At 34.5% G+C, this 279,067-nt stretch overlaps 35 protein-coding genes and 5 long non-coding RNA genes across 81 annotated transcripts; 17 read left to right on the plus strand and 23 right to left on the minus strand.

The window, feature by feature from the left end:
• Positions 1-248: 248 nt before the first annotated feature.
• On the plus strand, positions 249-3,788 carry LOC107414870 (histone acetyltransferase MCC1). Its single transcript, XM_016023072.4, has 7 exons — positions 249-551; positions 1,764-1,844; positions 2,310-2,535; positions 2,624-2,768; positions 2,891-2,990; positions 3,083-3,311; positions 3,419-3,788. Exons 3-7 carry the CDS (start codon positions 2,429-2,431, stop codon positions 3,606-3,608), a joined length of 771 nt encoding a protein of 256 aa, XP_015878558.1. The 5' UTR covers positions 249-551; positions 1,764-1,844; positions 2,310-2,428; the 3' UTR covers positions 3,609-3,788.
• A 246-nt stretch (positions 3,789-4,034) lies between these two features.
• Positions 4,035-5,606, plus strand: LOC107414869 (protein EXORDIUM-like 6). The gene has a single exon (XM_016023071.4). It carries the CDS (start codon positions 4,470-4,472, stop codon positions 5,433-5,435), a length of 966 nt encoding a protein of 321 aa, XP_015878557.1. The 5' UTR covers positions 4,035-4,469; the 3' UTR covers positions 5,436-5,606.
• Positions 5,607-6,698: 1,092 nt separating this feature from the next.
• Positions 6,699-8,209, plus strand: LOC107414842 (THO complex subunit 7A). Its single transcript, XM_016023044.4, has 3 exons — positions 6,699-6,857; positions 7,102-7,695; positions 7,931-8,209. The coding sequence occupies exons 2-3, from the start codon at positions 7,102-7,104 to the stop codon at positions 8,060-8,062; spliced, it is 726 nt and encodes a 241-aa protein (XP_015878530.1). The 5' UTR covers positions 6,699-6,857; the 3' UTR covers positions 8,063-8,209.
• Positions 8,210-10,410: 2,201 nt separating this feature from the next.
• LOC107414845 (norbelladine synthase) lies at positions 10,411-11,441 on the minus strand. The gene is made up of 2 exons (XM_016023047.4): positions 11,100-11,441; positions 10,411-10,951 (listed from the first exon to the last, which is right to left on the minus strand). The coding sequence occupies exons 1-2, from the start codon at positions 11,284-11,286 to the stop codon at positions 10,653-10,655; spliced, it is 486 nt and encodes a 161-aa protein (XP_015878533.3). The 5' UTR covers positions 11,287-11,441; the 3' UTR covers positions 10,411-10,652.
• A 4,955-nt stretch (positions 11,442-16,396) lies between these two features.
• LOC107414848 (transcription factor MYB41) lies at positions 16,397-18,588 on the plus strand. 2 transcript variants are annotated; one of them, XM_048470604.2, is made up of 4 exons: positions 16,397-16,545; positions 16,694-16,982; positions 17,185-18,071; positions 18,341-18,588. In XM_048470604.2, exons 2-3 carry the CDS (start codon positions 16,711-16,713, stop codon positions 18,062-18,064), a joined length of 1,152 nt encoding a protein of 383 aa, XP_048326561.2. In that variant the 5' UTR covers positions 16,397-16,545; positions 16,694-16,710; the 3' UTR covers positions 18,065-18,071; positions 18,341-18,588. The 2 variants fall into 2 exon arrangements, with proteins under 2 accessions (XP_048326561.2, XP_048326562.2); XM_048470605.2 differs by having other exon boundaries at positions 16,402-16,545; positions 16,691-16,982.
• Positions 18,589-20,347: 1,759 nt separating this feature from the next.
• Positions 20,348-21,802, minus strand: LOC107414875 (inositol-tetrakisphosphate 1-kinase 1). The gene has a single exon (XM_016023080.4). It carries the CDS (start codon positions 21,675-21,677, stop codon positions 20,595-20,597), a length of 1,083 nt encoding a protein of 360 aa, XP_015878566.3. The 5' UTR covers positions 21,678-21,802; the 3' UTR covers positions 20,348-20,594.
• Positions 21,803-22,035: 233 nt separating this feature from the next.
• On the minus strand, positions 22,036-25,774 carry LOC107414874 (protein FAR1-RELATED SEQUENCE 4). 2 transcript variants are annotated; one of them, XM_016023079.4, is made up of 4 exons: positions 25,558-25,774; positions 22,744-24,976; positions 22,588-22,641; positions 22,036-22,412 (listed from the first exon to the last, which is right to left on the minus strand). In XM_016023079.4, the coding sequence occupies exons 2-4, from the start codon at positions 24,901-24,903 to the stop codon at positions 22,248-22,250; spliced, it is 2,379 nt and encodes a 792-aa protein (XP_015878565.3). In that variant the 5' UTR covers positions 24,904-24,976; positions 25,558-25,774; the 3' UTR covers positions 22,036-22,247. The 2 variants fall into 2 exon arrangements, with proteins under 2 accessions (XP_015878565.3, XP_015878564.3); XM_016023078.4 differs by having other exon boundaries at positions 22,588-22,644; positions 25,558-25,771.
• A 613-nt stretch (positions 25,775-26,387) lies between these two features.
• On the plus strand, positions 26,388-31,852 carry LOC107414837 (uncharacterized). 2 transcript variants are annotated; one of them, XM_048470603.2, is made up of 11 exons: positions 26,388-26,705; positions 27,016-27,074; positions 27,178-27,302; positions 27,383-27,477; positions 27,995-28,200; positions 28,541-28,749; positions 28,904-29,057; positions 29,866-30,019; positions 30,093-30,156; positions 30,564-30,629; positions 30,751-31,852. In XM_048470603.2, the coding sequence occupies exons 1-11, from the start codon at positions 26,613-26,615 to the stop codon at positions 30,825-30,827; spliced, it is 1,302 nt and encodes a 433-aa protein (XP_048326560.2). In that variant the 5' UTR covers positions 26,388-26,612; the 3' UTR covers positions 30,828-31,852. The 2 variants fall into 2 exon arrangements, with proteins under 2 accessions (XP_048326560.2, XP_015878521.3); XM_016023035.4 differs by having other exon boundaries at positions 26,429-26,705; positions 28,561-28,749; positions 28,857-29,057.
• Positions 31,853-33,147: 1,295 nt separating this feature from the next.
• On the plus strand, positions 33,148-36,386 carry LOC107414884 (cinnamoyl-CoA reductase-like SNL6). 2 transcript variants are annotated; one of them, XM_016023094.4, is made up of 5 exons: positions 33,148-34,542; positions 35,030-35,187; positions 35,301-35,504; positions 35,620-35,993; positions 36,118-36,386. In XM_016023094.4, the coding sequence occupies exons 1-5, from the start codon at positions 34,410-34,412 to the stop codon at positions 36,155-36,157; spliced, it is 909 nt and encodes a 302-aa protein (XP_015878580.2). In that variant the 5' UTR covers positions 33,148-34,409; the 3' UTR covers positions 36,158-36,386. The 2 variants fall into 2 exon arrangements, with proteins under 2 accessions (XP_015878580.2, XP_015878579.2); XM_016023093.4 differs by having other exon boundaries at positions 33,174-34,542; positions 36,137-36,386.
• Positions 36,387-36,743: 357 nt separating this feature from the next.
• LOC107414887 (uncharacterized) lies at positions 36,744-40,626 on the minus strand. 2 transcript variants are annotated; one of them, XM_025071680.3, is made up of 7 exons: positions 40,100-40,626; positions 39,866-39,967; positions 39,501-39,601; positions 39,175-39,290; positions 37,710-37,898; positions 37,245-37,387; positions 36,744-37,095 (listed from the first exon to the last, which is right to left on the minus strand). In XM_025071680.3, exons 1-7 carry the CDS (start codon positions 40,155-40,157, stop codon positions 36,914-36,916), a joined length of 891 nt encoding a protein of 296 aa, XP_024927448.2. In that variant the 5' UTR covers positions 40,158-40,626; the 3' UTR covers positions 36,744-36,913. The 2 variants fall into 2 exon arrangements, with proteins under 2 accessions (XP_024927448.2, XP_015878581.2); XM_016023095.4 differs by having other exon boundaries at positions 39,501-39,609; positions 40,100-40,623.
• A 1,804-nt stretch (positions 40,627-42,430) lies between these two features.
• Positions 42,431-46,549, minus strand: LOC107414889 (WEB family protein At3g02930, chloroplastic). The gene is made up of 3 exons (XM_016023096.4): positions 46,130-46,549; positions 45,320-45,551; positions 42,431-44,997 (listed from the first exon to the last, which is right to left on the minus strand). Exons 1-3 carry the CDS (start codon positions 46,144-46,146, stop codon positions 42,679-42,681), a joined length of 2,568 nt encoding a protein of 855 aa, XP_015878582.3. The 5' UTR covers positions 46,147-46,549; the 3' UTR covers positions 42,431-42,678.
• A 4,601-nt stretch (positions 46,550-51,150) lies between these two features.
• LOC107414883 (uncharacterized) lies at positions 51,151-52,956 on the minus strand. Its single transcript, XM_016023092.4, has 2 exons — positions 52,557-52,956; positions 51,151-51,461 (listed from the first exon to the last, which is right to left on the minus strand). The coding sequence occupies exons 1-2, from the start codon at positions 52,718-52,720 to the stop codon at positions 51,338-51,340; spliced, it is 288 nt and encodes a 95-aa protein (XP_015878578.1). The 5' UTR covers positions 52,721-52,956; the 3' UTR covers positions 51,151-51,337.
• A 320-nt stretch (positions 52,957-53,276) lies between these two features.
• On the minus strand, positions 53,277-59,471 carry LOC107414882 (V-type proton ATPase subunit H). 4 transcript variants are annotated; one of them, XM_016023090.4, is made up of 12 exons: positions 59,282-59,461; positions 59,005-59,101; positions 58,106-58,231; positions 57,753-57,855; positions 57,605-57,677; positions 56,756-56,821; positions 56,524-56,641; positions 55,536-55,697; positions 55,199-55,324; positions 54,898-55,023; positions 54,316-54,495; positions 53,277-53,830 (listed from the first exon to the last, which is right to left on the minus strand). In XM_016023090.4, the coding sequence occupies exons 2-12, from the start codon at positions 59,032-59,034 to the stop codon at positions 53,582-53,584; spliced, it is 1,359 nt and encodes a 452-aa protein (XP_015878576.2). In that variant the 5' UTR covers positions 59,035-59,101; positions 59,282-59,461; the 3' UTR covers positions 53,277-53,581. The 4 variants fall into 4 exon arrangements, with proteins under 4 accessions (XP_015878576.2, XP_015878577.2, XP_048326330.1 ...); XM_016023091.4 differs by having other exon boundaries at positions 59,005-59,141; XM_048470375.2 differs by lacking the exon at positions 53,277-53,830 and adding an exon at positions 53,869-54,062 and having other exon boundaries at positions 59,282-59,471.
• A 1,817-nt stretch (positions 59,472-61,288) lies between these two features.
• On the plus strand, positions 61,289-64,941 carry LOC107414891 (uncharacterized). Its single transcript, XM_016023101.4, has 5 exons — positions 61,289-61,871; positions 62,450-62,712; positions 63,347-63,464; positions 64,072-64,280; positions 64,415-64,941. The coding sequence occupies exons 1-5, from the start codon at positions 61,389-61,391 to the stop codon at positions 64,866-64,868; spliced, it is 1,527 nt and encodes a 508-aa protein (XP_015878587.2). The 5' UTR covers positions 61,289-61,388; the 3' UTR covers positions 64,869-64,941.
• A 2,882-nt stretch (positions 64,942-67,823) lies between these two features.
• Positions 67,824-70,056, minus strand: LOC107414841 (protein RGF1 INDUCIBLE TRANSCRIPTION FACTOR 1). Its single transcript, XM_016023042.4, has 4 exons — positions 69,854-70,056; positions 69,381-69,653; positions 68,986-69,201; positions 67,824-68,618 (listed from the first exon to the last, which is right to left on the minus strand). The coding sequence occupies exons 1-4, from the start codon at positions 69,911-69,913 to the stop codon at positions 68,376-68,378; spliced, it is 792 nt and encodes a 263-aa protein (XP_015878528.2). The 5' UTR covers positions 69,914-70,056; the 3' UTR covers positions 67,824-68,375.
• Positions 70,057-70,292: 236 nt separating this feature from the next.
• Positions 70,293-72,016, plus strand: LOC112490981 (uncharacterized). The gene is made up of 2 exons (XR_003055246.3): positions 70,293-70,847; positions 71,690-72,016. It is a non-coding gene; the product is annotated as an uncharacterized LOC112490981 (long non-coding RNA).
• Positions 72,017-74,502: 2,486 nt separating this feature from the next.
• Positions 74,503-78,662, minus strand: LOC107414893 (uncharacterized). 3 transcript variants are annotated; one of them, XR_009640508.1, is made up of 4 exons: positions 77,932-78,662; positions 77,673-77,817; positions 74,941-75,253; positions 74,503-74,825 (listed from the first exon to the last, which is right to left on the minus strand). It is a non-coding gene; the product is annotated as an uncharacterized LOC107414893 (long non-coding RNA). The 3 variants fall into 3 exon arrangements; XR_009640507.1 differs by having other exon boundaries at positions 74,941-77,817; positions 77,932-77,975; positions 78,315-78,454; XR_009640509.1 differs by having other exon boundaries at positions 74,941-77,839; positions 77,932-77,975; positions 78,315-78,454.
• Positions 78,663-78,955: 293 nt separating this feature from the next.
• Positions 78,956-89,219, plus strand: LOC107414856 (uncharacterized). The gene is made up of 7 exons (XR_007239666.2): positions 78,956-79,097; positions 79,333-86,617; positions 87,118-87,204; positions 87,357-87,418; positions 87,663-87,729; positions 88,471-89,009; positions 89,117-89,219. It is a non-coding gene; the product is annotated as an uncharacterized LOC107414856 (long non-coding RNA).
• Positions 89,220-91,816: 2,597 nt separating this feature from the next.
• On the minus strand, positions 91,817-94,241 carry LOC107414844 (uncharacterized). The gene is made up of 3 exons (XR_007239816.2): positions 93,995-94,241; positions 92,677-93,526; positions 91,817-92,455 (listed from the first exon to the last, which is right to left on the minus strand). It is a non-coding gene; the product is annotated as an uncharacterized LOC107414844 (long non-coding RNA).
• A 914-nt stretch (positions 94,242-95,155) lies between these two features.
• LOC125421397 (putative gamma-glutamylcyclotransferase At3g02910) lies at positions 95,156-96,126 on the plus strand. The gene has a single exon (XM_048470318.2). The coding sequence runs from the start codon at positions 95,430-95,432 to the stop codon at positions 96,039-96,041; it is 612 nt and encodes a 203-aa protein (XP_048326275.2). The 5' UTR covers positions 95,156-95,429; the 3' UTR covers positions 96,042-96,126.
• A 137-nt stretch (positions 96,127-96,263) lies between these two features.
• LOC107414847 (uncharacterized) lies at positions 96,264-100,316 on the minus strand. Of its 5 annotated transcripts, XR_009640424.1 has the most exons (7): positions 99,661-100,311; positions 98,317-98,394; positions 98,068-98,143; positions 97,529-97,602; positions 97,364-97,437; positions 96,745-96,918; positions 96,264-96,531 (listed from the first exon to the last, which is right to left on the minus strand). XR_009640424.1 is itself a non-coding variant. In XM_060819748.1 (6 exons), the coding sequence occupies exons 1-6, from the start codon at positions 99,703-99,705 to the stop codon at positions 96,883-96,885; spliced, it is 360 nt and encodes a 119-aa protein (XP_060675731.1). In that variant the 5' UTR covers positions 99,706-100,314; the 3' UTR covers positions 96,557-96,882. The 5 variants fall into 5 exon arrangements, 4 of the variants coding, with proteins under 4 accessions (XP_060675731.1, XP_015878536.3, XP_015878535.3 ...); XM_060819748.1 differs by lacking the exon at positions 96,264-96,531 and having other exon boundaries at positions 96,557-96,894; positions 97,363-97,437; positions 99,661-100,314; XM_016023050.4 differs by lacking the exon at positions 96,264-96,531 and having other exon boundaries at positions 96,557-96,912.
• A 5,042-nt stretch (positions 100,317-105,358) lies between these two features.
• On the plus strand, positions 105,359-108,008 carry LOC107414727 (CYP enzymes assisting alcohol dehydrogenase). The gene is made up of 7 exons (XM_016022899.4): positions 105,359-105,984; positions 106,131-106,273; positions 106,468-106,505; positions 106,588-106,996; positions 107,128-107,376; positions 107,480-107,638; positions 107,740-108,008. Exons 1-7 carry the CDS (start codon positions 105,945-105,947, stop codon positions 107,848-107,850), a joined length of 1,149 nt encoding a protein of 382 aa, XP_015878385.1. The 5' UTR covers positions 105,359-105,944; the 3' UTR covers positions 107,851-108,008.
• Positions 108,009-108,547: 539 nt separating this feature from the next.
• LOC107414898 (uncharacterized) lies at positions 108,548-110,659 on the minus strand. Its single transcript, XM_016023109.4, has 5 exons — positions 110,441-110,659; positions 110,106-110,229; positions 109,681-109,777; positions 109,064-109,144; positions 108,548-108,961 (listed from the first exon to the last, which is right to left on the minus strand). The coding sequence occupies exons 1-5, from the start codon at positions 110,649-110,651 to the stop codon at positions 108,824-108,826; spliced, it is 651 nt and encodes a 216-aa protein (XP_015878595.3). The 5' UTR covers positions 110,652-110,659; the 3' UTR covers positions 108,548-108,823.
• Positions 110,660-111,322: 663 nt separating this feature from the next.
• LOC107414804 (protein PARALOG OF AIPP2) lies at positions 111,323-121,295 on the minus strand. 13 transcript variants are annotated; one of them, XM_060819618.1, is made up of 15 exons: positions 121,139-121,295; positions 120,832-121,046; positions 120,377-120,454; positions 119,020-119,730; positions 118,580-118,909; positions 117,661-117,746; positions 117,452-117,546; positions 117,041-117,343; positions 116,358-116,873; positions 115,955-116,185; positions 115,396-115,522; positions 115,034-115,264; positions 114,493-114,617; positions 113,181-113,581; positions 111,323-112,734 (listed from the first exon to the last, which is right to left on the minus strand). In XM_060819618.1, exons 2-15 carry the CDS (start codon positions 120,901-120,903, stop codon positions 111,679-111,681), a joined length of 4,362 nt encoding a protein of 1,453 aa, XP_060675601.1. In that variant the 5' UTR covers positions 120,904-121,046; positions 121,139-121,295; the 3' UTR covers positions 111,323-111,678. The 13 variants fall into 13 exon arrangements, with proteins under 13 accessions (XP_060675601.1, XP_060675600.1, XP_060675597.1 ...); XM_060819617.1 differs by having other exon boundaries at positions 115,396-115,525; XM_060819614.1 differs by having other exon boundaries at positions 115,396-116,185; positions 120,377-120,444.
• Positions 121,296-123,465: 2,170 nt separating this feature from the next.
• Positions 123,466-128,471, plus strand: LOC107414717 (F-box/kelch-repeat protein At5g60570). Of its 4 annotated transcripts, none has more exons than XM_048469651.2 (3): positions 123,466-124,114; positions 125,532-125,596; positions 126,921-128,471. In XM_048469651.2, the coding sequence occupies exon 3, from the start codon at positions 127,067-127,069 to the stop codon at positions 128,390-128,392; it is 1,326 nt and encodes a 441-aa protein (XP_048325608.2). In that variant the 5' UTR covers positions 123,466-124,114; positions 125,532-125,596; positions 126,921-127,066; the 3' UTR covers positions 128,393-128,471. The 4 variants fall into 4 exon arrangements, with proteins under 4 accessions (XP_048325608.2, XP_015878362.3, XP_015878361.3 ...); XM_016022876.4 differs by having other exon boundaries at positions 127,004-128,471; XM_016022875.4 differs by lacking the exon at positions 125,532-125,596.
• An 897-nt stretch (positions 128,472-129,368) lies between these two features.
• Positions 129,369-136,996, minus strand: LOC107414718 (GPCR-type G protein 1). Of its 2 annotated transcripts, none has more exons than XM_048469650.2 (16): positions 136,667-136,996; positions 136,386-136,486; positions 136,157-136,264; positions 135,857-135,977; positions 135,395-135,524; positions 134,649-134,727; positions 133,903-133,991; positions 133,029-133,121; positions 132,814-132,840; positions 132,550-132,636; positions 132,216-132,287; positions 131,971-132,101; positions 130,373-130,542; positions 130,238-130,316; positions 130,089-130,136; positions 129,369-129,650 (listed from the first exon to the last, which is right to left on the minus strand). In XM_048469650.2, exons 1-13 carry the CDS (start codon positions 136,879-136,881, stop codon positions 130,389-130,391), a joined length of 1,407 nt encoding a protein of 468 aa, XP_048325607.2. In that variant the 5' UTR covers positions 136,882-136,996; the 3' UTR covers positions 129,369-129,650; positions 130,089-130,136; positions 130,238-130,316; positions 130,373-130,388. The 2 variants fall into 2 exon arrangements, with proteins under 2 accessions (XP_048325607.2, XP_048325606.2); XM_048469649.2 differs by having other exon boundaries at positions 130,238-130,300; positions 136,667-136,995.
• Positions 136,997-138,557: 1,561 nt separating this feature from the next.
• On the minus strand, positions 138,558-140,690 carry LOC107414690 (uncharacterized). Its single transcript, XM_060819917.1, has 6 exons — positions 140,133-140,690; positions 139,648-140,051; positions 139,449-139,487; positions 139,316-139,351; positions 139,194-139,218; positions 138,558-139,083 (listed from the first exon to the last, which is right to left on the minus strand). Exons 1-6 carry the CDS (start codon positions 140,677-140,679, stop codon positions 138,971-138,973), a joined length of 1,164 nt encoding a protein of 387 aa, XP_060675900.1. The 5' UTR covers positions 140,680-140,690; the 3' UTR covers positions 138,558-138,970.
• A 2,996-nt stretch (positions 140,691-143,686) lies between these two features.
• Positions 143,687-145,667, plus strand: LOC132804918 (uncharacterized). The gene is made up of 2 exons (XR_009640113.1): positions 143,687-144,686; positions 145,151-145,667. It is a non-coding gene; the product is annotated as an uncharacterized LOC132804918 (long non-coding RNA).
• Positions 145,668-148,155: 2,488 nt separating this feature from the next.
• Positions 148,156-152,846, minus strand: LOC107414720 (growth-regulating factor 4). 2 transcript variants are annotated; one of them, XM_048469427.2, is made up of 4 exons: positions 152,071-152,846; positions 151,158-151,515; positions 148,538-148,933; positions 148,156-148,450 (listed from the first exon to the last, which is right to left on the minus strand). In XM_048469427.2, the coding sequence occupies exons 1-4, from the start codon at positions 152,267-152,269 to the stop codon at positions 148,447-148,449; spliced, it is 957 nt and encodes a 318-aa protein (XP_048325384.2). In that variant the 5' UTR covers positions 152,270-152,846; the 3' UTR covers positions 148,156-148,446. The 2 variants fall into 2 exon arrangements, with proteins under 2 accessions (XP_048325384.2, XP_060675286.1); XM_060819303.1 differs by having other exon boundaries at positions 148,527-148,933; positions 152,071-152,836.
• Positions 152,847-157,123: 4,277 nt separating this feature from the next.
• Positions 157,124-177,048, plus strand: LOC107414725 (origin of replication complex subunit 3). Of its 4 annotated transcripts, none has more exons than XM_016022893.4 (17): positions 157,138-157,462; positions 157,564-157,716; positions 157,797-157,971; positions 158,105-158,274; positions 158,343-158,473; positions 159,431-159,704; positions 159,830-159,904; positions 163,651-163,724; positions 163,843-163,933; positions 164,279-164,490; positions 164,982-165,051; positions 165,651-165,736; positions 172,311-172,415; positions 173,189-173,264; positions 175,054-175,181; positions 176,027-176,203; positions 176,656-177,048. In XM_016022893.4, exons 1-17 carry the CDS (start codon positions 157,382-157,384, stop codon positions 176,759-176,761), a joined length of 2,184 nt encoding a protein of 727 aa, XP_015878379.3. In that variant the 5' UTR covers positions 157,138-157,381; the 3' UTR covers positions 176,762-177,048. The 4 variants fall into 4 exon arrangements, with proteins under 4 accessions (XP_024927931.3, XP_015878379.3, XP_015878382.3 ...); XM_016022896.4 differs by having other exon boundaries at positions 157,140-157,462; positions 172,329-172,415; XM_016022894.4 differs by having other exon boundaries at positions 157,140-157,462; positions 163,660-163,724.
• An 11,778-nt stretch (positions 177,049-188,826) lies between these two features.
• LOC107414677 (protein CDI) lies at positions 188,827-190,390 on the plus strand. Its single transcript, XM_016022835.4, has one exon. The coding sequence runs from the start codon at positions 189,270-189,272 to the stop codon at positions 190,002-190,004; it is 735 nt and encodes a 244-aa protein (XP_015878321.3). The 5' UTR covers positions 188,827-189,269; the 3' UTR covers positions 190,005-190,390.
• A 5,546-nt stretch (positions 190,391-195,936) lies between these two features.
• On the plus strand, positions 195,937-198,339 carry LOC107414726 (tocopherol O-methyltransferase, chloroplastic). The gene is made up of 6 exons (XM_016022898.4): positions 195,937-196,533; positions 196,843-197,030; positions 197,177-197,281; positions 197,466-197,669; positions 197,767-197,869; positions 197,980-198,339. Exons 1-6 carry the CDS (start codon positions 196,101-196,103, stop codon positions 198,081-198,083), a joined length of 1,137 nt encoding a protein of 378 aa, XP_015878384.3. The 5' UTR covers positions 195,937-196,100; the 3' UTR covers positions 198,084-198,339.
• Positions 198,340-201,190: 2,851 nt separating this feature from the next.
• LOC107414692 (chromatin modification-related protein eaf-1) lies at positions 201,191-206,227 on the minus strand. Its single transcript, XM_048469725.2, has 2 exons — positions 205,355-206,227; positions 201,191-202,005 (listed from the first exon to the last, which is right to left on the minus strand). Exons 1-2 carry the CDS (start codon positions 205,921-205,923, stop codon positions 201,369-201,371), a joined length of 1,206 nt encoding a protein of 401 aa, XP_048325682.2. The 5' UTR covers positions 205,924-206,227; the 3' UTR covers positions 201,191-201,368.
• Positions 206,228-212,614: 6,387 nt separating this feature from the next.
• LOC107414723 (cytochrome P450 89A2-like) lies at positions 212,615-214,530 on the minus strand. The gene has a single exon (XM_016022891.4). The coding sequence runs from the start codon at positions 214,527-214,529 to the stop codon at positions 212,895-212,897; it is 1,635 nt and encodes a 544-aa protein (XP_015878377.2). The 5' UTR covers position 214,530; the 3' UTR covers positions 212,615-212,894.
• Positions 214,531-214,669: 139 nt separating this feature from the next.
• LOC107414724 (uncharacterized) lies at positions 214,670-218,579 on the minus strand. Its single transcript, XM_016022892.4, has 8 exons — positions 217,962-218,579; positions 216,864-217,387; positions 216,638-216,688; positions 216,444-216,551; positions 215,819-215,914; positions 215,599-215,697; positions 215,460-215,519; positions 214,670-215,372 (listed from the first exon to the last, which is right to left on the minus strand). The coding sequence occupies exons 1-8, from the start codon at positions 218,473-218,475 to the stop codon at positions 215,307-215,309; spliced, it is 1,518 nt and encodes a 505-aa protein (XP_015878378.1). The 5' UTR covers positions 218,476-218,579; the 3' UTR covers positions 214,670-215,306.
• Positions 218,580-226,503: 7,924 nt separating this feature from the next.
• Positions 226,504-231,760, plus strand: LOC107407034 (uncharacterized). 2 transcript variants are annotated; one of them, XM_016014252.4, is made up of 6 exons: positions 226,504-227,891; positions 228,064-228,350; positions 229,283-230,311; positions 230,489-230,657; positions 230,881-231,041; positions 231,260-231,760. In XM_016014252.4, exons 1-6 carry the CDS (start codon positions 226,802-226,804, stop codon positions 231,500-231,502), a joined length of 2,979 nt encoding a protein of 992 aa, XP_015869738.3. In that variant the 5' UTR covers positions 226,504-226,801; the 3' UTR covers positions 231,503-231,760. The 2 variants fall into 2 exon arrangements, with proteins under 2 accessions (XP_015869738.3, XP_015869739.3); XM_016014253.4 differs by having other exon boundaries at positions 226,506-227,891; positions 230,884-231,041.
• Positions 231,761-233,172: 1,412 nt separating this feature from the next.
• LOC107407051 (protein BOLA4, chloroplastic/mitochondrial) lies at positions 233,173-235,704 on the minus strand. Its single transcript, XM_016014277.4, has 3 exons — positions 235,328-235,704; positions 234,817-234,884; positions 233,173-233,537 (listed from the first exon to the last, which is right to left on the minus strand). Exons 1-3 carry the CDS (start codon positions 235,598-235,600, stop codon positions 233,384-233,386), a joined length of 495 nt encoding a protein of 164 aa, XP_015869763.1. The 5' UTR covers positions 235,601-235,704; the 3' UTR covers positions 233,173-233,383.
• A 616-nt stretch (positions 235,705-236,320) lies between these two features.
• On the minus strand, positions 236,321-240,437 carry LOC107408835 (maltose excess protein 1-like, chloroplastic). Of its 2 annotated transcripts, none has more exons than XM_016016258.4 (9): positions 239,846-240,437; positions 239,547-239,720; positions 238,905-239,195; positions 238,660-238,749; positions 237,703-237,804; positions 237,486-237,604; positions 236,936-236,998; positions 236,774-236,817; positions 236,321-236,690 (listed from the first exon to the last, which is right to left on the minus strand). In XM_016016258.4, the coding sequence occupies exons 1-9, from the start codon at positions 240,140-240,142 to the stop codon at positions 236,605-236,607; spliced, it is 1,266 nt and encodes a 421-aa protein (XP_015871744.3). In that variant the 5' UTR covers positions 240,143-240,437; the 3' UTR covers positions 236,321-236,604. The 2 variants fall into 2 exon arrangements, with proteins under 2 accessions (XP_015871744.3, XP_015871743.3); XM_016016257.4 differs by having other exon boundaries at positions 236,774-236,835; positions 239,846-240,434.
• Positions 240,438-244,608: 4,171 nt separating this feature from the next.
• Positions 244,609-249,448, minus strand: LOC125421364 (RNA polymerase sigma factor sigA). 3 transcript variants are annotated; one of them, XM_060819710.1, is made up of 10 exons: positions 249,191-249,448; positions 247,980-248,761; positions 247,379-247,577; positions 247,185-247,277; positions 246,230-246,358; positions 245,972-246,025; positions 245,804-245,881; positions 245,622-245,684; positions 245,147-245,259; positions 244,609-244,918 (listed from the first exon to the last, which is right to left on the minus strand). In XM_060819710.1, the coding sequence occupies exons 2-10, from the start codon at positions 248,672-248,674 to the stop codon at positions 244,852-244,854; spliced, it is 1,491 nt and encodes a 496-aa protein (XP_060675693.1). In that variant the 5' UTR covers positions 248,675-248,761; positions 249,191-249,448; the 3' UTR covers positions 244,609-244,851. The 3 variants fall into 3 exon arrangements, with proteins under 3 accessions (XP_060675693.1, XP_048326102.2, XP_060675692.1); XM_048470145.2 differs by having other exon boundaries at positions 244,609-244,923; positions 249,191-249,445; XM_060819709.1 differs by having other exon boundaries at positions 244,609-244,923; positions 249,305-249,444.
• Positions 249,449-250,739: 1,291 nt separating this feature from the next.
• Positions 250,740-264,342, minus strand: LOC107414650 (dual specificity protein kinase YAK1 homolog). 4 transcript variants are annotated; one of them, XM_048469623.2, is made up of 18 exons: positions 263,454-264,338; positions 261,287-261,486; positions 258,740-258,893; positions 258,537-258,646; positions 258,322-258,391; positions 258,142-258,224; positions 257,976-258,054; positions 257,842-257,882; positions 257,219-257,341; positions 256,645-256,795; positions 256,322-256,436; positions 256,134-256,216; positions 255,975-256,049; positions 253,769-253,843; positions 252,820-253,643; positions 251,976-252,128; positions 251,306-251,598; positions 250,740-251,033 (listed from the first exon to the last, which is right to left on the minus strand). In XM_048469623.2, exons 1-18 carry the CDS (start codon positions 263,607-263,609, stop codon positions 250,957-250,959), a joined length of 2,862 nt encoding a protein of 953 aa, XP_048325580.2. In that variant the 5' UTR covers positions 263,610-264,338; the 3' UTR covers positions 250,740-250,956. The 4 variants fall into 4 exon arrangements, with proteins under 4 accessions (XP_048325580.2, XP_060675440.1, XP_060675441.1 ...); XM_060819457.1 differs by lacking the exons at positions 250,740-251,033; positions 251,306-251,598 and adding an exon at positions 251,613-251,700 and having other exon boundaries at positions 263,454-264,341; XM_060819458.1 differs by lacking the exons at positions 250,740-251,033; positions 251,306-251,598 and adding an exon at positions 251,650-251,677 and having other exon boundaries at positions 263,454-264,341.
• Between the last annotated feature and the right edge of the window lie 14,725 nt (positions 264,343-279,067).

Here is a 279,067-nt window from a genome sequence, read left to right on the forward strand (position 1 = left end):
TTCCCAGAGAAGAAAATTCAATACCACAATATTTTTCAAACAGAGTTTTCCAGACGTTGTTATAGGACTGAAATAGCCCATCCCATCCCATCCCATCCCATCCCATCCATGTTTATAAAGTTCAGCCACTCTTCAAAATCCAAGGTCATTTTGGTCTTGTAAATATAACCGTATTATATAGACATACTCACAATTATAAAGTAAAAAAAAAAAAAATATATATATATATATATATATATATATATATAATATTAGAGAACAAAAAACGTAAAAAAAGAAAACACAGAAAGAGAGAAGGAAAGGAAGGACGAAAGAATTTTGAAGCTTAGGGAGAAGTCTTGGTCTTGCATACAATACCTGGGGAGAGAAACGCTCAGTTCGCACGAAAAAAGGATTCCAAATTTACTTTCCAATCTCAACTCCATAAATTATCAGAAAGGCATGGTTTACAGAAACGAGTGAAGCAGGCCGACGTTTCTTTTCCCTTCTTCTTTTCTTCATTTCTTCATCTCTTTCTTTCTCGCTTGTCGCTCCTCGAGGCACTTGACAAAGTAAGCGCTCTAATTCAATCGTACAGGAGGAGATCTCATCTGGGTTTCTGTTTTTTTCATTTTCTTTTTAATTTTTTCCCGATTATTGGAATGGGTACTTATATTAATTATGGGTCATTTAATCTTCGTGGGTTTCTTTTTTTTTTTTTTTTGGGAAAGAGGGGAGGGGGATTTTAGATATTGTGGTATGAGCTTCCTTTCGTTGTTATATCTGGTGGATTCCTCTTGTTTGTGCCACTACTAGAAATTTAGATAGTTTTAGTGTTCTATATTTCTTACAGTGAGTTCTAATCTTGAATCAATTTATCAGCTTTAGGATTGATGTTATTTTTGATATGTTAGAACACCTTTACTCTCGACTAAGGCTTCAATTGAGCTTTCTATTTATGACCAATTAGGACTTATTAGATAATTAATTTAGTTAAAAGACTTCTTGTTGAATACTCGGAATTGTATTCAGAAACCCTTTTTCTATTAACACTTTAACCTGCAGTAAACATGAACTTGCTGGAGTGAAGAAGAAAAAAATATGTTAGGATGAATTTTAGTGTTAAAAATTTGTATTTTTCTTAAAAAAGGGTAAGCTTTTATTTTGTTCAATTGGTGATATCTTTACATGATAATATAATGGAGCTGTTATAGTTTATGGGCTGGTCGACCATCCTGCTAAGTTGCTTTTGTTACATCCCATATTCTTGCTCATTTTTCGTATGACTTTTTTGGATGTCCTTGTTTCAGGCTTTTGTTCGAGTTCTTTTTGTTTGCTTTTGCAGTTATATTACTTCTCCATCTTGGTATATGCTTTTACATTCTCTCACTTTTCTTTTATTTTATTTATTTATTTATTTATTTTTTCCTTTCCCTCCCTATTTATTCCCCGCGTAATTATGGGGAAGAATGTTTTTGTATCATCTACAAGCAAGGATTTGTGTCTCCTAAACATCAAACATTTCCTTGTGGGTTGAAAACTGTATGGTATATAAATGCTGATGGTGTCAAACTTATGTATGCAATCAATGATCTATCTATCCCTGCCTCCTATGGATCAGACAATCTATTTCAAGATTGTTTATTGGCTTTCATGTTTGTGATTAAAGTTTCTTGGCTTTCATGTTTATGATAAAATTTTCCACCATGTCATGCATTCCGGTTCATTTACTTAATTGGGTTTTGATTTTTAGTAATTCAAATTGTTGTTGTTGATTTGTGCAGGCCACCGTAGGAAAGAAGGATCTCCTAAAGAGTTCAATTCGCTCACTACCTCTTTGATTGTGAAGGAAAGATGCAGTCAAGGTATTACTTTAAACAAATAAGTTTCGTCTGAACTCTGGTATCTATATGTGCTAAACAAGGTTAGATCTGTGATAGACTTAAAACAAAAACAAAGAATGACCTTGCAGTGCCATTGATCTTGTGTACAGAAATGTGAGGCGTTCCTGGTCAAACTATTTGGAATATACTTTTCCTTCCTGTGTATCAATAAAGATTTTGACTTGGTATTTGAAGCAAGGAGCTTCTTGTTAAATGAAAAACCAACTCAGAATAAAAAAGGTTAATGAATTAAATTGCTTAAATCCTCTTTCATCACAATTGAAATAATCTGGCCGGCCTTCTAAGTTTTTGGAAATTTGTTTTGCCAGAGTTATTTGTTTTTTGCACTCATTATGTATAATTATCTTGTTAAATGTTTCATTTTTTTCTCTGTGCTTTACAATATATATTGCTGGAATTAATGGAAAGCATGATTTTCTCTTTCAGTTTTCAGTAACTACTGCATGGATTTCCCTGGCTGATGTGGCATAAATGGAAGGAGAAATTCTTGCACAAATTTACCAAGTATATCAAATCTTTGCTGGTGACTGAATAATCTGTCTTCAATGGTGAACTCAAAGTCCTTGAGACAACCAATCATATGCTTCAGGCCTATAAGACCGTCTGACCTTGAGATTTTAGAGCAAATTCACAGTGATTTATTTCCCATTAGGTATATAATTTCCTTTGATGGTTTCTCTCGGGTATGGGCTTTAACATAAAGTGGCTGCTTCTAAGAAATATTGTGCTAATCACTTCAGGTATGAGGCTGAGTTTTTCGAAAATGTAGTCAATGGGCGTGAGATTGTTTCATGGGCAGCAGTTGATCGCAGCCGGCCAAATGATGAAAATGATGAACTCATTGGATTTGTAACTGCACGAATTGTTCTTGCCAAAGAAAGTGAGGTATGTTCTCTAAGATGTTATAATGTATGTACCATTCACAATTCTCATAAGAAAAGATTATAAATTTCTGGTTTCCTCAAGTAAACTAATTTTCTCCACTTGACAAAAAATTGGTCTTATAGATAGGGGATATTCTCAGTTACGACCCACTGAAATCAGATCAGACCTTAGTCTACATTTTGACGCTGGGGGTGGTAGAAGCATACAGAAATCTTGGCATAGGTGGGAATTTGTCTCTGCTCTGATTGGGTTTAGGAGGCCAATTTCTTTCAATGTTTAAGCCAGTTGATTTGATCTGTGTGTTGGAATTGCAGCTTCTTCACTTATCCGTGAGGTCATAAAATATGCGTCGGGTATACAGACATGCAGAGCAGTTTACTTGCATGTTATTTCCTATAACAATCCCGCGATCCGTTTGTACAAGAAAATGTCATTTAAGTCTGTTCGAAGATTGCAAGGATTCTACTTGATCAATGGTCAGCATTATGATTCATACCTGTTTGTCTACTACGTAAATGGGGGACGATCTCCTTGCTCGCCATTGTAAGTGCAAATGATTCTTTAATTACTCTCTGACTCTGTTATATGTTGTTGTTTATCAGTTTCCATATTCAGCATTCAAAATCATTGTTGTATTATGTGTTCTGTAGAGAGCTCATCACGGTTATGCTGAGTTATATGAGGAATGGATTCAAGTCGATGTCGGCAAGACTATGGAGAAACGATGGTAGGAAGCTCTCAAAATGGTCCAAATGTAAAGAAACCCACTGCCTTATTTCCACAAATCAAAGCAGAAGAAACATTACAGCAGCTGAGTGTACAGGGTGCGAGTGTGTTTGATTTGTCTTTTTCAGAAAAAAAAAAAAAAAAAGCTAAAAGAAAATTTAAAGGGGAGAGAGAGAGAGAGAGAGAGAGAGAGAGGGAGGGAAGCATTAGGAAAATGAATAATGTCTGGTCTGGTCTGCCTGTAATAAAACTTTTTTTGATCTCGATTGGAAGGTGATTAATATTCACGTCTCATCTCAATCTCATTTGGATAGTTTTGAGATTATTTCTATTAAATTGATGAACCAATAATAAAAAATTTTGAGATTATTTGAATTAAATTGATGAACCAATAATAAAACAATATCATATACATATATATAATTATTATTTTATTTAGCAGAATTAATCAAAGTTTGAGTTAAATATATGCTAACCAAATTAGATAGAATACAATGAATGTGTTCCAAATTAAACAGCAACACCAATTAGAGATTACCGGCGTAAGCCAACCTCTCTGCCATTCTAATATTTTTAGCTTGTATTCATGAAAAGAAATGCGAACACGCATGGAATGCTATTATAGGACAGAGCCAAGAAAATGGACATACGTTGACTATTTCTTGCATTGAATATTGATGGTCATCACTAAATATGACCGGGAAAACATGTAGCGGTCAATGGGCAACCGAAAATTCCAATCCAAGCGTCAAATTGTAAGGCAGAGGATATGTGGTGTGTGGTGTGTGGTGTGTGGCGTGGGCGTGAGAGCTTGGCCTGCTTTGTCGGAGTGGTATATGCTGATACAAGGGGGGTATAAATAAGAGTGCATAGCAATGATGGAAAAGCGGTAGAAGAAGATTTTACATTTGGGACAAAGACCCAAAAAGGAAATAAAATAAAAAATAAATAAAAAATAAAAAAGGTGAATAACAAATGGCGTCTTCTCTACCAAAGCGCCTTGTAATACTAGTTGCAATCACATTGCTGCTGCTGCTATCGAGCGAAATGGCAATGGCAAAGGGCAAAGGCAAGGGCAAGGGCAAGGGCAAGGGCAAGAATTCCAACGACGTCCTCACCTACCACGGAGGGCCCCTCCTCACCGGAACCATCAACCTTTCCGTCCTCTACTACGGCCAAGTCGGACACGTCCAGAAGAAGCAGATTCGGGCCTTCATCAAGTCTCTCAACTCCGATAAAGGAGGCCAGCAGCCCAGCGTGGGTTCCTGGTGGAGAATGGTGGAGAGCTACCAGTCCATGGCTAACAAGGGCCTCAAAAACAACATCCCAAGAATCACGGTGCGCGTGGCCAGAGCTATCACCGACACTTCCTACTCCGCAGGCAAAATCATGACCATGGACTTTGTGAAGTTGCTGGTCGACAAGGCCACGGGCGGAAAGCCCAACACGCTGGCGGTCATCTTCACCGACAGGCAGGTGACGGTGCAGGACATGTGCACGGGGAGGTGCGCGCAGCATGGAGTGGTGGGGAACCAGCCGTTCGTGCTGGTGGGGAATCCGGAGACGGAGTGCCCCGACGCTTGCGCGTGGCCGTTCGTGAAAGCCAGCAGCGGGCCCACAGGGGTAATACTGCAGCCACCAAGCGGCAACCTCGGGGCGGACGCCATGGTATTGTCGCTAGCTGCGGGGTTGGCGGATGCGGTGACCAATCCATTGGGCGACGGGATCTACATGATGGGTGCCAGACATGAGGGACAAGTGGGACCCGTCACCGCTTGCAGGGACATCTTCGGAAGCGGCGCCTTCCCCGGCTACACCGGTAAGGTCCGGGTCGACCCCAAAACTGGAGGTGCTTTCAACTTTCATGGCGTCAAGGGCAACAAGTTCTTGCTGCCTGCCGTTTGGAACCCCGCTACTAGGCAATGCTGGACTCCTCTTTGATTTTTTTCTTCTTTTTTTTTTTTTTTCATTTTCTTTTTCTTTCTTCTTTTTCCAACGACGACTACTTCTTTAATTTTTTATTTTTTTCCCCATTCCATCTAACTCGCTCTGTGTTTGTTTACTCGAGCCGCGCCATCATCTATTTTAATCCAATCTCGCCACTTTACCGCCTTTACCTCTGTTACCCGATTCATTCTTACATTTTTTTTTTTTTTTTTTGATTTTTGATTTTTGAAAAGTACATTATATATATATATATATATAGCCAAATTTTATTTTTTATTTTATAAGATATATATAGCCACCCATGTTATGATGGGTTTCAAAATTCATATCGTATACGACACCTCCTCCAATTACATACAAATTCATAACGCTGCCATAATTCATAAATTGTGCAACCTCTCCCACCTAATAGCAAATTAAATTATATTTTTCATATATGCATATACATATATCAAAAGAAAATGTTAGCACGTAGTTGACGCTATACTATATATGGTGGTTGTATAGTCATGACGATACGTAATCAAATAAAGTTGCTCATGCGTTTTTAAAACTTTACGGGGCAATTAAGGTTGCATTCTATCGTCTTGTGTATCTATACTTTGACAAAATATCCAAATTATTTTAGGGAAGCTGAAAATTAGTAAATCAATTTGTAATCTAATAATACAATTTAAAAATTTATACCTTCAGGAAGAAAAGCAAAAAAGAAAAAGAAAAAATAAAGTAAAGGGAAGTTGTCACCTTTGGAATAACACACCATATTCTTATATTGTAAATATATCCTGTAGTTTAAAAACATATTATATGGAATGATTATGTTATATATCACTTTCAATTATTACAAAAAATATATATAAATTTAACTAACTATAATCATGGACAACATCATATAATAATAAAGTAAAATACATTTCCTATAGATACATTGTTATGTATAAGTGATTTGTTACAATATATAATATATTATTTATTTTTTCAAAAAAAAAATATTATTTATGTAATAATTTATATAACCTTTTATTTAGATTTGTAGTTAAAATAATAAATTTATTTTTAACTTTCATTTTATTTTTCCATAATACTCAAAATGATAACTCAATTGATATATGGTATGATTAAAAAAAAAATGAAATATTGTTCTTAAAAAAAAAAAAAAGAAAATAAGAGTTTCAACAATGAAAAAACAAAAGAAAAGAAATTCGTAACTTCTGGATGTAAAGCCCACTCAGGCTGGGATGTGTTGGGCTCAATCAAGCCCAACTAGCAAGTAAAAACTGTCGCTCCCTCGCAAGAAAGAGAAGGAGACGAGTTGGAACAGATTTTAGGGCTATACTCAGGAGGCGTTTGCTGCTTCAGCGGCCAAATCTGCTCCGACGAACCGGAAAAGCCGAAATCTTTCACACATTTATTCAGGTATTCCCTCTCTCTCTCTCTCGCTCGCTATCTGTTTTTATATGATGCTATGTTTGAACTACAGCAAGTTGTGCCAATTATGGTCGGAAAATTTGGAGAGAATTTTTGCGTATATATTTTTAGCTTGGTTAAAGAAGAAAGTTCTTTATTTATCAATAAAATAGAATAAAACAAAAACAAAAATAAAATAAAAGAAATATAAAGTGGGACTTACAAATACAATTGATATGGGGAATGGTGGTAGATGTTGGTTAAAGGGAGGAAAGTATCAGGCCGTGGTGAAGCGGTGGCTGCCAACTACGCTTTTGGAGCGCATGAAGATGACATAATCATCAAACACAGGCTTCTGACACGCACCACCACCACAAGGGGTGAGCCACCCTTGAAGAAGCTTCAGAAAAAGTTCACTTCTTTCTTCCTGGAGGCCGACAAGGACGACAGCAACTACGCCGACTGCGAAAAGCTCGCCAGAGCTTTCTTGCAGGAGCTCTCTACATTTGAGATTCCTCTGCTTAAGAGCAAAGCGGTTGTTGAGGCCAATGTCAGAGAGAAGGAAAACTTCAACGAGTTGAAAGAGGAGATTAACAGGCAGATTTCGCATGCCCAGTCTGACATTGAAGATCTTAAGAAACTACTCCAAGCGAGCAAGATTGAGAGGCAGCACAAGGAGGAGTGCGAGGCTATCAGGAAATTGATTGCCATGCAGCCTCCTAGATCTGAGACGCAGAAGCTTATAGTGGAACTGGAGAAAGAGATTGCTGCTCTCGATGCTGAAAACACCGCCAGTTCTAGGATGCTCGACCTTCGCAAGAAGCAGTTTTCTCTTCTACTCCATGTGGTATGTGCCTTTTGCTATTCTTTCTCTCTTCTTTTCTGAATATTATCCTCTCTCTATCCCAATCACAGTTTCAATATTTATATATAATTTGTGCTGTCCTCCTCTAGTTGTTGTGTCAGTGTGGTTCAAAGAAAGTTCTCAACGTTTTCTGACGCTGGACTTGTATCAGACCACTTGATGTATTAGGTTAAGATTAAAACTGTTAACATTTTCCTGTTATTCAACTTTTCTGTAGGTGGATGAGTTGCAAAATACCATAGAGGAAGAGCAGAAAAATATGATAGAGGAGATGAGGCTTGCAGCTGAAGAGCAGAAGAACGGAATGGAGGATGCAAGTGGGGGTTCAGAGGCTATGGCTGTTGATTAGTTGTAATAATATGTGAGATGCCAGATTTTGTCCTCTTATATCTGTTTCTGTTTTTCCATTCATACCTCGCATTGTTGGGAATCAACGTAACACAGTATCAGAATATTACTTGCTGTTAATGGTGATTTGTCAGCAAATTTTAAAATTCTTAATCGTCTACAATTAGTTCATTCTCTTCCAACTCTATGCTCCAAGTTGACACGAGGTAAAAATTGATAAAAGCGTTATTCCTACACCATTCCTTTTATTTTTTTATTTTTTATTTTTTATTTTTTTCTGTTTAGCTTCTTCTGTGTCACAAAGTTACTTAGGATTTGACAAACCATGGAAGGTAAGAGAGTCCATATTATTATACAAAACTACACCACTTGATACTTTCATGTGTAATAGCATGTGTATAGCGTCGACAAACTCTTGTTTGTATGGTTCTATGTAATTTGTTATTTGCACCAGTAATCTAAACGCATGATCAATAACTTACACCCCTTGCTATTACTACTAGTGTGGATAGTTTAGACAAGACAGCATGATGCTCCTTGGAAGTCTTAGTGGAAATTTCATGGGACCTTGTATTGTTTGAACACTGAGATGTCCTTTGCTGACTGCCTGTTTTTCAACCTACCGGGATAATGGATATTTTGTATGTTAAATAGATGGTCTTGATCTAATCTTTCGTACTTGAGCCTTTGGTGTGATATAGAGACTTGTAGGTTGTTTTACACTTTTAAAAGTTGAGAAGTTTATTGCAACTTGTAGTGGATGAAGCAAATGCTTTTGCCATGCAGTAGTGAGATAAACTTTTGCTCAAATTTTAAAAAGTAGAGAAGTTTATTGCAACTTGTAGTGGATGAAGCAAAAATGCTTTTGCCATGCAGTAGTGAGATAAACTTTTGCTCAAATTCTTTTGTTTAAGTGTTGCCTTTATCATGATATGTGCGTGGGAATTTATCAGTGGCAGCTACCATGATCATGTGAATGTAATATGGTAAATGTTTGGAAACAGCATTGTGATTTTCACAAGATCTGTTAAAATGTAGATCATGATAGAAAAACAATCGAAGCAGGGGAAGTGATAAAATACGATGGGCAAGTAACGGCCAACTTATTTGTCAGTTTTCTAGTAGAACCCAGGATCAAATTCAAGGATAATATAGTGCGGGAACATATTTAAGTGGGCTTAGGAATAGTGTTTGTTGGACAGTATAAAAGTTGAGGAAAACTAATATCCCTCATCGTGTTAATGTTGAGGTTTGTTGTTGTTGTTGGTGGTGAGATGGTTGTTGGCGAGGGGAGCGAGTTACTCGAGCGAGTCCACACTGACCTAGTCAACGGCATTTGCAGCATTTTCTCCCTTGACATCATACTCGAGTTGAGACTTGACAATGCAGGTATTCTTGTCTTTCTATTTCTCAGGAATTTCAATGCGAATTTGATAATAAGTAAATCCCAAGTCCAGATATGCTCCTTCAGTCAACTCTGCTTCTTTCACATGGTTCTCATCATCAACCTTTTTGAACTTCTCGGTGAATCTTGTGTGCCTTAAATATTGGAATTCAGAAAACCAACCAACCAGTTAATTGTTAACTTTTTAAATTTTTTTATGATGCTAATTAAGATTTTTGTGAAGAGTATGCACCTTGAAGAAATATAAGCTTGTGAATAGTCCCAACGCCTCCATCACCTTAATGACTTGATGTTTCTCGATGGTAGGGTGTTGCTCTGCCAGGAGTCTTGCAGGTTTGAGACTCCCAAGCTTTACTTGCTGTTACATTGATTTCGATCTCATGGGAAACCTTCCCGACCACCACTTTTAGCTTTTGCTTTGAAATGCGTGGTTCCGATTCCGATTTATGGTATTTAAGGTGTGAGCGATGGAGTGCCTATTACTCTGCAGTGGTATCTTTCTTTGTTTTGGGGCTCAGTCCTGGAAACAGCTCCACTTTATAATACCGAAATACCTACCGCACCCAAGTTTTTAGTCAATTTAACTTAAAACGATCTTTATAGTGCTGATATACCTACCGCACCCTGATTTTAAGTTAATTAACTTGAATGATCGAATTGTCTCCACTAGCGTTTATTTATGTATCATGTTACTGCATCGTGTGCGAGACCATCTTTTTGCTTGTTCGATACAACAAATTTATTTCATTTTTTGTAAAGCATATAGCGTTTAATTTTGTCAATCATAAAAGGACAAGTTACTAAATAGAAACGAGGCTAAGTGAAATTAGAATCGCATGTACATGTATATAAATAATTTTTAGAAACTCCACAACACATTTAGCACCAGCGCCAATTAGGTAGAAAAATGAAAAAGAAAAAAGAAATTCATTGATTCGTTGATATGAAGATGAAAACCAAGCAGCAGCAGCTTTGTTATTAGTGATATATGTATATATATATATATATATTATTGTAGTTGATTACAAGTTACGGATATTTGAAGGTTGTGATAGCGCAAAAGCAGATAGCCAGATAATGATGATGAGCTTGGAAACATGTGATTATAAAAATAAAAATGGTGCATAGATAGATATATGGATAAGCAGCTGCAGCGTGGTGACTAAATTTTAACTGAATTAATTATCTAAGTGGTTGTGGTGGTGGTGAAAGAGTTTTTGGCAGTTTCTGCAATGTCTGCAAAATGCTTGATAGAGACGAATGAGGCATTTGCAGCAGCCTCTTCCTTGACATCATACTCGATGGTGGACTTGATTATGGAAGAGGATTCCTTATCATCTTCTTTCTCTATTATTTCGAATCGAACTCGGTAGAGAGTAAATCCCAAGTCCAGAAATCCGCCTTCAATAACTTCTGATTCTTTCACTCTTTTCTCATCATCAACCTTTGTGAACTTCTCTTTGCAAACCCGCCCGGACGGAAAGCCTTTGGGATTAATGATTATAGTATACAAATAGATATTATCAATCAATATTATTACTGTTCATATATATATATATATAAGAAATTAATCAAATGGATTATATATAAGAATCATTAGTTATTTATAGTAGTAAAATTGACAATCAATTACCAGGGACAAAAGTAAGCTGGAGAACAGTCCCAACGCCTCCATCACCATGAATAACATCGACTTTCTCGATGAGATTAGAGAGTTGTTGCTGAACGAGGTATGCCAGTCGGAGGCTGCCGTAGAGCTCCCAAACTTGGCCGGCCGGCACCTTTACTTCTAACTCATGCGAAACCTGCCCACTTACCATGCTTTCTTAATCAATTTAATTATAATTTTGGTACACTATTGAATGATGAATAATATCAAGTAATTGAGTTATACTGATAATTGATGGTCGGAAAGAAAGAATCAATTATTTGTGGTGTATTGGGGGTGGGGTTGCTTGTTTGTTTGTTTGTTTGTTTTTTGCCCTTCGATAATATACATATTTATGGGTTCTATGTTCGATGTGATGTTTAAAAGGACAAGGTCCACGGGCAAAAGCATATTTCTCTCTACTTGGTACTTACCCATCAAATGATTCCACCACCGGCCTATTTTCTTTTTTTTTTTTTTTTTATTAGTTCTTTGATTCTATACATATTATGTCTGTATCTTAATAGGAATGCTCATTTTGTGCTGGTGCTGCCATATTATTATTATTATTATTATTATGTATGGTTTGTTGGTTTCTCCTTTTTTTTTTTTTTTTGGGAGACCGAGAGACCAACAGAGAGTGGCAGTATGATATATATATATATATATATATATATATTTTGAAACAGACATTATGCAACCTTACATAATTATTTAATAAAAACAGAAACTTTTTTTTTTTTTTTTTTGCTTGATCAAAATAAAATAATTCATTCCGCACTCAGACCTTGTACGTGAGGAAACATATAAGGATAAAGCTAGCTACCTTGGGCAATCTATGCAGCCACATATTTGATCATCGACTGAGAGCAAATTTAGCCTGCTTATTAGCCACCAAATTAAAACTTGAAATTTATAAAATACGAGTTTTACTATTCATAATTAAATCGATGGAAAACACAATTAAAAGCAGAAGCAAAGCAGCCTGTTTGACCTACTTTCCAATCCTAATATTAAACCACAACTTTTGAGTGTGTTTTGGATTCGGGCTTTCATTAACTAAATGATTTATCTTGTGACTGTGAATTCAGCATACTATATATTCCATCTATCTAGCTAATCCCATCATGATTTTGGATAAAATTAAGAGACACTATATATATATATATATATATATATATATTATATTCATATTATCTTTAGTCTTTACATATAAAATCTAATTAAACAATGTTTATATGCCTTAATCAGGATTTACCTTGCCGGGTTGAATCTATTTACTTCCGCTAGTTAAACTTACCTTCTCATCCATCGCTTGAAAACTCATGTTAAATGTCCTTTTTTAAATACCCCTTAACGTCACGGAACATTCTTCTACCTTGTCCTTTTTAGTTTTTTCGGGTGAAATTCTTCTACCTTTTTCTTATCCTTTACTTGACACTTAAAGGAACCAATTAATAAAAAGCTATACATCAAACACGAAACCAATTAATAAAAAGCTGTACATCAAACACGCATTTTCAATGTATATGTAGTTAACTTAAAGCATTTATACCCAATTGATGATTTTATCGTAAAATTAATCACATATATGTATATATATATACATATATTATATAGTCTTTCACTTATAATGCTTTAATACAACTATGTACAGATGGTCCTACAAGGTATAGTTCAATGGAAAAAACCAATGTCTTCTAGGGTAACCAAGTTAAAATCCTCCTACCTCCATTATTAAAAAATAAGATAAAAAAACCTACATACAGGTGGGTTGACTAAAAACGTGACTAGAATTCATAAAGAATTGCAAAAGCCTAACAATGTTATCATGTCATATATATACTTTATACCTAGTATCAGTTGAATTGATTAATTACTTTTCAAACACATTAAAAATCAAATTATTGCTTGCCGACATTAGGGAATTTCTTGTTTCATTTCTCATAGTATCAAACTCGTTGAATTTGGCTTTTTTATTTTTTTATAAAACATTGAATTTGCTTCTCATAAACAAGTATATATATATATATATATATATATATATTTCATTATAAACTTATCCCTAGCTAAATAGTTTTCAAATGAATACATACAAATGCAGAAACTACAAGAGAATAATAAAAAAGTGCTTTTTTACTTTTTGACCAACAATTTCGGAAACTAGCTAGCTATTAGCTAATAGCCTAATACCCTCGCAATCGCAACAGGCAAATACATTGCATCTTAGATAAAAAAAATAACCACATCTAATCTATTTCTAAACTATTTTATTTTAACTAAGTTAGTCTACTTTAGGCAAATATTATGGAGTGTGCCGGCTAGTAAACATGCTGGTTAACTGTCCAGCGTACCAATTCAAGGAAACGAAGTCAAATAAGAAGCTTAAATTTTAACTCCAAATTAATTAATTAATTTGTATGTAAGATAATTAGAATACTTCTAACACACACACACACACATAGATATGCTATTGTACGTTAATGTTGCGTGTATTAAAGTAAAGCTGAAGAGACTTGCAAATGTGGATAATGGCGTATATGTGGTCAGGAGAAAAGCCGCGGCAATCACTACGGTGCTTTTAACCACCAAATTGACTACATAATCATCAATAAATGATGTCATTTTGCTGTAATCTATACATTACAAATGATATAACCCACAAACACACATAAACACACACACACACACACACACACACACACACACACATGTATAAATGCACACCTGCAGCTCATAAAATTTAAGAAAAAGATAACATCACACATATATAGCTTTGCTCCACTTTATATATATGTAGCACAAAACATGAAATGAAAACATTTGTTTTAATTAAGTAAATAAATTAACCATAATGGCTTTTTAATCTGTATAGTGCGTACCATATAACTAGGCCCATAAATTAGTAGACCGGATTGCATGAGCCGTAATAATATAATATATTATAGGTGAAGAGGACATTAGGAGGGAGATTTAGGAAAATGTATATATTAATTATATATATTAACACATAATTAGTTGAAGTCAAAGATATGAGGACGAGGTGTAACGATTCTAATTAACTGGATTTTTGCAAATTGCAATCTACCAACCACTAAGCTTCAATCTCATTGCCAAGTAAACCTCGTGCGAAACTAATTGTATTAAATAATTTTCCACAACATTTTCATGCAATATATCAGCCTCTATTAGCTTTCAGTTAATTTAAATAAATAAAATACACAAAGAAAGAGATGAAGGAAATAAATTTTAAAGGCGTTTGCATGCATGCGAGATGCAACCAAATTACAAAGGTCGTAATAGCCATGAGATATAGCAGCGGAGGGTTCATCGCTAGCTATATATGCGTATATATATGTTGAGCAACACACGTTCTCCTAGATTCCATTAGATATTTACACGTCCCATTCCATGTGTTGTGATATTTGTTGCCACCTTATTGTTACTAGTCTAATAAAATAAAATAATATATATATATATATATATATATATATTGTTATGTTGTCTTGAAAACATGTTTCCAACATGCAAGGATGAGAATGTGTGTTATATACTGATAATATTATGTCAATTAATTAATAATTTTAAACTAAAAACTAATAAAAACAGTGGTAATTTTTAACAATTGTTATGTACCTTAATATATAGGTTTCTAATATAAGATGACAATAATATTTCTAATATATCAAAATCTTATATATATATATATATATATATATATATATAGTTACATCCTAACGATCTTTCCATGAGGTCTTTTATGATCATTAGTCTTTGACTAATTCAAAGGATATGTTGGTTAACTATATTAGTTTAATAAAACACTAAAATTTTAAAAGGAGAAAATGTAAATCCTATCTAGACTCATTTAAAATTTAAAGCATTTTCAAAACTTAAATATTAAAGCATTCCAAAAATTGATAATTTAGATCGGTAGGAAAATCATTAACACATCTTAATAGAAAATTTTCTATATATATATATATATATGATTACTTCAATCATCTTATGACTGAGTGTATATATGTATATATATATATATATATATATTTGTGGATCATCTCATGACTAAGCAGCATCTCTATATATTTGCTTCAATTCACTCCTTTAAATTAAGGAAAAAAGTTGCATAATTATAAATTAATTAATAAAAAATAAAAATAAAAAATAAAAAAGAGGACAAGCAACATGCGGATGCATATTGGATCCAAATCATTAGTTAATTAAAGAAAAAATTGGTTTGGCAGGAGGGAGTTCAACTGTGCAATGGCCACAATGTCGTTTGATTTAATATATAGTTATTATGAACTCAATATTCTATATGATTGAAAGAAGATATATCTATCCATGAGGATCCGGAGAAGAATTTCAAAATATATATCCATTTACTTGTTTGATTATAGGTGACCATGAGTTTATTATGTATAAGTGATCATAGACCTTTAATTTCCAGGAGAAGATAATCCTAGATAATTTTAATATAAACAACCATTTTAATTTTCTAACTGCTTATTGGCATTGATATTTAGGTTATGTATATACTCACTAGTAGCTGGCTAAGGATGATTATTTACAATTAAGTTCTAATTAATAAATTAATATAATTAGTTTCAAATAAATTGTTAGCATTATTATTAACGTTTACATATAAAAAGAAAAGAAAAAAAATTGCACGACAGAGCTATATGCAGCAACTAATTAAGTAATTCAACATTTTCTATATAAATGTATACACCTAAAAATTAGTGGATGTATTCAAAAACTTTTAGAATGATCAATCGGCTCGAAAGTGTATGTATATATATGGAAATTCTATAGTGAGGATGGTCCGCATAAGGACCGCAGTATTAGTGACGGTTTTTTATAGGATTAATGACGGTTGTTTAGAAAATCGTCACCAATACTACAAAAAACCGTCACCAATACTGTGGTCCGCATGAGGACCGTCCGCATCATAAACGGACTGTGTATATATATATATATATATATATATGTAATATGTTAATGTTGAGGTTGGTGGGGTCCCATCCGAAGACTGAGTAGTAGTGTTGCGTGGTTAATGAGAAAACTTATTTTCTTTGATAATATTTTTGTTGATGCCACCTATTGCTACCACTTTGTTGCCGATGTGTCCCTTTCTAGCTCTCAATTACCGTAAATAGGGTCATGGCAAATTTAATTTAATGAAGACCTAGCAGTGGCACGCACCCAATTAAGCCTTTTTGTTTTTTTTTTTTTCCTAAATCTATATCCACGCATTTACGCACACCACTACTATATATATATAGAAGCAGAAGCAGCACAGATCATCAATTTGTCTTCACCATAGGCATGTTAATATATATAGCCAATTGAATTTCCAACCTTATCTTCAATCCGTCAAGCTCTCCCATAAATGAGTGATATCTAGCTTAATTATGATAAATTGAAGGTTAGTTTCAATTTTTCTTTTTCTTCGATCACATTAATTAGTCTGTATTATTTTTTCCATCCTACGTAACTCGCTACTGTATAATTAGAAATGATCAACTAATTAATTAAAAGGACAAAATTAGTATATGATTAATTTGGTGCAGCAGAGTGGAGAGATTTAGAAATGATGGGAAGAGCAGCAGATGATGAAAAAGGAACGTTGATGATAAAGAAGGGAGCATGGACGCCAGAAGAAGACAAAAAGCTGGTGGATCACATCCAGAAGCACGGACATGGGAGTTGGAGAGCACTGCCAAAGCTTGCAGGTCTCAAGAGGTGCGGCAAAAGTTGCAGGCTCAGGTGGACCAACTACCTCAGGCCTGATGTCAAGAGGGGCAAGTTTTCTCAAGAAGAAGAGCACTCCATCATCAACCTTCATGCTCTTCTTGGCAACAAGTACTAATTCATTTTTTCCTTATATATATATATATCTTTCTGATCATCTTCTTGAATATACATTAACTGCTTAATTTCTCTCTTTCTCTCTCTCTCTCTCTCTCTCTCTCTCTCTCTCTCTCTCTCTCTCTTCGCTAAACTACTAGCTAGCTACTTGTTCTTTAATTAATAAATTAATTAATTAACTTCCTTCCTTGATCAGGTGGTCGACCATAGCAGGCCATCTTCCAGGACGAACCGATAACGAAATCAAGAACTTCTGGAATACCCATTTAAAGAAGAAACTTGTTAAAATGGGCATTGACCCTGTCACCCACCGCCCTTTAACAACTCACCATCAATATGATCACAACAATATTCTCTCCAATCTTCTTCTGCAGCCACAGTCCACGTTGATTAATGCTGATGCAGCTGCTGCTAACGTTGCCAATTTGCTGAATCCAATATGGGAGTTTAATAATGCTTTGAGACTAAGCTACTGCCCATCATCAGATGCATCAGTACAGCAAATTGCCAATAACATCCAAGCGTTGCATGATTTAGTGCAAGTCCTATTTGGCTCCACTGCTAGTCCTATTCCTAGTCCTCCTACCACATCCAGTTCCAGTACCCCTAATATGGCTAATATCAGTGTTGGTACTAATATTTCAACTCATCAGCTGTACTTTCATACAAATATTAATCCAAATGCAGAAGCCTCCCAGCCGACACCAACCAGCTATGACTATAATCATCATCCACCCATTTCTGGCTACAAATTTAGTACCAACACTAGTATTGGTACTGCTAGTACTAGCAATGGCGCAATTCCAAATTTCAATGATCTCGATCAACTACCTCATTTGGTTCCGGCCAGCTATACCAAAGAGATTAATGCTTCTACTTGTACTGATATTGGTGATGACGATGATGATCATCATCATCATCATCATGAAAAGGAAATTAGTAAGAAGATTAATATTTCTCCAAATATTCATATTTCTAATCCCTCATCCACATCAACCACCTTTGAAGTTTTGGGATGGAGAGATCTAATAGATGACGAAGCAACAGACTCCTACTGGAAGGATATCATGGAGTAAAGTATATGTAAATTCCTTTTTCCCTTTCTATCCTATACTATACTATACTCATCCGCCCTATTTATTAACTAGCTAATTGAATGCTTGCTAGCTATTAGCGACATATAGCTTTTAAAGCTCTCTGTATAACATATATCTATATCTATAAATATATATATATATATATATATATATATTTTTTTTTTATTAGAAATCTTTTCATGATCTACTACTAATATCTTTTCTTTTTATGATATGTTGCTAATTATTAATATAAAAATTATAATTTCTTGGCAGCCAAGCATCTTCGCAGACATGTTCAATCTCGTAGAAGGATGTGCTCTCCCTGGTCATATCATCACTGCGTTCCTTGGATTTATACAACATTAATCCTACATTCGTTTTCTTAATTATTATCATTTGGAATTAATTTATACTGGATTTTAGTTTATATATATATATATATATATATGTAAATATAGCATTGTTTAAAATTTCATTTTTTATTTCCCGTCGATTGATATATACAATACAAGCATTTGTTATTGGTATTATGCATCCATAGTGCATTGATTATATATCCTTCCATTTATTAAGTAATTAATTGCAGCAAATTTCTAATCCAAATTAAAGATCGGCTGTCATGTTTTCTTTGTGAACCATTCCTTTGTTTTCTTAATTAATCTCCCCAGCTAGGCATGGGATGTATAGCATCATATATAATACATATGCATGGTTCAACTAAAGTTTTGACCGGTTTATTAATTAATCAGTTTCCGTTAGGCTGTATGTATTGTGTATATATATATATATATATATATAGCACATATTGATCATTTAACTTCCTTTGAAATCATGTAGAGAGACCGAGACAGTACATTATCAAATTTAATATCTAAGAGTGGGTGAATATGAGAAGAGTTAGTTATATGAGAAAGATCCTCCGTGTTGAAGTAGGAATTAGAGGGCTTTGACCTTTGTGTAAAACCTCTCACAAGCACAAAACAAACAATATTGAAAGATTTGACAGACAATTAATGATTTTCTTTAACTAACTAATTGATAACTTTTGTGCCTATCTTGTCACATTTCTTTTAAAAAGTCAAAGGTTTTTGTTACCTATTTGGTGAGAATATTTCCTTATGATTTATGCATTTGATGCAAAACTTAAACAAGTCATTTGCAAGAACCTAACAGTTTCGCTAGAATAGCTAGGTGCCCCTAGCATGCGTGAAGTTGACAGTGTTGAAATGCTTGCCATTTGATATGCCCCATTAGTACTTTACTGAAATTTTAGTATTCTTTTAATATAAGTATATTGTTTAATGACGTATGAGTTTTCTCTATTGATATGAAATTAAACAAGTGAAAATTTGAATAATGTAAATATTGAAAGCTACAAAAAAAAAAAAAGACCCATATATATTATATTAATTTTGCTATAAAACAAATGCACACTTATACTATAAAATGCATACATGTGTGATTAATTCACGAGAAGAGAATATATATATATATATATATATATATATTTTCCTGAGAACGAGAAGAGAATATATTAACCTGTTATGTATAAATCTTGAACATACAGTTGAGATTAAATATAATTTAGATCGACATATTTTATAGGGTAGATATGCACATATTCTATAGCAAAACTAATATAATATAGAATTATTTTATTTGTATATGATCATGAGCAGGTAACTCATTGAACTTTAAAAGCAACGAACCTACCTACCTTGCCAAATACGTTTAGATTCCTACTTAAGGTTTCATGTCAATATCATACATGACTTATTGTACATATTCAATTAAAAAAGAGGTAAACACTTTTTTGATAGAATCAATTAGCAGTACTATACGCTGTCTTCACTTGACGACATGTATTATCTATGTAACAGAAGTAATTAACTTCGGGTGAAACAATTTCTAGCTACGTATATATATATACATATATACCAACCATTCATTCTTTGATGGCAGGACAGGATTCGCATTTTTCCATTCCCGGAATTATATATGGATTTGTAGCTGTGTCTTTCCTCGGTATTATCTTGCCAAAAAGTACTTCAATTATGTTGAGATAGATTAGAAATGTTCAGAAGGTAGCTAGACTTTGCCAAATAATATTACCCCGACAACACATCCACATAGATAGTACATGATAAAAGTAAAACCAATCAGATATGATTCTCTTAAGTTAATAGCGTGTTACTACTACTCCACCCAAAACAAAAACAAGAAGCTGAAACCTGAAACAGAATTGGTGCAGTCAAAGAAAAGGAATGAAAATGAGAAACATATGGAAACGTTTTCAGTGGCACTGGCACAGCCATTTGATTATTAAGAAGCAAAGATTTCTTCTTCATGACAGAGTTATCTCAAACTCCCTACAAACATAAAGCATAGGAAAAGAAAGCATTAACCAACTGATCCAATTTATGAGCAACTAATCTTGTTTCCGTGACTGTAAGCATCTTGTTGTTGCTGTTGCTGTTGTTGTTTTTGAAATCTTAAAGCAAGCATGCAGGTAGCTGCTGGGTGTTAATTAGGGTGTTGGGTGGCAACATTTAAGAAAGAAATCCGACAAGACTTGCTCGAAACAAGGCATCTTGGCAAAGCCGGGAAAGTAATTGATATCAATCACATAATACTTATTCTTGCTATACTGATGGCCGCTTCCGGAAGTGCAATCCCTTATCAAATCGAAGTTAAACAGCTGAAGCCCCAATGCCTGCCTCAAAGCTCTCCCCACCGCCTCCACAAAACCAACACTCGGCATTTCAGCCTTGTTTACATTCCCGTCATCCTCCTCACTCTGCGCTGCAGAATTTGATATGTGCGAGAATGCCAATAAGCCCACCTCCTCCGCCTCCGATGACAGTGATGTTGAAGATATTTGCTCCTCCTGTTCACCAGTAACTGGAGCTGGAGCTGGAATGTCAGGCAAAGACCTCCGCTTTACGCACTTTACATGGTCTCCCACCACGTATACCTTGAATACCACCCCTCCGTGGTTCACGAACTCTTGCACAACAATCGGAGTTGTCAGATTCTTCAAACCTTTACTGTTGATTACCAAATACATGTCGTGCGACCTCGCACTCCCATCCGCCTCTACCGGTTTCGCGATCACCGGCAATTTCATCCCAAACTTTAACAACAGCAACTCAGGACTCTTGAGACCTTCCGAGTCTTGAACCACCACTTGTTTGGGAACCGCCAAGCTCTCGCTCTCGCTTTCGCTTTCGCTTTCGCTTTCGCTTCCTCTTCCTTGGAGTTGGAGTCGGAGTTGAGGGATTTCCAACCTGCTTACCACCTCCAGCATGGAGACTCTGCTGTGGAGCCGCTCGATGCGCTCCGGCGGGTCGACTATGACAGAATTAGGGTACTTGGATGCATAATCCTTGAGCTGCTCATTCCAACCTTGGCCATAGAGTTTGTGGACGATGCAATGGAAGAATCCCTGGTCGACTATTGGCTTGCTGAGGTCGAGCGGGACGAGATCCACCCCTTTTTGCTTGGCCTGGTCGACCAGCGAGGGTTGGATGAAGGTCTGGACTTTGTTGCTTGGGAGAGCGTATCCTACGCGATACCGTTGGCAAATCGGTGTTGGTGGCGGTGCCGACATTTCTAATTGGGAGGCGAGAAAGGTTGGACTTTGGACTTTGGAGAAACAAATTCTGAGAAAAAGGTAAAGAAGCCCCTTTTCTCCCGCTATGAGTCTGATCGAATGAATTAGAATAGAATAAAATGAAGTGGCCTGGATGGATTGGGAGATAAAGGCGGTGGAATGAAGATTTCATAGAGAATTCAATTCATGTGTTTATCAACAAGAATCGAGTCTCCCAACATATAACCTCCCCTACAAAAATTCTGCATTTCTCCATGCTTAAAACTGACGCAAAGGAAGAATACAAAGAATAATACAAAATTAATACACTATTTTTAAAAAAATAAATAAATAAAAGAGCAAAACAAAACACAAATAAACCAACAACAGAGTTTGCTTTCTATGTTTCCAATATTTGAGTGGAAAACAAGGCCCCCAAACAATGCACGCAACACATAAAAAAACATTCTTTACAAAAGGGAGAGCTTTTCAAGTTCCGTAAGTTAACGAGGAAGTCGATTCTCTTGCAGATAACACTACCAAAAAGACAATTCTTTACAAAAGGAAGAACTTTTCAACTTTTGCAAGTTAGCGAGGAAGTCGATTCTCTTGCAGATGTGAGGAAGCCACGTTATGGAAGTGTCCTGATGCCACATTTTGGAACATTGTTGGTGCCATACCATGTAACTGGGCTGCTGTAGGCACCGGCATCGACATTGGCCCCAGCCCTGACCCTGGCACCACATTCTGTAACTGCATAAAAACAACATCCCAAAGTAAACCCCAACAATGCAAATATAATCTAACCATGCTCTTTGCTTGCAAAACAATCTATACCATCTTTCAACAAGTGGATTATAACTTTAAATCTTTTCCACAAAAATTATATCAAAGGCCCTAATTAAGATGGGATGAGAGCCTTGCATACCATTTGGTGAAAACCATCTTGTGTGCCAATAGTCAAAGCTTCTGGCTGAGGTACCTGCTACATGAAATCAAAGCCAAACTACTTTTAATGATCTCTGTTTCCCTCCATTCATTGACTCAAAACATTTTTCCAATACAAAAATGATTATCAACTAACCTTTCCTTTCTTGCTTGCATTAGTATTTTCATTACTTGATGACTCTTTCCCAGCCCCCCCAGCTCTCCTAGGGGCCTTGTTTGCTGTGGTCACTTTTGCATCCGAAACCTTGTAGTTAGGTGCATTGCTGCATTGATTCTCTTCATCAATGTTGTGGGCACCACATATTGCTCCGTTATTTGGTCTTGCATTACTCTCAACGGAGTTATTTAAACTTGCACATTGCTTCAATGCTTCCTTAATGGCACACAGAGCTATATTGTAACTCTCTTGAGATAGAGAACCTTCTTCACCTAGTATTATGGCTCGTCGACACAAATCATTAAATCGGCGGACCTTACACTGCACAACATCCAGTCTTTCACCAATTGAATGCCTGCTCCTGGCGGCGTTTGTCCATCGCTGCAATACATATTTGGATGGGATGCTGAAAATACCAGACATTTGGAGCACAACAATAGCATGCCTACAGAGATAACCTTTATATTCAAAGGATCTGCACGAGCAATATATGTCTGATTTTGATTCACTCCATTCCACTATATAATTCTGATTATCCTCAAAATCTTTAACAGCATATGTTGTTGTTGTCTCATTTTCATTTTCTTTCTTAAGATGACATGCTGCTGCTCCCAAAACCTCATCTTGGAATTTCCTAAAAACTTCATGCGTGTAAACTAGTGACATTTGTTTCTCAAAGGGCGATGGAGACTTCAATTCTGGAGTTTCATGCCATGCATCAAAATTTGCCTTAGCTTCCTCTTCATACCTATCTTCGAGAATTACCCTGTACTGCTCCATAAATTCTTTCAGTGATGTTTCCCCTTGGACATATTTGTCAAAAGAAGAGTTCAAACTTTCTGAACGGGAAGTTGTGGACAGCCCAGCAAAGGAGATATCCCTCATGAAAGTAGGCACCCAATGTATACGATCTGCATACAAGGACTGAATCCATTCAACCTGTCTAAGATTGAATCTATCAACCAGTTTCCACCATCTCTTTTCAAATTGTTCTTCTGACCACGACTTGAAAATACATTTATTAAACTTTTCCATAAAATTATCATGCCACATGCTCAAAAACTCGAGCTGCCTGGGTATTTTCTCCATTATATGCCACAAACAAAAGCAATGACGTGTGCCTGGAAAAACAGCTGCAATAGCTGCTTTGATGGCATTGTTCTGGTCAGTGAGTATTACTCTAGGAGCCTGTTCCCCCATTGCTATAAACCATGTTTGCATCAACCACACAAAAGTATAAACTGTCTCATCTGCAATCAGTGCACAGCCAAGTAATGTAGGTTGAACATGATGGTTCACTCCAATAAAAAGTACCAAGGGTATTTTAAACTTGTTGGAGAAATATGAGGTGTCGAAAGAAATCACATCACCAAAGTTACAATAATCTTCCATTCCTTTGGCATCAATCCAGAACACATTTCTCAACCGATGTTCTTCATTAAGATCAACTGCATAGAAGAATTTTGGATTCTCTTCCTGCATCTGCATAAGATGTGCAAGGAGAAATTGAGCATCCCCTGCTTCTAAAACCAAACTCCGCCCTTTATCATGCTGATTTCTCAAATAACCTTCCAAGCAATCGACATTTTGGTATGCGCCGAACAGCTTGGATACTGCAGCTAAATTTTTCCTTCTACGTATCCTAACATCATTCTTAAGTGGATCTGAATTTCTATGGCTACGGAAAAAATGGGCCTGAGCTGGTAATAGCTCATGATTGTGCTCCTTTATGAAACTATAAACATACCACTTTCCATTTGGCTTTCTCTTAACATGCATGCTTGCTTTACAACCAATTTTAGGAGAAGGACGTGGATTAATAGCATCATCAGACTGTTGCTTATTTCCATATCTTATGCAAGAAAATTTTGCATCAATAAATTCCCTAGAAGCCCTAGACCGACGGCTGCTCAACTTAGCAGTGCCAAATCCCACGGACTTGGCATAGTCTTTGTAAAATGAATATGCAGCTTCATGAGATTCGAACTCCATGTCATCATGAGGCTCTAGAATAGGATTTCCCATGATGACATTAGAATCCATTCCTGTCGTGGGAAAATTCAAATCCACTGCACATCCACCATGCACTTCACCTCCAACACTGCTGATAATGGGTCTAAAGTTTTTCATATGTTCCATAAATGTTGTACAGAATCTCCTCCCATGGAAAGAAAATAAACTTTAGTCTCGCTGATCCCATTACCAAGGTGTCCTAATATGATATGAAAAAGAGAGCATATTAGGAATGACTGAATATGATTCAATTTCCATGATCAGGCGAATTACCAAAACATAAAACATATAAGAGATGATAGAATAATATATAAAATACAAGCAAAAGAAAACTAATACAATTTAGCAGACACAATTAGGATTTAGAAGGGAGGAGAAAGTAAATATTAAACTCGCAAAAACCATTTAAAAAAAAAGAAAAAAAAAAAAAAAACAACAACAACAACATTGTAAGTGATAAGGAAATTTGGAGTCTTTGCTCATAAATTTGGTTTAGCAAACTTTGTCTAACTCCAGCTAAGTCTCATCAACCCTAACGATGGACATCGAATGGACTTTAATCTCAACGTTAGCCAGAGAAGAAATATGACAAACACAAAGCAAAAAAAATAAAAATAAAAAATCATTCCTTTGGAAGCAGCATAGAAAGACAAACATACACAAAATACATACGAAAGGCCAAATCCTTTTTTTGTTTTGTTTTTGGGCTTCCTTTCGTTTGTTTCTTTTTAAACAATCAATAAATTGTTTCTTTTTAAACAATCAATAAAGTTTCCATACCTTGGAAACTGAATAGAAACACTATTCCACCGATCCAACACTGCTTCCAAACTTGTGGCCGGACCCACCGCCGGAAGTTTTATCAGAGTCGTTCTCTCAGCTTCTAAGAGGAGCCAACGCACACTTTGCCTGGCTCTTTCAGAGTTGCGCCATTTTCCCCTTTCTGCGTTTTTATTTTTCTTTTTATTATTATTATTATCTTTTGATGAAAATTTATGTGCGGGTTGACACAGAAACTGAGGATTTGGATCCCTCCTTAAGACGACACCGTTCTTGTCGATATGTAAACTAACAGAAAAAAGAATAACCACAAAAACCTATTTTTTATTTTCTTTCAATCTTAATATCGAAAACCTTCAAAATTTGCATTCTTTAATTTTAATTTTTTTTTGGTAAATAATATAATGATTTTTCATGAAAAAAAAAATTTAATATTCTGCTTTTTCTTTTTACAAAAGCATTTTTTTTTTTGGGGGTTATAATACTAAATGCTTATTCAAATAAAACATTCTCACTTTTGATAAAAATAAATAAATAAATGAATAAAACATTATCACTCCATCCAAAATAAATTAGAGTAGTAGTTATTTTTCCTTTATTGTCTAGGCGTAACTGGTTAAGGCAGCAAAGTTGGGCGCCACGGTGGGAGTTGATTTTAATTTATTTTTTTTTATTTTTTTATTTTTTGGGTTTTATAATTTTATGATGTAGAATAATTATGCTTGCTCCGGATTTATGATTCTATGTTAACGGGTTTAGCAATTGAAGCGACCAATTTCATTTGGCTCGAAGTTGATATTTGAGAAACATAAGGAAAAGTGGAGAACTCATTTTATAAAAAATAATAATTAATAAAATAAATAAATAAATAGGAAGCAGTGATTGAATATTAATATGATGCGTGCATATATAGCAATTAGCAAGTTGCATGCGTGGAGTGCCGAAAATCCCAATTCACACACTGTCCCACTCCCACACAGACGGTACGGACGGGGTGAGGTTTTGATTTGGATCATCAGACGACTCGCTGCTGAGTGAGTAGTCAGAAGAAAAGGATGAGCAGCTTGGCTCTGCTCAAGCGCTTCATCCCAACCTCATTATCATCGTCTTCCATCTACCCAATTTCCATCTCCTACATCTCCGCGCGTGTCAGTTGCTGTCCCTCTCTCTCTCTCTCTACACGCACACACACACACACACACGCAAGACATAACACTTTTTGCAATAAAACAAAAAGCTTGGAACTGAATATCTTATCTGAATTCCTTCATGTTTGGCATTCTATTTTTATTTTTATTTTGTTTCATGAAATCCTTGACTTGGGTTTTCTGGGTCTTGTGTTCAGCTTATTTTTCCTTTTCCTTTTGTTTTTTTTTTTTAAATATAAAACACACATTTTTACTGGGAATATCTATGGATGGATAATCTGAAGATGTCTTTATTGTTGGAGTACTGCAGAATTCAGCTTCGGCCTCACTTGCTGAAGATGAAGCTACAGTTGTGTGTCCTATTCCTAGGTGATCCTTTACTCGTATGATATTCAAATTTAACCCATAAGGTGCCCAACAAGTGAGAATCTCCATATCTCTTTCCTCAATTATTATATCCTCTTTACTGCAGGGAAAGCCCTGGATTTTCTGACGGTCTTCATTGGGCTTTGGCTGGAAAGGGTGTAATAGTGAAAGACAAAGTCTTTCGGAACTTGCACTCTTCTGAGCTTCAGCAACATGGCGCAATCATTTCAGGTAAATTGTACCTTATATTCCATTTTCTATTTACTTCATTTTAACTATATTTTGCACTTGTTTCCTTTTCCCCCTTCTAGAGTCTTTGTCAGGACTTCCAGTCCGTGTTAGAGGACATGTCTTTGGAGAGGCTTCGGAAATATCGAGGGCGCAATATAGTAAACTCCTAAAGCAGGCACGTTTCTACTCCTCTTTGGCTTAAATATCTTCTTTCTTGCTCTGCTCTCTTTAGATCAACTTTGAAGTTTCCATTACTTCATTTTATGTCTGTAATGTGTAATCATTTTAAGGAATAATTGGTTCAGAATTTCCTCCAACCATTTTTTACCTCGTTTCTCTAAAGCATTTTGTACTTCTGGCCTCTGGGTAAACTTTATAACTTAGTTTACCCACAATGGCTCTTAATTCTGTATGTTATATATGGCACAGTCAGTTGTCCAAATATTCTTGTCCCGTCGGATGCTTTTGCCAGAATCTACTGTATACTGTATCCCTATTTGTAATCAACTTCATTAAACTTAATTCTTTTGCTTTCTTCTTCTGCTTCTTAACATATTGGTCTAACATCATTCTCACCCTTGGTAGTACCAGCCTGGCAACATGTTTAACCATGTATACCCATTTGTTGACAAAATACCTTTGCTTGTCATTTTCTATACATAAATATGCTATCTTTCATTTGTTTTTACTAGGTCACAAATCACATATCATCCATCTCAAAAATTTTTGTTCATGATGGGGCAATTGGTTTATCACCAAAATATGATGCTAAAGTTCGTATTATAAGTGATAGTCCTTCTGCTGTGTTATCACTCTCCAATATTCTCTGGAAGACTCCGAGTCGAGCAGTTTCACATGACTCTTGTCCTTTGACACTTTACGTGGCTACTTCTATAAGGTATTTAGCGTTTCAGTTTACTTATTTGTATGACATATTCAGCCAGATATGTTCAGATGAACTTTTAAATTCTATGCATTTCAAAATTCTAATAAGATTTCTATTTGTTAATTGAGTTTGCTTATGTTAAATTTTTGAAGATTGAGTAAATGTGAATTTTTAGTTTTATCAGGCTAGATGCTTCCTCTGATTTTGGTTTTTGCCCAAACTCATTTCTTTGTTAAGTGGTCGACTGATTTTTTTGGGTTAACAGGTGGAATTAAATCTACTCTGTTTGAATCATTTATTTCTACATATTGATTTTAACTGTTGTTATGAAAAACCAAATAATGTTGTTCAGTGTTGTGTTATACCATGCAGTCCAGATGTTGAGGAGAGTATCAGTCTTGGATCTCAAGGAAGTAATGGATTTATCGTTGCCGATTTTGAGAGTTCATCACTTGTTTTATGTGGTAAAGCTTTTGCGGATGCAAATGGAACTAAAGAAACTCTTTCTGCCTTGTCTGCACCTATCATTTCTGCACGGGGAGGACTTCCTCTATCTGCAAGGCACAAATCTTTTTTCATCTTTTAAAGAAAATAAAAATAAATAAATTAAAATGTTCCTTTAGTAAGCTTTATAAAGCTGTTTAAATGTGGAAGTTGCAAACATTCAGGCTTTCGGTCCTTGTTGATTCTGTGGTTCTTATATTTGCACCTGAAGATACCGTTAGGAGTTGTGCGGATCTGTTACTATCTGCAGATGCTGGTGTAATTCTTTCATCTGATGGGGTTGCTACATTGTTTCCAAATGGAAGTCCTGGTGACTCAAATCTGTTCAAATTGCCAGCTGCTGTTATCATCACATCTTCTGATAGGTAAAATATGCATGCAAAATATTGTTCAGCTCCTTCCTGTATTCTTTAAAAAGTTATCTAGCTGAAGTTGAGATGGTGCATGAGCCTTCCTTGCCCATATAAACACACAGTGCCAATGAAGGTAGGTGCGACCTCAGGTTGTTGGTAAAACTCTGAAGAGACTTCCATTTTCTGATACTTTCATTATGATCTTTCTGTGACACATTTAGTCCATAGCTCTTGCTTTCTAATGTACCAATATCATATTTTTTCAGTGCTATGTGATATCTGTAAATATTGTGGGTTGAAGACGCTGCATGATCCAGTCTTTAAGTGATTCTGCCTTTATTTCATATATGCCTCTATCCATACCAAATTTACTCTCCTGTTTATATCTGAATGAAAAAATTTTGTGAACGAATTTCCTTGTTACTAAATACTTTCTCATTTTCCCTCATAGGTCTGAATAATGTAAAATTCAATTCTGGGCCTCTAATACAATCTTCTAAAGACTCATTCCGGTGCTATTTTTCTTGCTTGTTTTGTAAAACAATTTATATTCCCAAGTTTTTGTACTGAATGATAGTTATATTTCAATGTTATTAGTTCTCCTGTAAGTTATGGTCTGATGAAGCTGTTTATTATGTGGTGTTTTAAGTGATTATGCTTTCTTTATATCCTTTATTCTTTGAAAAGTTCTGTTTTGTTCTTTTACTGCTTATATCTGCATGTGTAAAAATTTAGCCAATATCTAGATTTCATTGCCTACTTCCATATCCTACAGGGCATTTATATAAAGAAATTGCTACATTTTCCTTGTTTGAAACAGTTCCGGTGTAATCCCTTTGGTATCAAAGCTCTCCCCTGCCCAGGCAGCTTATCACTTCCTTGCTGGTTATCAGAAGGGGAAGTTCATGCCTGCATACAGCAAAGGACCTTCGTCCTTTGATGCCTTGGAACTAGCCAAGGCTTTTCTCTCCAAGGTCAAATATAAAACTACTTGATTAATTTGTTTTACTTGTCATGCATTTTTGAATTTGTTATCTTGTGCTGCAGCTGAAAGAGAATGAAATCTCCTCCTTCCTAGTTAATGTTAGTGGAGCAGAAAAGAGGCTAACTGGTAAGGAAAAACTTAATGACATGAACTCTCTATTACATTACTTTTTGTTTATTCTTCTTTTTTTCCGAGTGGTTTTTTCCTACAAAGTTACAATGCTATGGTGATTGGTACACTACCGAAGTTAAAAGTTTTAGACCTCGTTGCATATTTACGTTCAAAACTTATGCAAGTGTAACATCATTCTTGATCTAAACAGTATATACTTTCAAAAGGTAGACCTAGTTGGTAGAATGCTTTTTGGTTATTCTTCTTTGTTTCCAAGTGGTTTTTCCCTACAAAGTTACAATGCTATGGTGATTGGTACACTGCCGAAGTTAAAAGTTTTAGACCTAGTTGCATATTTACTTTCAAAACTTATGCAAGTGTAACATCATTCTTGATCTAAACAATATATAAATATTATTTAGGTAAAGATTTCATCAAGTTGGTAGAATCAGCTCTGTCCGAGGACATCCCACCATTTCAAGCTAAAGGTAGCTATGTGATTCTCGTCTTCTTTCTTTTATTTTTGGATCCATGTGGCGGTCTCTTTCTAATTGCTAATTAGAATATGTAGTTCTAACTTCAATGGATTATTATATACATATTTTTCAGGTAGTGATCTTCAAAAGAAGTACAAGAACTTTTTATCAGGAAAATTCCAAGAACTGCCAGAGGAATTCTCATTCTGAGACTGTTGAATTACATGCCCCTGCAATGCTTGGTGCCTTTTACGTTTGCTTACTCCTCTCCTGTTGGCCATTAACAAAGCCATGAAAGGAGAATGTCAATGGCATAATTGGCAACAGTGTATTGTAGGTATGGATCATGTTTTTCATTCTTGCTGCTGCAAGGCTTCATTTCTCCTGTGCTTTATCATCAGCATGGCATGAGCACTTGACTACATGGTATATGCAAGAATCTGCATTTCAAATAGTTGCCTTTACCCTTTGCTGTTGGATTACTAGTGAAGAAGGATCATGGCACTTGACAATACGGGACATAGAAAAAAGAAGGTGAAAAGGAGGTAAGCCTGAGAGGAGCATAAAAATAAACAGCAAAATTTGATAATACATAAAAGGTTAATGAGATGAAATTGGCAGAAGAAGAGAAGAAACAAACTGAGAGAGACAATATGGATAGTTTTTAACCTAGTACCGAAATGCGCCGTGCTAGTGCCAGACATATGGCATTGTTTTTGTTATTTTTAAAAACCTTGTGATTTTAGTAATAAGGTGGTTTTTTTCTGCATGCAAACAACACCACAGCCCCACCATCATTATAAAAACCAGAGAGAGTTTTGTGCATTTTTTTGGAGCAAAATCAGTAGAGAAAGGTGGCAGAGGGAAAGTCAGCAGAATGATAAGTTAATAGAGTAGAGAAGGGGACAACAACCAACCAAACATAATCTAATCATGTGGAACCCCCATCTTATAATACATAATAATGGAAGTAGGCCATGTTTCTGTCGGAGTTCCTGTTTAGGTTGTGTTGGTTTTAGAGCTTGTCAAAACCAATAATAAAGAGGGCAAGCTGCTTCTCTACTCTCTTTGAGTCTCCACTTGAAAGAATGACGATGTTCTGGGGCCCTCTTCAACTCCTTTTATTGTTTCTGTGCAAATAATTTTGAGTGTTCTTCAATAACTCTTATTGATCTTTACTGATTACTTAGATTGGTACATACGCAATTTAGACTGCACTAGCTGTTGTCATTGTTGCTTTGCTGTCTATCAATATCCTCCAATTTGTACCTAATAAATGTTATTAACTTGGACTGTTCAAAACATAAATGTGTTGAAAATCTCAGCATCTGCAGTTTGGCTCAAATCCACCATAAACGTCATTTGATGCCTTAACAATCACACTATTCAATCTAATTTTATTTTAACTTTTTCATTATTATAATTTTTTTTTTCTAGTTTATAGACACTTGATTTTTCTAATTCAAAATACAAGTAAGGGTATTACTTGGGTTTGGATTAAAATAAATAAATAAATAAGTATATGGTTATAGATAATTTTGCTTTTTATAATTCAAAATTCAAACAAGGGTATTGCTTAGGTTTATTCTTTGCCCCCCCCCCCAAAAAAAAAAAAAAAAGGAAATTGAAAAAGAAGAAGAAGAATAGAGAGAGAGAGAGAGAGAGAGAGTGTGTACTCTGTTTCGTAGGGTAGAATCTTGTGTTTATTATTATATAAGACGAAAAGGGTCCTACTCATTAGTCAGTAATAGTTTTAAGCAGCTGTAATATTTCCAGAAACATCAATAATGCTATAATTCCTAATTGTTATGCATGATATCTCACTTTCATCCAATTAATTAAATTAAACTTAATTTAGTTCTCATTTCGTTTTTCTTTTTTTTCCTGAAAAATTTAGTTCTCATTTCATTTGTTAGAAGACGGAGACTATTCATTTATTATACTTGCAACCAATCGATGGAGTAGTCCAAATTGAATTATTCAATAAAATAACTTTTCTAATAAAAAATTAGATATTTAAAATTGAAAAAATAAATGATAATGATGTTTTCCAAATAATGATGCCATTGGCAAGTGTCAAATGATTGAGATTTTAGAATCAATTAAAGCTCCAGCAGAATAGAAACAGATACCTTGGTATCCTTTTTTGGTGAATAAAACAGATACCTTGATAGCTGTTATATTATTCAAGAACGTTTATCATCTTTGTATACATTATTGCTGGTTATAATACACATATGATATCAGTTATGATTTAGTAAATTATCTAGTTTATTTTATAATTGGTTTTAGTGAATTATTTAGTTTATTTTATAATTGATTTTATTGAGGTAGAATTGATAAATTATAAATAGTAATATTAGCTTATAATTTCTTTTTATTTATTTTTAATACTAAAATCTTAACAAGGAAAAGTGAATTTAATTTAATGGTGTTCTCAATTAGACTGTTATCTGTTATAAGATTATTTTTCCTCATCCAGGAATTTTGGAACTATTTTTATCCCCATTAATACATATCAACCCAATCCTTAAATGAATCGTATAAAAAATGTTAAAATGCATATCCATCCTAGATTAAAATTTATTCCAAATTCATGGACAAGACTTAATAGACGTACAGATACAGTATCTTAACCAAATGGTGGAAAGCCTGCTTATTTATGTGGGAAGAAATGTGGAATTTTCTGCCCATGTAGACCCCCTTAAACAAGTTAAGAATGTTATTAAGCAATAGATAGAAATAATAATAATAATAAATAAAATAAAACAAAAACGAAAAAACAATAAAAGGTAAAGAGGAGGGGTCGAAATCAGATCACTCAATGCTGAGATGGAGAAAAGTAAAAAAGGAAGAAAAGGAAATCCAGATAGCAGCAGATAGCTGTGGTATTGCTGGCAAGGGTCCAACCGTCCAAGGCGGAAGGGCAGAGGGACCTTGGCTTCCTTTATGGTCGGCTGCCATTTTTGAGGGCTTACTTAATTTTAGGCTGTTAATCCAAGAGGGTCCAGCTTGTAGCTTGTAGGCTCCAAGGATGACCAGACCAACCCATGTTCCTTTCCTTGGAGAAACCGAAAACTTGTACATTAATATTAATTTTTACATGAAATTCTAATTTGAGAAACCCAGATAAGATAACTTAGTGGACATGATAGCCTATGTATGGTATATTTTGCAATAGTAGGATGATGGCTAAATTAAGATGTCCTAATGAGAGAGAGAGAGAGAGAGAGAGAGAAGCATCACATGCCATCTTTAAGCTTCACATGCCAAACTGTCAACAAATTGTATTTTTCACCTAATACCAAATTATCACCTTCAAGTTGACCTCATTTATGGGTCTCACTCCACCAAAGATTATCTATTTATTATTTAGATGTTCTGTCATCTCTCTCTCTCTCTCTCTCTCTCGATATATATATATATATATGTATGTATGTATATATATATGTATCTTCACACAGACTCACAAGAAGTCAAAACACACCAGAAGACCAAACTCTCTTATTGATGCTATTGATTGAGAATTCTGAAAATGAAAAGTCTGTAATCCCTTTCATCCCCACCCATGTCATAACTCCTACCTTCCCAACTATATCTACCATCCCTACTCCTTAAATGCTCTTCATTATTTCTTTCTTTATTTATTTAAATACCAAGAAACCCCACCTCACCTTTTGTTTTCACCGCTGCAACGCAACCTGAATCCATTTCCCATTTCCCTTTTTTTTTCTTTTTTCTTTTTTTCCGTTTGTTTGCTTGTATTGAGCTGCTGCAACCTTCTCATATCCCATGGCTCCTGCGTCTCTCGACCAAACTTGTCAGACTGTGTGCGTCATGGACGCCTCTGGACGCCTGGGCTCAACACTGGTGCACCGCCTCCTCCACAGAGGCTACACTGTTCATGCGGCGCTACAAACCCATGGTTTGCTTTCTTTCCTTCCCTTTTCTTCTTCTCAATTTCATTCCTTGTTCCTCCTCCTGCCAATACTATACTTTTTGTTGCAGTATTGGATTTAGGATTTGATTTGATTTGATATGATTTCAGCTGCATCAAATAATTGATTGTTTTGACATTGGATATTGGATATAGGAAACTGGGGAGGAGGGGGTTTAATGTTATAATAGACAATAAAGCAATAAACATTTTTGTTAATAGCAAATTAATCAAAATCAATAGAAGTCATTGTACGGGGTGGAAAGGGCAGAGCATACGCAATTGATTAGCAATAGCAGTGTTGGGTTATGAAATTATGATTTTATGAGAAAGAATATGTGTACAGTGTACGTACGTACGTACGTATGTATGTATGTATGTATGTATGTATGTATGTATGGGAATAGAGTGATAAAGAAATTAAAAGATCCAAATGGCAAAGTATAGAAATTGGTAATTGTGGTGGGATATGCAGGTGAATGGGAAAATGTACAAGGGATGGCATGTAAGAACAAAAGATTGAGGGTGTTCCATGCAGACCCATTGGACTACCACAGCATAATTGATGCATTGAAGGGATGCAGTGGCTTGTTTTACTGCTTTGAGCCTCCATCAGACCAGCCTTCCTATGATGTATGTTGTTCTTTTTTGTCTTTTTTATTTAGTTGATAATAATGGTTGTGAAAATGGGTTTGTCGTGAAAAATGAAAATATTATTCAATAATTGTAATTGTAATTGTACGTAGGAATTCATGGCAGAAGTAGAGGTGAGAGCAGCTCACAACGTGCTGGAAGCGTGTGCACAGACGGATTCCATTCAAAAAGTGGTGTTCACGTCCTCTGCAACTGCTGTTCTTTGGAGGGATGAAGGTGCCAATGCTTCATCCTCGTCTTGCTGCGATGTTGATGAAAGAAATTGGACTGATATTAACTTCTGTAAAAAGTTCAAGGTACCCCACTACCACTTCCAAGTAACTATTAACATTTTTCTCTCTCTTTTTCTTTATTTAAACTAATATATATATATATATATATATGTATGGGAATCATTGGAAATTGAACCAGCTATGGCACGCTCTATCAAAGACTCTGGCTGAGAAGACAGCGTGGGCCATGGCAATGGATCGAGGATTGAACATGGTGTCCATCAATGGAGGTCTGTTGATGGGCCCAGAACTAAGCATCACCAACCCCTATCTCAAAGGAGCTGCTGAGATGTACGAGAATGGAGTATTTGTCACCGTCGATCTCAAATTCATCGTCGATGCACACATTTGTGTCTTCGAAGACATCTCATCCTACGGTCGATATCTGTCCTTCAACCACGTCATCACTTGCAACAAAGATGCTCTTCATCTTGCCCACATGCTGTTGCCTCCCTCCTCTCAATCCTCTACAACAACTCCTCCTCATACTCATAACAATACCCAAACCCAAAGGTAAATATTATTATATAACCTCTCCCATTGCTTTGGATTTCTTTCTTCTTTCTAGTTTCTATTCAAATATTCAAACATAATAATAATAATAATAATAATAATAATAATAATATAATTGTATTAGCTTGATAATTGGATTGCAGTGTGAGTTTGGAGGATACTAGAGTCTACCCGCAGAGAATAAGCAACAAGAAACTAAACAAACTCATGGTAGACTTCGACACCAGTCTTCAGCTTCAAGTTAATTAACCATTTTTTTCCTCTACATTTTTGTATGTTTAGTCTCATCTTCATTTTAGGGCATATATTACAATGTAAAATTGTAAAAGGACAGCTTATTATTACCAAATTGCATATTATATCAAGTTCTTATTGGAGATTCTGCACTGTGAATTTGTTGTGTAGTGTTAACAAGTAACCCATTATTCTTTCTCTACCAAATTGGATCCTGACCTGAGATTACATTATAACCCCCAACTCCTTGCTAAAGAATAGGATATCTTTCTTTTACTTTTGTAAAGTAAAGAATATGGTAACCTGAAACAGCTTAAGTTGCAAAACATTATCAAGCCTAAGAGGTTTTCTAGCTGCTACTTGCATCACCACAAGCAAGCAGCAAGGGGCTTGGAGCATGGAAACTAAAGCCCCATCCAACCAATGCTGATGCAGCAGTAATAGCTGTGTAATACTGTTTTCTTTATCACTTCAACCCTCTTGTACTAGTAGAAAGAAACAGCAAACCAACCAGTAAAAGACTGCCAAATATCTTTTTAAAAGAAAAAATTCTAAATAACCAATCCATATTACACAAAATTTCCATTGCCATATGTACAACATATAACATAGATAACAATCCAGACGTGGTTATAAAAAGAAAATCTAACTTGTAATTATGTAAGATGCACCCAACATAGGCATCTCTACGCACTCAGAGACAGAGTGAGAATCGAAGATAGCTTAAATTTACGCACTTTGGTAGAATTCTCAGGCTGAAAGAGAACCTCTGTACTTGATCTTACATTCACTTCCCTCCAGTCAGAAGCAGAGGCCACTTCACTTCGATAATCCCGAGGAGTGTAGAAAACTTGTAGTCTTGAAGGGGCTATCATTTGTGGCGGAACATCGAAGAGAAATTGCACAGATTAGAACAAACCATTATAACGTAGTTGAGTAAGCACAAAGAGAATTAAAATAGACTGCTTTCGCTACTTATTCAAAAAGGGAAAGGGCTGTTATAGCTTCGCAGATTACCTAACCCGAACATACTTGTCTTTTGGATCACTAAACGACTAACTTTCGATCTTTTGACATTTCTCAAAGCCTGAATATCTTCCTGCTTTCCTTTGAATTCCAGAAATTCCCCAAGAATATATTTATTACCTTTAACCTCCAACCTGCAGGCCAATCTAGAAATAAGCTCTTCTCCAAATGACAACCATCCATATAACCATAAAAAAGAAATAAAAGATACCCAAAAAAAAAAAAAAAAAAAAGAAAAGAAAAGAATCCTGCAGGTACATGGACAATTAATCCAACACTGTGAATATACTTGGTTCCAACTTTTATGCAGACATAATTTTATTTTATTTTAATTTTTATGGGTAAATGGACGGAATCTATTGAAAGCCAACCCAAGAACAGATGAAGACTCTGACCAAGACCCCCAAACGTCAATAGAGAATCAGTAAACGGTTTACAGCATAGATATCAACGAACCTATCCCACATTGGTGCCGTGCTAAGAATGAAATTGAGTTTCTGCTGTATAGATTCTTCTGTCTCTTTCTTTCCACCACGGAAGGCACCCTTAAACCAACCAGAAAACATACTTTTTGGTTCTGGTTTCAGTTGTGACCACTGGTCATAGGTAATGACTTCTGGTGGAACATTGCTTGTATGAATGGAACTACAAGAAAAAGAAATTTAAAATGAAACTAAATATTTATAAATAAATAAAAAAATCAAAAAAAAAAAAAAATCAAAAGTCCGAAATGTTATTAGCATGACGGTTGCAATTATCTAACAAAAAGCACACTTACCACTTATTTATTGTAAAATTATTAGATATTCAGTGCATATGAATTGATTTAGAATCTCATTTAGGCGGCTGCATCCGCAAAACTTTAGACTCACTTCCAAGTTATAGACAACTTTGACAATGAAATTTACTATTGCATTTTCTTCCTTTTACAATAAACTTTCTAAGCAAGTATGTTCTGGAAATGCTTTATATACTTCAAAAAAGTTAGTAACCGAGATCCCTTCCTTTCTGCCAAGCTCTTAAAGAAAAAATTCTTCAAAGCCTCTAGAACCAAACACTAACTGAAGAATGCAGAATCGTGTCAATCAACCAAAGAAACTTCCAGGCATAGCATAAAAATGCAACCTAAATAACCAAGTTGGTAACAATAAACCTATTTCAGCCAGATCTCACCTAAAATATTACATCCATAATTTCAACTAAAGAGTTCAGAGCCATTCGCTGTTGTAAGAAGCTCAAGAAACAATGCAGCAAAAAATAAGAAGCCAGAGTGTTATATGTACGTGTTTTTGAAAAACAGAGCAACATAGTGTTGCAAAATAAATAATGAACGAGGAGCCTGGTGCAAGGCAAGGACCTTAAGTTTTCATGGAGATGCCATCATACTTAACAAGTCGAGCTCATGGATTAATCATGTATGGAAAAAAAACAAAAATCTAAAGCTTGCAAGTCTAAAAAGTTTCTAATATAAGAAAGTAAAATAGGACAGCTTAAGGAGAACAATAAAGAACAATAAAGTAAGTGATCAATTAAAAGGTCTACAACAAGCAGTGGGTTTCATGACCTTGCACAGGCATAAAACAATTCAATATGGGGTGGAGGAAAGGCAGAATGAAGTAGAAGAGTCAAACAATAGAAGCATCCAAACCATAAACAAACATGGAAAACTTTTTCACCACCCGCATAACTTTCGCGACGCTTGTAGAAACACCATCTTATCTTCAATACTCACTACCGATAAAAGCTATCATAGATCCGCAGCAGCAGAGATGGAACTTGCAATGACTAAGTAATTATAAAAGAAAGTAATAAAGCACCGAACCAAATATGGAAAATAGACAATTTGTTGCTAGTCTAAGCACCAGATAGAAAATCAAATAGTAAACAACGGTACTGCTTGACAAATAAAATCAAAACATACCAACATTTTGGATTGGGAAGTACAACTTTGCAGGACAAAAATCCTTCAGGCAAAGCAACCCCCCTTTGTTCGAGATATGATTCAAGAATGGAAGCTTGTTTTTTGGCTTCTGCCACCTGAAATTAAAAGGTGAAAGAAATGGATAACACCACCGAAGTAGTAGATAAAGCTTGACAAACTGCCCTTGATAAACTATAAAATTGCTTGAAGGTATCGCAAAGCAGTCCTAAAAAACTGTAAAGTTGAAGAACTTTCCATCAAATATTGGCAATTGTTAACGTGTAGGAGGCATAAAGACAAGAATTATGCATTTGATGGTTACTTACTGGATCAGGATGACGTTCTGTTTTATGAGTGCCCTCCCAAACCCAGGTTCCATTTGCAGTGATTGATAAAAATCCAGAGAGGTTCTTGACTGATATCACCACTGCCTCCCTTATACCAGAAACACAGCAAAAAGCATGTTCAATATTGTCTAAGTCATTATGGTTATGATGTCAAACAACTCAAGCAAGCCAACGAGTTATGTTTTTGTGGTGCCAGCAGAAAGAAATATGTATCCAACTTAAGATGCGTATAAATTAGTGTAGAATGTGATTTAGAAGATTCAAGAGCATTAGACCCAGGGTTCCACAGGCGAAGGGTATAATAACATAAACACGGTGCAAATCTTAATCTCAGACTTGTTTACCCTTTGGTGACCAGAACCATATCGATATTCTGTCGCGTACCAGCGTCAGCATCCGGAATCCGAAGCCCCACATACGCCTTTCCACCATAGACCTTTTCAAGTCTGAAAAAAATATAAAAACCGTCACAAGTAATTAAGAAAGACGAAAAAAGAAAATCCAAAGAATGAATATCTGTTATAGTAGAAAATAAATAAAATGAAGGAGTGGGTTTGGGGGCGAGAGAGTCGCATTACCTATCGGCGACAGAGAAGAGGGCATTGAAATGGTAGTCGTCGAGGTCCAAAAGGTCATCTTCGGAGAAGAAGCGCCTGAACAATTTGTAAATGAAGAGACCGCAGAGGATTTCCAACCACATGGTAGGTGGCGACGACGGCTTGTTGTTTGGGTGTCCGGAGAAAGCGAGCGATGAAATGCTTTTTTTTTTTTTCTTTTTTCTTTTTTTTCTTTTTGGGTGGGTGTGTGTGTGTGCGCGCTCGCGCTTTAAACAAAAACAAAAATAAAAATAAAACAATGCTTTCCTAAGAGATACTTTGCGATCGAAGAAGAAAGATATTCCCTGAATTGCTTTGACAAATTTTATCAGAAACTGCAGTGAACAAAGAAGAAGAAAAGAGCGGATTAGGTGGCGACCAGATCAAAGAAGAAGACAGTGTGGTTTAATGAATGTGTGTGGAAAACGCGCGTTTTAATTTGATTCTTTGCACGACCCCCTCTCCACACCACAAGATCCCCTCATTGCACAATAAGCCTTAACTACTAAGCTAATGAATAACCTAATAAATAATCCTTTCTTGCCTTGCCTTTTCCTTTCTTTTCCATTTTTTTTTAATATATATATATATATATATTCTAAATTCTGTGTTGTTAAAATAGAATGCTTCAATGATCTAAAATAAAAAAATAAAATAAAAAATGCTTTCAACTATGTCAATGTTACTTGGGCATTAAGATAAAGCTCAATAAAGTCTTTTGGGATTTGACTTTTAAGAGGAAATGTTCCAACTGTTTATATTATGCTTCATTATAGACTGTTTCTTCCAATTAACATTCTGAAGATCACCAGATTTGTCTTATTTTTTAGGATGAAAAGAAAGAGTGGCAGTAGGTTAGTAGGTTGGCAAACTGGGTCCATCCACATCCCCATAACTATTTACAACTCATAATGTTTTATAAATTAAGTTTTCCTTAATTTTTACCCCCAAATAAAAATAAATAAATAAAAAATTGTTTTCGTTTATTGATCATATATTGTCTTAATTGCACATTGTCCAATATCACCATCCAAGATTACGAAAAGAAGATGGGAAAAAGATAAAGAAATTTGCTTTTAGGTGCAATTCGTACCAAATAGGAACCTTTTTCCATAAAAGCATACATATTGAATCATTTTCCACACCCCACTCTCTTTTGCCCATGTTCCACAGTTCCACTGCCTTTTCTTTTTCTTCTTCTTATTCTTTTAAATCTTATTATATTATTAGCTACTAAATGCACCTTAGTACTTTTTTACTCATAGCATTTTACAGTTTACATCTTCAGCTTTCAAAAGTACCAGAGGTTTTCATCCTCAACTTTCAAAAGTAACTCTCAAAAGTAGCAATTTAGATTCTTAATTCTCCTAAGCTAATCCACAGATAATTCTTACATTTTAACACTAACTAATTTCAACACCTTGTTATAGGTCCACACCATTTGACTGAATATTGCTGGTAAATCCAGATGAAGCTACGAGTTTGTAGGGAACAAATGACAGAAACAGGCTTGTCAGGGATCATGCCGGTAGAGTTCTCAGAGCTCAGGTTGTCAGGGAGCATCTCTATCTCCCAGAAGCTGCTGCTATTCTTAAAGGAGTTTTGCTGGCAGTCGAAGATGGTCACACTAACCTTTGACGCGAAAACCGTCATCCAAAGCCTCAACCATCCAGACATATATTCTGTTCACTAGACTACAGATGGATTTATTAGGAAAATTTTGGACTTATGTCCCCGGTTCCAGTCCACTTCTTTTGCTTGAACCCCAAGAAAGTCTAATCAATTAGCGCACTTAGTTTTGCGTTGGGGCATCACTAATGTCAATTATGATTTTGTTCTTTCTTTGCTGAATTCTGAAAGTTTTGTAGACTTTGAATCAGGATTGTGGCTCCCTTATCACAACCTGACTTCTATGGCAGCTTGCCTTTGTATGGTTGCCTGTTTCTTTTGGTTAATATAACTCCCCTTTTCAAGCAAAACCAAAAAAACAAAAATTTTTTTACAGAAACAGGCTTTCTTCACATCATAAAACTTCCATACAGGACCAAGTTGGATGCTACATGTGACGTATCAAGCTGGTTGAATTTTGACAAATAGAAGAACACAGCATAATTTTTTAAAAAATAAAAATGTTCTTTCATGTTGCACTACATTCCTTAAGCAGGAAATTGCGGTAAATTACATTTTTTGCTGCTTTGTAACAAATAACAATGGTTTATCAATTTAAAACAGATGAAAACCCATCAAGAACAATATCAACTTACCACTCCTTTTCACAAAATCTAGATAAGAAGGGTGAGGGAAAACAAAAAATAAAAAATTAAGGGGCGGAAGAAAAATTTCCATCACATACAAGATAAAGCCCAACATGAGGATTCACAATGGGACAATAAAAAGAAAATAGAAACCCTGGAGATGATACAATCCTCTTCAATTTTTAACCTATTCTGAAAATCAAGAAAAAAATAATAATAATAATAATAACAAAAGCAAACACATTTAGGTGATATTATACCTGCCTGCTAGTCGGGCAAAAGTCAGGCCAAACTGGTTTCTTTTCTCTATTTCTGATTGTTGGCACCCTTCTTCTTAAGTAGATTTCCAAACTTGCGGAGTAAAGGCTTCTTCTTCTTTTGCTGCAGCTGCTTTGTAGGTGAGCTTCCACCATCATCATTGTTCTCTGTTAAAGATACTCCATTTAACTGATCAAACCCCTCACCACCCTCCACTTTCGAATCCACTTCCTCTTCAAAGGACTCCTGCTCTGGTTCTCTCTCTGGTGAGAACTCTTTCTTTTCAATCTTGCAGCTCTCCCACATTTTATATTCTACTTCTACTGTATCATCTTCTTTCACTTTGTTCTCATCCTCTTTTGTTTTCCCGTTGAGAACCTCAGATTTGGCAGAACCCAAATGGCCAACATCATCATTCAAGACGGTACTCTCTTGCTGCAAAGCATCTATTCTGGGTTCCCCATCTTGATGTGGTGGAAGCTCCATCCTAGGTTTCTCATCTTTTCCGTGTCCATTCTCTTCAGAGAACTCAACTACCTTAGGAAGCAAATCATACTCCTTTTCACTGTCTGTCAGCTCACCATTTTCCTCAGTTTCCTTCTTCTTGGTCGTAGCTTCTTCAAGCAACTTGGACAATTCTTCAATCTTCTTCAGCGAGGTAGCTTCTTTTGTTCGGAGCTCCTCATTTTCTTGCATAATATTCTGCAACTCATTTTCTTTGTCCAGTAAACTGTCCTTCAATTTCATGTTCTCAGTCTTTGCTTCCGCAAGAGCTTCCTGCAAGTAGATCACTTCGGATTCAACTTCCTTAAGGCTATCCTTCAACTGGGCTTCTTCCTCCTTCATAGTACAAGCTTCTTCCTCACTTTGTTTGAGCAAATTCGCCAGCCGATTTATTTCCTTTCCCATAGAAGAGCTCTCTTCTTCTGATTGATTTACACAATGCATCAGATGCAGTTCTTTTTCCTCCCACTCAGCCTTGGAACTTTGGAATTCAGTCTTGGATTGTTCAATAGTTTTTGTAAGATGATCTATCTCATATTTTGCATCATCAAGCATGCTTTCATACTTCTCATTTGTTGCTTTCACAACCAATTTCAGATCTTCTATCTGGGACTCGTAACTATCATGTTCAGCTTGAACTGATAAAAGCTTCTCTTTGGCTTCCCGCGCTTCTGCAGAGACTTCATGTAAAGCTGAAGCTAAGCTTTCCATTGCCTTTTTGCTTTTCTCTTCTTCATCCCTGGAATTTTCCAACTCATTAATAAGTTTGTTTTTCTCTTCTAATAGGGTTTGAACACTAGAAGCTGCAAGTTTCTCATTATTTAAAGCCTGGGTTTTCTCATCTTTGACAGTTTCCAATTCAGACTTGAGTGACTCAACCGTTTTTTCCCTTTCAGAATTTCCTTTATTAGCAATATCAAGATGATGTTCTAATTCTTCAATATCCGCTTTCTGATGCCCAATTGTAATTTCCAACAAACCTACCTTTTCTTTAAGAGTGGCAATTTCAGATTCTGCATCATGCAACAAATCATTGTTTCCCTCAAGTTGTTTCATAACTGAATCCAATGATTCTGATGCAGATATCTCCAATTTATTTGCTTCCTCAACCCGCATCTCTAATTCCTCAACCTTGTGTTTCCACTCTTCTACCAAACTATGTGCATAGGATTCAGCCATTTTTGCAGCTTCTAGCTCCACATTCAGCTGTTCAATGGAAACCTCTTTCTCTATCACTTTCTCCTCATAAGTTTTTGCTTTTTCGAGTTCTTGTCTTAGAGATTCTATCTCTGCATTCAGCTTCAACACTACCTTATTGTTTTCATTAGCCTCTGTCTCAAGCTTTGTATCAAGCAAGGCCTTCAACCGGGTCAATTCAGCTGATAAAATCTCTGCCTTTTCAGCATGAATCTCCGCAATCTTAGTTGCATCATCAGCATGGCTAAGTGCCTGGTTTTTTGCATCACATGTCATGGCCAATTCTTGCTTCACCCTTTGAAGATCCTGAGTGGTAGAGAGAAGAGCAGCCACATCAAGTGCATGCTGGTTCCTCACAGCTTCTAGCTCTCTTTGCCATTCATCTTCCTTCTCTTGGGCTGCCTCAATTCCCGCCTGCTCCAATTCGACAGCCCGGAACTTCTCAATCTCAGAATTGTCTTCAGCTCGTTTTTGAGCGACCAAAGCCTCTCTGAGCTTCTCATGTGCCTCCTCAGCTATTCTTTGCGCTTCTTTCAATTCATCAATTGCTTTTTCCTTCTCCTTCTCAACCAAAACTATCTGTTCCTTGGCTTTCTTTAGATCTTCCTGAACAAGAGTCAATTGAGACTGCAATTCTGATCCCTTTGCAATCCGTGTCGGTTGTTTCTGAAATCAAGACAAGTTGACAATGCAGATGAAAAGAAAATATAAAAAGAGATATGTGGTTTCTCTATCCAGGAAATATAAGAAACACAATTAAGGCATTAAAATAAATTCACCAGTCATTTTCCAAAGGCCAATTTTTAAAAGATTTCAACAGAAGCAGTCCCTCTGAAAGGTTATAGTGAATCTCAAAGCCATTTAATTTTCATTCACCATCAAGTCTAAGAAGCAGACAAATAAATAATTGCCAGTTTTTTTTTATTTATTTTTTTTCCTGGAGAAATCTGCTATGAGGCATTGAGGCAGAAAATCAACAAAAACTTACTTCAGGTGGGGTGGTGAGTTTTGGTGATCGACGCTCGATGCTTGGTTTGGCGGCAACAGAACGCGGCGACCGATCGATGGAAAGCCGAGAACTTTGCAAAGGAGACGGTGAATCAGATTCTGATTTAGCAGCTCCAACTCCCCTGCTTAGTTTACTAACTCTAGGGGTTGCTGGCGATGCTTTATTAGGAGTCGCCGGCGATGCTTTGCTGGGAGTTTCGGATAAAGAAGATCTGTTTCAAGTTGATAACTTTCATAATTACCATCAAGCATATGATAAATATAAGCACAACCCATGCCCATAAATCCAAAAAAGATACCAAATTTAAGATGGATCTATGTCCAAAATTAGAAATTTATGCACACATTTTGCTTCAAAAGCGGAATCAAATTACTCATGCACAGAGTGTGAGTAAAATATGTTGTCTTGTCACTGAAAATTATAACACAGTTTCGGTTTCAACCAATAAATATCAAATTCTGTCTGCACCATTTAACCGATATGTAGAACCGCGAATGGGAAAACGAAGAAAAACCCACGCGCAAAGCCACATCAAAAAACTAGAAAGATGAAGGAAAGAAAGAACTCGGATAAATTCTGTTTCTTGAACTGAAAAAAGAGCGCACAAAACCCTAACCGATATGATAAAAAGTGGATCTATCGCACTAATCAGGAAATTTAGGATGAAACCAATTCAATCAGCAACAGAAGAAAACCCCGAATCAGATCTCTCTCCACACGCGCGCACACACACACACACACACTCACACAAAGAGAGAGACAGAGAAGACAAAGAAAGGGTAGACTTACTTAGACTTGGAAGCCATGGTGGTGTTGGTGGTGGTGGTGTTGGTGGAAAGTGGATAATGTAGTGGAGCACTTGGGAAAATGTGTGCTTTGAAGGAGTTTGGTTTCTCCAAATGGGAAGGTTGCTAAAATGGTGACATTGCAGTTGCAGATAGCATGTAATGAGAAAGGGGAAATTTTCAGATCAAAGATATTGACATTAATAACTTTCTTTCTTTTCTTTGTTTGTTGAGAAATAAAAGAGCATAAAAAAAATTAAGAAAAAGAAAGAAGTTTTACACAAGAGAAACGAAATTATTTGGGTTTGTTTTCCTGTCCCTCAAGTGGCCACACCCTCACACACACCACAACTCCACAATACACAAACTCAACTTGTAGTTGGACCCTTTTCTCTCTCTTCTTTTCCTTCCTCACTCCTCCCCTCACCAGTGTATTTTATGTATTTTTCAGGTAACACTGGCGGAGGCATGCGAATGTACAAAAGTACCCCTCCTTATCTCTTTAACCTGTTAAAGGTATGGGGTAACTTTTTCAGAGGCAAAAGATCTCTCAATCTACCATGCTGACCCTGCTTTTCGGGGAAATAAGATTTGAATCATCAAGATTTTCTTTTCTTTTCTTTTTTCTTCTTTTTTTTTTTTTATTTCTTTTGTTAATAACCATTAATAAACATAAAAACACAAAATTAAGAAACAACAGCAGTTGCTAAAGTTAATGGAATATTACATTTAATATTGGCTGAGGTATGAGAAAGTTATTTTATTTTTATTAAAAAATATTATTTATCATGGTTGATGTTCTTTTATCTATAAAATTTATATGCTACATGCTAATTTAAATAATTATGTTTTAAAAAATATCAAACTTTTTTATATTAAATTTTCATATTAAAAATTAAAAAGTATTAAATATAAAAAATTAATTTATACTAAATTAGTATAGATTTCATTTGTACCGATCATAACTAATACAAAATTTTGTTATTGTTACAGCACTGGTACTCGTATGTTATATGCTAATATAAAAAACTTTATGAAATGGGTTTCTGTTGGTTTTTGCATTTAAACCCCTGAAAACAAGCAGAGGGATCAATCTCTAAACTTTGTATATTAATCTTTGTAAACTTCATGCTTTAAATGTCAACATAATCAAGTAGGAGATTTTTGATAACCTTAGAGATCCTTAATCGGTTTGCAACCCGCTCACTAGCCATTTCAGCTATTTGAAAAGGACTTGGCCCAGCATATAAATGGCATCATGAATTGGATTACCCAAAACAATTGAACTTTACGATTTTTCTTAAGACATATGGGAAATGGGATTGAGCATATACATAGGTTCTATCTGTGGAATGTGGAGCAATTAGCTAGAAAAATATGTTTTTGTGTATGTATAAATTGTAATGTATGCGTGAATGTACATACATACATACATACATACATACATACATACATACATACATACATACACATATATATATATATGGGAGTGGATGAAATTAATTGACAACAAATCATATTCAGAAACCGCTTGCATGTAGAATTACCTGGCGTAATAAACAATGTTCAAATTCGATTGGATGTGGTAAAGATATGCCTTTTGTATGGTGGGAAGCTGACTAGCAACCAACAAACTTTCCTTTTATCCTATAGGTGTGGCAGATCGATCGAAATCATATCAGGCTATAATAATATTAGGTGAGATTTCACCTTGGATTAAAAAAATATGTACTTATTTAATTCTTTTCATGAACTTGATTGATGCATCCCCTGGAAGGCCTTTAAACCGTTTTTAGATTTCAGTGCATCTTTTCTGGCTGTATATATAATTATACTAAATACCACCAAATGGATTAAGTGAAAAATGATTAGGAGAGGGAATCTTAGTGAAGTAGTCCCAGAATATCACATTTTCGTCCACGCTTGGCCAGCCGTGGAATTTTGTTTACCTCTACCCACAAAGTAAATAAAATGATGCAGATGTACATGTAGCCATGGAAAATTTTCAAATTATTATATGAATGAATTTGAGCTGAAAATTTATGTCAGACCGAGAAAATTATGACAGATTGAAGAAAGTAGAAGGATGCATTGGGTGGGTAAAGATTAGCTAAAGATTTGAATCTAACCATGATATGCCATCCCTGTAAGCAAACAAGGGGTTTGGTTAAAATTTGGGAAACCCATACATATGGGAAACTTGACCTAATCTTGGTAATAATCACTCCACCTAAACTGTGGTCCTGCGAGAAGAAACTCTCTGAAAGTGAAACTGACTTCATCATTGTATCTGTAACTGCATCTGTGTTTAGGAACCTAATTATTGGGTTCATCCTTTAGCTGCCAATTTATTAATATCTATAATCAGTTAGTAATTTAAATTGTCAACCCAAGTATTTTGTGTCTGATCTGTTTTCATTTGATATAATATGTATACATATGTGAATTGAAACGAGCAACACATGAGGCTCAGCCCTGAGGTGAGGGATGACGGATAATTGAAGAGAGTGGAATATGGTATGGTGTGGTTTGAGGCGTGGCATGAATGAATAATAATGTTCCATTCCATTATATAATATATTAGATAACTATCCCATGCAACCGCAAAGCCATCAAAGTATTCACTTTAAAAAATAAAAAATAAAAAGAAAAGGCCATCAAAGTACCAGGAGGGAGGCCATGTGCATGGATCCTCTTAAAACAATTAGTCCAATGGTTTTGGGGTCCACTTATGTAGGCAAATGATGCTTCTTCTTAAATAATCATTTTTCTCTTTGATAAAAGCTTCTCCTTTAATAATCTATCACATTTATACATGCCATTGCTTCAGCTTTCTATCCGTGATCCCATTTAATTTCTTATAAATCAAAAATATAATTAAAAATTGCAACGCGATCGAGTGACACTTGTTTTCAAATTTGAGCCAAAAACCACCCCCCAACTACCATACTGCATGAATTCTAAAGCAATGCCAATTTTTCCACTTTTGACTCTCTCTCTCTCTCTCTCTCTTTATGTGCTTTTACCATATTTATTTCAAAGCAACGTGTGGCGATGCTTCCATTTCTGTATAAAGGTGAGTGAGAGGGAAGACATTGATTAGTTATATTTTGGTGAATACATCGATTAGTTATTGGTAATTTAAGAGGTAAGCTTTGTCAATTGCCTGTGAGCTGCACTCTACGAGGATCAGAGTGAATGAGAGAGCACAAACTCCATATACCACCAACACCAACTAGAAACTCTCTATCTCAATTTATACTAGGAATTCTTTTCCATTTCTTTTTGAATGACTTTTATACTAAATCAATGAAAACAGAAAACTTTCTAATTATTGTTTCATATGCATAGAACCAATCATGTTAAAAAACTTTAAACAACTTCAATCCCCTCTGCAATGAGAAGCAACAAGCACAAGGAAACAAAAAAATATAATAAAATATCTCTGTTGTATCCTCGAATATTTAACACAATAAAAACTTTAATGTATGGAAATGCACAAACCAATCGGTCAAATCTTCAATCTAAAGAATTTACCATTAATTTATTGATGTATAGTTTAAAATCGTCAAAATGCCTCTGCAATCTGCTTTACTACTGTTGACCAAATAATATATATATATATATATATGCATTACTGTTGTCAAGCATCTATCCAACCAATGATGGAGGCTGACAGGAGAAAAATGAAAACATTCATTTTTTATAATTCCAGGTTGAGCAAATCAAAGGTGTATGTTTGGTTTGAAAATGTAAGAAATATACATAAATATGGTGGCTGTTGGAGGCCTAAGAGTAGCTTTGCTGCTTTACTGGCAACCTCAGCCAGCTCAAGAAACAAAAACTTCACAACTTTAAATAGCCCACAAAAATAAATCTAACAATAATTATTAAAAAAAAAAAAAAAACAGGGAGAGAGAGAGAGAGAGAAGTAGGTAGGTATAGGAATTTGATGTTTGGTAAAATGTTGTGAGGATGTTGCCAGGGTGTTGTTTTTGAAGGAAAAGAAGTGGATGATGATGTGTCAGCGCATATAATCACCATTCACATGCAAACAATGCACCATGTCCCCCCACATGTCATGCTTTTTAAAATATCATTTTCTTTTCTTTATTCATGGGCAACATAGCTTGCAAATTTAATAAAACTCTCTCTCTTTAGTCTGTCTTTATGGAATGACAGGGGTTCAACACAACAATCTGGGAATTGTGCTGTGAACTGAATTCGTTGGCGTTGTTGGAGAATGACAACAATATTTACTAGTTCAAAATCCTAAATCCTTGCAAAAGCCAGAAACATATAAAGAATCTTCGGTGAAAAATATGATATTTGAATTCTTATATGTATATGGATTTGAGAATCATCAAATATCCTTCGTGGTAAGTACTAGCGGTGGTGAAAACAACTGTGACCCACATGGATGGGGGACAGGGGAATGGGATAAATTGGCAGAAAATTGCAGGAAAGGGGAAGAAGGTAAAGCAAAGAGACAAAGATGTACTTGGCAGAAGCAGCAGAGGCCATCATATTGCATATGCATGCACACATACATATGTTAAATGACAAATCATTAACTCCTTTTCTTTTTGTCAATGCCAGCCTCACTCACTCAATCTCAAAACTCTTACAAAATGTAACGTTTCTCAACACCTCATGCGTATCACGCCCCTTATCCCAATATGAGGAACATACGCTTCTTAAGAGTAAGAGTAGTGCATGCTTTTCCCTGCACTTTCCCAAATGCAGGCGCTGGTCCCCAACTGGGCCCACATGATGGGTCACTATGGGCTGGATCATGGCTGTTAGCCCAGTCCAGTCCGCACCTAATTGACTAGACTCGCAACATTTGATTTTCACATTTCACTATAAAATAAAATAATTTCTTTTCGAGCCCCTGCCACAAAAGTATCTTTCTCTTCTTCTTTTTCACTCTGCTTTTTTTGTGGTTTTAGAAAGGAGTCTTAGGGGAGCGCCAGGAGCATTCATATAGAAATTAGAATCGCTAAGAGAAACAACAAGCACACATGATCAGAATCAGATCATCTATAGGAAAGAAGATGAAAATGTATGGAGACAGAAATCGCTACATATCAGATACAAGTATCAACTAGAACTACCTAAAATTGATATATATCAAGAGAGGAGGTGCATACATATCTACCACACATTTATTTTCATTGGTTCGGATCCCAAGTGAAGAAAATTATCATATTCAATCATCATCGTAAGAAGCATGGAAACTGGTGGTGCAGCCAGATGCTTCAGGATCTTCAGCCCCACAACAATCATAGAACTTGGCAGCATATGGCGGATCATCTGGGCCCAATTCATAGTACCTGACAACAACAAAGCCAGGAAGCATCAACTAGGAAAGTTGTTTCTATGAACAGACACCAGCTGACTAATAAGAGGAAACAATTAGAACCTACAGGTTGATCTTCATTCTTTAACTTACGGGCAAGCGGGTAATATTCAGTAGTTCATATAACTCCATATATATGCATATATATATATATATATATATAGAGAGAGAGAGAGAGAGAGAGAAAGAAAGATAGATAGATATGCATGATGTGATATGTGTTAGCTATTTCGTGTGTCTCTGTTCAAAGCAGAAAGCCAACCCAGCAGTGCTCATATTTCTAGCTACGTGTATTTTGAAGCTCATTTGCAACAACTGTGGATCATTTTTCATATCTACATCAAGTTTAATCCTATGTACTTCTCATCGACTGGAAGTGTAGTGAAAACCCCAACCAAAAAAAAAAAAAAAAAGAATACAGATGAGATAACCCGTTGTTACTACGAATGGGTTGTTACTACTAAAGAGTTTTATAGGTGAGACCAGTGGTTATGTGTCCTGTATGTCTTCAGAAGCTTTGCTAGACTCCATAGTGTAAATGTAGAAAGTGCTGGATGGCAATTGGAGTTTGCTCATTAATTGACCGGAACTAGTCATGTTTCTCAGAGAATTTTTAAAGGAATGGATAAGAGAGCATCAAAGACATGGACATTTTGCCAAATCTACAAGGTTTGAGATGTCAGAATTTGATAAAAAGCACAGTTTAGTTTACTCGCTCACTAATGATGACAGATTACAAAACCTCTAAGAAAAGAAGAGAGGCGAATGGCAATGGTAATAGTATGTATGCATACACACCAAAAAAAAAAAACAATGTTCCTCCAAGAAACCAATTAAATCTGAGAGATTGTGATAACGAAAAAGTAAATACGATAGGTAAAACACAACCGAAACAATCAAAATTCAGAGCAAATCGGTAAATCAAAGTTGGCAGGCATGAAACAGTCTGCTTCTAAACAAATCGCTGTAAGTAAAGTAAACAAAAAAGTAGAAAGAAATTCAATTCAAGAGGAAAAATGAATCTAGAAATAAGCAATTAAGCAAGCAGGAGAGGAGAAAGGGAAAGTACCTCTTCTGATCGTCGTGACGGCGACAAACAAAAAAAGAAGGGTGGAAGCGACACGACGAAGAGGTGTTTGAGGAAGGAGTGTAGATTTGTTTACACCTTTTGCAAACTTTTTTTTCATCATTTTTATTCAACCGCTCGATCTCAATCTCATTCTTCTTCTCCATATCTTTTTTTTTTTTTTTTTTGGGTAGATTTCTGTCGGGTCTTTTTGCTCTCTATCCTTCCTTCCTGTAATCTCTATCCTCCACTCCACGCCCACAGTGACAGTTTCCCAACCAGTGAACCAAACCCACCAAACGGCCTGCCGTTTGTGTGCTATGTCCATGTCAATTTTTATTTTTATTATTCTTTTAATCTATTTTATTACCTTGACTAGACATCCGTAACCAACTGCCGTCTTTGCTTCACTTGTTCCTATGTCTCCACTACTCTCCAAAACTTTTTCCCACTGACCGACCGCAACATGTAATTCATTTATACCACGTCTGTCTTTAGCATGCTTTTCCCTGGTCTGCTAATACGAGTTTTTCTTTTTTTTTTTTCTTTTTTCTTTTTTTTTTTTTAATTTTAAGATGGATATTCTGGCATCCAAATTTTACTAAATAGTAATTGATTTGATTGGGTCGTTAAGTAAGAAGGAAGAACAACTAAATTACCATTCAATGCATAAATTCAAGTAAATAACAAACATATCTAGACGGAAAATGAAAAAAAATCACATCACAAAAGAACACCTTATTTTCTTTATTATTATTATTTTAATAACTTTAATTCCCACAATATGATATTCCACAAGTGAATAGAACAAATGTAATTTCCACAACCGTTTTGACAAAGCAAAAAATACGAGAAAAGGGCGAGCCCTACATAATGAAAATGAATTTTCTCCAACACAAGTCACATATAGAGAACATCTACATCATGGGAGAGCCAACACTGACTCCACTCCACAACTCAAATTCATGAATAAATACGCCCTTTCTTTTATGTCATGGAAGCTGCACCGCCAAATTGACTAATTAATTCTAGGCCTGCAAAAAGCTTGCATACTTTGCACCTAAGAAAAGCCTCTGAATACATAATAGTGCATTTTTGGTCACTTCAGCATTCTCATGAATCATCAGTTTCATCACCCGCTCCTTGGCCTTGAGGTCTGTCACTATGATTCGCCCAGCTGGATGGTGCTGGATGAACTGCGAAAGATCAAAGCAAGCAACTGCCAAAGCCCTTGGATCACTGGATGTATCCAAGATTGTAATTAGAACCCTCAGAATCTGCAACAAAATTGTCCGGTATTAGACTTTCGGATTCTCAAGTTTCTCCAATATATTATCTAAAAGCTTAAGGCCATGGCCTTGGCGCCTTGAGGGGTCTGTAAGCGATCTAGATGCTGTAACTACAAATTTCAAGCAAGAGCAACTCCACCATTCTCAATCCAAATCAAAAACAGCAGGCAAATTTTTGCTAGTAACCATACGATAACACCCACATTACAAAGAAACAGGGCTGTTACAAAAGCACAACCACATCAGAATTTAAGTAATCTCTGCATCCAATATCACAACACAGTTCTGCATGTTGGGTCAGTGGCAGGGGATCCTGCCACTGATAACAATAAAATCTAGGGGAAGACATAATATATCAAGAGATGAATTACATACGAAAGAAATGTTCCATGTTTATTTATTTCTTAAAAAAAAAAAATAAATAAATAAAATTAGACTTTACAAAAAGAGTGCAGCAGAGATCAACAGATTACCTGGAAATCATTCTCTTCAAAATTGTTAATATTTTCACGCCAGAATATTGCATCTTTGTGCATTGGAGACCAATCAAGATGGCCAAGGAGGACTTCTTGCTTATACTTGTCAAAAGAGCTTAATTTCTTGATGTTATCCTTCAGCCCCTCTTCCAGTTGATTCAGAGCTTCCAGAAGATCCTAGGAAGATGCAATATAAAATCAAGTAGAAGAAATGGTACACATTCTTGTATTCAGGCTATACAGTTTCAGGTATATGGCTTTTAGGGAATTGAATGCTGATGACAGATTTTGAAGGGAAATGAAAGCGAGAGGAGAGTAGGGCAGAAAGTGTAAGGGATCAAGAAACGAATAGATGTTATTATACAAGTAACACCAATAATATGTTAGAAGTCAAACTGAAAGGAAATTTGAACTTAAAATATGTCTTTCATCCTATACTTCTGCAAAGTCAAGGTGACATTAGATATAGAATCAATTTATGACAAAAACTACAATCATAAGATGTTATTCCTTTTATTTAAATCCATCCAAGAACATAAAAACAGAAAAAGCAAGTATACAACCATCTTATTCTCTCACCTCATCACTCCACGCTTGTGCTTTCAAACTCTGTACAATTTGTAGCAGTCCAAGGTCCACCATTTGAGCACCAAACGTCCCTTTGGAAAGCAAATTCCTAAGGGTCAAGACAACAACTCTGACAACCTAGCACAAGAATTGCCACACCAATAAGATGAGACATGTATACCATGATAATTTATCTGACAGGAAGATAAAAATGGGCAATAAGCTAGCATTCTAATCAATAAGAAAGATAATTTTATGGGGAAAAAAGAGACATAAGGAACAAACTCGAGATGCTATACAGCAAGATCATCACCTTTTCCTTTGTGGAGCTTTTGACAACATCTATGAGTCGTGCAAGGGCTCTAGATGTAGCCAAGTAATCAATTGCAGGTTCGTAGTAGGATAAGAGCCACACACATAGACATGTTTCATAAAGAAGCTGTTCCACAGACAATATATAGTCAATTTATAAGTATAATAAAACCAAAAAGCTAGCTCATCTTTTAATTCCAGAACTCTGAGATGGCATGCCAGGACCAACAAGACACACCGATGCTTATCCTCTTACCCAATAGGATTGGGATGTATGAACGTGGAAGCAAATAAATAGTTAAAAATGCAATAGGTATCTAAAACATTATAAAACTTGCCTGAATAGACTGTTGGGTGGATGCTGGAGAAATCAAGGGAATGAGCAACTTAACTCCATCTGCTTGAACAAAGGAAGATCTAACTAGAGGTTCCTTCAGTAATGCTGCAAGGCAATTGATGGCTGTTGGGACACCGCGACTGGGATGGGAAGGCTTCTTAAGCTGCAAAGAACATTAAGGACCACAATACGATAGCCAGCATGATTAAATTAGCATCTACAATATGATCACCACGCTTGAATAAACAGGACGGCTCATAGAGGCAAATATAATATACCAAAGCAATCTTCATCCACATAAGCATTTCAAAACAAGGACACACGACAAAACAAGGTCTAAAGCTCATAACACACAACAACGTATATTCTGTAGATTTCAACCATCTAAGCTTTTCAGCATCTGATATCATTTAGCAGAATTCAGTAAGTTAATTCAATGAGATGTCTTCTACCTTATGGGAATTCGAACTTTCTAACTATAGTTCTTTTGCAAAGGAAATATTCAATATATGATTATGAATACCTAGACTCTTTACCTAGGGACTGAAAGAATAAGATGAGACCATTTTTACCAAACTTTGAACGAAACAAAATATTAGTACTGTTTAATAAAGGTTCTTGCACAGAAGGTACGTCAAAAATGAAAAACCATTATACTTTCTCAGCATTAAAAAAATAAAAATAAATAAAGACAAAAAAGCCATCTTTCTTTTGGAAAAAAAAAATATCCAGAAAATCTATAACTTGTACAGAGGTGCTTCTGTCTCTCTGTCTCTCCGTTTTACTTTAGATGAAAGGAGGTGAGGCATAGATATAATTCCCAAAAGGAGAAAAACACCCAATAAAGAAAGAAGAGAGGTCAAATGCAATACTAAAGGAGTGATTATCCATCATATCCAACTACTGCAATACACAATTCGTCAGGCATTGGAAATGAATTAGGTACAGCTGCATTATATACCAAAGATAACTGAAAGCTGAAAGAATACCTGTGCACAAAGCCATTCTACTAATCCTTTCAATACATCATTGATAGTGGTGAACTTTTGCTTTGAATTTGAGGCTTCCCCATTTGCTACAATGCCATCTTGAGGTTTTGGCCTGGCACTACATAAAAATATAAGGGAAACTTGCATTTAACAAAATTTAGAGTATCATACAGCAAATTTATTACATTAGTTCCTAAAAATTCACACTTTATAAAGTATCTGTTTGAAGTACCTTACTATCAAAGCAAGTATCTTACAGCTCTTCTCTTGTATGAACCAATTACCTTTCCAAAGCAATCTGAATGTAAAAAAATTGCTCAATCAAAATTTAACAATTGAATGAACAGACAGCAACCTAGCGCATGATTATGAGGACTAAATTATAATTAACAAGTAATCATTGATTAAAACCCAATCCAAAGAACTACTGATAAATTTTATCATATGTGTTTTAAGTTGAAAAGCTTTGATTTCCTGTTGGATCGGTTGAAATTAACCAAAAAGAAAAGTATTAGTATTGAAGTTAAGAATTAAGAAAGACCAAGCCAATTATTTTAAAAAGAAATATAAATCAATAATTTTCCTGCCCAAAATATTGAAATACTTGTGAAAATCCTCTATCCTTTGTACCACATTTCCCCTTCTGCGAATGATCAGTAATTTAAAATCCAAATTGGTTCAAAGTAAAGCATGTCAAAGCAAATAATCATAAACAGCAACCACTAGATACTGATGCTCGCAATAAAATTGCCATGGTAACAATGTTTTCGTACGGTGTAAGCTTTGGAAATGTATTTCTTTTTGTTAAAGAGAAGCCATTTCTTTTAAAATACAAAGAGCCATATTTCCACTTTATTGTGTAATGATTTGTTAGTTAACCAGAAAGGGAAGACGGTTAGCATTGGTAATAAGCTTTAAATGGCAATTCATAAAGAAAGGAGATAACCATAGTTATAAGAAGGCCCAGGAACCGACTCAGTCTCAATAATTGATATAGAAAAGATATACGTATATAACTCCCTGATATACACAAATGATATTACATACATTTTGATAATCTAAATCGTTAATATATATTTACCTTAAGAAAGGCTCATAAGTATCCTCACTGGCTAGTGACTTATCATGGAACAATCTAGCTCTTTTTGGGTTACCTATAAAAGAATTAACCAATAGTTAAGCTTATATCAGTTCTTGTCCTATTTGAAAACCAACGAACTTCCAAATACCTGTAAGCATTTCGTCAATTAATGCCAGTACATATTCTATTGTTTCCTCCTTAAAAATATCTCGTAAAATGCTAACAAAAACCCGAACATAAGCTGGACCATCCTGCCACAATCAATCCCACCTATCAATATGTTGAAAAATATACAACAACAAAAATTACTTCTTGTAATCTATTTCAGGCAGTTCTCCCAACAGATAATGGTGAAGAACATATTACACAGAGTGGAAGAATATAAAGGTGTTCAGTGTACCACATGCCGATGGGGAAATGCCATAAGTTCTCAAAGATAACAAAATTCAGGGAAAAATTATACTCAGATAACCAAATGGATAAACACATAAAGAAAATTACATCATCCAGCAACTGTGCTCTGTAACTTTCTGATCTATTATCATAGCGCCTTAACAGCTGAAGGCATGTTCCAGTAATCAACTTTGTAGTCATGTACGTCTCCCATGGAATGTCCCTCTTCAGAACCTTCAAAATAGAAGAGGATATTAACCATAAAGGTAAGCAAACCACATCCAATTTTTTAAATAACCAAATGGTAATAGAGGAACACGCATAATTCTAAAAAAGAAGGCCAGGTGAAACAGCACGCAATTCAGAAAGTTCAAACAACCAAATTAATGGAAATTTCACAACAACAATAAATGTGGATCATTTGAGAAACCACATGATCGTGATCCATGTGCAATAGCAGGCCTCCATCCCACAAAAATCAAAGAGAGAATGGTGAAACGAGGCACCATTGTAGTAATACTGTTGCTAAGTCAAACAGGTTCAACATGTCAAATTAGTGCTGACTACTGCATGGCCAAAAGTTTAGTTGTTAGTATGTCCTAGGTAAAAAATGGGGTTATATTTCTGTATTCACACTTTCCCAACTATGAATCACCAAGCACGCTACCAGCGCTCACTAGAGTCCAAACCTTTCCTCTTTTTCAACTGAGAATTAAAAAAATAAAAAAGAGGAATTTCACAGCCATCAAATTATCTTCTACTTGTGTTTCCCCTTTTACAATACAAAACTTGGATAGGAAAAAGAAAAAAAAATCATACCTAAAAGCAGGATAATCAAAATCAAACATCAAATATCAAATAAAATAATTTTGATGCATGAGAGAGATGCCAATTGCTAAAGAGAGAAGCTTGAAATTTAAGAAAACCCCAATGTAAATTAGGTAAAGAAGAGAACAATTAAAAGTAAATAAGATCAAAGAAGCAGCCGCAGTGATTGGATCACAGACCTGTTCGGTGGTAAGCTCAGCATGGTCCATTGCTGCGATGGGAACTGCTTCGAAGAAGCAAAAATCCTAATTGAAAGAGCCGCTCCAGTTGGAACACCTACAGATCGAGCATCGATCAGATCAAACTCCAAGAACACCTACGACTCCGATTCACCCGGAAATTCACCAGAAATTCAGTGCTTGCAACCCCAGAATAATTATGTGAAAAAAGTTTCAAAATTTGGGTCGGGCTTTCGGAGAAGCAATTCTCTGAAAATTGGCATCGACGATGACTTACCGCGCTGTGTCTGTGTCTGTGTCTGTGTCTGTCTTCCCGTGTATGTGTCTCTGTTTGTGGGCTTCCTATGGAGCTTCCGAAACCGAAAGAGATCAAGGGGAAGTGGGCAGCAACAATGTGTATACGAGTACAATTAGCAATTTTGCGATTTCTTGTGGTGTTCCACTTGTAGTTTGACACGTATTAGGATACTTGTTATTATTCTCTATCCGATCCGACTGGTTTTTCTAGATCTTTTCAGCCAATCCCCGATTAACCTCTTGTCTGTCTTATTTATTACTACTTATGGCCGTGCTTGCTCTCTTACGATACCCCATATTATTATTATTATTATTATTTTTTTTTTTTTAAAGGCCGAGTATTTTTGATAAATTTAAAGGCCCAGTATTATAATAAGTAAATAAATAGTATACCATGGAAATAAATAAATAATACAAAAGTTTGGATTTCTTTTGGCCATATAACACCTGATTTATTATTTTTTATATATTAAATAGCACGCTTAAAAATTTAAAAATATCACATTATTATTAGTTTTATTATTCAATTTTCTTATTTGTATATAATTTTTTGTTTTTGAGAAATTGGTATGAGAAATTTTATCACCGAATCAATTTGAACTTAGAAATGTTTTTAAATTATATTTCTTGCAATAGGTGATGTAAAAATCTTAAACTTAAACTCTTGCTAGCATGAAAAATTTAGGCGTTATCTGATGATAGTTAAATTTCACTTTTTTAATGGTAGTTATAGTTTATTAATTATAAATTATAAAAGGGGAAAAAAAAAAAAACACAAACACATACAATTTGAAGCTGTATTCAATATTTATAACTAATTTGAATGTCTAATAAATTTATCTACTATTAACTAATCTTTAACAAGCAAATTATTTACAATTAGATAAAAAAATAAAAATTAAAATCCAACTATATTTTTAAATGACATCTTAATAAGAAATGTGTAAAAAAATTGACTAACTGATAAAATCAACCAATCTAATTTGTTTGGATTGATTTTTTTAATGTAATTGGATTGAATCAATTTTCAAAATTAAAAAATAATTATCTGTTCAGTTTGATTAAGTTTCTAAGATGAAAACCAATTAAACAAATCTAAACTAAACCAATTAACCATAAAATAAAATAAAATTATATATATTTAAATTTTATGTTATTATCTATACATTATATATTTGTTGATGTATAAATTTAAAAGTTAATGTATCATTATTATTAAATTTTAACTGATATTTTTTATTTTAATTTTTATATATTTTTATGTGTTATTATTTTTCTTTCTTTCCTTTTTTTTTTTTAAAAAAAATTTATCCATAAAATAAAAGTTATATATTTTATATAATAAAGAAGCCAAAATTGCTGTCTAAAATTTAAAACAAAAAGCTCAAAAAATTTTAAAAAGTCCAAAGTTTTTTAAAAACAGCCCAATTCCAAAATAGACCATCCAAACAGATTTATACCAATTACTGACTGAATTAAATTTTATGTGTGAATTAATTAATTTTAGATTAAAAAATCAAACCGGCTAATAATTGAATTGATTCAATTTTTTTTCAAATTAAATTGGTTTGGACCAATGAATATTTCTATCTTAGATAACCATTTAAAATTTAATTAAAAATAAATAATATTATTCAAAAAGAAAATGAAAAAAATAATTATATTTAACATTGTTTGCAAAAATATAAATTTATATGTATGTATGTATATATACATAGACATCCGTTATTCGACATTAATGTCCATAGAGCAATTTAGCCATAGATGTGTGAGTAATGAGGATATATATGGGTGTATAAAAACAACTACCCATCGTCCAAAGCCCAAAAGCCCATGAAGCCCACAAGACTGCAAGAGGGAGGAGGACGAGCAGTAGAGACACCAGCGGGAATGGGAAGGACTTCGTGGACGAAAATGGTACCACTAAAGACGGCGGCCAATCAACAATGACAGATAAATATAAATATAGAAATAAACATCAAACATTTAAAAAAATAATAATAATAATTTGAAGATAAAGAGAGCTGAGACACAGAGAAACAAAGAAAGAGAGAGACAGACAGACAGGGAAGCCGTAAAGAGAGATCATGCGTCTCTCTCTTCTTACACCTATTTCTTCTCCTTCTCACATATCCATCCTGCCCTTTAAACCACTATCTTATCCTACTTTCCCTCTCTACCATTCTTCCTTCTTATTATATTCATCCCCACATGGAGTTATTACCACAACCACCACCACCACCACCACCACCACCGCCGCCGCCACCTCATTCACCTCTTCCTCTGCTTTTTCTCTTTGCAGAGCCCCAAAGAGGCCTACGTCTGCTTCCATGAAGAGAGGCCCTTCTTATAGATTCCTTAAGGTTTCCTCTTGTTCTTCCTTCTCTGATGATTCAGTTTCTGACTTTCAGACTGCCAGTGACGGTGACGGAGAGGATGACGGCGCTGATGATGAAGAAGAAGTAGTCGTTGTAGTTCATGGGGTAGAGGATGATGAAGATCCAGAGGGGGCACTTGGCCCTTCTGTCTCGCCTGACAGATGGGATGTCTTGGGTCTTGGACAAGCCATGGTAATTTAATTTCAACTTTTTTTTTTTTTTTCCACTTCTTGTTTTCTCCTTGATTTCTGAGAAGAAGTTGGAAAACATAAAGTGGCTTGCTTTATTTGTTTATCTGATGCAACAATTTTGTTTGATTTGGCTATATATTCATCCAATTTTGACAACAACGTAGAAAAGATAATCAAAGATAAGATGCAAAAGTTTTTTCTTTCTTTTATAATTTTTTGTAGACTAATCTAAATAATAAAATTGACATGTTATCCTGTTAAGCTGCATTCGATTTATATAAAACCAAGCTAGGAAAATTCAGTAATGCAAGCTATTTATCTGCTGAGATAGCTGAACCAGAATACGCGAGCATTTTTGTTTTTGTGTCTTGCATTATATACCTATTGAGTTTGTAGAGAACATATGAATCCAGCAAAGCGTTGCATTAGCCTTGTTGAAGACCCAAAAAAGAAGTATGAGAACCGAAAATGGAAAAGAGAGTACCTCCAAACAAAGCTTTAACCTTCTATTGCATCCAGTGGTGTTAAGCTGTTGGAAAGCAAATCAGTTAATCGTCCCTTCATGTGATATCATTTTAGGTGGACTTTTCTGGCATGGTTGATGATGAATTTTTGGAGAAATTGGAATTGGAGAAGGGAACGAGGAAGGTTGTGAATCATGAAGAAAGAGGTAGAGTTTTGCGGGCTATGGATGGTTGCAGCTACAAGGCCGCAGCTGGTGGGTCTCTTTCTAATAGCCTGGTGGCCTTAGCGAGGCTCGGTGGCACACCCATTGGAGGCCCTCTCTTGAATGTAGCCATGGCCGGCAGTGTAGGGAGTGATCCATTGGGTGGTTTCTACAGGTCAGCCCCAGTTGTATTTGTGTACATTATCCCACAACGTGGTTTAGCAGGTGTTTTAACTGCAGTTTATTATTTGTGTTTGTCTTGTTTAGTCTTTAAACCTTTGGAAGATTTGAAAAGTGTTCAATGTAGTATAAAATCAGTCCCCTTATTTTGAAAAATGTGTATTGAGTCAAGCCATTATCGTGGTAATGCCCTGATACTTGAGGGTGTGTTCTGTTTAAAATTATGCAGACTAATATAGATTACTTAAAACTTGGTGACAATGGCTTTCATCCTTTAGACTATAAAATCTAGGAAGTATACTTTTCCCTGAAATTTCCCTCATCATAATCCATTCATAGGAAATAAAAAATTAAACTGCGGATTTATACAAGAAGTCACTTTACATTTGTTAACTACTCTGTTTGTTGCAATTTTTGTTTCATAAGTAGCTCGCTCAGTGTTATTTTTATTTCCTAGTGGTATTGAAATTTGTACATGATTGAGGATTGTTTGGTTATCACAGTTAAATTGGTTAGATTGATTATTTGTGTTAGAAGTTGGAATTGGAAGACCCTTTACTTCTGTTTGTTTAACTCTTTTCCACAATCTGGAAAAACATTGAAGTGTGTTCTTCTTGCATGTTTTATAGGGCAAAATTGCGTCGGGCAAATGTCCATTTTCTTTCTGCACCTATCAAGGATGGGACAACGGGGACAGTAATAGTTCTCACAACTCCAGATGCCCAGAGAACAATGTTAGCATATCAGGTCAGATATATTGATTTAAAAATTTGTAGTATTATTGCATTTTTCCCTGTCAATTTCTTGATTGTTTTAAGAAATTTTATGATGTTCTATTATCTGAGTGATGAGTGATCCTCCTCTTAAGACCAAAAGTTTTGGTTTGGGCAAAGGATAAACTGCCTAACCCAACATAGGTTCGATACTTATCTTCAATATATCATATGCTGTCCCTCGTATGTGCCAGTATAAAATACAACCAAAAATAAAAAAATAAAAAAAATAAAAATGAATTGCCACAGGCTAGCTCATTTATACAAAAAGTAGTTTCATAAGCACTTTGCTGTTTCAAAGGAAATTATTTTAGTTCAGAAAGTTATGAGAAAGAGAGGTCATTGTTTCTTTTTTTCACTGAACTTATACAAACCCTTCCTTCTTTAAATGTTCTTTAATCAGAATTTCAATGTACTTCAAAGTCATAACAAAACCAATTCTAAATTTCAGTGTACTTCAAAGTCATAACAAAACCAATTCTAAGTTGACTTTTTAGATGTCCTCATTTTATTTAGTTTCTCATATATGGCATCTAAGGTGAGTCAAATGAATTCCTTATATATCTGCTTTATGTTGTCAGGGCACATCCTCAACAGTTGATTATGATCCATCCCTAGCTAGCATAGTTTCCAGCACAAATATACTTGTTGTTGAAGGGTATTTATTCGAACTCCCAAATACAATTAGAACAATAACAAAAGCATGTGAGGAAGCCCGCCAAAGCGGTACCCTGGTTGCCATCACAGCATCAGATGTGTCCTGCGTTGAGAAACACTATGATGATTTCTGGTACACTTTCAATTTCATTTCGTTTTGCTTGTATAAAATTTTGTTCCTTTAATGACAAAAGGTTTCCATAAGTATGGAGATTTCTTATATCATTATTCAGCTTCAGTGACTCACTAAAGCAAAAATGTGCTCAGGGAAATTGTTGGGAACTATGCAGACATTGTTTTTGCAAACAGTGATGAAGCTAGAGCTCTATGTCATTTTGCCTTGAAGGAGAGTCCTATGTCAGTTACAAGGTATCTTAGCCATTTTGTTCCTCTCGTCTCGGTTACAGATGGGTCAAGAGGATCTTATATTGGTGTAAAAGGAGAAGCCTTATATATCCCCCCTTCTCCATGTGTACCAGTGGACACTTCTGGTGCTGGCGATGCATATGCATCTGGTATTCTGTATGGTATACTGCAGGGCGTTTCGGATTTGAAAGGAATGGGTACACTAGCTGCTAGGGTAGCAGCCACGGTTGTTGGGCAACAGGGGACTCGTCTTAGGGTTCAAGATGCAGTAGAATTGGCACAGTGTTTTGCAGCCCATCTTGATAGTTCCAGCATTCAGTCAAATGTAGGTTCAGATCATATATCCAGCTTTTAGTTAGGTGCTTTGTTGATTCCTTAAAATACATTATTAAAAAAATGAAGGAGAAAAAAAAATGATTCTTTTATTACGGGTAGTTGTCTGTTCAAAAATGATTCTTTCATTACAGGTAGTTGTCTGTTCATATCTTTGTTTGTTACAAATTCTACAGTTTTTCTACTGTCAAGACAAATGAAATTAAACTGGCAAAGGCTTTGTAGCAGGTTAATTAGAAGCTTAGATTTGTGGTTAGAACTTGATTCATTACAAAATATGATGGGGGTTGGGTAAAGTGAGGAAAAGCCAACTAAGTGAACTTTGCATGATCATCATGTTGTCAAGTTATATACGTGGGAGGGGTCCCAGGACATTAATGGATGTGGCCCCAAAGAAGTGGATAGCCTCTTTGAAAAATGAGAATCGATGGCGGTTAGGAAGGTAAGCAGCTTCATCATAATCCATTCCAGGCACACATTCCCAAAGAAAGGGACAGAAATGGCCCATTTTCTAGTTGGGTTTTGTTAAAACTGAGCCAGAGGTAGAAATTTAAGAGAGCCAAACGTAATCCTGCCCACTCAACCTGAGGAATCTAGTTCCATATTAGCATAGCAGGGCCTAATTTACTTACTAAGTTACCAACTTCCGCAGTGATTGGCCATTTATTTGTTAGCCTTAAATTCTTGCATAGATGATACAAATATTACATGAGGAACTGGCAGGGAGCAAGAAATGGGGTTTATACGAATCAAGTCTGTGTGGATAGCAACAGAGACCGCATGGTCAAGATTCACAAAGACAAGAGTACTGGTGTAAAAAGTAGAGTAATTAAAGTAACCCATGTCCGGTTTGTTTATTGTTCTATGCGTTTCGTCTTAAATCTTTCATCTTTCTGTTGGGTTTAATATACCTTGTTGCTTGTCTTTTTCTTTTTAGTTTCTGATACTGACACCTTTGTTTGAAAGCAATTATAAGTTGGCAATGTGGGTGGCCTAACTCCTTAACCAAACAAGCACAAGAGATTAAAAAAGAGACAACAGAAAGTAGACTGATCTTTTATGATTATGTGGAAGCTCTTTATATTAACTTAATACTTTAACTTACATCATCATCATCGTCATAGATTAGGCAAGTCATCAAAACAAAATGAATGGAGATCAGCCCAAGTTCAATACTCAGTTGTAGCACTTTGATTACCTACAACAAAAACTGCTTTGGAATCATACACATAGTTAACACCCCTTTCAGACTTATTTCTCACAAAACCGATTGCTTTTAAGGTTCACAATGATGGAATCGGATTCGTATAGTATAATAAATTATTTAAAAAAAAAAAAAAAAAAAAACCTCAAGTAATTGTCGCATGCTTCTTCAATCCCATATCCTTACCTACCCCCACAACCCAAAACCAAAACCAAAGAATTTTTAATTTTAGAGTTTCCCTTGTTCATAATTTTCTACTACATTTCTGAAAATGGCGAAGTTTTGTTTTCAACAAAGTACAACGCAAACCATCGTCATTATGCATTATAAATTGGACGGCTCTTGCACCTTCCTAAAGCCCACAATTATTGCTGCTAATGCCTCACGTGGCAACTGATTAATCCTAGACAGCGACATCAATTATCCATGTTACTGTCACACATTCCATGGACCAACGCAACGATTCAGCAACGATAAATTTTTTTACTTTTTTTTTATTATTATTATTATTTAAAAAAATAATTACTTTTTTATACATATAAATTTCGCAAGAACTTAGTCGTCCACGTAATTTCTCTTATTATTTCTATTTTTTTATGAAATTATTATTTCTCTCCGTTGGAAGTAATTTTTCTCATTCTTTATAAATCCAAATTCTAAATTCTATTTTAAGTTGAAAGTAAATATTACGAACTATAATTTAAGGAAACACAGTTTGACGGAATTAGGAGGACTCATACAGACAAGTCATTTTCGAATAGACGGTAAAATATAGATTAAAAATGACGCAGTAGTAGTAATGCCCCCAACCTAATTTATTAACCAATTTAATTTAGATAAATAAGTGAGATTGAACAAGCCAAAATGCCACTTTTATAGCGGCGTAGTATTATAGCTATACGTATATCCATATAATATTATAAAACGTATATGCACGCCATATATATTTATACATATAACAAGGGCATGCCTGATTACGTTATATGTAATGTAGCCATAGTTTACCAAAAAGAAAAAAAAAAAATGTAATCTATCCATAGTTTATATAATCTACCAAATAGATTATTACATGTAATATATGTAATATATCTGATGGTTTATATATAATGTTAAGACGTTTTTAATATGAAAAAGATAAATATGTATTTTATAGCAAAATTATATATATATATACTTTTTAATATATAAAGTCAACTCGATATATTATATTAAAAGCCTATAAAATCAAATAATATTTTATTGATTAAATAATAATATATTAAAAATCTATAAAATCAACCATCAGCTATAATTAAAAAAAAAAAAAACCAGTCTAATTAAGTGATCACAACAAATTTAATTTAACCTATGATAATAAACTTTGTTAAATTAGCCATTATATATAAAATTAATTTATAAGATTAAGATTATATGGCCTAGTTGATTAGTTATGGAACAAATTAAAAAATAATAATAAAAAAATACAGAATTACTAGATCGAAGTTGATCACATTAGTTTATATTGACAAGTTCTGATCATCACTCGTCTATAAATTAGATTAAACTTTAATCTGTTTATAATAATATCAAATTAATACAAACTTCACCTACCTAAATCTAACTAGGATACTTACAACTTACAAGTACGGCTTGCAGCTAAAAATTGTAAACACCACCTAAATCTACCTTAATTTCGAAGATAATTTACCATATTCATACCACACGTGAAAACAAATAACAATAATAATAATCAGCAAATTATTATCATACTTCATGTACCTAGCAAACTCCAAGTAGTAAACACTATAATTTTTATAATATTTTTCAACAATTATCCACAATGCAAACTACAGATCTAGCTACCTTATAATATATATATATATATATATATATATATATATATATATATGTGCGTAGCTACAAACCAATATTTACATTTAGCATCGGAATACCTATATATACAAAGCAGCATTCTTAACTAATGATCATTATATTTCCTTTGGGATTCTCCACTAATTATTTTCAAACACAACACCTTTCTTTCCTATAAATTATCCAACATTAATTTGGGTTCCAACACCGGCCTCTATGAACGCAGCAGCTCAGATGTCGCAAACCCTCTTCTTCTTTCTTCATTTTTTTTTTTAATTATTTTTTTTTTTTGGGAATTTTGTAAATAGAGAAGACAATGGCAACATATACAGGCCTAATGTAGGACATATTTTTAACCTTTTTGGGATTTTTTTTCGTTTTCTTTTTCTTTCTTTCTTTCTTTCTTTATTTTTATTATTATTTTGGGGGCTTTTCAGGTAAAATATAGGATGTTATACTATCTATACGTATATCCTAGAATTCTATGATAAGTCCACCCATGGGAGCTCTACGAGGTATTCCCTTTCTCCTCTTGGCCATTCTGTAATTGACTGCTGTAGGAGGCGGCGTCGATGGCGTGAAGCTAGCCCTCTGAATTTTGTTCTTAAAATTTCTATTATTATTGCTCACACTGCTTGTCGACTCTTCACCGTCCGAACCATCCATTATTCCTCTCATTATTTTCTTTTTCCGAAAGTAGTTTGACGTCCCAGAAATCTACACATATATTACAATCATTTTATCTATCAGAATCAAAAACAGTAATAATCCTCACCTCAGGCTCGCTGAAAAAAAAAAAAAAAAAAATTTATTTCAACAAGATCCGCACGCATGCATTATGTATATCAGTATCCAGAACGTATATTAACAATGATAAGAGGAAAAGTTAAAGTTGATAAATCAACAGCTACATGTAGATATATATATATTTAATAATATTTTTATTTTTTTTCTATATTTGCATCGAGATATAATGAAAAAGAAAGAAGGATGTAATCAGTGAAGTTTATGTATGCATAACAGATTAAAAAGGAGATAGGAGGGAGGAGGAGTACATATATTGTATAAATATGTATATAAATACCTTGCAACCAAGAGAGCAGAAAGTGAAAGAATCGAGGAGGCTACGGTGACAGACCTGACAGGTATTGGTGACACCCTTACCAGGCCTAGGTTGTGGTCGCTCATTCAAGAATACAATTCTTGCACTGTTTATAATGTACGTCTGGACCCCACTTATGTCCACATATTTCTGAATCTCCGATACCCTTATCACATCATGGTAAGATGATCTTCTTATCTACAATTATTAAATGTCATTAATTAATTCATTTCCAAACCAAATTACCAAAACTAAAACTAAGACCAAAACCAAAAGTACCACTAGACTCCTATACTAGCTAGTAGTGATAATTGCTGAAAATCAGACGATGAAGGAATAATTATTAATATTAATTTGTTCAGAAAAATTAAATCAACCTGAATAACCCGGTGGTCTCTGTGAGAAGCGAGGCAGAGAGAGCAAAGGGCTCCGTTGATGCAGTCCAAGCAGTACATATTGCATTCGCTCTTGTGGGAATCCGCATGGAGCTTGCATTGAATAAAGAAGCTTGTTTTCAGGAGAGGTCGCAGCCATGGCGGCCACTTTATATGATCAGCCAATTCTTCCTCCTCTTTCTCTTCCTCCTCCTCCTCCTCCTCCTCCTCCTCCTCCTCCTTTTGTTGATCAGTATCATCTGGACCTCCTCCTCCCTAATTCAATTTTCAGATTTAATTTCAAACGCATACATAGTATTCACATATACATATATATATATATATATATATTACATATAAATTTAAAATTTTGACAGCAAGTTATAATAAGAAAACATATATAAATATCCATACAAGTAAAGTAATTAAGCAAGCAAGAAGATAACGAAATTAGATGATGACAATGGGATGCTGACCATGATTCTTCTGCTTTTTGGTTTGATTTCTCTAATATTGGCGGGTTCTTGATCATCCATAGAGGAGAGGGCAGAACAGACTGAATTAAAGAGGGCGGCTTAGGTCTCTTTTTGTTTCTTGGAAAAGAAATATTATGAGAAAGAGGGAGTAGAAAAGAAAAAGGAAAGAAAGAAAGGAAAGAGGGGGAGGTGGGGTAGTTTTGTAGTAGTGGTGGGTGGAGGATGTGCTTATCTCTCTCTCTCTCTCTCTCTCAAGAGAGGCAAGGGCCTAAAAGTCTAAACTCCCCGAGCCTCTATCCGAACCAAACCCAGATGATGCGACTATGGGATGCGTTTATTTCAAGGAACTTATAATTTGACCAATTTCTTTCTATCTTATTTATTTATTTATTAGTTTGGGTGGGGAAGGGGGGTTTTACTTTTCCTGTTAGTATTTTTGCTTGGACAGACCAGTCTTGAGTTGGTAACAAACGTTCGATGCACATTTGGACACTTGGAAGGTGGCACTGGGGACACATGGACAAGTGGATGAATCAGCTATTCATTTGCAAAGGGAGAGAATAAACGCCACGCGGTGGGATTCTATTGGTTGTTAAGAGTAGCTAGGGTGAGGTGGCTGGAGTGGAGCAAGCATCTCTGCAAATAAAATTTTTAAAATAAATAAATAAATAAATAAATAAACAAAAACAATGAAAGAGATACATCACAGGGTGAAATTAGACCATGGAAAGCAAAACGGTACCTGTTGAGAGGAGAAAATAATAGTAAAAGGGACATGAGATATCATAGCAATTAGCAAGTGTGATGCTCATTTCCATCCAAAGAGCAAAGAGAGACAGGAGGTAAAACGTGCAAAGGAAAACCAGAGCATGGCCAGGGGATGTCTACATTGCATGCCTAACCAATCCAAAAATGTTCCGACCATCGACTGTACTTTTGTGGTGCAAAAACAACGTCTCTTTGCTTTATCAATCAGGCCGGATTGGATAATATGGTGGGGAATTTGGTCCAATATCCCTTTTGAAACAGCTTTGAGGATATATATCCATTGAATATTGTGAAGTTTTTTGTTTTGGCCTTTAATATCCATTATGCTTTTAAAAAACTTTTAAAAGATCTATATATCTCTTCTCTCCCTCTTTTGCTTCTTCTTCTTCTTTTTCTTTCAATTCCAAACGCCTTCACTTCCATGGCCTTCATGTTCGTGCTTCTTCAAATTCTACTCCTTCTGCTGACTCTAGCAATGGCAATGGAGTCGTACTAACTCCAGAGAAGAACCCATATATTACTCCTTATGGAAGACAATATTTCCCTCTAGCTGCCACTGTTGGTCAAGTACTTCCCTTTTGCTTTCCCCCCCCCCCCTCTTCTTCTGTAGAAAACGATGTTTTTTTCTTGTTAATTCTGCATTTTCTTATGAAAATGGAATATGGGTTTTGATATGGTATTTTTAGTGAAATGGGTCTTACTTATTTGAATTTCTTGAACTCTTTGTGGAGTTTTGGTTATCAGAGAATTTGTAGATTAATTTTGTGTTTGGGTGTGATGGCTTGGTGTTACTTCTCTAATGGATTAATGTGGTTAAATTATTTCAATGAGATGGATTGGCTGAATAATTAGGATAAGAGGCATTTTAAATTTCAGGGAATGTCCTATCTGATTTTGTACAGCCACTAATGCATATGGAAGAAATAAATTAAATAGGACAAGTATTAAAATATTCTTTAAGTTGCTACAAATAATGTGATTTCACTCTATAAACCAGTTAACATTTACGGATGATTAATTAGTTGATTCTTCACCAATGTGAATTTGTGTATACACAATGTCTTGTAGGATGCGATTAAAACTGCTTTATTGCTCGGGGCTATTGACCTTGAAATTGGAGGGATTGCTATCTCTGGAAGTCGAGCAACAGCCAAGACAGTGATGGCTCGTGGCCTACATGCAATTTCGCCGCCCATAGATGTGGTTGTTGGTTCAATTTCAAATGTAGATCCAGCATGTCCTGAGGAGTAAGAATGATGAGTTCTTACTGTTGATTTTGTAATATCAGCAATTGATGTAATCCTATTTATGAATGACCATAAAATGACTGTGTCATGAGTCATCTGTTTTCTACTCTCATGCCAAAGTGATTGAAAGGGTAGAGCAGGTTTTGCATCATCTTTCTTACATGACAAGCTTAAGAAACTCTTTCTTGGGAATCATATGTTTGATTCTCAATTTTAAACTTTTTCATCGCCTTTTAGTTTGCTTTTAGTTTAGTGATTATTTTGTAATATCAATAATTGATGTAATGCTTTGATAATGTGTGTTTTGACCAAGAACATAGAAAATCTACCTTTATTAATGATACTCAGCAAAAGAACCCACAAAAAGTTTGGAAAATGTTAGAAAATTTCATCCAAAGTTGATTATCGACGGATCATCGGTAATTACCTATGAAAGCTGTCGATAATCCAATTTAGAAGTCTATGTGCTTGCTGAAAAAATTATCAATGATTTCCATCGGTAATTACCGATATCCCATCGATAAATTCAATTTGATAATTTTTTCAAAACAAATCACCACAATTCAATCCAACAACTTCAATTATGTGTGTTTCCACCAAGAACATGCTAAATCTAACTTTATTAATGATCTTCAACAAAAGAACCCACAAAAAGATCGAAAAAATTGAAAAAATTTCAAATAAATTTGATTACCGATGGTGCATGGTAATTACCGATGAAACCGTTGGTAATCCATATTAGGAGTTCATATGCTTGTTGAAAAAATTACCAACGGTTTGATCAGTATTTACCGATACCCGGTAGGTAATTTCAATCTAACCATTTTTTCAAAGCAAATCATCACAATTCAATCCAACAACTTCGATAATGTGTGCTCCATTAAGAACATGCTAAATCTAACCTCATTAATGATCTTCAACAAAAGAATCCATAAGAAGATCGAAAAAAGTGGAAATTTTTTAAATAAAGTTGATTAACGATGGTGCATCGGTAATTACCGATGAAACCATCAGTAATCTATATTAGGAGTCCATGTGCTTATTGGAAAAATTACCGACGGTTTCACCGATACCTCATCAGTAATTTAAATTTGTCCATTTTTTCAAAGCAAATAATTACAATTCCATACGACAACTTCGATAATGTGTATTTCCACTGAGAACATGCTAAATTTAACTTTAGTAATGATCCTCAACAAAAGAATCGATAAAAAGTTTGAAAAAAGTGATAAAATTTCACCCAAAGTTGATTACCGATGGGTCATCGGTGATTATCGATGAAACCGTCGGTAATCCAATTTAGAAATCCATGTGCTTGCTGGAAAAATTATTGACGGTTTCATCGGTAATTACCGGTACCCCATCGGTAATTTCAATTTGATATTTTTTCAAAGAAAATCATCACAATTCAATCCGACAACTTTGATAATGTGTGTTTCCACAAAAAATATGTTAAGTCTAACTTTATTAATGATTTTCAACAAAAGAAACCACAAAAAGATTAAAAAAAAGTGAAAAAAATTTCAAATAAAATTGATTACCGATGGACCGTCGATAATCAATTTTTTTTTTTTGTAATTTTTGAACTTTTTCCAAACTTTCTGTGGATTTTCTTTATTCAGAACCAATAGTAAGGTTATATTTAGTATGATATTGGTGGAAACACACATTATCAAAGTTGTCGGATTGAATTGTAATAATTTATTTTGAAAAAATTGGAGAAATATAAATTACCGACGGCCCATCGGTAATTATTGATGAAAACTGTCGGTAACTTTTCCAGTAAGTACATGGAGACATATATTAGATTACCAACAGTTTTCATCGATAATTACCGATAGACCATCGGTAATCAACTTTGTTTGTAATTTTCTCGCATTTTCCAAACCTTTGTGGATTTTTTTATTCAGGATCATTAATAAAGTTATATTTAGTATGTTCTTAATGGAAACACATATTATTGAAGTTGTCAAATTAAATTGTGGAGATTTGTTTTGAAAAAATTGGATAAATGTAAATTACTGATGGCCCATCGATAATTATCGATGAAAACCGTTAGTAATTTTTCCAGCAAATACCTAGAGACTTATATTGAATTACCGATAAGTTTTATTGATCTTTACCGACAGACCATCGATATTACCGATAGGAGCTATTCGTAATTTTTCCAGCAATCTTATCAAATTTTGGAAAGATTACCAATGGCCCTTCGGTAATCAATCATAAATCAAAATTTTGCCCTTTTTGCTCTTCTTTTTGTGTTTTCTTCTCTTTAGCATTTTATTTATCATTAAATAAGGTTTAAATTAACATGTCATATGGTGGAAATGCAAATTATAGAAGTTGTTGTGTGCAATTGTTATAATTTGAATTGAAAACATCCATTGATAATATCGAAGGTTCGTCGATAATCAAAATTAAATAAAATTTGTGCACTGTTTCCACCTTTTTTGTGTGTTGTCTTCTCTTTGCCATGTTACTTATCATTAAATAAGGTTGCAATTACCATTAGAGATCAATAAATTATTTCCATAGACAATGGACACAACAATGTTACAAAGAGAGAAGATTACACAGAATGATTAAATCAAACTTTAGAAACACGCATTATATCAAACCAAAAAGAGAAATCAATATGAAACAGCCTACTTGAGTTTTGCTAGGAGAATTTATTGACATATAAACTCAATCAATCATATTTACAAATTGAGTGAAAACATAATAACAGTCAGTGTCAACGTGCATTTAAGAATACAATTGAACAAACTTTGGTTAATGGCCTAGAAGAGCAAAAAGTAAAATGCAAAATATCCAATGAATAAATAAACAACTAGAGAAATACAAAATTTATGAGGAACACGTTGAACCCGATGAACTCCAGACTCCTATTTTAATTTGCTGTAAACGTGACTTCCTTGGACCTCTATCACATAGGTTTTGAATCCTCCCTTTTCAGCCTTAAAAATAATGAAGGAAAGTCATGTCACTCATTCCAAAGAAAATAAAAACCCAAAAAAACAAGAAGAGGAAAGAAGAAGGATTCACCACCATTGCAGGATCATTATGACTTACCTCAGAGCTTGCTACTGGGGCAAAAGCTTCCAAGAGTTTTGTTCACAATACATATGCATTAATATTTCAGGCTGCAGCTGTAGCAGCTCTCTCTGCCTGAGCTCTACTAAGACCATTTGCTGCACTGAAGGCTGCAGCCTTAATCCTTTTAGTTGTAGCCTGAACTTTCTCTTCTTTCTTACTGGACATATTCTAGACCAAGCTTTCAGAACGAGAACGCACAAAAACTATGAATGCCAAGTTCCTATACAATGTAAACACACAACCGAATACCCCCAAATCTTGCATTTAATAATAGACAAATTTAGGAAACCTGTTAAAGTAAACAACAAGTTACATAGAGTAAACACCAATTCCAAAAAAGTTAAATATTCACAAGGACAAGAACCATTAAAAAAGGACATTCACCTTAGAACAAAGCTAAAAAACTTAGAATCAAGTAACCAATAATTGGAAACATAAAACATATGTAAGTTGCCAAGTTCCTATGCAACGTCACACAGCCTAAACACTACCAAACACTTCATTCAAGAATATAATAGATAAGGAAACAAATTACATAGCCCAACTTAGTTCATACTTAATGCGAACTCCAAAAAACAACATTTCAGAGCATCAAATTTTAGAAGTAGAAAAACCAAAGATTTTAGTACTGTTTCAAGTTCAACTGTTCCACAAATGTGAATGGCATGTTCCTATATAGTGTCAACACAATTTGAATACTACCATAACACTTCATTCAAGAATATAAAACCAAACAATTAGGATTTTCATACTCACATGCACTAAGAATTGGAAACATTTAAATACATGTATCTCCTTCCTAAACTTTCTAAATATGAGAAGATCATATACTTTTCCACATAAATAAAGCTGTCATAATGACAAATCCCTATGATACCAGCTAGCGAGCTAAAGATTCCCATCCAAAGTCAGAAACTGAGATGCAGCAAATGTAAAACATAGAGCGCAAATACAACCCATTACAAAATAGACATAGTACCTTCATACATCCACTAACGCTAGTTTAGTTTAGTACAATTTCCCGTGTTAAAATGCAAGAACTGAAATTGGTATCAAGTGAAAAATTACGATATATCTACCAAAAAATTATTACATGTAGGACCTAAGTAACATGGCAAAACAGACAGCATTAAACATTTGCTTCACAAGACCGATAATAGATGGATCTGACATTGTTAGAAAAACCAAGCACCAAGATGAAATTGTTCCTTCAAAACAATAGAACCCAGCATTTACACAATCCAATTGTCACCTGGACCCAAAAATAAAAAAAATAAATAAAAATTGCAAATCCACCTAAGAAATTTTGAATTTCATTTTTATTTTCCATTCCTGTTTTATACTCTTTATATATATATATATATATATGCATAATTTCCATAAGAAAAAAAGAAAAAGAAAAAATCATTGTGATGCACAACCAAATTCTGTTTGGAAAGGAAAAAAAGAAGAAGACAATAATCAATGTCTAATCTATTACAGATAAAATAAAATAACTTGAAAAAAAAAAAAAAAAAAGGATGAAGAAGAAGAAGAAGAAACAGGGCTATAAGTTGCACTTCAAAAAGATGAACAAAACTGAATAAAAGTTAAAGATGTTTGTTGGATCTTCATTCAATCCTACTTCAAAGCATGTCTATCAAAAACAGAGTGTCAAGAAGATGGAAGAATGTGAAAATGTTTTCCATCAAATTCTTTTGCTACTTCCTTGTCAACCTCTGCCAATCTTCCAAAATGCAGCATCAAATTCATCCACCAGTAATCTAACAAGTAGAAAACATGTAGCAAAGAACAAAATACACACTCACAGATGCAATAAATCAAACAAAACATCAACATGATCAACATTCAACAATGCTTTGAAATGCCAAAAGCCAAAAAATAGTAATGATATATAAATAAATAACAAACAGTAGAAGAATAAGAAAAAGCATGCCATTACACAACACAACAATCCCAATAAAAAGAAGGTCTCGAATCGGTAAATCACGTTGTGTCTCTTTGTACTATTCCACCTTACAACCTGGGCAATTCTCATAGTAAACCACCTTCTTCAACAGCATCTCTCTACTCTATTCTGCCAATTTTTTTTTTTATTTTTTATTTTTTAACTTACTTCTTGGGTTTTCGATACTCTCACAGATTTCTTGTTTATATTGAGAGATAGAGATGTAAGAAACCCTATTATTGCTTCACCATTAAATGGATTTTAGTAAAGCACCCACTAAGCATAGCCAATGAAGCATGGCAGACAAACACAGAGACAACCTTGCTCATCCTTTATTAAGTCCCAACTTATCTGGTGAAACTATAGCAAATAAAAGGTGGTCCTAACTCCTAACAATGTAATATGAACATATTTGTTTTTTTTTTTCCCCCCATCTTCGTCTATTCTAGAAAGTTATATCTAGTTAAAAAAAAAATGTACCAATAGTAATAATACATATCAAACGTGCTACTCCAAAACAAAGCAATTTTATTCAACATGCTACTCCAAAATAAAGAAATTTTAACCATAATCCATCTATATCATTGTTTTTTTAAAATATTTTTCTTGGTAATTTTTTTTTTTTTTAATAGGTATATGTCCTATATTTGCTCAAGTCAAGGTGTCTATAACATTAGCAAAAACCTTCTATTAAAGATTTCAATAATATGAAATTGACAATATCAAAAAATTGTGTGGATTTTGCTATGTAAATATGTACCCGCTAGGGTCAAATTGTACAAGGTGTCCTTTGGGTTAAGGTCATAAACCACACCTCTCACTTCTTTTTCACAGCAATAACCAATCAATTGCACCAAGTTTGGATGCCTATTCACTGCAGGATTCATTAAAAACTGAACTTCTTCCTGCAAAATTTATAGAACCAAACTAAAAGAGGTCACTACAACCTGCCAAACCCATACATATTCTCTCTAAAATTAATGGAAAAAATAAAAATAATAAGGAATTATAAGACTTACTTTAACCATCCAACAGTGGTCATGATCAACAAAGGCCATGAAATCTGCTCGTGAAACACCATGAGCAGCAGGATTGTTTTTATTATCAACAAAGTAGAAAATTAAAAGAAAATTTAAAGTCCATTTCATAGTCCTTTCCGTATTAAAACAAGAATATGATTCACCACCATAATAAACCCAAAAAGGTAGCTATTGGGTGGTAGGAAAATGGAGGATAATACACTAATTAGTCTATCGAAGTTAGAATTCTAACCATTAATTAAAAAACACAAATGTCAGAGTCACAGAGAAGAAAATAGAGAAAAGTTTTCTTTTCTTTTCTTTTCTTTTTTTTCCCTTTCCATTTTTTTTTTTCAGATCCCCAGTTAGAGAACAATGCTTACCATTTCTCTGTGAAAACTTCAACGGTGACCTTATGATGATCGATGAATTCAGTGACAAAAAACACTGCAAAAGCTGCTCAAGATCTTTAGCCGAGAAGATCTGTTTCTCCACGATCATTTCCACCATTGAAGTACTGAAATCGTTGTGGGGATCATTGGATTTCTTCACCACTGCAAAACTTCCTTTCACTTTCCCCTGTAATGGCATTAGACCCACTTTGGAACTCGCCCTTGTCCCCCGAACCGACCTATTTCCTTTACGCCGAGAAGAAGAACACCGGTGGCACCAAGGGCGAAATAAAATGTTTCAGGAAAAAGTGAACCCCTTGTTTTTGGTATAAGGCTACTTTAGGAATATTGAAAAAAGAGAGGGCAAAATAAAAACTTTCACGTATTGATGGGTACAAATCCTTCAAGGCCCTGTTAGCAGGGGCATTCACCCAAATTCCCCTAATATGGTATTAGGTGTATATAGGGAAATTTTGTCCACTACCCCTCTTTTAGAGGGGTTAATGAAATATACCCCTTTCATTTTAAATGATTTTATTTTATCTTTTTATTTTTCAATATACCCAAATTATCCTTTTGAAAAGTACCATGGACGGAGCACGAAGAAAAGAGAAAGAGAAAGTGAGAGAAAATGGCAAAGCAGCTACTGTAGAGTGCTTCAAGAGGAGGGACGAGTGGAGGAAGCACCCTAGGCTCACCAATCAGCTCCGCCATGCCCTTCCTGGTTTTGGCCTCAAAGTCGCCGCCTTAGGCGTCTACCTAGACGGTGAGCAGGTTTACAACAAACTCCTTGCTCCTTCCGCCTCCTCTTCTTCTTCTTCTTCTCACCACTCTTCCCATTCCTTTGTTTCTCACTGACTCACTGAGACAACTAAAACAACAACCTCATCCAATTTTCATTTTGTTTTCACGAATTTTTATTTTTTATTTTTTTGGTTTCTTTCCCATTTGGATCCTAAACAAAATTCGAAGCGGTTATTAAAATTTTCCTTTTTCCACATTTTCTTAGCAACCAAACGTACCATCTAAAGATTGAATTCATCAGAACCATCATCGATTTTTGGTGCAAACTTTGAATTCGAATCTTTGAGATCGAAAATGATGCTGAATCTTGGAAAGTCTCTCATTGAGCAATGAGTTACAGAAGGTAATCTTTATATTTGGTAAGATTTGCATTTCAAGCAGTTTTTTTAGTTTATATATTTTTTATGATCACAGTTCAATAGTCAATCAGTGATCGCCTTTCATGTTTAATGCTGTATATATATATATATATATATAGAAATATATATTCTGAATTTGCTGAAACTATTGCAGTTATATCTTATTGGTTTTCTTTGCATTTGAATTTATGGTTTGCTTCAGTGAATTTCGATGAAAATAATCTTTTCTGTTACACAATGTACGAGCTTGAACTTTATAATTTGGCCAATACTTAAATCTTGGTTAATTAATAACCCATAAGCAGGTAAAAAAATGCATCTATGAATTGCTTTGTCGGATAGTCTATTCTATGAATTTACACGACATCCACCAGTAATTTTTAAAAATTGAGACTAATCTGGGCTTAAGAATTATTAAACATTATGTTTAATTTCTGGTTTTGGAAGATAATTGTTTTCACTAGATGTTAGGGATAAGAAGCACCCAGTTATCTTAGACTTCTTAGTGAGATAAGGACCACTAAGGATATGGTTTCTATGAGCATTGTCACATAAAGCAAGGTCATCCCAATTATATGATAACGTCTTTCGTCAGCTTTCGACATTTCCCTTATCCCTTTTGTTTCTTCCTCCAAAACATGGTCTTCTTCATTCAAGAAAAAGGATTAAACAATGCCCTTGTTTGTTACCATGAAATGTTAATATTAAATTTATGATAATTTTTGCTATATATAATTATATAATCTGGCTTTTGTTTGTAGTTTTTCCTGTTATTTTAAATCCCTTTTCACTGGTTCACCCAGTTCCACTCTTTGTTAGTCTTAAAAGGCAATGTACCCGGGTGGTTATACTACAGTAGTTACAAGCTTATCTCCAAAAGCAACAAAAAAGGATATTTATGATCTTTTTCACTTATTGTGGTGTAACTGAGGATGTTGAAATCATCAAGTAGAGTCCTTCTGCACAACTTCTGATTGCTAATTATGATTCCTTTTCCTCGAGTGAAAGCTGCAAAATGATGGTTTGGTCATTGATTATATATGAATTTATTGTTCATAAACTCATCAAATTGTTTGGATGTTATTTGGTTTGAAAGTGGTCAAAAGATAAGAATCTTTTCTGGAATTTATATTACAATTATTTAATTTCCTTTTTTTCTTTTGTCATTTTAAATATCCATATGTCAATTAGTCCATTGGAGTGTCTTGTAAAAGCTAATTTATTCCATAAGACCCCTGCTTTAATGGATTTCTAAAGGTATATGTGGAGAATATAAAATATTTTTCTATATGTGGAGAATATAAGATATTTTTCTTTCCATCATTTGGTCAAGAGGCTAAAGCTAATATTACTGAGAAGTTCATATTCTAAAATGAGATTGAAATGTAAACATAATAGAAATTTTAACTTTTTCATGAAAGCATGTTAGGAATTGTCTTCTCTTTCTTTATCCTTTTTTTTCAAATAAAATTCAAACTCCAAGCATGGCAATAAGTTGGGAAATTGTTTCATTATTCAATATTAATGTGATGGTTAAAAATGCTCCTAAAGAACAATAACTTCCTCAAGACAGTTTATTTCCACATGTAATTATCAATGTCAGACTAAGAAGACAAGATCAAAATTTGAATCTTATCTGTATAAAAGCTGAAACTTCATGGAGAAATTTCCAAATTATCATTGCTTTCCTTTGCCACCTTTGCCCAAAAAAAAAAAAAAAAAAAAAAAAACACACTTGAATGCCTTCTATTATATAGATTCTACAATTTTATGTCCTCATAAATTACGTGCTGTAGAAATGATTCCAGATTATGATCCATGTAGGGAGGTAACTATCCATCCAATGCCATATTTCCTTTCAAATTCTTATTAACACAAAAGGGTCCTCTCTGTCCCAATATAATTTTAGAAGACCTTTTATTTGTTTGTTTCTCTTTACAGGTTAGATTCAATTGAGTGGTTATTTAGCCTTTTCTAACTTGCTACTCTGCACATGTGCGTAAATTGTATGTTGGTATAATTGAGTTATAGGTTTGCTGGAAATAGGTCTGGTGAGTATGCCTATACTGCATATGTGACATTCAAAGATGCTTATGCTCTGAAAACCGCTGTCTTGCTTAGTATACCTTGTTGTTTACACTCGTCTAAAATGAGTACTCATCTACATGACCTAAGAAAATAAAATTGTGAGGGTATAACTAAACAGTCAGTCCCCTTGCCTTTCCTCTCATTCATTTTTGTACAATGGTGTAGAAAATAAACAAAGAATTTTTGGTTTTTTAGTTCTAGTCTATTTTCCACTTTTTCTTCTTCTTCTTTTTTTTTTTTTTTTTTCCTGTTCTTTTACACCAATGCTTGCAAATGAAATCCATTTATTGATGACTGATGATTTATGGATTTCTCATAGTAATCCCACTTCAAAGGTTTCGAGCCTATAGAATAACAAAGTTTAGTTTTCATTAGGTGTCAATATTCCCCTTGAATTGAATTGTTGAACTGTTAAGTATTTTTAACATCAACTCTTTAATTTGACGAGACTGCTATTGATTGGAGATATGGTGGATCAATTGATTTGCTTTTGCTTTCCTTAATTCCTTGTAATGATATGCCGGGGTGCAACCATTGTAGATCAGCGAGTATGCATAACACATTAGGGAATATAAACAGATGAAGATGATTGTTGGAATATTAGTCCATGGAACCATGAGGGCAATAGTGGTTCATTGGTAACAAATCAATAGAAATAATTTCCATTGGATGGGAAAGATGGGTGCATCACTTCACAAGTCTTCGAGAGGACAAGCAATGAGGTTAAAACCTCCATACCTTATGGTAAAATCTGTTTTCAATATCCTTTTATTTTGGTTTTATCTTGTGTATACACTTATTTATATGGTGAAAACTAGACATGACTTTTGTAGCTTGAGCATGTATGTTTCATTCTAATATAAAGAGAAGTCTACCTCTTATTTCCTACATGTACTTTTCTATTATTTTCTGTTTCTCTTGATTATTTATTAGCATGCATTTCTTCCTCCATATTTAAAGTACAATTTGTTTGTACGTTATGTCCTGTGTCCACTGTCTTCTTAGTGTTTACTCGTTGAAATTTATCTTTTAAGCATATCTTAGTTATGTAGCCCTTGTTTGGGATGTTTGGATATGGAGGACCTATTGCATCTATGCATCTAGGAAGGTATGAGTTGCACCTTCATTTGTGTCCTCATTCTGATTGAATATTCCTAAATGTTTAGTTTTACCTTTTTTCATTTCACTGTCTTGTCGTAGGCATGCGCTTGTTTCTTCGAAGACAAAGAATTCCAAGAAAGTATAAGCGTTACATCTTGAGAGAGAAGCCTTACTCGGTAGTTCTAACACTGAACATACTTGGACGATAGTTAAGTTGCATACTAGTTTCTTGATCTGTCAGAGGGCCATATTTTTTAATGCTTTTATCTGATTTCTCTTACATCTTTGCAATAGAACCACCCAATGGTTTTCAATCTCTTGTACTAATGGACAACTTCATTTCCATTTTAGACTGATGTTGGTATCAAAAATCCCTCAAAAGATGAAATTAGGGACACACCCCACGGAGAACTACTCTGTTTCTATTATTTTCTACTTTTGGCATGGTCAAATTGAGACAGTATGTGTCAATTATAAGAATTTTGTTGTGCCAGCTGTGAATTTGACAAAATGATAGCTGTTGATTTTTTTATTTTTTATTTTTTACAAGTGGGATTCCTTCTAGTAATTTTCATGTTGTACCTAAGCAGAAGAATATATGTGCTTGCTTTTATGTGATTATGATCAATTATGTGATTATGATCAATTACTTGAACATGCTACCTGATATTTATTTTTTTGGTGGTAGATGGGTGGATAAAATCCTTGAGGCATTATGAGGATATGACCACTAAAGGACTAGCTTTTAATTGTTTAGGTGAAAAAAGCAGCCTTATTTTGGCTTGCTGTGATTACAAGCATATCAGTGCTAATTGCAATAAATATAGGTGGTTCAAGTCTTTTCAATCCTTGGTATTGCAATGTGCAGCTTAGAAGGAACTAATTTTTAGTCATTTTACTTCATCAATTAATTCTTCAAATCATAAAGGTCAGTTCGTAGAATTGGATGCTTAGAAAACTGTCTTATTCCATGGCGGGCGGGGCAACATCTGTTGTTTATATATTGATGGTGGATTCACCAAGAAAATGAAAATAGTTTTTAGCAATTTTATAGTTGTTGGTAGAGGAATGTTCTGTTGGCGGCAGAGAATTTTTGGTTCTTGTCAGAGCTTTATATACAGGAAGTGGAAAAAATCATCTTGTAATATTCTGTAGTTTTTATTCATAAAACACTTGTACATTTTTCTCTTACTAATTCAGATTTAGTTTTTAGTTTTTCTACATGATTCTCATTTCAAGAGGAAGTTTAAGGATCCAATTTCATTATTAAATTCTCCATATTTTTTGAGAAGTGGAAAAGCAAGAAATAAGAAGGATGAGAATTTAAATGGTAATTGAGTTCTCAAATATTCGCTCTCTGGTTTAGGACCATTTGCACTTGTTTGAATGATATGCATTGAAATTTAGTTAGTTTTAGATTGGAGACTATTCCCAGCTTGAAAGCTTCTTCCAATCTCCTTTAGATTTGCATTTCTCCTTTTTATAAGTCATCTATCGTATTGTGTTGGTAAAATATCATTATGTGTTCAGTATTTTGTAAGTTTCTTACTGTTACAAGGATGCTATTAATGCCCAATGGTCATTACCGATGCATCGTCGGTAATTGACATTTGTCCACCGTTACAAAAGAATCACCACAATTCCATCCGACAGCTTCGATAGTGTGTTTTCAGCAAGAACATGCTAAATCTAGCTTTATTAATGCTAACCGTTGATAAAATAAGAGAAAATGAGACATTAAGAAGTGAAAACGTTTAAATAGTGTTTATCCGAAACCAAATAAGAGAGAAACAGACCTTCAGAAGTGAAAACATTTTTAAAAAAATGAATACGGATGGTGCATTGGTAATTACCGATGCCGACGGTTTCATCAGTAATTACCGAAGGCCTTTCAGCAATTACAGCTGACAAATTTTTTAACTCCCACAACTCTCCTAATGTGTGTTTCATGCAACAACATGCAAAATATACGTTCATTAATGATCCTAAACAGTAAAATCCCTATAAAGTTCGGAAAAAGTTCTAAAATTGCCAAAAAAATTTAATTATCGTAGGGCCTTCGGTAATTACCAATGAAACCATTGGTAATCAAATTGCCCTTACTGGAAAAATTACCGAAGGTTTCATTGGTAATTACCGAATGGCCTTCGGTAAGTACAGTTGATAAATTTTTTAACTCCCACAAGTCCCCTAATGTGTGTTTCATGCAACAACATGCAAAATATACATTCATCAATGATCTTAAATAGTAAAATTCCCATAAACTTCGGAAAAAGTTCTAAAATGTAAAAAAAATTTGATTACCGTAGGGCCTTCGGTAGTTACCAATGAAACCATCAGTAACCAAATTGCCCTTGCTGGAAAAATTATCGGAGGTTTCATCGGTAATTACCGAAGGCCCTTCGATAATTACAATTGACAAATTTTTTGACTCCCACAAGTCTCCTAATGTGTGTTTTGTGCAACAACATGTAAAATATACATTTATCAATGATCCTAAAAAGTAAAATCCCCATAAAGTTCAGAAAAAGTTCTAAAATTGTCAAAAAAAATTGATTACCGTAGGGTCTTCAGTAATTACCAATGAAACCATCGGTAATCAAATTACCCTTGCTGTAAAAATTACCGAAGGTTTCATCGATAATTATCGAAGGCCCTTCGGTAATTACAGTTGACAAAATTTTTGACTCCCACAAGTCCCCTAATGTGTGTTTCATGCAAAAACATACAAAATATACATTCATCAATGATCCTAAACAGCAAAATCCCCATAAAGTTTGAAAAAGTTCTAAAATTGCCAAAAAAATTTGATTACTGTCGGGGCTTCGGTAATCAAATTGTCCTTGCGAGAAAAATTACCGAAGGTTTCATCGGTAATTATCGAAGGCCCTTCAGTAATTACACTTTATAAATTTTTTGACTCCTACAAATCCCCTAATGTGGGTTTCGTGCAACAACATGCAAAATATAATGAGTATTGACGATAGCATACTGCTTGTGTTTAACCTGATTATCATTAATACAATGAGTATTATTGTGTTTACACCGCACCGGTCCACGGCAAGGCAACAAATAAACAAAAAAACAAACCCACACCAGTCCACGGCAACAAATAAACAAAAAAATAAAAAAAATTACCTGATGATAGATAGTTGTTCAAGGGTTGTAAAAAGTGTATTTTTGTTTTTTTTTTTTTTTTTGTTTAAAAGTTAAAAGGGACATGAGATGAAGTTTTTTATTTTTTCAAAAGCAATGTGGAATACTGGTGTGGTGTGGTGAAAATAATGTTTAGTAGAATGGATGCTGGGAAAGTAAAATAAGGATACCCAAGTCATTTCTCATTGTTTTAAGGTTAAAATGGGTATTAAAAAGTAGAAAAAAAGAAAAAGGATAGCAAATGCAGGGTACCAATCGTTAAGCTCATCCTCATGAGGGCATTGGGCCAAATTCCCATATTAATAAATAAAAACAAGGGGTATTTGGTCCAATACCCCTTTTAAAAAGGCTATGAGGATTTCCACCCATTTATTTAAGAAATTTTTTGTTTTACCCTTTCGTTTTTCAATATTTCTAAACTACCCTTGATATAAAAAACAAATCAAATGAAAAGTTTTTTTTTTTTAGTTCCCTTCTGTCCACTCCTTCAAAAATCTTCTCCAAAAACGGCATAGCTGGCTTTTCTCTTTTTCTTGCTCACCCTTCCCCCAAAATCCAAAGCCGACTCTTCTCTTCTCCTTCTTCATCCTGCCCCCAAAAATCTCAGATTTAAGGTTAAGGTTGGAGTTTTTGAATTTTCATCTTCTTCATCCCTATAAGAAATTTTGCATGGTTGTTTCAGAATGGCATGATCATTAGCATCATCATCATCGTCACGATCATGTACATGATTCTGCTGTCTCTAGCATTAGTATTGTGTTCGAGGGAACCCTTGATCTTGATGAGGTAAATAATTTATATATTATATAGTACATACGTTGTATATTAGTTGAATGCATGTGCTGGGGATACATTGATAAATTGTGGGTTTCTAACAAATAAAGAATGCCTTACTGAAAAAAGAAAAAGAAAAGTTAGCTCTTATGTTTAGCTAGTAAAAGTATTAGTCATCAAAGTGTGAGAAAACAAGTACATAGGAGCCTAATTATTTAGTCAATTTCAAAACAGAATAAGGCTAGCCCAACGCAAATTAGAGATAGCCCTCAGATAGTCAGACAGCCCTTTATAACGAAGAAATTTAAAATGTTTAAAAACTTGATATAATTAAACCTATGATTTTATCCAAGGATTTGACTTTTGTTCATTTTCCAATAAAAACATGTCACGTTTAATTTTCTGTTCACAATTTGATATCTTAGAATGCATAAATTTTCTGCAATCAATTTATTTGGTTTGAAATATGATTTTTCCTTATTTTATTTACAATTGATAATTTAAAAACTTAGAATCCAGTGGAGTTGGAACGTTTGAAGAAAGCACACATTCAGGATGGCACTGCAATGGTGCAATATCTTGTCTGGTTGCATAAGCAGGTAGTCGGTGAAACCTGTGCATCTGTTTATTTCTTGGACAAGTAGTCAATATACCCTTTTTGGAGGAAAAGCTTTTTATGAAAGCAATAAAACTAAAAAATAAATAAATAAATAAAAAGATGTCTAAGCTTTTATTGCATATACAAATGCAGGAGATATATGGGGTTTCTGGTTACTTCTTGGAGTGAGACGAAATGACTAAGAAAAAACAATTGTAAGTTTTTTTTTTTTTTTTTTAGTTTTTTCAGGTTGTTTTGCAACATCTAACCTTTGATTGAAATACTTGTTGAGATGTATTGTGGCCTAAATATTGCCTAAAATAGGAATGTAAAAGGACATAAACCGTATCAGACAAGTTGTCAGTACACAGCTTGTGTATATTTCTATGTGTCTTCATGCAATGCTCTGCTTGTGCAGTTTCACTACACACTAATCAAATAATGATGCAATGATTGTAGGCAAGCACTTAAACTAACAGAGGTGACTACAAGCGATAAGCTGGAGAGTTTTCCTGCAGTAAAAGAGGTATCTGTGAATTTCAAATGAAAATTCTATATGATAATAAGTGGTCATGGTTGAAAATTCTATATGATATCTGTGAACTTCAAAAGAGGTATCTCTGACATTGTCATTATGCACATGAGTGGTAATGGTTCTTAAGTTGTATTGCATGGGCACAACTTGCTTCTGAAGCAAGCTTGACATGCTATGCATGGAAAATTTCACCATATAAAGATAAACAAAGTGTTTTCCACTTTCAAATGAACTTTGACATGGATATGCTAATTCCTACTTTAGCAACCACTTTCAAAAGCTAGCATGACATGCTATGCATGACAAATTCCAACATATGAAAAGAAATAAAGGGTTTTCCACTTTTAAATGAACTTTGACATGGATATGTTAATTCATACTTTATCAACCATTTTCAAATGTTCTTCTTAAAAAGTGATATAGTTGAAAATGTTGGGGTACCATTCCTCAAAATAGTTTTATGTTTGTTTCTTATCTTATGGACCAAATAATGATAATTTTGATAGATTTTCTAGTTAGCATAGCATGGGTCTGATAAAAAATCCTTTGAAAAGTGAAGCTAATTTAATTATACATTACATGTCAGGGCTTTGCTTTAATTAGCAACCGAAATATGAATTATGTAATACACTAGAGGAATATGTTTTTCTTACAAAATTTATCATGATAGAGATATTGTTTTTCTTACAAAATTTTTCATGATAGAGATATTCTTTTCTGTTATATCTGCAGCATTTTAAAGGATTAAGTTTACTATTTCGTTGGTTGGTCCAAATGCTGCAATCATCCATTATGCGTCACCAGCAGAAACTTATGCTGAGTTTAATCAAGACAGCATGTATCTTTTTGACTCAGGAGCGAAGGCTTGTTAGCTATAATTAACTATTGTATGTACTTTGACTGGTAACAAATTATGTAAAAATTACAAACTACATTCATGCACTTATTTTTATTAAATATTTGAGCTAGATAGACTATGTTTTCTATTGATACATTTTTAACTTATAAGTGGTTATCTTTATGGGCATTTATGTAGTATTTACATCGAACAACTGATATAAGAAGGACAGTTCATTTTGGAAAACCATCAGAACATGAGAAACCATGCTATACTGCAGCAAGTGCTAATCTATTTTGTTTTTCCTTTTTATTATCATTATTATTATTATATTTTTTTCAAGTATTGTAAAGTAATTTTGTTTGCTTCATTTTACAAGTCCTTAAGGGTCATATTGCACTTGGGAATGCTCGATTTCCTAATGGAACCAATGGTATTTTATTTTCTTTTTCAAATAATGTATTTCATTTTAGGTGAAATGTATTGACTATATTCTTGTAAGTTTGTGTGACATGAAGGTACATGTTCATTTTCCTATAGGTAATGCCCTAGATATTCTTGCTTGAGTTCCACTATGGAAAAATGGTCTTGATTATCGGCATGGTACAGGCCCAAATGGAATTGGGTCTTACCTTAATGTTCATGAAGGCAAGTGTGTTTTACTACTTCTTTCCTCTATTATTTGTGTTTTGATTTCAAGGCTATAGTAAGTTTTCCTTCTTCTTCTTTTCCCCTGTTTAATTCATTTTACACATTGAACAGGACCCCATTTAATTAGTTTCAGACCACATGCTCGAAATGTACCACTACAAATTGTGGACTTCAAATTCTTGTTTCGTTGGAGCTCTAATTGTGGACTTCAAATTTCTTGTTTCAGAACCTCGTTACTATGAGGACGGGAGTTTTGGTATAAGGTTGGAGAATGTCCTTATAAGGTTGGAGCTCTAATTGTGGACTTCCAATTTATTTTATCCAATAAATTTTATTCTACATCTTCATAGATTGAGTATGATACAAACGGGAACCGAATAACATTACTACTAGGGTCAGTCTTAAACGACATTGTTTTGGCCTTCGAAGACAAAGAAAAATCGCAGTTATTGTGTCTTCCCATTGAATTTGTTTAAAGATATGCCATGACACATAATCGGCTCTTAACATGTTATTTTGTCTTCCCATTTAATTTGTACTTAAGTATCTCATCTACTGTGACAATCTACAACTCCCTTCATAGAGAACCCTTAAGAATAATGCAACGGAAAGAATAGCTTAACAATCATTCTAATTGCATACTACATAGATTGAGTATGATACAAAATTGTATTCGAATTTTGTTAATGATAACTTGTAATGTTTTTGTCATGTGTCTTTTAAATTCGAATCAATAAGAATTTGTCATCATTATATATTTTTTTGGCCACTGTGTTGTTGGTAGTATTTATATTTATACCATATATACATATGTTTGTCCAAATATTTATATTTATATTTTAGCCTTTTACATATATGGTATATTTGATGGTTTGTTGTCAACAATAAAATAATGGTATGGCAAGAATATTGTATAGGTGGCCTCAATTTATATTTGTTCAATTTTTTCAAAGAAAATCATCACAATTCAATCCGACAACCTTCGATAAAATATGTTTCTACCAAGAATATGCTAAATATAATTTTATTAATGATTCTGACAAAAGAATCCACCAAAAATTTGGGAAAAATGAGAAAATTACAAACAAAGTGGATTAATTACCATAGGTTTCACCGGTAACTACCGAAGGCCCTACGGTAATCAAATTTTTGTGCCAATTTGAGAACTTTTTCAGAACTTTTGGGATTTTTTCTCCTTAGGATCATTGAAGAAAGTATATTTTGCATGTTGTTGCATTTAACACACATTAGGAGACTTGTGGGGGCCAAACAATTGGTAAAATGTGATAACCATAGGGGTTTCAGTAATTACCGATGAAATCTACGGTAGTTTTTCCAGCAACTACAATTTGATTACCGTAGGTTACATCGGTAATTATTGAAGGCCCTACGGTAATCAAATTTTTATGCCAATTTGAGAACTTTTTCAGAAATTTTGGGATTTTTTCTCCTTAGGATCATTGAAGAAAGTATATTTTGCATGTTGTTGCATTTAACACACTTTAGGGGACTTGTGGGGGCCAAAAAATTGGTAAAATGTGATAACCATAGGGGTTTCGGTAATTAACAATGAAACCTATGGTAATTTTTCCAATAACTACAAATTGATTACCGTAGGTTTCATCGATAATTACCGAAGACCCTACGGTAATCAAATTTTTTTGCCAATTTGAGAACTTTTTCCGAACTTTTGGGATTTTTTCTGTTTAGGATCATTGATGAATGTATATTTTGCATGTTTTTGCATTTAACACACATTAGGGGACTTATGGGGGCCAAAAAATTGGTAAAATATGATTATCATAGGGGTTTCGATAATTACCAATGAAATCTACGGTAATTTTTCCAACAACTACAAATTGATTACCGTAGGTTTCATTGGTAATTACTGAAGGCCCTCTGGTAATCATATTTTTGTGCCAATTTGAGAACTTTTTCATAAATTTTGGGATTTTTTTTCCTTAGGATCATTGAAGAAAGTATATTTTGCATGTTGTTACATTTAACACACTTTAGGGGACTTGTGGGGGCCAAAAAATTGGTAAAATATGATTACCATCGGGGTTTCGGTAATTACCGATGAAATCTATAGTAATTTTTCAAGTAAGGACAAATTGATTCCCGTAGGTTTCATCGGTAATTACCGAAGGCCCTACGGTAATCAAATTTTTGTGCAAATTTGAGAACTTTTTCAAAACTTTGTCTTAGTCTCAACCACTTTGCATCCCTCATATGTTTGACTCATGCAGCCTTGCCTCATTCCTCCATCACCATGGAATTTTCCAAAGACTCATTTACTAATGTAACATGCAAGGTCAGGAAACTATCAAATGACATATTTAACAACCAAAGAATTAAAGAGTGGGCCATTAAATGACATATTTACCAAGGAAAAAAAGAAAAATCAAAGAGTCGTGCAAATTTATGGTTCAAATTATGAATATATTAAATACTCTAAATTATCCAGGATTGTAGAGTTTCATTAATGATATTTAACTCTCAATATCTGGTTGACATTGAAAATGAAAAGATCGGTCATGTTTTGAAACTTGATTCCCTTAAAAATGGTGATCTATGGAAGGAAGGACCTAAGCAACCGTATGATCATTTTTATAAACTAAAAATACCAGAACAAGCATAACAATTATGAGAAATGCATAAAAAGTTAATTCCAAGTATCTAAGAGTCCAGCAATACACCAATGGTTACAGTCCATGCACCTAAAGCCATTATAAAAGCCAGGATGTGCATCTTTTCTGAGTTGTGATAAAGTTGTTATGTCCAGCAGATGAACATGTTTTCTCATTCCAGTTAATACATCTTTCACCACATATAATTCCTTGGGCAATCTGCCTCGATAGACTGATCCACTAAGGAGTTTTGTCTCATTTCCACAGTTTGTCACCCCTAGCTCATTCCAATCCCTTGCCACTAAATATGAAAAGGAAAAAAAAGAAAGAAAAAAAAAAGCATCAAAGAAATTCACGAAATTAATTTTTGGTTTTCAAAAAAAAAAAAAAATTGGTGATGGGAAAGAAGTAAACTTAATGGTAGTGGGTAAGAGAAATTCCTTGGAAGATGACTTTGGTTTTACTATGATTCATAGTAGAATCCACCCACTTAGCCCACGTTGTCAAACCCTTATGAAAAGCAACCATGCAATTCATGTCTTTGAGAGTTTGGTTACCATCTTGAGAATTTAAATGCTCTCTTTCAAGTCCTCAGGAACTAAAGTGAAGGTAGTTCATGGGGATGCAGATTGGACAAAATAGGAAAACAAAAGTAGCAGAGGAAAGAAGTTAATCATATGTTTATAGCAACTTCATTAAAAACTCTATGAGCAACAAAGCATTTAAATTCTTTTTTAATCATATGCTTATAGCAATTTTATTAAAAACTCTATAAGCAACAGAGCATTCAAATTATTTTCCTCTTTTGTTTTCTTTTACCTGGTATCACCTCTAACTAGACCCCATTTGTACCCAACAAAGACTGATTCCTTAAAGCCATTATTAAATCCCTCTTGTGCTACAGCTTCTTCTCTTGCTATGAGACCATCGTGATATCCACTTTAGTAATACACCAATTGTTACATGAAATTCACAGAAAGGGTGTGAGGGCAGCGATTATTACTTATAGACAAAAAAAAATAAAAATAAAAATAAACCCACAACTTCAATATGTTAAGGAGGGACACTACATCAACCTCATAACCAAGTGCACAAGGATAACGATATGCACCTGACCTAAGGCATTTTCAAGCACATTTTTGGAATTGTAACCAATAGTATGGGTTTCTCAATCTGTAAATATCAGTTTATCATGGAAGTCTTGAGTGCCATTAGCCTATAATACAAAACCACAAGCAAACTAATACCACATCTCGGCAACCAACCTCAAATTCATAAAATAGGAGTAAGTATAAGATAGTTCACCTATCCTATCCCCAACTGCATATTTGTAATCAACTTGAAAATTAATAATGTTCCACCAGCCAAGCCTAAGAAATTCCAACCTTGGCTGAAAACTAAACAGAAAGAAATTAGGGCAAACTAAACAACATAGATAGTATACCTCATGGTCCATATAGTAGGTATAACATCTTTTTTAAATATTAACTAATTGTAAAAATAAAAAAAATAAAAAAAAAAGTTTACTTATATAATTCGCCATAGAACATATAACTAAAAGGATACCATAAGAATCACTTTGGTCACATAGGGCACTTGGCATAAGATCACTTTCTATTTGATGCTGCAAACTTTCCAAGTAAAGCTCCTCTGCACAACTACCGCTCACCTTCATAACCATAAACAAGAAACCAACATAAAATCAAAATGAAGTTATGTAATTAAATTATGATATCTAGCAAGATGGTGAGTGTCATATAAACAAGAAAACAAATGATTCAACATTTGAAGCAGATTTTAACCATAACTGCTTTCTACTTATTCTTCAATTTTGTTTTTTTGGGTTTTCTTTTCTTTCAATTTCCTTTAATATTCTGTTGCAATCAGAAAATTCAACAAACACTTGTAAAGTGTTTCTGACCTTAAAGCAATATAAAAACCAACCCTAAAGCTCACTCATAATATTTAATTACCCCACTAAATTGTATAACCTACTACTACTACTACTACTACTACTTGATTTCGACTAGTTTCCTCCATTCCAATCATCGTCTTCGCCTTTTGCCAATCAAGCAAAAACCCAAGCTTTAAAAAAAAAAAAAAAAAAAAAAAACAATCAAAATACACAGATCCTTACTTCAAACGCAATTTTTCCTTAGTCTTTCATATGTTTGCAAGAGAAGAGGTAAGAGATGCAGGGAGATGGAGCATGGATTTTTTTTTTTTTTCTTAATGAGATTGTATGTGGGTTTTCTGGGGGATGAAGAAAAATAGAAAAGCAGAGTGCAAAAACTAAAGACTCTGGGTTTCTCGGACTGAAGGAATGAAGAAAGGAAAGTAGAATAATTTTTTACTTTCATTGGGGATAAAATGGAAAGCAAATGGCAGATTAAAAAAAACTAAGAAATAAGGGGTATATTTCATTAGAGGCTTTAAAAAAAGGACATTGGGCCAAATACCACTTGTATATATATGCACTTTTGCTGTTGATATAATGATTTGAGTTGGGCTATTGAACAACAGAGGCCCAATAAAAATTATAATCAACCAATTCAGGACTATACAACAATGGATGGGTTGGGCTAAAAATTTCACTTATCACGTAAAGACTCAGTCAAACAAAACAAAAAAAAAACAAAAACAAAAAAAAAAAAGGATAATAATAGTAATCATCCAAAGCGGGTTTTTTAAAATAAGTCATCTTTTTCATATGTTTTAAAATAAACAGCAAAATAAGTAAAATTTGAAGAAAGTGCTTTTTTTTTTTTATACTCTTTCTTTTTATTTTTCTCCATAAATATTTATTACAATGCTTTCTTTTATAAAAATTTATTGTTATTGCTCTATTTATATTCCTATTTTTAACTTTTGAAATCTCTAATTTTGATATCAAACTTAAATTGATAAGAGATAAATTTTCATTTTATTTACATTTATTTTCTAATACTCTCCTTCACTTATCTCTTATAGGATTTTTTTTTTTTTTATCCTTACATGTATTTTTAATTTCAAAATCTTATAAAATATTTACTATAATACCATATTAAATTATCATTTATATCATCAAAAACTTAAACAGATAAAAAATAAATTTATATTTTATTTATATTTTTTCTAATAAAAATAAATTGATCTTCCTATTTTTTTAAGAATCAAATTAATTTTTTATATTAAAAAATAAAAATGAAAGATGCTATGGAGTTCTTTTTATAAGACTTGGCTCTTAACATTTAAAAAGTATTTAAAAAAAAAAAGGGAAAAAAGGAAAAGGGAACATTTAAAGGGCTGCTCCAAATGAAGATGCACTCCATTTTACAAATAAATACGCCAGAAGTTCCCAGAGGAAAGCAAACTCTTGCTCCAATACGTCCCCATAAAGTCATGTCATTCTCATTACCAAAAAAAGTCTGCACCTTTTAGGATTTTTTTGTTTAAAATCAATTCCCAACCCAACATCAATAAATCACTCACACCAACCACACTTCTTTAAGTCTGGTACAGATCTCAATTTGGCTCAGCACAAAACGATTGCATTTGTTTTTTGATATCGAAGAACCAATCATTGGAAAAACATGGTAGGAGTGGTGGTAAACGATGTTGATGATGCAGCGACAGAGAGCAGCAGCAGCAGCAGCAGCAGCAGCAGCAGAAGCGGAAGTGGAAGGCTGATCTTCACATACGGAACGCTGAAGAAGGGGTTCTCGAACCACGTTCTGATGCAAGAGCTGATCCGAAGCGGAGACGCCCGTTTCATGGGGCTATTCCAGACGGCTCAGCCCTACCCTCTGGTTTGCGGTCCCTACCGTGTTCCTTTCCTGCTGAACCTGCCAGGCTCCGGCCAACGCGTCCTGGGCGAGCTCTACGCCGTGTCCCCCGCAGGGCTGGCCCGTCTCGACGATTTGGAAGGAACCACCCTCGGCCACTACGAGCGCCTGCCGATCGACGTCGATATCCACAACATGGGGTGGTCAAGGTCAGCGTCCACGGAGGCCTACTTCGCGCACCGCAGCTACGCCTTGGGCCTCTGGGAGAAGAATGGGAACAAGGGTTTGAGCGCGTATTCCGAGAGTGATACCGTTGGATATGTCCGGCGCAAAGACAGGCCCCAGCATCTTTCCTTTCTTGACCACATTCGCTTGTTTCTCTCCTCTTCTCCTTCTCCTTCTCCTTCTCCTTCTCAGTAGTATTAATTAAATAAATATTATAATATTAATTGTCAACGACCTGTACTTTATATATATATATATATATATTCTCATTACTTTTTTCTAGGCTGATTAATATTTTGTAGGTTTATGATATATATATATATATATATGTAGTCTGTAATGAATCCATCAGATGATTGGTGTTTCTCTCCTATTTTTTATTGTTACTATTATTATTTTGACCATTTTAGGGAATATGGACAACAAAATACCACTAGCCTCTTCCCGCAAACCCCTCATATTTTATTTTTGGAAAGCAGATTACAAAATCGCCAACTAAAATGATTTATGTAATCTGCTTTGCAGAGACAGTGATTGATCATGTACATGTAGGTACCACTACCAGTACCACCGCAAGATGAATGGAGGAGTTGAAAGCTTTCCACAAAAATGAAAGCTTTCCACAAAAACTAACACCTTCAGGTTGTTCACTTATAAATGCTTGTTTCTTCTTTCCCACCAAGTACTGCGTTACAAAAAAAATAACTAAATAAATAAAATAAAATAAATTGTATTGGTAATATAGCTAACAATTCTATCTCATAATAACGTCATGAGCTGCATAGTCTCAATTTCATAATAATAACATGTCTCAATTTTTACAACATCTGCATCTAATGATCATATGTGGTATTCCTGGTCTAACAAGGTAATGGAACATGGAAATGATAGAATTTACAAATGTGGTAGGCTCTGGCTCTGGCTCTGGCTCAGGCTCAGGCTCAGGCTCAAGCTAGCTCTTGCTCATCGGAGTGGAGTGCACAAATTATTGTCACCAAGGACCAAACCTCTTTATTTATATTTATCCTCGTATTCATTACTTCCCAGTCGTACGAGTTGTCGATTCCTGCAACTGTTAGTTGTTACATATGTAGAAATTATATGTGAACTTGTTTAACATAAAACACAACATTATTTATGCCAACTATTATCAGCGTCGAGAAAGGACGTATTCTATACTTTGAACTTTCCCCCAGTATCAAACTCTAATATGATCGATGGGATGGGTAATGGAAGTCGAAAAACAACGACAGTATTTAATTGAACACAGAGAGAAAGCCAAAGAGAAAGGGAGTCCTTTAGCTCAGTGTCATCTCCAACTGAAGATTGATATAGTATTATCATATTTGGAAAGGATGTCCAAGGCTCATTTTACTTCCATAATCCAGCGTTACAGAGAAGCAAACAAAATGGAGTAATCAAAGATTAACAAAACCCATTCATAAATGATAAACAGTTTTCTTCTCATCCAAATTAGTATATGAGTCAACAATTTTAAAAGCTTAACTAACACTTACCATGCTGATGTATTATGATCGATACCAAGCCCATTGCATGTAAGTATCATTCCTTTAAATCTCCCAAGATATTCCTGTGTGGAAATTTGTCAGCTTTATCCAAATTTCACTTCACAATACTAGAAACCACCTCACAAGTCACAACAATGTCATAAAATTTCATACCCGCAGACTATACTTATCAATCTCATAAATTCCAGTCAAATCATACTCAATCCGCTTAGCAGGATCAATTAGCACTGCAAACACAAACAATGAAAATGAATTCAATTCAATTCATCATATTTATACATACCACACCACCTCACCTAACATGATAAATTTCCTCACGCAACATGCCAAATATGAGAGACAATACAACTTAGCAACCAAAACAAACATTTCTACTCTCTTGCAATTTTCTGATTCTGCTAGGAGCCATATTCTTCTGCCTATAAACAGTTTCACAAGTTTTCCCTTTAACTCATAACCAAACCGGCCAATTACCGAGTTTCCATAACCATAGATAACTTCATTATCCTTCTAGGGTTTCTATAACATGCTTATGCCCTTTTTCTTTCCTTGGTGATATGCTTATTTCCTTCAAATACACCATATAAGAAGAATTTGTTCCTACTATGAACTAAATCCAGTAATGTGTTTTCCATCACAATTCTCTAGTAAGGAGAATGACGCACAGGCACTCTTTTCCCCGCAAGAATTACCTTTGTAAGCTTCGCTGATCTCTTGAAACTTTGATGTCACATTACTATCACCCATGTGCTTGTCAGGATGCCACTTCTGGATACACAGGCAGCAGAATCATCTAAATTTCCTCAGTCAACATCCCAATCATATCAAAGAATAAGAAAGTATTCACAATCAAGTAATTCAAAGCAAAATCCAGGTAACAGATCATTTCATCAGAAAAAGACAAAAAAAAAAAGAAAAAAAAAAGAAGAAGATAGACCGACTAGTGCAAGCCTTCGATAATTTAATCTGATCTTCTCATCAGTTGCATCATAATCAACCTCCAAAACTTTGTAATAATCCTTGAAACAAGTCAAAAATCCCCTATCAGAATAAGTTAAAGTAAATCAAATATCAAAATGAATCTATAGTGTTCAATACTGGGAAATAAGCAACAAAATTTTGAGATCTTCTGCAGAAAGCAGAAGCTAAAAAAAGAATAAAAAAAAAGAAAAAAAAGAAAAAAATTGCCATTGATTTATATGTTTTACATTCCTTAACATTTTAGAACATGCATTCAACTAATAGTATCATATATTGAGGATTTAAGGGGCAAAAGCCAAAGTTCTTTCATTATCGTTAAATGCAGGATAACCAACAACTTTAATTTTCTTATGTTCTACGAACCAAGATAAACACATACGATGCCTTTTATAAAACCTTAGCTACTGCAAACGGACCAAATCAACAGAAGCAAGCAGAGGCGAACAGTAATCCATGCAGACTAAACAGATTTTTCAATCAGATAAATTTAACTCAATTTAATAATAGAAATATGTTTTTGTAGACGTCTTTGCTCATATGTAGATTTGAAATTAATAAACAGATTTTTCAATCAGATAGATACAACTCAATTTAATAATAGAAATATGTTTTTGTAGACTTGTTTGCTCATCTGCAGATTATCTGATTGATTACAGAAATTAACAATTGGCCAGAAAATTAAAGCTGAAGCATTTATAAAGAGCTCTAGAACTTCCCAACTCAAATACGACCTCGTTTCCAAGGCAAATCCATTGGACAGATCCTTAGTCCGTTTCCCACATATTTTATATGGGGATGTGACATAGCATATAGCAAACAGCAATGCGATGAAAAATGATGTAACTGTAACCTAAAGCCCAACCTTACATCAAAAGTGGGAAGTTTATTGTTGGTTTTAATTCCTCACTCTCGTATAGGTGAACTTGGTTCGTTCAATTCTTAAGGATCAAGAAGAAGGACGCATTGGCAATGAATGGGATAACGCAATCCACATCTGACCTAAAAAGCTAAACAACCCAACCCAACCCAACCCAACCGAGCAATATATCTGCATAATTACTCAAAAACTGCAAAAAGAGAAAAAAGGAAAAGGAAAAAAATTCCGCGTCCAATCTGTTTTGTGGTTTTGCTGCTTTTGACTTGGCGTAACTGGTTAGAAAATGTGTTGTCTTTAATCACAGAAAAACGAGTTAAAAAAGAAGCAGACAGGGATGAATGTGTAACCAACAGATCAATTAAAATGTAAAAGGTAGAAAATTAAAATGCAGATAATTTTAATTAATAAGAAAAGAATATAAGAGTACCTTGTGGGTGGTAATAATATCAGTATCAGTATCACTGCTCTCCATCAGCAATGGCTAACGGGGTTGGTGGAATGGGAACATAGACATAAAACAAAACTAGTTACATTCCAAGTGAAGAAGCAATTGCCAGTTGCCAAAAAAAAAAAGCCCAGAAAGGAAAAGAGAGTTGTATCACACAAGTAGAAGTAGAAGTCCTGGTGGGGAATAAGAATTAATTAATTTGTGTGATGAAGAAAAGAGGCATTAATTTGACTAATATTAGGAATTTAGGAGTTGGGAAGTCCACAACGAAAACTAAAAGAAAGTAATTCCTCTAAAAAAGAAGGAGGATCCATGTTTTGACTTTTGAGAATATGGGGGAGGAGAAAGAGAAGTAGGACACGTATGTGGATGAGCCTCAGCCTTTATCTGATGCCCTCCACTGCACTGCACGTGCGATGAACTAAATTGGAAGTGCTGCGCTTTTGAAGTGAGTTTTTGCCTCTCCTCCAGAAAATTACAATCATACCCAGCCACTCGCTTTTCTGGGCTGATGGATGCTGCACGCTTCTAATTCGGAATGTCAACGGGATGGTACAGCTCGATTTTTAAAATTTTATCTCCGTTTCCGCGAGAAACTCTTCATCCCATCTTTATTATTTTTTTCGTTTATTTAAATGCGGGATGAGGATGGAGATTCCCCTATAATTGATATATATTATTTTAAATATTTATATAAAAAAAATTTTGTAAAGATCTAAAATAAAATTACAATAAAATACATTAAAATTCAAATTTACAATTATAATAAAATATATTTTTTAAAAAATACAATACAACATATAAAAATACACACAAAAAATAAAATTTTACTTTTTATTTCCTTAAATCTCCATAGAAAAATGTTCCGTAAGAATTTATTGCTACAAAAATAAACAAAAATATTATATCAATAATTGTTTTAACAATTAAATGTACACATTTTTTGTAATAAATAAATTCAATTTACCTCCTCATCAATTTCAATGTCACTCATAGTAGAAGAACAAACTCCAACATATGATGAAGAAGATGTAACTAACAAAAATAAAACAAATTAGTTAACAATAAATACAAAAAATATTTAAGATGGAAAGATATAAAATTTAAATTTTCATACTATTAATTTCAGTCCATAACCAATCTTGTGCACACATCAAAGCTTCCAAAGTTTTGAGAAGAAGTCTACTTCGATGTGGACTCACAAATCTTCCACCGGTACTTAATGCAGATTCGGATGCAACAGTAGATACTGGAATAGCTAAAATATCTCTTGCAATATTATGCAAAGTAGGATATTTTATTGCATTTACTTTCCACCATGCCAGTATATCAAAGTCATGAGATTTAAGCAAAATCGGCTCCTCCAAGTAATGGTCAATTTCAAATTTAACATGATCAACATTAGTGGTACTTGAAACAAATAAATCAAGTTTTTCCAAACGATCTTTTTTTCCAGATGGAAGCACATTGGGTTGGAAAGATGAAACATTTGAAACATTTGCACTCAAATTGCTCTTTGATTGATATTCTTTCACCAAATCATAGAAAATATAACGTACAATAAATATCTTATGTACACCTTTATCCCCATAAATCAAAGAAAGATAATATTCTATCACTTTTATTTTATACCTTGGATCTAAAAGAGTTGCCATAGCCATTATTTCATGTGTTTCACTCCAATATTTTTCAAATTTAGATATCATACCCTAGGCCATCAATCTAATTTTCTCATAAGAAGATGTTAGCCAATCACAAATTGACATCCTAATCTCACAAATATGTGGAAAAAAAAAGATTAGTTGTAGGATACTCTGTTCTTGAAAATATTTCAGTCACTTCATAAAACAATTATAGTCTTTTACAAATCTCTTTGACTAAATCCCAATCTTGATCACTAGGCAAACATTTATATAGTGATTCTTGTTGCTTCAAATGGGGAAAAACAGTCATATATTTCAAAGCAGTAGTAAGCATCAAATATGTAGAATTCCATCTAGTTTTACAATCAAGTACCAACTTCTTATCACAAGAAATTTTCAATTGACGAACACATTCTAAGAATTTTTCCTCTTTTTTTTGTGTTGCTGTCCAAAAACGAACACTTTTACGTAGTTTTTTCAATACTTCCACAAATTATTTCTAAACCATCTTTCACAATCAAATTCAATATATGTGCACCATACCGCATATAAAGAAATTGATCATTTAACAAAAGTGAAGAATTAGGAAGCTTATCCAAAAGAAAATTGACCAAAGCATCATTTGTGCTACAATTATCTAAGGTCAAAGTGGAAAGCTTACCATCTATATTGCAATCCAATATGTAATTCATAAAAACATCACAAACAACCTCGAAAGTATCTGGACAAGGCACATATACAAACCTACAAAAAATAATAATAGATAGTTATAATAAACTAAACTAATTTGCCTTTTATATATAAACTAATCTAATAAATATGAAATTTAATATATAAACTTTTAAAGTACCTTATAATTCGACTGTGAAGTCTCCAATTATCATCAATGAAATGTGCCATAATAGCCATGAAGCCTCTATTTTGGTTGGATGTCCACATATCCGTAGTAATTGTAACTCTACCATAATTTTTGTCTAACCAATTCCATTGTTTTGGATTTTTCGTAATCATATAATTTAAAGATATCACTTCTAATTGTGTTACGAGAAACCACTTTAAACAATAGTTGAACCGTATTCATAAACCTCCTAAATCCATAATGCTCAACTATTGAAAAAGGATACTCATGCAAAACTATCATGTTGGCAATTTCCTTTTTATAACTCTCTTGATCAAAAGTGTATGTGCCAACTTTAACTTTTCCACCGGCATCTTTAGTAGGATTCAATATTGATTGCCTAATATCCTTTTGTGTTCGAAGATGACACCTTTTAAAATGATCATGTAAATGTCTTGTTCTATTTCTACTCTCTCCTCCTAGTTTCTTACTACAATAATTACATACAGCCTTATCCACCCTATCTATCTTTACCTTTTTAAAATAATTCCACACAACCGAACTTAATTTTCTTTTTCCACTTACTTGACTATTATCCTCATCACATACCTCTATTGGAGTTTGCTCTTCTTGACTAGGTGTTTCTTGAGGAGTATTAATTGGAGTCGAACTGTTGCTAGCAGGTGTTGATGATGCTTGATCCTTGTTATGTGGATTGCTTCCAATTGAAAGTGGATTGACATTTGCTGTCAAACCACTAGCTTTTGCCATAATTTACCTTAAAAATAAAAAATAAAAAAAAGAGCATAATTGTGGCAAAATTCAATTCTTTGTTACTTGAATTTGTAATAATTGTGGCAAATTTTTGAACTTGGGTCTCTAGAATTTTGTTGTGCGTGTATATATATATGTTTGGCAAGCAAACCACTCCTAATTTGTCTAAACCCCATCTCAAATAACTCTACAAGACACAAAAATGGCAGCTCATAGCTAATCAAATTTTGCCACAAGCAAACTGATTCTATTAGATAGAGTCCTAAATGGTAAGATGAACCATCCAAGAACAGGAACAAAAACGAGTAGAAGCAAAATCAAGGCAAGACTCCCACTTCCTGAACAAAACGAAAATTTGTAGAGCAAAAATAAGAACTAAGAAAGCAAAGAAAGCAAACCTCACCTGGCTTTGAAGTTTGAATGAATGACTAAGCCACGAGAACAGAGCGCAAGCAACAAGCTTGTGAAGCAGAGAAATGCCACCGATACACGCGACAAGTAAGCTTGGCAGCAGCTTGGTTAATGGACTGGTGCGGCTATGCAGCAGCAATTTTTTGTCTTTATGAGGTGAAGATGACGGCAAGCAGGAAGCCAGGAAGGGATAGGGAGTCGAATAAGCCAAGAAGGGCTAGGCTGGGCTATTTTTTTGTTAGGGTTTAAAATCATATAAAAAAATAAATTAATAAATATATATATATATATATATATATCGAACCAGGTTCAGACCGGAGTTTGTATTATCTGGGCCCAATTCGGCCCCGATTCGGATTTTAAATAATAAATCTGAAACCGTCCCGCAATTTCGAGGGAAAATGGGAAGATGCACCATGGATTACGGTTTGTACAGGTCAAATTGCCATTCCTATTGCTACCATACAATCCAAACATGCCTTGCACCAAAAATCATAATAATAATAATACAATACCAACATTTGCCCAGCACCTCACTTTACCAAAACTTAATTATCATAATATATGATCCAAAATACCTAAAATAAATAAATAATATATAACAAAAACGTGGCCCATTTTTGGATAAGAACGCAGTCGCGCACTGCTAGTATAGCCCATCCCGAATGGCTGCTCTTGCCGTCGTCGCAGATTTTTAAAGCAGCTGATCAGTACTAATCAAGAAAATTTATATACTTTTTTTTATTTTGGCAAAAAAAATTAATACATTTTTTTTTTTTTTTACTCTTTTGGTAAAATAAATATGGAAAAAAAATCATGTTGTTTTCACATGCTTCTCTCGTTACTCCTTGATACGTGGTAAAACAATAATTGATATAATTTTAATATTTTAATTTTTTTTCTATTTTTATCACATATAAAAAAATTATATAAAAAATAAGTCATCGATTTTTCCTAAATAAATATCCCCGTTTTGTCTAAGATAATATCGTACGTGTTAAATATCAACTATTTTTTATGTGATAAAAAATTAATGTTATTTAAATTTATATAATATAATTATAAAGCTAATTTTACAATTGTTCTATGATCATAACAAGACTAAAAGTAATTTATAATTATTAATCAGTTATATAATTTATTAATATTTATTTTTGAAAACATAATTTTTGAAGAAAAGTTTCCATTTGAGGAAATTTTAAATATTTAACAAAACTTTTAGAAGTTTTGGCCATGCCTGTTTGGTAATTTTTTTTTTAAATACTATCAATATTTTATATTATTTAAAAATATTCATAGTAGTAAATGTGGATTATCATTTACAAGATATATATGTCTGAGATTGTTTAAATATAAATTATATAAATATAATCAATTTTAAAATTATCCTTTAATGATTTTATATAAAAAAAAAAAAATATATATATATATATATATATATATTTATATCTACTAATTAGTTATATACATTTTATCAATTTATTTTGAAAAGATTAATTTTTAAAAGAAATATTCAATTTAAAATGAACTTCATAATACATATAAAGCATTTAAAATTTATTTTAACATTCATGGTAATTATTATTATTAAAAATAATATTTTAAAATTTTTTTATATCAATAATATTTTAATACATATTTTTTTATAAATAAATTTAATAATTACTTTAATGTTTGGTGTTGTTCAAGTACATCCGTCCTATCAAATATATATATATATATATATAGATATATTTTTTTTTCAAAGCTCTAAAAGCCTACCCAGTGGCCTCTCCATTAAATATAATACAGTATTGTACTATGCGAATTATATACATATGATGTGACTTTCGGCCAAACCTAATAAGTAATTGCAGTGTCAATTAACTTTACCAAAATTGCAGTATGAATTGATTCATTGTTATCACCGTCGTCGTCATGTATATATATATTTTTCTTGCTTGTGTCATGTATATACATATATATATATATATATATATTTTTTTTTTGGGCCATGTCCCCTGGAACCCAGCTTCCACTGGCCGGACTGTGGTCTGCTAACCACTGAGCTCCCACGCGAGTATATATACTACGTAAATTGTGTACATATGATGCGACTTTCAACCAAACCTAATAATTAATTGCAGTATCAATTAACTTTACCAAAATATTGCAGTATGAATTGTTTGTTTTTTTTTTTTTGGGCTACTGTGGCTGGGCCCCCAGGCTCCCCTCCCCCAAGACTCGATCCCGAGCACACACAGGCTGGGGTGTGGAAACTCTGCCACTTGAGCTCCACGGCGAGTCTTACGCAGTATGAATTGTTTTCTTGTCATCACCGTCGTCATATGTATGTATGTATGTATGTATGTATGTATGTATGTATCCACGTCGGACTTATCCGCCAAGGGATTGGTGGAATTTGTGTGGATTGCTTCTGTACGTCTGATCTCTCGCTCATTAATTGGCTGGATCTATTTGCATTAAGATAGAGTGAATTAGAACATTCACAGTCTATGGCTGAGAATCCTCATCAGTTAGGTTGTTAATTTTGGAAGGAAGAGATCGATCAAAAATCACCATCAGTACTCCTACCTGGTACACAGCTGGTAACAATAATGTCGTCCAAGAGCAGCTCGCAAGTGATAAAATGCAAAGGTATATATAATTGGATTTTTATTTTTTTTATTTTTTATTTTTTTTATTTTTTTTTTTGGGGGGTGCTGAAAAGGTATATTATAATTGGATTTGATGAGAGCAAGTATTGATTATGTATATGTGATAATATGATTAATGTGTGGTAGCGGCGGTATGCTGGAGCATGGGGGAAGCAGTAAAGGTGGAAGAAATACGAGTGGAGCCACCTCAACCATCCGAAGTTCGTGTTAAGATGCTTTATGCCAGTGTTTGCCACACTGACCTCTTATGCATCCAGGGCTACCCGTCTGTTAGTACTGCTCTGCTGCATATACGTGCATACATACATAAATATATCTTACTCATATTATCATTAATCAATCAATGAAATGAAATTCCCCTCGTGTACCACTTTATTAATTTTTAATTAGTATTCTATATGCATTTAATACGTAACTCATATATGTTACATACATGTTGTTGAACATGACGGATAATGGACAGCCACTTTTCCCTCGAGTTCTAGGGCATGAAGGCGTGGGGTAAGCTATAGAGTGATTTCATTGAAGTAATTAATTTCTCAAAGTAGTGAAAATAGTTATATTTATATTTATGTGGTACTAGTGTGGTGGAGAGCATCGGGGAGGAGGTAATAGATATAAAAGAAGGAGACATTGTAATTCCAACCTTGATGTCGGAGTGCAAAGAGTGCGAGAACTGTGAGTCGGGAAACACAAACATGTGCCTGAAATATCCTTTGGGCTTATCTGGCTTAATGCTGGATGGAAGTTCAAGAATGTCCATCAATGGGAAAAAGCTGTACCATGTGTTTGCTTGCTCCACATGGTCAGAGTACATGGTGGTTAATGTTAACTATGTGTTGAAGCTGGAATCCCCCGATGACATGTGTCTTCCCCACGCAAGCTTCCTCTCATGTGGCTTCTCCACCGGATTTGGAGCACCATGGAAGGAAGCTAAGCTTCATAAGGGATCTACCGTTGCTGTCATTGGTCTCGGTGCTGTTGGTTTAGGGGTATGTATGCAAATGACATGTATGTACATAAATATCATAAATGTATTATTTCCAAAATTATTATTATTATTATTATTCATTAACAACATTATCAATTTAATATATATATATATATATATATATACATGCAGGCGGTTGAGGGGGCAAGGATGCAAGGAGCAGCTAGGATAATTGGCGTTGACAAAAATGAGAGAAAAAAAGCAATAGGGGAAGCCTTTGGGATGACTGATTTCATCAATCCTGAATCTGATACCAGTACCGGTAGTGGTTGTGTCTCCCACATGATCAAAGACTTGACAGGAGGAAGGGGGGTCGATTATTGCTTTGAGTGCACAGGCTTCGCACCCTTTGTCAGCGAGGCCCTTGAAGCCACAAAATTAGTATGCATATATATACATCGCCATGATTTTGCATCACTAACTAACATACATTAAAATATTACTTTAATTGCTACTTTATTAGCTCTCAAATCTCAACTTCCAGGGAAAAGGAATGGCTATTGTTATCGGCGCCACAAACGTAAAACACGTGCAGATCAATTCCTTGACCCTTCTGTGTGGCAGAACCTTGAAGGGTTCCATTTTTGGAGGACTCAAACCCAAAACCGACCTTCCCCTCCTGCTCAACAAGTGCAAGGATAAGGTCTCAAAATTTGTACCAAATATTATTTTTACTCACGTATAGTACATTTCATCATTCAATGCTTTTCTAATTCACAATTGATTTCAAATCTTCTTGCGCAGGAAATCCTACTTGATCAACTTTTGACTCATCAGGTTTCACTGCCCGAGATAATTGAAGCGTTTCAACTTTTGAAGCATCAAGATTGCGTCAAGGTTCTTATCACATTTTAATTGAAGACAAAAATCATATATCATATGCATGTAAAGCACGAGGTAGACAAGCGATTTTTTTCCCATGTGTACAATTTTCCTTTTCGTCCAACCTTCGAAAATAAAGAAGGGCAATTATAGACAGTTGGCCTTATCAAAAGGTCATTCCTTTCGAAAAATCCATACCGCCGTACGAATACAAATATAGACATTACCAAAGCTAGCAAAATTTGATGAAAATAAGGCATAATTTTCTCCAATCAAATTCGTATTTATAGTATATAAAAAGGACAAACAGGTACTATTCCTTTTAGAAGAAAAGACATTGTGCTTTTAATTTGCAACGGTGGAGAACCTCAGTCTTTGCTTGAGTTTGACCACTGTCTCAAGACGAAAATCAAGTTAAAGTTGAGGAGGTTTGGTAAATAATTGTGTGAATAATAAATCTAACATACAGATCCATTTTATGGATAAGTTAAAGAGGCCGTTTGCTTCTGGGTGTTTGATGATGTTTCTCCTTTGACATTTGACATAAAATGTTCACAGCGTTACTAAAATAATATACTATTCCAACAACCAACGATTTCTACATTTGTTACGAGAAAATAGTTAAAACAAAATATCGATTCCGACCCTGAATTAAAAAAAGTTAAGCAAAGCACAAACCTAAAGGAGATGATACCAAGGTAACAATGAAAAAAGCTTTGGAATAAATGCGAAAGCCAATGAATACTTGTAGGAGAAGGAGGCCACTAATCTTATAACCAACATATAAAATTTTTTTGTAATCCAGAAATGAAAACAAGTTATGGTCAAATCCTCGAAAAGGAAGGAAAAACAACCTCCAAAAAAAAAAAAAATTATGGTAAGACCACTGAGTGGTTACATAACCAAATATGAATTATATGGTGGTGTGGTCTATAACGACCAAGGCTACATTTATCCAAGGCCAAGTATCATTTGACACCAAAAGTAAACAGAAACCTATCTCACATCAAATGGTAGCCTCTACTTCCGGATCACTTTCAACAGGCACTTTGGTCGAGTTGTTTCCACCTCTCAGACGTGTAGATACCTTGTCAATGGCTGAGTTGAGCTGACCTATTTTTTCATTTAAGGTCTGCCTGGTTTTCTGCTTACCAGGAAAAAGGAAAAGCAACTACCACCGATCAATTGAAATTTGAAATTTAATTTCACCTAGCAGGATAATCTACATGCAAATCCATTAGCTTACCTCTAAGCCTTCATCATAATATATTGGTTTCCTTGCCTTGCGGAATCCATATTCATCTTCATTAAGCAGCGATCTTCTAATCTGCAGAACAGCCAGCCAGCAAACCAGATGGGAAGCAGGATAGAATAAATCAGCAATTAAGATGAGTACAGCCAAGAATTAAGCCAATTGTTAAGAACTATATAATATGGGGAGCAAAGCAATAAGATAAATCTTGAAGTGTTAGACAGATAGCATTTCAATAGCCTCTAATGGCAGCAAAATACCGGGAATTTGTGCATAAATGGTTTTGCTTTCTTTATTCAACTTCTACATTATATTTGCACATATTAAGATATCATCATGACAAGAGATTTAGCATATGGTATCATAAGCCGTATAAATTAAGGAGAACAAGAATTTGTACTTTAGATAGACACTTATAAAAATGAACGAACCCCAACTTCATTTCGGTAATGAAAGACTCAACATGAATCTCATGCGTTGGTGTAGGTTGAACAAAGTGAGCAGTGACTCAGAGACGTGAAGGGTAAATTATGAAACAAGTGAATATCAAAAAGGAAAAAAAGAAAATTTAAAAGAAAGAAAAATTGTAAAGGGAAAACATTCAGTCACACCTGTGGAGCAAAAATGTAAGCTAGAGTTCCAAATACTGCCCCTCCTAGAAGAAAACCCGCAACAAAGTCGCCCCCCCCTCCGCTATTAGCGTCACTGCTATGAATACAATGAACAATACAAAAGGATAAGAAGAAATATGAAAAGAGGCATGTTGTACTTGTATGGACTATGGAAAAGAAAGGATTCAATCTTGCATATAGGCTACAGCAAAGGGATTCCAATTCCGTTATGTTACACAAAACTTCTCCAAAGTATATTCTCATTTTTCTTTGTAATATATATATATATATATATATATATATATATATAACCAATAAAAAACTAATAAGAATCCATATCCATGTACGATAGGAAAATAATTAGTAAAATGGGCATTGCATATATACACAGATTTCGCAAAATCAATGAGAAATCCAGAAATTACCGGTAGTCGGAACGAAGAGAAAATTTGCGGTTGGTTTTGGTATGAACGGTGAGTTTAGGAGTTTTCCCAAATGAATTGGAGTTGGTGGATAAGAAGAGCTCGCGCGTCTTCAGCTGAGATCCAACTATATACAACAACAACAACAACAACAACAACAACAACAATAGTTATGATAAATCAATAAAATAAATTTACTGAGTTAATGAATTTGCGACACTACAGATTTTTATTTTTTTTTCCAAAAAAAAAAAAAAAAAAAAATTGTTATCGCAAATATTTAGATGAATTTTCGTATGAATTAAAAGGAAGAAGAATTAATATGAAAACAAAAAAACCTGAGATGGAGAGTGGAGCGAAGCAGGTAGCCATTTTCATCAACCTCCAAAAGATCCAAACGAACACACACACTCTCTCTCCCTGTAGAATGACCAAATTTTGTATAAGCTTTAATTTTTCATTTCCCTTTCTGCCCCCCAACCAATGCTCTTCTCTTCGGCGGCTTTTATTTTGTTTATTAATTTTATATTTCTTATCTGATTTAACCATCCAATATTCTTTTATTTTTTTTTTCTTTTTTTCTTTTTTTTTTTTTTGGCTTCTCGAATCCAGGGTAATAAAGGTGTGGCATCCATTTATTTTGATATATTTTACACGTATTTACATAATTAAGGAAATGGAAATGGAAGCCGCTCGTCCGTAATTACGTGATTTAGAAGGGCGAAATAGGGAAGATAACTGCCTTCGCTTCGCCCTTTGCGTCGCTCCTCGCTTTCTCTTTGCTTCCACCGCCCCCTTCCCTCTTGTAGTCTTATTTATCACATTCACATACTTACCACTTTCGGATTTCCACTTTTTTTTTTTTTTTTTTTTCTCTCCCTTCCCTCTTACCTTGCAAAACCAAATATATAGATATATATGTATGTACATGCTAAAAAAACAAAAAACAAAAAAAAAAAAAAAAAAAACTAACTGCTCATATTAACCTAAGAAAATTTCATTTTACGCTCTTTTTTATCCTCTTATGTAGACCCTGGTAAAAGGCCTTGATAACCTTGCCTCTACCCGGCCATGATATAATGGTCATTGATCAACTAGTCATACTCTTCAAAACTGGTTAATGCCCCTTCTTCTGTATGTCTGACTTCAGCAACGCAAACTCTAACAAGGGAAACTCGAACCCAAAAAAATAAAAAAATAAAAACAAAAGACACAATAGGTGAACAAAAATGTCAGATTTTAGCAAATTCCTAATAGTGTTAGGAAATTATGCCGGCTTCTTACATTCTCTTTATATATACAAACAGCCGTGAAAATGCACTCCGAAAATAAAATTTTCCTTTTTTTATAACCCCAAAAAAAAAAAAAAAAAAAAAATCTAAAGCACAAGGAAATATAAAGGAAGATTATTAGTAAATTCTGTATGGGTTATGAACAGATGGTAAAAGGGATCTCTCCTATAACACCCGATATCAAAGGTGATGGCACAAGCTCCTCCGGTGTACAACAGCTAACAACACATTGCATTGCGGGGGCATGATAATGTACAAAGAGACAGGAAGGAATTCGACTTCCACTATTTCTCTGGAAAACCGCCAAAGAGGAGCAGTGAGGTATTCACATGGCGCCTTTCAGCCCGGAGCTGCTCTGATTTTGATACTGGTTTAACAGGTTGTTCCTTGTCCGGAAAAGGGAAGGAAAGAGAGAGGGAAAGAGAAGCAGAGACATCATCCTCTTTATCGTCTATCAGTTTATCTGGAGGCTTGTCCTGGTTATTTTTCTTGTCCACTACCCCAACAAAGAAAGGCAGAATCCCCTTATTTTGAGGTTTTGTCTCTGCCCCTAAAGCAAGCTCAAGGTTCGGAAATCCATCATGCGACCGTTCTTCATTTCCTGTTGAGAAACTTCTCCGAGATGCAAAGCTGTCCCCCACCTTCACATGACGTGAATCTACAGGAAAAAAGAACCTTTCCGTGGTTCCAAAGTCCTCCGGAATGACTTTCTCATCACAAGATTCAACACATCTCTTCTCCTCAACTAATGAACAGGGACCTAGATCATTTCCCTGTGATGAAATACCATCACCAAGAGAATTTCTTCCACTATATTCATACATGTTAATTGAACCTGTCTTTGGCTTCTTACCAATACTTGCTCCATCAATCGGCATATTATTCACTCCATTCCAAGGCATTTTCTGACTTGCAAGATCAGAAGCGGGTGGAGCTGTATCCATAAGATCTATGTGCGGACGTTTCCTCTGACTAGGCTGATAACAGTTGACTGCTTTGGTCATTGGATCTCTTGCCAAAGCTGCCTCTGCATTCACATGCTCATCTTCTTCCTTCACTTCCCTTTCAAGTTTATACTGATCCCCATCTCTTTTCACTCCATCCAGAGGCATCATATCACCAACACTTCCCGAAACACCAAGGGAATCTGAAAATTTCTCCTCATAAACATTCCCTGAAACACCTACCACCTCTTGATTGGAAAGAGGAGTTTTCAAAGATGAAGTATAATTTCTATCAAGTTGCATCTTCTCACCCATGTTCGAGCCATGTGTTCCAATGGCTGGGAGGGATGGTCTGACATCTGCACCCATTCCATGCTTTGGAAGACCAACTTCTTGCTGCAAAATGGCAAAAACATAAACTAGGTGTAATCTCTGGTACTCAAAAAGCTATATCTCAATTTCAAAATAAAACACACACGAGAATTTATAAAGCTAAAAAAATTTCAAAGAGGTCGGAAAGCAAATTGTTCCCAGCAAAGTAGTGTCCTAATCCTAAAATTGACCAGAAAAGTTTGCATGCATATTTGTGTATATCTATGTTAACATATACAGAGGGACAAACGGCTAATCCCAAGTTTGAGAAGTTTTAGCAATAGAAACAACCAACTGCCACAACCTCATAACATGTTTAGGCTACAACGGCCCAAGGAAATGCCTGGGAGCATAACAGTCAATCTGCCAACATGAATCAATTATCGCTATGCTTTGCAGCATGAACAAGATGCATAAATATCCATATATCAGCAAGAACATAACCATGTAAGCAAGGAAAATAATATTACCAAGGAAGGGCTGGTGCATCTCATTTCTTCAGACAAGCGCACACCGCTCGTAGATTTGGAGACCAGTTGGCTATCTTTCAGCACTGAATTCGCTTTCAAACCCAAACACGTCAGCTCTGGAGAAGCTTTTTGTTCATCACAATCCACAGTTACTTTGGCACAGATCTGGGCAGGCACATTGGAAGTTAAAAACATATTAGAATTCCTGCCACATGAAGAAGATTCTTCATCTATACGCTTTGGTGAACATAGATTCTCCGATAAAGTCATGACAGCAGTAGGGGTATGTTTTTCCACTGAAATCCCATCCAAACTGGGAATATTTACGTTCTTGGATGAATCTGGACCATGCATCCTCCTCGTCCGGAAGACACCCCAAAGGAAAAATAACATATTCCAACCTGAAAATTACAGACGAAATTTTAGCAGATGATGAGTATAAGAAAAACACACCAATTATGCATAAAAAGAGCATATGCTCCATCAATCAAGAAAAAAAGAGCATAATAGCAGGTCATTTAAGAGAATATTTTCAACAACATAGAAAACAAGTAGAAGAAAAACCATTAGACCAACTAGAAGTTGGAATAGAAGAATACTGACATGGATATTGGCCTTGATAACATAGATATTTGCGCAAAAATGCAGGGAATAACCATAAAAAATGGGAGATGCACCTAACTCAACAAAAGCAGCTTACAATTAAAATGAATCAATAATTTAGTTTGGTGCAGGTTCCAACGTAGCCTAGTGCAGTTGTTAATTGAGGTTTATTTTATGGGTTTCTTATACTGTTTAGCTGATTTGATTAGATATTCTTACTTTTCAGAAGGGGAAAAAAGAAAAAGAAAAAAAGAAAGAAAAGGAAAATAGAAGATGAAGAAGAAGAAGAAATTTGCTTGATTCAACTTATTTTCCTTGTGTTAATTCAAACAATGGTACGTCTGGCAATCTCAAGTGTGATAGACAATTAGTTCTTTCCTTCCCCTTTTTCTTTTTTTTTGGTCTTTTTCTATGATATCATTATCAAGCATTTGTTTATGGGATAGTTATAATAGTTTTTATGTATGTTTTGGCACATATTAGCATGCAGCATGAAAAGTCTAAATCCTTCTTCCTCAAAAATTGTATAAATATATTACATGTGGGGTTTGGATGCCATGCTTCATAACAAAAACAATTAAACTATCATCATTCTAAACTTGGCATTATTGAAAACCTCAAGATGGAAGTGACAGAATTGTATCGAAATATTGGTTATAAGATATAACATCAAGTGCTAATATTAAAGAGCTTCAAAGTAAATCCATACGCTGTGATTTCTCAGGAAGCTGATTGGATGGAAATATCAAAAGCTCAACACCCTCAACATTTCCTTTGAGAGCTAAATCATTTTTTATCATACCATCCAACAGGCTCTTGTACTTTCTCTCATAACTGCATCACAAGAAGCATCAATAAATCTTAGAAAACAGAGCACGAAGCAAATACCACCCCCACCAAAAAAAAAAAAAAATCTTTGAACTTTTGAGTGTTGAAACTTGGTTCTCCAAGCCTTTTCAACCTCAGAGGACAAAAGAACACGAGCCAAGAGACTGAACAATGGGAGAGATCAAAAGGAGAAACTGGCAAGAGAGAGAGAGAGAGAGAGAGAGCGAGAGAGAGAGCGAGAGAGAGAATGTGGTAGTAAGTAAAAGCTGTACAAATGGACAATAATGGTGATGACCAGAACGGAGTGGAGGGGTTTCAACCCAACAAAACAGAAATCTATTTAGAGAGAGAGAGAGAGAGAGAGAGAGAGAGAAGGGAAGAAGAAAAAGTGATAATATTTTAAAGGAACAAACAATACTAACCTCTCAAGATCTTTGGCAAAGAAGTAAAGAGCAATGTTGTCTTCTTTAGCACCACCGTCATGAAACTGCATTGGCCAGGTGCTCATGCGAGGTACTTCATTCAGGAAAAGTTTCTGAGGAAACTTGTGTAGCATCTCAAGAACTCTAGGCGATGCACAAGTTGATAGATGTGCTTGAATTCCACCATATAAATCCAGAATATTACCACTTCTATGTACCTCAAAACACCCCCTGCATGTAAATCAGAGAAGCTTATCTAAACATATTCTTGGATGAAATGACTAATAAATCCAGAATGGAACAAAAGGAAATAAAAATCTGCAAGGAAAATAACTAGTAAAAACCAAGAAACAGATTCCTACTGCCAGATGTATTCATATTCTGGAATGGGCGAAAACTTTGAGAGAAAGGCCAAGGTTGCTGAAGCATGACCCAAGAAGTCTTTCACCATCGGTTTCCCAACAGAAGGAACAGCCGCATCCAAGTCCCCTACTTTTGAAGAAAACACAACATCAGTCATGGGCAAGGCATCCTGCATCATGTTATTGACAGTTGAATGTGTGCAAGAGTCAGAGCCAGAACTCTCGGTTATTGCTTTCTTTTCTTGTGATCCTTCATGCAAAATATTATTTTTCAACTTATTTGAAACGAAAACTTGATCTTGACAGGCTATTTCACTATTTAAGTCTGTGTTTGATGGGGAAAACTCATCAGATTGATCAAGCACTCTTTTATTTCTGTATATTTCGGGCTTTCTAAGCATAGCAGCATAAAGTGCATCTTTCAATTTACTGCCTCTGTGCATTTCCTCCCTACTAGAACTTCTAGCAGTCAATGCATCATTACCAGAAGCCTGCGGACTACCAGTTGTGCACAATTCTGCAGCATGACCAATTTCTTTACATCTTTGACAGAAAATACCTTTAGGACTAACTGGAGCACTAGGCCTGGGGCGAACAGAGCTTTCCCTGGCTTTATCAGCCTGATTTATTGTTTCCTGCAACCGAGGTAACCCATCTGGAGGAGTTCCATCAAAATTATTTGATGGTTTGTCAATAGCCGAAGAATAAGTGGGCAAGATTTCATCCTTAGAGCTAACTTGGTTCAGCTTCTGTTCGGTGGCAGAACCGCATATGGTAGATGAAGCTCCAACTGCAATGAGCAAACAAAAATGTAATATCTCAAGTCTTCATCCTTTAAACCAAAGTAACAGGTAGCAGACCAGTATACTTACTAAAAAGTACCATAAGAGACACAAGTTTACTTAAGCAAACCAAACTAAAATCAGCACACTTTATTATCCATCAAGAAGGTTGCACCATACCTGATGACATAATAGGAGTTTCTAAAGTTTTACGAGCTAGGTTGCTGGTTGATTTTGTAGAAATATTTGGTTTTCCTTCACACTGAACAACCTTCAAATCCCGGTTGTTGCTTACATGTGACACCAAACTGGATTCAACACGAGATGCTTGGTCAGCCTTTAGTGTTGAAGCGGTAGAACTAGCTGTAGTTGAACTAACAGGAGGACGATCTAGTTTAGACAAATTTTTCCTCTCAAATGCATTCCGCTCTTTTGCTTGTTTCAGTCCTTTAAGATCAACAACATTGCTAAACTTGGGCGAGATTATTTTCACTTTTGAATCAGATACATTTGATCGGCTTGAGTTCACGGATTTAAATGACATGGATTTGCTTATCATTCTGGAAGGTCTCTCTTTGATATCGAGAGAAGTATGCTCTTTAGCCCCCTTTTGCTTTTGCGGAACAACTTCATCCACAAGCTTAACTTTTGGTTTGGAATTTCCGGCATTAAAGGAATTTGACTTTAATAATGTCCCTGTATAAAAAGCATAACAACTTGCAGCCATCAGATTTAGGCAAAAAGAAACCTTAAGATGACCAATTTGGCATCAATATTTGTAAAGCACCTCCATGCATGCAATGGAAAAATAAATAAACAAATATACAAACATGTATGGGAAGCAAAGGATATTATTTGCTTACCCTTGGGTGTCTGAAGCCTTGGACCAGCAGTAGAAGAGCGTGATGTTTCCAACATATCATTAGTGGATTGATTCCCTAAACAAGTCTGTTGTGCTGACCTAACTCTCTCCTTATCTAAGTTTTTGAATGACGACTCACGGGATAGAACACCCATTCTGTTGGGGCTAGATGCCTTGGGTGAACCCATGCTCATTTCAAGAGCCTGCCTTTTTGCAGCAGGAGCCACTTCTACATTTTCTGCAATCCTCTTACCAGAGAAATGTGTGCTTGAACTCACTTTATTCATTCTTTTTCCCTCAGTTTCTGAAACATTAAATTCAATTGACAGATAAGTGTTATTCCACAAAGAGAACACAATGTTCATTGCTTGTGGCCAAGATATTTTTTAATCAATCTGCTACTGCAATTTACCTTGCTTCTGGCTACTGCTTTCCTCAGCAAACTTACATTCCTCACACAGCCAGTTACCTCTAGGGACAGACTTAAGCATTTTCCGCATACAATAGCTGATAAAGCAATAACAATGTTACAGCTCATCTAGAATAGACGATTCTATACATGGAACATACAACAGTAAAACCAGCAAGCAGAAAAATGTAAATGAAGCAGCATATACTTACGTATGCTCTGCACCATCACTGCAGCGGCTACAAATAGCAAGCATATCCTCTCGTCCTGCATCTCCACAAATATCACATACTTTTACCTGTGCATGCAAAGAAATCAGCCTAGTTTCAAGGAGCATATCTGATATTATTGATAAAAATAAGAGTATGCAAAAAAGAGGTTAAACCCTCAAGAATATGATAAAGAATGGAATTATTAAACAAAAGCATAAAAGCATGTTAAATGCAGGTCCAACAAGTAAACATTCGGTAAAAATCCTTTTTTCTTAATAAAATGTAATGATACTCAATGCCTTATACCTCTTACTATAACCGATTAGATAAGTAGGACAAGGAAGGATTAAATAAGTAGGACCAGTCAATCACTTTGAAGCTATCCCATAACCCAGAAGCACCCATTCCTAGGGTTAGCAACCATCGATCTAGATGGCAAGAATTGATTCAACAGGCAAACCTCTAAGAAATGCTCAAGAGAACAAAAATGATGCTTCCCCTGCGACCTTGACAAACTAAATGCCATGTTATTCTGGGTTCCTCACAACATCTAAACTTAAGCTTAGGCAGATCAATTGCAGCTAAAGACCAGAGAAAAATGCTGGAAGTTAGAACCACAATAATGTGATTCAAAATCAGGAGGCACTGACTAAAAAACCTAATTGGTGAAGCACAGTGGCAATTATTTGCCTCAAACCCTTGATTGTATCAACTTTAAGTCACAATATATGTTTCCTACCCCATAAACTCATCATCATGACAACTAATTAAAAACCAACAAATACCACACAAAGATATATCAAAAAATTAAAGTGAACAAATGCAAATCATGAAGAATGCAAAAGGAAAGGATTAAAGGCAGACAAAAACACATAGATAACGCATTTGAATTTAAAATTACAAGAAAAAATGCGCTCACATCATGCTCCACAATGTCAGATTCATCACTTTCATCGCCAGACATGGATGGCAAATGAGGCTCCCCAATGCCTAATTCACTGGACTTTTCTTCTTGTTCACCTTGTCCTTGATCCGAACATTTCAAAACTTCATTTGTTGGAGTCCCATCATCATTTATGTTCCCTGCCTCCGCCTTTAGACAAATTTTCTTAGGGTCAGTAACCTTACATGCAACAGTTTTGTGGTCAGAAACAACATCCGCTAATGCATCTTTCACCAATGAAGAATCAACATGTCCAAGTGAACCTTCTGGCAGTTTTCCCTGAATATAAGAAGAGGGTTTCTTTTCCTAAATGAGTAAATCTTGCATTAATCCCAAAAAAAAAAAAAAAAAAAAAAAAAAAAAAAAGGCACCCAATAAACAAAATACTTAAAAGGATGGAAAAATGGACTTTGCACCTTTGGCGAGCTAATGCCAGCACCAACATCTTTTGAAGGAGGCACCTCCGACAAGACTAACTCATGTGCCTTTCTGGATTCTTCTGGGCCTAAACTACTAACTGAAGCTGAACTACATGACAAATTCTTCCTGTCTACACTCCTGCTAGCATTGCTGGCTGAAGCATATGCATCATTGACTCTACTAACACATGAAATATTATCATCATGAGCTTCTACACCTTTGGGATCCTCGTACTTATTTGTGAAGGCACCAGAATATATATCACACAGAGGTTTAGGAGAAAGTTCAACCTCTTCAGTGGTTCCACCAGAGGACAACTTAGGAAGCATTTCAACTTCTAAAGTATCAGCTACATTAGAGGACCTTAAGGTTGCTTTGCTGTCAGCATTTTCAGATAAAGAATCATGACTAGAATTGACACTAATTAAGTTACTTGTTTCACTGGTAGTATGCTGTAAGCTGTCACATGTCTTACTCTTAAAAGACGAAGAAGTATCACCCCCATTGACAGAATACTGACTACCAATGTTTACACGACAGTTCTCATCAGAATATTCATCAGTCTTCGACCCCATGATAGCTCGACTGAAATGCATACACGATGAACAGGGAGCAGCACAGACGTTACAGGCCCCAGACTCACCTCTCATATGAACTTTACGACTCATGGAACAGTTATCAAATTTGTTTTCAGATTGAAATGACACCTAATAAAACAAAAGGAAAAAAAAAATTAGGAAATGAGAACTAGATTAAAGTCAGTAACACCAGCACTATGTTTTTTGTTAGATCTTGTTTTGGCCAACTTAATCCTCTTACACATAATAATTGAGGACAACTAAAAGGAAATGAAAATTCGTCTCAGTTTCTGTAGGTGATGTTTGGACTGAAACCATTAAGATCACACTTGTTGCACTCTATATAATTTCAAAAACACTCTCACTGAATCAACCGCATCACATCACATGTACTAAACGATTAATCAATATGTTATTATGAGGATGAGAAAGAAATTCTCATAAAGGTGATGCTATCAAGCACACCCAATTGAATGTCTTCCACCAAAAACAAATGAATAAATCCATGAGTGCACTGTGCCACCTAAAGAAGATAGTTTCCAAATTAATTCCAACTCCCACCAATGCAACCACTCGTACAAAGATGGCCATGGCTTTGTTATTTTCACAACCTTGAATTTGTTCAAGGAATAAAACATCTCATAAAGCACATATCCGATGGAAAAGCTTCCTAATACTTTCAGTAAATGTTTATTGAAATGAAATTAAAGGGAAAATAAAAATAAATAAATAAAAATAAGAATGACTAAGAATGTCAATTACCGTGTTATCTCACCATATTCGTCTGAGTATCATGATCAGTCTCATCAACAGGACCTTGCATGCGATAACTCCCTCTTAGAACTGGTGTGATCTAAAAAGCATACGAAATTACATTAACTACAGTCTCAGTAATCAAATAAAAAACACTTGTGCTTAGCATCAGCACCCTAAGTTTAGATCGTTATAGCTAAAGAATTGCTGATTATTTAGCAATAAAATAAGAGTATATAACAAAGCGAAATACAGAAAAAGAAGTCATGACCCAAAAAGCCCAGATACGAAGACACCGGGAAAATCAAGGCAAATGGACTAATAGACCGAATTGGACAATCAAATCGCTTCAAAACGATAAATTCAGCAATAGATTTAATAGATAGCGCACGCAAGCACGCAAACACACAAAAAACAAAAAGCAAAAACAGAATCAGAATCGCGGAAAGAAACCCTAATTGAAGAAGGATTACATGCCTTCGGTTGCATAACCACGTCCGTTGCGCTGTAGAGCTCTTCGACTGTCCGTTCCTTCCGTTTATGCAACATCGGCGGGACGATCGGCCCCAACCCTATCGAATCGAAAGAAGGGCAGAAGTAGGGCGTTCCAATTAGAGAAAAATCCCTCAGTCGGTGGTCGGTGGTGGGTCTGTCCGTTTCCGTTTGCTAGTTTCAAGTTGTTGCAGGAATTTCTGAGAAAAATAAAATTGTGAATGAATAAAACCCTAAAATTTGTTTTGGGAAAAACATAATGGTATCCAAATTAGAGGTCTCAGACAACAACCACATGACCGTCTACTGTAATACGCCCCACACAGGATCAGATACATATTCATATTTCTACACCATACAAATACATTTCATATTCATTCCTTCTTATTTATATTTATTACTAATATTATATATATCTAATTTTATATTTTACTATATAATTTATAGTTAATATTTTTTTATCTCACTGTTTCTTTATGCGATCTGTCTATGAAAACACAAGTAAAAAAATAAAATAAAATCTTTGCCATGGAATCATCTAGCATACTTACTCATATACAAAACATTATTATGATTATTCAGCCAAAAAAGATATTATTATGATTAATGGAAAATTACCTTTTGCAAAAAAAAAAGAAAGAAAACAAAATTACCGCTATGTCTCTAGATTTTGTAGGAAATGAGTAAATGAGAAAATAGAAACATTTTGCAGGTCGAATTTCTAAATGTAGGGCTTGCCTTCCTAAAAAGTTAAAAACATAAATATATATATATATATATATACTGATTTATATAATTTCCTATATAAAAAAAAAATTTATATAAGTTTTTCTTTTGTAAAAAAATAAAAAAATAAAAAAAAAATGGTTTTGTTGAAAGCTGCGGAAGCGGAGGCAGGCGGGTACCTCATGGCACGTGCGAGTCGGCGGGTAAGCCAGAGGGGCAGGAGTGGTGCAGGATTGCATACTTCGTACGTGCGGCATGTGACGCGTGGGAGAGAGGATGTGGCTACTTTACGCACGCTTTGTATTTTATGTGCGTTATATATGAGAATTAAGATTTTTTTTTTTTTAAGTTTTTTTATTATAATTTACCTTTTTCGACTTAGGAAGCAAAAAAATAAAAAAATAAAAAAATGTTTATTTTTCAGATTTAAGATTTTCATTGTCAACCTTTTCTTTCATTTTTTAAATTTTTGTTTCTCCTCCTTCCTTCACAAGGAAATAGATTGGGGTTACGCCAAACAGTCGCAAGCTTAGATGAACGCATTTGCTTGGTATTATTATTGCTATATTCTTTTTCTTTTTTTGTTTAATTATAATCTTAAATTTAAAATAGGAACTCTTATAAAATATGTATATATATATATATATACACACATATAGGAACTAGTACCAAATCTAGATCCCAATAATATTTACTCCAAACCTTTTGCTTTTGCAATTCAGGCCGAAGTTATACCCTATATAAAGTTTAACATGACAAATTGTAGGGACTTGGCTTCTTATCTTTTGGTGCCTCCTGGACCTGGTTTTGGGAGTATTAATTAATTAATTTATAACAAAGTTCTTGAGATGGGTTTTATATGTATATAGGGGGTGCGGGAATGGAATTTGGACTATTGTTCTCAGGAAAAGTGATTTTTATTATCAAGCAGATTTGAATCAAAGTCTAAGTTGCTGAATAGAAAGCCATTGCTGATTTTATCTTTGTTTAATTAAGAGTTGAAGTTTGGAATAAACGCTATATGTGGAGACGTTCACAAGTTTATTACTGAATGGTTTTTTTTTCTTCTTAGAAGGTGTTGAACACTTGAACTTGACCATGCTTGCTTGTGGTCATCTTGTAGGTTCGTGGGTGAGATGCCCAATTTCAATGGGTCTATTTGGGGGTCATCTACAATCTGTATTAGTACAATAAGACTAGAGTGATGAGTCTTTAAATGGGTCAAGGGTGAACTTTTTAGTCCTTGCATTCTTAACTTTATCTGTTTATGGCAAAATTACTAATGACATTAGTGATTAGTCAATTTTTTTTTAATTTTTTTTATTGAATGAAAAGTAAAAAGGGTGGAAGATTTTATAAAAGAATGGCACCATCCACAAATAACAGGTGTTTCGGTAAAGTCTACTAATTTTTTATTTCTTTTTTTTTTATTATTATTATTTTTTTGGGGGGGGGGGGGGGGGTTTCAAAGACAAATAAAACAGTTGACGTATTACAATTTACTACAGTTTGCATAATACACTGTTAAGGGACAGCTGTAATAGATTTGTGTGGTATAATTCAATTGAATGCCAAAGCCATACCACAACAAAATTACGTTGAAAGGCATTTATGGAAGATGGGCATTGGTGAATTGAGAAGAAGAGGAGCCAAGAAGACAGAAGTAGTGCAAAATTTGGAGTTTCACCGCTGAGATTATTATTATTTTATTTCTTTTGGGATAGAAATTGCGATTGGGTTAATAGTTAACAGTGGACGAAAAACAAGAAAGAAAGAAAGAGGAGCACGTGCAGCAGCATCCCAAGTGAGAAATTCACAAACAGGAATTTTACTTTTGCAAGAAACATAAAAATGAATATATTATTATTATATAGAGAGAGAGAGAGAGACAGAGAGAGAGAGAGAGATGAGAGAGAAAGGACACGCAGATCAGAGAAACCAAACTGGAAGAAAAGGAAGAAAGAAAGAGAGAGTAGTCAAAAAAGAAAGGATAAATTATAAAGAGGAAGGAGGTGAAATGTGGAAGAGGAAAAAAAACAAGACAAAAGAAATTCAAGTTTTCAATTGAATTGGGATTTCATTGAAAGCAAGCGGAAATATATATATATATATATATATTTTTTTTTTTTAGTGTTTTCTAAAAAAAAGGGATTGAATGGGCGTGGGGTGGGGGATGAGATTGAGATTGAGATTGAGATTGAGATCGAGATGAAGATGAAAACAAAACGCCCCAACTAACCATAAAACCCCGCACCCATGCAACTCTCTCTCTCTCTCTCTCTCTCACTCACTCTCAGCCTGTCTTTCACCGAGTAAAAGAGTGGAGAAGATGAACGTCTTCTTCTTCTCTCCTTCTCACACGTATACACATATAAATTATATACAGACACAAACACATGCAATGGGAGTATTTTTATAAAACCACCACCACCACCAAAGCCAAAGGATGGACATTTCTCTTTTCAATTCCGATTCACAATGCTTACTTCCTTCCCTTCATCTTTTTCGTCTCTCTGCATCTTCCCGCTTTGATCCGCTTCAGGTGATTCACCCTTTCTTTTTCTAAATATGCTTCCTTTTTACACTTCTAAGTTCTTCTTCTTCTTTTTATTTTTTTTTTATTATGATTATTTTTTGTTTCCATATCGTTGTGCCGTTAATCATGTAAATTATTCTTCGCTTAGCGTGATCTCTCAAGCTTTTTTCTGTTCAATCGTTTAAAGATTTATTTTTTAATTCATATCCGATTGATTTTGATTTTATAGGCATCTGCTCCTGTTAGTCAGACCTTTGCCCGCTTCAATTTTCATTTTTTTTCTTAATTTAGTTCCTGTTTTATGACTTTATGAGTCGAGGAATTTTAGTGCTAGGGTCGATTTCTGGATTCAATTCTAAATGCTGAACCCGCGCTCACCCTCACAAACCAAAATATATATATATATATATATATATATATAAATTAGATTTTAGAAATAAATCAAACAGAGAAATTCTCTATCTGCTCCCTGTTTGTTCATAGAGAAAGCTTCCACGAGAAGGTTTTGGGGAGATAAAACATACGCTTTTTATTCACCATGTTATTCAATTACAATACTGATGTCATATTTTCTTTCTTTTAATTAATTTATTATTATTATTATTTTTTTTTTGTATTTTTTTTTTCAGTTATATTTTATGTTTTTTGCTGAGGTTTCACAATAATTTTATCAGGCTGCATGGTACACTGAGCAATTAGATGTATGGAGGTATAGTTATTCATTTGTTGTCTATAAACGGTAATGGATAGTCGTATTTTACGGTTTTTGCTGAGGCTTCACATAAATTTATCAGGCTGCATGGCAGACTAAGCAATTAGATGCATGGAGCTATAGTTGTTTTATTTGTCATCTACAAACCAAAACGGTTCCTGCCTTTGTAGAATGGTATCCACAGGAGTCATTAATTTCCCATACATGATTTTATCCATTTAGGCCATTTATCTATTTCTATATGTGATATGCATGGAGCTATAGTTGTTTTATTTGTCATCTACAAACTGAAACAGTTCCTGGCTTTTTGGAATGGTATCCACAGGAATCGTTAATTTCCCATGCGTAATTATATCCATTTGGGCCATTTATCTATTCCTATATATGATCTTATCAGGCTGCATGGTATACTAGGCAATTAGATGCATGGAGCGATAGTTATTTTATTTGTCATCTACAAACTGAAACAATTCCTGACTTTGCGGAACAGTATTCATAGGATTCATTAATTTCCTATATATGATTATATCCATTTTGACCATTTATCCATTCCTATATGTGATTTTATTAGGCTGCATGGTATACTAAGCAATTAGATGCATGGAGCTATAGTTATTTTATTTGTCATCTACAATCTGAAACCGTTCCTGCCTTTGCGGAACATTATCCACAGTAATCATCAATTTCCTTTATATGATTTTGTCCATTTAGGCCATTCTGGAGATATATACAAATTTGGGATTATACTCTTCATGACAAAGATTTAGTCATTTCCGGTAAAGTTTTTATTTTTTAAAAACTTGTTGGGAAAAATTGTACACCATTAGATGCTGTTTTATCTTACTTATGTTGTCTGTTGGGGTGATCTTCAGGTAGGCCTTATATCTTACATTTAGACCTTACTCAAAATTAATGAAAAACATACAAATAAATGTACCAGTCATAATTTATATATCTATCTATTACAAATAATGCAGTACACCTCTCAGCATAACTTGTGCAGTAGTGCTTTGCAATCTAGCTGCGAAACATGTTACTACAAAAACCCCACAAAATAGAATATCACAAACCAAAATAATTTTGAAAATGCTCTCTGAAAAGTGCTTGCAGAATTTAGGATCCAGATTGATTGGTGAAGTTAACGTACAAAGGGCAAGTCATTATTGAGGAAAGAATGAGTATGAAATTTCATTAACGAATTGTGTTGTTGATATTTCTTGAAATTAACGAACAAGTTTGAGTGCAACATAAGAAGGAAATCAACATTATTGAAGTAAGTTTCTAAAATGAGTATCATGGAAGGCACCATAAAACTTCTGTATAGTTCTTTTGCATATACATATGGCAGTTAATGTGTTGATTTTGCATCATGTGACTTTTAAACCAATTTTTTGTCATTGATGGTCCTTGAACTAACGATCAGAATGTCAAAAGCCAGTTTGCATAACATTCTCATTACCGTTATTATAAGGAATTAAGAGCAAGATTAAAGTAGGGACAATTACTAATGACACCCCCATACATCAGCCGTGTCTCAATTTGATCCTTAAGTATTTCCCTTTAGCAATGACAAAATGTCCATTTGATCCATCTATTAGATATTCTACTAGAACTTGATGAAATTAACCAAATACCGTTCACATGGGAACTCTATATGAACAATGTCGGCTTGAATTAGAAAACCTTTTTGAAATAAAATTGAAAGAATGGAATCAATTTGTTTCCCATGTCTTCTTATAATCATGTTTACAAATTTTATTCCAGAAAACACTAATTCTATATTATCTATATAGGTATGCGTGTGAATGCTTTCCCTAGTTTCTATGAATTTTTCTTCATATGCTTTGGTAAATATTGAATAAAACTGCTGAGTATGTAGTGATCCATGCCCCTTTCTGACTGCCTGTGTAGCTGTGATGACTAGATTCCAATATTTACGTCATGCTACTGCTTCTATGTTTTAGAAATTTCAAGAGGAATAAAGTAATAAATCATTAATTATTATATGGCTTTCATCAATGTCATGAAAATTTGTTTGGAAGTTGCATTTGAAGATTATGCTTTGATAATCTCTTCATCTTTGGCTTTCTTATGGTTCAGGTTTTTAATACCAGCAGAGTAGGCTGTTGTTTTTATTAAGTCATCACCTTATGACATTTTTCCCCATTTCTCTCATTGTATAGTGCTCTGGACCAGAAGTTGTTTGACCAGCATTAAGATACTCTTGCAAGGAGTCAACAAGGAATATGGAAAGAGCAGACTCTAAACTGTCTGTGACAGTTGGTGTAGGGGATTGTGTTAAGTCACAGGTTCCCTTGTCATGTGATCAAGGTGTTATACCTTTCCAGCATAATGGTTGTCAATTGGCTCGTTCTCTACTGGCTAGAAACATAAACTGGGAAGACGCTGGGGAAAGCTTGCCAGGCAAAAAGTTGTCTACTTCTTTGGTGGACTCTGTGGTGCTGAAGAAAAATAAGTCTATCACTACAGCGAGGTCTGGAGGAAATCGTGATGGCCAAGCATCTGATGACAGTTTCTTACCAGGTCTTCCTGATGACATGGCATTGGATATCTTTGCCCGGACCAGTAGATCAGACTATCCGATACTGGGATGTTTGAATAAAAATTTTAAGTCCTTGATTGGCTGTGGATATTTGTATAGATTGCGGTGGCAACTTGGCATCATTGAAGACTGGGTTTACTTGGCTTGTACATTAATGCCTTGGGAAGCCTATGATCCTATGAGACAGAGATGGATGAGATTACCCACAATACCATGTGATGGATGTTTTACTCATGCTGACAAGGAGTCCCTTGCAGTTGGGACTCAGCTACTTGTATTTGGCCAGGAGTTTTCGGGATTTGCAATCTGGATGTATAGCTTGCTTACCCGTGATTGGTCAAGATGCGCTCCTATGAATCTGTCCCGTTGTTTGTTTGGTTCAAGCAGCCTTGGGGAACTCGCTATTGTAGCTGGAGGAACTGACAGGAACGGTCATGTTCTAAAGTCTGCTGAGATTTACAACTCTGAACTTGGAACTTGGAATACTTTGCCAGACATGAATATGCGACGTAAACTGTGTGCGGGCTTCTTTATGGATGGGAAGTTTTACATAATTGGGGGCATGTCAAGCAATACAAATTGTTTGACTTGTGGTGAAGAGTATGACATAAAGACAGAATCATGGAAGAGGATAGAGAATATGTACCCTGTTTCTGCTGTAGGTACAGAGCCAGCTATGCGTTCTCCTCCCCTAGTTGCTGTTGTAAATAACCAGCTTTATTCTGCTGATCAAGCTACAAATGAAGTTAAGAAATATGACAAGACCAATAACTTGTGGAGTGTAGTGAAGAGGTTACCAGTTAGGGCCGACTCTTCTAACGGATGGGGACTGGCATTCAAGGCATGTGGTAGCAAGTTGTTAGTGATTGGAGGACATAGAGGGCCTGAAGGTGAAGTTGTTGTCCTGCACTCTTGGGAACCAGAGAATGGAGACCAGGACTGGAATGTGCTTTCTGTTAGGGACAGAGCAGGTGCTTTCGTTTATAATTGTGCAGTAATGGGCTGTTAAATGTTTGTCATGTTGTTCTCTTTGTTCCAGACATTTGACTTATGGTGAAAACCAAGTAAAATTTTCTCTTTTTGTTTTACTTTCTTCTCTCGTTATAATTTGTTTTAGGGTTTTATGTCGACATCCCATGCATTCTTTCTTTATTTTGTTTCCTTTGATTTAATGGTGTGTGTGGATTCTATAGCTTTTATAGGTTGGAAACGAATGTTGAAACTATGTAAATGCAATCTAAACATCATTATTGGAAAGGCAAATGGATTTTATATTTAGGTTTGCCAGTGGCATTTGCACTTTTGGACCATATCGAGGAAAATCATTTTGACATATCTTGAATCTTTGAGGGGGGATTTCAATTCTCAATGGTCTTACCACATGACTAAGCCTATGAATACTGATATGTCTTGAATCTTGATAATGGTTTTTGGGTAACCATCATGTCGAGGCCTATGAATACTGATATGTCTTGAATCTTGATTATGGTTTTTAGGTGGAATGCGACATTGCTGAATTAGACTTACGCTGATCTTGCAATGGTTCTACAAATCTGAAATGGTCAGAGGCCAGACGGCTTTTTAATTTAAAAATCAAACACCTGATTTCCAAACACAATCAATAAGTTATATGAACCAAAGAAAATAATTTTGCCTTGCTAAAAGTTATCGCTGTCATGGTTAGGTCATAGGTGTTGCATCCACTGTACCATCGCATGATCGGTGCAATGTTAGAGGTTAAAAGGTCTTATGGCTAGGTCTTGCCTCAACCGTACCATAGCATTTCTACCAATCTATGATTCTCTAATAAGCAGGGGAAAAAAGTATCTTTGATTTTATACTGGAATTGCTATATTCTAGCTTGCTACTCATAACCATTGCTTCGCACCGAGATAACCATATGGAAATCAGCAATCTGCTATAACCAGTTCACACATGACACAGCCATCAATATGGACTTTCATCGGAAAAAAAAGATATCATCATCATCATCAAAAAGAAACAATAGTTGCTTTTTGCAATTGAATTAATGTAAGAGGATATTACACAAGCAATATTACTGATCCAAGTTTCTGGATATCGCAATAGATGCAGAACCACCCAAAAAACAAATAATATAAAAAAACAAAAGTTTAAATCCCTATACATTTCCAGTGTTCTTCATTGCAATCCCTGCCAGAGAGACTTCGGTATCATCCTCTGGTCAAGGAAACAGTAATTCTCAAGGTGTTTAAAATCTATTCTCCATAGCTCTGATATATTTAAACCTGAAATTAGCAAGCAAAAATTATCCAGGAAAAATATCAGCATCAGAAAAATTCCATATAGAACCACAAAGTAAAAAACAACCAAGACACCATTTTAACATGTTCAAAATTATTAGCATTACCGCAATATTTGGAGCCCAGTAGAAAAAGATAAAAAGGAAGTGCTCAGATTTCTAATGTATATATTTTACCCATTTTTATGTTATGTTTTATTTTCCTCACAATTTTCTTCAGCTAAACAATGGAAATTAAAACTTTCTTCCTCCTTTTCTATATTAGATTTTAAACTCCAAACATAGCCTAAATGTAAAAATTCCATTTTTATTTGAACAGTGAAACATGCACCCAATGTACAAAATGAGTTTAAAACGACAAATCAAATTTGACATATGAACATGTATTAACAACATAGTTTATACTGCTATATGATAATCATACCTTTTCTGGTATTAAAAAACTGTAAGGAACATTTTACAAGTATATTTCCTGTTCCACACATACCAAAAGTGGGTCAATAATTCATAGTTCAAGCACTAGCACTAAATGATAATTAATATCTTTTCAATATAGAGGCTAGTACAACTTACATTTGATGTCAAGACCACTCTCATCAACAAAACTTGGATATGCCTACAGAATTTATACCAAAACTGCCACACGACAATTCTGATTTAGGAAATTGTAGTTCAAAGCAAAATTTAAAAAATTCAGTTGTTACATACTTGGTACTGAACCACACTAATCAATAGGGTGCTTGTCAGCCTGGCGAGATGTATAATGTGCAGAAAGTAAAAGCAGAGAAAGGAAAGCACTGGCCACAAAAATTGCATCAAACCACCGGTGGTAGAAGTCAAATTGAATATCCCCACCCAGCACATCTGTTATGATGATCCTGGCAACAGATAAATGGATCAGACTAACCATCCAATTCAACTAATTAGATAGATTGTAGGCTCTGTAAATGACCACCAATTATGAAGTTCAGGTCACTGCAATTGAAAAGTTGAATGCTAAAGCATATGAATTTTAGTTTAAGAAAAATCTATCAACATTTGCCAATTCATAATACAATATAAAATTGCATGTAGGCATCAAGTTCATAAAAAATGCCATCCATGCTTCAGGTTTTTTCTTCAGTTAAAAAATATAGCATGAATGAACAGGAGGTGTGGAGCCTTTTAACTACAAACAGCCATAAATGGCTTTGCTTATGCTTCTACTGAAATATTAAGTTGTTGGCTTTTTATTTATTTATTTGTTTTTTCAGAACAGCACACTTGAGGGGAGGAAAAAAGAGATTCAAATAAACCAAGTTTAAGTTAATCTACCTCCTAGAAACTGTATCCCTATGTCTCAGGTACTCCAATGGTTCCGCATAAAATGTAAATAAAAACTATAATAAACTCTCAATGTTCTATAGATGCTCTCACATTGATATAGAATTAAAGCTTAAGCTATCCAAAGATGGATTATCTCTACATTTATATTCTCTTAACGCTCACCTCGCATATAGACCCAAGCCAGCCATCTTCTGGTCTCGAATTGGATCCTTACACATGGTCTTTTTAAATTAGTTGACAGGGAGTTGTCAAATTTTGATATTTTTTTAGGATCTCTGGTTGCAATACCACATTGAGTAACAACTGTTTCCAAATGCTTTAAGCTATTTGGGATAGATGGTGCCTTAACATGATACAATGATATCCAAGTTCAATTCCTGCTACTCCCATAAGAAATGAAAAACCCATGTAAGGCCTAATTTGAGTCCAAAATGGGCTGGGGTACAAATGTTGGGTGGAGTGCTTCCTAATAGCTTAAGTTTTTGCAATCGATGGTGCTGTAATAAGGAAACCCAATTCTTATATTATGTTAAGGCACCATCTATCCCAAAACTTAAGCTATTACATAGTGGGCTTAATATGCATATCTCCATGTCTACCTAGCATATTTCCTGCCCCAGGTTTCTCAACTACAATCTTAAAACAGACTTCTAAAGAGGAAATGACTAGTATCTCATTTGATTATTTTCTCAGTTAGCAGCTTCAAAAAATATTATGTAATTTAAAGTTGGTAATATACTTATATATGGAGAAAGGAAAATATTTCTGTTCTGATAATGATAGGGACAACTGCTGGCTGCTTCTAACTTTTGAAATATGTTTATTCCCGGAATATTTGATTTAATGGAGGATTCTCAGGTTCCCACTATACCAGAAAAATTTTAACTCAAAAATAAAACACAAATAACGTGAAGGGGGCCCAAAAAAAAAAAAAAAAAAAAAAAAAAAGGGCTCTATACTTGCATCAAAGATGAACATACCGATAATCAGTTGCCAAGCTTTTCCTTATCAAAAGAATAGAGGAGACAAAATACATTCCCATAATTTCAGACAGAAACAGTACTACGTTGCTAGAAGATCCACTTCCAACTCTGGAAACTGCAAAGAAAAACTGTGCACAGAGGATACAGGAAATTAAGCAATAGGATATCCCTTTCACAGACACTTTTATTTTCCTTAGTGGTGAATTTACGTGACAAAAAGAATCCATCGGAAGCAGGATTACCTTCATTAGATTTGTCAAAAATCCACGTACTGATATTACGATCAACATTCCAATGAATAAAAGTGAAATGTACTGCATAAAGATGAAAGCATAAGAGGTTTTAGCCTTGCTCATAATATTCTAAAAAAGATGGAATGACTTATGCTCCACTCAGATTTAAGATTGACAGTAACTTAAACAAGTATTATAACTTGAGCTTAAACTTTAAATTTCATCATAACTTAGATCTGATCACTACAATCCCAATATAGCTAAATCATTGTTCTTAATACATAAATAAATTGTTTAACTTCAATCAATACCATATCAACTGTAAGTGAGAGTGACAATCAACCTGTGACAATAATGCTGCATTAATTCCAATGTCAAAGAACTGCAAGAATATGCTAATTGTCATCGTCACCGGATCAACTGAACCAGCCTATCAGATTAACAGACAATGAGTTATGTAATACAACCAAGATAAATTTAAGGACGTGAACATACATCAAAACTCCATTCAACATAAAACAGAAAAGCATAAAATAAAAAGAAAAAAAAGACTAAAAACAAAAGCAAAATATTAACAAATGGAGTTATAGAGAGATGAAAGCAATACCTCCTTGAAAACAACACTTTGTAAAGACTGCACAGAACAATTAAATCAATCAGGCACCTTAATTTTTACAATATCATCAAAATAAAAAAAAGGTAGACATTTACAAGGAACTAAAAAGATTTAAGAAAAAAGATTAAAGATTTCTTATAACAAAGGCTAATATTGATATTCCCGAGCAGAAAAATTAGTTCTCAATAGATACAATATGCCCATACCTTAATCATTTTATACACACAATATACTGAACATGCATAGCCAAGTAAATTCTGCATGTGACCCCTCCAAGTTCGAGAATATGCAGCAGCCTCCTACAAAGTAAGAATTATTTAAGCTATTCCACACTCAGTTTTTACCTTGGAAGCCACTATAGAGCACAGCTTTATGTAACGAAAATCTAGCAAAATGCTCATACTATATTCCTACGACTGCATAGGCATATAATGTTTAAGAGAAAAACGGAGTTTTCACAACCATTCTATTTTTCATGAATTTCATTACATGCTCATACAATGTGGTTTTTGATGCTATATGTTAGACTTATGGCTTAAGCCATTTAGTTGGATCCAAAATGACTTTAAATTATATTTAAACACATCAACATATCATTGAATATGCTCTTAAGCCATTTACTTGGATCCAAAATGCCTTGAAATTATATTTAACCACATCAACATATCATTGAAAATGCTCTTCAATATAGTAGCACCAAGAATTGCTCTTTAATTGCTCTTTAAAATTTAAACATCATAACACCAAAACCTTTAAAATCAGCCCCAAAAACCCTGCAATGACAATGCCTTAAGTGTTTCAAACTAAAAAGTTGCTGAAAATCATTTAAGTTGATAAAAATCAGCTAGCATCTTGCAGCTATTCCAAGAAGTCCTATGTAAGTGTTCTATGAGCTATCAACAACATCGAAATGGAAAATCAGTATAAAGTAGCTTAACAAAACACCATATGGAAGGGCAGATGCCTATGGTGCCCCCTCCAGTCAAGACCAGATAGTGAAACAACAAACATATAAGTAAATTTTGGTAGCAGCTTAGAGAAGTTCCATGAGTCTTTTGAGATATAACTTTAGGGACAAACCTTTTGTTGGCGAAGCTCATAGATTTCCAAGAATAGCTGCTTTGAGAGCTCCTCCAACGCTTGCACTTCTGCTTCTATGCTTTTAATATCTTTATAATCATAAAAACGATTAAGAAAAGGAAGAAGCAAAATGAAAAGGCTTCATATGAAGGAATAAGAAAACTAAAATAAATCAATTATGAAATCATTACAAAAGAACAGCAAAATGCTAATGTTCTGATTTTGGAGAATGAAATGACAAAATATGTTTGATGGATCCTATAGCATTCAACAATAATTTCATTAAACTCCAAACAGAAAATCATAAGAAACAGGTAAGACGAGCATCTAGACCAAAATCACCTAAAAGTTTGAAGATCTTTGTCCATTGCATATATTGACATCCAAATTGTTTATTATTACTTTAGAGACGCGCGGGCGCGTGCACGCATGCACACACACACACACCCCAAAAAAAAAAAAAAAAACCTCTTCAATGTTCCGTCTTTCTAATATTATCTAACAAGCGATCTTAAACACATTATCTAAGTCTAAGCTTGAAGCAAGAATTCATTAGCACATAAAAGCATTTCACCCGAAGAAATAAAAGGATTTGATTGACCAATAATTGAACTTGAATCTTTTAATGGATCATAACATGCAGCTGAAACAAATATGCATTTGCACAGGAGAGGGAAAAAAAAAAAAAAAAAAAAAAACAAGAGAGAGAGAGATTACATCCTTTAAAAGAATGTGAAAAGACTAACCTTGCTCCTTTTGGTCGTCTTGCACAGATCGAACAACAGTGCCAACAATTCGTTTAAAGAAAGATTTAGTCTTCAATTTCTGCAACATACACATCTTAATGAGCAACAATTGGGGATTGATTTATAAACAACATTTGTAGAGATTGACTACAAAACTTACACGGATGGTTATTATTGATATGCTATTATATTACATTTACTTTTCATTCGTAAATGTAAACTATAACCTGAAATAGCATATGATACAAATTAAGAAAAAATGATGACCAAATTACCGAATAAGTCATGCTCCAATAAATGAGAAGCAGGACTCAGAGCATCACATAATACAGACCATGATCATGATATATGATTATGCAAAACATAAAAGACAGGCAACTTCTGTCCATTCCTTGACATAATTTGTAACAAGTCAATATCAACATAGATATTTTTTATTTTCTAAGCTCTAAGTAATTCTATGCCTGTCAAATGTTGATAATATTAAACTAAAGTGTCTAAATGTATATCGTAGAAGGGATACACAACTCAAGATGCAGATTATGTATAAGTGTACCATCTTATCCAAGTACATCATAAATAAAACAAAGCAAGAAAGCAAGCAACATAAAGTAGAAGATGCAAGAAGTAACCTCGAAAATAGCCCACAATCTCAGTCCTCACAGTTAATTAATAAAAGCTATCCAATCTAAAGCACAATGGTAAAAAACAAAAGAAAGCTACAGTGATGTAATCGTTGACTAAACCTCTTCCGATCCTTGAATACGCTCCATCTCCATTTGACAAAGAATGATTTTCTTTTTCTTTGCGATACATGTCTCAATTGATTGCATTAGCTGCCTCTCCAAGGCCCTGATCTCTGACTCTTCTATCTCTCTACAAAAAACAAAAATATACGTATTAGAGATAACTATCGTTATCTCCTATTTATTGAGAGAAAAACAAAAAAACAAAAAAACAAAAACAGAAAACAAAAAACAAAAAAGATTTCACTGCCTATTGCATCAAACACAAGAGTTAGCTGCAAGAGTATGCGCATTAAATATAACAGATCGGAGAGGGACAGAGGTCCGAGTAACAGGTCAAAGAAAATTCGTATGAATAAAGCCAGAGAGAAAAGAAAATTTTGATTATTAAAAGGCAAAAAAGCAAAAACAAGAGTTCCAACTTCATACACATATAAGCAAGCATCGCATATATTATAATACCTGATGAAAAGAGATAAGTAACTATATGGCAAATTTACAGCTCCAAAACCAGACAAGACAGCCATGACAGTAACACCAATAACCCCAATTCTACTGACCAATTGTGGAATGGTGAAGAAACCTAATGAGAAAAACTGCGAAAAGTAAGTAGCAAAAATATGTAGGATACAGAATATATGGGAAGAGTTATCAAACCATGCAGATCCCCAAACTATACTATATATATATATATATATATATATATATATCTCAGGGTAAAAGATAGGCACGAAAACTAGAAATTTCAGAGATGCAAAGAACCTTTATCAGGGGAAGGCATAGGAAAGTGAATGCCCATGCGCCAAAAGGCATAAAGAAATGCCAGCAAGAACAAGACAGCTCCAAGAGCAGCACGTTCTTTTCTTACACCTGAGAGAAATTACAGGATGCAAAAAGAATTTGGCAAAATCAGGATGAACCACCCTAGTGAATGAGGGTTGCAAAAAGCAAATTATGAGCCAGAGAGAAAAACAGTGCAGGTGCTTCGTACCGCTGTTGCACAGCATCAAGTAGCAGTGATAGTAAGGCAGCATAAAAACGAGCAACAGAATCAAACAGAACAAATCCAGCTTCCAGTTCAACCAACGAGCCCTAGAAGAGAAATTTTGTTTATAAAAAAAGAAAAAAAAAAAAAAGGGGGGGGGGGGGGGGACAATTTGGAATTTCAGGGGGGGGGAAAAAAAAAAAAAGAAGGACAATTTGGAATTTCAGGTTCAGTAATAATTGGAAAGAGAGAGAGAGAGAGAGATGAGAGCGTAAAAATGATGATACTCTTTGGAGAGAATGGGGATGATCTCGAAGAGGACGAGCTGGAGAAGATTGCAAGAGAAGGCGAAAACAACGCTGAAGATGATCTGAACTAAGACGCGCTTCTCTTCGTACTCTTTGTACAGCCTTCGGTTCAAGAACCAAAGCCCTGCCCATCCCAGCAGCAACAGCGACCCTATCACTACCACTCCCTCGTATATCGCCCATCCCCACCCCATCTCTCTCTCTCTCTCTCTCTCTCTCTGTTCTTCTTCTTCTTCAATACCACCCAAGATTTGAGTCCTCTTTTTCTTTTACCATTTAAATAACGTTTCTTTCTGATAATAAATTGGTAACAACTATATATTTCTTGTCACGGTTTTCTCTTGTTTTGAGGGAGAGGAGGGATTTTTTTTTTTTTTTTCAATTCTAAAATAATTTTATTTATTATTTATATAATTTATAAATTTTTAATTTAATTTTAAAAAATTATAATTAAAATATTTTTAATAAAAAATATATATTTATTAAAATATTCAGTTTCAGAATTATAGATATTTTTAAAAATATTCCATCACATATTCATAAAATTATTTAAAATATTATAAATATAATATTTTTAATTATATATTTTTAAATAATTTTAAATTATTTATATTTAATAATTATATATTTTTAAATATATTTAAAATATTTAATTATATATTTTTAAATATATTTAAATTATTTAATTTTTTATTTTTAAATATAAATATATAAATTAATAAATATTATTAATAATAATTTTAAACAGAATAAAAATGAAAATTTATAATGAATTGGTATAAAATTTGTTTAATAATTCAACTATAATTTTGTTTGTCTTGAATTTGTTTCCTTTTATTTTTATTTATTTATATTTTATTATTTATTTATTTATTTGGAAACGCACCCTTGCTTTAACTGTAATTTTTCACTTTATTTTATAGAAAAACATAATGAAAAATCTGTAGTTTTTTCACTGCTATAACTTTTTACTAATAAAACGATTTTTCTTAACCTAAAAAAAAAAAAAAAATAGAGGATATACTTTGTGAATAGGGTCGCACATATTAGTTGCCTTCAAAAAAACAAGAGTTGCACATATTACCATGTAACTGACAATTAGATTGCATAAAAATAAAATGAATCTTCTGTTTTTTCCTTTGCGTCTGCCTCTTTCTTTTTATTTTTTTCCCATAAAAAAATTAGTACCATAATGAAATAATTAATAAGAAAAGCATATAATCAATTCACAATTTTTCTTTTTTCTTTTTTTTTTGTAAATTAATCAATTCACATGTTATATTCCTTTATAGTGGGAAAAGCACATAATCAATTCACTACATATTAAAAAGGGAAAAGCATAAAAATATCCACCCCTAAACAAAATGAAGAAAATGTTCATCTCTTTTATTTTACATCACAAATTTCTTTTATTTTTAGTTGTAAATGGTTTATAAAAAATATAAAAAAGAATGAAAAAAATATAAAATCAAAGAATATAAATCCGCGTTGAAGACAACTACTTCGCCCCTATCAAGAAGAGGCACCGTGAAAAGAGATCATTTTATTTTATTTTAAGGGTTAATTACACTACACCCCTTTTTGGTTTTTTTTAATTACAACTAAATACCTTCAGATTTATCATAATTTCATCCATACCTCTTTCTCAAAAAATTCATCCATAAAAATGTTTTCTATCTCTTACATGGCAATTAAAATTATTGAAATACCCTTATATATTAATTAAATGGATTTTGATTTGTTTGAAAAGTAACTATCAATTTTCAATGTTACCCCTTGAAAGGTTTAAAACATAAATAGAGAGAGTGCAATGGGAATTTGATGAATGACATGCACACCCTTTGTTACTTGAAAAATTGATAAATTATCAGTTCAATAGTTGTAATGGCATTTCATTAAATTTTCAAGTGTAACAAAATATATTTCAAAGTGTCATAAGAGCCATTGGCTATACAAAAAGTAACGGGGTTGCAATCCTATTGGACTAATATTTTGTACATATCTAAATCTGTGCTGTGTCTCAAAAACAAAAAAAAAAAAAAAGATGACACAGTCCTCTATGCTATGCACTATATGTATCCTAGCCTTCATGTACATTTGCTTGATGAAAGTCACCATGTACACCTATCAAAATATTCTTATAACTAACCTACATTGAAGAAACAATTTGCATCTAATTTTAAACACAAATTGCATTCCTCAATACAACCAAAAAGCATTTAAATGTACTAAAGCTCCCAATGTACAACCTGATATCAAAATCCTTAACTATTTATTAAAATATTACTGAACTTGATACTGTGGACTTGCTGCAGTGGCTATGGCTGAGAAAACCAAAGAACTCGGGTCACAATGGGTTGGGATGATGAGCCTTGAAGTTAGGATGAAGAAGTTCCCTAATTAATTGGACAATAGACAAACAGTAAAAATGAATATAAACATGCATACAAAATAGTTCTTTAACAAAAAAAATGCAGACAATATAATTTCCAACATATAAAAATACCTGTGCATTTTCCTGGAGCAAGTTCCTTTTATCAAACAAAGTGACAAAAATTAATACACAAAGCCAAAAAAATAATTTATTTATCATCTTGACCCAAAAAAAAAAAAAAAAACCCACACAACCTCTTCTTTTTTCTGGGCATCAACTGTTGGATGTTCCTAAGTAAAAAACACACACACAATTAGCTTCTAAAAAATATCAAATCAAATTTTCAGTCATTTCCCAAAAATAACTTTAAGAGAAGAGATATTATACATGGACATTTATAAGGCTTCCTTCACCTCTAGCAGTACCCTTAAATGAAGCAAAGGAAATAAATTAATAATCTTTGGAAAAACACACCAGAATTTTCTTTTCATCAATAAAGAAAATGTAATCAATGTACAAAGTAATGAAAAATATAACTTTAAAAAAAAAAAAAAAACAAGTTATCCAAAAATAAGGAAATTCTTACATCTGATTTTTTCTTCTTCTTTGCATGTGAAGGAACATTTGGACATGTCCTCTTGTTATGACCTATGGCTTTGCAAACCCCACACCTTAAAACATATGATCTTTTATGTGAGGCTAGCTCATCGGACTCCGTTCTCCTTGCAAGTTTGGATCTGCCAGGCTTCCTTTTGTTTGCAGGGGGATGGACTTTGTCACCTTTTATTTGTGGCCAGGATGATTCATCAGGTATTGGATGAATCTTCCCTGCATAGGTCAACATATATGCTTCCTTTGACAAGCAACTGGCCACGTATGGAATAAGGCTGACCCCCAAGTGAGTGATACATGCCATGGCATGTTTGCAGGGAATTCCATATATTTGCCAGACTCCACAATCACATATGGCCTTGCTGAAATCCACCAAAACTGTCACAGGTTGCAAGAATCGATAAATAATTAGAAAATGAAAGAAAAATTTACATAATTAAAAAAAAATGTAATTAATACCTGTAACAGGTTCATGCAAAACCTCAAACTCTGAATTTCCAACATGAATAACCTGAATGTGCCTCCCTTCCCTTTGGAATTTGTTGACCTTAGCTCGAACTGATGGGGGAAGATCTGTTAGCCAGTCCTTAGCTTTTTGTTCCCTTTTGCTAAACTTTTTCATTACTTTTGTCCTCAAGCTTTCAACCAATTGCAGAATTGGTTTGTTCCTAATACTATCAATCTGACTATTAAACGATTCTGTAAGGTTGTTAGTTACATGATCTACTTTAACATCAGTCCCAAATGCATGCTTGCTCCAATTATCCACTGGAATGTCCTTCAACCAAGTATATGCACCCAAATCAACCGCCTTGATACCCTCCATTGCAACATTAAAATCCTTAATATTTGTTGACCTAGATGCTGCCCAAAACAAGTTCCTGACCTTAACATCAGGAAAATAAGACTTGAAGTTGGCAAAGATATGCCTTGCACAATATCGATTGAAGGCATTTGAGAAAACCTCACTAATTGCCTTCAACAAACCCTTCTGTCTATCAGACATGAAACAAATCCTTCTTGTTTCGTGGACTCCTATGTACTCACTTATCAAATTGAGAAACTAAATCCAACTGTCATAGTTTTCCCCTTCACACACAGAAAAAGCCAATGGGAAAATGCTGTTATTTGCATCCACACCCACTGCAGTTAACAACACTCTACTAAATTGCCCCTTAAGATGGCAACCATCTACCCCAATAAATGGCCTACAGCCCTTTAAAAAGCCATCATTTTGTGCTAGAAAACTCAAAAAGAACCATTGAAAAACAGGGTTCTCGGATATGTAATTCCTATGGTACTTGATTTGTACTATAGTATCCGGGTTCTTGCACAATAAAATATTTCCATAACCATAGAGCTTAGAGTAACTTGCTACGTGATCCCCACCTAACCTTTCTAATACCCTGTTTTTTGCTCTATACAGCTTAGCATTTGAAACATGAACTCCAATCATCTCTCTAACTTCCTTTTTCAGCTCCTTAATTTTCATACCAGGATTGCATATAACTTTATCCTCTATTTTTCTAGAAAGCCACTCACAAGTGACCATGGGATTCTTAGACAGCATTGTACAAGAATAATCCTCCCGAAGTATTTTTATTTGAAATGTAATATTATCAGCCATGAGGGATGCATGAACCCTCCAACCACAGCCCATAGCTGCACACTCACAAGTAACCCTATTCTTCTCATTTTTCACTCTATAAATATTAAACCCCTCTTGTATGCTATACTTAATAAGGACCTTTCTAAACTTAGCAGCACACTCAAAAGTTTATCTTATTTACAAATGATGTTTTCCATTTGGTAAAGGCTTATACAGGTTCCTCTTCATCAATCTAGACAGCTTTGCTAATGTACTTTCATCCTTTTCATGACTACCAAATTGACCATCCTCATAGTTTGAGTCTTCCCCTTGCCACTCGTTATCATCCTCATCATTTATTTCCACTTCATTACTATCAAATTCAGGTTTTCTTTTTGTTTGGGGTTGGGACTGAGGTTTTGCTTGTGGGGGAGGAGTAGAAACTTGACTAATAGGGGAGTTTGGTTGAGGTTGATGTTTAGGTTCAGGTTCAGGTTGAGGTGGGTCTGATTCTATAGAGTCCATAACCTCAGGTTCCATCTCAGCCACGGGTAACATATTGCAATGGAAGTGGATAATACTGATATTCTGTTCACTAAATTCTTGGAACAATTCTAGCAAATCCTGTTCATTATTTACATGGAACCAAGCCCCTCTTGTCCAGGGTAACTTAATCTTAGCACTCATTAAGGGCTTTTCCCCTAAAACCAACTTTTCATTACATGTAATGAACTTTACATTGTCATACAGACACACAAAACTAAATCGGTCCTCATCTACCTCAAAAGACTCAAATTGTTGCCCAAAACAATGAATAACTATTTCAAAAACCATGACTATGTCAAATCAAATAAAAACAAACAATTCAGTTTTAGTTCTAGCAATCATATACACAACAACAATTATTCAAACACAAACACAAAAATGCTTGAAAAAACAAATTAAAAGGATTCTCAAACCAAAAAAAAAAAGAAAAAAAGAAAAGTACCTGAGAAGTGAGGAAAAAAGGAGATCAAAGATGAAACGGCAAGATCAAAAGGTGTCCAAATAAAGAGAATACAATGGCCTGTGAACAAAATCCACCCCCTCTTAGTATCAATGTCTTCATAGTACAGCAACTAACTGAGTACTGAACACTTTGTTCAGCTTAAATGGCAAACATTTTCCTAAACATCTTTAAACCCATGATCAAATCCCCATAACCCATATAAGTAACAAAACCCACACATATAGAAACAAGAAATTCTTATAGAAGAAAAACAGGCCAAATGCAACCACAAAAGATTAAGGACAAAAACAAAACCATAGAAAAATAATGATGTAGTAAGCAGTAAGTTTCAAATGACAGAGATAATCAAAAACCCACTTTTAAGAAAACAAAAAAAAACCTCGGAGATCGAAACTCTTGAGAAAGAGAAAGAAAGAAAACGAAAGCTATTAAAATGTAGCAGAAAACAGAGAATAAAAATGGCATTTGGCACGTTTAATGCTTTTTGGGTTATTTATTGAAACTAAATTTGGCACATTTTCGAAAAAGTTTATATTGAAACTAAATTGAAAGAGCTGATTGCCTCACACATATCACAGAAATGAGAAGGCATAGTAACGTGCCAAAAGTATCATTGTTACGTATAATCGGAAAAATACCATACCATCTTTCAACACAAATGGCAAAACTTAGTACTCACTTTCCTTTCTTTTGCATTTTAATGTAAAAGAAAAATTAAAAAAACTCACAATTTAGTACAAACCCATAAAAGAAAAGAACATGATACATCCAGTTTCAAAAGGGTTTTCAACCAATCAGATCCTCTTTTAACTCAGTAAAGTTTTCTTTATTTTTCCTTTTTTAAATTGAGCGTAAATAGCAAACACATACCTAATCCATCATCTTCTTCTGCTTCTTTCTCTCTCTCTTTCAATATACTTATTGTCCTTCAGTTCCAATTTTCTGCTTTGTAGTTGGGTAAAGAAAATCAAAATATGACAAAGCCAAAGAAATGGATTAGAGAGAGAGAAATGGAGAGAGAAGCGAAGGAAGAGAAGAGAAGAGAATGGAACCTGGACTCCAAGAACTGAGATTTGCTTGAGATTCGTCCGTCGAATAAATGAGATTCGAAACCCCTGTCAGGCATGAAGGTGAAAACCCCTATTCTGTATGAAGGTGAATCTGGCTCGGTGGAGGTGAAACCTAAAAACAATGGAAAAAATCTTTTTCATGTTTTTTTTTTAAAAAAAAAATTGTTTTTTAGAATAGCTGTTAAATGACTATTATACCCCTCATTCGTTAATTTTAACATCAATTTGATAATCTCAGAGATTGATTTGTAATTACTACATACATCTGGGTATTTTTTATAATTAAGAAAAACTAGAAAGGGGTACAGTGTAATTAATCCTGATTTTAATTATACCTGTAGTTAATTATACGCCCTGTCTGCCTAATGGCAGAGGCTACCTCTCAAAAGGATGTGAGGAATCTCATCATCAACCTCGGGCTAATATGGAGTACAGATTATCATGTTTTAGTGTTGAGGACTCCTTCTCAACAAGGGCAGGGTGTATAAATTTTTTTCACAACAATATTCCATCTGTTTGATTTCACTCAAATTACACCCACCATATTCATTAGCTGCTTCCTTAAGAACCTGAATTCTATCACAACCAATTCGATCATCAATTGAAGACCTTCCTATGCCTTTGCCTCATGCCTCAAGCTTTAAGGTGGGAAGAGAACTAAAAGATGTGGATAAGCTTGAGAAAAAACAAATTAGGATCAAATTGTTTGTAGAGATGAAATAAATCAGATCGTGAGGTTGAAGAAGGCCTCGACCTAGTGCATTTTTGCCTTTTTGTTCTTTTTTTTTTTTTTTTTTTTTTGGTTTTTCTTCAATTACTAAAGGGTTCTGCTAATAAAGGAAAGAAAATAAAAAAGTATAACAGGTAACTCTTCTAATAGGGTAAATAATTTGTGAGCAAAATTATTGAAACTGAAGGGATGGATATGAGACATGGGCATATTTGTGATTTGGATTTTTAGGCCCATTACCCACATAAATCGGGTTGAAACGTCAGATGCCCAACCCACTTAAGCATGTTTTGTTTGGCCCTTATATATCCATTATACCCTTTTTCTTCTTCACTCGACTTCACCCCGTGGTCACCAATTGTCGATTCGAATGAGCCATGAAAGTTGAATCGAATCCCAACAACATTGAGCCTTCACAGCCTTTGAGAAACCTCTAGCCACTGTCAAACGATCCGAAAACATGATTGCTGCAATCTCATAGCCACAGCAATGAAGTCCTGATCATAACGAGGTCACCACCATTGCTGACGTGAAAATCCTCATCCACCTTCGTTGAGATGGAGAAAATTGAGTAATCTTGAAAAGCACCAGCCGAGAATTGTTTACGAGTTATAAGGTACTTTTTGGAATTTTTTCCCAATAAGTGACTGGTGAGATTACTGGTCGTCTATTCGAGAATCATATACAATTCAAATATTTTGCAACTTACCGAATGCTCCTTGAGAATTTATTTTTTTATTTTTTTTACTTCTTGTTGTTTTGTAAGTTGAAGGTATGCTTGGGTGAGCAAAGAAAATAAATGTGATTTTATTTGAATAGTGAGAGTGACTTTGTTTTATGTCCATCAGCATAAACATCTTCAATCTTTTGTTGTGTTACAAATTTTTCCTGAAAATACTTATTTTTTCTTTTTAAATTTTTTCTGCATTATTGTTGTGGTATTGAATTTTATAAAGCTGTCAGTATTTGAATACAATTGGCATGTTTTCATTCCCAAAAAGGAGAAAGAAAAAAAGGCAAGTGGCTGTTATGAAGATTTTAAATAGATATTTAACTAGCCTTTTTTTTGAGTTCTCTCAGGTTGTGCTAGATAAGTTGTTTGAACTCAAACAATATCATTGATTATAACACTAGGTATGTTGTTGTTTCTCCTTTTGCTCCATCAATATATATGCCTATACTTCCATTTTTTATGTATATAAATAAAAATAAATCTACAGATGAAATGTGTGTTCAAATTATTGCTTTCCATTGCAAATTAAGTATGAATTTGATGAAATCTTTATGACCATATTATTCCAAACGTACGTATATGGCTTACTAAAAGATTAAATATTTGTTTGTGCAAAACCTCCTTTGTATCTCTCTCCATTTGGTTGTGACATAAGTCACCTTAGTATACAGGTCTATCTATTTCTTCCCTTAGTATCTGTAACACAACTAATTCTAGCAGGTAGAATCATGAGTGAGATATTAGATGAAGGAATTGCAAATCTTAAATATATTCATTCGTTGCTTCTGTATCATTTATGGTTGAAAACATTATTTTCTATGTTTCCTTAATTTTGCCTTGATTTAGTGAATTGTTGCTTAAACATATTGATTTATGTTGAGATTTGCTTTTGATTTATGCTGTTCTCTGTACTAATTAGTGGAAGAATAAATAAAGAAAGCAATGTAGCAACATCCTGTCTTGTTCAAAAATCAAAATACACTTTGGCAGCATATAAACTTACAATAAATTTTAAGCAAAAATATGACAACAATACATTTATATTAGAAACAAAGTGACAAGATTGGTAATAATGTATAATTGATTATTGCTTATAAAGCTATTAGTTTACATTACTGGTTCTCAACAACTACAAATAAGATTGTACTGTACTCCCTTTATTACAAATACACATCTCTTTAACAAAACTGAGTTTTCAACTGGCAATTAGCAGCCCCTTAGTGGTTTTTGGAAAATCAATTCTGATGGTGCTTTCAAGATGGATGTTAATAATTTTGATAGAGGAGTTGTTATTAACTTATTAGAAATGATAAAGGAGAGCTATTGTGGGCTTTGGCAAAAATAGCTGTCAAGCAAACCTCTCATTTGATAGTTAAGCTTTTGGCGATCAAAAAAGCTTGTAAGTTTGCGTGGAGTGCAGTTAGCAATGTTGGTGTTATATAATTGGATACTAAACAACCAGCATCATTGATCCATGCTGCTCAAGAATCATCATTGATAGATTACATAAAATTTTAATGAATGTGTTCATGTCTACATATCGCAATATGAAAGGTTAAATTTTTTTAACATAAACGTAATATAAAATAACATAAATATAGTTCAACACGGCAAATTACCAGATCTTAAAAAAAATATAAAAATAAAAATCTTCCATTAAATACCTATTTGAGTGGGCAATGAGCCCAACTCCACTCTGCTTTTCCCGAATGTCCGATGGCCTAATGCATATCCAAGTGGACCAAGGAGTCTTAAGCGGTGGCATTAGATCAGTGGCCCAGATGGGAATTGTGAGACGACATAGATGGGCTTGATTGAAATAGTGGACAGACATCCTCAAACAAAATTTGTTGCAATTCCAATGAAATTCCAATTTGTAAAAATGATAAGCCGCGTAAGGACTATGAAGAGTATGTTTATAAAAATTGCTGATGTGATTCAAATTTTATTTTTAAAAGTTTTTTAAGACATTCTCAATTTTTTTTTAAAAAAATTACTTATTAGAAAAATGAATTTGATAGAATTAATTAATAATCATAAGTACTAAATCGATTATCATTAGAAAATAAGTTAAAAGATAAATATATGTTTATACCGTTTAAATTTGAAAAAAATATCAATTATATTATATAATATTGAATAATTCATATTGACCGTAAAAGAAACTCTCACAGGTTGAAAGAGCAAAGGCAAAACAAAACAAGACAAGGTGAATGACGTGGACGGTGAGCCTAGGAGGAAGGGCAAAGGCCCAGAAAAGGGCAAAACAAAAAGAAAGGAGAGTCGGCCACTCACCACGTGATGCCAGACCCACCCAGAGCCACTACCTCTCAATTCTGACACCAAACCAACCTTTTCCCAGCTGTCTCCTTGACGTCACTTTCTTCACTCTTCCCACTGTGCACGCTTGCCCACATTTATTCTCCCATTCGCATTTCACACCGCTACCCCACCCTCCCATATTATATTATATATTTTTCTGTTCGGTGATTATTTTATTCGTAGTATTAAAAATAATTTTTGAAAAATTACGTATTATTTTTGCTGTCATAAAAATGTGAAAATCTTTATGCATTCCATCGTCGTCGACACGAAAAAGAAAAAATATAAATATCTCTGCAATGGCTGGCTTGCCAATCACCAAATATAATTTTGGATTCATTAACCTAGTTATATATATTTATACGATGCTGAAGTCTAATGCAGATCTTTGTCCAGCCATAGGAGTATGACTTCCCATGAAAGGAAAACCAAACAAGACAGATCCAATGACAGGAAATTAAGGACCAACCATGTTTTCAAATACGTGCCTCAAATCTCCGTCTCCATGCAATATTATATATATATATATATATATATATGTATGTATGAAATGAAGGCTGCTCAATAACTTAATACCCCTACCCTACTCTACCTATTAAAAAAATCGTAGTCTAATTTACCCAAAAAAAAAAAAAAAATCGTAGTCTATCTTACCATGTATGAACATGGAATGTGTACATATATACTATACCTAAGACGGAGGATCCTTTCACATAAATCACCAAAAATAAAATAATAATTATAATAATTGAAAAAAAAAAAAAAAGCAATTGCATTTCTACCATAACAATGTTCTTATCTCCAGGTTCACTGCTGATGCTACAGTCTATAGATACTATTCTCTCCTGCCTCACGTACCATCATAATCGTACAATCTCTCTCTTTTTCCTTCTCATCTTCGTAAAATTATTTATAATTTTTTCTTGAACCATATTAAAAAAAAAATAAATATATATATATATATATAGAGAGAGCAAGCTCTGGATTGCTCATGTATAGTTCCAAGGAAGGTTGTTGGTCTAGTAACACCTTGAGCAACTTTATTAAATATCAATCAATATAATATATAAATGGACAACCGAAAAATTGTTGCTCTTTCATTCAACAGATCCACAATGTCATGAAGATTTCCCAAACACCTGCGACCATCTTGTTTATTTAAACCTGAAACTAAAGTTTTGCACCAAATGTACGGTAAAACAGACAGCTAGCTACGCAGAAAACCCCTGACCACACAACTTCGAGAAAGATGGAAAATACGCCTACTGGAGTCCTTCAACCTCGCTTATAATTTGCTACAACTTGCCTTGGCTTCTCTCAACTATCTGCATGGCGTTTTCATTAAAAAGGGTTTAGAATTTAAGCAGAATTTGCAAGAAACATTCCAACAATGAAACTCACCATGTACGGACCGTGAACTTGTTGAAGAGAAGTCGGACGAATTCATTGGAATAGATATTGAAAGCTGAGTTGTGGAGAATGAGGTCTGGTTCGACCTCTCGTCCTCAAGACCAGACCAAGACTCCCTGCTTTTAGGCCACTCGTCGAAGAAAGGTCGGAGAGATTGCCCTTCCTGTTTCACAGTGTCCCCCGAGGAAAATTCCCCGCTGAAAAATGAATGTTGAGGATATTCATTCTGCAAGATGGAGTTTTCACCTGACTTTGATGCTGGAAACGTAGCAACTCTGGATGACATCAGAGGCCATGTGTTGTCCAGTGATGAGTCCATATGAAGGCTCCTGTTGCTTCCAGAAGCGTCAGAGAAGAAACTATGCTCGCCGACCCCAGGCTTAGGTCCTTGGATATACCTGTCAAAAGGTGCATGTATTTCAATTAGATGTGGTGTATTATAGTTTATCATAGTGATAAAATCGAATTATATGTAGCCGTGAGGTATGCTTTCTTGAATTAAAAAAAATTCTTTCATCGTGTATTTATATGCCATCTGAACGTCCACCTAAAATATGCTAAATCATTTTCCAAAACTACTACATTCACAACATCTGTGGCAAGCAACTATTGATGATCTCACAACGCTGAGGCATGAGCATTCAAACGCTGTAAGTTGCAAATTAATGGATGAACTGAGAAGGCATAGTTTCATAAAAACACATATGCATTAAAACAACAATAACTGCTACCTCTCCAAATATTTAAAGTACAAGCTTTTCAATTTCATTTCATGAATCTATCCAAAACACCTTTATATTAGATGCTATAATTACCAGTTCATTATTGCGTCAGCAAATATGTAACTGAAAAAACACATTATAGGACAGATTCAACAGTTCATGTAGCAGAATATATTTATAGGTGAAGTCAGACGAAAATTATCAAAAATATGAAAACAAATAGCAAATACTATTAAGTCAAAGAAGAATAGCCTCAATCAATTATATATTCAATGACCGCCAAAGGAAAACAAAAGATGCTAGGCGATACATATTCTCAAATAACAAGCACATGTACAAATTTGTGTGCATCGGCATATAGGCATAATTAATGCACATAAACATATATCCATCCCTATACACAACAACCCACGAAAGTCAAAAACAATAAAATATAACGCATTTACAAGCTTGATCTCAAGATCTTTAGGGGATTATTGAGAATATATGCAGCCAAAATTCTAAATACGCTTCCTTCAAGTCACATGTTAAAGAAAATTTACGACTCCCACTTGCTTAAAGTAAAAAGAATGCAAGCAGTTCATCCTTTTGATATAAAAATACTTCAAGACTGAGCGAGCCCAGCCATCCCCTATTACCCCATTAACAGACTCCATATATTCGGCAAGATGCTCTAATATGCTCAACACAATCCGTAACACAAGTCAAATCACTGCTATTAATTTAACAGAAGCACAAAGTAATGGAGCCAGCATAGAGGATGACAGACCACCGTCTGCAAAGACAACTTTAACAAGTATACTTATGAGCATGGGGGTCCCAAAGCCGGAGCCTTACACAAAAACAAAAAGTCCATGCTATATAATGATCAGGGATAATTTTAGCCTTTGATATTACACTTAACAACAAAATTCTTTGACGGATCTAAAGAAACACTAGATTTGGCAACAATTTTAACATTTAAAGCTTTCTATGTGCTAATATCAGACCTGAACATCTTCAAATACCAAAAATAGGACAAGCAAATGGTAAAGCTTCTTTGGTATAATAATAATAAACTAATCAGCTTATGAAGACGTATAAAAAATGTCTATAAAATGCTACATTTGATCTCCAGAATACTAAATATTAAGAAGTAATATTTATTCAACTCTTTATGGTTGTCTTAAAGTCCACCAAAATTCATAAAGAAACTGACACATCCTTTCCTAAACAGATTTAGTGCATTCTTTAACACACCAACCCTGCAGAACCTAAAGCCTACTGTTCTAATCCTTCCCTTAAAGGCCATTATATATTTCCTGTCATTTGCATGTCCAGGACTATTTCTAATGTCGTCAGATTTCTGCAACAAATTTTGCAGAGAAAAACAAAAAGCAAGAAAAAAACCAAAAAGAAGACTGTCAAACACCAAAATGCACGATGACGATGTAACAGAATGCAACAACTATCCGTATGGACATCGTATGGCCCATAACCCTGGATCAGACAGAAATTAAAAAGTTTCTGTAAGAAATCCAATAGCCAGATGGCAGACGTCCCCTTTTTTTCTCCCACCACAAAATGTCAACGATATGGGCCCAAGTAACACTAAGATCATGTGACAATTTTAACAGCTATGCATCCATAATTCATATGACAGAGTAATTTGTTTACCACAAAATATTCTAAGAAAGAAGACACGATCAACAACATGTGGAAAGTCAATTACCACATATTCCTTTGGACACATCAAATTTCAGAAATAACTCCTATGTTCTCTATTTGTTATGTTTCCAAGTAATGAGAAATTTCACTTGATTCATCCTGTGCTCGCATTTGCTAGTTATGTAATCTTCATTTCTATAGAAGCATCTTCTCAGCAGGAAAGTGGCTGCATAAAATGGGGAAGATGCCATACCTATAATCTTTGTTTGGGATTCCATAAGGAATGGAGTCCATATGATAATGTGATTGAGTGGCAACCCCAGCACCTGTGCCCTGGGTATTACCAAGGGCACTTAATGGAAGGCTCTGGAAACTCCCAGTTCCACCACTGCTTCCGGTGACAGTCAGTGATGTCACAGTGGATGATGACTGTGTCATAGTTTGTGATTCCACAGGCTTTCTTGAACGGTTGCGGCCACGGTGCATGTGGCGCTCACAGTACTTGGAGTCCGGGTAAGCATCTTTGGAGCATCTCCACTTCTTGCCGTCAGTCCTCCTGCATCGACCCGGTTCCGGGTCCACCTTCTTCCCATAGAAGGAACAATAACCCACTGCAAAATTTTATACACATGAAGTGATTTGCACATTACATGGCCAGCAATAACATATTACTGCTACTGGTAATTATTTTCTACAATAACAGGTGAAAAATTTCTCGGCCCCAATAAATCTCCTGACAGGATATGAACTTGAAAAAAACCGAATGAAGTCTAACTTAATTTATCATCAAGGCTTCACCCAATTGTGTTTTGAAGTCAATTAATTAGAGAAAGTCAAAAAGTTTATAAAAGAATCTTTCTTTAGCCTGAAAAAATGCGTTTAAGAAGAGTAAGTTTCTTCCTTTCATGATGACCATCATCGCCTGATAAATCCAAAAGAAAATCAAATCTAAAATGCCTGTAAATGCTTATCATATAGAACCAAACCACATCCATGCCTTGAGAAAAAAATGCAAAAAACGCGTTTTTGCATCATAAACTTTTGAAGGAACCCAGGAGAAAAAAGAAGGTGAAATCAAATCACTACTAGCAAGTTGCAAGCAGAAAGCAATCAATCCCTCAATCTGAAAGTTTGAGAGAGAGAAAGAGAGAAACAGAGGGGCTTACTGCTGGGATGGTGGAAGAATCTATGAGAAATTGACTCAAAGCTCTTCTGTATGGGAAGCACAAGATCAGGAGGCACAGGCAGACCTGCCATCATGTACTTGAAGATCAGATATTGGTGCTCCAGCTCTTGCCACTGAGACACAGTGAAAGGCGACCTCATCCCGGTTTCCCCACCGCCGCCACCACTCCCAGTGTTCATTTCCACCACCACCACCACTTCTTGTACTACTGGATGCAACTATTACTATTAGTCACCCCCACTACAACACTTTCCCAGTTGATCCCGCTACACCCAGAAGCTCACAAATAGCCACATACAGAAATAAGCCACAGTAGTTAGATCAGGCAGAGTCCCAAACATTTTGGTTTGGTTTGGTATGGTTGCTCTCAGTCTTAGCGTGTCTGCGTTGGGAAAGGGGGGCAGCGTCTCTGTTAAAGAAGAAGCCCAGGGCCACGATTTGGTCTCGTTTTATTGAGGGAAGCATATTTAAGCTTTTGCTTAATTATTTGGGTAAGTTTTGCGTCATTAACGATGCTTCATTAAAAAAGGTGGTGATGGTATCTGAAAGACAATAACTCCCCAAGTCCCAAGTGGGTTTTTGGGTTTGGGTCTGGTTTGGTTACTTGGAGTTGGGACAGAGTTTTGTGTTTTGTGAATTTTCCTGCGCCACCACTAGGAAAGGTTATGTGTTTTCTAAGTTTTGGTCAACCCCCATGTACTGTGACCCGTTTGGGATCCGTCGGCGTAATGTATTTGAATGGGATTGGACCCATCACCAAGTTAAGTAGGTGGCAATGCAGGAGATTATTTAAGTTGGACCTCATCGCTCAATGTATCCACACATTTGAAAAATAATAAATAACAAATAAAAAGTTGTCTCTTGTTCGAATGTACTCTGTCAAAAGCTTGGGGGTGGATTCCATCTTTTGGAACAGAAAGAATGATTATACCATAATAGTAATGTATTTTCACTTGCTTCTTTTAAGTAGAATCTAATTAAAAATAATAATTTATACTATTTGCCACCTATAGTGATTAATGGCAAGGATTGTTAATTATTACCACAAAGCAAGGATTATTAATCACAATTTCAAAATCGATTTATATTGGGAAGATATAAATATATATAATTTTGGAAAAGAGAAAGAAAGAATGAAATATAAAATTAACAAAATATAATAATAAATAGCTTCTTTTTTTTTTTTTTTTTTGGCTTGATGGATGGAGATCTTCCTAAGTAACCAGTTTGATTAATAATACAATCTTACTTCATCTTCAAAAAGTAAACTGTTACTTCTTTTTACTTATATATTTCTCGATTAGCATTTAAAAATAAATAAATAAATACACATCCACGAGTGATTTTGTGTCGAAGTCCTTTTTACTTGTTGGTAATTGATTTTGTGTCGAAGTTGGCGGCAGCAATAGCATCCGTGGAGCCGCGTCTATGATTTGTCTCCTGGCGCACCCGCTGCTACTCCTTTACCTGACAGCAACTGCACGTGATGGGCTGGACTGAGACCGGCCATCATAGGCCCAAATCATGGTTACCCGGAACCTCCTATTGCCGGTAACGCACGTATAATATGGAACCGGTTGGTGGCTGCCGGAATACAGGTGACATTCGGTTAGGGGTCCACACGGGAAGGGGAAGATATTACCAAAAAAAAAAAGGCAAAAGGTAAAATGAGAAAAGAGGGGCCCAGAGTTAGCTTTTCCCACTTTTGGGGTTTTGCATCATTGTAATTCGTAACAGTGGTATGGGAGTGGGACTACTGGGCTGGGTGGTGGCCGTTCATTAAAGTCCATGGACCACATTTATACATACATATCATTTACATTTGTCTTGAATTTAGCAACAAACACCTATCTCTGTCTAATCTAATATGTTTCACCCTTGCCCTTCTCTCTTCTCTTTAGGGTGCATTTGAAAAGTGTTAGGTTTATGGGGGAAAACCGATTTAGGGGGTTTAATTTTTAAAAATTAGTTTTCTGAAATTTTAATTTTTTAAAAATTAAAATTTTCAATTATTAATAATAAAAAATTTAAGACATATAACTAGTTAAATTAATTTGTATTTTGAATTTGAGAATAAATTTGTCTTTAATAAAATATACAAAGTAAGTTTTCAAATCTTAGAATGACATTTTTTTTTATGAATTACTTTTCATACTATATTCTATAAATTTGATTTTTATGGGCCAACATTTTTTTACTTTTAGAAACTTCATTAATACTATAAAAAGCTCATATTTTTTTTTAATGAAATTCAAATTCTCACCAACTCTAAATAGCCTTAGACTTAAAATATGTTCTCAACTTAGCTTAAACTTACCCTTCATCCACCACCATCAATAATAATAATAATAACTATTTTATATTAATTATAACATGTTTCTAGATCGTCAGTTATCTATATATATAATTGACAAATCAACCTCAAACTCCTAGTTATTACCCAAAAAACCTGAAACTCCTATTTTATATGCATTTAAGATTCAAAATACAAAATGATATATTATTTTATTATTTTAAATATTTAATTATATTTATCATCTTAGAAACTCTCGTACATATCTAGATTATATATATATATATATATATATCAACTAATATAATAATCACACATTATTTATTAAATTATTCGATAAAATTGTTGGTAATTATAAATAATTTTAATCCCAAACACAACATAAATGAAACAGGAAACAGCTAATTACTAACAAAAGAAAAAAATTGTAAAAGGAAACAGCTAGCGCGAATTGACCATACAGCAACGATACCCGTGTCACTATCCACTCCATCAGCCCTTGACCCACAGCCACCGATTATCACTTCGACTATATGTGAAAAATAAAAAAAAAATGAATCCAATGATCAACTGAAATTATTGTTTATATTTTGCTTCAATTATGGATGGGGTGGAAATTAATTGAATGTACGAAAGAGAAACACAAATGTATACGTATAGTTTTTCATTAATGGCAGAGTAAGCAGATGCATATCCAAGAGATGTTCTAGTCCAAATTAAGAGAGGCTGTGGACCCACTGTCGCATGCTTCTGGTGGCGTCGCGTTTGAGATCGGAGAAAACTAACAAACAGTTAATATCATTCTACCCTCTAAGAAAAAGTAATTGATATATATAGTTGAGATTGGAGTCTTGAAAAGCCTTTCAGTTTTTATATCTATGAGTTTAGGAGTTGAATTTTAAATTTGGATAAGCTTTAGTTTCAGCTTTTATATCTATGAATTTAGGAGTTGAATTTTAAATTTGGATAAGCTTTAGTATTGTTTTGGATAATTTCATATTGTAATACTATATTGGTGCAGAAAATATTTTTTTATTCATTAATACTACAAAAAAATATTTTTTTATTCACTAACACTACTAGGAAATATTTTTTTATTCACAAAAAAAATACAGAGAATTCAATTTATTTATTGATGGGAATGAAGAAAAATATATCCATACAGTATGTACAACACTATTTTACTAGACTATTATTTAAAAAAAAAAAAAACAAAAAAATACAATATTTTACCGCATACCATTATATACATTACCATGGATGCTTGGCCGCATTTAAGTACTGATAAAAGAGATTACTAATAGTCACCTATTAATGTCTAAATAGGGTTAAAAATCCACCATATTTATAAAAAAATAAAAATAAAATTAAGCATCCACCATATCATGTCCAATAAACCTAATAATAAAAATTAATAGCTATATGTGGGCATAGGGAGATAACAAATACAAATTGATAGTTATATATACAGAATTATACTAAATTATATTAATTGATTTAATGGTTGCAACATTAAAATCTTTATTTCTAAACTTTATATCATATCAATTGTCATGATTTATATATCAATTAGTAATAAAATATCATGAGTCAAGCGATATATGAATCTGTCAACTATAATCTATTTTAAAAATTGATCTTTTAGATTGATTAAAAATTTAATAAAAAAATCTTGCTGGTAAAACTATTATAATAACGTAATATGAACTTGATCGTGTATGTATATATTCAATATCCAAACAGACATGAATGTGGATCAAATGCACATTTCAGCATCACTACTTTATAACCAGAGTATTAATTCATTTATCAATCTTTTTTATGTAGTTTATTTATTTATTTTTTGTTTTGTTAAAAATTACAATCTATTACAATTACAGGAGATAGATTTTTTTCCCCCAGAACTATATTTTTGGTCGGTTTCATTACTAGGTTAAGCGTATTGATAATATATAATTTGTTTAATTAAAAAGGTTTTTGTCAAAACACAGTACATTAACTAATGCATTTTTTTTTTCTTTTGGCAAATGCATTATGTATTTACTTGTCAATATTACAACTCATTACAATTAAAAGAAAAAGGAAAATTTCACTAAAGTTTGGGTTCGAATCTAAATTTAAAAGTGTATTTTGAGTAGTTCTGATCGATTGGATAAACATACGAAAGGGAGAGTGACCCCCCACCGGGCAAAAACAAAAAAGAAAAGATTTGGTATACGGAATACATATCTCTTTAAATATATAAATAGTTATTAATAGAAATAGAAAATAAAAAAATAATTGATAATTTTTATTTATATGTTTGATAAAAATATTGAATTAAAATTAAAAATTAGGTTTCATAATTTTTTTTTTCAAAAAATTCAAATTTGATAAAACATAATTAAAAATTAAAAATTTAAATTTATTTATATATTTTTAGTATGTAATAATCAATTTAAATTTAAATGTGATAAAAATATTTTAAAATTTATTAAATTTAAAACATATAAATAAAAATTACGAAGTTTTAATAAAAAATTATTATTATTTTAAATGGAGGGACATCTAATTTTATAAAATAATTATTATTAAATTTAAAAATTATTAAATATAAAAAAAATAAAATCTGTAAAATAAAAATTCTATACTTATGTTCATTCTATAAATCATGGTCTCCGAATAATCCGGAAATACAGTGCTCTTCCAATTTTAGCTTCATGAACTGGATCCAGAAAGACCACTCTGATGCTTAGTTTGGGCCCTGTTATGACCCAGACTCTGGAATTGTCAAGGCCTCTGATTTCCTTTCCAGGCTATTGATAATGGGCTTTGTTATCTCACCCCTTTGATTTTGATTTTCTTCAAATCAAATGATAAGAAATGAGAGTCACCCTTGACGGGGAGAACCAAAGGCGGCCGAAGGAGTAGCAGTTTCCCGCCAAAAAAAAGAAAAAAAGCAGAAGCAGAGAACATGAACCCTAATTGCATTGCAGCGTGGTAAGAGGTCAGAGCGAGCATGGAAATGGCGGTCAACTCTGTTTCACCGTCCGAATTTGATTCATCCACTCCTCCTGAGTCCTCTGAAAAGAATCTACAGGTTCTCTCTCTCTCTGTCTGTCTGTCTGTCTCTGTGTGTGTCCTAATCTGAAGGTTTAACTGACCGTGACTGGTGTGGTTGAATTGTATTCATGTAAACAGCCTTTCTTCATTCTTCACAAAGCATCCTCGCGAAGTTCCCACAGGAGGAGGATCCATCTCTCTCCATCAAAATCTGTCATCAAAACCGACGACCTCTTGCTGCGAATGGAAGCTTTTCAATCTGTTTGGTCCGAGATTCACTCCGCCAGCAAGGTATGTTTGCCTTTTGACTTTCTTATTGTGTGTGCGTTTGCTCTCAGATTTTTCACCATCTATTTTTTATTGGCGGTCAGGATGTTCTTAGGGATATCAATACTAGCGCATTCAACGACATATATCATTGGGTTCGCCAGTCCTTCCATGCTATTACATCATATGGAATGCCTGGTTTCGGCCAAGCAACTCGCTCTTTTCCCCTTCTTACTCATGCTACTTCCAAACAACTCTTCACTGGGCTGGTTTTGACCAGTAAGTTCTTCTTCATCTCCACACTTTCAAAACTCAAGTTTCGCCCCCGCTAATCCTTTCGTGATATGTTATTTTACTTCATCCAAGGCGTAATAAACTTTCCAAACGATGAACATTGAGTTTTTACTGGCAGAGAATATGGAGTTTGTTGATGATTTACTGACATTTGAAGAGCTTGGCCTCTGCCTGAAATCTCATGGATGCCACGTGGCTAACCTTTCGTCAACTGACTTTTCGGCCAAGAACGGGATTGGTGGTTGTCTGAGAAGTTTATTGAGACAGTTTTTAATGGTTTCCTTGGACGTAAGTGGCTTTGTCTATACTTTTATCATTGGGTTAAAGTCAGGGCTTCTAATGCTTCTCTTGTTCAGGCAGCAGACATGTCCATCTTAGCATCATGGTACAGAGAACAAGGAAACTACAATTCTCCACTGATTGTAATTGTAGATGATATGGAACGATGTTGTCCGTCTATTTTGTCAGTTTTCATTCTCACTTTGAGGTATCCCAATGAATTTTGCTATTATACCACTATGACTCTCTTCTATTATCACTATATTAGGAGTTGATTTTATGTTTACCTTTTGTTATTTACCTGATTAACATCATTTCTCTTGTGCCTTTCTCTCTCTCTCTCTCTCTCTCTCTCTCTCTCTCTCTCTTTTTGATTTTGGTTGTCTCCCCAATGGTTATCTGATAGCTTGCTGGTGAACTACCCAGTGTTTTGATTTCAAAACTTGGTTATTCATCTGATTTTAATTTGACTATTCTGCTGTGCAACTGATGAATGGTGGTTACAAGTTATTGATTGGAGATATCAATTGCTGTAATTACCTTATTGGGGAAATCCTCATTTTTTGTGAATGGGAAAATGTTCCATATCTTTTGTATGTATGAACTGTTTAAAAATGTTGTCTGAATGTGTTTGGAGCAGTTGTCAACAATGTTTAATTACTTCATAATATTAATATAGTCGGTGTTTCTGCAGCAGTGATACTGAAGTTAAAGTTGGTTTGATGAGCTTGTCAGTGGCCCATGGATCATGTGGTTGTGGATATTTGTAAAATGTCATAAAAAAGTTAGTAATGTTTATTTAGGTTTGAGGTCTGGTCTCCGCTGATGTTAGTGATTTACGAATTTAATTCTAGGACCATTAATAGTTGCCATATGTGAGAGAGAATTTGGCTTAAATTGAAGGATCTTGAGGCTAAATAAGATTTATGGATAAGAGTTTGGTTTAAAACAGTTTCCCTGCTGAATACTTCGCTTTTTAGCATGATGAACTGCAAATGTATTGTGCTGTCTTTCCGGATTGATTCAAACATTCAACCCTTCGGTTTCCACTTGAGTTTGATGACTCATAGTTGTTTCTGGAATTCTCTACCTAATGCTTATAGATCTTCTTATGTGGTACTTTTTTGCTGTATTGGCTTATAAGTTACATTTCTATCTCAATCAGTGAATGGGTTGTCAAGATCCCAATAATTTTAATAATGGGAGTTGCAACAACACTGGATGCCCCAAGAAACATACTTCCTTCAAATGTGCTGCAGCAGTTGTGCCCTTGTAAATTTGTATTGGGTTCACCAGCTGAGAGAATGGATGCAGTTCTTGAGGCTGCACTTTTGAGGCAGTGTTCTATGTTTTGTATTGGCCATAAGGTGGCAGTTTTTCTGAGAAACTACTTCTTAAATCAGGATGGGACAGTAACATCTTTTATCAGAGCGCTGAAGGTTTGTTGTTTATGTTATGCTGATTTTAGAATTATCTTTTTGCTGTGTGATACCTTCTATCTCATGTTTGTCCTGTTAGGATGACTAGACCCAATTGACATTATATTTTGAAAAGTATTTTCCAGATAGCATGTGCTCAACATTTCTACATGGAGCCTTTAAGCTTTATGGCTGGTGCACTTTTTGAAGAAGACAATCAGGTAGCATTGTAGATCACTTCGTTTCCTTCTTTGCTTGTTTTGTATATAAAAATTAAACAACCTTTCCCTTGTGTGTCGAGGTGCCTAGTTGGAGGCTACCTTAATATCCATACTTCTTTTTTGTACCTTACATTCTTTTAAATGAAGATAGTTTATTGGAATGTTAAGTGTGGGGGTCTGCAAGAATAAGGTGTCTTAAAAGAAACTGTTAATAAATTCAATTTGAAAATAGTGGTTCTTCAAGAAATAAAAATAGAATTATTAGATGCAAGGGTGGTAGGCAGTCTATAGAAGGCTAGATTTAGAAGTGGGGTTGCTCCTTTCTATTTATTTTTATTATTATTATTATTATTATTTTGTTTTCCCTTCTTCCTTGGGAGATCAATCAGTGTGATTATTATTTGGGATAAATAGAAATATTCAAGTTTGTGGCAGTCTTTTAGGGTTCTTTTTCTGTTTCAATTAGGATTCAAATTTGTAATTTTTTGTAGTGGTTGTCTAGGATTTATGGTTCTAATTCCTGTAGGGAAAGAGTTTATTTATGGGAGTAGCTGAAGCTCAATTTGCAGTCCTAATTGGTGTGTGTTTTTTTTTTGTTTGTTTGTGTGTGTGTTGGTGGTGGGGTGGGGGATGTGTTGTTGATTTTAATGTAGTTAGATTTGGGCATGAAATATTTTTCAACTCTAGATTGGTGATATTATGATTTTATTATAGAATGTGAATTGCTGGATTTAGCTTTGGTTAATGCTCAGTTTACTTGGTTTAATTTAAGGGAGAATTTGGTGAGTACTAGGATTTATTGATTTTTGTTTTCCAATGGTTGGAATTTCCTTATGGAGAGAGTTCATCAAGAAGGTGTTAGCTCTTGTTTAGACTTTGATTGGATGCTTTTCATGTTAGGTGGGATTCAATGCCTTTTAGATTTGAAAATATATGGCTTTGTCATCCTAAATTTAAAGAGTGAGAAGTGGTGGGGTTCAACCTATTTGAGGGGTTGGGAAGGTTTTAGTTTATGGAGAAATTGAAAAAAGTTAAAAGAAAAAAAAAATTAAAAAGTAGAATAGGGAAAGTTTAGGGGATATAAGATTTGATTAAGGGTTATCTTCCTGCAAAACTTCAAAATTTGGAGAGCAAAGGGGAAGGGGGAGGTATTAGTGTGAATGAGAGGAGGGAAAGAGTGTAACTAAAAAATAATTTGGAGAAGATTATTTTTAAGGAAGCAATTTTTTGAAGACAAAAAGATGAAGTTTACACGGGCTAAAGAAGGTGATGCAAATTCAAAATTGTTTCATAATGTTGAAGCAGTAGAAGGAATAGAAACATAATTAGTAGGCTAGAAAATGTAGAAAGTGTGTCATTAGAAATTTAGGGGGACATTGAGAAAGAAATTTGGGAGGCGATTTTAACGTAGTCAGATTTTGGAATAAAAATTTCACAATTCTAGATTTGGTGATTTTATGATTTATTATAAAATGTGAACTGCGGTATTTAGCTTTGGTCAGTGCTCCATTTACTTGGTCTAAGTTAAGGGAGAATTTGGTGAATACAAGGATTGATAGATTTTTGTTTCAAATGGTTGGAATTTATTTTGAGGGAGTTCATCAAAAAGAAGGTTTCAAATTCTTGTTTAGATCGTTGTTATCATTTTGGATACTTCTCATACTAGATATGATCCAAGCCTTTGAGATTTAAAAATATGCGGCTTAGTCATCCTTAGAGAAGAGTAAGAAGTAGTGGGCTTCAATCTACTTGAGGGGTTGGAAAGGTTTTAAGTTTATGGAGAAATTCAAAGAAGTCTTAGGGAAACATTAAAAGTTGGAATAGGGAAAGTTTTGGGGATTTAAGAATGATCAAGGATGATCTTATTGCTAAACTTCACAATTTGGAGAGGAAAGAGGAAAGGGGAGGTATTAGTGTGAATAGGAGGAGGGAAAAAGTATCATTTAGATATAATTCGGAGGAGATTGCTTTTAAGGAAACAATTTCTCGGAGACAAAAGATGAAGTTTATATGTGTTAAGGAAGGCGATGCAAATTTAAAATTGTTTCATAATGTTGTAAGCAATAGAAGGAATAGAAAACGAGTTTAATGGTGAGTTTTCTTGTTCTACTGAAAGAATTGACAAGTCTTAGTGAAAATAAAATATCTTGGTTGGAGAGGCTTTTCTACTTGAAGTTAAGGAGGCAATTTTTAGCTGTAATAGAGAAAACCACTTAGTTTGGATGGTTATTCTTTGCCTTTTTGTCAAGATTATTGGAACTTTTTGAAATAGAATTTGTTAAAGGTATTCAAAGATTTCATTCAGAATGGTGTTGCGAATTGAAATACTAATTATACTTTTTTGTGTCTAATTCCAAAAAAAGTTGATTCTAGAAGAGTGATGAAATTTAGGCCCATTAGTTTGCTTACTAGTCTTTACAAGGTTATTGCTAAGGTTTTGGCCTATAGATTATGTGAAGTGTTGAGCGATATGACTTAAAGAGTCAAGGTGCTATTAAAACTTCATTTTGGAAACTTCTCATGTCAAATAGGGCTTGAAAAACCTTTTAAATCTGAAAATATGTGGCCTAAACTTAGAGAATAGTGTGAGAAGTGATTGGGTTTGACCTATTTGAGGTCGGGAAGGTTTTAACTTTATGGAGAAATTGAATGAAGTCGAGGAAAATATTAAAAAGTGGAATTGGGAAAGTTTTGGGGATTTAAGATTAAGGATGATCTTGTTAGACTGCAAAATTTGAAAATCAAAGAGGCAAAGGGAGGTATTAGTGTGAATGAGATGGAAAGAGTGTAGCGAAGAAATAATACGGACGAGATCATTCTTTAAGGAAGCAATTTCTTGGAGACAAAATATGAAGTTTAGATGGGTTAAGGAAGGTAATGCAAATTCAAAATTGTTTCATAATGTCATTTTATTCTTCAGGATTTTTGTGCAAATCTTATTTCCATTTTATCATTCGCAGTGGTGAATATTTGAATTTTGAGCGTTTGAATTTTATTTGGAAATGTTCCTTACAGAGTGAGTCTCTGCTTGCCTGGTTTTTCATAGAAAGTTAGATACTTATAAAGTGCTTTAGAGGAAAAATCCATGTTGGACTATATCCCCATCCGGGTGCCTTTTGTGTAAAGAGGAAGGAGAAACTCTAGACCATTTATTTCTTCATTGTAAAGTTAATTAAAGTTTGTGTTCTTTGTTACAAGAAGCTGGGGTTTTTTTGGGCGTTTCCAAAATATTGTGGGTCCTTAATTGCGGCAAACCAATTGGTTTTGGTACTAATAATTTGGCCTAGGGATGTGGAAATCTGCTGTTTTATGTATGCTGTGGGTAATTTGAACTGAAAGAAACAGAAGAATCTTTGAAGACAAAAGGATGAGCAGTAAAGATTTTTTTGAGAAAGCTAAATATGTAGCATCTTTGTGACCCTACAGATAAAGCTTTTAAAAATTTTGCTTTTTCTTTGATTGTTCTAAATTGGAAAGATCCATGGGTGGTTGATGTGTTCATAGGTTTTATTATTGTCTTAGTTTTACCCTTTTTATTTTTTATTTTTGCGGTTTGAGGATTTCTCATCCTCTCCTTATTTATATTGACTTCCTATCAATAAAAGGTTGTTTCTTATAAAAATAAAATAAAATGATAGACTCATTAACTTGGACGACCATTTGCCCCTCCTGTCATCATGTTGTCCCTAATTCTGAAGAATGTATGGCATCTTTTTTTTTCTTTTGAGTGTATTTGGCTGTTGAAGGGGTTTCAGGGTGAGAGAAATGTTTTATTGGAAGGGATGCTCAAGTATGCTTCTGAGCTTTCATCACCTGATAGGTATTCCTAAAACTTAACAAACTTGTGGTTTTCTCCCTTTCTCTCTCTCCCTGGAGATGAAATAAGCATCATAATGAAGAATTTGATATACTGACTTTTGTTGGAAATCTGTTTCTAGTGATACAAGGGCTGAACAGATTGATACTACTTTGACTTGTCGGTTAAGAGAGTTGAAAAGATTGCAAAAATGCTGGAGCAGTATTGTCCTGGTGAGATTTCTGATTCCTTGTTCTCATGCTAACATGAATGATGAAACTTTGACTTAGTGATATCCATTATCTAAGCTTTGGAGTTTATGATTTACTTTTTTCATGGGCGATTAGGTGTGGAAAACATTAATATTGTAGGATTCATGATGCAAGAAAGAATCACAAAGTTCATCCTTTACAAATTTGTTTTAAGCTTCATCATCTTTCAGTTGATTACACCTTGCTATTGTGCTGCTCTGGGTGGTGATAGTCATGTTCTTAGGCAGAAGTTCAAACCAAATATTTCATGTTATGGAACTTGTAGTTCTATTTCTTGGATCTTGATACTTGAAAAGTGTGTTGCAGTGCCTTTATGAAGCTGGAAAACATAAAATCCGACTGCTGGACATATTTTGTGAGGCACTTGATCCAGAGGCTTACAATTCGGTGGCTTCTGATAATCACACTGGATTAGGCAAAGGTTTTGGAATATCCACTCCAAGTGATCCCTCTATGCGTCAGCAATGCTTTACCATGCGAAAGGGTGGTTTTATTTGTCAAGCAATTCAAAAAGTGAGGTAGGTAATGAGTACTTAGGGTTGCAAATGAAAACTAATATAACAGGTCTTCAATATCACTGTCTTGTTGGTACCAGTTAAAAATTTTCCAACAGAAATGTAACTATAAAATTATACAATCCTCACTCCTCCAGATGTTGACATGGTTCGTTGTGTAAATTTATAGAAATTCAGTTTTATTCTGAAGTTCAGCGTTTCTGCTACATGAAATCCTGTTTAGGTGGGTATCATGCTGATAATTTCTGGTACTAATACCGTGTTTCTCTATTGGTTTTCATGATTATGCTGGAACTTTTGTTTCTTCTAAGGGAATAGGGGTTTGGGGAAATATTTTTACCAGCAAGTTGTTGTTGTTCTAAAAGCTCTGGTTTGTCAATCAAATTATTCATGTTCACTTGATCGGATTCTACTTAAAATTTGGTTAAGCACACTTTTAGCCTCTAAGCGAATTTGTTTCATTGAATAGAACTTTAACCTTTGAACTTAATCAGACTACTTCCAGAAGCATCGCTGTCTCAGTTGCTTAAGAGTTGGGAAAATCTCACTGTGGATATTTATGAGGTACGCAAAGTGCTAAAAAAGTTATGCAAAGGTTCAGGGGATAACTTGGAATGTCAATGATGTGCCATCTGCATACCTATGATTATTTGTGGATGTACCCATGCATTGTCCTACAATTTGCTTGTTATGTTGAATTCTTATCTTTTTGATCTGTGAAACATTGAACTACTGTCAAAAAGGTTTGTCAATTTAATGGGAGTTTTGATTTGCATCCCATTTTGTCTTTTCTCTTAACTCACTTTCATTGACACTCTTGAAATGTTATGTCAATCTACTTTTATCAGCATTTAAATATGAAAGGGTTCTGAATGGAATTTAATTTCTACCCTGCACTTCTTGTATTAAAGGACTCAAGGCTTCCATGTTTGTACGCTATGTGCTCCAAGAAATCTGCATTTTTGTTGTTTTAAGGCCCTTGGTCCCCATTTCTCACCAAAGAAAAAAAAGCAGCCAAGATTTGGACCTTAGTTGTTCTACTTCTAACCTTATCAATCTTATTTTTTTCCATTTAGCAAGTTTATAAGTTTTAAGCAGGGATGATTGTAAACTATTAACTTTATATGAGATTAATTTAATGGTAAATTTGCTTGCTAAAATAGATCCATGACAAAGTGAAGGAGCTGCAGTCGATGGTGAAACTTGAGGAGGGAAGGATTTCGAAAGAAGATTTGACAGACATATGCATGTAACGTCGTATTTCATATTTTTTTGTTCTATCATATTTCATGTTATTGCTTCTTTTCCATTAGGATAAATAGGACTATATGTCATTCTCTATCACTTGCTTTTCTAGCTCTATTATTTCCTTTAAATTCATCCATCTGTAAAAAAGAATGCTACCGAAAACTTTTTAAAAAACTATAAAGACATTTGAGGCCTATTTTCCCTAAGGTGGCACATAAACTTGTTGCCTATGAGCAATAAACTGCCAGCACATCAATGACATCCAACTTACCCATACCCTCAGAGTTATGATTGATTATCACCATGACCTCAAAATTACGTATAAAATAGAAACAGAAGAATGTGAATAATGGGATATTTTTATTATGCTTCTGTACATTAGGTTTTATAACCTTTTCTAGGATACATAATAGGTAATAAATCCTCTTAATTCTAAATATAAATAAAATAAAATAAAACTGATTCCTAAATATCTGTACAGCTCATAACTACCTAAAATAAATAAATAAATAAACACATAATCAAACACATATGTACAGAATCTTCCAACACTCCCCCTCAAGCTGGCATGAATATATCACTCATGGCAAGCTTGCTAACTAAGTTCTCATACTGCCCTCTAGGAAGTCCTTTGGTAAGAACATCTGCTACTTGGCTCATGGTGGGTATGTAAGACATACATATCACATCGCTGTCTATCTTCTCCTTGATGAAATGTTTATCCACTTCTACATGTTTTGTTCTATCGTGTAGAACTGGATTATGAGCTATGGAAATAGCTGCCTTGTTATCACAATAGACTTTAATAGGTGCTGGTGTAGAAATCTTCAACTCTTCTAGGAGTCTTTTGATCCATAACACTTCACAAAAGGTATGTGCAACAGAGCGGAATTCTGCCTCTGCACTACTCCTTGCTACAACATTCTGTTTTTTGCTTCTCCAAGTGACCAAATTCCCTCCTATCAAAGTGCAGTAACCTGAGGTAGATCTTCTATCATTTATATCACCTGCCCAATCTGCATCTGTGTAGGCTTCAACTTGAAGATGACCCCTATTTTTGAACAAAAGTCCTTTTCCCGGAGTTCCTTTTAGATATCTCAAAATCCTGAACACAGCTTCAAAATGAGTAGATCCAGGTGAATGCATAAATTGGCTTACTACACTTACTGCAAAAGCTATATCAGGTCTTGTGTGCGATAGATAGATTAGCCTTCCCACTAATCTTTGATAGCGTTCTCGATCAACCACCTCAGTTGTTGTTGCTGCTTTTAGCTTCACATTTGGGTCTATTGGAGTTTCTGTAGCTTTACAACCTGTCATCCCTGTTTCTTTGAGCAAATCAAGAATGTATTTTCGTTGGTTGATGAAAATTCCCTCCTTGGACCTTGCAAACTCCATCCCTAGAAAATACCTAAGCTTTCCGAGGTCTTTAATGTCAAATTCAACCTCAAGCTTATTCTTCAGCTTGTTAATCTCGAACAGATCATTTCCAGTAATTATAATATCATCTACATACACTATCAAAACCGCTATCTTACCCTCGGTGGAGTGCTTGAAAAATAAAGTATGATCAGCTTGGCTTTGTGAGAATCCGTGCCTCTTTACTACATTCCCAAATCGTTCAAACCATGCTCTTGGTGATTGTTTCAACCCATATAAGGATTTTTTTAAACTGCAAACTTTGCCTCTTCCAAGACTTTCTTCAAATCCGGGTGGTAGGTCCATATATATTTCTTCCTTTAGGTCTCCATTCAAGAAAGCATTTTTGATATCGAACTGACGAAGTGGCCAATTGAAATTTACTGCAAGAGAAAGAAGTATTCTGATGGAGTTAATTTTAGCAACAGGAGCAAAAGTTTCTTGGTAGTCTATACCATGAGTTTGGGTAAATCCTTTTGCTACGAGTCTTGCTTTGTATCTTTCCACACTTCCATCAGCTTTGCACTTCACTGTAAACACCCATTTGCAACCAATTGTCTTCTTATCATGAGGTAGATCAGTAATACTCCACGTATTATTTTTTTCGAGAGCATTCATCTCTTCCATGACAGCTAACCTCCACTTCGAATCATCTAATGCTTCCTGAACAGTTCTTGGCACATACAGATTAGAAATCCTAGACACAAATGCTTTATGAGTATGTGATAATCTTTCATATGACAAGTATTTTGCAATAGGATGTTTTGTGCAAGCTCGGGTACTTTTTCTTAATGCAATTGGGAGATCAAGATCTGAGGATGATGGATTAGGCAAATTATGAGAAACAGATGGAATATGAGTAGACGAAGGCTTACTTTGAGTTATAGGACCTTCACTCGGCAAATTGGATTGGACTTCTGCTGGAGGAACAACTGGAACTGTAGTACCTTTATGAAACCTCTTCCTGGTATAAAACTGAAGTTCAGGATGAGAATTGTTATCTGTTTGTAGTACTTCTCCCCCTGTTTTTGATAATGTAATATCTGGCAAATTTAGATTAAGGGTACTATCACTCGGTTCCATTCTTTCAACAACTGTTTCCGGTATTTGCTTATCAGATTTATGAGTATGTGATAATCTTTCATATGACAAGTATTTTGCAATAGGATGTTTTGTGCAAGCTCGGGTACTTTTTCTTAATGCAATTGGGAGATCAAGATCTGAGGATGATGGATTAGGCAAATTATGAGAAACAGATGGAATATGAGTAGACGAAGGCTTACTTTGAGTTATAGGACCTTCACTCGGCAAATTGGATTGGACTTCTGCTGGAGGAACAACTGGAACAGTAGTACCTTTATGAAACCTCTTCCTGGTATAAAACTGAAGTTCAGGATGAGAATTGTTATCTGTTTGTAGTACTTCTCCCCCTGTTTTTGATAATGTAATATCTGGCAAATTTAGATTAAGGGTACTATCACTCGGTTCCATTCTTTCAACAACTGTTTCCGGTATTTGCTTATCAGAAATAATTAAAGGTATATATTTTTCTGGAATAGGTAAAGTTTCCCAAAAATTATCTTCCTTTGTTATGTTCTCCCCCTGAAGAGAATTTTTTTGAAAGAAAGGTTGGTCCTCAACAAAGTGTACATCCATACTCTCAAAAAACTTTTGTGTAACTGGATTAAAGCATTTGTATCCTTTTTTGTTAGACGCATAACCAAGGAAAACACATTTTTCAGCTTTAGGATCTAGTTTAGAGCGAAAAACATTTGGTATATACACATAACAAACGCAACCAAACACTTTTAAAGGAAGATCTACAGTTATCCGAGATGTGGGAAAAAAAGTTTTCAGAATCTGTAAAGGTGTTTCATATTTTAGAACTTTAGATGGCATTCTATTTATTAGATAACAAGCAGTTAGGATTGCATTTCCCCATAGATATTTAGGTACATTCATAGAAAACATGATGGCTCTAGCTACCTCAAGAAGATGTCTATTTTTTCTTTCAGCAATTCCATTCTGTTGTGGTGTATCACGACAAGTTGATTGATGAATAATACCTTTTTGGGTCAGAAATGCTCCTAAATATTTATTAAAGTATTCAGTCCCATTATCTGATCTTAAAATACCAATCTTGGTTTGAAATTGATTTTCAATCATTAGGAAAAATTCTTTAAATCTTTGTTCAACCTCTGATTTTTTTTCCAACAAGTAAACCCAACACACCCTTGTATGGTCATCAATAAAAGTTACAAACCATTTTTTGCCAGAAAGTGTAGTAACCTTAGAAGGACCCCAAACATCACTATGAAACAAATAAAATGGTTTTGAAGCAAGATAAGATTTTATTGGAAATGAAACTCGATGATCTTTAGCCAAATGACAAAACTCACAATGAAGTTTCGAACAATCAATTCCTTTAAATAATTTAGGAAATAAATATTTAAGATATGGAAAACTAGGATGTCCTAATCTTTTATGCCATAATATAACTTGATCATAGACAGGGTTTGAACTAGTACTACTTAGGCCATGAACTTTTTTATTACCAGTAGCGGTTTCATCAAAGTAGTAGAGCCCATTTATCTCTCTAGCAGTTCCAATCATCTTCCCCGAGTTCTGGTCCTGAAAAATACAAATGGAAGGAAAGAAGAGAATGGAGCAATTAGTATCTTTAGATAGTTTGTTGACAGAAAGAAGATTGCAGGCAAGTTTTGGAACATGTAAAACAGATTTTAGAGTAATTTTTTCAGAAATTTTAATGTTTCCCTTTCCTGCAATAGATGACAAACTACCATCAGCTATTCTCACTTTTTCAATACCAGAACAAGGATAATAGGAACTGAACAGGTTAGAGTAACTTGTCATATGATCAGAGGCCCCTGAATCTATGATCCAAGGATATGATTTTCCTAGAACTGAAAGTGCCAAAGAATTGCTACCTGTTTGTGCCATAGACCCGACAGGAGTATTAGGTGACGAATAAGATTTTAGAAGTTTAAGAAGATGATCTAGTTGTTTTTTACTGAATGGAGATGATTCTGCCTCGTTTGCTAAGGGTAAACGCTGTTCACCAGATTTGCTCATCCTTCCGATGGGTGGTCTACCGTGCAACTTGTAGCAATTCTCTCGAGTATGGCGAGGTTTCCCACAGTAATCACAGCGTAGGTTATACTTGTCTCCAACCCGCTGATTTTGGAATGACTTTCGACTGGCTTGGGCTTCGGATATAATTAGGGCTGATCCTTCCACAGGTCCGGTTGTACTTGCAGTCTTCTTCACGAGCATCACTTGTCTCCGGCTCTCTTCTCTACGTACTTCTGCAAATACCTCACCAATTGGGGGCAAAGGATTCCTTCCAATAATCCGGCCACGAACCTCATCAAATTCAACATTTAAACCTGCAAGAAACTTGAAGACTCGGCCAACATTCACCATCTTCTTGTAGTAATTGCAGTCATCGGGTGACTTCCACTCATAATCGTTGAATAAATCCAGGTCCTGCCAAATTCTCTTAAGGGAATTAAAATATTTAGTTACAGAGTCCTCACCTTGGCGAATATCTCCAAGTTGTAGAGTTAATTCGTAAACTTGGGATTGATTCTCTAAATCTGAGTACATCTGTGAGATACTATCCCATAATTCCTTGGCTGTAGAATAGCAAAGATAATTTGCCCCTATCTCTTCAGCCATAGAATTAACCAACCATGTCATTACCATGGAATTTTCAACATCCCAAATAGCATAGGCTGGATCATTCACATCGGGCTTCTTTGTGTCTCCTGTGATATAGCCAATTTTCCCTCTTCCTCTGATATACATGCGAACAGATTGTGACCACCGGAGAAAATTGTCACCATTTAGTCGGATTGTAGTGATCTGAAAAGGGTGACTTTCAGGTAAATTCCGGGCAATCTGAGGCTCAGATTGAGAAGACTGGGGCTGAAAATTGGATGTGATTTCGGACATTTTTAGTGCAGAAACGCAGACAGTACTGTTTACGCGAGGATACTGTTCACGCGGGTTACTGTTCACGTAGGTACTGTTTACGCCGCCGCACTTTTTCACAGAGAGATTTAACCTGCTCTGATACCATATAAAATAGAAACAGAAGAATGTGAATAATGGGATATTTTTATTATGCTTCTGTACATTAGGTTTTATAACCTTTTCTAGGATACATAATAGGTAATAAATCCTTTTAATTCTAAATATAAATAAAATAAAATAAAACTGATTCCTAAATATCTGTACAGCTCATAACTACCTAAAATAAATAAATAAATAAACACATAATCAAACACATATGTACAGAATCTTCCAACATTACGCATTGACTAATAACTGCTCTCACGATCCCTTTTTGAAGGAAAGTAAAGGTGGTCGTGGAAGAAAGGCTTGTTCTTCCACCGATACTCAGAACTCCTGCCAGAAAGAGTTGAGGTGATCGTAACACAGTATATAAGACTCATGATTCAGGCAATCCAATTGATTAGATTGGATTAAGTCATTACATGCTTACCTACATTTTCCTTATGCTGACTTCAGATTAATCATATCATATTGCTTGTCCCTTTCATTCAAAAAATAATTAAGAACATGTTAAGGCGAATGAGATAATGCACTTACTGGACACATCGAAAGGTTGATTTTTGTAAGGAAAAATATAGATGTGTATATGTATATATTTTCATTTTAATACTTGCAAGTAGACAGGGGAGGTTCAAGGTGTCGTGTTATATTTTGTAGGGTTTATTTGTGATTTACTTTGATTGAGGGGTTTATAAGTTATAACATTTTGCCCTATTATAATATTCTATATGCCACTGAGCTTAAGCTGATAAAAAGTTATTCCACACATCAAGCTTAACTGAAAAATAACAGATAGTAGTTATGATAGAAACTATTTTTAAATTCAATCCATAACATATTTCTCCAGTTTTACAAACCATCAGGATGCAATATTGGTTTCAATTCAATAAATCATATGGAAATTGTTTTTATTCACAACTAAGCACAACATAAATATCCTTTTTCACCAGGTTTTCATTCTCATGTTTGTGACTTTCACAGAATCAACATTAATGCATTCCATCCTCAAATAATGTGCTTATGTATATTTACATGCATATGTGCATTGTATAATGTAGATTGTGTTCAAATGACAGGAGACATGCATCCTGGAGGCGCTTGAATATTGAGTCCTCAAAGAGAATAAATGAAAAAGCTGCTTCTTTAATTGATTGTATGGTTAGGTAAGTATATTAGTGTTGCTTAGTTATATTCTAGTATATTAGTGTTGCTTAGTTATATTCTAGCTTTCAAGCCTACTATTCCATTGTTTTAACCATACTTATTAAAGAGTAGAGGACTGATATTTACAGATGCATAATATATTAATTTTCTGGTTTTATTATAATCTTGCAGATTATTATTTAAAAAAGTTCCCAAATAGATAGTTTCCACTTCAAACTCCTTAAGCCATTGTAGGTACAATATGTTGAATCCATTTTAAGGAATTGGATTTGCCTATGGAAATTTGTTATATTTGTTATAAGACTTGGTTGTGTAGGTGGGAGTTCACTAAGTGTTTAACATTTAAACTTCTAAATAACCATCTTAAAAAAATAAAAATAAAAGTTTTTTATTTTTATTTTTTTATATTTTGTACATTTGTTTTAAACAATTTTGATTTAAATTTGAGAACTTTTTCATATGTCCATCAATTTTTTCATCTGAAAAATAAGAAAAGATTACCTTCTAATTATTGTTAGATATTGAAGACATATAAGACAAAACAAATGTTAGGTCTCACCATGTTTCTTCCATAGCATGAATTTTTGCAATGATGATGTTAATGTTTACACAAGAGTTGCCATTGTACTGTGTGCAAATTTGTTTGTGGTCGAATAATAAATGGGGTTCTATCATAGCTTTATTTCTTCCAACGATGCATTTATTTACATGTAGTTAATGAATTGCTTTTTCTGGTAGTAATTTTTTTGTGGTTGATGCTGTTTCATAACAGGGATTTTCTAAGGCCAATTGAATGCCTTCCTTTTCATGAAATTGGTTGCTTTAGAAATGTTGAAAAACTTCAGTTGGTAAGCACTCCCAAGGATTTCTTACTCTGAACTGTATATTTATAACTTTCTTGTTATGACTACTAGAGCTTGTAAGATGTTGACATACTCATATAGTTGCGTGTCTGAACTGTACCATTGTTTTTACTTTGTCACATTATAGATCATGCTTATTTTAATTTTATCAGTAATCCTGGCAGATTTTAGATGTGGTTTTAATTGCCAATGAAGTTGTGGAGGAGCATAGGGTAAATAAAAAACAGGGATTAGTTTTTTAAAATTGATTTTGAAAAGGCTTCCTTTTCTATCATGAATAATGGAATGTCAAGAGGGAGGTTTGGAGTTTAAAGAGGAATGAGGCAACATGATCCTTTTTCTCCTTTTTGTTTACTCTTGTTGTGGATGTTCTTAGTAGGATTATGGATAAGGCTGTTAGGATAATGTTGTTTGGAGTTTTAAAGTTGGAAGTGAGGCAATTTTAGTGTCTCATTTGCAGTTTGCGGATGATACTTTATTCTTTTTGACAAATTCTTTGGAGAATTTTCAAATTGTGGATGTTATTTTAAAGTTTCTTAGTGTGTGCTCAAGACTTAAGATCAATATGGGAAAGATTACAACTATAGGGATTAAAGTGGATCCAAGTCTAGTACAACATGTAGCTCTGTGATGTGGGAGAGTGGCTTATAAAGTACTTAGATCTTCCTTTAATTAGGAATCCTCTTTTATGGAGTTTTGGAATCCAGTGATCGAGAAGATGTCCAAGAGGCTAGATGGATGGAAAAAAGGCTTTTTATTTTTTATTTTTTTTATCAAGAGAAGGTAGTTTAAACACATAGCAGCTTTGTGGCCTCTACAGATAAAGCTCAAAGATTCCCCTTTTACTTTGATTGTTCTAAATTGGAAAGATGTCATGGGAGGTTGATGTGTTTATAAGTCGTTATTATTGTCTAATGTTACCGTTTTGTTTTCTTATCTCTTTTTGTTCTTTGCAGATTTCTTATCCTCTCCTTTACCTATTATATTGATTTCCTATCAATGAATGTTTGTTTTGTTTAAAAAAAAAATATATATATCGGTAATCCTCATTTGGTTCTGCAGAAGCAACCTAGTTTTGAATATGCTGTAGCTGTTGGTGAAAATTCTGAAACCAAACCTTGTGACAAACTGCTAGGAATTTTTAAGCTTGGCCGTTTCCTTTTGATAGAAGTGTAGAATAAGTAGATTGCTTCATAGGAGTGTATGATTATGGATTAGCTAGGTTTCAAAATCTGTTCCAAGCGGATAAAGACATTTACTCCTCACATGGTGTTAGGACTGAATACCCATAGGGATAAGGTATTGTTTGCACCAGGGAACATAAATTTACACTCTTTGTATGTTTTTCCTTGCAATTATATTTTTGTTCTGTACTATTAAGAGATTGTCTCCCAAATTGATGACTTAGGTGTCCAGCATGTTCAAGGATTTTCTTTTTTTTTTTTTTTTTTTTTTTAATAAACTTATTTGTGTAGAATCGAAGTAACATTGGGGTGTAATATCCTAGAAGTATACTATGTGAATTCAAATTCTTTATTGATCATCTGTGCTCTGAGGGCCCACGAGCTGGTTGTTCGATGCTTTTGGCAAATGAGCGTAAATTATTCTCTTTAGCAAGTTCTTTTGTTAATGCCTACATTTTGTAGATATATGATAAATCTTACATGTTTGAGGTTTAATGTCCTACCACTGCCAGAATTTGTCTAAATCTATTACCAGTTATTGGTGGGGCATAGGAAATAAATTGTGTATTGTTTAACTTCCTGCATCTTAGGCTTTAATTGGAGATCCAAGAAGAAGGGTTCAACTTGATCTTTTGGAATTCCACAAAATCTTGTGGTGTAGTTGCTGCAGCAGGAGTTGCAATATTCCATTACCATCTATGCCAGATACCTCAATTATGTAAGTACATCCTCAGAATACATTTTACTGAACTTGTGAACTTTTAGCAATGTCCTATTCAGGATTGTGTTCACTTTGGTTCAATTTACAACCCTACTTTCAGATGGGTGATTGCTCTTTGCAGAACCTTGGGTTTTGTACTTGTCTACCTGACCTAAACACATAGATCTTAGGGTCTACATTTGGAGATTTTTTCTTAAATCTCCGATCCTGAAACAACTTGCTCATTGGTTCCATATAAATGAGCTTTTCTTGTTGCTTCAGGATCTCTTGCAAAATTCTATCCTCTTAATCTTTTCTTAAGATTCACACAGTACAACCAATGTTGTGAGATCGAGTATTTTATTCAGTAATAATCTCTATTAAATAGAGAAAAATATGCATATCTACAAATGTCACTTGTGAAAACACATTATGAAAGTGAAAAGAGTAAAATCATCCATCATATTAGTTTGGGCAAGTTAGAATCAGTCGGCTTCTTAGCCAATAGGTAGTTGCTTACAGGAGACTTGTATCCATGGGAACATGCTGGTTGTTTATTTCTCGTGTAATTTTGCTAGTCATGTAAGCTGATTTCCGATCTCAACCTTCTATCCTTTACTATCATCATACTGTAGAGGATCTAGATTTAATGCCTTCCATTTTTTGTGGTGGTGTGGCAAAGGTGTTTACTACTTCGATGCTTTATTTAGATATTTTAGTATCATTTCCTTTTCTTGAATTGAGTCAGATGCCAGGATATCTACGACCCATTCTATGCCTATTTTTTATTTGTAACCGACAATTGTAATATTAAGAACGCATTTTTATTAAATAATGTTTTACATATTTATCTCATGTCTTAGGTATACACTAGCCCAGGAGCATGGTGATCTTATCAATCTTCCTGAGTGGTTCCAATCTTTCAAAACAATTATCAGTCACATAAGCACTAAAGGGAAACGCAAGACAAAGCAATCCATGCTGCCAAAGAAAACAAAATATATCAATGAATCTGAAGACAAGAGTGAAGCATCGATTCAGTATCCTTGTGGTGTTTCACTATACACAACACTATTATTTTTAAGTGAATTGATGCTCCTTAATCATAATGAGCATATATAAAGCTTTCACTGCCTGATATTGATTTGATATTCAGACTAAGTCAAGCTTAAGCTGAAGAATACACTTGTCAGGAACAAAGAGCTGCTATATTTCTGCTTATGTTTGGGCCTTGTTTGTAGATATAGTCTGATGATTATTGAACTGAACACCTGTGATTTCCTAAATATCAGTGTCCTTTGTGAAGAGAAAAGAAGAAAACTCTTGCAAATTGTAAGGATTTTAGATAGATCCGCTTGGGGACTAAGTTGAACGTCTAGGTGTAGAGAGATGCATAATTCCTGTCTGCATGCTAGTACTATGATCTGGGATGGGATATTAGGATTAATGACTATGGACGAAGAAGATCCTTAACCTTTATTCTTTTTAACAGAGCACGGTTTTGCAGGGCAGTTACAGAGCTGCAGATTACAGGGCTCATACGGATGCCCACCAAAAGACGTCCTGATTGTGTCCAGAGAGTGGCCTTTGGGCTGTAAGCCTTTTTTCCACCATTTCTATTTTCTGCTTTGCCTTATATTAATGTACATTTTTTGTCTTTGTAATTAATACTTGACACCTTTTAAGTTTAACGAATTAATATCATAAGCACACAGACAGCACTAGTAATAACTAATCAAAAATGTCATATGGAAAAATGGGTTAATAAACTAAGTTTTACAATCTCGTTAACAATAATTATCCTATATCATTATTTATCTAAACTTTTTTTTACTGTATAACTTTTGGAATATTTATTCTTTGAATGGAGAATGTTTTGGTTTTCCTTTTCCTTGTTATTGCTTTAATATATTATATACGCGGTTGTTAATTTGGTCAAGAGATAGTTGCATGACAATAGAGGTAATTAATCATTTTTTTTTTGTACTACTGGCCACGTGCGTTGTACGTGGACCAAGATTTAATATGGTTAAATATATACCTTTCTTTTTTATTATTCGGAATGTATTTATTTTTAAATCTAATTAAATAGCAAGTATATATTATTAAGTATGTTTAAAATTTTATTGAATGATTATGGAATATTTTTAGAACAATTTCATACAAAAAGGTTATGCGTATAAATTTGTTATTTTTGGAAAATAAATGCAATTACTCTAGAAAGAGAGAGACGTGTATTGTCATATGAAATGTTAATTAAAAAATATAATATATGTAATTTTAGTGTAATTGTCATATTTGCAGAAGAAGGAAGGGGCAATTATGTCTTTATCAACAATTATATTTGCATAAGAATGTTTTTTTTCCATAATATACAAACTTACTTTCTGAAAATCAGGAAGATGTATTCAATTTAAAATTTGATAGATTTAAAATGAGATATAAACTTTAAAGAATTTGATGGATTGTTATGAAATTCTACAAACTCTATAAAAATTTTACAAGAATCCAATGAAATTTTTGGGTTTAAGACTGGATAGAATTCTTTCAAATCCATTAAAATCTATTATTTTTTTAAAGTCTTTTAAAATCAATGACTTTTTAAATACCACCAAATTTTAAAAGCATTCTACAAAGTGTTAATTGAATAAATTTAGATTTTAATGGATTTTTATAAAATTTATTAAAATTTAAATTGAATATCATTAGATTTGTATGTATTTTTTAAAAATCTAAATTGAATATTTCTAAATTTTTCAAGACTTTTAAAATTTTTCAAATTCTAAATTGAATACATCCTCTTTAGTTTTACCTTAATATCGAGGTATATCACATTTTCCCTTATCCAATGTGTTCCGTAAAGAAATCTTAAATACATAAAATAAGTTATTTTTAATCTTATTTATTTATTTCACATAAGCGCACGAACAATAAAATAAAAACGACAAAAATAAAAAGAAATATCATTTATATTTTTAAATTAAACTAAAATAAAGAATGAATTATATCCCATTAGTCTTAAAAAAAATGCTTATTTCTTTTTACTTTTCAATTTTATTGCTTCATGTGATAAAAAGATAAACACCTTTCACTAAGAGTAAACAGGACAAAAATATTATGAACACCAAGATGTTTATTTGTTGTACAGTAAAACCTCGTTGTATTGATACTTTATATTGAATTAACCTTTATGTAGTTATCAAAACATTTGTTTTAAGTCTTCTTTCAAAAAAGTTACCTCACACCGTAATAACTAATAATTATGTTTGTATTTATAAAATATATACGATATACTAGTTGAAGATGGCACGATGTAAAGTTGTTTGGAATTATTATTTATTTTTTAAAATTGTTATAACATTTATTAATTTGCACGTATGTAATAACTAACAGGCAATAACATCTTAGGCAATAACATCTTATTAATGCCAAAGTATTTAAATATCAAATTAAAATATTTGCAAATTATTGTCTAATAAAAACAAGGTAACACTCGATTCGATAAGGATTATTTGGGTTGTATTAGATAATAAAATTTTCAACTAACACTTCTATTAAGTTATAATTTCCTCATCATTTTAATATATTTACTAATTTATATGACAAATATCATAACATTTTCTTATTTTATTGACTTGTATATATTTCATTTGTCTTGAATTATTGAGAATTATTTAATAGTGAAAATGTCTTAAGGCTTAAATTTAAATTTTTTTTTTTTTAAAAAGGCCCTCTTTTTTTTTTTTTAAATGTAATTGTATGGATAAAAAATAGATACTAAAACAAATTTTTTTTTTTTGGGTGAATATAAAACTGCTCTTAACAAAAGGGGAAAAAAAAAAAAAAAAAAGAAGTAAGAGCCTGTGGACATTATTTGACGCACCCTCTAGCCATATAAAATTCCATTAAAGCTCTTTTTCGCTAGGACAGCTTTGTATTTCCAAGCCGACCGAAAGTTGCAACTTATTGCCATTCCGCCTTTTATATGATACCTATAGAAACCACTTATTAACTAGATGTCAATAAACTGTTGTATTTACACATTGTAGTATACTTGTGAATCATATTAAAACAGTTTTAATAATAAATCACTTGTTCACAAACGTAGGAGGGTTCTGCCTTTCGCCATATTCGGTACGTTAATTATCTTATAAGTAGGACAATTCTATTCAAATCACAATCAGGCCACTTGAGTCATTCTATAAACATAAATATTATAGACACTAAAATATTTACCAAATTAAATTTATTTATTAAATAATATATATTAAAATATTATTGAATGGCATTTATATAATTTAAATATGTTTAGATGACATATTTATATAACTTAAATATGCTCATAACAAATAACAACTTTAAATTAGTAAGTTTTTTTTATGTGACATGCCGTTCAAAAATGAAATTGAACAAGAAACTTGTGGGACCGAAAGAGAAGAGGGAATTTTTGAAAAAGACTTATAGTTTAATAATTCTTAGTTTAGGAAACAAAGTGTTGAGAGAAGTTTAAAAAGAAAATATGATGTTAGATGTTTGAAGGAAGTTGAGAAAAAGTTATATGGTTAAGACGGTCCCAAATCACATTCATGTAAAGTGACGCTTCTATGGCTTCAAGATGAAAGAAGAAAAGTCTTTAAGTGAATATCTTGATTACTTTACAAAGTTGATCCAAGATATAGAGACTTTGCAAATCTCAATTACGGATGAGGATCAAGCTGTGATTTTGTTGAATTCCATTTCGTGAGAGAATGAAAGTTTAGTGGATATTTTCAAATACAGAAGACAATCTTTGGAGTTGAAGAAAGTGATAATGGCTATCATGGAAAAGATGTGGAGAAGACGATCAATGGTAAGGAGAAGGTGAAGGTCTCTTGGCTCTAGGTAGATCCTTAGAGCGGTCTAATAAAAGGAATTAGCATAGTAAAAGTTGGGGTGGATCAAAATCAAGGGACAAAATGAGATGTTTCTAGTGTAATTAATTGGTGCAATTCAAGAAGGATTGTTTGGAAAGAATTAGGAAAGGAAAGGATAAGCAAACTTATGGATATACTAGTGTTGTTGCCCAAAACCTATTAAAGTGCAGAGATGTTGCTTGTAACCGACCACAATAATAGTGGTGATGAATGGATTCTTGACTTGGGTTACACCTTTCATATACATCCAAAAAGGAGTAATTTTGATACATTTGAGGACTTTGATGGAGGGCGACTTCTCATGGGCAACAATACGAATTGCAAAGTTGAGGAAATTGGCACTATAAAATTGAAGTTGCATGAGGGGTTGTGTGGACTCTGATAGATGTGAGGTATGCTTTTAGATTGAAAAGGAATTTGACTTTCTTGGTGCATTGGATAATAATATTTATTCGTACAAAGCGAAAAATGGTATATTTGTTGGTGGCTATGAAGGCTTTGAAGCTTAGTGGCTTGTATATACTTGATGGAAGTGTGGTTCAAAATAAATTTTTTGTCTCAACTTATGAGAATTTGAGTGAGACTACACTTTGTATAGAAAGCTAGGCCATATTAGCCGAAAAAGGCTAATTAAGTTTAGTAAACGAGGGCTTTTGTGTGGTTATAAAGCAGTGAAGCTTGATTTTTGTGATCATTGCATATATGGCAAGCAAGTAAGATGAAGTTCAACATAGCGCTTCATTAAACCAAGAGAATCTTGGATTATATCCATTCCAATATATGGGATCCACCGAGAACTCAACCCGTGGGTGGTTGTCAGTACTTCATGACTTTTATTGATGATTATTCTAGGAGAGTATAAGTGTACAGACAAAATATGAAGCCTTTTAAAAAGTTCAAGAAGTAAAAGGTAATGGTTGGAAGCAAAACCAATAAGAAGATTAAGCGTTTCCAAATGGATAATGGACTTGATTATTGTAATGAGAAGTTCAATTCTTATTATAATGAGCATGAAATTGTGAGACGTGCGGATAACTCCATAACAAAATGTTCTTACGGAATGGATGAATAGGGCCATTTTGGAAAGGGTGAGGAGTATACTATCCAATTCTAAGCTACTATTGAAGTTTTGAGTGAAGGCGGTGAATATCGCAATGTATTTAATCAATCAATGTCCATCAAGTGTTACGAGATTCAAGACTTACATGGAGATGTGGTCCAAGCATGCACCGAATTTGAGCAATCTCAAAGTCTTTGGTTGCACTTCATTTGTTCATGTTAATAAGGCAAACTACATCCAAAGTCTATAAAGTGCATTTTCATGGGGTATCTAGATGGTATCAAAGACTATAGACTTTAGAATCCAGTTTACAATAAAGTGTGTAATTATTAGAGATCTGTTCAAGGAGAGTGAGATGCATGGGTTAGCAAAAGATGATGAATCTTCGAATGGAGATGAAATTAACAATGAGACGTTTGAATTGGGGGTTGATTTTTTGAATAAACCAAATGGAGATGTGACTCATGAGGAGCACCATGATACACAAGAAGCTTAATAATAAGTCTTTGAGATAGATGATCATACCAAGGAGGAGGTTGTTGATGGTGAAGATCTTCAAAATTACAATTTGACTCGTGGTAGAGTTAGAAAACAAATTAAAGCACTTGTTATGAATTGCATTACTTGTGCACTTACAATTGTGGAAGATATGGACTTGAAGCTAAACATATATGAGCAAACTTTGAAATTAACAGACTCTAAGATCTAGAAGGCGGTCATGAACAATGAGATTGATTCCTTACATCGGAATCAGAAATGGAAATTGATTGACAAACCCAAGGGTGGTAGGGTAGTTGGCTATAAGTAGGTGTTCAAGAGGAAAGAGGATGTACCCGAAGTTGAGACATTAAGGTATAAAGTAAGATTAGTAGCAAATGGTTATAATCAAAATGAGGAAGTGGAATTTAATGAAATATTCTTTTTGGTTGTGAGACATGGCCTTCTTACATGGGGATCTTGATAAGAAGATATATATGGAGCAACCTAAAGGCTATGCTAGAGATTTTAAGGTATGTTTGCTCAAAAAGTCTCTTTATGGTTTGAGACAATCTCTTAGACAATGGTATAAAAAATTTGACATGTTTATTCTTGATGTTGGTTTCAAGAGGAGCATATATGATTTTTTTGTGGATTACAAAGAGTTTTCGAATGAAGAGTTCATATATCTCTTGTTGTATGTTGATTGCATATAAATATATGAAGGAAATAGACAATTTGAAGAGATTGATGAGTTCAAAATTTGAGATAAAAGATCTAGGTGAAGTGAAGAAAATTTTGAAAATTGACATACTTCGGGATAAGGAGAAGTAGAAGATATTTGTTTTTAAAGGAAGTATTTGGAAAAGGTCTTAAAAAGGTTTAACATGAGGGATGCAAATTTAGTGATCATGCCTATAACATCCCACCTCAAATTGCCAATGAAACAATGCTCGAAGGATCATTAAGAGATGGAGAGTATGATTAAGATGCCATATGCAAGTGTAGTTGGTTGCATTATACAATTGATGCTTATACTAGATAGGACATTGCTCATGCGGTGAGTAAATATATGAGTAACTTGGGCAAATCATATTAGGAAGCACTAGAATGGATCTTGAGGTATTTGAGAGAATCCATGGATGTTGGATTATTGTATTAGAAAAGGAACAATATTGGTGATTGTATTGTCGAATATATTGATGGAGACCAAGCTTGGTGGCGATCAAGATAATAGGAAACCTTTGATAGGCTATTTATTCTCGATTTGAGGGAATTCTTAAGTTAGAGAGCATCATTACAACTGGTGATTGTCGACTTAAGTATGGTAGCCAAGTATATGGCAACAACGAAAACCACTAGGGAGGCAAGTGGTTAGTTAATGAGCTTTGAGTTTTCCAAAACCAAATCATTAGTCATTATAATAGCCAAAGTGCAATATTCTTAGTAAAGAATCAAGCATTTTCAAGTAGAACAAAACACATTGAGAAGAAGTATCACTTAGTTAGGGATTTAATAGATAAATGTGAAGTTGATTTGGCAAAGGCAATAGATGAAAGGAATCGATAGGTATGTTAATCAAGATACTGCTAATAGAAAAGCTTAGACTTCGTATGAGCTAAAACAATATGCTCAAGAAGTGATTAGCATGTGAGCAAGAAAAAGGATGCAAAGATTGAAAAAATAGAATTTAGAGTCAAGGCAATGAATTGATGAATAGTGACTTTAAACTAGTACAAGCTTTATTGGAGTTCTTTTGATGTGACAGGTCATTCAGAAATGAAATTGAGGTTGACAAATAGTTTTTTGGTGGGCTTTTGTTCTGTGCATTTGTGAGGCCCATGGAAAATCCCTTCGCATGTAGGCACACAAAATTTTTTTCAATACAACTGAAGTTTATACTCCTCTCTCTAATACACCATGGGTCTCACTAATACATTAGAGAAAGGAGTATAAATTTCGAGAGCACTAGAATTTTTTTCATGGGCATACATAGAGATTAAATTGAGCTGCAGTTTGACAGCCTCGTAGATTCACTCACACATGAGTGCCTTGAAGAGGCATGGTGCACTGATGACGCTTAGCCAACTGCTTTTTGCAGGTTATTGTGCACTTAAGCGCTCTTCCCAACCCCGTGGCGTGTCGTTTCCTCACTCTGTATGTTTATATTCCATTTTTGCCCCTCATAAATGATTTTGTCTTCTTAGGACTCGAGCTAGGGGTCAAAATAAATGAGAGAAACCCAATTTTATTGAGAGAGAATGTTCTTTACATTTCTCTAGGAAGCCATTGTTAGAGATCAATATCACACTTGTATTTCTTCAAAATTAATTAAAAGTTCTTCCTTGCTTACCTCGTGGATATAGATCACATCGATCGAACCATATATTTCTTGGTATGCTTGTTTCTTGCTCTCTCTTTTACTTTATTTGCTTGTCTCTCTCTTTTTAGATAGTTGATTGTTGTGGCTAGGTTCATCTATTGCTAGCATATTTTTCTTTATTGGCAATTTTTTTTTGGGATTTATTATTTCAACTATTTATAATTTAAATAATTTTTTAACAGGATAAATAAATTCTTAAATGAATAAGTAAATTAAAAATAATAAATTAATTAAATACTATTAAAAAACAAAGAAATCATCCATGTGTTTGAATTTGCTTGATGCTTATAACAATTGAGCTTACATAGTTAACATTCTTAAAATATCTTGGATTAACAAACATAACGATAACCTAAAGGAACTTTGAGAGCAATCACCATTGCAACAAATAACAATTTTAACCCTCTCTTTATTTTTGTTTGTAACTCTCTGATTGCTTTGTTGCAGGGGGTCATTGGCATACATTCGATAAAAATAAGCCAGTTTTATCTTTATTGTAAATGTCCTTCCAAGCCCATTTGCCTAATACCTCTCTTATTGGTGGCAAACTAGCTTCAATTTTCTACATATTAATTGAACCACGCTCCCGAAAATGACGGAAGAAATGAATTGCATATCTTTGCTTGAACTTTTCCAACCATCCATTTGAAATTCAAATGAGGTAGCTTTTGGAATATAGAGATGCTTTAGAAAAATATTTCCCTTCTCTTTTAGTAATTCACCACTCATATTGACGTACTCTTAGTGACATATAAACCATTCATAGGGAGCAGACTTTATTAATTTCTGAGTGCTTTACTATTTTTGAATGTTTTGCATCCTTGTTAAACAGTTTCTTCTTGAAGGAGGTTGGCTGATCTTTTAAGTGTCTTAGACATTGTTGCTTATGATACCTTAAGACCCAGAGTATCTTTTGAGCACTTCATATGATCTTTTTGCTCTCAGTTGGGGTTTGTTTCTTTCAATTTGCAAAACTTAACATTAACATTTCTGGTCAATTGGGTTTGTGCATTAACTTTCTGTGGCTTGGTTGATTTACTAGGAAGAAGGCCATGAGAGCACTACGATATTGTGCAAAAGCAACTCAATTCTTATCAACATTGATCAACGTAATTATACATATACAATATGATAAACACGGTAATAATTCAAGAAAGAACAAATAAAAAAGATTACAACAAATTGAGTAGAATATTTTATGTATCAATGGGTTATTATGAAAGGTATTACTTGAATTAGCTGAGGATTGCATGAATTGTGGTAGACAATAGAATTTTTTATTACACCTTTATTCAATATTTTAAATATTTGAAATTTCCGCCAAAATTTCTCCGAAATTTTCATTTTTTAAGGGGTTGAAAAGAAATTTAGATCTCAAATGTGAATGAGTAGAATTTTCATAATATCAATCGAAATTTTTGAAATTTCGTCAAAATTTTCATGGAAATTTTTATCAAAATATCCATATTAATTTTTTAACAATTTGATTAAAAAATTCATAATATCCATCGAAATTTTGAAAATTTTTGAAAATATTTATGAAATTTTTTTTATAAAATAATTCATAAATACTGTTGATGTTTAGTAAAATTATTTTACCAAATTAACTTTAGGGATTTTTTTTTTCTTTTTTTACCTTTTAATTATATTTTAAATATTTAATGATATAAGTAAAATGAAGTGAATTAAATTGAATAATTTTGATAGGTTGAATTTTATTTGAATTATATATATATATTTGCTATACATTTTATATAAGATGGATTCATTAGAATCCCATAATTACAAATTAATAGTTAATTATATAAGAATGAAAAATAATAACATGGAAATACAATATTATATATAATTGGTATTAATGGTATTTAAATTAATAACATTAACAAATAAAAATAAAAAAAATGATAGAACATATTAAACTAAACATTAAGGATAACTATATTTAATACAAAATCTTTATGGTTGACACATTAATAATTATATAAAAATTATCAGGAGATATATTTTAATAATTACTTTTTATATTTCACATCTTAAAATGAGAACGAGAGAGATACTAACAATTTTTAACGACCTAAAAATTCTATGAGTATTGAGATGATATTTATAAAATATAATATAATTGTAATAATTGTTTTATCTTAATTAATAAACAATTTCTATCAAATATATATATATATTTCCATATTTTTATTAATAATAATTTATTTATGATCATTACTGCTTATTATAAATTAAATTGATTAAGAAAAATATAATATATAGTTAATATGTTTGCAATTTTTATAATGAATTTGATAATTGATTAATTAAATAAACTAATTCTAAAGTTTCAAAAAAATTTTTTTAAATAAATTTTCATAATTTTTTTATGAATTTTTATCGATATTTGATACTTTTTGATATATATCTATGAAAATTTTTATATTTTTAATTTTCGATATTTCAATCGATACCAAAATTTTGAACCTTATTTTTATTAATTATTACTTCTTCATAGTGATAATATTAGTTTGGTTCCACAACATAACTATAGTGATGTATTACTATGTATTTATTTAAACTTTTATATATATATATATATATATATATATGTTTTATTTAAATAAATTTATATTGATATATTATTATAGTTCATAAGAAAGTAATTTTACTAGTAAAAATATGTATATATGATGTTAGAAAAAATATATTTTTATATTAAAATAATAATAGTAAAAAAATGTTAATTATAACTTAAAAATTAGGGAAATGAATTTCCAATAGGGGAATTCCTAACTTTTTAAAATACACAAGGTATGGGGTGGGGATGGGAATAAAAAAAAAAAAAAGAAAAGGAAAAAAAGAGGAAGAAGAAGGTGGGGCGGGTGCACTGACAGGTCCAAACAACTTAGAAAAGAAAGAGTTAATTATTTATGATTTTTTTTTTTTGGTCATAATAGTTTTTTTTTTAATTTTTAATTTTTATGTTAGTTTTAAAAAAATTAATAGAAAATAATATTTGTAATTGTTTTTTATAAGACTGTCTAAGAAATAAATAAATGATTATAAGTATTCCTTAGATAAAGAGACTAAAATATATTAGTAAGCTCGTATCAAGGGGATTGATTTGTTGATGAAGTGACTCATTAATTTGGATTTTAATTATATTGAATTTCTAAAATTACATGTTAAAGATGATAAAATGATATATTGTTACTCAACGGACATATGGCTAATGTGATAGGTGGATCCTACAAAGAAATCACTCCTAGTAGACAGTCATCTTTGAGTATCTCTTTTTTTTTTTTTTTTTTTCTTCATAAAGATCCTAACAACTAATTAAAAAACACATGTCGCCTTTCAGAAATATAATATTATATTTCCAAATATATGTATTTTAATTATGTCGTGTTTCACAAAAATAATATTATATTTCCAAATAAAAAATTTTGTATACTTTTTAATTCGTATCAGTGTGTGGTGATATATCACCATTCATATGACTGTCTTTCGGAATAGATTCCAGGATTTTTATTTATTTATTTATTTATTTATTATATATATATATATATATAGTCTGTTTATGGTGCGGACCACAGTATTGGTGACGGTTTTTTATAGTATTTATGATGATTTTCTAAGAAATCGTCGTTAATCCTTTGAAAAATCCTTACTAATAATGCGGTTCTCATGCGGACCACAATATTGGTGACAGTTTTTTATAGTATTGGTGACGATTTTCTAAGAAACCGTTGTTAATATTATAAAAAATCGTTACTAATATTGTGATTTTCATGCGAACCGTTCTTATCATAGAATTTTTGTATATATATATATTTATATATATGTAGATGGGTAGAGATGGGGCGGGAATATAGGGAGTCCAGATTGGTCGTTGTCTACGAGTACGTATTATAAGTTATATAAAACTATTGTTTTTGAAGTTTTCTTATTTATTTTTTTAAATTTTTTTTTTTTTTTTTAATGATATTGGAAGATGGATGATTGGATTTGGTTTTTCTATGAAGAAATAGTTAGAAGAGTTGAAATTATAAAATAAAAAATTGGACCAAAAAAAAAAAAGAGAAAAAGAAAAAGGAAAATGCCGTTGAGGTGCAATATATAGTTCACGTGCTACCTATCATGGTCATGCCCAATCGACCAGCAAGGATTCCAGATTTACTTTTTCTGTCGTCTATCGTTTCTGACACTGTCGTAACAATCCAGTCCAGTTCCAGTAGTTTGAGTTGGCTATTTAGACTCGTTGCAAAAAGCAATCTGTACATGAAATTAATTTATGCTCAATATTACCCAAAAAAAAAAATTACTTTATGTTCAAACTCAATTTACAGTTTTTTTTTTTTTTTTAATTTTTTTAATTTTTTAATATGGTATAATTGTTATACAAGAAAGGATTCTATTGTAAATAAACTTTTAACCATTTAGACAAGAATATGATTATTTGACCCTAAAGACAATTTTCGCATCGGATACTGAAGGATTCTGTATGACGATGTTTCCCACGGCTACAGCTTCCTTCTAAAAAGTAGCATGATCACTTTATGAAAAACTTCCTCTTTCAATGGTTTTAGAAAAACAATTAAAAGTACCTATAATAATAATAATTTTTTTTTTTGGGTAATAATTCAAAGGTGAGGTTTACAAAGAATTGGACATGCCAATCTCATTCAAAAAAAGAAATGTTGGATTGCAGATGAATTATTGATTTGAAGCTGTCTCTATTATGGGGTCAATCTGTCGGAATCTTTTTGGGTGAATGGGGTATCCATCAGAATCAGGTGTTTGGCATTAAATTGTAAGGATTTCGATTTTAATTTTTACTGTTTTACAAATAAAATAATAAGAAGAGTTAATAAGAAACGGGAACGGCAGAGTGGGAGAGTGAGTGAGTGAAGTTGGGTTTGTGCGTATAAGATCCCACGGAAAGCTAAAATTTATTCGCTCCTCGCTCCTCCCCTCAAATTCGCTCTCATTTCTTATTTTCTTCTTCTTCTTCTTCTTCTTCTTCTTCTTCAACCTCTCCTCTTAACGAGATCCATTACATTTTTTTTTTCCCGGCTACTCTCACGCTGTCTGATTTTTTCCTCGTGCGCAGTTTCACCCGCACTGTTTATTTTATTTTATTTTTCACTTTTCCAGATCCGAGGAGGATTCAACCCTCTGCTGCTTTCTTTCTTCCTTTAGGTCTTCTCTATTCTTCTCAACCTTTTATATACATACATCTATATTGAGTAGAGTACTGTAGTGAGAGGGGGCTAATAATTAAAGAGATGACTGTGAGCGACGTCGGAAATGCGCTGCCTTTGAAGATCTTCGTGGGTTACGATACGAGGGAGGATATTGCATACGAGGTGTGTCGCCATTCAATCTTGAAGCTCTCTTCTATTTCTGTCGAGATTATCCCCATCAAACAGTCCGATGTCAGAAAGAGCGGCCTCTATTGGCGCGAGAGAGGCCAGCTGGAGAGCACCGAGTTCTCTTTCACTCGCTTCTTGACACCCTATTTAGCCAATTTTGAAGGTTGGGCGGTGTTCGTGGACTGTGACTTTCTTTACCTCGCCGACATTAAGCAGCTGAGAGATTTGGTGGATGATAAGTATGCCATCATGTGTGTTCAACATGATTATACCCCAAACGAGACCACCAAAATGGATGGTGCTGTGCAGACCGTGTACCCCAGAAAGAATTGGTCTTCCATGGTGTTGTACAATTGCGGGCATCCGAAGAACCGGGCCTTGACTCCTCAACTTGTCAATTCGCAAACCGGCGCTTTCCTTCATCGATTTCAGTGGCTTGACGATCACGAAATTGGGTCCATCCCCTTTGTTTGGAATTTTCTCGAGGGCCATAGCCAGGTCGATGAAAATGATCCTACCACCTTCCCTAAGGCCATACATTATACTCGTGGTGGACCCTGGTTCGAGGCCTGGAAGAATTGCCAGTTTGCCCACTTGTGGATGAAAGAAAGGGATGAGTATTTGAACGAGGCCAACAAGGGCAACTAGGGTACTGCGGGTGTTGAGAATAAAAATCATAATAATAATAATAATAAATAAGGTGGCAATGCCATGATGCTGCATTGATTTATCTTTGTTGTCTTTATTAATCTTTGTGTGTTTTTACTAAAAACAATATATCCTGGATGTAATTGTGCTCTAGTTAAAAAAAAAAATGTTTCATATATGCAGTGGCTACCATAGCTATAGTTATTCCGCGATGCTGCATCTTCTTATGCCTTTTGTATTATTCTATGTAAATGTATTGTATCATTGTCGATTAATTTCTTCAATGTATTTGTATTCGTGTGTGTGTGTGACTTCTAGCTTATTATATTTGCAACCGTATGAGGGTTGATATCTATGAAATTGCAAGCCATGCGGCTTTTCTTTCCTGTTTATGTGGAAAAAAATTGAAGTTGCAAATTAAACACGTATTTAATACCTGGGAGAGGAAGGTTTTGCTCTGTTTAATGTCAGTGTTTCTATGATTTTTCTCCTGTTTCCGGTCTATTTGTTATGAGTAATTGCTGTCCAGATTCTTGCAGCTTCCTGGCTGTTTATATATACATGCGGTTGTGGCTGCTGTATGTGTTCTAGTATCACAACATCTAGAAGTCGCCACTAGCTGGTTATCGAATGCATTAGTTTCTCCTAACATTTTGCTTTTGGCTTTGAAGTTAGTGATAAAGTAAATCAAAACCAATTAATCATACAAATTAATAAACAGTAGTATCACTTATAAATTTAGGATGTACACACATGCTAAACATTGTATTATAATATTATTTACTGACCTTTAAATTGCAAGCCATCAATGTATTTGAGCTTTTAAATTCTTTAACTTGCAAAACAAATAAAAGAATACAAGAGTAGTACCTAATGGACATACTCTTTCTCATATTATCACTAAGCAGACATCATAGATGCTTCAAGCCCTAATTTAAATTTTATTGTACATATCATGTTAATTGACTAATGACTTATTCTCCAATTTATAGAAATATATATATACACACACAAATAATTAATAAATCATAATATAAATAACAATAAAATAGGGAATAAGAGCTACTTAGGCTTTAATAGAGAACAAATCATTTAGTTTAATGTGTCAACTAGAGTATTATAGAGAATGTGCTCAAGGGCTCTATTATAAAAATCAATAAATAAGTTAGTACATTGCTGGCCAAAATAAACTTTGCAAATGAGTCACATGATTATGATTAGTCTATATAGAATATCTAACAATCTCTCACTTGGACTGCATAATCATTACATATAACAACAAACTCACTTACTACAGAATCTCCCAGGACAAAATACCATTTCCTCTAAAAATATATCATTTTGATAGAGCACAACAATATATTCGACTAGATAGAAGATATTCTTCATGTAAATCTTCAAAACTATATACCATTTCAATTGAGCACTTTGCATGTCATAAATTCAGTTTATGTAATAAAAATTTAATTTACCACGTGCAATTCCCCAACACATGATACCATTTTATTCTAGTACATTGTATACCAACAAAATATAACAGCACACTCAAACTAGGTAGTAGGGACTTACTATAGTACTTATGAATTAACGTATACATATGCACAACGACTAAAGTTTCAAATAGGTGTGCTAGCATAAGGATCAATAATATGTGTAATAAACGTCTCATATATAAATAATGATCCATACATATATGTATTTCTCATAAAACAATACTTAATCATATATAACATACAACATATATATTATTGCAGATTATAAAACTCCCACTGAGTCATAGTAATCTCAACTGCTCCACAATCTAACAAATGATACATGCTCTTTAAAAAAGTTTATAGGCCTTTATTAATGGGTCTGTCTCCATGTTGTAATAGGCATATACACTATAAAATGAAACTATTAACGAGAATGATACAACTATAGAATTACAACAAAACAACATTATTAGCCATATGACAAAAATGCATCCAAAAGCATGATCATAGTCTTAAAGTATGCTACATAAACTGCTTTCACAATCAATGAAACTATAAATGTTTGTCCAACACTATTTCACAAAATAGCTTCTATTGCCACTATAAAAAACATTCTCGGTATTGGATTTTTAATAATTTATACCATTGCCATAATCAACTTATAAAACCTCACTACATTAAAGTATTGGTGTGCTGATCTCAAAATAAACATGTCCATACAACCAATCACCATATTCAGCTTCCAAAAATGTCACTAAAAAAACTAGTAGTACGTTGATCTCAAAATAAACATGGTTGCCTTATAATATACATAATTGAGACTACTCAATTATATACCAAATACATCTAAGACATGAACAATATTAGATGGTGTGCAATTTTGAGTAAACATCAAAACTGCCAAATGCAGAAGAAGAAAATTGGACTACTCTCATTTGTCCTTTTATCACTTCTTTGCTTTTGGGAGAATATTGTCACATATAACCATCGATACCATATTAGGAGAATATTGTGCATATTAAAACTTTTTACAATCTTATCAACATAGGCTCTCATTGAGACAACTAAAATATATAATTAATCCCGTCTCGAAAAATCTTTGATTTCAATAAAAATAAAACCTCACCGGACATATTCTTGCTTCAACTAGCTTAATTTGGGTTACTCTTTCAGGTCAACCTAAAGAAGGCATTGATTAACCAGTAGACAATGTGAGTGTATTTTGGTGTTCATTTCTCTCTGGAAGCTAATGGTGCAAGTATTTCTTAATTTATTTAATCATTCAGGTTAAGGAAGTTACATCTTGCTCTCTTTGGGGAAGGAATTAAGAATATGACATGCATACTAACTTTGTTGTACAGATTGATAGTGATTGGATGTTTCATTTGAAAGTATTGAAGATTGCAAGAATATGTTAGGTGAGGTTTTAGATTTTTTTAAAGTTATGCTAATATTTGAATCTTCAACTTGCTAACTCATACTCATGCTTATATATTCTAAAGCGTTAAAGTTTATGCTAAAGCCAAACAAATTGATAAAAGTTCAGTCTACATGGCTATTTTCTTTTCTTTTCTCACATATTCATTGTTGTTTTCAATTCTATTATAGAAACAAGTTTTTTGATATAACAATTACCAATTTCTTTAGCCAAATTGAAAAATCCATGGCCACCATTAAAAACACAACCTAAGCTAATTAAATGGACCACTGCCTTCCTTCCATAATGGATTTTACATCGTAATTGTATCAGGACCAAACCCATATCACACAACGATAATAAAATTGCGGCAAATCAAATGATAAGATGTATAAATCATAAATCAAACCTTCTGCAAATTATTTCAAATCATGATTATGTAATGAAGATGTGAATTTACGAGGGGAAGACCATAAAAAAAAAAAAAAAAAAAAAAGCGATTGGGAAGGGAACTATACAATGCATGAACTCTTTCTATCCGGTTTGGAGAATGATTTGGCCATGAATGACTAATGGGGATAAGGGTGACTGGAATTTTTTGGTGAAATCTCTGCTAAAGGAGTGCGAGCCTTTGTAATATCTTTTTGAAAAGTGAATGCATAAAAGTATTGGAGATTATGCTGTTGAATAAATATTTAAGAAGATCTTCAATGGTTTGACTATTGCTATTTTTTTTTTTTTTTGCTACAATAGAAAAAAAGATAGTCACTCAAAGAAAACTTCTTCAATAGATTTGTCTAAGTACTCTATCAAGTTGATATGGTAAAAAAAAATAAAAAAAAATAGACACTATTAACCTAATCTTGGAAGCCCTATTAGACATTATGGTAACGAATATCAATATGCTTAATTCGTGCATGGTATGCTGATTTCTTAGCTAAGTGTATCGCACTTTGGTATCTCATGAACAACATATGTTGCTTCACAGAAGCTGCAAAGTGTCTCATGGACACCGCAGAGTGCCTCATGGACATTACACCGTGCTTCAATGGATAATGACGGGGAGATTTTATTATACATTGTTAAACAAAATTTTTCTTAGATAGTCATTTAAAAAAAAAAAACATATATATATATATATATAATTAATAGTTATAAATAACATTTTGCACATAACTATTAGAGTTTAATTTTAAAATTAACTTTGTATTTATGCCATCTAAATGTAGATGATATCAATTTTTATATTATATAAACAGCAATCCATATTCATTATTAGAGATGATCTAATATTATTGTTATTTTTTTTTAAATTTTTTGATGATTGCATCTAATATCTCATATATTGGAGAAGTAAACTTTAAACATTATCATTGTTTCACCAGGGATAATATTTATTTATTTTTTTTTTTTTGTGTTGGAAAAACTAATATTATTATATTTAAAAAAACAATTAAATACTATTATGGCAAAAACGAAATCAAATGGTCCAAACCAAACCAGGTAATTCCTTTTTTTTTTTTGCGCTAAATAGTTTTTTTTTGGTGGGAAATTTTAAAAAAATGAATGGTTCGATCCAATTTGTGTTGGGGGTTTTCTCAATCCAGGTCAAACCAAACTACTAATTTATATTTTTTTAAAAATTGATTATATGTTTTTGCTTATATTTTTATATTATCATTTTATGATATTTATATTTTATTTTAAATATATTCATGTATAGTATTTATTTATTAAATCTATCATATATATTAGAGTGGGATAGGCCTAATTTGTTTTGATAGTTATCTTTTCTTCCAATAAGAGCTATTCTAGGTAAAATTTTTGAACTTGTAATGTACTAACAAATCAATTAGCACTTTGTTGACATACAGTAGTTCAATTTTAATAATTTATATGCGATAATTCAATTTTGAGATATCATATAGAAGTGTAAAAGTCATTAAAAGGCTAAAAATATGAAAATGTTTTAAATATTTAAACATAAAATAATTTTCAAAGCCCATACTAACAAAATTTTAAAATTTGGATTCAATATTTTTTTTAAAAGATCAATAATACAACAGGATTCAACTCTACAAAATCAATAAAAACCAAATCATATTAATTTAATTCAATTTGATTTGCATTGGTTACTTTTTTATGAATAATTTGGATTGGATTGACATTAGCCTATTTTGGTTTATTATCCAAAACCAAATTAATCTGTACTCACAAAATAATAGGTCAAAAATATTAGAAGAAAAAAGGATAGGTCAAAAAGTATATATATTTAGGGACTTGTATTTAATTTAGAGTTTGAAAGATTTAAAAAATGTTAAAAAGTTTGGAGGTATTCGATTTAGATTTTAAAGGAGTCTATACAAATATAATAATATTCAATTCAGATTTTAATGGATTTTATAAAAGTCCATTAAAATATACATGTATTCAATTAGAATTTTATAAAATTTTTTTAAAATTTAATGTTATTTAAAAAATTATTAATTTTAAAATATGATATATTTTAATAGATTTGAAAAAATTTTAATAGTGAAATTGTGAAAAAAATTATAAATATGAAATCAAACTTTAATTTCAAATATTTTATTCGATTCTTATAATTTTTTTTATAAAATTTATATAATTTTATTATATTTCATTAAATTTTTTAAAATTTAAAATTTATTTTAAATCTATCAAATTGTAAATTGAATATATTTTTTTACTATGGGAGTAATCGGTTTTTGTTCGGTGACAATATTACACTAGTGACCAGTGAAGTTGTATGTATTTATTATTATTATTATTATTTAAAAAAAAAATATTTGTTCATTTACCTGATATGAATTATGTACATGGAATGGAACCGGGAAATGCATGTGAAAAATAAGATTGTGAATTTCCAAAATTTTAGGGTTGGACGTCACTAATGGTAGTTGGGAAATGGAACGATGTTGATTGGTGGGAGACGTTAGGTAAAATATGAATGATTGAACGATTGAAATTGACTACTGGCAAGAGATGAATGGGTATCATGAAGATTCAGGAAAAAGAGGCGCTCCGTGGCCGTACGATGGCCACGTTCAATCCCAATGAACCATAAAAATTATATATTAATCTTTTTATTTTATTTTATTCTTCTGAATTCTGACTGTCAGCGGCAAATTAAATAAATAAATAAAAGAAAGGAAAAATCAATCTTATCTTTGGGTTCCACTTGCCATGGCGTCGACTTCCACACTGAAATTGGATTTGTACAGGCATTATTATTATGATAATAATAATAATAATAAGGCCATGGCCAAGGCCAAAGCCAAAGCCAAAGCCAAGGTCGATGCCTTTAACAACAAAATCAGGCTCAGGCCTCGCCTCCTCCTCTTTCCTCTGAAATCATCCAGGTCCACCGCCCGTACTACTACTGCTGCTGCCGCTACTACCACAACCACTCCTGTCATGAAGAAGCTGACGGATGAGGAGTTGCAGAAGGGCATTGCTAACTTCTACGACGAGTCGTCGGGTATTTGGGAGGACATCTGGGGAGACCACATGCACCACGGCTTCTACGACATCGATGCCCGGCCATCTGTTTCCGATCATCGCACCGCCCAGATCCGGATGATCGAGGAGGCCCTCCGATTTGCCGGCCTTTCTGATGGTATGCTGGTATTCTATTTTATTCTACCAAAAAAAAAAAAAAAAAGGGGGAAATCAAATTTGGTCATAAATGGAATGGATGATTTTTCCTAATTTCAACTGAATTTTTATTTTTATTTTTGTTTTTATTTTTAATTTTTAATTTTTTTTTTTGTTTAGCGTAGTCTACATCATCAAAATCAAAAAATCAAGTTCAAAATTTCATTTTGATTATTTCATTATTTATATAGATAAAACAGGTGCATGAATTGCCTTTGTTTAATAATGAATAAATGAAGTCAGAGAGTGGAGTGGTTTGTGTTGGGTGCAGAGACAGGGACAGGGGAGGAGGCAGAGGCAATTAATATCAAAAGTGTGGTGGACGTCGGATGTGGGATAGGGGGCAGCTCTAGATACTTGGCTGCCAAATACGGGGCCAAATGCGAGGGCATCACTCTCAGTCCTTACCAAGCTCATAGGGCCAATGCTCTTGCCTCTGCTCAGGGATTGGCTGACAAGGTAATACTGTAACCTAAGCCAAGCGATTTCCCAGCTATATCAAATTTATTTCTTTTTTGGTCTGCTAATAGCCTACTTCAGACACAAGAGCAAATATATTATATCTATGTCCATTTCCATATGTAAAACGTGGTGAGCTGCCGCAGGTTTCGTTCCGAGTAGCAGATGCTTTGCAGCAACCATTTGGCGATGGTGAATTTGATCTAGTATGGTCCATGGAGAGTGGGGAACATATACCTGACAAGACTAAGGTCTTTCGAATTTTCTGTGCGACTTTTCCAATGGATAACAGCTTTTTTTTTTATCTTTTTCTTCTTTTTTTTTTCCCCTCCCTTTTCTAATGTATTATACACCGTTAGAAGGTTAGAAATCAATATGGGTTTACTTAATTTGTCTTTGTCATGTATGTTTATGCGTATGAATACGAATATGCAGTTCGTGAATGAACTGGCTCGAGTAGCAGCACCGGGCGGCAGTATAATAATAGTAACGTGGTGCCATAGGGATCTTGGGCCTGGTGAAGAATCCTTGAAGGAGTGGGAGCAAAATCTGCTGAATAAGATATGTGATGCATATTATCTTCCTGCCTGGTGTTCCACTAGTGATTACGTCCGCTTACTTCAATCTCTTGCTCTCCAGGTATAATGTAATGTAATGTACTATTGAACTATTCCTCATCCGTTATTTTGATTAATGAAGAATGAAATCAACTAATTAACAAAGTTCGCATTTGCAGGACATCAAGGCAGCAGATTGGTCTCAGAATGTTGCTCCATTCTGGCCGGCTGTGATACGATCTGCACTTACATGGAAAGGCTTCACTTCGCTTTTGCGCAGTGGTAATTGTTTCTTTATTTACTTAACCATACTAGTACTGCTTACAATTTTATCTTATATTACTCTACTTCGAATTTACTTGTTTAACTATTTTCCCATGTTCATTGGTCAGGAATGAAAACAATTAGAGGAGCCTTGGCAATGCCATTGATGATCCAAGGTTACAAAAAGGGTGTCATTAAGTTTGCCATAATTACCTGTAGAAAACCTCAATAAAACAACAACTTGCATTTCAACACCACTACTGCCACCACTACCCAATCAATTCCCATCTTCTATTTTCATTATTATATTTTTCCAAGTGATAGCCACATTGCTTGAATGGAGGTGGGATGCTCATGCTCAGTCTCATTCTTGGCTAGGACAGATTTTTTAACCGTTCGCATGCAATGTCGCATTTCATTAGTTTTTTCTTTTCCAATGTATGTTTTTCTCACTTCTTGCGATTTGGGAGGCCCTCATCTTAATTTCAGACCTTTTTTTTTTTTTTTTTTTTCCCCCCCTTTCATTTCTTTTGAAGGAATAAAGTTATACGAAGTAATTGGGTGCAGCGCTTGTTTTCAATAATATTTATTATTCCAGACAATCTAAAGCACACATGTTTAAATATCATTGGGCAGGATTTCTAAACTACAATTTAGATAAAAAACAGAGGAACCAGATAAAGCTTTCTTTGCTATTAAATCAGCTAAAACATTGGTAGATCTAGCATTTCACCTAATAGACCACTTGAACTTTTGGAAACTTGCTTGAACCTCTTATCATCTCAAAATAGGTGAACCAGCTACGAGGAGGGGCTGATTGGTCAGCAACTTCTTTTACCACCATCTTAGAATCGGAGGACCATTCAATGAGATCCCAACCTTTGTCTTCAGCATATGCGGAAGCCCAATAAATTGCTTGGAGTTCTGCTTCACAAGGAGGATCACACTGAATAGTCTTTGAAGCTAGAGACATAATTTTCCGGTTACTATCCCTGGCCACTAAAGCAATGCCAGCCTTCCCATTGGAGTAAGCTGCATCATGTTTAGTTTCCACCAGCCCTTAGCTGATGCCGACCACCTTTCTTGAGGACCTTTAGAAGTCTGAACCGAACAGGATGCTTCAAAGAATTCATCCACTAAGTTCTCAAACTTTACCATAGCTTTGCGAATTGAACCATCTCCCTGGAACTGAATCTCCTTCCTACGATTCCAGCTTGCATAAAACAAAGTAGTAAAAATATAGTGATAAACTCTTTATCCATTCCATTAAAACAATGATTTGCTTTTGGCTCGACACAAAATTCTACCATATCTTGAACTGAATTAATATTCCACTGGTCAATCTTATAATCCCCATCTGCTGGCAAAAGCCAGCATTCTAGCCCTTTGGCAATCCTTAAATACGTGAAAGGCTGCCTCTACTTCAGCTCCACATACTTCGCATATAATATCATCACCTCCAAATCTAGTAGCCAGCACATCCTTTGGAGCAATTACATCATAAAAAAAGTTTTAAGCCTTTCATGTAAATTAAGCTGTCATAACTTCTTTCAACAATTGGAATTTCCCAAAGGAGGTTGGTTCCTAACCTTCAAATTATAGCAGCTGCTCACCGAGAACCTTCCTTCCTTATTCCCCATCCAAAGGAGCTTAACCTGAACAGTAGTTGAAGGCCAAACAAGCTTTAAAATAGTAATGGTCGAGTCTTCATCACAAAAGGATCTGATGAGATTTTTATTCCATGAGCCAGAAACAAGATCTCAAAATTCATATATTCTTTACCAATCACTTAGTACAACTCCTTCTCTAGGTATCGGACTTTTATTAGGAAGATCTGGAAGCCAAGGATCAATCCACAAATTTGTAGAAGCTCCATTGCCTAATTTAAAACAAGATCCACTTTTAATAAGGTTTCTGGTACTTAAAATTCCTTTTCAGATCCAAGAAGCCTTTTTTTTTTTTTCCAGCTTGCACACAAAGAAGGATTTTCCTTTTAGATATTTGGCAATAAGCATCCTTATCCACAATTTATCTTTCCCGATAGCTACATTCCAATCAAGTTTTGTAAAAAGGGATGCATCAAAGTCTCTGAACCTCCTAATCCCAAAACCTCCCAAATTTTTTGGCTTACAAATATCATTCCAAGCCTTGAGAGCCAGGAACCCTATTGAGTTTGGTTTAGTTTCCCACCAGAACTTCCTTGCCAAAGCATCCAACTCATCGCAGACACCTCTAGGGATTTTGAACGTTGCCATCGAATAGGCAGGCATAGCTTGGATAACAAACTTAAGAAGAGTAACTTTGCCTGCCTTAGATAGGAGCTGCTTGTTCCATCCCTCCAACGTACCTCGAACCCAATCTTTAAGCTTAAAGAATTCTTTTGACTTGTTCCATCCGATTATCAAAGAGCTTCCAAGGTAGACCAAATTTGAGCCCATTTCTTTGAAACCTAGAATTTCCTTAATGGATTTCTTGTCTCTTCTGCTCGTGTTTTTTGAGAAAAATATACTTCACTTGTCTGCATTTGCCTATTGGCCAGACCAGTCGCACTACTTCTTGAAGCATTCTCAGGTGCTTTATTTGGCGAGAAAATAGAGATTTAATAGATTATAAAATTGTCCCCTCCTTTTTTTTTTGGTAAAAAATTGTCCCCTCTTTTGGGAAAAGCTTAATGGCAAAGCATATATTCGCCCAAACAACGGTCCCCCCATTCCCATATCAAAAATATATAAACTACGTTTTTTTTTTTTCGAAAGAAAATAATCATTTGATTGAATTAATCCTAAGGAGTGATATCCTTCAATAACAACTGGAGAGCCATGGAGGCCCCTTCAATACAGACTTTTACATCAAACAAGAAATAGCAGCTTTGCCAAAGAGTAAGCTACCCGATTTGATTTAATCAAAACAAAAAAATCTCGAAATCTCCATCCATTGCCAAACATTCTGTCTTTTTTAATCTCTTTTTTCAGCCCCCCTAAATAATAGGCATTTAAATTGCCTCTTTCTTCCATCAAACCTTTTCAGCGTCCGAAAAAAAAAAAAAAAAAAAAAAAAAACCCAACAATACTGTCTTCCAATGTTATTGGTAAAAAGTCTGGTATCAGAATAAAATTAAATTGCAGCTCAAGTTGCACTCACACAGGGTGGTCTAATGCTGTCACGGAACAGCTGAACCAAGCCACAACTTTTGAGTTCGGTAATCCAATTTGTTTAAAAATTATTTCTTCTTTGAAGATAATAAATTTGCATGAATCCTACAATCACAGTTAGTAACTTAGCTCATTAATATGTCTATACTTAGCTCATTAATATGTCTATCTTGCTGCAAATAGAGAGTATGGAAATCCTCGAGTGATATATCTTTTCCCTCTCTGAGAGTGGATCTCAAACAGAGTAACTTTCTCATTTTTCCAACCTAATCAAAAAGTTCAAGCACGTTCAGTCTCAATATCATGGACATTACCATTACTATCGGGCCATGATCAGGATTATTTGATTATGGTTTCTCTAAAGTCTACCTAGTGTTTAAATCAAACTCTCCAACTTCACGCCAACCATCCTGCATGCCTGTGTCTCCATTCTCAGTCTCCTCATCATTCAAAAAGTCTTCAGAAGGCTCCTTCTCATCTCTTTGCATATTGTTTCCCCATCCATTCATCATCTCATCAGGGTGTTCCTGCTCTCCCATGTTATGACCAATTGAAATATCATTGCCTTGGGAACCAAGTGCACTTGTCCTTATTGGGGCTCTAGCCATCATTTCAGCATGTGCTTGTGATTCGGCACGAGCTTGCTCCGCTTGAACCATGGCTGCCATACGCAATTTAGCTTCATGAGCCTCCCGGCCAGCTTTTTCTCTTGATTCAATCTCTGCTTTCAATTCTATAAATGCCCGTTTTTCCTCTTGGCATAGAGCTTGTTCTATCATCATTCTCTCTTCAGACCGGAACTCTCCCATTGCTCGTTTGCGCGAGATGATGTTAAAGGCCAGAGCCTGCTTCTCAAATGTGGCTGTAAATTCTGCAACTTTGGCAGAAATATTATGATCCCACTGCTGAGATCGTGATGGCATTTGGCCTGTAGTGTCAGAGTCAAGGATCCTATCATCTTCCTCTGCTTCATAATCAGCTACCACATGGTAAGGTAATAACCTGCACATTTGGCTTAGATTTCAGTCATCAATTAGGAGTAAGAAAAAAAAAACATCAGTCTCCCTATAGAAGACTCTTAAAGTACCCAAATTAATATACAACAAAACAGATGGATTGAGAAACAAAATGGTATAGAACATGAAACGAATAGAATGACATTTAAGCAATCAAATGGTACAAAGGTATTATGCCCAAATAAACAAGGGTGCAGAGGTAGTGAGATTCTACTTGTGCTGTTGGTCATTCAAGTTATGTGATGGCATCTAATGATTGAATTGCAATAATCAGTTCCATCATTTAAATGTCACCCATATACATTCACCTCCATGAGTCCTTCAAAAAAGAATGTTGATAGTTTCACCAGTTAGAGAAGATTGATAAAAACTAATGCAGTGCAAATATCACATAGATGCACATGAGAACTCTTGTACATTACCTGAAGAAAATATGCATGAAGTATCATCATCAAACGCATAAGGAAAAGATGAAACTGGTTGAAAATTTCCCAATGACAAAATAAACACATCAAACTGAAAATATTTACTGCTGGAAAATAACATATGCCAATGCCATTCCCATCCTTCCCCATTTATCCTCCTTGACTATGGACCAAGTTTCTACCAACATGTCATAAAAATATGCAGGGAAGCAGATGATAGGTTAACAGTGAATCTAAATGTAACAGTAAAATGGCTATGGAGGGAAGAAGAAGAAGATGAAGAAGGGAGGGGGAAAAAAACACACACACACACACACACACACACAAAAGGCCTGCTACCCCATTTCAAGGCCAACATATTCATTAAAAAGAGCAAACACATTGTTTTCATTAACAGCCTTAGAGCTTAAAACAGAAATTCATCATGTGAATTGTATTGATGGGCCATCAATTGGAGATGATGAATTGATTAATATGATTACATAAGGTCACAAAATAACGAGTCAAACAAAAATTAAAAAAGATATGTCTACAAGGATAATGAGCTGGAAACCTTCATTACAATGACGCATTTTATATTTGTTGGTTTTCTTTGAGCCTCAATCTCAAAATATTCTTTCATCTCATAGCCAAAACTGAGGCCATAAAAAAGATGCTTATTGCCAACACATTGACCAATGACAGTCTAGGGAAGACAAAAATATTAAAATCAATATGAATTTACAAAGCACCCAAAATACAAGCAAAAGTAGATCATATTAGACTTCAACAATAAAATGCTTCCACAATTGAAAATTTTATATTTTTCTCAAGCCAAAACCAGAGTTGATTGATAGTAGTTAGTTACCTCTTGTCTCAAGCAGGGTTAAGATATTTTGACAAAATAACATCAAATCTGAAAATTACATAATTAATCAACCTGGAGTTTCACAATTTTATTGAGAGGTATCATAGTTAAATCTTATGGGAAATCAACATTTGGTAGCATAGTCATACATATATATAAATGGTGTTTACAACTCTGGCTTCCTCTAAAGTCCTTAGTCAAGTCAGTAAAAGTTATTGCCTTATTTTATTTTATTATTTTGATAGGATCCTTAGTTAATAAAATTTCTTTCTCCATTTATTGGCTAGGAACATTTACATCACAAAGAACAAGAACTCTTATGGCAAATAAACCAGTATGCAAAGATACTGTTCTCACTGGCATAGATACAGGTAGATTATAACTTCATATAGTTTCTCGGAAGTTATAAAACTATGCATCTATTGTGGATTCACTTCATCTTTTGGTTTGAGATGAAAATGTTTCCTAGAATACTAGTTTTCTACCATGATAAAAATGACGTAAGCACTGAAGAAACAAAAAGAAAAGAATCCAGAGGCTGCAAGGAAGTTAAGAAATCTAAACAAGTATGGAAAGTGTAAAGAAGAAAAGTACAGAGCTGGAAAAGTGACATGAGAATGAAATACCAGGACTAAACAAGAAGAATCTCATAAAATATTTAGGTCAGTATTAGTCAAAATGAATTATTAAAAAATACTAAATCAACCTACGAGTTGGCATTTATAACAGCAATTTCTGATTCCAGAACATGTGCGTGAGAGCCCGAAAACCACCATGAGAGTGACATACCATGGCTAAACATGAATAATCTTATATATTACAATAAAAACAGGTAAGACTCCTTATTTAGAGAAGCTCGTAACTATTTCTGGTTTTAAAAAACCATTTTTTGGTACAAATAAGGGTGTCCATATATTTCACAGCCATGTCTCAGTTTCAACAACTAGCATGTAATTGTAAACCATGACTTTCTTGGAACCAAAAGGCTAGATAAAATGCAGACTCCCATTTCCAGTGATAATATAGTATACATATTTTCCTTATAACATTGTGTTAGAAAAATGATCATAAAAATTTTCCTTTCTTTTAATTTTTTGAGAGTTGTGCTCAAATCAATTTATAGGTATATACAAAAAAACAGGTAATAAGGTAGTCCATAATAAAATTTGGCAACCACGGGCTCCTCACCACATGGCACATGACTCCAAGCAGCAATATCTAAATTCAGCTGGTATCTGATTTTCCTTCCATATCTTTTGGGAAACCATTTGATAGAAACTGATTGGCAGAATTTCACCAACAATCAACTTTGATTAATATGTTAACAAAGAAATCAAATTCGGTGGGTTTATTTTTTATTTTATTTTAATTTATGTAAAAGTGCCATGTGTCAGAAGACAGCATATCTTGTTTGTCTTGATGTACATATTATGTGCACCAATTCGCTTCTCTTAATACCAACAAAAAACTAGAGAATAATATACTAGTAATTGCCGATTAATGTAATAGCTAATTATCAACAATCTGGAAAGTGTATCTGTTAAAGGACAAGTAAAATTTCAGGGTGTTCATCACATAACAACTAAATAATAAAAGTGAGTTATCCAGCTGACATTTAATTTTGGAATCTTTTGCGGCATTAGAGGTCCAGGAGCCACTCAAAGGTCAAGAAACAAACGCTACCCATTATGAGTTTGGTCAAGTGACTTCATTTCTCGTATAAAATAGGACTGTACAAACAATACTCAAATTCATCTACTCCTGACGAACCCATACATGAATGTGATCAAGTAATAGATAGAAAAAGCACATTATGTAGTGGAATGCAACAGACAATAAATCAGATCCCATATGAAACAAAACAAAAGCAGATATGAATCCCAATCTTTAAAGTTCCGAGAAGAATCCGATTTTGTAGGTAATCAAACGGAAAAGGATTAAAAAAAAAAAGAAAAAAAAAGACAATATTCTCAAGAAGCCCACGCAAAACCAAAAAACACAAATAATTGAAACGGAAGGTAAATTAAGATAAGAGGGGGGAAGGGGGAAAAGGGGAATCGAACCTTTCGCAGGCGTCTTCGAGGGAGGAGAATGGGCGCTTAAAGTCGGGATGGCAAACACGCCAGGCATCCTGGTACGCCATCTGGAGCTCCACATGGTTCCCGGGTCGGATTGGCTTCTGCTGGGGCTGGGACTGCTGCTGCTGACTGGAACTGGGATTTTGGTGGAGATTAGAGAGAGAATTGGGGGTTGGGGTTGGGTGTGGGGTCGAGGTGGAGGTAGGGGAAGGGGCAGGGGCAGGGGCAGGGGCAGGGGCAGGGGCAGGGGCAGGGCTAGGGTTAGGGTTCTGCTGAAGATTGATTGGGCGGAGGGGGCGTAAGTGGGCGTCGATGTTGGAGGGGAAACGAGAAATGGCGGCAGCCTGCTGTTGGGCTTGCTGTTGTTGTTTCTGTAATTGTTGCAAAAGCATTAATTGCTGCTGCTGCTGCTGTTGATGATGATGTTGATGTTGCTGCTGCTGCGCTTGTTGATGTTGCTGCTGCTGCGCTTGTTGATGCTGCTGCTGCTGTTGTTGTTGATGCTGTTGTAGAAGCAGTTGGTGCTGCTGGGCCAATGCCTTTGCCTCTTCCATTTCTCCCTCTCTTCTCCTGCGTCCTCTAATTCCAATTTCACTTTCTTTCTCTCTTATTGGAAATGTTCTTTCGCCCTCTCATCCTTCAATCTTAATATTTTGACTATTCAGTATGTGCTCCACCGCTTCTCACCATTCTCTTTTGCCCCTTATGAATTTTTATAATTTTATTCTTCAATACATTAACAAAAATATTTATGAATTTTTGTTTAACATTCTTGTTTTGCCCGAACACACACACATATATATTTTATATATAATATCAAATGGATTTTTATAAAATATAATTAGTTTATAATATTGTCCAGAAAAAACATATTTACGAGTCTCTAAAAGCGTGCCGACGTGCCACTCGAAATCGAAACGAGAACAACAAACAAAACGACTTGGAAATGCTGTTTATATACCTTGACAAAGAGGACTTGAGATATTCGAAATTTACTTTAAAATTTGATAAAAATTAAATCATTGATAAAATAATAAATAAAAAAAAAACTAAGAAATAAAAGCTTGCTGCCAAAAAAATAATACTATAAGTAGAAGGTTCTAAAATAAAATTTTCATTACGGAGTTTTAGTGTACATAGAGGCTTTTTTTTTTTCATCTGGATACTTGGCATATTTTTAAATTATACATTTTTGGCATCTTGAATTTATTTTTTGTGATATTTTGATTTCTGAACTGGCATCTCATTGACAACAATGATCCCTAAATTTATTTCCGTCACAATGGTTTCCAAACTTATTTCCATAAATTTTCTCACAGTTTTGATCATATGCATATCATTTGCATAAACGAAGAGAAATAGTGAATGGCAAACATAATCCTTTCACCCTTTGAACAAAATAAATTTTAAGGGACTAAAGAATGCGTAGCTCTAGAGTTAAGAGTGTTAAATCTTATATAGTTTACGAGCATATATGCCAATCAATGATTCAATACTATTGTAATAATTTTTATTTTTTTTAAAAAAAAGTCATAAGCTATTTTTCCCTTCTTTTTTTTTTTGTTTTTTTGGCTAAACTATATAGTTATTATGTAGATATTGGTGCATTATTGGAATGAAATAACAGTGGTATATTTTTAGGTTTTATTATATTTGAAAACTTTATTATTTTCAGTACTTGATACCCATTATATTTCTACCTTATATTGAAATTATGTTCCCAATATATTATTACTATATATATATATATATGTAGAGTGCAAGTGAAGTCAATATTTGAGAATAATATATAAGATTTAATACTTTAACACTTGTCAAGTCACTAAATGAATTAAGTTCCTAATATTTGTACATGCATAGACATATTTTTCTGGGTGATACAATTTCCTACAATATGTTGAGAACATTAAAATATAATTTACACTTCTCATAATATCCCCAAAATATATATCTACGGCTATGTCACCTATAAAAATAGGACTGGACTATGTATATATATATATATATATATATATAATTTTCTCTTAGAAAAATCTATTCAAGTTGGTTCAAGGTACCTTCACACATGTTGCATAATAGTAATGTGTTGCATGGCATTGCTCTATACCATATGAATAGATTTCTCCCATATGAAAGAATATATATATATATATAGTCTCATTCTCCTGAGCAATAGAGCATGAGATTACCCACAAATATCTTTTAAAATTCTTTTCTTTTTTGTTTTTCAATACAATTGTTCGTATCTACATTTACAAAGACTGCAACCAGTTTGATCATTTTTGTAACCAATAGTTGTGATACAAATAAAAAAATAATAATAATAATGATAGAACATTCGAATAAAAAAATCCAGCTAAAATATCTTTGGTACTACAAGCATTTTTTCTTTTTTCTTTTTTTTTTTTTTTTTTTTGGGCGCTCCAAAGCACCAACGTTAAGCAATTAATATTCAATAATAACAAATTATATGCTACTCCACTCAAAATCAATACATTTTATGTTACTGGACTAACTTTTGAAAATGAAAATAAAAATAATTTTTCATAAAAAAAACAATTATCAAAAAAGGAACATGGGTAATTGGTGCATGTGCCCTCTGAACTACACAACATTTGACATTTTAGTTTCTGAACCCCATAAGATTTGGAACTTTAGTGGTTGTAATTTTTTTTCTTTTAAAAGGTGCAAAAATCATGTTTGCCCTTTACTATTTATCTTCGTTTCCATGTGATTTAAACGTTTTTAAAATCATCAGGGAATTTATATAAATAAATTTAGGGATCATTCTCGCCAAAAATATTTCAGTTCAAGAATCAAAGTGCAAAAAAAAAATGATAATAATAAAAAATCAGAAACTAAAATACCAAAATATGTATAATTTAAAGGAAACATGCTAATTACCCTTTTATTTTGTAACAGCCTCCGATTTATAGACTTGCTTTACTAAATATGAAAATTTCATAAATTAGAAATGTAAAATCCATGATTTATGTTATTACTAATCTAATTTTTTCAAACAAAGCTAATTTCATAATCACCCTCCGCCATCTGAGACAATGAAATTGATTTCAAAATTTGAATTTTTGTTGTGGTCATAAATAGTAGTCAATTACCAAAGAAAATATCTGATATTAGAGATATACGATGAGATGATTTTGTTTTTTAAAATTATTATAGAATAAGTCAATTAAGTTGTAAATCATTTTTTTTAACTCGAAAAAGTCATTTTTATTTCATAATTTTTTAATTAACCAATCTTTGATATATGTTAAGTCGGTCTCGCTTATTTACACAACTGAAGAACAAATTAAAACCATAAAAAAAATATTTTCAGCTTGGCTTTAAAATTGATTTGTTCTATAATGATTGGTTATGATACCACCTTACCTTAGCATACTATTTTCCAATTACCTAGTGGTAAAGAAAGATTGATTTATTCTAAAAACAACTTTTTAAAAACATAGCAAATAGGTGAGTCGATTAGAGGTTTATCATGACTCATGGGTCTCTACATCTAACTCCTTACGTATTCTATCCCCTCATGTTCTCCCTGAAGATTTGTGTGAAGCAGATCTTATTACTCCATCTGGCTGTTGGATTCATACTTTAGTGAGGGCTAGTTTTTCAACTGATGAAGCTGAAGCTATTTTGAAATTACCAATTGGTGGTAATGGCCGGTGTGATGAACTAGGGTGGGATTTCTCGAACTGTGGACGTTATTCTGTCCGTTCTGGTTATTGAATAGCTAGGAAGCTTGGTGAGGGGCAGTGATTGGCGGCACCAGTGGTCATGAAGGACGTTCCTGGTGGAAACTAATATGAAAACTTAAGGTGCCGAGTAAGATTAAAGTTTTCATATGGAGAGCTAGTTCTCTTGTTCTGCCTTGTGCTAATTTGCTGTTCAAGAAGAAGATTGTTCAATCGTGACTCTGTAATGTGTGTAAAGTTGTGGTGGATCCATATTGCATGCTTTATGGACATGTCGGAATGCTCGGGGCATAAGGAAAATGGTTGACTTTAATGAGCATATCAAGAATCAATAATTTTCTTCTTTTGCTGACTTCTGTTTTGGGGTCTTGAGGAGGTTGGAAGTTTGGCAGCAGGAGCGTTTTGCGTATCCATGGGCTATAGAACCGAAGAAATGTTATTCTGCATGGAGGTCAGCCAAAATCTGATATCATGCTTTTCAATGGAGTGGTTGATCGTCATTCGGAGTTTGTTGCTTTCATAATTGACAAAGATGCTAGGCTGGGTAATGGAGAGGCGACGCAGAGACGATCTTGGCTTCCACCTTCGTCTAGTTCGTATAAAATTAATATTGATGGAGCGGTTTCTATGGCACGGGGTATGGTTCGTGCTGGTGTGCTTGTGCGAGATTGTAGTGATCAGCTTACGGGGGTATTAGCTAAGCCAATTTTTCAGCCTCGAGAAGCTTTAGCTGCTGAACTACTGGCTGTAAAAGAAGCAATAATGTTCTGTTTGAAAGCCGGTTCTGAAGGTGGAGAATTGGTAACTGATTCCTCTGAAGTGGTTCGCCTTCTCACTCGAAATCAACCTTATTTGGGAATGGAGTATCATTTAGTTTAGGAACTGAGGTCTACTTCGTCTTCTGTGAGCGCGTTTTCATATTCATATAGACCTAGAGATTTATCTATGTATGAAATCATGGTTGGAAGATGGACCTCCGTGGCTCACTTCCATCCTTCAGGATGATGTTCGTACTGTTTCTTCTTAAAGGAAGTTTGTGTTCCTTTCGCACCAAAAAAATAAAAAAATAAAAAATAGCAAATAAAAACAAAACAGCAACCACATTCACCTAGCATCGGCAAAATCCTCCAGAAGAGGAAGACATCCAGATATGACAAGGCAACTCTCAAGCTCCTGGACCAAAGATATTGGGAATGTAAGATATTAAACGGATGATCAAGTTGAAGTTAGAGCATAGAACTTATATAATATTTGTTTGTTCATAAGAGATGTACAGAGGATCAACAACTACTCCTCTATTTTCAGTTTTGGGGTTGATGAATGGATTTCCTCCAAAAGAAAGACAAAGAGTCGCAGTTGGAATCGAACTTTACCCTTGAGGCAATGAACACATTCAGCATACTAGATTCTCTGGAGAGGTCTTTCTTGGTGAGGGTAGAGTTTTTGTTTTAATGAATATGTACATGCGCACTTTTCACCTTTCAGATTGTTGTTCATCTTTATTCCGCGAGATGGGAAAACAAAACCAAGCAACCCCTGTGAATCTGGAGTACACAGTGGAACCCATTACCGAATGCGGACACCTTGCCCTCTCTTTATCATTGTCCATCGATCTCGGTTTACTGCTATTAGACTGCGAAATAGTGCAAACAGAATTGAGTACAGTCCAAGTAAATTAGAACAGGGATGTGATCTGGGAGTAGATTAGTTTCGGTTGAAGGTTGATGAAACTCAATTCTGAAGGTTGAATATGGTGACTATAACAGTAATTTTAGGAACCATTGCTGCCCATTGGGTATGGACTGTTTTCCTGCGTTCGGTAGCTGTCACTGTTATCTACATATATACATCAACATAGTAGTAAATGTACAGAGATGCATAGTTTTACTTAAATGTAGTGTTGAATTTATGTATTCAATTTACCTGAGCACTGCTGACATTATATATTGTTAATCCACATGTCTTCCTATTTTAAAAAATCTAAACCGAACAGACATGTATTATGCTCCTTCCATTGTGTTGCAGCCTGCATAGTTGTGATAATGACTCCAATTCTGATTGCCTTTTTCTTTTATCCCTTATTTTTTTCAGCAGAATTTAGGTTTAGCCATGCATCATCTAGAATTTTGTTGCACATTTCAATTGTTCGTCCCCCTTTTCAGTCCACAGCAATTTTTTTTTAAATCTTTTTGAATTTAAATTTGAAACGAGGAATATGACAAAATTAACACAATGGAAAACAAAGATGAGACATCGAATATAATTTTACTTCACTTGAGGATAAGAAATTCTTATGTAGTCCCTAGTTTCAAAGAATATTTTAAATTTATCTTTACTTGGGAATAGATAAAATTATCTTTGAAAATCTTAATTTACACGTATAACATAATTAGAAACAATTAAGAGAAGCATAATAAAACTGATATGAAGAACATCTCCAATGATCTTCTTTATTAAAGCTTATGAGTCAAAAGATTTGGAAAGTGTTGAATTTTAAGTAACATAGTATCTATTAATAAACAATGTCTATTTAAATTTATTTTCCAATGGATCCTATTTAAAATTTAAAATGGAATGAATTGGCCAAAACAATATCTATTTAAATTTATTTTCCAATGAATCCTATTTAAAATTTAAAATAGAATGAATTGGCATATAGAGAAGGAAAAAAGTTATGAATTGATGAAGAGAGAGGAGAGAGAATATATTGAATCTATAACTCATTTTGTCTAATAGACCCTCTACCACAGCTTTTATTGTTTTTGTTGCCATCTCATCTTAATAAATTTTTTACATATCATTATTGGAGAATATTTTTTTAAAAAGCTATCTATCTATCTATCTGATATGATAAAAATAATTTTTTTTATTTATCTGATATGGTAAAAAAAATTTTAGAAGGACAGAATGAATGAAGATGCTCTAACAATAGATTGACAAAAGACCTGTGATAACATGTTATACTCTAGATTAATTAGACTTGGTCTTGGTTGCATCATCATATGTATACAGTGATCCTCATCGGAAAAATGACCATCTGATATCACTATTTATCATCCAAGCGACTTCAATTATTAAAAAAAGAAATACTCGGTGCATTCGTAGGTATGGTTCAGTAAGAACCACTGAAAATACAAACCTCGACTTAGATGAAAATTCCCATCCTCCGAGTTGTAATTAAAAAAAGAAAAAAGAAAAAAGAAAAAAAAAAAAGGTTAATACTTGGTATAATATGTTTAGTTGTTTTTATTAATATTGGTTTTTGAATGACAAATAAAAGATAATATGTAATTGCAATTAATTTTTCTCATGACACGCTTGTTGATTTCGTTTCAGGAAGTGGATTTGGCTTTGGCTTTGTATCAAAACGTCCAAGTCCCCTCCCCCAAACCATGTACACCAGGGGCTAAAAAGGTTGATTATTATGGTTGGAATGCCTCGTAGATATGCATAGATAACTATTCTGGGAAATATATATATATATATATATATATTTTCTTATTCCAGAGATTGTATTTGCCTTAGCCCAGAAAGATGTTGATTAATAAAATACAGGTTATCACCATTGCTTCACAAACTTGATATGTTACAACTGATTCGACCTGAAAACCTGATTTTAAGCATAAATACGATAAACTATTTGCACATTGCAATATGGAAAAACGACAGGTACTACTATACTATCTATAAAATGGAAGTTGTTGACTTCTAAAGCTTCTGAATTTTTCAATAGTAACGCTGCATAGAATATGGAATGTGTAAACCTTCATCTAACAACACAAGGAAACGAGAGCAGATATATGTATATGTACCTATCAAGGTGACTTGTTTAGCCTTGGAGATATGCGTGCCTTCAATGGATTCTTCATCACCATGGTGAACTCTTGTTTCTCTGACAAGTCCAACTCATCTCCATTATCGGCGGTCCACTCAAATTTCCAAACCAAATTGGCCACAAAATACTCTAAATGAAGAATTGCCAAACCAGAGCCAGGGCAGATCCTCCTCCCGACCCCAAAGGGCATCATCTTAATCTCCCTACTACCTGTTATATCGAAACAATCAGCATCAGCATCACCACCACGACCATCTCTCAGGAACCTTTCGGGTTTGAAGGCCATGGGATCTTCCCACACGTTGGGGTCCCATCCTATCTCGGCCACCATGAAGTTGACAGAGCCATCTTTGGGCACCAAATGGCCGTCTAAAACGACGTCCTCCGTGACTGCGTGTGGTAGCACAAAGTGTCCTGGTGGGTGACGCCTTAGACCTTCCAAGATCACAGCTTTGAGGTAGGCCATCTTGTGCAAATCCTCCTCTTTGACCTCCTCGACTTGGACCTCATCTCCATCACCACCAACAACCCCTTTAATCTCCGCCAGGAGCCTCTCTTGAATGCGTGGATGTTTCACTATATTCGCAAGAATCCACTCCAAGGCAGTTGACGTCGTGTCTGTGCCGGCGTTGAGAAATTCCGAGCACAAACTCACAATTTCACATTCATCCAGCTTTCTCTTCTCATCCGGGAGCTGCAGTTCCAATAGGGTGTCCACATACGATACCACGAATTCCTCCCCCTCCTCCTCCGACGCTTTGTTATCCGATTGGTCGACCTTGCTCTGGAGCTTCGTCTTTCGCGCATTTATTAGGGGGACTAAAATCCTTTCTTGCTCTTCGCGGAGATGCAAGAACTGCTGCCACCGCTTTCGAAACAAAATCTTTGTCAATCTTGGCCAGAAGTTGAGTAAATTAAAGCGTCCAAAGGCCAACAGCATCCGACGCTGGGCGGCCTCGATTTCTTTGATCTGTTTCTCGTCAAGCTTGTCGCCAAAACACATCAACGTCAACAAGCAGAACATGGCATACTGTAAATGGTCTTTGACAAGGACTGCCTCTGGCTCTGGCTCTGTCTGGGATTTGGATTTGGATTTGGATTGGAGGGAACTTACTAGGATTTCTAACACCCACTTGCGGGCACGAGAATATGACTTAACGCGCAGAGGGCTGAGGATTTCGGAGGTGAGGTTGCGGCGGAGGAGGCGCCAAGTGGAGCCGTAGAAGGCGGAGCTGATGTTGTGCTGATTGCTGGAGATAATCTTACTGGTGGCGAGGGCTGGTGGGCGGTCGGCAAAGACGGCGCCGTTTTGGACCAAGGCTTGGTGGGCAAGGAAACGACTGCGGATAAAGATGGCAGGTCGGGGCCCGATATGGAGGGTGACGATGGGCCCGTACTTGGCATGGAGGTTGCGGAGGATGGGCTCGAGCTCGCTGAAAGATTTGCGGAGCCAAAAGATGTTGCCGATGATGGGCAAGTTGATGGGTCCAGGAGGGAGAGTGGCGGTGGCTGTGAGTTTTCTGGTGGTTGTGCCATCACGGAACACAAGGCTGAATATTGATTTAAGGAGGTATGAGATGCAGAGGGAGACCACGATCACAAACCATGTTTCCATCGCAAAAATACCCTGTTTTGTTGATAGAAGTTTCAAACTGCCAGACTCCAACCACAGATACTATATAGAGATTAGATTTAGATTAGATTAATATGATGGACGATATAGATTACAAAAGCAAAGAAACAAGAGGACGCAGATATAGAATAATCATATTATAATATTCCAAACGAATCTCAGCCCAACGATTAAATATGGGACAAAATCCGACGGTATGTATAAAGAAAGAAACAACTTCAAGGACGGTTTGTCTCTGTTGTCCGAAAAAATAAAAACACGCGAAAGAATACGGCTAGTCTCCGGATCATCCATCCGACTCTTTCTTCCATGCTTTCTACGCCTTCCTTTTCCTTCTAGTGGTTATAAATTTGACTAATCAATGGTCCTTCTCCTTCCTTTTAATTTTGTCTTACCCTTGGGAAGATAAAACCCTTTAATGTATCCATCAAACTGTATTTACCTCATTCCTATTGCAATTGAACTGAAGTTGCACGAAATTTGACAATCTAAAAGAATACCAAAGCCGGTATGCATGATGAGCCCTCTATAGTGCTTATAAGCAACAAGCATTTGAGTAGTTTTATGCAACTTTTTTTTTTTTTTTATTAAAATGAATTGGATTTTTCAATGTTTACTGCCAAAAGGAAAAACACTGCCTCCATCCCTAAAATATTGTTCACATTTTCATGATTAAGAGAATTTAAACCTCCTTTAGAATCCCAACAAAGACAGATGACCATGGTCAATCGCAAAAATTGGCCCTCACAAACGTCTCCTTCAAAGCAGGTACTTCTCAACAACAGTCCGACCAAATTTTTCTTGAACATCCTTTGGAGTTTCAATCTGGAAACATTCAGAAGCAGACCATTGTCAGCATACAAATTTCAGAGTAAACAGCATTCATATTCATCAGAAAGACCCACTACTCACCTCATTAAGGGCTTTGAAAACAGCCTTAACTGTGTTATGAGGATTCCTTGAGCCAACAACCTAATAAGAGTGTCTAAATTTCAGCAAATACCATAATCACAGGACCATTATTTGATACAGGGCTTGCCAGGCAATTTACCTTCGACTTAACATTCTTGAAACCAGCTAAATTTAATATGGTTTGGACAGTTCTTCCTGCTTTCATGCCCGTTGTAGTGGACGCAGGCCAGAGATAAACCTATATCACAAGTTAAAGATTAGCAAAATATACAGCAGAAACCAGCAAGGAAGGAGAAAACTGGAAAATATAGAATGCTTGCTATCAAAAAATTTACACCTATAAAACCTGACTTGTTTACCTTGGTCTTTTTATATGCTGTTTGTATTGCGTGTGCAATTGTATGTTCCTCATGTCTCTCCACATAGTGGAGATTTTGAAAGCACTTTTCATATGCCTGAATGTTGTAAAAATCAATCAGTATATCAGCACCATCATTCCAATCCCCACCCAAAAAATAATAATAACAATGATAAAAAGTAAAGCAAGTTGCAATAAGAAGTTTTACTGAGTTTCTAGTAACATGGAAATCAGCAATTGCAGACAAATAGATCAATTTTCAGCTCTTTCAATTTATTTTATTAATAATTTGCTTCGAAACTGTCACTCTGTTGAAAATTGAATGGGTAAATTAACTATCATCAAAAGTTCAATAACTATTTTCCATTTACATTTAAGTACTACCCTTGCAAAGTAGTCCAAGCCAAATCCAATTAGGTAATTGCTGGACCTTTAAAATATTAAACTTCGAATGATAATTCTCTTTAAAATATTAAACTTCGAATGATAATTCGATGGCACTAGAACCAAACAAACCATTTACTGTTTGACAATAGAAATGCAATTAAACTAATTAACAAAAGAATGTCAGGCAAATCTTTATAAACATATTTAATTCCATTAAATCATGGAACCAAAAAAATTACCTTCTGAAGAGCTATAGGAACTGCTGGGCCTTTGGCCTTTGCATAACCAACTACCCCATGATAATTTCCACATGCAAGTATAGCAGTATATTTAACCACTTGTCCCCCCTAAAACACAAAGTAGTAAAACATTATAAACATTGTCAAATGCATCATTTTATATAGAAAGAAATACATAGTAAGGTGGCCAATACCTTCGTAACTTTGCAAGTTCGGTTTACGTCAATCAATTTCACATCAAAACCCTGCAAGTATTTGAAAATAACTATAATTAATCTGAAAGTGAGTATCAGATATTCATATCAAACACCAAAACATAGAATTGATGAATATGTTTACTTGCAGAATAATTCATCAAAAACTTCCAAAATACTCATATAACTACCTATGTTAAATGGACTTAGTGATGCGTGCACTGACCTTTCTATAGAGAGGCCTTCTCTTCTTCTCCGTCAAAGAATTTCTTTCCTCTGCAAGATCTCTGATTTCTTCCTCTAGAACCTTACCCTTTTTCCCAAATGTATGATCCAGCTCTGCTAGCTTCTCTTCAAGTTTCTTGTCAATAGCATTTAGCTTCTCTAACAGTATGTCGTCTTTTTCCTTCATGTCATCAAACTCTTCCTCATCATCATCATCAACCCCTTGTATAATGGCCTTCTCCTTTTCAAATCCGGCATGTTCCAAGAGATCAACAGAGGGTCCAACTTGTTCATGCTGAATAACTCCATAATTGGCAGGACTGTTTGGATCATAAGCTTCCTTCCATTCCACCAATCTCATGGCCCTATTTAGTTTCTGCTGAAGAATGAATTTATCCTTGCCTTCTGCTACTTTAACACGGTTTATCAATTCACCAATGACCCTATATTCAGGGCGAAGATAAAAATGTTTTTGCTCAAACTTGTCAATCTTATTCATCCATTTAAAAGTATCATCAAGTGTCTCTGTCAGAAAATGCAAGGTTAATCCAATTAACAAACATAAAGCAAAGTCATCTCAACAAGAAAAACCAATGAGTCACGAGGAAATATATTTTCTTCATTAATTCACACTTTTTGGCGTTCATGGAATAGAAGCACTCCGGATTTCTCTGCTAAACATCTGCTCAAAATGAATAAAAAAACCAGGCCGATTGAACAATGCATATAATCTTTTCCATGACTATTCAAATGTTTGAAAAAAGGTATAAGAAATCCATCAACGACCCTTAGAGAATTGCTTACATTTTGCTTTTTGCTATATAAGACAATTCTAAGTAGTTAGGTGGATTTTTATACGTTTTTCTCAGCACCCAACAAAATGAATAGCACAATTCTGCAACTGTGCTATGAATAGAGAAAGTTTTTCCTTTTTCTCCCCCACTGGGAAAGGATGTATTTGATTTTCATATCGATACGTCCTCTTTTCTAAAATTATAGGAAACCAAATTTGCCGTACCCATATTGACATATTTACAACTCGAAAGAAAACCAACACAGTAAAATGAACAAGCAAATGGTGAAGAACTGCATTTCATACCAGACTCCACGAAGTTGTTGAGCAACTCCTGGTGTCGCTTAGCCTTCCTCTGAAACTCATCGAACCTCTTCTGGACTGCGTCTCGAGTGAATCTCTCGTCGTCCTGGTCGCTATCGGAGTCGGTGGGCTCTTCGTACATGTTCAAGTCTCCTGTGTTCTTGAGCTTCTCTTTCTCAAGTTTCTCTATCAATGGCATCACACCCATGTAGTCTTCCTCATCTTCTTGGTCAATGTCTTTGGTATCAAGACCAGCCCTCTTCCTTTGCTCTCTGTCCCTATGTCTTTCCTTTTCTACCTCGGCCAGAAGGTCCTGGATTGCTCTGGATGATACCGTAGAGTATGAGAAGGAGCACGAGATTCTGCCCGTAGGCCATGGTTTCGGTGTTTGGACGGTGGGAAGATGGAGAGTGTAAATATATCTTCTTGGGGAGAAGTGAAGTGGGGATTTAGTGGGGTTCTTGAGGGTTTGCCTGAGTAGGAGACGAGACCATGAAAATGGCTGTGATTTAGGCATTTTGATGTTGCTATTCCTATCGTCTGTCCATTGGCTAGGGTTTCGTCTGCCGTGTAGAATTATGCATTTTCTTTCGTATATTTTCACAACCTGCACGAGTTAAAGAAAAAGGTTCTTTTCTTTATTTTAGTAATTATAAAAAAAAAAAAAAAAAAAAAAAAAAAAAAAAAAAAACCAACAACAACAACAATTCAACCTGCGATGTCTAAATCGTGCGCTTCTACTAAATGACCCATAATTTACTTTTTATTTTTGGGATAGATGATAATCCCTCAACTTTACCATAAATACAATCACTCATAATTTTAAAAAATTATCTTTCATTTTTTATCTTTTACATTTGGATTAATTTCCTTTAATTATAATCGGATACCCTAATATATGTGACGAAATAAGAACATAATAGTTATTTGATACAATTGTGATCTCTAAAACTCTGCCACTGCCATGCCATATGTCAGATACTTGGTAAAATCGCAAAAACCGAACCCAATAGTATGTAGAGTAATTTCGGAGGGTAAAAGGAAGGCATTTCCCTCCCTCATCCGATATAGAGATGATTGGCGAGGGTAGAACGCAAGAGGAAGGAAGAATTGCGGAAACTAACGATGGAGAGGGTTTTTCTTTATCTCATTTTTATTTTTGTTTGTTACGTTCTTCCAGAATATGGGTAAGGTTTTTCTTTGTGTGATGATTAAAAATGGGTTAGGATTTTTTTTTTTTTTTTGTTTAAAAATTTCTTCAGAAATTTGGTTTCAGAGTTCATGCATGAAAATTTGGTTAGGGTTTTTTTGAAAATGGGATAGAGTTTGTTTTGGCCGTTGTTGAAAATGGGTTAAGGTTTATTTTTTTTGAAATTTTCTTCACGAATTTCATTTCAGAGTTTCATGCGCGAAAACTTGTTAGGGTTTGTTTTGGCCGTTGTTGAAAATGGGTTAGGGTTTATTTTTTTTGAAATTTTCTTCTCAAATTTCATTCCTCTGTCTCAATTGTTAGTGATTTTTTTTTTTACACTTGCTCGGGAAAAAGGGTTTGGGTAATTTTTCACACTTTTGCGAGAAAAAAAGGGTTGGGGTTTTTTGTTATGAAATGTTCTTGAAAAAAACAAAGTATTTGTCCTTGGATTGTTAGTAAAATGGGTTAGGGTTTTCTGGCACTTTCTTCACAAATTTTGTTACTCTCTTTAATGTCTTTGTAGGCTGTTAGTGATTTTTTTTTTTCTTAAGGGAAGATCGAAGAAAAGAAAACTCAATTTCAATTTCTAAGTTGTTAGTGAAATGTGTTTTTGAGCAAATGCAAGATATTCACATCGTTTTTTGTGTTCTGTGATTCAAAGTTTAAAGTAAAAAAGGGCTTATGGTCTTCGATATATTGTTAACAAATTTTATTATTCTTGATTTTTGGTTTTGATTCAAAGTTTAAATTGAAAAAAAAAATATGTTCTGGTCTGGGGATGAAAATTGATTAACAAGTAATTATTTTGGTTGTTTGTTTATATCATATATGGAGTATGCGGACTACATACGGGTTTGGAATTTTAACTTAGGAACATCCAACAGTTGATGCCCTGAAAAATGGAGAGGTTGTGTGTAATTTTTTTTTTTTTTTTGGGTCAAGATGATAAATAAATTATTTTTTTTGCTTTGTGTACTAATTTTTATCACTTTGTTTGATAAAAGGGACCTGCTAGAGTTGATATTACCCAAGGAACTTCACAGGAATATACTACTGCCGAGGGAAATGCACAGGTATTTTTATATACTGGAAATTATATTGTCTGCATTTTTTTGTTAAAGTATTATCTTGTCTGCATGTTTATGTTCATTTTTGTTGTTTGTCTATTGTCCAATAATTAGGGAACTTCTTCATCCTAACCTCAAGACTCATCATCCCAACCCACTGTGACTTGAGTCCTTTGGTTTTCTCAGCCATAACCACAACATCAAGTTTAGTAATATTTTGATAAATAGTTATAGATTTTGATATCAGGTTGTACATTGGGGGCTTTAGTACATTTAAATGCTTTTTGGTTGTATTGAGGAATGCAATTTGTGGTTGAAATTAGATGCAAATTGTTTCTTGAATACAGGTTAGTTATAGGAATATTTTGATAGGTGCACAAGGTGACTTCCATCAAGCAAATGTACATAAAGACTAGGGTACATATAGTGCATAGCATATAGGACTGTGTCATCTATTTTTTTTAAGACAAAGCACACATTTAGATGTGTACAAAATATTAGTCCAATAGGATTGCACCCCTGTTAGTTTTTATATAGCCAATGGCTCATTATGACACTTTGAAATATATTTTGTTACACTTGAAAATTTATTCAAATGTCATTACAACTATTGAACTGATAACAATTTTTTACACTATCATTACAACTATTGAACTAATAATTCATCAATTTTGATATTTCTCAAGTAATAGGGGGTGTGCATGTCATTTTCTATTCTAGCCGTTACACTCTCGTTATTTATGTTTTAAAGATTCCAGAGGTTACGATTAAAAATTGATAGTTATTTTTGTACCTACTATCTGTTGGGCTTCAACCTTTTTAAATTAAAAAAAAAAATTATTTTTCAAATAAATCAAATCCATATTTAATTAATATATACAAGGGATATTTAAATAATTTTAACTACTACATAAAAGAGAGAGAATACACTTTGGATGAAGTTTTGTCAGAAACGATACGGATATAATTATGATAAACATGAAACTACCGTTTGTAATTAAGGAAAACCCAAAAAATGTGTAGTATAATTAATCATTTACCATTTTAACAGTTAAATATCAAAATTATAACTTTTATAATATTATTTAATTATAAAATATTAATTTTTAACTTTGTTTTTGGCTTTAAAAATTAAAATTAATTAGTAAAGATTTTAACAATTAAAATAATAAAGAAACTTTGACTAAGTTGATAAATCAATCATAGAACTAAGAGCTAAAAACTGATAAATTGAAATATTTTGATATATATATATATATATATATATATGAAAAAAGGTAGGAAAAATTATTTTCAATTAAAAATTTATAAATGAAATAGTCATGGTTTTTTGGTAAATAAAAAAATGGGTTTCCTATGGGATTCAGTAGCTTAAGAACTAATTTGGGTCAATGTACCATCGCTAGCCTATCTTTAGTGATACACAACCTTTGTGGCCCCTCTCGAATAGGAGATTTGTGCATAAGGGAATGCACCATGAAACACAAATAGGGCTATCAAGATCGAACCCACAATTTTAGGTGCACTATGATGCGCAAATGAAGTTTATCGAGATTCGACTCACAACTTCATACTCATAAGATGATAGAACGATCAACTTCCTGCCATTTCTCCACCTTCTTGAATGTGAAATACTCATGTTTAGCATAGTTTTTTTTTAAGCTAAAAGGAGTTTCTTTTGGTCGTATTTGGGTTTTAAACCAAAACATAAAAAATAAAAAAAATAAAAAAAAATAAAAAAGTAGCTTCTTTATATAACACTTTCAGAGAAATAGAATAAAAGAAAAAAAAAAAAAACAGAAGTAGAAATAAAAACTATACTAAATAAGTCTTCGGTAAGATTGATTTAGTAGTAAGCCGTTGACATCTATACCATAAAATCTTTTTATTTACACATGTAACCGGGGCAAATATATAGGAAAGACTATCAAACAAGAAATTCTCATCGCCCCTTATTAGGGACAGGAGACAATTCAAAGCAAATTACCATCCTATATTCTTATTTAGTAAATATTATTTACATTGTTTCTTTATTCAACATAAGTTACATAACAAATATATTAAAGAGGAAAAATATTTATATCAAAGCTAAACATTTACAAATTATAAGTCGAGCTATCAAAAATTATAAATTACAAAAATATATTAACTTAATAAAGATTAAAATTAGTTAAAATCACAAATTAAAAAGCTACGAGCCCATTTGGTAATGTTTTTAAAAATAATATTTTTGAATCAACTTTGTAAATGAAAATACAAAATTTGATTTTGCATTTTTAAATTAAAAACATATTCGATAATACAGTAAAAAATATTTCATAAGAATTAAAATGATAAAATTATTTTTGGTAAATATAAATATGATATATATCTATATGGTTAAAAAATACTTATTTTTGAAAATGGTATGATTATCCATATTTATGTTGATATGTATATTAAATAATGTATATATCTATATAAAAAAAAAATTATATTTAAAATAATATATATTATTTACATTTTTATATATTTGTTTTCAAACTTTTTGAAATTCATGTAAAAGGTCATTTAAATTGTCATTTTTTCCAAATCTTAAATTTTAAGTAAAGATACACAATGTATTTTTGATGATTTTTTAATGTGTAAAATGAAAAACTGTTTCGGAAAATAATATAGGATGGACCCTACCCTTCTCTACATTGCAAAATCACCTTCTAAATAACATAGATTTTTGTAGAATGTTTATCTATAACATAGATTATTGTATATATATATATATATATATATGTAGTAGTTATATGATACAAACCGATCCGTATGCGGACTATACTTAAACAGATACTTTTTGGAAAAAAGCATTGACTTTGCTATGTACGTTGTGTACACATATATAGTAAAGCCAATGTTTTTTTTTTTTTTTTCAAAAAGCATCGGCTTAGGTGTGGTCCGCATGCGAACCGATCCGCATTGTAGAATTTCTCCATATGTATATACGCCAAACACCTAAACTAGATTTTGATTGTTTAAGAATTAATTTTGAAGCATCAAAAGGTAATCCCAAATGGAGCCTATATTTGTTTGTGTCAACAAATGGCTGGTTGGCTTTAAATAGAGTGATAAATTTTGGTTGCCAAATTAGAGATAAACCTGGATCATATTGATAGATTTTATTTCAATTATTTAAGTATTATCTTTAGGTTCCGTGACAAGATTGTTTTCGGGATCATCTCTGAATATCTGAAGTGATCATGTTTAGGGAAGTTTTATCATATTTTCTATTAAAAATCTAGTAAAGCTTTTTGAAATTTAGATGTAACTCAATACCACAAATAAAATATCATAAACATTTTTAATAAAATTCTTATAAAAATCATCAATCAAAGATAATATAAGAATAATATATATTAGATTAATCCACCAGAATAATCTAGTGAATACAAATGAATAAATATGCAAAATAGTGGAAATGTTTAGTATATTGTATACTTAATTAGTGAAAAAAAAAAAGGAAGAGAATATTTCCTATCATCAAAGTGAAAGAAAAAAAATAATACATTAAAAATGGAATTACATACAAATAACGAAAATGCCTGGGTGTAATATATATATAACCTATCACCTGAAACCTAAAAGAATAATTTTAAAATGAAATTATGAAATAAATTGAGTAAGTGAAATAAAATAATAATATGAAAATAATCATTTATTTTCAAAAATTTTCTTTTAAAACCTTATTTTTACTTTTTTGAACGTTTTTGTTTTAAAAAATGTTTATCACAAAATCCATGAATTTCTCCAAAAAATATAGCAAACTTCATATTTTATTGAAAATATTTATAAATATGATACCAGTTATAACATCCTGTATTTAAATAAATAATTTATATTTTTCAAAAATAACCCATGAGTAAAAATAATAGTTCCATAATTATAATCCATATAATACTAAAACTTGTATGCCATGTCCAATATCAAATTTTATCATACGACTCTTAGCATTTTAAGGCATCACAGAACTAACGAAGGAGGGAGAAACTGTCATATTACTAATGGTGTCCTTGAAGTATTGCAGAGCTAGGACCTTTTAACAACCTCCATATTAAATGATAATAGTAAGTGGTTAAGTAATGTATATATATAGAATATATAATCATAACTATATCTATAACCATATCCATATCTATATTTGTAACCATGGTATTGTTCGGTATACAGTATCACAAGTCCACATCTCATATTTATCCCATAACAAAATATCATTTATTCTTTTATATCTATATCTAAAAATTTATTGTAAATATTTGACATATCATGTACAAGTCAAATATAAATAATATGATATGATCAATAAAATAATCAAAAAAATTTTAATGCCAAAAATACAATGATATAAAATTATAAATCAATAATCGATCAATTTACCAAAACTTTTTAAATATCAAAATTTACAATTTCACCATAAGCATATTAAACTTTGGAAACATTTGAAAACTTGCAAAAAATACATAAAATGATAACTTTTATATATATTCATGCATATAGACATATATAATTATATAACCATAATTTATCAAAATTTTTATAAAATTTCAAAATCAAGAATTTATAAATTTAACATGACCAAAATATTTATGAAAAGTGAAATACACTCACAGATCATGGCTCGATCTTGATCCTCTATCGGATTGCCTCCGATCTTAGTTTTTAAGTGCCTAAAATATAACAAGTACACTTTTTAGACTTTCAAAAATTAAACTAGAGATATTGTTGCATACTAAATATTTTAATATAACTTTACAACTCTTCAATTACTAAAATCTGAATGAAACAAGATGTATCTTTTAGGCATAACTTCGACTTATTCAAATTGTCCTAATTATGTATATTGGACAACTATTTCATGTATCATTTGTTCCAATTCGGATGAAAAATATATGTTTGGTATACAGAACTTAGACGAGTTCAAATCATCAAAGTTTTATATACCGGACAATTATTTCATTTATCATTTATTTTATTCGCATTATATAATCTGAAATGAAATTGGATACATCTAGTATACGGAATCTAGATGGATTCAAATTGTCTGAGTTATATATACTAGATGATTACTTCATGTATTATTTGCTTTTATCCGGATTATATAATCTAAATGAAACAAAATATGTATGGTATATAGAGCTTGACTGTTAATTTTAAAACTTGCATGTTTTCCCTTTTCCACATTTATTTTTTCCTAAGACCTCGTTTAAGAAGTTTTTAAATTAGTGGGGATTTGAAATTTTATAGAAATTTTTTCTTTTTTTATGTTTGAATGATTTTTAGAATGAGAAAATTGTGAGCTTCAAAATAAATTAAATCTCACAATGTGAAAAAATAGGATGAAATGAATCCTCCAAAAAAAAAAAAAAAGATGTCATATGAAATATTCCTATAAAATTAGTTTTATATATTTTATTAAAAACAATTTTAGCTTTAATTTTTAAAATATGAATTAATTAATTATTTGTAAATTCTAAATATTATTGTATAAACAAAAACTTTGAAAAATAATTCATATGAAATTGAATTACAGTAAGTTAATTTCCTATAAACTGATCGAAAAAAATTAGTTTCATTTAAAATTTTGACATTTTTTGGCATGATATGTCTTGTTGTGCTGATAAACCAATTTTAGAATGAATCTTCCTTTTTTTCAGTAGTTCATGCATTTTAAACATAGCCTAGATCTTATTCGTTATAAGTACATCAAATTCTTAATGAAAAACACCCCATAATAAAATTTATAATTTTGAGTAAATAATAATTGATCCTAAATATCCATGCTTTTCTTTTTATTAGTCTAATTATATCCTTCTATTTTCTTAACAATTTGGAAGTCGTATATGGTTTTTTAATTTTTCTTTTTATCTGTTATAGTTAGTTAATAATAGCCGTAATTTATTAAACATTTATGCATAATACATAAGGTAGGAGAAATAAATGATTGTAATTTCAGAAAAGACAATACTTTTATTATTATTATTTTTTTAAAAAAAAATTCTGTGGCTCACAAGGGTACAAGGCTGATACAAATAATTTAAAATAAATAATTTATTGTTAAAAAAAAAAAAAAAAAGGGGAAAGATTGTGAGCGTAGGGGTACTTAGCCACGGATCAATGGCTTTGGGGCCCTGGGCTTGAGAAAAACGGTGTGGGCTTGGGCACCGAAGAATCAGGGGAGAATAGAAGAACCACTTAAAATTAAAAGAAAGAACAAATAATAATAGATGGACGAGGCAGAAGCCACGCCTCAAAATATTTGTGCGCCCAATCAGAACACGCGCTGAGATCTTGTCCCTTTCTCCATTCGGGTTTCGGTGGGAGTGGGCTACTAGATTGAGATAACGACCTTCCCCAACTTCCGCAGCCTCTCAAATTGAAAAAAGAGAAAGAAGAAGAAATTAGAAAAAGAAAAATATCGGAGGCCTGAACTTGCTGCTGTTGTTATTTTAGAGGAGGTTAAGATAATTAAATAGAAGTAGTTAATAATTATAAAGTATGTTTGGATATTAAAGTTGTAAAGCTTTGCTGCCGCTGCAAAATAGAATAAGAAGAAGGATATGGAAGCAGCAGCAGCATCTTGGTGCTTTTCGTTCAACTTCAATTCTAGTCTGAGCTTGTACCGTCATAACATTAATATAAATTTAAATGCTCGCAAGCCTTCTTCCTTGAAATCGTCCATCTGCCTGTTTAGCCCAACTCCTCCTCCATTAAGACTCAGATTGAGATTGCAGCAGCCACAGTCCCAGCCGCAGCCCCTCGTTTGGAACAGCAGCAGCTCTAGCTCCACCGCTACTAGGAGTATCAACAAGAATACCCTAAATACAAATACAAGAAGAAGAAGAAGAAGAAGCCGTAGAAAATTCAATAATCCAAACGACAACAACAACGGCACCGTCGACTCCTCCTCCTCTGTTACTAGCACTATCTCTACCTCTACTTCTACTGATGATGATGATGATAAGAATAAGAATTATAATAATAATAATAATCATAATAATGGAGACCCGCTGGGTCGCAGATATCTCGGGAAGAGCGTAGTGAGGTGGATTTCGCAGGGTATGAGAGCCATGGCCTTCGACTTTACTTCTGCCGAGTTGTCTGAAGATCTGAGGCAGCGCATGGCCCCTGGCCTGAGCTTCGTAATCCACGCCCAGCCTTACCTCAATGCTGTCCCCATGCCCCTTGGCCTGGAAACCATGTGCCTCAAGGCTTCCACTCACTACCCGACTCTCTTCGACCACTTCCAGAGGGAGCTCCGACACCTTCTCCTCCAGCTCCACCCCAACAATTGGCGCCAAACCGACTCCTGGAGGCTGCTCAAGGAGCTGGCCAATTCGGCTCAGCATAGAGCAATTGCCCGCCAGGCCAAGCCCAAGAGCACTCATGTCCATGTGTTAGGAATGAGTGCGGACAAGGCCCAAAGCATTCAGTCGAGGATTGACGATTTCACCAACCGCATGTCCGAGCTGCTTCGCATCGAGAGGGATTCCGAATTGGAGTTCACACAGGAGGAGTTGGACGCTGTTCCTAAGCTGCTGGACCACTCCTCCTCCTCCAGACCCGTTGAGTTCTTGGTCAGTCATGGCCAGGCTCAGCAAGAACTCTGTGACACCATCTGCAATCTCAATGCTGTCAGCACATCTACTGGTCGGTCAGCAGCTCTCTTATTATTATTATTATTATTATTATTAGTAATTGTCATTTTCATCTAATTCATTTTTCTGTTCGAACACTTTTTCTAATTTCATTTTTCATTCAAATTAAATTTGCTGATTCTTACAATCAATTCTTAAAATAATAATAATAAAAACAACAACAGGATTAGGTGGAATGCATATGGTATTATTCAGGGTCGAGGGAAATCACCGCTTACCTCCAACCAGTCTGTCTCCTGGAGACATGGTGTGTGTGAGAAGGTGTGACAGCAGGGGTGCAGGTGCAACTTCTTCTTGTATGCAGGGTTTCATTAATAGCCTTGGGGATGACGGTTGTAGCATCACTGTTGCTTTAGAATCTCGTCATGGTGATCCAACCTTCTCCAAACTCTTTGGCAAGAGCGTTCGCATTGATCGTATTCATGGATTAGCCGATGCACTTACATATGAGGTGCTTACTCATTTTATTTTCAGCTATATATCCAGACGCTTAAATTGAAACAAATATAATTCGGGAGTGCGAATGATTCATAAACACCGTAGTAGGTACATAGTTATTTCCACAGCCCCACAGCTTCTCCACTTCCCGTTGCTTACATTTATGCTCTTATTGCTCCCCTTTGCACTTTTTTAATCAATCTTTCTGATTCTCAAGGTGACTTGTTTTTCTATGCTTTGTTTGCTTTTCCATTACCATATATATACTTTTCTTTTTCCTCATGGTCTCCTTCTCTAGTTTCCTCCCCTACTTGGGCTTCCTTTTCTCCTTATCTATGCTCCTTTGGTGTTATCCTTCTTACGTACTCAGTTTTGTGCCACCTCTGTTTCCACCAGACGGTCTTCTTCGTCTCTATTGCATCCTTCCAGCGGGATAACAGTTTTTGTAAGTTCAATTTCCAGAGTACAGTCTTGCATGCCTTTGCACATTTCCCTTCAAGTTTCTTTATATGCATCTTCCATTATGGATAGAGATCCAGATGGGCTGCATCACATCAGTTTTTTGGTCTTTCTTCTGATTTGGTTGGTTGTTCCGTTGCAGCATAAGCCATTTCTCTAAATTTCACCTGTGCATTTGAACTTGCTACCCACTTAGTTAGCTTGTTCTGTTTAAACTCATGTTCGTTGCATGTCAGAGACGCCACCTAGAGGTTTCGTACTGTTTGCATGGTTTCACATATGGTGTTGCTATTCCTTTAGTTTACATTGTTTTTTTGGGTCTGCCTAACGTTTGTATAATGAAGGGGCAAGTTTGTGATATTTCATTGTAAATATTTTAAAATTTTATCTCAAAGAAAGAACTCTCTTTCCTTTGCTTCTGTAAAATTTTTTTCATCGGTGCCAGTGTGGTTATATGCATATTCACTACCTTTTCTTAATTTACAGCGCAATTGCGAAGCGCTGATGCTGCTTCAGAAAAATGGTTTGCAGAAGAAAAATCCTTCAATTGCTGTTGTAACTACACTATTTGGAGACAAGGAAGATATTGCATGGCTAGAGGAGAATAATATTGTAGATTGGGGTGAAGAAGAATTGAATGGACTGTTGAGGAATGAATTCGATGGGTCTCAGCAAAGAGCGATTGCTTTGGGTTTGAACAAGAAGCGGCCCATATTGATAATTCAAGGGCCTCCTGGTACTGGAAAGACAGGTTTGCTCACAGAGTTAGTAGCACTTGCTGTTCAAAGAGGTGAAAGAGTGCTTGTAACAGCACCCACAAATGCAGCTGTTGACAACATGGTTGATAAGCTTTCATATATTGGATTAGATGTTGTGCGGGTTGGCAATCCAGCACGTATATCTACAACTGTAGCATCAAAGTCGCTGGGAGAAATTGTGAATTCCAAGCTTGCCAGTTTTCGAACAGAGTTTGAAAGGAAGAAGTCAGATCTGAGAAAAGACCTGAGGTATTGTTTGAAGGATGATTCATTAGCTGCTGGCATACGCCAGCTTTTAAAACAGCTAGGGAAGACACTGAAGAAGAAGGAGAAGGAGACTGTGAGGGAAGTGCTATCTAATGCTCAAGTTGTTCTTGCAACCAACACTGGAGCAGCTGATCCTTTGATAAGAAAACTGGATGTTTTTGACCTTGTTATCATAGACGAAGCAGGGCAAGCAATTGAGCCTTCTTGCTGGATACCAATATTTCAGGGAAAGCGCTGTATTCTTGCTGGTGACCAATTCCAGCTTGCTCCAGTTATTCTATCTAGAAATGCTTTAGTAGGTGGTCTAGGAGTATCTCTATTGGAAAGAGCTGCTACTTTACACGGAGGTCTTCTAGCCACCAAGTTAACGACACAATATCGTATGAACAATGCAATAGCCAGTTGGGCCTCAAGGGAGATGTATGGTGGATCACTGGAGTCCTCTGCAGCTGTGTCTTCTCATCTTTTGGTAGATTCTCCATTTGTCAAGGTAGCTTGCCCATGCATGATCTCTCCATGCATTTGACGTTTTGGGAACTTTAATTTCTATTAATTAAAGTATTACCATAAGTGTAGTTCTGGAAGTTTACATTATTCTCTAAAAAATTTTCACCACAACTGACTTTCCTTTTACGGAGGTAAAAATGATATCTTTCAATTGTTGCAGCCTACATGGATAACACAATGCCCACTTCTGCTACTTGACACAAGAATGCCCTATGGAAGTTTGTCAGTTGGCTGTGAGGAACATCTAGATCTAGCTGGCACAGGGTCTTTTTACAATGAAGGGGAAGTGGATATTGTTGTGCAGCATGTCATTTCTTTGATTTATGCTGGTTAGTTTTCTCCTTTCATTGTCTACCCGTGCTAATTAATATACTCCTATATATTGAGTTAGACTACTAGCTTGATCACTTTCTTTGTGAACTCATTCCTTCAAAATATGCCAGTGTTTTTCAATCAATGATTTCCTCTTTAATAAGTTACTTTTGAATAAATGTGGTGCATTTATCCTAAGATTATCTCTATCTTGACAATTTATATTGTCTTTTTGTGAAGCAGGTGTTAGTGCAACGGCCATTGCAGTGCAATCCCCTTATGTTGCTCAAGTGAAACTCTTGAGGGACCGACTAGATGAACTTCCAGAGGCTGCAGGCATTGAGGTTGCCACAATAGATAGCTTTCAAGGCCGAGAGGCTGATGCAGTAATCATATCAATGGTATAATTTTATACAGAGGGACATAAAACAAAAAATATTTTCTAATTGAGACACCACTGGGAGAATCTTATGAAATATCAATATATTATGTAATTCGTGTAAAGTAACTAAGTTAGATGCAGAAGGTTTTTTACTCTTCAAAGAGGCATAATTGATGGTTGACGATCGGTATTTATGTGCTAATGGCTGATATGATGCCTGTTTCTTTTCTGTTTTAGGTGCGATCAAACACTTTAGGAGCTGTTGGATTCTTGGGAGACAGCAGGCGGATGAATGTTGCCATAACAAGGGCACGCAAACATGTAGCTGTTGTTTGTGATAGCTCAACAATATGCCATAACACCTTCCTGGCAAGGCTCTTACGCCATATCCGCTATTTTGGTACGGTTAAGCATGCAGAGCCTGGCACTTTTGGAGGATCTGGACTTGGTATGAATCCAATGTTGCCGTCCATTAGCTAAATTGCATCCATGGGCCCCTTAACACATTTTCACATTTTTTTTCAAGTGGAACATTTCCTGGAGGACCACGGAAGTACAGATGCTTCTTGTGCGGTTGTTTTATTCTCTGGCAGAGTAACAAGTATAGTAATTATGTAAGCATCAAATTTTTTTCCCCTTTTTTCCTTTGTATATATACAGAACAAATTATTGATTCCTAACTTGTATATATTTTCAAAACCATTGTATACTAAGGAAGAAGTTTACAGTTTTCCGTAACTGTTGGTTTTGTTTGTTGGTTATCAATGCTTTTTCCATCTACCTAAACTAGAAAGGTAATTTGTATGATCAAAGAGAGTAGTTAGGTATTTCAGCTGGTTCTGTGTTGATCTATGTGGTTAGGAAAGAGTTTAAAGCAAGACGAAAAATTCTCTACTACTATTATAGAAGTTTTATTTTTGAAAACAAAAGGAATTTAGCTATAAGCTTGAGTGTCACAGTTACACGGTACATAAGTCGACTCGAATATGAGAGGGAACAGACTTATTTAAGAGAAGTTTCACTTTTGTTGCTGCGTGCATTTCTGGCAAACACGTTTTCTGCCTCGATTAATACACTGCCAGTTGTCTTTTTATTATATTTTCTCAAAACCTCATTAATAATTCAGCCCTCCTCATTTTCAGTTCATCAACCTTGTACACTTCAACGCCGTACATTTTCTTTCATGATTTAACTGGGATGATTCATTATTTCTCTCATATCTCATCATGGCTTCCCATCAAACTCTTCTCCTCTTCCTTCCCTCGTCTTTCCATTCGTGGAAGTGGAGTTATAAAGGGGGTCCATGATTTGACACCACAACGACAACAACATTAATCATCCTGGACCTGAAGCTGATGCAATACTTCCTGCCCATAATTATAAGCTGCTACACAATTTTAGGCTCACAATGACTTCGGGCTTCTTCCCCAGAGCTACACCTGTTCCACCTTCTGGTACTGGTCCGTCAAGCCGACACAATACACAAGGCAAAAGACGATGTTCCAGTTGCTGCATCTGCATCTGCATCTGGGTGAATGGCTCCAAGTTCATAAATCACTAACAATGTTGCTTCTGATGTCGCATATTATTTTAATTTTGCTCTCTCAAAATAACTTTTGCCATTGCACCACAAATACAGCCGCCAACTTTTATTGTTACAAAGTTGCCCTTTTACTTGCATTTGAAATGCCGAAACTTCACTGTTTAAAACTGGATACCAATGATGAATATTGGTTTTTCTATCTTGTTGATTTACCTAGAATACCAAACATTGAGGAATGCACTGCTACTAGTCATGTCTACAATAGAATTCCAATCTTCTCAAGTTTAAAACTGAATTGATGCTTCACCGTCTAAATATTTGTGCAGGCAGACTTCAATGAAAACGAACTTAAGCCTTTGCCCTCAAGGTTGCTTCAACACTTGCAAGTCTTTATTTTGCACTCAAACACAAGAAAGAAACAGAAAGAAAAAACAAAGCTTTTAAATAGAAATGAATATGTCAATGGAAGCAACTCTAAATTCACAAAATTCAGCTCCTAATAGACAATTCAAGTGACAATAGTAATCTTATTCTTTAAATTGGTGACTAGATGCACATCCTTCAAAAATTACTTACCAAACAAAAAGAATTGTATAATTCACACATAGAACGAAACATTAGAAAAGTAAATTGGCCGATCTCTTTCAAACTAGCGTGACAAAGTAGTAATTAAATAAATCTTAGAGCACAGCAGGTCAGATGAATGATTAGATTAATTTAGAACCATAAAAGGGATGAGTTTAGTTTCAACACTGGACATTCAGTAAGCAAATCAATCAAGGAAGTTCTGCCTGCGAATGTATATTCCCAACGCTCTATCACTTCTCAGCAGCTGCTTCATTAGGGGTTTTGGTAGTCATCTGATCAACTGCATGCACTCTGCTCTGAAGCTCTTCCCATATGGCTTTGTATACCATCCTCTGCCTATTTACAGCAGATTGGCCCTCAAAGGCTGCAGAGACGACATCAATGCTACAGATTGCAAAATATGGCAGAAAAGTATAAGAGACATAAGAACATGAAAATTTAGAAGTGCATATTAGACTATCATATATATATATATATATAAGTTATCTTACAGGGAAGCAAAAAGTGGAGCCAACAGAAGTGCAAGATCTACAGATAGAAAGCTTGACTAACCCCAAATAGTCAAGTAATTATATATAATAACACAAAAAGATAAATCTAAGGCATCCTTTCTTACAGATAAACAAGCACAAAATCCCAAAACAAACTGTTATTTTAGGTTAGACCGACCAAGATGATGGCCTATATTCAGTTTTGTGTAACTGGTAATGTGTTTCCACTCACATATGCATCATCAAGGTAGTGATTTCAGCTAGGAAAAACCATAATGAATGTGCTTGCTTATTATACAACCGACACCATAAATGCTTCACAGTTACTTTCCACTGTTTTATTGGATCTTTTGTCATAGAGTTTTGACATTATCAATTGTACTAATACATGTATGGCAAGCCGTGCATTTTGTTGACCTCCTTTTGGAGTTTATGATGTGAACCTGTCTTTAAAAAGCTTGCATTTTTGCAAATGTTGTTTATCTGGCTAACTTGTGTGCATGCATGATTGCAATAAGATAGTAACTGGGGGAGTGTGATGGTAGAAGAAATATTTCTAATGCTTAATGACTCAGGTATGAAATTCTTTGTTGCTCTACGACCTTTAGATTGAACCAAAATAGACATATTTCCAACACTAAGGCTATAACCAAAATTTTCAAAGATTGAAGTAGATGCTACTTCAGACCAAATTGAAGTCGATGCTACTTTATCTTGATGCCTCAATTCACATCCTATTAAGACTTTCAAATTGCACAACAAGCAACTTCAAGATGTTCAACCTCAGCGCATTGATTAAGCTGGGATGTTTACCAAGGTAATATGAAATCAGTAAAACAGAAAATGAGATGTACAACTAACTAGGATCAAAAGGGCTGTATGCCTGTCTCAATGATTTGATGACTGCTTTAAAAGCAACAAAGCAGCCAAAAATTGCAACTTAAATTGGGAAGAGTAGAATACAAGGGCAAGCAAAACAGTAATCAGTGCAGTCTGCAATAAACTTTGAGAAAAAGACACAAATCAACTTTTTCTTAGTTCTCTTTAATCTTTCCATCCACCAAAAGACACGGTTCCAAGAAACTTATTAGTTGGTTAGAATAAAGGTAGGACTAAAAACTTGATGTACTTGCCATCCAACATAGGCTTAGCAAATGAGAATGTGCACTTGCCTGACATGCCGACCATCCCCATAAGCATCCTTTACAGTGACTGTTTCTGCATTCAGATGTTTCTTGATCTGTTCAAGCAAACAGCATCTAAATTTCAATTTTTTTTTCTGCAAATTAGCAAGATTCTGCAATCCGAAATAAGAAATATTGCCAATTGATTTTTCACTGCATCCGTCATTCGGTTATTACATTAATGAGTTCAATCATTTTTGTGATTTTGTGAGCAGCTGAAGCATATAACATTAGTACAATAATAATAATAATAATAATAATTAAAAAAAAAAAGGGATCAAAATCATTAGTACAATAATAATAATAATAATAATAATTAAAAAAAAAGGGATCAAAATCATTAGTACAATAATAATAATAATAATAATTAAAAAAAAAAAGGATCAAAATCTCCACTTTTTTACTACTTTGATGAATACTGATTGAAATTAAGTTTTTTAGTTTATTTTTTATTTTTCAAATTTTGACAGCAGAGAGAGGGAGTTGAAATGGGAACAACCTTGTTTTGCATGGAATTCATAAGAGGGGAGTCGATGGCGCCAGCATCGTCGGCGTTGGTGGCTCGACTAGTACTAGTATTAGTAGTAGTAGTAGTAGTAGTACTTAACCACCCCCGACCGTGCAGCTCCGATGATGGTAATTTCCCAAAGTCATGCTTTTGAATTCGGAGATTCAATAAGGTGAGGCTCTGTGACGCCAACGACTTCTTGGCGGTGGGTTGAATAAAGAGTGACACTGCTTCACGGACAATTGGACGCATCATTAGCGACATCCCCGACTTTCTTCGCTATACAAATCAATCCTCTGCCTCTGCCTCTGTTTTCTTCCCAACTGTACGCTCCGACTGCCTGCTGTGGCCTGTGGGCTTCAGTTTCATTACCATAGGATAATATATATTATAAATATATATATACGAGCCCTCCATTTTTCAATTATTTGCATATTTAACTTCTTATTTTTTAAATTCTCAGGTTATTCCTTTTCAAATTTAAAGTTAAAACATTTTATTTCACACCCTTTTTTTTCCCCCAAAAATAATAAATAATATTTCATTACAACAATTAATGGTTTTAGTTGTTCTGGTTGCATTATCATTTATTATTTGAGTTTAAATCTTTTTTTTTTTTTAATATTTACTATATAAAAATTTTCAATTTTTTAATATAGTTAAAAATTCTTGAATAGATCATTTTCCTATAATTATAGCCACAATCATTTTCGATTCTCCTATCAACACATTAGGATGAGATTAGTATGCGGATTCAAGCATAGTTTTGAAAGAATATACTTGAATCAATAAGATAATCTCATAAAGATTTTCTAAATAACCATACTATATATACATATATAAGATTTCAAAGAAGAAAATTAATGCTTACTTCATACACGTACTAAAAAGAAGCCAAACAGAAAATCTAGATTATGGTACTAAGGAAGGAGTTAAGTATATGACTATTTACTGATATTGTAATAATTGCTGCTAAATAATACGGATCTATAACTTATATATATATATATATAAATATACACCCCCTTAAAAAAACACAAATTTCATACAAAGATGGCCCATGGTCCAAGAAATTAATCCATATATTATGTATATGGAAATGAAAAACATTGACAACATCAATTTTATCGCACAACGTGCTGCCTAATTGAACTTCATATCTATAATCAACAAGACAATGCCGATGCCAATGCCACAGCTTTCACATTTAATGACCGCTCCTTCCAGGTCGCTTTTCAAGTTTTTTCCTCAACATTAATGCTTTAAACTTATCCGGATCCCAAAACCAACTCTTTCAAAGATGTTAGAGGCGAATTGTATTCATATGCTACAGTGTCTCTCCACAAAGTCATTCCTGTGAATTCAAGAGGCATATCAGAATATCTATGGCTCATTCAAGATTTATTTTCAATACTATTGCTGGGAGATAGAGAGAACCTATCCATAAGAACAAACCAGCTGTTGCTGCCAAGAAGAATTCCCTGCTGATACAGTTGAAACTGTAAGAGCAAAAAGTATTTCAATTGAGATCAAAGTACCATCCATCAAACATTAGGCACATACTGCCAATGAGAACCATATAAATTGAGAACAGCTTACCAGTACAAGCATACAATATTCCCATATCCGTAAAAGAATGTAGCCCAAGAAGAACCCGTGAACCTGTTATCATAGTTGAGCTATCACTCGGACAAATAGTAATTACCCATCAACACATAAAGCAGGTATCAAAAGCAATTATTTAAAAACCAAACCTGCCTATCAAGGCTCATGAGCAACTAAAGATGATTTTATGTTTATGTTCATCTTCTTGGCAATCTCTTTTTTTATTTATTTATTTATTTATTTTTATTTTTTATAATAATAATGTTGCCCCCATGATAATGCCATCAGTTCATTGTCAAAATTTTCTATCATTTCCTTTTGTTTCTCAGGTAACACAAGTAAAAAGGCCAGAATGCCTCTTTTTTTTCCACGACTTTGGGTGTACCCATCTTACACGATCATAATTGCCCAAGAAATATGCCATTTATATATAAAAGATTCTTCCAATGACAAAAGAACTTATACCTTGAAATAATGAGTAAGGGCTTATCAATTTTCGTACTTGGAATAATGGATTACAAGATCAGGTTCAAAAAAGTATTACCACATGAAGTCACGAATAAAAAGGGCACGTGGGATCATGAGTCCATTTCCAACCATTGCAAGTAACATCGAAGAAGCTGATAAGCCTTTGATGTTGTCAGGACTCAGGAAATTTGTCCACTGTACAGAAATGAACCAATCATGATTAGTTGCAATCAAAATAATTATCCTGTTTGAGATGTCAAAATTCTGCACAATAGGCACGATATGTATATTACCATTTGTGATACTGGCATCCACATGAAGAGAAGTGTAGCTGTCCATCCAGATATTGCTCCAACGAACTTTTTGCCTTTCTCAGATAGTTTCCCTGTTCGTGCCTGCAACTCTTAATATTCAATCTTTAAAACGATGCTGAATATCATTGCATATTTCTCTATTGCAACAAAAAGACAGATTAAATAAGTAAAAGGGAAAAGAGAAAGTGCATTGACTAAAAATCATTAAAATCTGTCAAGATGGAAGTATGGAGTAACTTCTATGTACGTAAAACTTGAAATTCTAAGACCTGTCATCCAAATGTGCAAAATGTCAAATTAACATATATTTTGCTTTCCAGCAATTCAAACCGTAAAAAATCATGACTTTTCTTTTTTAGCGTAATGATATTGTGCTATAGTCCTTTAAGAAAACTTTCGTGATCATTGGAGTTTGATCTCATTACTCAGAGAAAGCAGTTTGGTAGACTCTAGACACCGCAGGCTAACACCATGATAAGTGAGACCACTTTGCCTATAACCTGATAGTGTGTACGCATGTGCACAGATGCATCTATAAGCTGTAACTTGCACCTGATATTTTATTATGATCATCAAGCCATATATGCAAAGACCTTGCTTGCTTTGTGAGGCAAGGTTGCAAATGCACATGTCATAAATTTGTATACAGTTTATCCATAAACTGCTCATCACTGTATTACTTGATTGACAATGCAAGTTCATCATACAACAAAAAATTCTGTCTACTTAGGAGGAAGGAACTCTCTGAAGGTTTTTAATACATCTTTATCCTTCTTTTCCTAAGGTTCATAGAACTATTAATCTCAGAAATGAATGATCTCAATGCACATGGTATGTACAACACAAACATTAGCAGTTAACAAAGTTTTCGAAGGTTGCATTTTAATGCAACGTATGACTAATGGAAGAGTAAACCAGAGAAAGGGTAAAGCTAACCAAAACAACAGCTGCCAAAGCTACAACAAATGCTGAAGCCCCAGGCAAGATACTGGATGGTATATAGGGGACAAAGGTAGACCACATAACCTGCATTTGCATTTGTAGATCAGAGGGTCACATACAAGATGAAGAAATAAAATTAGTTGGCATTTTCAAATCCCCAATTACCAAGATGAATTTGTTAAATATTGGATATTAAAAGATATCGGTGTCTGTGGTTGTTCACGAGGAAAAGTGAGTACCTGGGGAAGGACAGTTAGCCCTCCAACAGTAATAAAATCTTCCCAAAAGCGCCAGATTCCAGCATTAAGCAAACCAAAATAATTCAAGAAATTCAGAACAAGACCAGTTGCCACAACAATGGAGGTGATAACAAATTGAGGCAGAGGCATAGCTTCTGCCATCGCAAGCTGAGTAAAAACCACATATATAGAAACTACTCCCAATGTTTGCACAACAATGGCCTCCTTCTCCCTCTTCTTTGCAAAGTAAGAAAGCAATGAAAGGTTTCCAAGCAAACCAGTAAGCATTCCCTGCATTCATAACCTTTGTCCATTAGGTTCCAAAAATAATTGAATGCCAAAGCCACTGTCCACTGATAAGATCTAGGAAATAAAAATGACCAAAACTTGTTAATTTATCATATTTTCAATTACATAGGATTAGACCATTATGCATCTAGGCAACCAAGCCTAAAAAAAGAGAGGGAAGGGGGGGTAGTGTGTGTGGGGTGGCGGAGGGAAGAAAAAAGTCAACCTTTCAATTTGATTAGATAAAAAAGACATAGAGCCCAAGAAATTCCGAAGTTTGATCTCTGATTTTACACCCATACATTCTAAGCAAGCAGGAATGAAGGCAAATAATACTGGTGCAATGATTTTTACCAGCCAGGGGACAGCCAAAAGAGCAGCTTTATTTCCGGCCAAAAGATTGCGAGCATTGAGGAAGATCTGGGGCAGTTGCAAGAACAGGAAAGGGATATTGGATGCTCCAGAGAACTTTGCCGTTAAGGAATCCCAATGCTGAAAGCTCTCACTGCTTTTGAAATCCACTGATGCCTTTGAAAATTCCACAGAAAAAGTTGATAGATTTTGAGTTTATTGTGGGCTTTAAAAATAAAGCTAAAGAGTAGAAGCGCATAATTTAATTAATTGAACGAAACGAATAACAGTAGATTATTTACCTGGTGAAGCGGGCGGGGGACATCAGAGCCAAGGGAGGCGGGAAGTGGAGAAGAAGAAGAAGAAGAAGAATTAAATGGGTGGTGGAGGAAAGCGAAGCTTCTGAGTTGACAGCAAGAGAGAGACAACTCAGACAAGCTGAAGCTTCTGGGTCTACGTGTAAGACGATGAGAGCATGGATGTCGAAAATGTAAAAAAGGTGGCTTTGCCTCGCTTGTTGTGGTTGAGGTTGAGGTTGAGTTTGTTGTTGTGGTTCTGGTTGTGCAGGAACATCGCATTACCATGGCTGCCATCGCCATTGAAGAAGAAAGAAGAGGAAGAACTCAGCTACTGTTACGGTGGCTTCACTGCGTGTCGTTTACTTTTATTATTATTATTTAATTTGCTGCTTTGGGCAGCTTTTTAGCTTACAAAAGAGGTAGATTGGGCGGTGGTAGATGTGGGAATCTCCATACGACACGTGGAAAGCATCCTTGATATTTACATTTTGCTGCTTTCACACGCCGCCTTTTCCTGCACCTCCATCCTCCATCGAGTACGGATCCGGTGTCTTCGAATTGGAATTGGGATCCTGAAGCTTTGCACTTCTTATTCATCTCCAATCACAGTCAATTTATTTATTTTTATTTCTTTTAAATGTTATATCTTGGGTGTCGACATTTTCGTGGATACCAATCATACCATACTAAATAATTTTTAAATGTGTAGGATTGCAAAACCGATTCTTTATGCTAAAAGATTAACTAAACTAATCGTGCGTATTCTAGACAGTGATGATACATCGAACCATAATTAATGATTGTTCTATTGTTCTAACTGAACAAGTAGCAATTTTTAAGTATGATAAATTAAAACTTTATATATATATATATATATATATATAAAATATTGATATTATATATATATATATGTTTATAAAAAAAATATTAATATTATATATATAATTTTGTTATAATAAATTTTGTTGCAATAACATTAGTAAATTACATGTAATGCTGGTGTACCACAACATCATTGTATAATTACTTCTTATATATATAAATTTTATTTTAATGGGGTTCACTTGAAAAGGTAAATTCTCTATGTATATATATCCAGTATAATTTTGCTATAAACATTTTTATTTCCTTGATATAAAAAATATGTTAGATTAATTACATATAACTCATTGATTATTATGGATTACATGCATATCAAATTATATGTAATCCATAAAATATGTAATCCATTAACCAGGCTATCATGTTAGGGAGTATCTTATGACAATATTTTATATATATATATATATTATGGTTAATCTTCTACCATTTTTAACTTTTAAATTGTTTTAAATATTAAAATTTAAAAATATATTGAAATTTAATTGAATTTATTAAAATACTAATTTTTTTTATTATTTTATTATTATTATTATTATTGTAAGGGATCTATGGAGATTTTTGACCTCAGGTGGGCAGGAAGTTAGGAGCGGAGAGAAGTTGGAAACTCCTCCGAGGAGGTAAGAAGTTATTATAGAGATGTTACGACGCGACACTATAGTAGGTAAGAAGTATCTCTGAAAAAGTAGCCCTATGGCAAGGCATAATCCTGTACGGATAGTTATTTGATTAGGAATTAGTAGAGTCGAAAAGAGTAGGAGACTGAACAGAGTGATGTTATGTGGCCTTGTGCTTGCATGCACATGTATATAGGCCATTCTCCTAAATGTCCATCTAGATCACAGAAAAGGAAGCTAAAAGAGAGTGAAGTGATCTTTGGAGAAGAGGCACGAATGCTATTTTCAAACAGCTAGCTTCCCTTGAGTGTGATAGAGATTAATTCACGTGAGTTTATCTCTTGTTATATAATCTGTTATGAAATTTTGTATTCACTTATATGTTGTAAATAGTTTTTATCATTATTCATTGTATAGTCATCTACACCAACTAGTCATCTACACCAACTCTATGTGTGTATAAATATTAATTTCTTATTCAATAAAATATAACTTTTTTTGATGAGTCAACAATAACTCTTATATGGTATTAGAGCATTAAAAGCTCTAAAAAGAGTCACACCCATCTCTTCTGCTCCTTACTCTTCTATGGCTGATAGTCCAACTTATGACTTTGCCAATCTGGTCTTCATTAACGTTGCTACACAAGCACCAATTTAGCTCACCCCAGTTAATTTTTTCACTTGGAAAGCACAGTGGGATGCTGTCCTTTATGGATACGCACTTACAGGTTATGTTGATGGCTCTTTACCTTATCCTTCCCCATCCTCCAACATGCCATATTTATTTTGAACTCGGCAAGATCAGCTTCTCTTTGGATCTCTCATTGCCTCTTTGTCTCCTGACCTTGCATCAATGGTGGCTTCAACTAAAACATTGCGTGAGTTATGGAGCAACCTATGTCTCACCTATGCCAAGCCATCTCGATCACGCATCATTAGACTTTAAGAAAAGTTTGTTCGACCACAAGGATCACACAATATCACAATTTATATGTTTGAAATCAAAGCAGCAGCAGATGAATTAGCCTTGCTCAATGAACCATTCAAAGATGAAGAGATAACAACAATTTATGTCTTCAATGGTTTAAATCATGATCTAAAACAAATCTCTACTGCCTTGAGATCAAGGGATACATAAATCTCATTTGAAAGATCTCCATGAACGTTTGCTAGAATATGAAGCCTACATTCAAAAGTCAAATATTCACACTCCTGAAGACTCTCCCATGATTGCTCATGTTGCTAATAAAAATAATGGACCTAACACCTTCCCCGCAATTCTCAAAAGAAGTTTGGTATCAAATCTCATTCCATTCGTACTTTTTCCTCTTCTTCTACCTTTGGAGGCTACTGAGGGTGTTGTCAATTGTTTAGTCAACAGGGTCATTCCGCTAGATTTTGGCTACAATTGAAACAACAGTGGACTTATAGTCCTCAGCCCGGTCTTCCACTACCCCTCGAATTAATAAAATGCTGCAAGCCTATTACTCAAGTTAGCAAGATCACTCAATTCCTATCCAGAACCCACCTCAAACATCTTGGCTTCTTGACTCAGGTACCTCTCACCATGTCACCAATGATCTCCATAATCTGAATGCCTATTCTGATTATGATGAAATAGATGCAATTATGGTTGGCAATGGTAATGCTTTAAATATTACTCATATTGGTACAGCTCATATTCCTGATCATAATATATCTTTTCTACTGTCAAATGTTCTCTGTGTGCCACAAATGACTCGGAATCTAGTGTCTGTTTCTAAATTTGGCCATAATAACAATGCCACAATTTAATTCTCACCCACTGGATTTGTTGTGAAGGATATACCAATGGAAATGACTCTGCATCAAGGACCAAATAAAGGAGGTATCTATGAGTAGCCTTCTCTTCCACATTCTAATGTTTCCCAACCGTTTGTCTCTATCTCTAGTGTCAAGACTTCCTACAAGGATTGACATATTTGTTTGGGCCATCCATCAAATAAAGTTTTAAATCATTTAATTTTTTCATTTTCTTTACCTGTCTCATCCTAAATTTTTTTTATTTGTAATCCATGCAAATGTAATAAAGCTCACAAGCTTCATTTTCATATTTCTTCTATGACCAATTCTAAACCTTTACAATTATTATACTATGATGTATGGGGTCTTGCACCTATAACCTTAATTGGTGGATTTAAATATTATGTCATTTTTGTTGATCATTTCACTAAATATATCTATTTTTATCTATTAAAACAAAAATCTGAAGTTGACTCTATCTTTGTAAAATTCAAAACTAATGTGGAAAACTTTTTTGACACAAATATTATATCATTACTCATTGTATAGTCATCACTAAGTATATATCAGTTTTATTACACGAATATGATACCATTTCACTAAGTATATATCAGTTTCTTATTCAATAAAATACAACTTGATTTAATAAGTCAATAACAACTCTTATAGAGGGGAACTTAAATGGATAAAGAACTGCTTCTAGTCACAGTAACTATGACAAACAACACGAATCTATGACCAAAACCATAAAAATTCAACTTTCGACAACAATAGAATTCACTTAGAAGGCTCCAAATCCATGAAATCAACTTTTAACGATGATAAAATACGCTTAGAAGGCCAATGTCTGCAAATCGAACTTCAGTTTCATTAATCAGCATCCACAGTCGTCAAATATGTTTTTCTAATGTATGATTTTTTAATCTAACAACTGTAAATTGATATATATATATATATATATATAGATATATATCCATCTACAGTGTATATATATCAAACAATATATTGTAGATAATATATTGTTTAATATATATCCTCATTTTAATAAAATCATGATATCTTGATTTGGAATGATTATATAAAATAAATATATTTATTAAATATATATAATCCCCTAAACACTTTCAGCATATAAAGAGAAAAGTTCAAGTAATTGCATCCCCGCCAGCTCTACGAGTCTAATAGATGCCGAATCTCATAACTTTCATTGTGAAGGCACGTTCCCTGTATCACGCCTAAACCTCGAATTGGAACTCAGACGTTAACTTAACCATGAAAATAAATTTTTTATCAACCTTCTTTGAGTTTTCTCAGTTCTAACTGGTTATTAATCATCAACATTCAATCAACATTTTATTTTGTTTTCACGAAAAAAGCCAAAGTATATTCATATTAACTATATATTCGAATGTAAAAACATGGGCCTATATACATCCCAAAAGCCATTGCTAAAAGCATTTTGTTCATAACAATAAGGAAGAACATCTTCTATCTCAAAAACGTGTAATATTAATAGTAAAAATTTTGCTCCAACGTATCAGCTTTTAGTAGGTGTTTCTTACTAGTTACATAAAGTTAGGGTTATGGACCCTTGAATATTCCTCTATATTAATTCAGATCAGAGAATAAATGGAAGATACAGTTTCCTTTCTGTATATATACAGTCTCTGTGTTGTAATACACCGTACCAAATTAATGTTTGACAAGCAATGCCTCCATTCTTTTCTTTCTAGCAGTGTGCTTTAGTTTCTCCAGGGCAACAAGTCCAACTTGCCTGACTCTTTCTCTGGACAAACCTATACTGGATAGAACAAAAATATAATGTCAAAGCAAATGAATTGAACAATTAGGAATATAAGAAAGCAATTCATCATGCCTGAAAGAATTAAAAGTCAAGAGAATGCAGTGTTTGTGTAACACAATTTTTAACCATTCAACTAAGACAATACATAATCTTGACTGTTATTTTCCAGAACGATAACGTAGTTACATTCATAAGAAGCATTACATTTTTTTGTACTCACCGCTTGCTAATATCCTCCCAAGTAAGACATTCATTATCCAGACCATAGTAGAGGCGTATGATCTCTCTCTCTCGTTCCCCCAGTGTCGTATCTATGAGCTTGCTCACTTCATCCTGCATGTAAGTTACTGGTGAAAATTTTTCATAAACACACACACACACAGACCAAAGGTAATGTACTTTAATTCTGTTAGTCATCCAAAGCACATAGTCAATTTGATTATTCTTGATCTCATAATCAGCATTTGCTATTTTAAAGAAAGTGGTTTTTGTTTATGGGAAGTAAAAATATGTAGGACAGCCAAACGGAATACATGATAAATTTGATGGATTAGGAGAAACTATGGCTACAGAATTTAAATATTTTTAAAGTTTTCCTTTCTGTAAAGCTTGAGCTGCCATTAATAAACGGACTATTATTCAAACTTTTTCTCTGTTATTTTTCTCACTCTCTTTTATTCATTGGTTACTCTTACCTTCAATGCCCATGCATCTACTCCATGCCACGGTATGTTCTCCAGACGATTATCTGGAATGTACTGAAAATAATTTAAAACGAAAAAGTCAATGGTAGATGCTGGAAAATGCATGCAAGGTGAATAAAACATTTTTCTGTCAAGTATATTTGCAGATGTTGAGGTGCCATAACCAAACATACACTATGATGAGTTTCTCCTGGAAGACCATTCAAAGAGGGGAATGCCTCCCTATCAAGTGAGAATACTTTACTGATTGCCTGCATACATATGGTGATATGATAAGGAAACATGTAGAGAAGAAAAGAAAATTGTAATTGAACAGTAAGCAAATCCTAAGCAATAAGTACCTCCGTAGCATTCCTAACTTTCTTTTTGGACATGTTCAAGCATTCTGCTATCCTCTGAAACAAGTGGAAAACAGTAGACAAGTAAAAAGCAAGTGGTATAATAGTATATTAAAAAAATAATATCTTTAAGTCGTTGAAATTAATATAAAACTTTTTTTATGATTGGTAGGATTGAGAATGTCACTAATACTTTACCAGCAAAAGGATAAAAATTGCAAATGGAACACGGCTTTCGAAAGGTAACAAAAATTCACTTACATCAATTGATGGAGTAATTCCCTTCTCTTCCAGTCTAACTTTTGCATTTTGGATTAAACTTAGCCTCTCATGCAAATGAGTAGGAAGTCTCAGGGTTCTTGAATTTTCAACTAGTGCTCTTGAAACACCCTGACAAGGGATAACACAAGTGTAGCTAGCTTTAGCTTAGCCTCATCAATAAACATACTAATAGCAACATGATTAGTGGAATGACAACATTTACAAGACAAATAGAAATTAAATGCTACCAAATTGACCCAAAAGATTCATCCGAAAAGAAAAGGAAAAAGAAAAAAGTAAATAAAAAAAAAAAAAAAAGAGATGAAGAAAGAGAAAAGAAGAAGAAATTGATAGAAAGAAAGCACTAAGAGACACCATACATATGCATTTCAATAATGGTAGAGCTTCATGGTATCAACGCCTTTTCTGTCATAAGGGCTTTGACACGATACCACTACTTAACATTTTCCACCAATTTATTCTACTCTGTATAGTTTACCTCGGATGATTGAAGCTTTTAGGAAGATTGGTTCACAAAACATTTACATCAGCTAAAATTGATGCTATCCAGGAATAATAAGTAACCAGAGAGCTGGCAATACTTCTCAACTTCTTCAAAGTGAAGGAAAGATGATATCAGACTGACAACAGTGCCAGTGGTAATCAGGAGCAGCAGATTTATTGTCAGCTTCAGAACTGGGTAAATGCATTTAAGGGTCGTAGTTGCCCATGATTAACTATCTTCCCTATTTCTTTATGTTGTACTATACCAAATTATACCATCTACATTACAAGATAGTTGATATAAATTTTTGATTTCGAAGATTAGAACTCTAACAATTATCACTATAAAGCAACTAATAACAGCATCATTTTTAGCATCTGCTGGTAATGATAAGTGCTACTGTGCCACCTTGCAAGTTATTTATCATGTGGAGGAAAATATTAGTCTTACCTGACGTATCCACCAATAAACATAAGTAGAAATTTTGAATCCCTTTGAAGAATCAAATTTCTCAATCCCTCGCAATAGTCCAATTAAACCACCCTACAAAGATATAATGAGATTCTCCTGAGGAATTGACACACTATAACTTTTGGAAATATCTAAATGTATTGCACAGTTCAAGTGAAAAAGCACAAAGGTACCTGAACCAGGTCAGCCATTTCAGCACCCATATTATCATATCTCTGAGCAATGGACATGACTAGACGTACATTACTCATTGCCAACTTCTCTCTCGCCAAAGAAGACTCAATCAATTTGGACTGTAACTCAGAACGAGAAATCCCCAATGAAGCTGCAAGTTGTTCGTCAGAGGGTTCACATCCCAGTCTCTCCTTCAGTCTGCAACAAGTCCATTAGTACAACAGGTTTTCAGTATTTTCCCAAGACACAAATGGATGACTACGAATAAAGTAAAACTATTTTGATGCAATACATTAAATCATGCTCTACAATATATCTGTATTTAAAGTGAACCAAGGCAGAATTAGGAAATTGCAAAATTTAGAAAAACATGGATGACTTTCAAGACAGTTTAATCAAGTAAAAGAAACAGATCTTCTTGTTGTACATATATTGCTAAAGTAATAAACTGGTTCATCAAAAAGTCCTGGCCGGCAGAAAAATGTCCTAACTTATAGCCGTACCTACTGAGGATATTAGTTTAGTCAGGAATATGCTGAAAGCAGTTTCCTGACGAGAAAGACTTATCTGGTTGTTCATGAAAGAAAGAGGTGTCTTTACCTAGATTTTTGCTGCTCTAAGGAAAGACCAATTTTAATTTTCTTAGAGAGACGTACAACCTCAGCGTGGGTGAGTAACTCTTCACTAATTACACCCTTCACATAACCCTTTAAACGATTCTGAAGTAGCTCTGGGCTGATAGTTGCTCCCAAATGCTTAGCGATGGTAGGTTGCACGAAAGAAGTGCTTTTGCCGGAAGTTTTCTTCTTAGCAGTCATCCTCCGCTGCCGAGCAGACACCCCAGAACAAGTGACAGGCGCATTGTTACTGTTTTTTTCCCCCCTTGGTAAATCAGATAACACTTTACTCTCAAAAGAAAGATTCCATTGCTTTTCCAGCATAGACTTCTGCAGCAAAAGAAGTGCCTCCACAGAATATCCAAGATGGGAGGCTTCCTCCTCCAAGTCGTTAGATTCCTGAAACCATGGCTGTGCAGTTGAAGGATCAATTGCAGTATCTACTACATGTTCTTTCAGAACCCTGATTGACTGCCGTTCCTGCTGATTTGAAAATGGAAAACTGGGGGGACTGTAGTTGGAAGATTTCCTTGAAACGATCACATTTTTTACAGAAGCAAATTGGTTGTGATCGTTAACATAGGAGGAGAACTTGTCTGTGATATCAGAATAAAAGGAGGAGGAACTCAACAGCCTCTTCCCAGTACTGACCCCAATAACTGCAGCTGTGGCCATCATATGGCTTCTACTCGCTCATATACAATCACCATAACACGTTCTTAATAAATCTGCCCAACTCAATCTATTTCTAAGTCCCCTCCCCTCCTGAATAAAAAAGACAGACAGTTGATAAAAGCAAAATTGGGAATAAATAAAGGAGACTTTTTTTTTTTTTTTTTAAATGATAAATTAATACAAGAGATACTTAATTGTCCATAAATAATGGTTTAATATGATTATCACACTAAAAATGGGATCGTGCCAAGTGTATTCACAGCAGGTGAAGTTTGTGAACATGGTGAGCTGAGGATAAAAAACAGAGGAAAACATAAACTTTTAAGCAGTATAGCCGGTATACAATCATAATTCAAACATCAGTGGGAATTCAAAGTGTAAAAATGCTTTTGTCTAGATAGCGCCTCTGCTGAGCAGCTCAGTGGCAAACGGAGAGAGAGGGCGAAAGAAACGTATTCAAGATCAGATTTTGTTTTTCTTTTTATCTAAACAAGGAAAACAGCAGAGGAAATGGCGTACCTGAGAGTTATTGCTGTGCCGGTTAGTTAGAGAAGGACAACTAAGAAAAAGAGAATTACGGATTGACGGAGAAACCAAAGCGAACACAATGAATGAATTAAATTAAGCATTAACAGTTGGGATTTTGGATTTTGTAGCCGGAGAGAACCGCTTTCCTTTGTAGTTGTTGTAGGAACATGAAATTTTCACCCTTTTTTTTTTTTTTTCCTATTATTTTCTTTTTATTCTTTTTGTTTTTGACGTATGAATTATCTTGTGTACCGAAAAGGAAAACCAAAATTAAAAAAAGAAAAAAAAAATGTGAGATTACATAAATAAGGGACTATTGCTACAAGATATGGGAAGGAAGGATGCTATTGGCTGGAACAGATCCTGGGTCCTGCTTTGAGTGGTGTGCAGCCTTTCCCGTCTATGCATGCATCCAAAATACTCTCTCTTTGATTTTATTTTATTTTTTTAATTAAAAATAAATAAATAAATATATAAATTTCGAATATCTGGTCATTGTCGAGCCACATAAGACATGGGCATTACCAATATCAATGGAAAAATTAGGAAAAAAAAAAAAAAAAAAAAAACCTATAACAATAGACGAGGAAAACGGTGACACGTGGGAACGGCAAACTTTCCCACGCGTCAAATACTTTTCAGGCCTATCTCCTTTCTTTCTTCTTTTTTTTCAATGAAATGAAAATAAGGGGAAAAAAAAAAAAACAAAAAAAAAGGGCGGGAAAACAAAATCACTAAAAAACATTTTCAGATTTTTTTGCCAAATGCTATCAGAAATGTTTTTACTCTTTTTTGCAATGGTTTTAGAGTTTAAGTAATCACTCTCAAATACACTTTCAATTCAGTCACTATTTCGCTTGTACACTCAGGTTCTCTGATATTCAAATGTTGAACCATTAATAAGCTTACTCAAAACATCTGGGAAATTTCCATCCACTTGAACCACTAGCAGTAACTCTACATAAAAGCAATTGATACAGTTACCCTGCCATCAAAGTATGTGAAATACTAAATTTAAACGTGTAACTGCCAACTCCGTCTTTCTATTATCTTCAAATTTCACACCAAGAACCTAGGGATCCATAAATTCTTAATCCAGATATTCGTTGTTCTTTATTCCAACCAGAAAAAAGAACCACTTTGTATTACAATGTAATAAATATCCAACTTTATCCAAAAAAGAAAAAAAAGAAAAAAAGAAGTAATAAATATCCAAATTTTGTATAAATTTGCAACAAGATTGGACCATTGGAAGAGTAAAGTCAGCCAGCCAGCCAGCCCCTCAAAAGTCTCGCCAAATGATCTGTTTGGTTTCCCATAAACACAATGCTAAATGATTAAAGTACAATGTTTATAAATAGTTTACACATCATCTTTACCCCTACTAAAATTCTGTTCCACAGCTCTAATTTATCTCAGTAACAGGTTAAAGTGAAGGCAGTCTCAGACTCAGTAATGCACCCAAATTTAAATCTCCGACATTCAAGATACTGTGGCCACCAAAGTATCAATAACCAAAAGAATATTGATTGGACGCAAATTAAGAAAGCAAAATGTTAAACCATAGATTATATATATTTGCTACGAAAACCATAAATTATAAATTATATTTATGCAAGCACAATGAATGATCATCGTTTGGATGGGGATTTTCTTGGCATGAGCTCACTAGCACCTAAGACCCCTATTTAGTACAACTTCCTTGCCAACATGCAGAATATGATCCAACAATATAGAAGGACAATAGGATTCCAAAATTAGGCAATACTTCCATAGTCCTTTCTTCCACGGGATGCTGGTGGAATGCTCGACACAGGATGATTGGCCCGACGCCCTACAATAGTGTAAGAATAAGTTAAAATGACGTCAGCTCCCAAAAGAAAAACCATTTAAACCTTCAAACTCTCAAACTGTAATGGTACTCGGCGAGAATATCCTTTACTTTTTAAGTTGAAGTTGAAGATAAGTGGGTTGAAGCATTTGGGAGTGTCACATTTAACATATATATATATATATATTTAGATATATATTTTGAAGTATATTCCTAACAAGAAGCAGAGTAGACAAAATTCAGAAAGTCAGAATTGCCAGGCAATATGTACATACCCCATGACATGCCATTGCTGAATGAGCTATTTCCTGGAGAATGAGGGCCTCCAGAGTTAAAGCTTGAGGGAGGAGGCTGGACCTTCATATGATTCCAATCATTCCTAAGTGAAATAGGTCTCCCATGGTTGAAACGCTGAGGTTGCTGTCCCAAACGGCTTGGAGAACTTTGTGAAATATGAGGCATGAGATGAGAAGGTTTTGACACCATACGCGGATATCCAGCGTGCGTTTCATTAGCAGGAGGGCCTCCCACCTCCATTCGTGAAAATGACTGTAGCGGTCCAATTTGTCTTGAAACAAATCACATCGTAAACCATAATCAAAATTCTAAACGATGATGAAGAAACCTTCCCCTCTCAAAACAAGAACCTACACGTGCACAAAACTTCATCCTTTCCCAAAGCCAGAAAAGGAGCAAAGATAATCCCAAAAAGCAAGGTAAAAACACAACATTTTTAAAATTCTTACCTGAACAAGTGTATACATATAAGAAAATTTTCTAAAGTACAGACAAAACATGCAATAAAGTTTTTCCTTCTTTTACATTGATGAAAAGAAAATTGTTTTGAATCGCAGAGCAAGTCAGTCATAGTGTATGTATATCAAATCAAATATAAACCCATAGGCAGTAAGAAATTAAGTCCCCTAGTTAAACAACACAGCCTACCTTTGGAAGTTCATATTTGAGTTTGTACTGGACCAGTGATTCAATCTTCCAGATCCATCCAATGGTTCTGCAGAACCAAGACCCATAGCTTTGCTGAGCTCTGTTGTTATACAGCTTACATCCGAAGCATCCTCTTGCAAAAGAAGTTCATCGCTGTAACAAAAAAGTAAAATATACATACATATATATATATATCAATTATAAAATTAAAAAAAGCAGAAGGTTGACTTGTCAAAAGTCTAACAAATGCAAGGTATTAAGCGCCAAGTGAGGAACCCCTATCACATTTACTGTTAACACACTCTCACATGCATGCCAATAACTGTATAAGTATTTATTAATCAACAATTAAATGATTTAATATCAAATGTGCATCTATATGGATATCTACAGTTTCTAGTTGCCGGTTGTGATGCAACCAAACTGTCCAAGAAGAAACACATCAATACCCAATACTGCAAGAAATACCAACGCTTGGAGGCCAAGTAAAAGATGTTTACATGCCATGATGAATTGGAATGGATAGGTGGCTGCTGTACCAGGTAACAAGCACCAGCATGCAAAAGGTCTTTAACAAGGATGCAGCAAGCTATATGGAGCTAGCATCTTGGCTGCTGCTTAATGTCCTGAGTTAACAAAAGGGATTGACGCTAAGGACAAATAAATTATCTGGGTGGTTAGGATTAGAACCAACAAAATTGGTTGCTTCTAATTCTATGGACATTATGAATTCCCTGCCTGATTTTTCAAATTTATTTGCATCATGCATTAGCGAATGAACAGCATGCTGCAAAATGCACAAAAAAGTTTTATCTTTGGGTTGCAATTAACATAGTCATCTAACCTGTAATTAGGATCCCAATCTCCTGGATCAGGCAATGACAGTATACCCTCATGCTTGTCATGTGACATCCCCGTTATTTGTGAATACTGTATATTAGAACCAAGAGAAGAGGAGCCTGGCATGTTCTGAATGGCAGAGTAACCAGCAGGAATACTACTACCTCCTCTTTGCTGCTTCCAGGTAGCAGCATTAGAGCTTGAATGCTGATGTGATGGAAAACTACTAAGTAGCTGAGAGTTCCCTTCTACTTGACTGGAGTTGGTGCCATCCGTAGGTTGCCCTATCCAATGTGAGAACGGATTCTCTTGAGATTGAGCGCCTCCAGGATATCCCCAATTTTTTCTTCTATTTAACTGGCTAACTGCTGCCATCTTGCTTAAAGGTGATCCATGACAATTGCCTCTGGCTGGAGAAGTTGGACCATATTGCCCTGGAGAACCAGTAGAAACTTGACTATAGGAGCTTGGTGGAGTATATTGTGAAGGGCTAGCACCAAGGGGCAATGGAGCAAAATTTCCCGCCGAGGGGCTTACACCAAGTCCATTGCCATGTGAATATTGAATAATTCTCCGTCTTGCATCAGGACTACTTCCAAGCATTGACACATTGCCTGGTGCATGCATGTTCATGCCAGAGGGTCCAACAGGTGAATAATATGCAAACATATTACTTGTATCTCCATAACTTCCATAGCTGCTTCCTAGCCCAGTACTATCATTATAGCTACCATAGCTTCCTACACTGCCATAACTATTAGCATGTGAGTATGGCACTACCTGAAAATGCGGGCTATTATGCACAGCAACCCTGTTCCTGCCTGGAATCTGCAAAGATGCAGTTTCATTAAGCAAGGAAACTGTGATTTAAGTTATAGCAGGCTGCAAACAACAATTTAAAAGTGTACAACCTCAATTATATAATCGCATATGTAAAAAGGAAGCAAGCTCACATTAGGGGAGAGACCAGCAGCAAACCAATGTCCTCCACCAGGATGATGGTCCACTCTCATATTTTGAGCAACAGGCTAAGGAAGAAGAAATACAGAGGAAATAAAAGAGATGAAAAGTGCATAACAGGTCAGTACAGCTTTCTTTAAAATTTTCCAAAAAAATTATATGGATTTGTTTTTGTTATGAAGCATAAACAACATTAACATTAAATTTAATTTGGCGAAACACACTGACAACACCTGGCTTTTGTCAAAATTACAGTATCTCTCCTCAACTGAAAATATTTTCAGTGACCTCCCTTTTGACAGTTACATATGAGTTAAACGCTGACTAGCTGGAAGGGAGGTAAGTGTAATAATCTTTCAATTTCGATTGATGTATTTATTTTTCACATAGGGGTAGTTTTTGTAATTTTAACAAAAACCAGAGCTGGTCAATGTATTTTGCCCAATTTTATTTTTAAAGAGATTAGTGATGCGTGTGAAGGACCTAGCATTATAGAGGCAGCACAACTCAAGCACTAGAAATTAATAGTAACACATTAGAGCAATTACCATGCTCTGAGCCCATTCTGTGTCTGCCACACTTAGTAATTCAAAAGGTTGTTGGTATTAAGGATCTACGAATTCTTTGCGCATTGAAAACAACAAGTAATACTACTGAATCATAATGCTATATCACAGGTAAAGCTTGTAATGCTTCCCCCTTGATTATATATTGTGTCAACCTCATGCCATAAATGCACAAATAGTACTTTACCATTTACCCTGTCAAAGAAAATCCTTCTAACCGTCCTATGCTAATTAGGCATGTCATCATTTCCGGAGCATGTCTTCTAATAAATAATGGACTCCTAGATTATAGACAATCTAGTCTTGGAAAAATCAAGCGAGCATTGGTGGATGAACTAGACTAGTGCAATATGGTTATAACTTAACAAATCAATCTAGATAGGCATATATTCACAAAAAATAAAAAAATAAAAAAATCTAGATAGACATATGTAGTTGTTAAAATGTGTATTGTACCATGTATCATTTTGTCTGCAAAGTGTATGGTCATCATAAAGTATTATGTACTGTAAGACATGCTGCTTTTATGATATGCCCATAATTTATTAGATATTAAATATATAAAGCATGTTTTTAGTGTTCTTGCAATGATTTTTATCCTAAAGATTCCACTTTTAATCTGCTAGTTTTTTTTCTTCTACTTTTCATAGAGATTCCATATGGGATCATTAACTTTCTCTTCTGTATTTATTAACAACATAAAGAGGAGGGAAAAATAAGTTAGAGGGAAAAAGCATCACTGGAATTTGGAAAGCCCTTTAACAGGAGAAGTTGAGAGGAATACAAAGCTATTAAAACTAATACGACATACAGTATTCTAACTACAATAGACTCCTATCACAACAGAAATAGAAAAATAGTTATACATTAATGATAAAGCATAGGACAAATATGCTGATAAAATTTGTTCCCAGAAGAATTTTAAGGCTGAGAAATCATATTTGAACACGCTGGAAAACAGAGGAGAAGAAGACTTCTGAACGGAAAACAGAGGAGAAGACTTTTGAAGAAATAAATACAATCAAGAGAAGAAGAGAAGATTTGGGGATAAAGCTTCATTTCTAGGAAGCTGTTATCGATTTTCTTTCTTCTTAGCGAAGCAGAATCCTCATTCTTTCTTTGATTTTTTTTTTTTTTTCATTTTTTTGGTGGAAAACGTGTTGCTGTCTAGGTTTATCAGAAGTATTGATCGATATGTTTTGGGGGTATTGTCTGATATAGAGAAATTTTTGACATACCCCAGGGTACGTATTGATATGTATCTGTATTGTATGATACAAACAACCATGGTGCAAATAAAAAAAAAAAAAAAAAATAGAGAGAGAGAAGGGGGGAGGGCAACTGCTCATAATTCATCATCCGCAAAGTCAAGATAAGCACAGGCGTATAGACAAGATTCCAACAGTTAAAAAGCAAAAATGTTTAAAAAAAGAGAAAAGAAAAGAAAAAAATAATTATTATCAAATCAACATGGTAATCTACAAAATAGTAAGCATGCCACATCAACTCCTTAACATAATAGTTGGAAGAGTTCACAACATTTGTAACATCAACTAAGAATAGGGTTTTTTGCTGAAAACTAAGAATAGAGTTTATGATAAATTTAAACAGTTTAATACATGTAGCCACTTACCACATGAGGGGTCTCTGGGGGAGGGATATATGGGCATGTAAAAGGTTCTCCTGTTACAAAAGGATGTTTTGAAGCCTGCAAGTACATGGGTTCACCTCTAACAATCCATAGTCATGAAATTATTTTGCATTAACCTAAAGATGAGGATAAATGAATAACCTGAAAAGGCGACCACCGTTTTGCAGGATCAAACTCAACAAGGCCCCTCAAAAAATCAATCAAAGCTAGGCGTATTTGACTTTCTGCCAAATATTTGATACAATATAAATAAATTGTTAGAAGAAAGTAACCATAAGCAACCTTACCAGTCTATTTTGCTTTGAATATTAGAATATATAAATGCCAACCTCTAATGATATCTTCCTTAGGCAAGTTCTTTCTATATGGATAGTTGTTAACAATTGCTTCAAGGTTCATATGATTGAAATACTCTTTCCCAAGTGAAGGTTTTTTCAACTCTCTCTGAAAAGAAACCAGCGAACAAAGGAACAATCATTTATAGTAAATTTGATAAAAAAAATAAGGATTAAAGTTGGCAAATTCTTAAAATTTTGGGAAAAAAAAAGACTACATACATATGCCAAACAACTTTAGATGGGGCATTCATCCATTTTATCTTTAATTAATTATCAATTTTCCTTTAGTGAGAAGGACCAACATCAATACTTACAGCTTCATATTCTTCTTCTGTTAATGCTTGATATGCACTTTTGCTACCTGCAGAAACTTCTCTATTCTCTACATCGTGGATGCTCGCTATGCACTTAAAAAACTTGCTTGTGTTTTTTGCCTCCTTAAGTACATAATCAGGGGGTTGTCCTCTACACAAGCAACAAGTGAAATATAAAGGAATTAAAATGTGATGAGAACCAAAAGTAACATTTTTATATCCATAAAGAACTAAAGTTAATTTCTTCAGAAAGGACAAAATGAAAACTTTGGAGTGGACTTCTAGTAGGTCATAATGATAAGAAAAATGAAGAACAAAGAATAGGTACTAATATTCCTATGCAAATGAGGAAAAAATAAGATTTGGTTTCACCTGTTATTAACTGTATAAATGAGGAAATCAATTAGTTGGTCTCTTAATGCAACAAAAATGTGATGTAATAACTGGGCTAGGATTGAGAACAATACGAATTTTACATGTTATAGTGTGAATGAGTTATGATATATACATTACTTGGTTGCATAGGTGAAGTAAAACAATAATTAAGGAAGTTTCAGTTAGTGAAGAGGCATACCCCAGTATTTCAATCATTCTCCTAAGAAGATCAAACTCTGAGGCTCCCGGGAATAATGGCAATCCCAAGAACAATTCAGCAACTATACATCCAAATGACCACATATCAATAGCTGTAGTATATCTGGAAAATGGGTGAAGGACAAACTAAAACCACATAAAATGAGGAAATAACATAAGTAAACTTTGTTCATAATCGAAACTCCTATATATCTAATAAAAAAAGAGAAATATCACAATCAGCATCTCTCAAGCATCTATTATGAACCACAACATCCGTAGTTGTTATAATATTTGGTCATTACCATCAAAGAAAATATGATTCAGCCACAGATCCAGTTCAATGAACCTAAGGCCAGATCAAATGTTCAATTGATGACTGAAGTAACCATAACGCTTGCTCTATAAACTTTTATGCATTTGTCATCATATTACTCGCAAGTTACCTCATAAAGAGTTCAAAAAGGGGGGAGGAGGAGGAGGAGGAAACTGGAATTAAAATATTTTCAACTTCCACAAAAGTGCAACCCAGAAAAAAGTAATACAAGAAGGAAAACCTGTAGAATGGATGAAACAAAATCAAAACAACTAACTATAAAGCTAGAAGATCATTTGAAAGGATACTGATACCCGAGAAGAACTTCAGGAGATCTGTAATAACGACTCTGCAGACCAAATGAAAATTATATATTTATGAAATTCTCCTATGCAAGATAAAAAATTAAACAGAAGCTTGGGGAAAAAGCACTATTACAAACCTGAATATAGGAGTAAACAGTGCGATCTTCCATGCATGCTGATCCAAAGTCAATAATTTTAATTTCTCCTCGCTTAACACTGTCATTTTCAAGATCCATATCAAATTTTAACATGAAAAGGGTGTGATAAAAAAATTCTACATGTTCATCATCATAAGTATCTCACCTTGTGCACAAAAGTATGTTTTCTGGCTTCAGATCACAATGTATTATCCCAGCGTCTTTTAACAGTGCCAATCCTCGTAGAATCTATATTAAAAAGGAATGAAGAGAGGATAGGAAACTAAATCAATATAAGAAAATTTATAGTGGGGCCATTTCTATTCCAAACCAGGAGGCATTATACCTGTTTTGAAAACAGTTGTACGATGCTCAGTGATAATCCTCTAAAATGATTTAACTTGATAAGCTCATACCTGAATGACTACAAAATGTCAACTCATGTGGTGCCAAAAAACAGATAAAAGCAATAGTTCTATATCCTTAATGATGAATATGGCACATCAGCAGTCATCAATTTCACATTTACTGAGATTTTACCAATTAGCTCCTATGACTTACAGATTTGTGTCAAGCAGTTCAAAGCAAATGCATAAATGGCGTTGATATACAAAGTAATCAAAAATGCGAACAATATGATGCTTATCCTCAGGATCATACTTCTTATTTAACTGCAAACAGGAAACATGAAGATCAGACTATTAGAAATTTCAGCACCAACATCAGTAAAAATGAAAAAATATGCAAAAGTAGCACACACTTACCATTGTCAAAATAGATACTTCAACCAATGCCTGTTGATAGTATGCAGGTTGATTTTTAATTATCTTCACAGCAACAAAACTGCTAGTTTCTGGAATCCAGCATTTTGCAACCTGCCCGAATGTGCCATGGCCAAGAACATCTTTGACAATGTATCTGCAAATAACAAATGGAAAAAACCTGATTATACTAAAAGTAGGCCACTATAAACGTACATCCCTAAACATCTAATGCATCTGCCATTATCATAAATACTCACGACTCCCTAATTCCATTGCTTTTTAAAACTGACTTAATGTCATGAGTCATGACAAATCTGTTTGACATGAATGGATAAAAAAAAATGTACATTTAAATTATCAAAGAATAGACTCTTCAAAAGGAAAGCAAGTCCAATTGGCATAAGGATGTGATGCAAGATGGAAACAACCTTTGAAAACTTATCAAAGGAGAGGAAAACCAGATTATAAAGCCCAAACTTTAATTTGGAAAGATATAGGAGAAGATAGGCTTATTTGGGGCCTTCAAGGATCCTAGCAGCCTTAGTCTAATTTTAGTTTCCTCATCTAATTCGAGTTATTTTATTATTTTAGTTTCCTTAAGCTTTTAGGAAGTTTTATTATTCAGTTTCCTTATTTAACTAGTTTCTTGACATCATTAAATGGCTTTATTATAAATAAAGGTCTCTTGATTAACAATAGAAATATATATATATATATATATTTTTTTTTGAGATTATTTTCTTTGGTTTTATGCGGTGCAAACCAAATCTAGGTATGATGCCTGGGGATTTTAGAAGTAATTCCTAAAAATTGTTTTAGTTTGATACTAGAGAAATACTTTTAATTTTCTATTTTCTTTTCTTCTCTACCTGTCCTACATCATATTTGGTAGCAGAGAAAGGTTTTCCAGCCCATCTGTGAACAGTGCCGCAGCGTGAACAGTGCTTGCGAACAGTACCCAGTAGAAAAAAAAATGTTTTTTTTGGCAAAAGGAGCCATGACTATAAGATCTGGAAGGAATTATAGGGACAAATTATCTGACAGTTAGTTTGAAGAATTAATGATACGTATGCAAGAACAAGTGGAAGCTTTTGATTTGTGGGTTAGCAATATTGAAGTGCACATATTTCAGTCTAGTGACTCTTCAACTAAAGGTAAACAAGATGAAGCTTTTGAAGTCATGAAAGGTCAAAATCAAGAAAAACAGCCAATAGCCCCAGCCCCTTACTATAACCCAGCAGACAACTAATTGGGTGAGAGACATGTTTCAATCGACACAAGAACGTCATCCCCTTCATATTCCGTATCCTGCTGCTTCTAAATGCTTTTGAGGACATCACAAAGAAGGCAAAGATTGAAGTACCAGATTTTGAAGGTAAGATAAATCCAATTGAATTTGCCAATTGGAATTCTTCCATTGAAGAATACTGTAATTGGTTTGATATGGATGATGATCGGAGAGTAAGATTTGCTAGAATGAAACTAGCATGTCTTGCTAAAATTCGGTGGATGGCTGTTGAAGGAGACATAAGGAGGATGGGACTACCATCCATCGGTACTTGCCAAGAGATGAGAGCTAAAATTCGGAAAAAAATACATGCCTACCAATTATTATGACAAGTTATGTGAGCAAGCAATTAATTTGAAGCAGAATAACATATCAGTTGCTGAATATATGTAAAAATTTGATGAATTTACATTAATTATTACATTAATAGTACGTCCTAAAACGATAATTGCCATAACAATAAGCTTACTAGGATAGGCCGATAAAAGTACACCAAAACTGGAATTGCAGGGTCGAAACTAACATAGACTCTGAAATAGAACTGAATGAACAAAAACAGAGAGAAAGATCCTACCAGAGAACAACAACCATGCCAAAGGTTTTAACAGGTTAGGAAACCAATTTCCTGCAACCTTAAGCTTATGGAATATGAACCCAACAAATTACACTAACCTCAAATGCAGCATCAGAACAAAGCATCTAGAGAAAAAGAAAAGAGGTAGTTATGGTTATCAAGAATCAGAACTCCATCAATCTTTAGATGCCGGTTCAAGAAAAGAACCAAAAAAGCAAGGGAAGTTACTTAAAAGAGATTGTCATTCCAGCCTTTGGCAGCATCAATGATTCTGGGTTTTGGAAAATCTTATCAGAAATTCAAACGCAGATCATAGACAAGCCAGAGGCTGAGAAGATGCTAACCATATAACTTAGAGAAGCCAATGATTGCATGCATGCAACCATATCTATCCCTTGGCCGGTGTTTCCTTTCAATGAAATTGACTTGACTTCAGTGCAAGTAACAAGAAATTTTCATTAAACTAGTTCAGTAACTACACTCAAGACTTCTCTGAAGAAAGACTACATTAAAACTTAAACAAGCTACAAAAGTTCTCCAGATACTTGACTTCATGTAAAAATGTTGCATGCCATTTGTAGCTTAAGCAAGTGAAGCGAAAACACATAAATAAAATTTGGAAAGAGGTTCTATAATTAGTGAGTGAACATAAATTGAAAGCAAATATCAAAGAAACAAAGCAAACCTCCGCTGTGTGTCTGAATTGACCAATACATAGTTCACATTAAGAATTAGATCTGAATTAACATTATCATAGCCATCATTGAGGACTCCAGTTGATGGGCTGGTCAAATATCTCTTTGGATTCAATTCCTCTGAATATTTAAATTGTGAATTGCATATTTGGTATGTTTCAACTATGTCCTTCGTCAGCCGTGCCACCAACTGCATAATTGGAAGTGATATGTCAGCAATTGGAACCTAATTTCGTTCCATATAATTACATATCCAGATCCAGTTATATCTAAAACAAAGATCAACTTTCTACTATATGAATCTAAAAGCAATGTTATATGAAAATTCAAATCTAAAAATGGAAGCCTATAAAGAGTTAAATACATGATATGATATAAGTAATTTAAGGCAGACATTTAATCACCAAGATCACCAATTTTGTCCTTAAGCAAATATATAAGTAATGCAAAATTCTGCAACTTTTAATGCAAAATTCTGCAATTTTTGGTAAACCTCAATGCCAAATTTCCAAGTGGATGCTAATTCTGTTCACATGTGTTATATGTTTCCTATATATAAATGATTGTGTTCACTTTCTACTAGAAGAAGACAAAGAAGAAAAGTACCTTTGCTACATACACAATTGGGTTCACTTCAGAAGAAGAAGAGGAAATATGTGTTTGGTAGATATATGCATGATTGGGATCCCTTCCTAGAAGAAGAATTTCCACTGGAAGTTGGGATTAGTGCAAGATTATAGCCGAATAAAGAAAAGATCAAGTAGATTCCGGCTATTTTAAAAATTTCAAAAGAAAGTTTAAAGTTCAGGAAGCTGGATTTCAAGAAAAAAATCATTTGGACTGTACTAAACTTATTTTTATTTTACAATCTCTGTACAACAACATTAAATTGGAAAAAATCCAAAAAAAATCAATCCAAAGGGGGGTGCACTTGATCAGTACCAAAGAAGAAGAAGAAGAAGAAGAGAACCTAAATATCAGTTAGTGAATAAAAGTTAAACAGAAAAGAAAAGAAATACCAAAAAAAAAAAAAAAAAAAAGGAAAGGAATACAAAAAGAATATTATTGTAGCCTAAGGAGATAGTCAAAAGTTCAACTGCAACTGTCCTGCCATATGCACCATATAATTGAACCAGTATAGCATTTGAAATGACGCCAGTGGCTCCTACAAAGCATTACTATTAGGACAAGTAAAATATATCATTATCATTTTCTTCACCGGATTCCTTTTTGCAAATAGCCCATAATATAAGGTCATAGGCTTTCATTAGGACAAAACAGCATATAACGAGGACAAAGTTCCAGTAGCTTATAATATATGGTGAGGAGTCTAATGAAATATCATGTAACAATACGATCCCTCTTTTTTTACTCTTTTTAATTTTTTTTTTTTTAATTTTTTTTTTTTTTTTTTGTTTTACTTTTATTTTGGTTCTTTGGATTCATTAGAGTTCCATTGAGCTGATGGGATAGACTGCCACAGATAGACAGGTCCAGTCCAATAAGCCCCCTATGGCGAAAGCTTTTTTTCTTTTTTTTTGGGGTTCTGCTTTCAATGAGTTTTGGCTGCAGTAAAAGAAGCTTATCTAAAGAATTAAGAAACCATTAAAAGTTCTTTTCAGCTCAAGTTTGATGTTTTTCTTAATAGTACTGCAACTATAGTCTTAAGTAGCACCAAACAGCAATTACAAGGGTATGGCATATGGAGCATCATCTACATCAAGAGAAAATAATAGGAAATTCATAACATCAATTTGGCATTTATTGCATGCACTTCACCGGTCTTAATGATATATAACTTGGGGACATTACATTAGAAAGTTTCTCACGCTGTCACTATCTTTGGATTTTGATATTCATAGTTTACGAATTATGAGAAGAAGGCAAAAGATAACTGCTCAAAATGTTTTCTCTACTATATAGAATGCGCATTATCTTCATCATAGTATAATTGAATACTCATAAAACTATCATAAACAACTTGCATTACTACGCTATATAATAAGACTCACTACACGGCCATACCCACTAGAAACGGTGAACCCCATAATTTATTTATTTATTATTATTATTTTTTTCAATTGCTAGACTCAATCAATAAATCAAAATCAATCAGTAAATAAAATATGAAGGAAACAACGAGATGAAAGTACTTACAGGTCTTCTGACGACAACCCGCAGTGTGTGGGATTTGTTGGAAGCTTCAGCCAGCCGCGAATAGGGACTAAACACGAGCTGTCTCGGACACCAAAGAGAGGTTTTTGGTTGTGGTTGTGGCTGGTCAGTTCCATTACTAGGGCTAAGCTCATCCATGACCAATACCCCTAAAATTCGACCTTGCCCGATGCCTCCATTGATGCTATCACTACGAACAAAAACATTGACGACGACTACTAGAACAACAGATAGATTAACACAATCACTAGGAATTGGAATGGGCGGTCAATCAGCGGGAGGATGGTTCCACCACTTGGGATTCAGAGAAGCCACCGACTGATTCCAATCCCATCCTTCATTCACAGCAACAATCCCTTTTTTACCACAATTTCACAATTTCACATTCCATCAACATCGATCAGAAATCAATCGCCCAATCTATATCAGATATTTGATGAGTCTGTCTCTATTATAATTATTATTCTGAGAAACAGTAATCAAACGGATGGATTGAGGTAGTGAAGATCAGCCGACGAACAGGATTTTCAAACACAAGAATCTACCTGACACATATTTAGATGCATATATATATATATATATATATTTATATAGTCTAGATACCTAATATTAAGTATTTGTGTTTACAAATAATAACAATAATATTTACCCAAAAAAAAATAATAATCTTAAATAGAGGTGGAGGTGGACTGGTATGGATTAAAGAGATAAAAGAGAAAGACAGAGAGAAACAGAAGTGACAAGCAAATTGTGTGAAATTGTTGAATGTAAATTTCTTTTTTTTTTTTTTTTTTTTTTCTTTTTGTTGAACTTAAATCGTATACAAGAGGAGAGAAATCGTGTTTGGGAGGGGCACCCACCGTCTTCTCCTTACCTCCAATTCTAACTGGACTCTTTTGTCTTTCTTTCTTTGTTTGCATGAATCAACGCTCGCTGAACCTGTACCAGTACTGTAGTTTAGGAATGGGCAAGAGTTCCAAGCATGGGCCGCTTATTAACTTGTCGGTTTGTCTGTATACATTGTACGAAACTCTTTATACACTCACTAGCTAATTTTCACCCTGGGATTAATTGCGTTATAGTATTTCTAGTTTAGCCGCGTTAAATATTAACCCTCAAATTTTTTTACCCAAAAAAAAAAAAAAAAAAAATCCTCAAATTTAAAACTTTTCACATTGAATTCTCAATTTATAATTTATTTTACACTAATTTAATATCCAATTTGGTTTTTAAATTGACTACACCATTAGTTGACCTTCAAAAAAAAAAAAAAAAAGAAAACTCAATTGAGGCATAAAATCTAAAAGAATTTTCTCGGTTCAAGTTTGTGTGGCTTTTTTTTTTTTTTTTTCACTTCTTGCTTCAATATTCGTTCACTTCTCTCTAGTTGAAATTTTGTTCGTACAATAGAGAAAAATAAGTTGGGTAATTTCTAAAAAAATTTTATGGTTTGTCTTTTCTTTTTTTTTTTTTGGGTTTTTTTATAAAAAAAAATGTGTTACATGCAATGCACATGACTAATAATGTTAATTTATGTTGGTTGATTTGAAAATCAATTTTAGTATTGGATTAATTTGAAACAAATTGTAAATGGAAGGCTTAATGTGGAATGTTTTGAATTTACACCCGACCACTTTCTCTCCACCACTATTATCCCATATCCCTCATTTATTTTCTGCACTCCATTGCTATTGTTCCTTATCCCCTATTTACTCTGAAAGATTGAGGGCAAGATATATCTAAAGAGAACAATATTTTGTGGTTGTTGGAAATTTGATTTTCGAAGAGAAATACTCGACTTTTGTTTTGAATAAGCTATTGGAAAAATTTTTCCAGCTAGGCCAGTATGGTGTTTCTCTTGTTTTCAAAAGGGAAAACTAAGGTATTTTTCAAAACTCAATTCCAATTATTCACTGAAATGTTTGTACATATATATAGCTTATAAAAGTGGTGTGAAAGCACAACATAGCCGATCCTATGCATTAATATTTTTCAAGTTCTTCATGGTAAAGTAGGCACATATATAAAGGCAACTTCATCATATGCTTCATAAGATGTTGACAAGTGTTGATGCCTTATTGAGTATTTCATGTTGAAGTACTCCTCATGCATGATGCTATATGTCTTCACATGTATTGGAAGAGAGATAGGCCGAATGGTTAAGCTTTATGTCAACAAGTAGCTGTCCGAGTCATCATCCTTGTCACCAAGGTGCTTCCATGTTATCAAGGTACTTAAGTTTCTTTAACCTTAATTTAGCTAATACACATTAATTAAAACATTTTAGTGTCTTTGTGCACCAACTTAACTAGTTTAGATTATTCAAAATTTGGCTAGAACAAAATACAAACAAAATATAAAAAACAAGGTTAGATAACAACCCCTCGGCCAAGTCACCTTGTTATCGGGTTTGTTTATGTTCATCGCTAACAATGCCATGATTCTCTAACATTCATCTTTGGCAATATTAGGGATGATATGTAGCAGATTCCTAAGCTTTTGAAGTCTTCCTTTTTGCAATGGTTTTGTGAGAATGTCAGCCAATTGATCTTGAGTGAAGCAATGCACCAAGTTTGTTTCTTTTTGCCTCTTGGATGCTATGGTACTTCACATGAATGTGTTTTATTCTTTTATGTTGTACTGGATTTTTAGTAATGATAATGGCTGAAGTATTGTCACAATAGATGGTGGTTGCATCTGTTTGTTTACAACTTAAGTCATCAAGCAATTTTCTTAGTCAAATTACTTGATTTGATGCTGTTGCCGCTGAAATGTATTCGGCTTCTACTGTTGATTGAGCTATGGTTCTTGTTTATGTGAACTCCAAGAAAATTGACCTGAATTAAACATGAATAAGTAGCTAGAGGTACTTTTCATGTCTTCTAGGGTGCCTGCCCAATCACTATCTCAATAGCCAACTAGCTCAAATATTTTGCCATGCTTGTATAAGATTATATAGTTGGTTGTGCCTTTTACATACCTTAGAATTCTCTTTGTAGCTTGGTAATAGTTCTGAGATGAAGCACTAATGGACCTTGATAATACACTTACAGCACACATGATATCAGGTCTTGATGCACATAAATAAAGCAAGCTTCCTATCAAACTTCTATAAATTGAGCTGTTTACTTTTTCACATCCATCATTGATTTCAAACTTGGCATTTTGAATAATTGGTGTTTCAAAAAACTTGACATTTTCTAGTTGAAACTTATCAAGCAAATTTAAAGCATATCTTTCTTAGAAATATACCTTTATTTGTTTGCTTGATCTCTAAACCTAGGAAGTAATTCATTAAGCCAAGATTGAACATCTCGAAGGTTTGCTTCACTTTGTCTTTGAACTTTTAGATGGCTTCGGTATTGCAACTTGTTATGAGCAAATCATCAACATAAAGAGAGATTATTATTTTACGTTCATGTGAGTAGGCTTTGATGTAGAGGGTAGGCTCATTGTCACTCTTTGAAAAACCTTCATGTGTAAGAAAATCATCAATTCTTACATACCAAGCTCTTAGAGCTTGTTTGAGTCCGTACAAAGCTTTATGAAGCTTGTACACTTTCTCCTCCTCTCCTTCTTTGATAAAGCCTTTAAGTTGCTTAACGTAGACTTGTTCTTGTAATATACGATTTAAAAAGGTTGATTTCACATCTAAATGGTATATTCTCCAATAATTATTGGCTGCATATGCTAGAAGTAGCTGAACAGTTTCATGTCTTACCACCGGTGCAAAGGCCTCCATATAGTCTACTCCATGTTGTTGGATATATTCTTTCATAACCAATCTTGCTTTGTGTTTGTTTTAAGGTGCCATCAGGGTTAAGTTGGATTTAAAAACCCATTTAACACCTATAATATGCCCATCACTTGGTCTCAGCACCAAACTCCATGTTTTGTTCTTTTCTACATGTAGATCTCCTCCTTCATTTCAGCTTGCCATTCCTTGTGTTGTGCAACTTCGTTGTATGTTATTGGATCAGGTGTTGCCATGCTTGCTCTTTCATAAAGTTCAGCAATTGTTTTTGTACCTCTTTTTCCAACATAGTTTTCATTGGCCAGATGATCATCTTCATCGTGTTTGACAACATCAAGATGACTTTGATTTGTGGATGGAATTCTTGATTGAATATAAGTGTTTGCTTTTACTTTATGCTCTTTCCAATTCCCATATGAGTTCCCATATGACATCACACCATGGTCGATCCTATGCACCAATATTTTTTAAGTTCTTCATGGTGAAGTAAGCACATGTTTAAAGGCAACTTCATCACATGCTTCATAAGATGTTGACAAGTGTTACTGCCTTATTGAGTACTTCATGTTGAAGTAATCCTCATGCATGATGTCATATGTCTTCACATGTATTGGAGGAGAGGTAGGCCGAATGGTTAAGCTCCATGTCAATAAGTAGTTGTCCAAGTCATCATCCTTGTCACCAAGGTGCTTCCATGTTATCAAGGTGCTTAAGTTTCCTTAACCCTAATTTAGCTAATACACATTAATTAAAACATTTTGGTGTCTTTGTGCACCAACTTAACTAGCCTAGATTACACAAAATTTGGCTAGAGCAAAATACAAAAAACAAGGTTAGATAGCAACCCCTTGGGGCAAGTCACCTTGTTCTCAGGTTTACTTATGTTCATGGCTAACAATGCCATGATTCTTTAACATACCAATCCTATACCCTATTCTCCATTAACCCACTGCACTCCATCTGATATGAACCATTAAAGAGTGATTATTTTACATTTGAATCATCATTTTCCACACTTGGGCAATGTGGGATTAGATACTAGTTAGCTTTCCCAGTAAGTTATCCTCCATTGCCCACACTTATTCTGGCAACTTCAAGTCAAATCTCTAGTGTTCAGCATAATCCACCTTTAGTGTATTGTTCATTGATCTTACCCCTTCTTACTTCTCATCCTTTAAGGCTCACAAGCCTTACAATATATCCCTTGGTGCCTAACATCTTTGTTGCCACATTGTAGGTTGACTACATACCAGCTCTAATGCTCCGCTACTATCTCTCTACCATTATTGCCCTCTATTTAACCGTTGTACTCTAGATTTATTAAAAGGTTATCTATTTTAGAATTGCTCTTATTGGAGCACATTTAAGTCTAAGGTTTTTATGAACCTTGAAGCCAATCGCCTTGAAAAGGCCTTTTGCTGTTAACAGAATGATTATTTTACATTTGAACCATCATCGTCTTACACCTTGGTAATGTGGGATTGAATACCAATTATATTTTACATTTGAACCATCATCGTTTTACACCTTGGTAATGTGGGATTGAATATCAGTTATATTTTACATTTGAACCATTATCGTTTTACACCTTGGTAATGTGGGATTGAATACAAGTTAACCTTGCTAGTAAGATAGTCTGCCAGTTCCACAAACTCACTCGCATTTATCTTGGCAGCCTCACACCAAACTACGATTAGTCATCACAATCCACCTCAATTTATTGTTCACTACTCTTGTAAAATTATGAGAAATTATTTCAAAGTGGTGAAAACTCGAGATACTATTCACTTGTTTTCTATGAGTCAAAGACCTTACTTTTGTGACCATTCAACTTTTACAAGCCTTTATGTGACAACCCAGACTACCCGCATGAGATATTGTCCTCTTTGGGCTTGGAAAATCCTCTTACAACCCAACATTCAAGGTTTTAAAAGGCCTCTCAGTAGTTAGGGAAAATCCTCTTCCAACCCCTACACTTGCCAGTCCCACTGGCCTGGGTCTCCCAGGCCCAACCGAGATATTGTCCGCTTTGGAAGCTAGGTGTTGAACCCAATCCTATCCCTCATGGTTTTGCTTCCTCATAGGAAGACCTATTAAGGGAAATGTATCCACATCCACTTATATGGAGTGTTTTGTTCCCCTTTCCAATCGATGTGGGACTTCACAATCCTCCCCCCTTAGGGCCCAGCATCCTCACTAGCATATCGATCCTGGTCCGGCTTTGATACCATCTGTGATAGCCTAGACCACCCACATGAGATATTGTCCGCTTTGGGCCCAGCCCACACGTTTTTGTCAAAACGCATATCAAGGGAAAAGTATCCAGACTCTCTTATAAGACATGCTTTGGTTCATCTTTCCAACTGATGTGGGACTTCACAATCCACCCCCCTTGGAGCCCAGCGTCCTCGCTGATACACCGATCCGGGTACTGGCTCTGATACCATCTGTGACAGGCCAGACCACCCGCATGAGATATTGTCCTCTTTGGGCCTGGAGAATCCTCTTACAACCCAGCCCTCAAGGTTTTAAAAGGCCTCTCAATGGTTAGGGGAATCTTTTTCCAACCCCTACACCTGCCAGTCCCACTGGCCTGGGCCTCCCAGGCCCAACCGAGATATTGTCATTTTTGGAAGCTAGGTGGTAAGCCAAATCCTACCCCTCATGGTTTTGCTTCCTCACAGGAAGGCCTCTCAAGAGAAAGGTATCCACATCCACTTATATGGAGTGTTTCGTTCCCTTTTCCAATCGATATGAGAATAAAAGGGTAAAAGCTTGTTTGATTCTGATTTCTAGTACGAATACGAACCATGAAAGTGTGGCCTATTGATCATTTAGACCTTCGAAATTTGAAGCTAGAGGTGTCAGAAAAGTTACCATAGGGATAACTGGCTTGTGGTAGCCAAGCATTCATAGCGACGTTGCTTTTTTATCCTTCGATGGTCGGCTCTTCCTATCATTGTGAAGCAGAATTCACCAAGTGTTGGATTGTTCACCCATTAATAGGGAACGTGAGCTGGGGTTAGATCGTCGTGAGACAGGTTAGTTTTACCCTACTGATGATAGTGTCGCAATAGTAATTCAACTTAGTACGAGAGGAACCGTTGATTCGTACAATTAGCCATCGTGCTTGGTTGAAAAGCTAGTGGCGCGAAGCCACCGTGCGCTATATTATGACTGAACGCCTCTAAGTCAGAATCCGGGCTAGAAACGATGCATGAGCCGGCCGCCCTTTTGTCGACCCGCAGTAAGGGCCTCGGCCCTCAAAGGCACGTGTCGTTGGCTAAGTTCGTGTGGTGGACGTACCATGCGGGCCGCCTTGAAGTTCAATTCCTACCGAGCGATGGATAGAATCCTTTGTAGACGACTTAAATACGCGACGGGGTATTGTAAGTGGCAAAGTGGCCTTGCTACCATGATCCATTGAGATTCAGCCCTGCGTCGCTTCGTATATTGTGAAGTCCCACATCGATTGGAAAGGGGAATGAAACACTCCATATAAGTGAATATGGATACCTTTCTTTTGATAGGCCTTCCTGTGAGAAAGCAAAACCATGAGGGGTAGGATTAGGCCCACCACCTAGCTTCCAAAATTGACAATATCTTGGGCCTGGGAGGCCCAGGCCAGTGGGATTGGCAGGTGTAGGGGTTGGAAAAGGATTCCCCTAACCACTGAAAGGCCTTTTAAAACCTTGAAGGCTGGGTTGTAAGAGAATTCCCCAGGCCCAAAGAGGACAATATCTCATGCGGGTGGTCTGGGCTCTCACAGATGGTATCAGAGCCAGTACCCGGATCGGTGTGCCAGCGAGGATGTTGGGCCCCAGGGGGGGTGGATTGTGAAGTCCCACATCGGTTGGAAAGAGGAACCGAAGCATGTCTTATAAGAGGGTGCGGATACCTTTCCCTTGAGCCGCGTTTTGACAAAACCGTGCGGGCTAGGCCCAAAGTGGATAATATCTCATGCGGGTGGTCTGGACTAGCACACTTTATTTGTTCTTTATTGCCTTGCATTTTTTAAGGCTCATGAGTTTTACAATCCATACTTCTAGCCTGGTATAGGCTTGGATACCATCCGTAATGCCCTATCAGTCTCTTTCTATTGCTATTTTCCCCTATTTACCCACCGCACTCCATACAATATGGGGATTTATTTAGACTTTCTAAGAGATTACCCATAGTAGGATTGCTTCCATTGTAGTACACTTAACTGATGAGAATCCACTCGAACCCGCACAACTGACAACCCGCCAGGGTGCTGACCTGATATGGATGAAGACCGGACCAATCACTAAAGCCCAAGCCAAGAGATTTAAACACAACCTAGCTGCTTTTATATAGGGAGTAATTAATTCTCAAAAGGGATTAAAAATACCTAAAGATTCAAAACCTGTTTTAAGTATTCAAGTGGTGGAGGCTGATACGGAGTTGAATAGCTGTTTTCATGCAACTATGGACTCCGGAGAGAAAGAAATAGTTCCAACACTTCATGGATTCAATGCATATCTCTAAGAGGTCATGGAATCAAGTCAAGGCAGCTTTAAAGGCAATAAAAAAGGGCTTGTGCGCATGGGAGAGAAAGTTGACCAGTTTTGCTGTATTATTTGCTGGCTTTACTGTATTTTGATGAGTTGACATTTGGCATCCTACAAGGCATATGAAAGTTGATTTTGAGCTTAAATTGGTCAAAAGATTGGTCAAAGCTAGCTTAGTTATAAAGATAGTCAAATAGTTTCCTAATTTGATTTTGACTTTTTTTTTATTTTTATAAATTAATCTTTTATTTGGTTTCTATTTATTTATTTGCTGGAAAAATCAACTTAGGAAAGTAATTATTTTATTATTTTCATTGTAAATTAATTAATCAAAATTAGATTAGGAAAGGAGAGAGAAAATTCAGTCAAGCTTGATTCCTAATCTACATGGCCAGTTTTGTCCTAGGTTCCTACGGTTTATTGTTTTGTGACTTTAGCCTATTTAAGGCCTTATTTTTGAGGAAGAACACACCTTTAATAATATCAGAAAATTAATGGTGGGATAGAATTCTCTTGGTTCTCTTTGAACACCTAAAACACAATCAGAGATTGAGTGTTTTAGTTTTGACTTATCAATAGGACTTCGATAACCTATTGTAACATCTTCATTATACCAAAGTTTCTAATCACAGCTTGGTTAGGGGTTAAGGTTTTCCCATAACAACTTGAACTTAATTGAGATTCGGGCTAATATAATACGGGTTTAGGCGTGAGTCGACCTAGGAATGTTCTAAAGATTCAAAACTCAATTTTATCTGTTTTTTATAGAAACAAAAAGAAATAATCCATTAACATTTATGCGAAATGCACATATATTTCGAGAAGGTCCAATATATGCTTTACATCTTCTATGTGAAAATGTTTCGTTTTCATAAGGTCTTCTTCACTGTTATTCAAAGGATCACACTTACCACGAAAAAATATTTTGTTTTGGTCTGGTCCACAATCCCATATGAAATGGTAGACGGTATAAAACTAAAAACACTATTCCCCTAGAAACTATTGCAGGAAAGTGATAATCTAGAACTTAGATTTAGGGTTTAGGGTTTAGGGTTTAGGGTTTAGGGTTTAGGGTTTAGGGTTTTAGGGTTTAGGGTTTAGGGTTTAGGGTTTAGGGTTTAGGGTTTAGGGTTTAGGGTTTAGGGTTTAGGGTTTAGGGTTTAGGGTTTAGGGTTAAGGGTTTAGGGTTTAGGGTTTAGGGTTTAGGGTTTAGGGTTTAGGGTTTAGGGTTTAGGGTTTAGGGTTTAGGGTTTAGGGTTTTAGGGTTTAGGGTTTAGGGTTTAGGGTTTAGGGTTTAGGGTTTAGGGTTTAGGGTTTAGGGTTTAGGGTTTAGGGTTTAGGGTTTAGGGTTTAGGGTTTAGGGTTTAGGGTTTAGGGTTTAGGGTTTAGGGTTTAGGGTTTAGGGTTTAGGGTTTAGGGTTTAGGGTTTAGGGTTTAGGGTTTAGGGTTTAGGGTTTAGGGTTTAGGGTTTAGGGTTTAGGGTTTAGGGTTTAGGGTTTAGGGTGTAGGGTTTAGGGTTTAGGGTTTAGGGTTTAGGGTTTAGGGTTTAGGGTTTAGGGTTTATTTAGGGTTTAGGGTTTAGGGTTAGGGTTTAGGGTTTAGGGTTTAGGGTTTAGGGTTTAGGGTTTAGGGTTTAGGGTTTAGGGTTTAGGGTTTAGGGTTTAGGGTTTAGGGTTTAGGGTTTAGGGTTTAGGGTTTAGGGTTTAGGGTTTAGGGTTTAGGGTTTAGGGTTTAGGGTTTAGGGTTTAGGGTTTAGGGTTTAGGGTTTAGGGTTTAGGGTTTAGGGTTTAGGGTTTAGGGTTTAGGGTTTAGGGTTTAGGGTTTAGGGTTTAGGGTTTAGGGTTTAGGGTTTAGGGTTTAGGGTTTAGGGTTTAGGGTTTAGGGTTTAGGGTTTAGGGTTTAGGGTTTAGGGTTTAGGGTTTAGGGTTTAGGGTTTAGGGTTTAGGGTTTAGGGTTTAGGGTTTAGGGTTTAGGGTTTAGGGTTTAGGGTTTAGGGTTTAGGGTTTAGGGTTTAGGGTTTAGGGTTTAGGGTTTAGGGTTTAGGGTTTAGGGTTTAGGGTTTAGGGTTTAGGGTTTAGGGTTTAGGGTTTAGGGTTTAGGGTTTAGGGTTTAGGGTTTAGGGTTTAGGGTTTAGGGTTTAGGGTTTAGGGTTTAGGGTTTAGGGTTTAGGGTTTAGGGTTTAGGGTTTAGGGTTTAGGGTTTAGGGTTTAGGGTTTAGGGTTTAGGGTTTAGGGTTTAGGGTTTAGGGTTTAGGGTTTAGGGTTTAGGGTTTAGGGTTTAGGGTTTAGGGTTTAGGGTTTAGGGTTTAGGGTTTAGGGTTTAGGGTTTAGGGTTTAGGGTTTAGGGTTTAGGGTTTAGGGTTTAGGGTTTAGGGTTTAGGGTTTAGGGTTTAGGGTTTAGGGTTTAGGGTTTAGGGTTTAGGGTTTAGGGTTTAGGGTTTAGGGTTTAGGGTTTAGGGTTTAGGGTTTAGGGTTTAGGGTTTAGGGTTTAGGGTTTAGGGTTTAGGGTTTAGGGTTTAGGGTTTAGGGTTTAGGGTTTAGGGTTTAGGGTTTAGGGTTTAGGGTTTAGGGTTTAGGGTTTAGGGTTTAGGGTTTAGGGTTTAGGGTTTAGGGTTTAGGGTTTAGGGTTTAGGGTTTAGGGTTTAGGGTTTAGGGTTTAGGGTTTAGGGTTTAGGGTTTAGGGTTTAGGGTTTAGGGTTTAGGGTTTAGGGTTTAGGGTTTAGGGTTTAGGGTTTAGGGTTTAGGGTTTAGGGTTTAGGGTTTAGGGTTTAGGGTTTAGGGTTTAGGGTTTAGGGTTTAGGGTTTAGGGTTTAGGGTTTAGGGTTTAGGGTTTAGGGTTTAGGGTTTAGGGTTTAGGGTTTAGGGTTTAGGGTTTAGGGTTTAGGGTTTAGGGTTTAGGGTTTAGGGTTTAGGGTTTAGGGTTTAGGGTTTAGGGTTTAGGGTTTAGGGTTTAGGGTTTAGGGTTTAGGGTTTAGGGTTTAGGGTTTAGGGTTTAGGGTTTAGGGTTTAGGGTTTAGGGTTTAGGGTTTAGGGTTTAGGGTTTAGGGTTTAGGGTTTAGGGTTTAGGGTTTAGGGTTTAGGGTTTAGGGTTTAGGGTTTAGGGTTTAGGGTTTAGGGTTTAGGGTTTAGGGTTTAGGGTTTAGGGTTTAGGGTTTAGGGTTTAGGGTTTAGGGTTTAGGGTTTAGGGTTTAGGGTTTAGGGTTTAGGGTTTAGGGTTTAGGGTTTAGGGTTTAGGGTTTAGGGTTTAGGGTTTAGGGTTTAGGGTTTAGGGTTTAGGGTTTAGGGTTTAGGGTTTAGGGTTTAGGGTTTAGGGTTTAGGGTTTAGGGTTTAGGGTTTAGGGTTTAGGGTTTAGGGTTTAGGGTTTAGGGTTTAGGGTTTAGGGTTTAGGGTTTAGGGTTTAGGGTTTAGGGTTTAGGGTTTAGGGTTTAGGGTTTAGGGTTTAGGGTTTAGGGTTTAGGGTTTAGGGTTTAGGGTTTAGGGTTTAGGGTTTAGGGTTTAGGGTTTAGGGTTTAGGGTTTAGGGTTTAGGGTTTAGGGTTTAGGGTTTAGGGTTTAGGGTTTAGGGTTTAGGGTTTAGGGTTTAGGGTTTAGGGTTTAGGGTTTAGGGTTTAGGGTTTAGGGTTTAGGGTTTAGGGTTTAGGGTTTAGGGTTTAGGGTTTAGGGTTTAGGGTTTAGGGTTTAGGGTTTAGGGTTTAGGGTTTAGGGTTTAGGGTTTAGGGTTTAGGGTTTAGGGTTTAGGGTTTAGGGTTTAGGGTTTAGGGTTTAGGGTTTAGGGTTTAGGGTTTAGGGTTTAGGGTTTAGGGTTTAGGGTTTAGGGTTTAGGGTTTAGGGTTTAGGGTTTAGGGTTTAGGGTTTAGGGTTTAGGGTTTAGGGTTTAGGGTTTAGGGTTTAGGGTTTAGGGTTTAGGGTTTAGGGTTTAGGGTTTAGGGTTTAGGGTTTAGGGTTTAGGGTTTAGGGTTTAGGGTTTAGGGTTTAGGGTTTAGGGTTTAGGGTTTAGGGTTTAGGGTTTAGGGTTTAGGGTTTAGGGTTTAGGGTTTAGGGTTTAGGGTTTAGGGTTTAGGGTTTAGGGTTTAGGGTTTAGGGTTTAGGGTTTAGGGTTTAGGGTTTAGGGTTTAGGGTTAGGGTTTAGGGTTTAGGGTTTAGGGTTTAGGGTTTAGGGTTTAGGGTTTAGGGTTTAGGGTTTAGGGTTTAGGGTTTAGGGTTTAGGGTTTAGGGTTTAGGGTTTAGGGTTTAGGGTTTAGGGTTTAGGGTTTAGGGTTTAGGGTTTAGGGTTTAGGGTTTAGGGTTTAGGGTTTAGGGTTTAGGGTTTAGGGTTTAGGGTTTAGGGTTTAGGGTTTAGGGTTTAGGGTTTAGGGTTTAGGGTTTAGGGTTTAGGGTTTAGGGTTTAGGGTTTAGGGTTTAGGGTTTAGGGTTTAGGGTTTAGGGTTTAGGGTTTAGGGTTTAGGGTTTAGGGTTTAGGGTTTAGGGTTTAGGGTTTAGGGTTTAGGGTTTAGGGTTTAGGGTTTAGGGTTTAGGGTTTAGGGTTTAGGGTTTAGGGTTTAGGGTTTAGGGTTTAGGGTTTAGGGTTTAGGGTTTAGGGTTTAGGGTTTAGGGTTTAGGGTTTAGGGTTTAGGGTTTAGGGTTTAGGGTTTAGGGTTTAGGGTTTAGGGTTTAGGGTTTAGGGTTTAGGGTTTAGGGTTTAGGGTTTAGGGTTTAGGGTTTAGGGTTTAGGGTTTAGGGTTTAGGGTTTAGGGTTTAGGGTTTAGGGTTTAGGGTTTAGGGTTTAGGGTTTAGGGTTTAGGGTTTAGGGTTTAGGGTTTAGGGTTTAGGGTTTAGGGTTTAGGGTTTAGGGTTTAGGGTTTAGGGTTTAGGGTTTAGGGTTTAGGGTTTAGGGTTTAGGGTTTAGGGTTTAGGGTTTAGGGTTTAGGGTTTAGGGTTTAGGGTTTAGGGTTTAGGGTTTAGGGTTTAGGGTTTAGGGTTTAGGGTTTAGGGTTTAGGGTTTAGGGTTTAGGGTTTAGGGTTTAGGGTTTAGGGTTTAGGGTTTAGGGTTTAGGGTTTAGGGTTTAGGGTTTAGGGTTTAGGGTTTAGGGTTTAGGGTTTAGGGTTTAGGGTTTAGGGTTTAGGGTTTAGGGTTTAGGGTTTAGGGTTTAGGGTTTAGGGTTTAGGGTTTAGGGTTTAGGGTTTAGGGTTTAGGGTTTAGGGTTTAGGGTTTAGGGTTTAGGGTTTAGGGTTTAGGGTTTAGGGTTTAGGGTTTAGGGTTTAGGGTTTAGGGTTTAGGGTTTAGGGTTTAGGGTTTAGGGTTTAGGGTTTAGGGTTTAGGGTTTAGGGTTTAGGGTTTAGGGTTTAGGGTTTAGGGTTTAGGGTTTAGGGTTTAGGGTTTAGGGTTTAGGGTTTAGGGTTTAGGGTTTAGGGTTTAGGGTTTAGGGTTTAGGGTTTAGGGTTTAGGGTTTAGGGTTTAGGGTTTAGGGTTTAGGGTTTAGGGTTTAGGGTTTAGGGTTTAGGGTTTAGGGTTTAGGGTTTAGGGTTTAGGGTTTAGGGTTTAGGGTTTAGGGTTTAGGGTTTAGGGTTTAGGGTTTAGGGTTTAGGGTTTAGGGTTTAGGGTTTAGGGTTTAGGGTTTAGGGTTTAGGGTTTAGGGTTTAGGGTTTAGGGTTTAGGGTTTAGGGTTTAGGGTTTAGGGTTTAGGGTTTAGGGTTTAGGGTTTAGGGTTTAGGGTTTAGGGTTTAGGGTTTAGGGTTTAGGGTTTAGGGTTTAGGGTTTAGGGTTTAGGGTTTAGGGTTTAGGGTTTAGGGTTTAGGGTTTAGGGTTTAGGGTTTAGGGTTTAGGGTTTAGGGTTTAGGGTTTAGGGTTTAGGGTTTAGGGTTTAGGGTTTAGGGTTTAGGGTTTAGGGTTTAGGGTTTAGGGTTTAGGGTTTAGGGTTTAGGGTTTAGGGTTTAGGGTTTAGGGTTTAGGGTTTAGGGTTTAGGGTTTAGGGTTTAGGGTTTAGGGTTTAGGGTTTAGGGTTTAGGGTTTAGGGTTTAGGGTTTAGGGTTTAGGGTTTAGGGTTTAGGGTTTAGGGTTTAGGGTTTAGGGTTTAGGGTTTAGGGTTTAGGGTTTAGGGTTTAGGGTTTAGGGTTTAGGGTTTAGGGTTTAGGGTTTAGGGTTTAGGGTTTAGGGTTTAGGGTTTAGGGTTTAGGGTTTAGGGTTTAGGGTTTAGGGTTTAGGGTTTAGGGTTTAGGGTTTAGGGTTTAGGGTTTAGGGTTTAGGGTTTAGGGTTTAGGGTTTAGGGTTTAGGGTTTAGGGTTTAGGGTTTAGGGTTTAGGGTTTAGGGTTTAGGGTTTAGGGTTTAGGGTTTAGGGTTTAGGGTTTAGGGTTTAGGGTTTAGGGTTTAGGGTTTAGGGTTTAGGGTTTAGGGTTTAGGGTTTAGGGTTTAGGGTTTAGGGTTTAGGGTTTAGGGTTTAGGGTTTAGGGTTTAGGGTTTAGGGTTTAGGGTTTAGGGTTTAGGGTTTAGGGTTTAGGGTTTAGGGTTTAGGGTTTAGGGTTTAGGGTTTAGGGTTTAGGGTTTAGGGTTTAGGGTTTAGGGTTTAGGGTTTAGGGTTTAGGGTTTAGGGTTTAGGGTTTAGGGTTTAGGGTTTAGGGTTTAGGGTTTAGGGTTTAGGGTTTAGGGTTTAGGGTTTAGGGTTTAGGGTTTAGGGTTTAGGGTTTAGGGTTTAGGGTTTAGGGTTAGGGTTTAGGGTTTAGGGTTTAGGGTTTAGGGTTTAGGGTTTAGGGTTTAGGGTTTAGGGTTTAGGGTTTGGGTGGGTTAGGGTTTAGGGTTTAGGGTTTGGGTTTAGGGTTTAGGGTTTAGGGTTTAGGGTGGGTGGGTTTAGGGTTTAGGGTTTAGGGTTAGGGTTTAGGGTTTAGGGTTAGGGTTTAGGGTTTAGGGTTTAGGGTTAGGGTTTAGGGTTTAGGGTTTAGGGTAGGGTTTAGGGTTTAGGGTTTAGGGTTTAGGGTTTAGGGTTTAGGGTTTAGGGTTTAGGGTTTAGGGTTTAGGGGTTTAGGGTTTAGGGTTTAGGGTTTGGTTAGGGTTTAGGGTTTAGGGTTTAGGGTTTAGGGTTTAGGGTTTAGGGTTTAGGGTTTAGGGTTTAGGGTTTAGGGTTTAGGGTTTAGGGTTTAGGTGGGTTAGGGTTTAGGGTTTAGGGTTAGGGTTTAGGGTTTAGGGTTTAGGGTTTAGGGTTTAGGGTTTAGGGTTTAGGGTTTAGGGTTTAGGGTTTAGGGTTTAGGGTTAGGGTTTAGGGTTTAGGGTTTAGGGTTTAGGGTTTAGGGTTTAGGGTTTAGGGTTTAGGGTTTAGGGTTTAGACTCTGAGATAGCGCGT

This window comes from Ziziphus jujuba, chromosome 8, assembly GCF_031755915.1.
Source record: "Ziziphus jujuba cultivar Dongzao chromosome 8, ASM3175591v1".
Classification (NCBI taxonomy): Eukaryota; Viridiplantae; Streptophyta; class Magnoliopsida; order Rosales; family Rhamnaceae; genus Ziziphus; species Ziziphus jujuba.

Coding starts and splice junctions, on each gene's coding strand:
- LOC107414870 (XM_016023072.4), top strand. CDS start 2,429: ATGGTGAACTCAAAGTCCTTGAGACAACCAATCATATGCTTCAGGCCT. Junction 2,769..2,890: donor TTCTTGCCAAAGAAAGTGAG/GTATGTTCTCTA, acceptor TTGGTCTTATAG/ATAGGGGATATTCTCAGTTA. Junction 2,991..3,082: donor ATACAGAAATCTTGGCATAG/GTGGGAATTTGT, acceptor TTGGAATTGCAG/CTTCTTCACTTATCCGTGAG.
- LOC107414869 (XM_016023071.4), top strand. CDS start 4,470: ATGGCGTCTTCTCTACCAAAGCGCCTTGTAATACTAGTTGCAATCACA.
- LOC107414842 (XM_016023044.4), top strand. CDS start 7,102: ATGTTGGTTAAAGGGAGGAAAGTATCAGGCCGTGGTGAAGCGGTGGCT. Junction 7,696..7,930: donor TTTCTCTTCTACTCCATGTG/GTATGTGCCTTT, acceptor ACTTTTCTGTAG/GTGGATGAGTTGCAAAATAC.
- LOC107414845 (XM_016023047.4), bottom strand. CDS start 11,286: ATGGTAAGTGGGCAGGTTTCGCATGAGTTAGAAGTAAAGGTGCCGGCC. Junction 10,952..11,099: donor CCAGCTTACTTTTGTCCCTG/GTAATTGATTGT, acceptor TTAATCCCAAAG/GCTTTCCGTCCGGGCGGGTT.
- LOC107414848 (XM_048470604.2), top strand. CDS start 16,711: ATGATGGGAAGAGCAGCAGATGATGAAAAAGGAACGTTGATGATAAAG. Junction 16,983..17,184: donor CATGCTCTTCTTGGCAACAA/GTACTAATTCAT, acceptor TTCCTTGATCAG/GTGGTCGACCATAGCAGGCC.
- LOC107414875 (XM_016023080.4), bottom strand. CDS start 21,677: ATGTCGGCACCGCCACCAACACCGATTTGCCAACGGTATCGCGTAGGA.
- LOC107414874 (XM_016023078.4), bottom strand. CDS start 24,903: ATGGAACATATGAAAAACTTTAGACCCATTATCAGCAGTGTTGGAGGT. Junction 22,645..22,743: donor ATGCAAGCAAGAAAGGAAAG/GTTAGTTGATAA, acceptor GATTTCATGTAG/CAGGTACCTCAGCCAGAAGC. Junction 22,413..22,587: donor AAGATGGTTTTCACCAAATG/GTATGCAAGGCT, acceptor GTTTTTATGCAG/TTACAGAATGTGGTGCCAGG.
- LOC107414837 (XM_016023035.4), top strand. CDS start 26,613: ATGAGCAGCTTGGCTCTGCTCAAGCGCTTCATCCCAACCTCATTATCA. Junction 27,075..27,177: donor GTTGTGTGTCCTATTCCTAG/GTGATCCTTTAC, acceptor TCTTTACTGCAG/GGAAAGCCCTGGATTTTCTG. Junction 28,750..28,856: donor GGACTTCCTCTATCTGCAAG/GCACAAATCTTT, acceptor GCAAACATTCAG/GCTTTCGGTCCTTGTTGATT.
- LOC107414884 (XM_016023093.4), top strand. CDS start 34,410: ATGGCTCCTGCGTCTCTCGACCAAACTTGTCAGACTGTGTGCGTCATG. Junction 34,543..35,029: donor TGCGGCGCTACAAACCCATG/GTTTGCTTTCTT, acceptor TGGGATATGCAG/GTGAATGGGAAAATGTACAA. Junction 35,188..35,300: donor CAGACCAGCCTTCCTATGAT/GTATGTTGTTCT, acceptor AATTGTACGTAG/GAATTCATGGCAGAAGTAGA.
- LOC107414887 (XM_016023095.4), bottom strand. CDS start 40,221: ATGTGGTTGGAAATCCTCTGCGGTCTCTTCATTTACAAATTGTTCAGG. Junction 39,968..40,099: donor CTCTTCTCTGTCGCCGATAG/GTAATGCGACTC, acceptor TATTTTTTTCAG/ACTTGAAAAGGTCTATGGTG. Junction 39,291..39,500: donor CAGAACGTCATCCTGATCCA/GTAAGTAACCAT, acceptor TTTTAATTTCAG/GTGGCAGAAGCCAAAAAACA.
- LOC107414889 (XM_016023096.4), bottom strand. Junction 44,998..45,319: donor AACTCACCACCCCACCTGAA/GTAAGTTTTTGT, acceptor TCTTGATTTCAG/AAACAACCGACACGGATTGC.
- LOC107414883 (XM_016023092.4), bottom strand. CDS start 52,720: ATGGAGAAGAAGAATGAGATTGAGATCGAGCGGTTGAATAAAAATGAT. Junction 51,462..52,556: donor CGTCACGACGATCAGAAGAG/GTACTTTCCCTT, acceptor TGTTGTTGTCAG/GTACTATGAATTGGGCCCAG.
- LOC107414882 (XM_016023090.4), bottom strand. CDS start 59,034: ATGGACCATGCTGAGCTTACCACCGAACAG. Junction 57,678..57,752: donor AATTGACGAAATGCTTACAG/GTATTTGGAAGT, acceptor ATTCTTTTATAG/GTAACCCAAAAAGAGCTAGA. Junction 54,496..54,897: donor CACAAGCGTGGAGTGATGAG/GTGAGAGAATAA, acceptor GCATCTTCCTAG/GATCTTCTGGAAGCTCTGAA.
- LOC107414891 (XM_016023101.4), top strand. CDS start 61,389: ATGCGTCTCTCTCTTCTTACACCTATTTCTTCTCCTTCTCACATATCC. Junction 61,872..62,449: donor TGGGTCTTGGACAAGCCATG/GTAATTTAATTT, acceptor ATATCATTTTAG/GTGGACTTTTCTGGCATGGT. Junction 63,465..64,071: donor GAACAATGTTAGCATATCAG/GTCAGATATATT, acceptor TTATGTTGTCAG/GGCACATCCTCAACAGTTGA.
- LOC107414841 (XM_016023042.4), bottom strand. CDS start 69,913: ATGGATGATCAAGAACCCGCCAATATTAGAGAAATCAAACCAAAAAGC. Junction 69,202..69,380: donor GAGACCACCGGGTTATTCAG/GTTGATTTAATT, acceptor TAATAATTGTAG/ATAAGAAGATCATCTTACCA. Junction 68,619..68,985: donor TCTGCTCTCTTGGTTGCAAG/GTATTTATATAC, acceptor ATATATGTGTAG/ATTTCTGGGACGTCAAACTA.
- LOC125421397 (XM_048470318.2), top strand. CDS start 95,430: ATGGTAGGAGTGGTGGTAAACGATGTTGATGATGCAGCGACAGAGAGC.
- LOC107414847 (XM_016023049.4), bottom strand. CDS start 99,705: ATGGAGAGCAGTGATACTGATACTGATATTATTACCACCCACAAG. Junction 98,144..98,316: donor ATTATCGAAGGCTTGCACTA/GTCGGTCTATCT, acceptor CTGTGTATCCAG/AAGTGGCATCCTGACAAGCA. Junction 97,438..97,528: donor TTGATAAGTATAGTCTGCGG/GTATGAAATTTT, acceptor ATTTCCACACAG/GAATATCTTGGGAGATTTAA.
- LOC107414727 (XM_016022899.4), top strand. CDS start 105,945: ATGTCGTCCAAGAGCAGCTCGCAAGTGATAAAATGCAAAG. Junction 106,506..106,587: donor CTAGGGCATGAAGGCGTGGG/GTAAGCTATAGA, acceptor ATGTGGTACTAG/TGTGGTGGAGAGCATCGGGG. Junction 107,639..107,739: donor TCAACAAGTGCAAGGATAAG/GTCTCAAAATTT, acceptor CTTCTTGCGCAG/GAAATCCTACTTGATCAACT.
- LOC107414898 (XM_016023109.4), bottom strand. CDS start 110,651: ATGGTTAAATCAGATAAGAAATATAAAATTAATAAACAAAATAAAAGC. Junction 110,230..110,440: donor CGCTCCACTCTCCATCTCAG/GTTTTTTTGTTT, acceptor TGTTGTATATAG/TTGGATCTCAGCTGAAGACG. Junction 109,145..109,680: donor CTTACATTTTTGCTCCACAG/GTGTGACTGAAT, acceptor GCTGTTCTGCAG/ATTAGAAGATCGCTGCTTAA.
- LOC107414804 (XM_048469947.2), bottom strand. CDS start 120,903: ATGTTGCATAAACGGAAGGAACGGACAGTCGAAGAGCTCTACAGCGCA. Junction 120,455..120,831: donor ACGTGGTTATGCAACCGAAG/GCATGTAATCCT, acceptor TATGCTTTTTAG/ATCACACCAGTTCTAAGAGG. Junction 114,618..115,033: donor TTTGCCAAAGATCTTGAGAG/GTTAGTATTGTT, acceptor CTTGTGATGCAG/TTATGAGAGAAAGTACAAGA.
- LOC107414717 (XM_048469651.2), top strand. CDS start 127,067: ATGGAAAGAGCAGACTCTAAACTGTCTGTGACAGTTGGTGTAGGGGAT.
- LOC107414718 (XM_048469650.2), bottom strand. CDS start 136,881: ATGGGGTGGGGATGGGCGATATACGAGGGAGTGGTAGTGATAGGGTCG. Junction 135,525..135,856: donor TACTTATCTCTTTTCATCAG/GTATTATAATAT, acceptor TGTTTTTTGTAG/AGAGATAGAAGAGTCAGAGA. Junction 132,288..132,549: donor ATGCAGCATTATTGTCACAG/GTTGATTGTCAC, acceptor ATCTTTATGCAG/TACATTTCACTTTTATTCAT.
- LOC107414690 (XM_060819917.1), bottom strand. CDS start 140,679: ATGTCTGATAGACAGAAGGGTTTGTTGAAGGCAATTAGTGAGGTTTTC. Junction 140,052..140,132: donor TTTGCATGAACCTGTTACAG/GTATTAATTACA, acceptor AACCTGTGACAG/TTTTGGTGGATTTCAGCAAG. Junction 139,084..139,193: donor TGCTCCAGGAAAATGCACAG/GTATTTTTATAT, acceptor CCAATTAATTAG/GGAACTTCTTCATCCTAACT.
- LOC107414720 (XM_060819303.1), bottom strand. CDS start 152,269: ATGAACACTGGGAGTGGTGGCGGCGGTGGGGAAACCGGGATGAGGTCG. Junction 151,516..152,070: donor ATTCTTCCACCATCCCAGCA/GTAAGCCCCTCT, acceptor AAAATTTTGCAG/TGGGTTATTGTTCCTTCTAT. Junction 148,934..151,157: donor ATCCCAAACAAAGATTATAG/GTATGGCATCTT, acceptor ACCTTTTGACAG/GTATATCCAAGGACCTAAGC.
- LOC107414725 (XM_016022893.4), top strand. CDS start 157,382: ATGGAAATGGCGGTCAACTCTGTTTCACCGTCCGAATTTGATTCATCC. Junction 157,717..157,796: donor AGATTCACTCCGCCAGCAAG/GTATGTTTGCCT, acceptor ATTGGCGGTCAG/GATGTTCTTAGGGATATCAA. Junction 173,265..175,053: donor ATGTTGAAAAACTTCAGTTG/GTAAGCACTCCC, acceptor CCTGCATCTTAG/GCTTTAATTGGAGATCCAAG.
- LOC107414677 (XM_016022835.4), top strand. CDS start 189,270: ATGACTGTGAGCGACGTCGGAAATGCGCTGCCTTTGAAGATCTTCGTG.
- LOC107414726 (XM_016022898.4), top strand. CDS start 196,101: ATGGCGTCGACTTCCACACTGAAATTGGATTTGTACAGGCATTATTAT. Junction 196,534..196,842: donor ATTTGCCGGCCTTTCTGATG/GTATGCTGGTAT, acceptor TGTTGGGTGCAG/AGACAGGGACAGGGGAGGAG. Junction 197,870..197,979: donor CACTTCGCTTTTGCGCAGTG/GTAATTGTTTCT, acceptor TTCATTGGTCAG/GAATGAAAACAATTAGAGGA.
- LOC107414692 (XM_048469725.2), bottom strand. CDS start 205,923: ATGGAAGAGGCAAAGGCATTGGCCCAGCAGCACCAACTGCTTCTACAA. Junction 202,006..205,354: donor CTCGAAGACGCCTGCGAAAG/GTTCGATTCCCC, acceptor CCAAATGTGCAG/GTTATTACCTTACCATGTGG.
- LOC107414723 (XM_016022891.4), bottom strand. CDS start 214,529: ATGGAAACATGGTTTGTGATCGTGGTCTCCCTCTGCATCTCATACCTC.
- LOC107414724 (XM_016022892.4), bottom strand. CDS start 218,475: ATGCCTAAATCACAGCCATTTTCATGGTCTCGTCTCCTACTCAGGCAA. Junction 215,520..215,598: donor TCAAGAATGTTAAGTCGAAG/GTAAATTGCCTG, acceptor CACTCTTATTAG/GTTGTTGGCTCAAGGAATCC. Junction 215,373..215,459: donor TTTTCAAAGCCCTTAATGAG/GTGAGTAGTGGG, acceptor GAATGTTTCCAG/ATTGAAACTCCAAAGGATGT.
- LOC107407034 (XM_016014252.4), top strand. CDS start 226,802: ATGGAAGCAGCAGCAGCATCTTGGTGCTTTTCGTTCAACTTCAATTCT. Junction 228,351..229,282: donor CCGATGCACTTACATATGAG/GTGCTTACTCAT, acceptor CTTAATTTACAG/CGCAATTGCGAAGCGCTGAT. Junction 230,658..230,880: donor CATTTCTTTGATTTATGCTG/GTTAGTTTTCTC, acceptor CTTTTTGTGAAG/CAGGTGTTAGTGCAACGGCC.
- LOC107407051 (XM_016014277.4), bottom strand. CDS start 235,600: ATGTCGCTAATGATGCGTCCAATTGTCCGTGAAGCAGTGTCACTCTTT. Junction 234,885..235,327: donor TGAATTCCATGCAAAACAAG/GTTGTTCCCATT, acceptor TTGCTTGAACAG/ATCAAGAAACATCTGAATGC. Junction 233,538..234,816: donor GGGGATGGTCGGCATGTCAG/GCAAGTGCACAT, acceptor TGCAATCTGTAG/CATTGATGTCGTCTCTGCAG.
- LOC107408835 (XM_016016257.4), bottom strand. CDS start 240,142: ATGGCGATGGCAGCCATGGTAATGCGATGTTCCTGCACAACCAGAACC. Junction 238,750..238,904: donor GGCTAACTGTCCTTCCCCAG/GTACTCACTTTT, acceptor ATGCAAATGCAG/GTTATGTGGTCTACCTTTGT. Junction 236,836..236,935: donor AATATTGTATGCTTGTACTG/GTAAGCTGTTCT, acceptor TTGCTCTTACAG/TTTCAACTGTATCAGCAGGG.
- LOC125421364 (XM_048470145.2), bottom strand. CDS start 248,674: ATGATGGCCACAGCTGCAGTTATTGGGGTCAGTACTGGGAAGAGGCTG. Junction 246,026..246,229: donor GAATTACTCCATCAATTGAT/GTAAGTGAATTT, acceptor CACTTGTTTCAG/AGGATAGCAGAATGCTTGAA. Junction 245,685..245,803: donor CAGGAGAAACTCATCATAGT/GTATGTTTGGTT, acceptor AATTATTTTCAG/TACATTCCAGATAATCGTCT.
- LOC107414650 (XM_048469623.2), bottom strand. CDS start 263,609: ATGGATGAGCTTAGCCCTAGTAATGGAACTGACCAGCCACAACCACAA. Junction 258,392..258,536: donor GAACTGCTTGACACAAATCT/GTAAGTCATAGG, acceptor GTAGTCATTCAG/GTATGAGCTTATCAAGTTAA. Junction 253,844..255,974: donor CCCCAGAGACCCCTCATGTG/GTAAGTGGCTAC, acceptor CTTCTTCCTTAG/CCTGTTGCTCAAAATATGAG.